This window comes from Homo sapiens, chromosome X, assembly GCF_000001405.40.
Source record: "Homo sapiens chromosome X, GRCh38.p14 Primary Assembly".
Classification (NCBI taxonomy): domain Eukaryota; kingdom Metazoa; phylum Chordata; class Mammalia; order Primates; family Hominidae; genus Homo; species Homo sapiens.
In genome coordinates, this window is record NC_000023.11 from 136,261,961 (window position 1) to 136,550,318 (window position 288,358).

General features: G+C 40.5%; 4 protein-coding genes and 1 pseudogene across 9 annotated transcripts in view, besides 3 other annotated features; 4 read left to right on the top strand and 1 right to left on the bottom strand.

Moving 5' to 3' along the window:
- Positions 1–33,532: 33,532 nt before the first annotated feature.
- Positions 33,533–34,973, bottom strand: STK24P1 (serine/threonine kinase 24 pseudogene 1; annotated as a pseudogene).
- On the top strand, positions 39,003–154,930 carry ADGRG4 (adhesion G protein-coupled receptor G4). 5 transcript variants are annotated; one of them, NM_153834.4, is made up of 26 exons: positions 39,003–39,040; positions 42,173–42,247; positions 42,895–43,063; positions 46,809–46,887; positions 60,818–61,432; positions 82,432–88,473; positions 89,487–89,581; positions 91,377–91,441; positions 94,166–94,205; positions 95,744–95,796; positions 97,332–97,495; positions 99,495–99,627; positions 101,517–101,635; positions 109,368–109,584; positions 110,942–111,104; positions 125,780–125,914; positions 130,272–130,394; positions 131,575–131,620; positions 133,430–133,533; positions 135,921–136,042; positions 137,888–138,156; positions 141,284–141,362; positions 143,732–144,012; positions 150,305–150,406; positions 152,200–152,367; positions 154,494–154,930. In NM_153834.4, exons 4-26 carry the CDS (start codon positions 46,818–46,820, stop codon positions 154,529–154,531), a joined length of 9,243 nt encoding a protein of 3,080 aa, NP_722576.3. In that variant the 5' UTR covers positions 39,003–39,040; positions 42,173–42,247; positions 42,895–43,063; positions 46,809–46,817; the 3' UTR covers positions 154,532–154,930. The 5 variants fall into 5 exon arrangements, with proteins under 5 accessions (NP_722576.3, XP_011529571.1, XP_047297786.1 ...); XM_011531269.3 differs by lacking the exons at positions 39,003–39,040; positions 42,173–42,247; positions 42,895–43,063 and adding an exon at positions 44,057–44,201 and having other exon boundaries at positions 154,494–154,602; XM_047441830.1 differs by lacking the exons at positions 39,003–39,040; positions 42,173–42,247; positions 42,895–43,063; positions 125,780–125,914 and adding an exon at positions 44,057–44,201 and having other exon boundaries at positions 154,494–154,602.
- Positions 90,812–92,011: an enhancer, noted in NCBI's record as "P300/CBP strongly-dependent group 1 enhancer chrX:135434931-135436130 (GRCh37/hg19 assembly coordinates)". NCBI's record gives its function as "activates an origin of replication core promoter dependent on BRD2, BRD4, P300/CBP, MED14 and CDK7 cofactors, with strong dependence on P300/CBP, by STARR-seq in HCT116 cells {active_cell/tissue: HCT116}" and the evidence as "EXISTENCE:reporter gene assay evidence [ECO:0000049][PMID:35650434]".
- Positions 124,493–125,692: an enhancer, noted in NCBI's record as "MED14-independent group 3 enhancer chrX:135468612-135469811 (GRCh37/hg19 assembly coordinates)". NCBI's record gives its function as "activates an origin of replication core promoter dependent on BRD2, BRD4, P300/CBP and CDK7 cofactors, and independent of MED14, by STARR-seq in HCT116 cells {active_cell/tissue: HCT116}" and the evidence as "EXISTENCE:reporter gene assay evidence [ECO:0000049][PMID:35650434]".
- On the top strand, positions 225,987–231,820 carry BRS3 (bombesin receptor subtype 3). Its single transcript, NM_001727.2, has 3 exons — positions 225,987–226,588; positions 228,173–228,524; positions 230,002–231,820. Exons 1-3 carry the CDS (start codon positions 226,155–226,157, stop codon positions 230,413–230,415), a joined length of 1,200 nt encoding a protein of 399 aa, NP_001718.1. The 5' UTR covers positions 225,987–226,154; the 3' UTR covers positions 230,416–231,820.
- Positions 234,973–235,642: a silencer, noted in NCBI's record as "silent region_21027". NCBI's record gives its function as "represses an Ori minimal core promoter by ATAC-STARR-seq in GM12878 lymphoblastoid cells {active_cell/tissue: GM12878}" and the evidence as "EXISTENCE:reporter gene assay evidence [ECO:0000049][PMID:35858748]".
- HTATSF1 (HIV-1 Tat specific factor 1) lies at positions 235,269–250,386 on the top strand. 2 transcript variants are annotated; one of them, NM_001163280.2, is made up of 10 exons: positions 235,269–235,479; positions 235,664–235,910; positions 237,638–237,818; positions 238,198–238,245; positions 238,704–238,858; positions 240,818–240,981; positions 242,404–242,503; positions 247,131–247,220; positions 248,122–248,259; positions 248,848–250,386. In NM_001163280.2, the coding sequence occupies exons 2-10, from the start codon at positions 235,725–235,727 to the stop codon at positions 250,051–250,053; spliced, it is 2,268 nt and encodes a 755-aa protein (NP_001156752.1). In that variant the 5' UTR covers positions 235,269–235,479; positions 235,664–235,724; the 3' UTR covers positions 250,054–250,386. The 2 variants fall into 2 exon arrangements, with proteins under 2 accessions (NP_001156752.1, NP_055315.2); NM_014500.5 differs by lacking the exon at positions 235,269–235,479 and having other exon boundaries at positions 235,632–235,910.
- VGLL1 (vestigial like family member 1) overlaps positions 270,255–288,358 on the top strand; it is a 24,585-nt gene continuing 6,481 nt past the window's right edge. Inside the window, exons 1-3 of the mRNA NM_016267.4 lie at positions 270,255–270,336; positions 274,036–274,274; positions 286,629–287,048. Coding sequence (NP_057351.1) covers positions 274,061–274,274; positions 286,629–287,048 — 634 coding nt within the window. The 5' untranslated portion in view covers positions 270,255–270,336; positions 274,036–274,060. The remainder of the gene's footprint in view (positions 270,337–274,035; positions 274,275–286,628; positions 287,049–288,358) is intronic.

Below are 288,358 nucleotides of genomic sequence, written 5' to 3' on the forward strand. Positions count from 1 at the left end.
CCCTAAATGTCCTCATTTGTGAACAGAGGGCTGGGGATGTTTTACCAGGTGATTTAGAGACTAAAGACAGGAGGCCAAGAAAACAAAGCATTTTGCAACCCAAATGCTGGCAGAGGGATTTGCAGTTAGAAACGAGATCAAGTTTTTTAGGCAAAGAATAATAATTGTGTGTAACTATCCAACAAAGATGCTTGTTTGGGGAGAAATAAATGCAGGACTCATTCATATTTTCGAAGTCTTTTTAAAGACCAGAATGCTGGCGCTTCACAGAATGTCAGTACCCTTTGTGTTCCTGCCCTGCCCCTTCCCCTACCTTCCTCAGCTGTTGTGGGGGAGAAGGCCTGTTTCAGAAGAAGACAAGGTAGGGTCTATTCCCTTGAGGTGCTGATAAAACGTTGTCCAGTTGCAGACACCCCTCCCCCTCCCCCAAGCTTGTCTCCTGATGGAAGAAGCCAGAAGGCAGGAACAAATATAGTCTCAACAGACTGCAGCTACTACAGTGCTTGAACTCTCCCCTCATTTCTTACAAGTGGAAACAGCCTTACTGGAAGAGTGATCTTGCAAGAAGAGAAAACATCTATCAAGAGTAAGGCAGGCCGGGCGCGGTGGCTGATGCCAGTAATCCCAGCACTTTGGGAGGTCGAGGCAGGCAGATTGCTTGAGGCTAGGAGTTTGAGACCAGCCTGGCCAACATGGTGAGACACCGTCTCTACTAAAAATACAAAAATTAGCCAAGAGTGGTGGCGCATGCCTGTAATCCCAGTAACTCAGGATGCTGAGGCAGGAGAGTCACTTGAACCTGGGAGGCTGAGGTTGCAGTGAGCCGAGACGGTGCCCCTGCACTCCAGCCTGGGTGACAGAGCGAGACCGTGTCTCAAAAACAAACAAACAAACAAACAAAAAAAACAACAAAGAGTAAGGCAAAAACTGAAGCAGCATCTCATGAGAATCTAAGCCGGAAGACCATAGTCATGGCAGTTTATGGCAAAGAGGGAGGCATGTGGACCTTGAAGAGCATCAGGTTCAGGAGGGGTTAACCCCAATCACGTGGCTTAACACACTCCTCCTTCCCCCGCTTCAGGACAGCTTGTGGTTGGGGGAAATAGTGCCTCCTAGATGACAAAGTTATTTGAATGCTAGTTGAAAACAATGCTGGTTCGAGCCAGAATTTCCACATTTTTCACTTAAACTGTCTGTGCATAATTTCCAATTCTTTCTGGGTATGTTATTCCACCCCCACCTCCATCTCTGCCAATTCTCTGGGTATGGTAGAAAGGAAGCACTTTTATTCCAGTCACCAAAGTTTATGAAAATATGAATGACATTAATAGAATATTTTGAATCGTGTATTGCTTTAAGATAGGAAAGTCAGTTATCTTTTTCTCTGGTGGCCTTTTTGCACCATACTTTCCTTCCTTCCCTCCCTTCCTTCTTTCCTTCCTTCCTTCCTTCCTTCCTTCCTTCCTTCCTTCCTTTCTTTCTTTCTTTTTGAGACGGAGTTTCACTTTTGTCTCCCAGGCTGGAGTGCAATGGCCCGATCTCAGCTCACTGCAACCTCCACCTCCTGGGTTCAAGTGATTCTCGTGCCTCAGCCTCCTGAGTAGCTGGGATTACAGGCACCTGCCACCATGCCTGGCTAATTTTTTGTATTTTTTGTAGAGACGGGATTTCACCATGTTGGTCAGGCTGGTCTGGAACTCCTGATCTCAGGTGATTCACCCACCTCAGCCTGCCAAAGTACTGGGATTACAGGCGTGAGCCACTGCGCCGGGCCTTGCACCATACTTTTCAAAACATGTTAATGGACACTCACTTCATGGTAGGCATTTTAAACTGTGATTCTCAGGAACACCAGAGACATAAAAACTAAAATTATGACACATTTGATAGTTCAAAGACACTCAGATTTAATATTTAATTAGCTTCCTCCTCATTTTATGAAGGAAGCGATTTAGAAAGTGACTTGTCCAAAGTCACACTTCTTGTAAATGGCAGAGCCACTCATTTTATTTTATTTTATTTTATTTTATGTATTTATTTTGTTGAGACGGAGTGTCGCTCTGTCGCCCAGGCTGGAATGCAGTGGTGAGATTTCGGCTCATTGAAACCTCTGCGTCCTGGATTCAAGTGATTCTCCTGCCTCAGGCTCCTGAGTAGCTGGGATTACAGGCGCCCGCCACCACGCCCAACTAACTTTTTGTATTTTTAGTAGAGGTGGTGTTTCGCCATGTTGGCCAGACTGGTCTCGAACTCCTGATGTCAAGCGATCCACCCACCTCGGCCTCCCAAAGTGCTGGGATTACAGGCATGAGCTACCATGCCCGGCCAGAGAGCCACCCATTTTAAAGTCCCATTTTTCACAATGCAAATGATAATCCCAGCAGGGTGTTTTTTTTTTTTTTTTTTTTTAAGATGACATCTCCCTTTGTCGCCCTGGCTGGAGTGCAGTAGGAATGTACAGGTGCACACCACCATGCCAGGCTAAATTTTGTATTTTTAGTAGGTACAGGGTTTCGCCATATTGGCCAGGCTGGTCTCGAACTCCAGATATCAAGTGATCCGCCTGCCTTGGCCTCTCAAAGTGCTGGGATTATAGGTGTGAGACACTGCAGTCATCCCCAGCAGCTTTTTTGTGTGTATAGAAATGAACAAAATGGTGGCCGGGCACAGTGGGTCACGTCTGTAATCCCAGCACTTTGGGAGGTCGAAGTGGGTGGATAACCAGAGCTCAGGAGTTCGAGACCAGACTGGGCAACATGGTGAAATCCAATCTCTACAAAAAAAAAATACAAAAATTAGCCAGATGCTGTGGCACATGCCTGGTAGTCCCAGATACTCAAAAGCTGAGGCAGGAGAATCACTTGAGCCTGGGAGGTGGAGGTTGCAGTGAGCCGAGATCGTGCCACTGAACTCCAGCCTGGGTGACAGGGCAAGAACTTGTATCAAAAAAAAAAAAAAAAAAGAACAAAATGATTAGTTGCTATGAGAATTAAATGAGATAATATTTATAAAGTGGCATGCACAGTAGCTCGTTCCCTACACTACACACGTTTTCTTTCCTTTACACACATATATATTTTTGAGACAGAGTCTCGTTCTTGTCTCCCAGGCTGGAGTGTAGTGGCGTGATCTCATCTCACTGCAAGCTCTGTCTCCTGGGTTCAAGTGACTCTCCTGCCTCAGCCTCCCGAGTAGCTGGGATTACAGGCATCTGCCACCACGCCCGGCTAATTTTTGTATTTTTAGTAGAGACGAGGTTTCACCATGTTGGCTAGGCTGGTCTGGAACTCCTGACCTCAGGTGATCTGCTGGCCTCGGCATCCCAAAGTGCTGGGATTACAGGCGTGAGCCACCACGCCCGGCCTCTTTCCTTTATATTAATGTCTACATATCAGGTTTACATAGTTATAATGTTTATGTCCATACCATGTTGTGATCTGCCTTTTTCACTTAACTTACCACATACTTACCACTTTAATGCCTAAATAGCATTCCATCTGGTCGATAGACTACATTTTTAAGACATTCTACCATTATTGAACATTTGGATTGTTTTCAGTTTTTCACCATTATAAACAGCTGGGCTTGGAATGATCTTACACAGTTTTTCACCTTCTATCCCCTTGTTCCTTTGGGGATTGTTTCTTCGGAATGTGGTCTCAGCAATGGGGGCAGAGGTATAAAGAGCTTTCAAACCAAATTGCTCTCCAGAGAAATACCACCAGTTCAGTGTGTCTGCATGTCATCAGTGATGGGGAGACAATATTATTTTTTATTTTTAAAAGACGGGGTCTCACTCTGTTGCCCAGGCTGGAGGTGCAGTGGCACAATCATAGCTCACTGCAGCCTTGAACTCTTGGCCTCAAGTGATTCTCCTGATTCAGCTCCCTAAAGCTCTGGGATTACAGGCCTGAGCCACTGCACCCCATCGAGTCTATACTATTGGGAAAAAAACGTGGTTTAACTCTTCTCTCCAGGCATAGAAAAGCAACTTGAGAATTCTTGGCTGAAACTTCCTTCCCCACCCCTACTTACCCCACCCTGTCTTCTGCACTGTTAGTGCTTTCCTGGCCTTTTCTTTCTGTCTTTTTTTTTTTTTTTGCAAAGTCTTGCTCTGTTGCCCAGGCTGAAGTGCCTTGGTAGGATCTCAGGTCACTGCAGCCTCTGCCTCCTGGGTTCAACAGAGAGGATCATGCCTCAGCCTCCCAGGTAGCTGGGATGACAGGCACACACCACCACACCTGGCTAATTTTTGTATTTTTAGTAGACATGGGGTTTCACCATGTTGGCCAGGCTGGTCTTGAACTCCTGACCTCAGATGATCCACCCGTCTCGGCCTCCCAACGTGCTAGGATTACAGGCATGAGTCACCGTGCCTGGCCTTCCTGGCCTTTTTCTAACTTACTCTTTCTGTGCAGAATCTTGGAGCAGAAATGGCCATGCTGATACACAACAGGACAAACAGTTTCTGCATATCAATACTAGGCAAAATCTCACAAAACCCACACACAGAAGTGGGAACATGAAAAGTCCTTCGCCAAATCAAACATTGGAGATACACAAATTCATGGACAAAAAGGTGATTTTGGTATCAAAGATTAGCTAATAAGAAAAGACTGTCTTTTTTTTTTTTTTTTTTTAGCGAGAAAAGTCTGACTCTGGATCTGTGAATCCATATCCTTGAATTTGAACATTTAGCCCACTGGATTTGGGGTGCCTGTCCTGACTTCTGTTACAAATAGTCAATGATTTAATTATAATAAGTAATTAAAAAAATATCAAGACCCTTTGCCTCCATTCACTATCTTATTTAATCCTCAGAACAACCCCTGGAGCGAACTCTATTAGCCCCTTTTTGCAGAGGAGGAAACTGAGGCTTAGAAAGACCATTTAACTTGCTTGGAGTCACACAGCTGGGAAGTACCAGAGCTATGATATGAACTCAAGTCTGTCTGATTTGAAGGCCTTTGTACTTGATCTTGTTCTGCCTCTCATATTCTTCTCATTTATGAGATGGTGACTTACAACCTGCCACACTAACTCCAGTGTTGTTTTAAGGATCAAATGAGATTAAAAATACTCCCAAAGTGCCTTGTAAAAAATGAACAAAACATTACACAAATAACATATGCACTTTGTAACTGAAAGGCATTGAGATCACTTGGATTTAATTTAGCTACAGTGATTCTGTAGGACTCTACCAGCCACAAAACCGGCTCAGCCCTAGGCTTTCTGGAGATACTCAGTAGCTTTGGTCCTAAGAATAATTTCTGATGGCTGGGCATGGTGGCTCACACCTGTAATCCCAGCACTTTGGGAGGCCGAGGTGGGCAGATTACTTGAGGTCAGGAGTTCGAGAACAGCCTGTCCAATGTGGCGAAACCCCATCTCTACTAAAAATACAAAAATTAGCATGCCCTGGTGGTGCGCACCTGTAGTCTCAGCTACTTGGGAGGCTGAGGCAGGAGAATTACTTCAACCCGGGAGGTGGAGTTTGCAGTAAGCCGAGATGGCGCCACTGTTTTCTAGCCTGGGTGCCAGAGTGAGACTCTGTCTCAAAAAAAAAAAAAAAAAATTTCTGAGAATGGATCCTGATTATGATTACACTGCGATATTTGCAAATGCAATGCTTACCTGTATGAGACTCACTTGTATTGATGTTTCTGTTCATGATGGTTTTGTGCATATTTTAAGGGAGCCAGAGTACCAGGTGTGGTACTCAGAGACTGTCCTAGAATACTCAGAGAATAATCAGGGAAAGCCAACTATTCTACCTCAGGTCTTTGTTATAGGTGGGTTATTGAGGCAATGTGATAGCAACTGATGGAGGCACTTTCTCTCCCACTTCCTCTGCTAAGAGAGAAACCTGGAGTTAGACACATTGCATTCAGAGACTGTTAACATTGAAAGAGGCCTTGGACATCCTTTCATTGGACATCAGTCCCCCTTTCTCATTTCTTATTTTTGGAATATAGCTTAAATGTGTTTGTTAAAAATGCATGCACTGTCCTGTATGTGGAAAAAAGAAGGCAAATTATGTGCGGAGTGTTGTATGAGACTCTCTCAAAGAAAGCTGTGGTCCAAAATGCCATCAGGCATCCCAGTGTATGCTGCCCATTCCTGTGGGTGACACACCTGCCTGAGTATGACGTGCCTCCCTGCCCCTTGCAGGCATAGTTTCATTTAATTCTGATAGAATCCTATGAGGTAGCTACTATCATTATCCCCATACTACAGACAAAGAACTCGAGGCCTAGAGAGGTTAACGAATCTGCCCCAGGGTCCATAGTTACTCCATGAAACTATTGGGTATATTCACCTCCCAAAAGAAAAAAATGGGCAAGAGGTTGGGGTTGAGAGTTGAGACAGACTTCTAGTTCTCACTCTGCCACTAACTACCTGTATGACTTTGGGCAAGTCTTTCCAGCTCTATTTCATCATCCATTCATCAGTTACTGTGCTGGTTGTTTCCTGGCTTTACATTCAATTCCTTTTTCTGAAATCCTTACAGTTATTTGTGATTACTTGTAACTGGAGTTAAACTTTAGTTGTCCAGAAAAATAAAAATAGAAATGCAAAGTATCAAGGTGCTCCCAAATCAAACATACAGATGGCAGAGATCATCACAGAAATGACAATAAGGACCCTTTTTCCTGTTTGGCAAAGCTGAGTGTTGCTGCCACCTAGCGAGTAAAAGGAAGATGGCTATCATGCAAGGTCAGGCCCTTCTGTGGAGGCCCAGGGAAAAAGACCAGAAATCATCCAGTTTACCAAATATTAATAACTTATGAGATTTCACTAATATGTTAAAATTGCAGCATTTGCTTCAGTATATGCAAGCCAATATCTCTTCCGTTGAGAAAAATGGGATCAGGAGAAGAGCTACTCTGGGCAGTGTTAAGTAGGAGTTATTAAAGAGGAGGTCTTTAAGTAGGAGGTCTTTAAGTGTTAAGTAGGAAGTCTTTGGTTTCCTCCAAACATCTGCTTACACTGTGTCCTTTCCTACTGATCCTCTCCCTCTCCCAGCTGGAATCCTAGAACCCTAAGTCTGAGCAGGAAGGAACCATCATCAGAGAATTTCTAAGGCAGCCCGGGTCATAGCACAGAAGAAAACGGATTTGACCAAGGTCACAAAGGTAGTTAACATAGGCAAGACTGACAGAAGACTAGTCTCAGAACTCTGAAACCTGGTCTGATCAAATCCACCCAAAATGGATGAGATTAGATATTTGCAAAATCACCTTCAGTCTGGAGCAATATTAGGAGATACCATCAATGATATGAACATATATAAGGAAGCCAAGTCGTTCTGGTAGGGAGAAATGGGTGGTCTGGCTGGAAATCTGGAGAAACTGAAGCTGTTGGGAGCTTCAGGCACTAGAAGATGCTCTCTACTGGGATGAGGGAAGAAATCTCTCATCAGGACTCAGAGAGGTCAGGCTGAGTATAAAGGCCCCCCAGTCAACAGATCTCAATCTTCATCAGATACATTCCCACCCATCAGGGAGTGCCCAGGGCTCCCAGTGCACCAGATCTAATCTTACGGTTTCCTCTGCTATTAGGAAAGAATATCAGAAGTGAGATGAGAAGCAAAGCTTATTGCAGGATAACTTGAATCTGCTAGAATGTATTTTTAAAAATCAAAATATTTTATTATTATTATTAATCATTTGCAGCAAACTCACAGCTCCTAGTTTGGATGGCCCCCATTCTTGCAATGATTCCTTTTTTTTTTTTTCGAGACAGATTCTGGTTTTGTCGCCCAGGCTTGAGTGCAGTGGCACAATTATGGCTCACTGCAACCTCCTCTGCCTCCCGGGTTCAAGTGAGAGGCTCATGCCTCAGCCTCCCAAGTAGCTGGGATTACAGGCGCATGACACCATACCCAGCTAATTTTTTAAAATATTTCTAGTAGAGATGGGTTTTCACCATGTTGGCCAGGCTGGTTGGTCTCAAACTCCTGGCCTCAAGTGATCTGCCTGCCTTGGCCTCCCAAAGTGCTGGGATTACAGGCTTGAGCCACTGTGCCCAGCCTGGAATAGCTCTTTGCACTGTCAACAACCTAAGTAATAACAATAATGATGATAATAATAGCTGATATCACCAAGGGCATTCATTGTGTTAGGGACTTTCCAGTCGTTATCTCATATATCTGACAATAGCCCAATGAAGTCATAATTATTATGACCCCTATTTTATAGCTGAGTAAGTTGAGGCTCAGAAAGCAGTTTGCCCAAGGTCACATAGCTCTCCCTGACCATCTCAGCTCTTAATCACTGCCCTATACTCACTGAAGGCTTGGCTTCTGAGATGCACTAATACCAGGAGGCAGGAGGTGAGTGTATCCTCTAACTAGTGGACATGTATATTTTTAACTCTAGGAAGAGATTCCCTCCTTGCCATCCCTAGACTTTGTTGTAAATTAACACATAGGCATTCCAGGATTACAGCCTCTCCTCAGGAAACTGATGGATCACTTGGTAGGCTAGTTGCCTGTAAGGGGAGAGATTACCTCTGGAAAACATTTTCCCTAATGTACAGAAAATTGTTTTCTGGGTGGGGATAGAGCGGGAGACAAACTGTAGGAGGATAGGTGACTAATTAAGGGGAAGAATTTTTGATTATCTGTTGTTTCAGATTATCAGAGTAATCGCTTCTGTCTATTAACATGGATAATTAAGAATTGACTGTGTAGTTAAGTAATTCAAACCTTCCTCTCTCACACACAAAATTCTCTTCAGTAATAAACAAGCATGCACAGAATTATTCACTGAAATAAATGGACTTCCTTCTTGTGTTTGTCAAATACAATCCCCTCTTCCTCTCACTGAATTACCAATTTAGATGAAGAGGTTCCTTAAACAAGAATCTATGTATGTATGTATGTATGTATGTATCTATTCATCTATCATCTGTTCTATATCTATGTAATATGAACCGAATATGCACTACAATGATTTTACTCTTGCTCTCACCTCCCCCCCCCCCTTTATTTTTGAGACAGTCTCGCTCTATTGCCCAGACTGGAGTGCAGTGGCACCATCTCGGCTCACTGCAAACGCCACCTCCTGGGTTCAAGCAATTCTCCTGCCTCAGCCTCCCAAGTAGCTGGGGTTACAGGCATGCACCACCACACCCGGCTATTTTTTTTTTTTTTTGTATTTTTAGTAGAGATGGGGTTTCACCATGCTGGCCAGGCTGGTCTCGAACTCTTGGCGTCAAGTAATCCACCCACCGTGGCCTCCCAAATCGCTGGGATTACAAGCATGAGCCACCATGCCTAGACCTCTCACGACCCTCTTTTGACATTTTTTTGGTTCCTTAGGCAAATAATATATACTAAATCAAGTATAATATTTTATGTTGTTACTCTATGGTTTTTCTTAAGGCAGAGAATAATTAACAGGACAGTTAGAAAATGTGAACAGGAAATAGTTGAATACAAGCTGAGAATGTTGCTAAAAAAGAGGAAGTGAGTTGGAAACTAAAGGAAGCTTTGTGTTTGGAGGGTCATCAAAGGAGAAAAGGGTTCTTTTAAAAAAAAAATAGAGGACTCACCTCATGCCTAGACTCCATGTACTAAGTCTGGAGTACAAGCAGAATTTTCAGCTGTTTCCGGAAACAAGCCTGAGGGGCACATAGACCACAAGTTCCCCTCCAGGGGTTGAGAGAATGTCTTACTTAACATGAAATTCTCCCATGTTTTCTAGCCTAGTGCTTGGCATGTTTTAGGTACCCAGTAAATATTTGGTAAGTCAAAATGAACTTTGTAATTGAGTTCCAGGCTTTGAGAATCAAGTTGGTGATTAAAAATCAAAACAAAACAAAACAACAGCAAAATAAATGAGAAATGATGGAGACTTCATTTTAGAGTGTGAAGGGAAGATTGCAAGGATAGTAAATGTTCTCATCTCATTTTATATGAATCATAACTGTAATAATGCAGGACATGTGGGCAGGTTTTCAGCGACTTGCTACAGCTCCCCTACAATCTAGCTATCTGCCTTTACTGTACAATTCACTCAAAAACAATTATTTAATTTAAAAAACTGCCTCTGATCATGCATGTGTGTGTGCATGCGTGTGTGTGTGCATGCATGTGTGTGTGTATGTTTGTATATGTAATTCAAAGAAGCTAGTACTAAAAAGAATTTTTAGAATTAGAGCAATTAAAAAAACCATTTATTTGTTTATTTATTTTGAGACAGAGTGTCACTCTGTTGCCCAGGCTGGGGTGCAATGGTGCAATAATAGCTCACTGCAGCCTCAAACTCCTGGGCACAAGTGATCCTCCCGCCTCAGCCTCTAGAGTAGCTGGAACTACAAGTGCGTGCCACCACACCTAGGTAGTCTTTAAAGTTTTTTTGCAGAGACAGGGTCTCTCTATGTTGTCCAGGCTTGTCTCAAACTCCTGGCCTCAAACAATCCTCCTGTCTCAGCCTCCTGAGTAGCTGGGATTATAGGCATGAGCCACTACACTCAGCTAGAATTAGGACAATTATTCCCACCAGAAGTCTGTGGTCACTACACAGTGTGCTGCGTGAGAAGTTTCAGGAGATCTACTCTTCTCTCTAGCTCCCCCATGCCTTTCTTCCCAAACAAGCAACTGCAACTTAAAATCCTTGTCTCTAGATGGCCCCTGTTGAAATTATGCATTTGGGAAGCAGTGGGTAGAAACCACCCAAAATCTTGGAAGGGAGCATTTATTATGTGCCAAGCATAGTGCTGGCAAATAAGCACATGAAAAGATGCTCAACATCATTAGTCATTCAGGAAATGCAAATTAAAGCCACAGTGAGATACCACTGCATACCTATTAGGATGGCTACAACTAAAACAAAGACAAAACTGTTCATATGAAACGCTGGCAAATTTGCAGGGTATTTGGACCTCTCATATATTTCTGATGAGAAGTCTTCAAGGAAAGCAGGATGAAAATGTGTAATAATTTGGTCTCTTGTCTAGAATGGAGCTTTTATCATCAAGGGCTAAAAAAAAAAAAAAAATGTGATATGCTGGGCGCAGTGGCTCACATCTGTAATCCCAGCACTTTGGAAGACTGAGGTGGGTGGATCACTTGAGGTCAGGAGTTCGAGACCAGCCTGGCCAACATGGCGAAACCCTGTCTCTACTATAAATACAAAAATTAGCCAGGTCTGGAAACGGGTGCCTGTAAACCCGCTACTCAGGAGGCTGAGGCACGAGAATCTCCAAGTGAGAATCGCTTGAACCTTGGAGGTGGAGGTTGCAGTGAGCTGAAATTCCGCCACTGCACTCCAGCCTGGGCAACAGAGTGAGACTTCATCTCAAAGAAAAAAAAGTGTTATAGAAGCAGGTCCTGACAGGGCCAGTAGCTAAAAACAGTAGTGGCCACGTGTTGTGTGGTGACTAAGTCATTCCAGAGTAAAATAAAGAACCCTGGAGAAAGGCAAGTTCATGATCTCAGCCTGAAGCCTGGTCTAAAGAGAGAAGTTTATTTGATATTATTTATATTAAAATTAGATACTTCTGGGAACAATTTCTACTGGTAAGAGAATATCCATTTTCTCCAATTTGAAGAAATTAATGACTACTTTAGATCCCTCCTAGTAGAGAGGAATTGGTAGAATAAGAGGGAGAGAGAGGGAGAGAGAGAGAGAGAGAGAGAGAAAGAGAGAGAGAGAGAGGGAGAAAGAGAGAGAGACTGTGTGTGTGTGTGTGTGTGTGAGAGAGAGAGAGAGAGAGAGAGAGAGAGGGAGAGAGAAAGAGAGAGAGAGAGGGACACCTTGGTGGCCATTTAGTGTAACTCATTTCCTTTTGCAGGTGAACCTAGTGAGGGCAGAGGAAAGGAAAGTCTTGCCTGAGGTTACACAGTGTGGAGTCAAGACCAACACCCTGGCCTTCTGGTGCCCAGATTAATTCAGTGACTATATCATGCTGCTTTTTAGCTAATAATTTTATGTACAAATTTTCTGTGCTCCAAATTAGTCACAACCATCTGAGTTTCCCAGGATTGGTGACTCCTGGAGAATATCTCCTGATAAGGGGATACATATGGTCATAAGATTTACTGTACCTTTCATAATCAATACTGATTACTCCCCCTCATTAATGACTTCTGCTTTCAGCAAGAGTAGGGCACCTCCCCAGTTCTGTCAGTTCCCTGACAACTATAAATGACAATCAAGGTACTCTCTTATCTCCACCTGACTTGCATCACTCTCCAGCCTTGGGAGCTCTGGGCAGCTTACTACACAGATGTTGCTATGGTTGTGTTTGCCTGACTACCTGCCAATTTGGTTAATATAGGCAAATAAACCTACGCTCTCTGCCTTTTGCTCTGAGAGGGATTTGTCTGGAGTTAATTGAAATCAAGAGCATTGAATAGTCTGAATAAACATATATTGTATACAAGGGGCAATTAAATCAACCTGAAAAGTAATCTAAAGTGATGGTTAATATATATTAATATAAGCAAGAGTCTGTGGTGTTATCACATGTCTGAAGTGCTCATTGGAAGGCCATTTTTTGGACTCTAAAATGACCCATGTTTGTAAAATCAATGGGATTGCCATCTGGTTGATTTCATTCCGGTTAGTTTGGCCAAATACCATTAACCAGAAAACAATCCATCTGACTGGGGTCATTTCTAATTGCTCTGACAGAATTGATTCATTGAGGACTTTTTCAGCCATAGAAATAGAGTTGTTTTTGTATGGTTTTGGTATTTAGGAATTTGGAAGACTTTTTCCTCTATAAAGGGTTCAAAATTTCAATTTTCTAAAAAAAAGAAAAAAGAAAAAAACCCACAAATCTGCCTAAAGGCAGAAGGTTTATAATATAATATGTCACATATTACTTGTATAATGAAACCACTAGACACTTTGAAAATTATCTTCTCCTTCTCAAGTCCTGCATCATCTTGGGGGTGACTTTGATATCTACATCCCTTTCCACCTAGAACATCCTGTGACTCCCAGCACTTACAGGGGCCTATTCAAATGAGGGACCCTGAAATCTACCTGAAATGGAGCAGGTGCTCTTTTTTTTGGCCTAGCACAGTACCTGATGGGACGCATTGCTGGGGTGAATGAAACAGTTAAAGAGAGTAAAAAAGTCCTACCCTTCCCAAATTTTCTATAGGCACAGTGCCAACTTCTAAATAATCAATGTGAACATAAGTGTCTGAGCATGCTTATGTGACTGGAAGAATGGGAAATGAAGCAAACAGCATGCTTAGACTGGCTGAGACTGTGAAGTCCAGGGTATTAGAATGAGTGTTTAAGGCTAGCCACACTTTCGTGGCTACCATGACCCCTCTGAACCTTGCAGAGGGTGGGCAGGAGGCTGCACATAACTGCAAATAGAAGAGAAAAGGAGGAGGGAATCAGAAAATAGTCAGTAAATAGCATTAGAATGAACTAGAAACAATTGTAATAACTGCCACTCACTAAGTTTCAGCCCATGTGCTCAGTACTTTCCCATATGTTATCTGATTTCCTCCCCGTAATATGTCTGTGAGAGAGACGTTGTCTCCATTTTATGCTGTGGAAACCAGGGCTCAAGTTGGTACAGAACTTGACAATATTCCCACAGTAGTACAAGGCACTCAAACCCTGCTTTCTCTGTGTTCAGAGTGATAACTCCCTTTTAACCACTACACTATTAGCTGGAAGAAGAGTCTAGAAACATACACAGCCACCTGTGAGGGATCAGGGCCAAAGTAGCTTCCAGGATGCACTTTGGTCTGTTCCTAGGGAACTGGAGAGAAGATTTGTTTACCTATTGGGCAGGAGACCTGTGGGAGCAGGATTAGCTTGGGCTATGACTAGGGCTAGACACACAGGGTGGGACCAGGCCAATAATGAACACAAACAGCTAGCACCGAGGAGAGCTCCAGGCTTGCTTCTCCTCAATGGGGCAAAGCTGAACTTTGCAAAGCTGCTGGCTTTCTCATCTGCCGAAGGAGCCTCCCCAAGTCAAGTAGTCTATTCCGCAGCGTGGCTGGGTGTTATGTGCTGCTGCTCCTGCTAGAACCTCAGAAGTGTGAGCAGTGCGTCAAGATGAGGGACCAGGCTTCTAAGCTATAGCCCAGCTAAGCCCCCCAGTGCCAATCCCGCCCTCAATTCTTGAGCAGTGGAAACAGCAGTGGCAGTTATGAAAACAAGCAGCCTTTCTTGCTCATCTTGACATTGAGTTACAGAGCACATCATTATTTTAGACAGAATCAGTTAACATCTGTCTTTCCTGGCCCTTATTTAACCTGTTCTAGTTATGAAGCCTCTCCATGTTTCCCCCTCTGTAACTACTGTAAACGATGCAAAAGAGGAATGAGAGATAGAGACAGAGAGAAAGAGGGAAGGAGAATTAATTTACCACTGGGTAAAATGAAAATGTACTGAAGTGTAATGGAATTTCATTAACTTCGGAAACGATGATGAATGCTGTCCAAATAATTCTTACTAATGCATAATTCACAGCTGAAAATAGAGCCAAATTCTCCTAAAAAGCACATCCATTTATGCCCCAAATTAATTTGGTATGTTATTCAGGATGGTTGACAGGATAAAAGATCTACTATGAAATGTAATCATCTATTAAGATAGGGAATCTATGAGTCTTTCTGGTTTAGTAGATGATGGTAGCTGATAACAAGTGGCATCTTGAGAGGCAGACACCCACAGTCCTCATCCTCATAATTTGAATCTCCCCAAAGACATCATTTCAGACATAACCACAGAGAAGTTTGGATGATCTTTGAGATCTCCATAGCAACCATGGCCCAATTCATATATATATCCCAAAAGCAAATTAAAATCAGTTTCAAAAGATTCAACTGGGGTCAGGAAAAGGCCCATACTTTTGCTGACTGACAATATCATTATTAATTAATTGATCAATATTATATATGTATGTAGTATATAAATAATATAGACCAGATATTATATACATTTACATATAATCAGATTGAGAGATTTTAAAATATCTTTCCCACTTTGTGTAAAATAGTCTATCCTATTCCACAAACTCTCAGTGACATTCATCACTTAATGTCTCAAGACTATGAGCTTTTAAATAATCTCTTCATAAAAACCCATATATGCTTTTTGTATACTCTGGAGAGTGGTAATGGGAGAGAGACCTTTTTACCTTTAGATCTGACACAGACCCCACCTGTGGTTGGCAGAGAGAGAAGACTACTATTAAGTAGGAGGCTAGCCATTGGCCCAGCTTCCACCAATGAGAATCTGTAGATTGAGAGGTCAGTCAACACCATACAAGCACCATGGCTCTTCCCACCCATGGGCCCATTCAGCCATTAGAGAGGACTTTGGTCAGACATGTGAATAGTGTAGTCAGGGGTGACTTCTGCAACCCACTGAACTCCTTCCCTAGGGCAGGATGCATTGGGTTAAAGTGGAAGTGGTATGAGGAAGCACAGATGTTCCAGGGTGACCCTTATTGCTTCTAATGCCCTTAATCTATGACATGAGGTACTTTGATGAAATTCGAGCATGCTGGCTGCTGACATAGAGGCTCTGATTAAGTAGGAGGGCAGCCATTAACCAGGTTTCACCAGTGGGAAACTTTAGTAGCGAGGACATCAATGCCTTGCAATGGAGGCATCATGGCTCCTTCCTCCCAAAGGTTCCTTTAGCCACTCAGAGAGCACTTTCTGCAGACATGTGAATAGTAATGTTAGGAATTAGTTCTGCAACCCTCTGATCTCCTTCCCCTGGGTAGAGGGCAGGGTATGGATGTGGAGGTGTCATGTGGGGAGCTTTACTTTCTAGGAACAACCCTGTTCCTCTTAATGGCTCTACTGTAATGATTTGGGGTCCTGGGGTGTGAACAAGTACACAGATTGCTGACACAGAATCTGTGATTAAGTAGGAGGGCTGCCATTGGTCATCTTCTACCAATAGGAAACCTTAGAGGAGCCATCTATGCCTCACAATAGAGGCATAGATGGCTCCTCCCTCTCATGAATCCCTTCAACTGATTAGAGAGAATCTTGCACTGAAATGTGAATAGTAATATATAGGTAATGTATTAATAATAGTATTGGTAATAGAAGTGATGGCCTCGGCAACCCTCTAAAGTCCTTCCCTTAGGGAGGGTACTATGTGTGGAAGTGCCGATATAATAGGGGGAGCACTAACTTCTGGGCTACCCCTGATACTTTTGAAAGGTCCAACCGTATGATTTGGGGTTCTAGGAGTCAAACGCATTGGCTAGTCATACAGTGGCTTTGATTAAATAGGAGTGCAGCCACTGGACAGCTTCCATTAATGGGCAACCTTAGTAGAGAGGACGTCAGGACCTCATGATGGAGGCATCGTGGCTCCTTCCTCCGAAGGGGCCCTTCAACTACTCAGAGAACAGGTTCTGCAGATGTGTAAATAGTAATGTCAGGGATGAGTTTTGCAACCCCCTGACCTCCTTCCCCTAGGAAGCGTGCAGTGTATGGATGTGGAGAAGTCATGGGAGGGAGAGAACACTAATTTCTAGGGCCACCCATGTTTCTTTTAATGGTTCAACCCTTTATTTCGGAATCTGAGGTGTTAAGCACCTTGTGCTGTTACAGAGGATGTCATTAAGAAGGACGGCAGCCATTGGCCCACCTTCCACCAATGGGAAGCTTTAGCTAGAGAGGATATTATGGCTCACAATGGAGACATTATGGTTTTTCCCTCCCTTGGGTCCCCTCAGCCTCTGAGAGAAACTTGTGCTGAAATGTCCTTAGGAGAAGAACTTGAGAGGGCTCTAGAAGTCATCACTTCTATTACTAGTAGTATTACTAATACATTATTATTTACATTTCAGCAGAAGTTTCTCTCAGAGGCTGAGGGGACCCAAGGAAGGGAGGAGCCATTATGTCTCTATTGTGAGGTGTAATGTCCCCTCTAGCTAAAGCTTCCCATTGGTGGAAGGTGGGCCAATGGCTGCCCTCCTTCTTAATGACATCCTCTGTACCAGTAGCCAGAGTGCTTCTTTAACACCCCAGAACCCCAAATCATAGTGTCAGGTCATTAAAAACAATAGGGTTGGCCCTATAAAGTAGTGCTCCCCCCATGACACCTCTACATTCATACACTGCACTCTACCCAGGAGGAGGAGATCAGAGGGTTGCAGAACTCATCCTTGGCATTATTACTAGAATATCTGCACAAGGTGATCTCTGAGTGGCTGAAGGGAGCCTGGAGGGAGGAACCATGATGTCTCCATTATGAGGTATTGATGTCCTCTCTACTAAGATTTCCCATTGGTGAAAGCTGGCCAATTGTTGCTTTCCTACTTTACCAAGGCCACCGTATGAGCAGACAATGTGCATGACTTCTTCCTCCCAGAACTCCAAATCATAGGGTTGGACCATTCAAGGGTGTGGGGTGGCCCCAGAAAGTAGTACTCTCCATATGATATCTGCATGGCAAAACACTGCAAAGTCCTTCCTAGGGGAAGGACTTGAGAGTGTTGCAGAGTTTATCATTTCTATTACTAACACTATCACTACTACAGCACCAATATATTACTATTTAAATATCATCACAAAGTACTTTTTGAGTGGCTGAAGACACCCTTGGGAGGGAGGAGCCATGATGCCTCTATTGTGACGCATTGATGATCTCTCTACTAAGGATTCCCATTGGTGGGAGCTGGCCAATGGCAGCCCTCCTACTTAATCACAGCTTCTGTGTCAGCGGCCAATGTGCTTGTGTTACCACCCTAGGACCCCAAATCAGGATAGAGCCATTAAGAGGAATAGAGGTGACCCTAGAATGCAATCCTTTCACTATGACACCTCCACATTCATACCCTGCACTCTAACCTAGGGGAAGGAGATTAGAGGGTTGCAGAACTCATTCCTAACATGACAATTCACACATCTGCACAAGGTGCTCTCTGAGTAGCTAGAGGCACTCTTAGGAGGGAAGAACTATGCTGCCTCCATTGTGAGGCATTGGTATCTTCTCTACTAAGGTTTCCCCATTAGTGAGAGCTGTCCAGTGTCTGCACTTCCACTTAACCAAGGCATCTGTGTCAGCAGCCAGTGTGCTCAATTCCCACCCCAGAACCCCAAGTCTCAGGGTCAGGTCGCTAAAAAGTATTGAGATGGCCTTAAAATATGGTGCTCCCCATATAATATCTTAATAAAGGGGACATCAATGCCTCACAATGGAGGCATTGTGGCTCCTCCCTCTGGTGGGTCCCCTTAGCCTTTCATTGATAATATTGTGCTGAAATGTGAATAGTATTGTGTTAGTAATAGAAGTGATCACTTTTGCAACTCTCTCAAGTACTTTTCTCAGGTGGGTGCAGTGGGTGGAGGTGCAGATGTCATATAAGGCCACTCCTCTACCTTTACTGGTCTTGCCCTATGACCTAGAGTTCTGTGGTGAAAATCAAGCACATTGGCTAGTCAGAAAAAAAACCTTGGTTAAGCAGGAGGATGGCTATTGGCCAGCTTCCACTAATGGGAAACCTCAGTAAAGAGGACATCAATGCCTCACAGTGGGGGCATCATGGCTCACAGACGATCCCTTCAGTCACACAGAGAGCACATTGTGCAGACAAGTAATTAGTAATGTCAGGGATGACTTCTGAAACCCTCTGATGTCCTTTTCCTGGGTACAATGCTGTGTGTATAGGTCAAGGTGTCACGGAGAGAGAATTACTTTTAGGGCTATCTCGTTAAAAAATAAAATAAAAAAAGACTTGACCCTATCGTATGAGGTGCTGGGTGATAAGCCAGCACATTGACTGCTGTTACAGAGGATGTCATTAAGAAGGAAGTCAGCCATTGGGCCACCTTCCACCAATGAGAAACCTTAATTAGATGCCCCACAGTGGAGGCACCATGTCTTCTCCCTCCTATAGGTCCCTTCAGCCAGTTAGAGAGCTGAAATGTGAATAGCAATGTAGTAGTAATATAAGTAATGACTTCTTCAACCATCTCAGGACCTTCCTGCAGGGCATGGTGCAGTGTGTGGAGACAGAGATGTCATTGGGGGAGTAATAGCTTCTAGGGCCACATGGGTCTCTTCAGCCAGTTAGAGAGAATCTTGTGATAACATGTGAGTAGTAATGTCAGGAAATGTGTGCCTCTCTCTGAACAGCTTCCTTTAGGGCAGAAGTACCCCTACAGAAGGCTGTTTTCACCATGAGTTCACTAAAGTCTCTCTTGATCCCATTTTCTCTCTCTCATTCCCAACTGTCCCAACCTAGTCTTGTGGTGTCACAGACTCCTCACATCACATTAACCTGGTAACTTTTGTTAAACACTCATCCTTGCCCCTCTTCCCAGACCTAGACATTCATGAGTATTCACCTTGAGACACATCATTTACCCTATTATCCTGCATATTTTTCTAAGGCATATCTCTGATTGAGTTTTCCATTCTTCAGAACTTTTGAGAAGTGCTGAGTGATTGCAAAGGAGCCCAGCCTAGCTCCTTAGCAGGCATTCAGGACCTTGTAAGATTTGTCACTTGTTCCCCTCCAGTCTCATTTACCTACCATGGCTCCTTCCCATCATTTCGGCTCCAGGCACTTTACTCAGGCCTCAGTGGAGGAACTACAGTTCTCCCTCTACCGGAGGTGTTGATTCCTTCATCTCCACCAAGACAAATGCCACTTACCTTTCAAATTTGGGTCCATTATCATTTTTGAAGCCTTTTTTCACCCCCTAGTTTTTTTTTTATTTTCAAAAACAACTTTATTCATGACACATTTTAAAAGAAATTCCCACCCCCTGGAAATGAGCTAAAAAAAATGAACAAAATCCACCTCCCACTTCCCTGTTCCCACTTTCTCCCATTCCCTCCAAATAAAAGTGAAAAAAAGGCAAAGGAACAAAACAACAACAACAACAAACTGAAAAACAAAAACCACACCTAAGCCCACCAAAACAAGCTAGTGCGTTTCCCCAGGGGGAAGGAGAATTTATTTTGGAGCCCCTGGGAGTGGAATGGAGATCTTCTGGCTACAGAAACATGCAAAGAAAGACACTCAAAACAGAAAAAGAAGCCTGGGTGCAGTGGCTCATGCCTGTAATCCCAGCACTTTGGGAGGCCGAGGTAGGCGAATCACCTGAGGTCAGGAGTTCGAGACCAGCCAGACCAACTTGCTGAAACCCCATCTCTACTAAAAAATACCAAAAATTAGATGGGCGTGGTGGCATGCATCTGTAGTCCCAGCTACTCAGGAGGCTGAGGCAGGAGAATCGCTTAAACCCAGGAGGTGGAGGTTGCAGTGAGCCGAGATGGAGCCACCGCACTCCGGCCTTGGTGACAGAGCGAGGCTCCATCTCAAAAAAACAAAACAAAACAGTAAAAGAAACACAAAAGGAAACACAATAGATCACCAGGCAATCTGGAGGGTCAGGGACCTGGAAAAGAGGGATGGGTTGAGTGGTAGACCTGGCCAGACAGGAGCAGGCAGGATCCTGCTAGTTTAAATGATCCCCTAGTTTAAATGATCCCTTTTGCTGCTAATCTGAATTGAGACCCTGAGGCAAAGCTGGATCTTTGTCTTACTGCTGGACTAGGTTACTTGCTTAGTAACTTTATCTTTTGCCTTTTTTCTTTTTTTTTTACTTTATTTAAAATTTGTCTGGATTGGATGAATCCTTGGAAGCCATCTCCAATTCTCGTTGGAGGAAAAACAATCAATAGTAAAGAAATCATCTTTCTTGGAGAGTTCTACCCCTAAGCCCTAGCTTGGTGACTCTACCCTGCTGCTTTTCCTACGTGCCCCATTGACTGCATCTCCCATCACCTTGTTCTCTTCCTGCTGCTTCTTATGGGCCTTGATTGACATGAGATGTAGCTGCTTGCCTGGTCAGTGGGTGGTAATCTTCTGGAATGAGCCTCACTACAAATGTGGGATTCTGATGTTTTCATCAGACTCTTCTTCAGTACCTGAGCTGTCCCAGGGAGTGAGTTTGCATTTATTCCATGGTCCCGTCTTCACTGCAATATTGTGTCCTACTTGACCTACTATGACCTGGTCTGAACTATGACATTAAGTGGAGCACAGCTAGGTTGTATATGAATATATTTCAGTCATTGAATACTTTACAAAGTAGAAGAAGCATGTTCATGTATAAGCACAAAAACTGATACAATAATTGTTCACCACAAAATTTTTCCAGGATTTTAGATTCACAAGCTCACTTACCCTTTTGTTCATAAAAAGTCTGAACAGGCACTAGGGAATACTGCCTCTGTTTCATAGAATCATTAGAGGCCTATTGTTTATTTCGGTCTTTCATTAGGCCCAGTGGCCAACACATATCACTCTTATTTAAGAGGTGTAACAGCAATAGAAAAATGTGTGAAGACTTCAGTTAGTTTAATTTCTGACTAAAGTTGATGTTTCTCCATGCTGTGAAAACTCTTGTATTTTTTTTAAAAACACTCACTACTTTTATTTTTTATTTCTTTTTTAGAGGCAGAGTCTTTCTCTGTCACCCAGGCTGGAGTGCAGTGGTGCATAGCTCACTGCAACCTCAAACTCCTGGGCACAAGCGATCCTCCTGCCTCAGCCTCCAGAGTAGCTAGGACTCTAGGCACATGCCACCATTCATGGCTATTATTTTTAGTTTTATGTAGAGACAGCATCTCACTATATTGCCCAAGCTGGTCTCAAACTCCTGACCTCAAGTGATCCTTCTACCTTGGCCTGTCAAAGCGCTGGGATTACAGGCATGAGCCATTGCACCTAGCCAACACCCACCACTTTTTACCTCCTTACCTAACCTATAAAGCATTGTTGCTTTCTCTTTCACACATCACTGCCCATTGCTGCAACACTATAAACCCAGCCTTTTTTCCTTTACCTGCAAAAGGAAGACCCTTTAATTGCTTACCTCTTAAAAAAAAAAAAAAAAAAAAAAAGGATCCATACATTGCACAGACCTTCTAGAGATTCCCTTGGGTAATGCTGATTTTATTTTGTTTGTTGATTATTCAGACATAAAGAGTAAGACCAAAAATTGTCAAATAGGATATGCTGTCACACTCCTAAATTTACTCTTAAGGTTGGGCGTGGTGGCCCACGCCTGTAATCCCAGGACTTTGGGAGGCTAAGGCGGGTGGATCACTTGAGGTCAGGAGTTCCGGACCAGCCTGGCCAACATGGTGAAACCCTGTCTCTACTAAAAATACAAAAATTAACCGGGCATGCTGGCCCGTGCCTGTAGTTCCAGCTACTTGGGAGCCTGAGGCAGGAGAATTGCTTGAACCTGGGAGGCGGAGGTTGCAGTGAGCTGAGTCACGCCACTGCACTCTAGCCTAAGTGACAGAGTGAGACTCCGTCTCAAAAGAAAAAAAAATTACTCTTAAAAGGAAAACTTCTCACAGAAATTAAATCAGTTTAGATAGTTTAATTGATTACATAGATTTATTAACTGGCAAAAAGTAAAATAATAAATACTTATGCTGATACTAAGTACATGGTTTTAGGTTAGTCTGACTTCAAAATGCCTTGAAACCAAGAGGTTTTCTGACCTTGACAGAAACACCTATAAAAATTGACACATTGAAGAAGTCTTGGATGTTTTCAGATGCTGTTAACTTAATTGCTGTAGTAAAAGTGGGGCATCGTTCAAAGCACAAGGACCCAGAAGCTTGTGATAAAACCTTAGCTGACTACTAAGCTAAATATGCAGTTTTCACCAAGAAAATTAGCCCTGTAATCACTCAGAAAAAAGGCTCTTTAGAATAATTCAATGAGATTGTTGTTAACCGTCAGAGATTGGCCTCTTTTTGAAAACAAAGATTTTGGAAAAAACTTTGAAGACTCATTGTACAAAAATAATATTGAAGACCTTAAGATGGCTAACTGGTAGCACCAAGTCTATTAAAAATGGAATTCATTAGCCCGGCGTGGTGGCACACACCTGTAGTCCCAGCTACTCAGGAGGCTGAGGCAGGAGAATCGCTTGAACCTGGAGGCGGAGGTTGCAGTGACCCGCGATCACCTGGTGACAGAGTGAGACTCCGTCTCAAAAAAAAAAAAAAAATGGAATTCAGCAAAAATTCTTCATGGCATTATCCAGAACAGGAGAGGTAAGTTGATAAGTTGGCCACAATATTAAACTGATATTGGTGGGGTAATTTTAGGGGTATTGTCAAAGGTGTTTCCAAAACATGTCCTACCTGCTAACAACATGGTCCTGCTTAACCTGTAAAGATGGGGCACAGACAGGAACCAAAGCCTTGAGGGCCCTTTGAACACCTCCAGATGGACTTCATACAAATGCCTCCTTGATGGGCTGATACATATGCCCGGTTATTGTTTATTTTCAGAATGGGTTTAAACTTTTTCTGTCAGAGAGCCATGGTCCTATATTTGTTTGCTAGGGGTGCCAGAATCTAGCATCACAAACTGGAGGGTGGGAGGGGGAAGATTTAAAACTACCATCCTTGGCCAGGCGTGGTGGTGGACGCCTGTAATCCCAGCTACTCCCGAGGCTGAGCCAGGAGAATTGCTTGAACTCAGGATGGGAGGTTGCAGTGAGCCAAGATCATGCCACTGCACTCCAGCCTGGGCGACAGAGTGAGACTCTGTCTCAAAAAATAAAATAAAATAAAATAAAATAAAATAAAATAAAATAAAATAAAATAAAACTATCATCCTTTAAGTGGCTCATGTCTGCTTGAGAAGGATGCTCAGAAGTGTCCAAAATGACACAAACACAGATTATTCAAGAGAACTTGTTTAAACAACAGAGATCGATTGCCTCACAGTTCTGGAGCATAGAAGTCTGAAATCAAGGTGTTGGCAGGGTTGGTTCTTTCTGTTCTAGGTCCCTCTACCCTGGGCTTGTAGACGGCTGTCCTCTGCGTTTCTTCATATCAATTTCCCTTTATGTGTGCCTGTCTTTGTGCCCAAATTTCCTCTTTATATAAGAATTAGGGGCCACCCTAATAACCTCATTTTAACTAATTACCTCTACAAAGACCATAACTCCAAATAAGGTCACATTCTCAGGTACTGGAATTAGGCTTCAACATGTAAATTCTGAAAGGATGCAATTCAACCCATAACAGGCCATTGCCATAACAAAAAATGAAATCTTGATCTCATTTTTCCAACTTGGGGAATTCCATCTTCTCTCTTTAGTGACAGGAAACTCAATTTTTACTGGGACTGTGATTAAGGAGCTCTGTAAAGTTCTGTCTTTTACCCAGAGACAGCACTGTTCTTATTGTCTACAGGCCTCATAAAAAGAAGAGAGCTAATGCAATTCTAAAACTAAAACTAAAATTAGCAAAGCTCTCAGAAATCCTACAACTTCCATGGCCTAAAGCAGGGGTGTCCAATCTTTTGGCTTCCCTGGGCCACATTGGAAGAAGAACTCTCTAGGGCCACACATAAAATACACTAACACCAATGATAGCTGATAAGTAAAAAAAAAAATCACAAAAAATCTCATAATATTTTAAGAAAGTTTATGAATTTGTGTTAGACCTCTGTATTAGTCTGTTTTCACGCTGCTGATAAAAACATACCCAAGACTGGGCAATTTGCAAAAGAAAGAGGTTTAATGGACTTACAGTTCCATGTGACTGGGGTGGCCTCACAATCATGGGGAAGGCAAGGAGGAGCAGTCACGTCTTACATGGATGGCAGCAGGCAAAGAGAGAGCATGCGTGCAGGGAAATCACCCTTATAAAACCATCAGATCTCATGAGACTTATTCACTATCATGAGAACAGCATGGGAAAGACCTGCCCCCATGATTCAGTTACTTCCCACTGGGTCCCTCCGACAACACGTGGGAATTCAAGATGAGATCTGGGTGGGGACACAGTCAAACCACATCAGCTGCATTCAAAGCTGTCCTGGGCCACATGTAATCCACAGACCAGAGGCTGGACAAGCTTGGCCTAAAGTATTAGATTAACTTTAATGTCTACAAGATCACCCCTGTCTGGGACACACAAGTTATCTAATGAATTAATAATAGGCCACCCTATGTATTTGGTAATTTCACCCTCAGTCTTAGAGTCTGTTTGATTGTAAGTAGACATGATCAATTAACGTAAGTGACCCATACCATAACTCCAGCTCTGTTACCAAGCCTCTGCATGATCTGCAACCTGGAGGTTTAGTCTTCCGGAGAAGACACTGGAGAAAAACTGCTCTTGAACCTTGAAGGTGAGGACCTTATCAGGTACTATTAACAATTGACACAGCAGTAAAACTCCAAGATGTTGGTGCTTGAATTCATGTTTCCCAGTGAAAAGGATATGCATAGTCTCATCCTGATTACTGGACATCCCTTCCGTCTGGAGACCTTAAACTTTGGATTCTTAGAAATCTTCCAGAAATTGGCTGGGTGTGGCGGCTCACGCTTGGAGGCTGAGGCGGGTAGATGATGAGGTCAGGAGTTCAAGACCAGCCTAACCAAGATGATGAAACCCCATATCTACTAAAAATACAAAAATTAGCTGGGTGTTGTGGCAGGCACCTGTAATCCCAGCTACTCAGGAGGCTGAGGCAGGGAATTGCTTGAACCCGGGAGGCAGAGGTTGCAGTGAGCCTAGATCTCACCACTGCACTCCAGCCTGGGTGACAGAGCAAGACTCCGTCTCAAAAATAAAATAAAATAAAATAAAAATAAAATAAAAATCCTCCAGAAATTGCTGGCTTCAGAGGGTGAATAGCTCCCACCCAATATGACAGAACAAGATTAATTTTATGATTCTTCATCCCCCTTTTCAGTTCCTTTACTCTTCTACTAACTTTGCTTATTATTCTACTTAGATGTCTTCTAGAACAGTAATGCAATGATCCCTTATTCATCCTATTATTATTACTGTTGTTATTATTTTGAGATGGGATCTTGCTGTGTCACCCAGGCTGAAGTGCAGTGGTGCAATCATGGCTCATTGCAACCTCGACTTCCTGGGCTCAAGCAATCCTCCCACCTCAGCCTCCTGAGTAGATGGGACCACAGGTGTGTGCCATCACACCCAGCTAATTTTTAAAAAATTATTTGTAGAAATGGGGTCTCACTTTGTTGCCCAGGCTGCATCCTGTTATTTTTGTCTCCTTATGGTCTCCCACCACTTAATTTTTTCCCATAACCATGGCTCTGAAGTTAACTGATTGCTACCTATGTCACCCCTACTCCTGCCTAACCCTGCTGACAAAAATATAATAGCTCTTCCTTTAAACACTTCAGGAGGTAGATTCCCTTTTATAGGTCTCTTATGGTACTCGTTTCCCTCACAGCATTAATCTCAATCTTTAGTTTTGTAAAAATTGGACCTGACCTCACATCAACAAAATGCTTCTGCTGAAGTCATTATAATCCTATCAGCAAGGTGTAGTCAATCAGGAGTGGACACTAACATTGGGAATATCTGGGTGCAATGATCAGTTTGTTCTCTTCAACCTTCTTTGCAGGAGCTGTTTAATTATACTAAAATTATACTAAAAGGACTTGTCTATCTCAGAAGCTACAAATTGGCTCACTCCTTTTGCAGTAAATGATAGTTATACTCCAAATATAATCTGTGCTCCACTCAGGTCTTACTGCTTATATATCTCCTTACATACCTTTTTAATATAAGAAGACCTTATACTTCCTGCCACACACCACCTTATCCTGTGTTTTTAGGGTAATCGTTAGAGATTTAAAACTACCCTCCTTTCTGTGACTATGTGTCCCAGAGAACACCCAGAAGCCTCCAAACTGAGGCAAACACAGGTTATTCAAGGGAATTTCCAAGTGGGATAATGGATTCCCTCTTTTTTTTTTTTTTTTTTTGAGACTGAGTCTCACTCTATCACCCAGGCTGGAGTGCAGTGGTGTGATCTCAACTCACTGCAACCTCTGCTTCCTCGATTCAAGCAATTCTCCTGCCTCAGCCTCCCGAGTAACTGGGATTACAGGCGTGAGCCACCACACCTGGCTAATTTTTGTATTTTTAGTAGAGACAGGGTTTCACCATGTTGGCCAGGCTGATCTAGACCTCCTGACTTCAGGTGATCCACCTGCCTCGGTCTCCCAAAGGGCTGGAATTACAAGCATGAACCACCGCTCCTAGCCTGGATTCCCTCTTTATGCTTGCACTGGAAACTGCAAATCCCATAGTGGGTGTAATACAACTAGAACAGTGGTCTGAAACTTGTCTCTGACACTAGTAAATGTCATAAATGACACACTCCTGCTCTGAAAGCCCAAGAAACTACTCAGAATTCATTAACTAGAGTTGTCATGGGCAATCACATAGCCCTTAATTTCCTCTTCCAACCAAGAGGGAATTTGTGTTGTAGCAAGTATTACTCGTTTCACCTATGTAAGTACTACAGGGAAAGCAGAACTGTTTGTGAGTATGCTAAAAGAAAAAGCCACCTGGTTGTCTCAGATATACCTGGTTGCATTCTGGGATACATTTTCATTGCCTGGGTTTCATAATCTAGGCCCATAACTTTGAGACTTTGAGACCTTTTACCGACATCTGTTTCTTTTCCCTTTTTTTTTTTTTTTTGACGGACTACCCCTCTGTTGCCCAGACTAGAGTGCAGTGGCGCCATCTTGGCTCACTGCAACCTCCACTTCCCGGGTTCAAGCAATTCTCCTACCTCAGTCTCTCTAATAGCTGGGATTACAGGAGCCTGCCAACACACCTGGCTAGTTTTTTTTTTTTTTTTTTTTTTTTTGTATTTTTAGTGGAGACAGGGTCTTGCCATGTTGGCCAGGCTTGTCTCAAACTCCTGACCTCAAGTGATTGGCCTGCCTCAGCCTCCCAAAGTGCTGGGGTTACAGGTGTGAACCACCACGCCTGGCCATGATATCCATTTCTGATAACTGCTTTTGTTAATTACAATTAAGATTGCTGATGCTATCTTCCCAGAGTCCTTTTATATTGAATTTTTTACCATACAGCCATTTTCATATCAGATGCAGCAAGCTGGAGGGACTAACCTCAGTCCAAGTAGAGACTACATTCTCTAAGCCAGCTCCTGATCCGCAATAGAGAAATCTGGGTATCATGGAGTAACATCCAGCAGCCTCACTTTGTCTGCCTTTGACCAAAAGAAGCAGAAAGAAACAGCCCCTCACATCTGGGAACTAGTGAGATGCTCACAGCTAGGCCTTAGCATTGCTACCAGCTGGCCTGGCACTTACAGCTAGACCAAGTTATTCTCCTATTGGATATTAAGGATCTTACAGAATATCAGTGCCAGATAAGTTGACTCTAAGATCATGATAAAGTAAGACAAAACAAGGCCATTTCATAATTAAGTCTAAGCACAGACAAAAACAAGATCACTGTGCAGCCCACAAAATGCCAAACATCTCCTTCTCCTGGATAAGATGAGTGACTGCTGCTTTCTTTCCAATTACTGCTTCAGTCTTGCTCAGTTTGTCCTCCCTAGAGATAGGATTTTCTGATATACCCAATGATAAACTTGTCCTCACTTTCTGATAGCACTGAATCTACAGCGAACCCTTTCTTCTTCTTCTTCTTTTTTTTTTTTTTTTTTTTTTTTTTTTTTTAGGCAGAATTTCATTCTGTTGCCCAGGCTGGAGTGAAGTGGCATCATCTCGGCTCACCACAACCTCTGCCTCCTGGATTCAAGCGATTCTCCTGCCTCAGCCTCCCGAGTAGCTGGGACTACAGGCACGCACCACCATGCCTGGCTAATTTTTGTATTTTTAGTAGAAACATGGTTTCACCCTGTTGGCCAGGCTTGTCTAGAACTCCTGACCTTGTGATCCGCCGGCTTCGGCCTCCCAAAGTGCTGGAATTACAGGCATGAGCCACTGCACCCAGCCAGAACCCTTGCTTCTTTTTTTTTTTTTTTTTTTTTTTTTTTTGAGACGGAGTCTCGCTCTGTCTCCCAGGCTGGAGTGCAGTGGCGGGATCTCGGCTCACTGCAAGCTCTGCCTCCCGGGTTCACGCCATTCTCCTGCCTCAGCCTCCCAAGTAGCTGGGACTACAGGCGCCCGCCACTACGCCCGGCTAATTTTTTGTATTTTTAGTAGAGACGGGGTTTCACCGTTTTTAGCCGGGATGGTCTCGATCTCCTGACCTCGTGATCCGCCCGCCTCGGCCTCCCAAAGTGCTGGGATTACAGGCGTGAGCCACCGCGCCCGGCCAACCCTTGCTTCTTTAAACCCTCCTGAATCACCCAACCAAAGCCCAAATCCTGTAATATGTCTTTTCTAACTCCCTCTTACTGAGGTGCCCCATGGTGTGTGTTTTGCCCTGTTGCAACAAGTAATAAGCTCAACTTGTTCAGCTACAGGTGTGTTCCTGGTAGTCTTTGGCTGGAAGGCAATGAAACTAGAGAACTCTGATGGGTGCCAAGGGCTGCTAATCAGATTCATCTCCAAGGCACTGAAGGAAATGTTTCGGAAAGCTAGACCTCTTCAAGAGGACTAACTTAAGGCACCTTACAGTTTTCTAGCTGGCTTGAAGGGTGTGACCTACTTGGATGACCTTAGCTCACTGGCAGATAACAAGAGGAAGAAGTCTATTGTTGGGTTTTGATAAGATTTGGAGGGCGCTAAGGGAAGGATAATGTTCTTTTTTGTTTGTTTGTTTTGTTTTGTTGAAATGGAGTCTCGCTCTGTCACCCAGGCTGGAGTGCAGTGGCGTGATCTTGGCTCACTGCAACCTCTGCCTTCTGGGTTAAAGTGATTCTCCTGCCTCAGCCTCCCTAGCAGCTGGGAATACAGGCGCCCGCTACCATGCCCAGCTAATTTTTTTTCTATTTTTCGTAGAGACAGAGTGTTGGCCAGGCTGGTCTCGAACTCCCGACCTCAGGTGATCCGCCTGCCTCAGCCTCCCAAAGTGATGGGATTATAGACGTGAGCCACTGCACCCAGCCAGGGAAGGCGAATGTTCTTATAGAAGTCTCAAAACTCAACTGAGTTATGTCTTCTAGTTAGACAAGCCTGCCTCTGTCTTCCCTCTGTCCCAGGTGCCTTTGAAGTCTGGCCTACCCATATATCCAGGGTTATCTGAGCAGGCCTCTGCCCTCCTGGAAGCCCTGCTACTCCTGTTTTGTGTCAAGGACTCCAGCCCTCCAGCCTTGGGGCTTCACTTGTGTTATGGGGCGAGGCTGTAGTGAATCAGAACTTCCTTTGGCCTCATGCCAACAGAACCAATCATCCTTGATATATCAGGATAAAAAGAACCTTGGAAGGTGATTTTTTCTCTCCTAGTATTCCAGAAAGGAGACTGAAGGAGAGGCAGTATGTTTCCATGATGAAATGTGTGATAACACAATGACCCGAATAATAATTTATGCCTGGGGTGGGATGCAAATGGAGGGAATTGCTCGAGGAAGGCTTTACAAAGGAAAAAGAGTATTGTGTTGTCATGAAGGATGAGATGGTCAAGGGGTTGGGGGGCAGGCAAAAGGAGCAGCATTTGCAAAGAATTACTTGAGCCTGGGAGGCGGAGGTTGCAGTGAGCCGAGATGGTACTACTGCACTCCAGCCTGGGTGACAGAGTGAGACTCAATCTCAAAAAAAAAAAAAAAAAAAAGGAAAGAAAAAGAAAAAGAAGGTGGAGAAGTCCAAAAGGGACCAGATCACAGAAGAGCTTTTCTTGCAATGCCACAGGGTTTTAACTTTATAAGTGGTCTCATCTGTCAAATAATTTTGGCAGAAAAGCCACATGGTCAGATTTGCATTGCAGAGAAAGAAATCTACTCTTTTAACACAGGTACATCTTCCTGCTTTTTCCTTTGTCACCTTAGAGTCAATTTTTAGCATAACAGCCTAAGTGATCTTTTTAAAACATGTCTTATCGTGTTATTTTTTTGCTCAAAACTCTGGCTTTACTCAAATCTTGGTTTCTAGACACGATTTTCTTCTAAAAGGAACCAGAGTCCTTAGATAAATGGTGGATTCTAGGTATGAGGCAAGGAAAAATGCAAGATTCAACATGAAACATCTTGTGCAAGAGTGTAAGAAAGTGCTCAGAAAATCATAGGTATATATATGTCAAAAGGACACAGAAGCCAGTTTGAAAGGGCTCCCATTAAACAAATCTGGAACAAATTCAACATCAACATAATAATAGTAATAGATTGTAACTCACTAATTAAAATAGAAATACATGAGTCCATACTGATATAAATGAATGAATAAATATGAGAGAAGGAAAAACTCTCCCTTTCAGTAGAAAGCTGACTAATACATTTAGAAAAATGGTGGAAGTAGAAAACCACCATTTGACAACCATCAGGTAAAAATTAACAATGAATAGTAAAACAATTGGTTGAAGTTTTTTTGTTTTTTTTTTTTTTTTTTGAGACAGAGCCTCACTGTCACCTAGGCTGAAGTGCAGTGGCACGATCTTGGCTCACTGCAGCCTTGACCTCCTGGGTCAAGCAATCCTCCCACCTCACCTCCCAAGTAGCTGGGCCACAGGCGTGTGCCACCACACTTGGCTAATTTTTTCTAGACATGGGGTTTCATGATGTTGCTTAGGCTGGTTTCAAACTCCCGAGCTCAAGCGATCCACCCATCTTAGCCTCCCAAAGTGCTGGGATTGTAGGTGTGAGCCACTGTGCCCAGCAGGTTGAAGTTTTGAGGAGGAACAGGATATTTACACAGGCTCAAAGCATTTCTCCACAAATCTCTTACACATCACTTATAAATTGCAAATGGGAGAAATGTGGTGGAGAAATGTGGTGAACATTACCTTAACCAAGTAATCAAAGTTAATATCCTCAATGATGGGACAAAGTAACATCGTGCATGTGCTGATGTGATGCACTGAGAATGATGCAACATCACTTCTGTGCTGCCAAAAAAGTATAACCTGAGTGACGAGGAAACCTTAGACAAACTCAAATTGAGGGATATTCTATAAAATAGCCAGCCTGTATGCTTCAAAAATGTCAATGTTATTTAAGTCAAAGAAAGGCTGAGGAACATTTCTAGATTAAAGGAGACTGAAAAACCGTGACAACTAAAAGCAGGATCTACATTAGAACCTGGATCAGAGGGGAACATGCAATGAAGGACATTAGTGAGACAGCTGTCTAAATATGAATGTGGACTGTATATGAAGTAGTAATGCATTAATGTAAATTTCCTTATTTTGATAGTTGTTATGTAAGAAACTACTCTTGTTCTCAGGAAAATGCCTGCTAAAGTATTTGGAATGAAGGGACAGGATATCTCCAATTTACACTCAAATGCTTCAAAAATAAATGTAAGGAGAAATAAGGCAAATGTGGCAAAATGTTAACAATTTGCAGAATCTGGACGAAGGATAAATAAGAGTTCTTTGTACTATTCTTATACCACTTCTGTAAGTTTGACGCTATTTCAAAATAAGTTTTTTAAAACCCTGCAATGGCTCCCTGTTCTCCAGAGTAAAACCAAAGTTCTTAAAACAGCCTGCAAGCCCCTGTGTGATTTGGCTTTTTATCACCTCTCTCACGTCTTCGCTCACCGTTTTCCCCTTAGCTTGCTCTGCTTCTGGCACATTGACCTCAGTACTGCCCTTAGAAAGGCTCCAAGCACCCTGCAGTGCTCAGGTTATATCCTCCTGCCCAGAACGCTCTTTCTTCAAGTATCCCCATGGCTTATTCCCTCATTTCCTTCAGGTCTTTGTTCAAACGTCACTTTTCAGTGAGGACATCACAGATCACCCTATTTAAAATTGCATTCCCGGCTGGACGCAGTGGCTCATGCCTGTAATCCCAGCACCTTGGGAGGATGAGATGGGTGGAACTCCTGAGGTCAGGAGTTCAAGACCAGCAAGGCCAACATGGTGAAACCCCATCTCTATTAAAAATACAAAAATTAGCCAGATGTGGTGGTGCATGCCTGTAGTCCCAGCTACTCGGGAGGCTGAGGCAGGAAAATCACTTGAACTCAGGAGGCAGAGGTTGCAATGAGCTGAGATCATGCTGCTGCACTGCTGCACTCCAGCCTGGGCCACAGACCGAAAATAAAAATAAAATTGCATTCCCCGCCCTCCTTCAAGAAATCTCTATATCCCTTTCCCACTTTGCTTTCCTCTGTGGCTTTTTTTCACCTTCTAATATGTTATATGCTTTATCTTTTTTTTTTGTTTGTTTATTGTCTGTCTACATCCAGTAGAACATAATTTCTAAAAGTTGTTTAGTTAATTAATTTTAATTTTATGAACCAAAACTAAATAGAAACACAAAAACCCCAAAACTGTTAGAGACTTTTCTTTATATATATTTTTTGGCCTGTTGAATATTTACTCCACTGACATTATCTACAGAAGCACTTGGCCAGTTTTTACACAGTGATTCCTTATGCACACTGAAAGGGTCTCCGCAAAAATGACACTATATACAAATCTGTACACCCATCCTCCAGAGCAATTCCCCAGCTCCCAGAGGGAGTTATCAACTTAAAGCAGGATACTTGAGGTTTCATGTCTTTAGTTGCCTTATCATGATCCCAAATATACATTTCAGGGTTTGTTTTAGTTTTTAAAGACACTTTCCTTGAATATGTGCACTATGGTTAAAATTAAAAACAAAAGTAATAAAATAAAATGATCGCTGGAAGGAGCTGACCCTCCCCACCCATCTGGGAGACTTCATCTGGCTGCAGCACAGCGAGGACTGTGTGTGTCCCTGGACAGATGCCCGGCACTGGGGTGGCCCCCGGTGGCGCACCTCTTCAGTGGAGTCAGCGAAGGCTCTTGCTGACTTTTAAAAAGGAGGAAGATGAAGAAGAAAAAAAGGAAAAACAAAACCCCAAATGCCAAAGGAATTTCAGTGGGATGAAGTTTCTCCACCACTTAGAGAATATCTGTGGAGCTGCTGCAGGAGCTGGCCCACTATGGTGTCGGAGATGCGGGGGCACACCTCCTCCACCAGGTAGATGGCCCCTCGAAGCTCTTCAGTGGACCCCAAGTTCCCTCCGCACGCCTGGCTCTTCAACTCTGCAAGCAGAGGAGAAATAATTGTAGATAAACACTGAGAGAAAGGCCTCTTTGGGATGTCTTTCATCTTATTTGTCTACATCCGATGGCTGAAGAGCTCCATTCTCAAGATTCTTGGGATCTTTTTCTTGGATTGTGAAGATCCAGTCCCCAGAATCGCTGCCCCACTGAGTCTTGGCCATCTGTTTCCGAGTTGGAATCCTCGGAGCTCGAGTCTTCTTGGCTCTGCTTTGCCCTCCATCTCTTATACCTGTCGATGAGCTCGGTCAAGTAGGAAGTTTTCTTTGTATCGCGTAGTATAAACTTGTGCTTCAATAACTCCTTAGCAGTGGGTCTAAAGCTCAGCTCTTTATTCAAACAGGCCTCCACAAACTCCTTGAGGGGTTTACTGTAGTTTTCTTCCAACGTTGGTGGGTTGTTCTTTGGAATAAGGAATAAAACTTTCATGGGATGCAGCTTGGAATAAGGTGGTTCTCCTTTTGCAAGTTAAATAGTTGTTATGCCCAGGGACCAGATGTCTGCCTTTGAGTCATAGGCCGACTGTTTGATGACCTCGGGTGCTATCCAGAACGGGGTGCCCACAAAAGTGTTCCTTTTGGTCTGGGTGTCTGCCAGTTGGCCAGCCATGCCAAAGTCCACCAGCTTCACCTCGCAGTGCTCAGACAGCAGGACGTTGGCCGCTTTAACACCTCTATGGATTTTCTTCTCCGAATGGAGGTAATCAAGTCCTTTCAGTATTTCTCTTAATATAGTAATGATCTGGGTTTCATCTAACGGGCCAGGTTCTAACAGATCTAGTGTGGAGCCTCCATCAGGATATTCCATTATTATCCATACTTTTGTATCCTTCATACATCCTTCATGTATCCATAATATTTGGTTACGTATGGACTGTCACACTGACTCAACACTGTGATTTCTTGTTGAATGTCCTCTATCTCATCTTCAGCTTCTTCCAGATCAATGATTTTTATGGCAACCACTTTCTGAGTCCAACTGTCAATGCCTTAGAACACCTCGCCAAAGGAGCCCTTCCCAATGTTCTCTAGTTTTGTAAAAAGACTTTCTGGCTCTCTGCTTGGCTGTTATTGGTGTATAAGAATGCTTATGATTTTTGCACATTGATTTTGTATCCTGAGACTTTGCTGAAGTTGCTTATCAGCTTAAGGAGATTTTGGGCTGAGATGATGGGGTTTTCTAGATATACAATCATGTCCTCTGCAAACAGGGACAATTTGACTTCCTCTTTTCCTAATTGAATACCCTTTATTTCTTTCTCCTGCCTGATTGCCCTGGCCAGAACTTCCAACACTATGTTGAATAGGAGTGGTGAGAGAGGGCATCCCTGTCTTGTGCCAGTTTTCAAAGGGAATGCTTCCAGTTTTTGCCCATTCAGTATGATATTGGCTGTGGGTTTGTCATAAATAGCTCTTATTATTTTGAGATACGTCCCATCAATACCTAATTTATTGAGAGTTTTTAGCATGAAGGGGTGTTGAATTTTGTCGAAGGCCTTTTCTGCATCTATTGAGATAATCATGTGGTTTTTGTCGTTGGTTCTATTTATATGCTGGATTACATTTATTGATTTGCATATGTTGAACCAGCCTTGCATCCCAGGGATGAAGCCCACTTGATCATGGTGGATAAGCTTTTTGATGTGCTGCTGGATTCTGTTTGCTAGTATTTTATTGAGGATTTTTGCATCGATGTTCATCAGGGATATTGGTCTAAAATTCTCTTTTTTTTGTTGTGTCTCTGCCAGGCTTTGGTATCAGGATGATGCTGGCCTCATAAAATGAGTTAGGGAGGATTCCCTCTTTTTATGTTGATTGGAATAGTTTCAGAAGGAATGGTACCAGCTCCTCCTTGTACCTCTGGTAGAATGCGGCTGTGAATCTGTATGGTCCTGGACTTTTTTTGGTTGGTAAGCTATTAATTATTGCCTCAATTTCAGAGCCTGTTATTGGTCTATTCAGAGATTCAACTTCTTCCTGGTTTAGTCTTGGGAGAGTGTATGTGTCGAGGAATTTATCCGTTTCTTCCAATCATGAGTGAACTCCCACTCACAATTGCTTCAAAGAGAATAGAATACCTAGGAATCCAACTTACAAGGAATGTGAAGGACCTCTTCAAGGAGAACTACAAACCACTGCTCAATGAAATAAAAGAGGATACAAACAAATGGAAGAACATTCCATGCTCATAGGTAGGAAGAATCAATATCGTGAAAATGGCCATACTCCCCAAGGTAATTTACAGATTCAATGTCATCCTCATCAAGCTACCAGTAACTTTCTTCACAGAATTGGAAAAAACTACTTTAAAGTTCATACGGAACCAAAAAAGAGCCCACATTGCCAAGTCAATCCTAAGCCAAAAGATCAAAGCTGGAGGCATCATGCTACCTGACTTAAAACTATACTACAAGGATACAGTAACCAAAACAGCATGGTACTGGTACCAAAACAGAGATATACACCAATGGAACAGAACAGGGCCCTCAGAGATAATGCCACATATCTACAACTATCTGATCTTTGACAAACCTAACAAAAACAAGAAATGGGGAAAGGATTCCCTATTTAATAAATGGTGCTGGGAAAACTGGCTAGCCATATGGAGAAAGCTGAAATGGGATCCCTTCCTTACACCTTATACAAAAATCAATTCAAGATGGATTAAAGACTTAAATGTTAGACCTAAAACCATAAAAACCCTAGAAGAAAACCTAGGCAATACCATTCAGGACATAGGCATGGGTAAGGACTTCATGTCTAAAACACCAAAAGCAGTGGCAACAAAAGCCAAAATTGACAAATGGGATCTAATTAAACTAAGGGGTTCTGCACAGCAAAAGAAACTACCATCAGAGTGCACAGGCAACTTACAGAATGAGAGAAAATTTTTGCAATCTACTCATCTGACAAAAGGGCTAATATCCAGAATCTACAATAAACTCCAACAAATTTACAAGAAAAAAACAACCTCTTGCCAACAAGTGGGCAAAGGATATAAACAGACACTTCTCAAAAGAAGACATTTATGCAGCCAAAAGACACATGAAAAAATGCTCATCATCACTGGCCATCAGAGAAATGCAAATCAAAACCACAATGAGATACCATCTCACACCAGTTAGAATGGCGATCATTAAAAAGTCAGGAAACAACAGGTGCTGGAGAGGATGTGGAGAAATAGGAACACTTTTACACTGTTGGTGGGACTGTAAACTAGTTCAACCATTGTGGAAGTCAGTGTGGCAATTCCTCAAGGATCTAGAATTAGAAATACCATTTGACCCAGCCATCCCATTTCTTGGTATATACCCAAAGGATTATAAATCATGCTGCTATAAAGACACATGCACACATATGTTTATTGCAGCATTATTCACAATAGCAAAGACTTGGAACCAACCCAAATGTCCATCAATGATAGACTGGATTAAGAAACTGTGGCACATATACACCATGGAATACTATGCAGCCATAAAAAATGATGAGTTCATGTCCTTTGTAGGGACATGGATGAAGCTGGAAACCATCATTCTCAGCAAACTGTCGCAAGGACAAAAAACCAAACACCGCATGTTCTCACTCACAGGTGGGAATTGAACAATGAGAACACATGGACACAGGAAGGGGAACATCACACACCGGGTCCTGTTGTGGGGTGGGGGGAGTGTGGAGGGATAGCATTAGGAGATATACCTAATGTTAAATGACGAGTTAATGGGTGCAGCACACCAACATGGCACGTGTATATATATGTAACAAACCTGCACGTTGTGCACATGTACCCTAAAACTTAAAGTATAATAATAAAAAACAAAAAAGAAAAAACACCACAAAGCAGAATTCATAATATAACTATGGTTATATATATATATTTTAGGGCTCTTCCTTGAAATAATTAAGAAAGTATTGATACAATCTTTTGAAGAGAGTTTTAAATTTCATTTATTGGATATATCTTCCTCTAGGTAATAATAAAAATACATGAAAGAAAAATTCATGTATTTTGGTCACTACTGCAAGAATTAAAGAAAGAGGAAAGAAACATGAAAGGTGGCTTGCCAGTTAAGACAGGTTTATTTTAAAGAAAACAAACCCGAGAGGAGCCTTTTGGCTGAGTTAGGTTAGAGGCACACTTTTTTACAGACTAAGAGTTTTTAAGGATTCAGGGTGGGAGAGTTTATTAGAGGCTTGGACTGCTTCTGTGTTTCTTTGTTGTGTTTATTTGGGAGGGATAGTTGTGTGTTTGTTCCCATACATATTTTTTTGCAGCTGCAAGCATACACCCCAAGTCTGCTTTTAGCTTCCCTATCTTAGTGCACCTGAAGGGAGAGGGAAAAAACAAAAAAAACAAAAAAAACCTTTCTGGATCTGCCTTTAGGTTCTGCATGCCAGGCAGGCCCGACTGCACAGGGAGTGAGCCGTGGCGCTCAGGACGTCCACTTCCTGGGACAGGACGGCCGGGTCACGGATCCGCGGGAGCCGGGAGGCCCGCGGGCCGCGCACAGCCCTCGGGCGGCCGGGCAGGCCAGAGCCCGAGGCCACTCCGGGCTCAGCGTCGAGCGGCTGGTCGGGTCTCCATGCATCACGCCGGGGAGGGGCTGCGGCGGGCGCCGGGCCTCCAGCGAACTGCCGCCACCGCTGCCCTGCCACTGCTGCTGGGCTGGAGCTGCTATGCCTGGCCCCGCCTAGAGCCTTTTCTTTTCTTTCTTTTTTTTTTATTATTATACTTTAAGTTCTACGGTACATGTGCACAACGTGCAGGTTTGTTACATATGTATACATGTGCCATGTTGGTGTGCTGCACCCATTACCTCGTTATTTACATTAGGTATATCTCCTAATGCTATCCCTCCACACTCCCCCCACCCCACAACAGACCCCGGTGTGTGATGTTCCCCTTCCTGTGTCCAAGCGTTCTCCTTGTTCAATTCCCACCTATGAGTGAGAACATGTGGTGTTTGGTTTTATGTCCCTGCGATAGTTTGCTGAGAGTGATGGTTTCCAGCTTCATCCATGTCCCTACAAAGGACATGAACTCATCATTTTTTACGGCTGCATAGTATTCCATGGTGTATATGTGCCACAGTTTCTTAATCCAGTCTATCACTGATGGACATTTGGGTTGGTTCCAAGTCTTTGCTATTGTGAATAATGCTGCAATAAACATATGTGTGCATGTGTCTTTATAGCAGCATGATTTATAATCCTTTGGGTATATACCCAGTAATGGGGTGGCTGGGTCAAATGGTATTTCTAGTTCTAGATCCTTGAGGAATTGCCACACTGTCTTCCACAATGGTTTAACCAGTTTACAGTCCCACCAACAGTGTAAAAGTGTTCCTATTTCTCCACATCCTCTCCAGCACCTGTTGTTTCCTGACTTTTTAATGATCGCCATTCTAACTGGTGTGAGATGGTATCTCATTGTGGTTTTGATTTGCATTTCTCTGATGGCCAGTGATGATGAACATTTTTTCATGTGTCTTTTGGCTGCATAAATGTCTTCTTTTGAGAAGTGTCTGTTCATGTCCTTCACCCACTTTTTGATGGGGTTGTTTGTTTTTTTCTTGCAAATTTGTTGGAGTTCTTTGTAGATTCTGGATATTAGCCCTTTGTCAGATGGGTAGATTGTAAAAATTTTCTCTCATTCTGTAAGTTGCCTGTTTACTCTGATGGTAGTTTCTTTTGCTGTGCAGAAGCCCTTTAATTTAATTAGATCCCATTTGTCAATTTTGGCTTTTGTTGCCATTGCTGTTTTAGACATGAAGTCCTTACCCATGCCTATGTCCTGAATGGTATTGCCTAGGTTTTCTTCTAGGGTTTTTATGGTTTTAGGTCTAACATTTAAGTCTTTAATCCATCTTGAATTGATTTTTGTATAAGGTGTAAGGAAGGGATCCCGTTTCAGCTTTCTCCATATGGCTAGCCAGTTTTCCCAGCACCGTTTATTAAATAGGGAATCCTTTCCCCATTGCTTGTTTTTCTCAGGTTTGTCAAAGATCAGATAGTTGCAGATATGTGGCATTATTTCTGAGGGCCCTGTTCTGTTCCATTGGTGTATATCTCTGTTTTGGTACCAGCACCATGCTGTTTTAGTTACTGTATCCTTGTAGTATAGTTTGAAGTCAGGTAGCATGATGCCTCCAGCTTTGTTCTTTTGGCTTAGGATTGACTTGGCAATGTGGGCTCTTTTTTGGTTCCATGTGAACTTTAAAGTAGTTTTTTTCCAATTCTGTGAAGAAAGTCATTGGTGGCTTTATGTGGATGGCATTAAATCTATAAATTACCTTGGGCAGTATGGCCATTTTCACAATATTGATTCTTCCTACCCATGAGCATGGAATGTTCTTCCATTTGTTTGTGTCCTCTTTTATTTCACTGAGCAATGGTTTGTGGTTCTCCTTGAAGAGGTCCTTCACATTCCTTGTAAGTTGTATTCCTAGGTATTTTATTCTCTGTGAAGTGATTGTGAATGGGAGTTCACTCATAATTTGGCCTGAAGTCTCCTTAAGCTGATAAGCAACTTCAGCAAAGTCTCAGGATACAAAATCAATGTGCAAAAATCACAAGCATTCTTATACACCAATAACAGACAAACAGAGAGCCAAATCATAAGTGAACGCCTAGAGCCTTTTCTACCTCCCCCAGCTGCAACATTAAATGCAGAATCTTTGCTTACTGGGCTCATATCTATTAATGTGACCTGTTCCAACTTTAAAACAGAAACTTTTTGAGGGGAGATAGAGTTATCTGTTTTGTTTGCTGCTGAATCCTTAGCATCTCAGGGTGTTGCCTGTACACGGTGGGCACTCAAATGATTGCGGACTATATGAATACTGTTATGCTTGAAAAATAAGTTGCAGAAGAACAGGTAATAATAGCTAATACTTAATAAAGCATTTATTACGTACCAGGTAGTGTTTTAAGTGCTTTACATGTATTATCTCATTGATTTTATACAAATAATAGAGGTGGATACCATCATCACCATTAACTCATGATCATCATCATCATCATTTCCATGTTGCAGATGAGGAAGCTGAGGCAGTGAGACATTAGGAAAACCATGTAGTATGGCTTCAGAGTCTGTTTTATTAGCTACTATGGTGTACTGTCTCTCTTGTGGTATGGCCCCTTTTATAGTATGTTTAAAAGCATGAGCCTGGTGCAGTGGCTCACAGCTGTTATTCTGGCACTTTGGGAGGCCAAGGTGAGACGGTTGCTTGAGGCCAGGAATCTGAAACCATATGGGCAATATAGCAAGATTCTATCTCTACAAAAAATACAAAAATTAGCAAGGTGTGGTGGTGGATGCCTGTGGTCCCAGCTACTCTGGAGGCTGAGGTGGGAGGATTGCTTGAGGCAGGAATTTGAGACCATATGGGCAATATAGCAAGATGCTATCTCTACAAAAACTACAAAAATTAGCCAGGCGTGGTGGTGGATGCCTGTGGTCACAGCTACTCTGGAGGCTGAGGTGGGAGGATTGCTTGAGCCTGGGAGGTGGAGGCTGCAGTGAACCTTGATTGCGCCAATGTATTCCAGAATGGGCAACAGCCAGACTCTGTCTCAAAGGAAAGACAGACAGACAGACAGACAGACAGAAAGAAAGAAAGGAGGGAGGGAGGCAAATTTATGTGATGTTTAAAAACATGTAGTATCATTATGCAAAATAATACTACACACTGTTAAGAAATGCCCACATATGTAGTGAAAGTATAAAGGAATGCATGGGAATGACAATGAGCAGGCAATCATTGGTAGTTGGGTGGTAGTTTTTAAGTTGGCAATCAAATGTAAGTAAAATTGTCCTTCAAAATCTCTTAAGGAGTTGTCAGCATAGATGATTTTTTCCTCCAGCATTGGACCCTTTTGCTGTTTCTATGGTTGAGCCCCAAATTCAATAGCTGGCTTGCTATTCCCCACCAATTGGCCTGGTGGGATGCTCACACCAGGAAAGGGAGAGGGAATGAAGATGGCTTGGACCTTCAACAGATTAAGGGTCTTTTCTAGTGTTAGAAACAGGGACAGAGTTGCAACAAGTCAATCAGCTCAGCCCTCTCTGTGGGAGGACAAGTAAATCAGCAGAGCCATATGGCTATCTAGGCCTTTGAGTTTCCAGGCATGGATGGCTCATAACATCCCGTGATAGCCTTTTCTGGTGCTTATCAATTCCTATTGTCAATAATGACTTATTTATATCTATCTCACATCTCAGACTGCAATTTCAGCCAATTTCCTACTTCTCTGTAGATATGGAGAGCAGATGGTCAACATTCTCCTCATAACCTTCCAGGGAATGGAAGATACCCGTTGAAGCCCTCCCAGGTGACAATTGTTTTCCTGACAAAAGAGTTCCAATTTCTTTTTTTGGTACAAATTTAATTTTCTAGTCAATTATTTCATTTGTGCTATGTTGGATTTTTAACAAAACATAGTGTTTTTCTTTGAAAAAAAAGAACACATGCAAATGATTACAATTCTTACCGTACAAAAGCATGTTCAGTGAAAACTGAGGTTTCCTCCCACCCAAAACCCCTCAGTTTCCATCTCTAGAAGCAACTATTCTTACCAGGGTCCTTTTCCAGAGATATTTGATGACATATCTAAGTATATATAAATAATTCTCCTCTAAATTCTTTTCTTCATTTCAGCAAACATTAATTAAGCACCTACTATGTGTCAGGCACTGTGCTAACTCCTGGGGCAGGGCACAGAAAGAACAGGATGTGTTTCCCTGTCCTCAGGAAGCTTACACTCTAGTAGGGGAGAAAGGCATAGTTTATGAAGTATTGATTGAGCGCCCTCTATGTGCCAGGCAGCATGCGAACCACTGGAGAACATAGAGTTCCTGCCCTACCAGAGCTTAGTGTTGTGAGGGAGACAGACCAATGAGCAGGCATGGTGTGAAATATAAACACATGCCAGGGAAGTGTCAATATGTTTCTTGGTAATGGCTCCACATCTTCTTGTAGGCTGTGTGACCCCACGTTGGGGACAGGTCACAAAACCTAAGCCTTGTGCCTACTGGAAAGAAGAAGCAGTGGAGTCCTTGACAGAAGCAGTGGTGCTGGAACCTGGTGCTAGGCGCTGGGCCAAGCACTTTACATACTGTGTGTTATGTAATCTTCACAGCAATATGAGGTGAGTTCCATGGTCAGCATTTTACAAATGAGGACACTGGGGGCTCCAGAGAAGTTAGGGAACTAGCCACAAGTCACACAGGTGGGACTCAAACTCAAGCCTGTCTTTCCACAAAGCCTAGGTTCTTATTCACTACTCTGATAACAGTTTGTGGGTTTTGGGGTGAATCATGGATTATTCCAATACACCTCCTCCTTCTCCATTCCCCTGTGAAGAATCCTGGCCTTAAGCTGGGTCGACTCAGCCTCCTATTAGACTGAATTTTCTGTTGAAGATATGAGATGAAGAGGAAAATGCACTGGTTTGGTAGTCAGGACACCTTGGTTCTAGCTCCTGCTTTACCTTTCACAAGCTCTATGACTTTGGATGAGTCATTCTACCCTTGGGACCCCAGGGGCCTCACCTGTAAAGTTCAGAGGCTGACAGGGATCATCTCTGAATCCTCCACGGGATTTTGGTGGTATTTCTGTCACCCCTAAGGGGCTGTAATGACACCTTCTGGGACAAAAACAACATCCCCTTCTTGAGACGAACATAAAGCCAGTTCAATAAATCTATTTACTTTCAAGGCGACTTGAAGAATAAATGTCCAGTGAGGGTAAATAGCTGGCTTCACCTTACAGATGGAGTAAGATGTGAATATGTTCATGCCTCTTTGGCCTTTGCTTTCTGCTCATAGTTCTGAACACTACACCTCCTCCTCCCCACTTTCTTAGTAAAGTGAAATGAGCCTTAGTCAAGTAAACAAGTACCCTTTTAATATATCCAATTTAATTAAAGCAATAATCAACTAGGAACTGAAAATAATCCTTAGTGAAAACTGGGAAAGAGCCCTCAAATTAATGGGTTATTGCAGGGTTGTAATAATCTGAGAACTTTGCCCATGCTGATTTTATGCTCAGGAGAGCAGCCCCATGACGTGCTACAAGCCGCAAAAAGAGGATCTACCCGGATCAATAAGCCCCATAAAGCTAAGAGCAGAGAGGCTGGTTTGATGCAGAAAAGAAGGTGACTGAGGCATGGACAGCAGAAAATGAGTCTCCTGTTTAGTACTTCTTTCATTTCACATCAAACATAGGAATTTAGAGACAAGATCTGGTCATTTGAGGGTGGGAAGTTAAAAGAGTCCAGTTCTCAGGTAAGTGTTTCTCTTCCTCCCTTCCTCCTTCCCTCCCTCTTTCCTTTCCTTCCTTCTTTCCCTCTTTCCCCCTCTCTCCTTCTTTCCCTTAAATTTTTCTGAACCACAAAATTAAGAAATACGCATCATGAAATAACCAAATTGCTTGAAATTGTGTGAGGTATAAAATTCAAGTCTTTAATCCTCACCCTTTCTTTCTCTTTTCCTCTTTCTTTACTTTTCCTCCTTCCTTCCTTTTATGTTTTTTCAAAATTATGAAAGTAATGTATGCTCATTGTAAAAGCAAACAGTACAGAATCACAGGAAGTATAAAGGAAACATTTAATTCCCATTTTTCCTTCCTATCTCTTTCCTCCCCTTCCTATCTTCCTTACCTTCCTCTCTCTCTCCCTTTCTTCCTTTCTCCTTTCCTTTGATTTTTAAAAGTATGTAACTAATTTATAATCTTTGTAAAATAACCAGACAGTACAGAACAGTATGGAAAATTCCTCATGCCCCATCCCCTTTCCTCAACCCACCTTTTCATGCCTTATATATAGACTTACCTTATTCCTTTTTTTTTTTTTTTTTGGAGACAGAATCTCGCTCTGTCGCCCTGGCTGGAGTGCAGTGGCATGAACACAGCTTACTGCATTGTCTGTCTCCCAGATTCAAGTGATTCTCATACCTCAGCCTCTCAAGTAGCTAGAATTATAGGCATGCGCCACCATGCCCGGCTAATTTTGTATTTTTAGTAGAGACAGGGTTTCACCATGTTGCCTAGGCTGGTTTCGAGCTCCTGGCCTCAAGTGACCCAGCTGCCTCAGCCTCTGAAAGTGCTGTGATTACAGGCATGAGCCACCATGCCCAGCCTTTATTCCTTTTAATGGTTGCATAGTATTCTGTTGTGTAAATGTCCCATGATTTATTTATTGGGCACCAGGTAAGTTTCTGAAACATACCTTGAAGTTGTTATAAAAGTTTAGGGGAAATGGAAGAAAAATATAAATTGGATTACTTGCTGCTGAAAATCCCATTTTATAGATAGCAATCATATCCATTTCTATAGCACTTTATGCTTTGAAAATTGCCTTCGAAATATCATCTCATTTGATCCTCTTCAAGAGCAGCTCTGAGAAATATGCAGATTATTATCTCCATTTTTACAGATAAGGAAACTGAGTCCCAGGGAAATTAAGGAACAAAAATATGTATGGCCTCACAGCCAGTTACTGATTCTCAGCCTAGTCCTCTTATAGCACTATAAATTTAAGCTGCATTTCATTTTGCAAGTCATGAAAGATTTAGACACCCCCTTACTTCTAAGCTCATAGTTTAGAAAATCCATCCAACTCATACAAATTCCCTTATTATTCTAATGAGAATGGTGGTAGAATCCTTGGTAAATATGAAGAGCCTGATTAATGGCTGGCATTCATAGCAAGCTCAAGATTCATTTGACTTCCTAATTGGCTTCTGTTACATTAAATGTAAAGTGGGTCTATTCATTCCAAATCCCACTTGGAGGTAGAAAGAAATACAATACGTTGCATTATCCTATAGAAAAAGAAATGTTTAAATCAGTAGTAAATCATTCAGAAGTATATTTCATTTAAAATCAGAAATGCCCATCAGCACCCTACTGCCAATTTTCTGTAACATGTTTCAGTAGGATTTGCAGTTTTAACACCATTTTGTTTGGAGAAAAGAGGGTTTTAAGTGCATTTTCCACATAAGACACTATAGTTACAATTAATTAAGGAGAGAAGCTGGGTGAACATAATGAAATGGTGATTAGATTTCTCTAAACAGATCTGTTTTAAAAATACAAATGATTTGATGAGTTACTTTTGTCAACAAGGTCTTCTTGCATAACATTCCTTCAAGAAATTTAGGATCATTATAACTACAAGTAGTTGAATTGAAGTTTGTGCATTAGGGTTGAATATATCACATTTTGGTTTTTTGTTTGTTTGTTTTTGAGACAGAGTTTTCACTTGTTGCCCAGGTTGGAGCGCAGTGGCGCAATCTCGGCTCACTGCAACCTCCGCCTCCCAGGTCCAAGGAATTCTCCTGCCTCAGCCTCCCAAGTAGCTGGGATTACAGGTGCCCGCCAGCATGCCCAGATAATTTTTTTTTTGGTATTTTTAGTAGAGATGGGGTTTCACCATGTTGGCCAGGCTGGTTGCAAACTCCTGACTTCAGGTGATCCACCCGCTTCGGCCTCCCAAAGTGCTGGGATTACAGGCATGAGCTACAGCTCCTGGCCTCACATTTTGTAATTATGCATTTAATGTCTGTCCTCCCCACAGGGCTAACTGTCCTATGATGGCAGAGATGTGTGTCTTGTCTTCTCAGCACTGTATTCCCAGGGAGCAACACAGTGTCCAGCACATAGAAGGGATTCAATAAAATTTATTGAGCTAGTATATAGATAAATCCATCAGTGAGGTTTCAGCCAGGCTGGGTATCTCTGGTAAATGCCTATCATGTGGTTGGCTGACATGACTTTAAGCAATAGGAAAAAACCCTTAGGTGGTATGCAAAGGAGAAGTGTGGTCACATACGCTTAGAAATTGTATTTTCTGAATATCTGAGCTGGGCATATTTTTGACTTTTTAAACACAGACTTAGACAATGAAAGAACACATCATATATCAGAAGCTTTATGGATTGATTCTCATGTCGAGTTTTATCTTTCTCTCAGGTAAGAAAATGTATTCTTATTATCTCTTTCAATGTCTCATGTATAGTAGGTTATAGAAATAAACCATTTGAAAAATACTACCAATGGAGATTTGCTGGGCTGCCTCTTAATGGTCACCTTTTGGTCAATATGGCTACAGAAGAAGCTGAAGCATCAGTAAGTGAATTAATTCATTCATCATTCTGTACTACTGATAGAGAGCTGGCCTCAAGAAGGCAGTAGCTTGGACTACTACCTTTGACATTTCTTAAAGCAACTCTGAAATGCCATTTGGCGGCTAATGCACACCTAACAGAAGATTTGGGTTTTCTTTTGGACTGTTTCCTCTCCTCCGTAATGCTTTATTTAAAGCTGTCTGAAGCATTGTGATATCATCTTTCTGTCTCCATTATATGTATATGGCAAGAATCATAGAATACAGATGGGGAAACTGAGGCATGCAAACAGCTGGTAACAGATTCATAAAGCAATGGGCATATATTCTGGAAGCACCCAGACCTTCCCTAGACTCTATGACAGGAATGAAAATAATTTGTCTCTATTTTACAGTAGATAATTAAGACAATTCACTGAAGTAGCTGGTAATTTGGAGACTTCAGGAGAAGGTCTTGGTAAACTGCAATCTTGTCCACATTAAGTAAATTCAGTTTGTAGCATTGCTTATTTAGCACATAAGTACTTAGCTAAAAGGTCATAAATGCCAGTGAGTGACAACGCCTGATGAAATTGACCTGTGTTTAATTTGAACGGTCCTCAAGCGTAAGAGCTAATCTGCAAAAATACCAAATCATCATTGCCATCAAGAGCAAACACTGGCTTCTTGCTGCATGCAGAGCCTGATAGGAAACCATGTTTCTTATAATAGAGATTGAAATGGGGCCTACGGGGTACAGTGGCAACTTTGTCACCTGGCCTGGCCTACCTGCTAAAAAGTTGATTTATTTTTCCTCTACCTGTTTCCTCAAGGGCAAGAAACTGTATTTTCCCAATTTCTTTATCCAAAGCATCCAACACAGGCCTTGACACACAGTTTAGGCACTTGGTTCATATGTGCTGATTTAATGAATTCATGCAATTTGAAATGATGAAAATTTTCAACATCTGTATGGTGGTGGGGTATATGACACAAACTCCATTGGTTTTTGTGAAGGGCTACAGGGCATGGTATAGAGCAATCTAGAATAGTGGAATATGGGAATCTAGTGTAGTCATGGAATAAAAAGTGAAGAGTGTGTGGTACTGAAAAGTTTGCATGGGTTTGCGAGGAATGTCACCACTCAGTGAAAATTATTATTATTGTTATTATTATTATTATTTTGAGACAGAGTCTCACTCTGTTGCCCAGGCTGGAGTGCAGTGACGCAATCTTGGCTCACTGCAACTTCTGCCTCCCAGATTCAAGCAATTCTCCTGCCTCAGCCTCCTGAGTAGCTGGGATTACAGGCGTCTGCCACCATGCCCGGCTAATTTTTATAATGGTCAGTGAAAATTATGATAGATGTGCAGGTCCTCAACCTGCAGAGGTCAATTTAAAGCAGTCACAAGGTTTTCCAGACTGTTTAAGTCTCAAATTCATGAGTCAAACAAGTTTTTTTTGTAGGTTATCAAACATTGAATTATAATTGTTCTTTGATTGCCGAGAAATTCATTACTTTTTTCTTGGAAAAAAAAGACCCTGTCCTTGGAAACAACGGCATAACTCAGGTTCAGTTCCCTTCAGGCTCCAGATGAGTCACCAGCCTCCCAACTGTGAGGGTCATTATTGGGGAGAGATTAAGGCCAGATTAAGTGGAGGGTGACTCAGAGATGCTCTAACTGGGAGGAGCCAGAGTGTGGAGCAAAACTGTCTCCATAGAAGAATATCAAGGGTTGAGAAGGAGAAGCCAAATCTGTATTAAAGTCTATGGGGTGAGAGCAGAGCCAGAAAGAAGAGATGAAGACTGAGGTCAAGAGCTGAATAGTTGCAGAATGGAGCAGGAGGTAAAAAATAAGGCATAAATGAGAGAAGAGGGCCTAGGACTTAGGCTGTATGTGGGACTCGGTTTCCTAGTTCTCTGTCTTAGTCTGCTCAGGATGCCATAACAAAATACTATAGATTGGATGATTTAAACCATGGGCATTTATTTCTCATGTTTCTGGAGGCTGAGGGTTCAAGATCAAGGTGCCAGATGATTCAATTCTTGGTGAGGGCCCTCTTCCTGGCTTGTAGACAGCTGCCTTCTCTCTGTGTCCTCGCAAGGCTGAGAGAGAGCAAGAGAGCTCTGCTTTCTTCCTCTTCTATAAGGGCACTAATCCCACCATAGGGGCTCCACCTTCATGCCCTCATGTAAACCTAATTACTTTCCAAAGGCCACACCTTCAAATACCAACACATTAGAGGTTGGGGCTTCAGCATAGGATTTTAGGGGAGGGGGAAACAAACATTCAGTCCATAACATGATTTTCCTCTTAATGGTGCTGGCTATTGGCTGTGTAATGGATATGGGTAGGTTTGGGTTGAAGACATAGGGCTATAGTAGTTGTCCTAAGGTCTTGCTCATACCATGTACACACACACACACACACACACACACACACACACACGCTCACACCCCAAGTGGAGTAGGACAGGCTTTGCTGGCTGAAAGAGTGTAACGTGTTCTGGAGCATTCTTGAGGCAGGAGGCTGGGGTTTTGTGACATTCTTGAGGTGGGAGGCTGGGTTTTTGAGGCACCTAGCCTCTACAGTCAGTAACTTTTGCTCCTGTATTGGATAGGCAATTAGTCAATCTGGGCCGGAATCAACTTTCCTGAGAAGTTGTCACATATGCAGAGACGACCTGACTAGGAATTGTTTTGACACAGGAAAGCCCCAGAGCCATGTCAGAAAATCAGTCCTTAGGCTGTAGAGACAAACTAGGCCAGGGCAGTCAGGACACAGTAGGAGTGTAGAGGTAAAGAAATTCTTCTTCTGAAAGGTGTTTGTGTAGCCAGGGTTCAGGAAAAGCCCTATCTTTTCTTTTTTTAAAAAATTTTATTTTTTAAATTGTAAATAGACACAGGATCTCGCTGTGTTGCCCGGACTGGTCTTGAACTCCTGAGCTCAAGTGGTCCTCCCACCTCAGCCTCCCAAAGTGCTGGGATTACAGGCATGTCCCACCCTGCCTGGTCTATCTTTTCTTGAGAAACTAATTCCACGAGAAAAGAGAAGTGGAGGATAAACTTTGAGCAGAAACTAAATTTCTGTATGAATTCAAGAGTTGAGCTGTCCAATATGGTAATTACTTGCAACATGTGGCTAGGTTTTAATTAATTAAAATTAAGTTAAAAATTCAGTTCTTAGTAATACAAGCCAGGTTTTAAGTGCTTAATAGCTACAGGTGGCTGGTTGCTACCATATTAGGCATTGCAGATACAGAACATTTCCATATCACAGAAGGTTTTATTAGACAGCACTGTTCTAGAAGGTTGTAGAGACTGGCATTTGAGAAAAGATATTTGTTTTAAACAGCTTTATTGGGCTGGGTGTGGTGGCTCATGCCTGTAATCCCAGCACTTTGGGAAGCCAAGGCAGGTGGATCACTTGAGCTCAGGAGTTTGAGACAGCCTTGGCAATATGGCAAAACCCCGTCTCTACTAAAAATACAAAAATGAGCTGGGCATGGTGGTATGCACCTGTAATTCCAGCTACTCGGGAGACTGAGGCACAAGAATAGCTTGAACCCAGGAAGTGGAGGTTGCAGTGAGTTAAGATCGCGTCATTGCATTCCAGCCTGGGCAACCGGAGTGAAACCCTGTCCCTAAAATAAAATAAAATAAAATAAAATAAACAGCTTTACTGAAATATAATTTACATACCATACAGTTCACCCATTTAAAGTATACAATTCAATGGTTTTCAGTATATTTAGAGTGGTGGAACCATCACTACTATCTAATTCCAGAGCATTTTTATAACCCCCAAAAGAAATACCATACTCTCCGTTCCTCCCCCAGCACTCCAGGCCTTGACAATCAGTAATCTGTTTTCTGCCTCTATGAATTTGCCTATTCTGGACGTTTCAGGTAAATGGAATCATACGATATGCAGCCTTTTGTGACTGGCTTCTTCCACTTTACACAATGTTTTCAAGGTTCATCCATGTGTAGCATGCATCAGCAGTTCATTTATTTTTATTGCTGAACAATATTCAATGGTATGGATATACCTCATATTTTTTTCCATTCACCAGTTGATGGACATTTAAATTGTTTCTACATTTTGACTATTATGAATAATGCTGTATGAACATTTGTGTACAAGTTTTGTGTGGGCATATGCTTTCATTTCTTTTGTGAATATACCTAGGAGTGCAATGGCAGAGTCAAATGTAACTTCATGATTAACATTTTGAGGAGCACGCAGACCATTTTCCAAAGAAGCTGCATCATTTTACATCCCCACTAGCAGTGTATGAAGGTTCTGATTTCTCCACATCCTCACCAACACTTGTTATTGTCTATCTTTTTGATCATAGCCATCCTATTGGAAATGAAGTGATACTCCACTGTGGTTTTGATGTGCATTTCCCTATGACTATTAAGCATTTTTTCATGTGTAAAAACAGACATTTTGTCTAACAATACTCAAAGCCTTTCACCTGGGAAATTGTGCATTCTAGACTCTGAAGCATAAGTTCTTTCTTTTTAATTTTTTCAGATACATATTTCCTTGAGTTGGCACAGGCATAGCACATTTGTCTAGCATAGGACAGATGAAAAACGCTCATATGATAGCCTGTTTGAGCTTGAGCATGTCACTTAGGAGGGTGACTGACCACCATATTCTGTCTCAGGCTAGTAAGTTGTACAAATTTCCTTCAACAGTAAAAATATTGACAGGGAATTGCATAGGCTGAAAAGTAGGTCTGAAACAGTTTTCCCCATGTTGTTCACCGCCCGGAGGTGGATGGGCTTCTAGGATCCTTGGCCTGGATTTTTGTTACCTAGGTGCTTTTGAGTTGGTCTATCAAGGTAGGGCTTATGGGAGCTGTTAGCATCACAACATAGAGATCTTAGTAGAGGGCCCTGTATTTCCACTGCCAGGTAATGATCAGTAGTCTTTCCTCTTCTGGAAATGGCTTCTCTGCACACACCATTATGCAAACTTAGGGGCTATCTTTCATTCTTCCCTTTCTCTCACTCTCCACATCTAATCCATTGAGTCTTGTTCATGCCACCACAAAAATACATCCTAAATCTGACCGTTTTCTTTTCTTTTCTTCTCTCTCTCTCTTTTTAAACCATTTTAACTGCTTCCGCCATGGGCTGAGCCACCATCATTTTCTCTTGGCTGACTTCAGTAGCCTCCTAATGTTCTCCCTGCTTTCACTCTTGCTCTGCTACAGTCTATTCTCCACACAGCAGCCAGAGTGATCCTTTAATATATCAAGTCAGATCATACCACTCTTTTACTCAAAACTTGCCAATAAGTTCCTATCAAAATTAGAATATAATTCAAACTCTTTAATGAGACCTAAAAAGCACTACATGATCTGATCTCCCACTGCCTCTTGGGCTTCACTTACTACCATGCATCCTCTTTCTCCCTCTGCTCCAGACACACTGGCTTCCTAGTATTCCGTAAACACACCAAGCACAGTCCCACCAAAAGGCCTTTGCACGTACTGTTACCCATGTCTGGGTCACTCTTATTCCACATCTTTGTACCCTGGCTCTTTTTTCATCCCTTGGGACTAAGCTAAAAATGACTCTTTCTCAGAGAGGCCTTTCTTAACTATCCTACATAATGTAGACATTTCCTTTCCCCTCATCTCTGCTTTTCCCATTACCTAACTCATCAACCTGTCAATTTCTTTCAGAGTACTGTATGTAATTTGTGTTTTTTCCTTTACTTGTTTATTGACTGCATCTGTCCCTGGAATGTAAGCTGATGAGCTCAGGGACCTTGTGTGTTATGTCTCCTCTATTACTGCACTCTAACACTGACACATAGTCAATGCTCAGTGACCATCACTGTTGAGTAAATAATTTTTTTTCAGGGAGCTTCTGGCTTTATGAGTAAGGACATCTATTTTTTTGGGTGAGACATGGGCCTTGAATCCAAGATTTGAAGGAAAAATCACATGACCTATGTGAGGATAATTCCTCTGTCTCCTATGCCAAGAACTCTTGGCAGGCCACAAATGGAGTCAGCAGCCTAGGTACTAGAGGAAGGGATGTGTTGGACAACTCTGTGGCTGGTGATTGGTGACAGAAATGAGGATCAGGGTTGGACGCTTCTATATCTGGTAGGCCTGGTTTATCTAAGGATTAGCCTGGTTACAAGACCAGTGGAAAGTGTGGGCAGTGGGTGGCAGATAGTGACTCTGATTCTCTGTGGTTGTGCACACTATGGCCATGGTGATGTGGGTAATGGAGCTCCCCAGTATCAGGTACCTATTGATTATATCTACTCAGACAGTCATGGGGCTGCTAGACCAGGGCCTGGTCTACAAAGTTTTTCAGTGCTCCAGAACGTTGAATTCCAAGGATTTGTGATTCTAAGAGCCAGAAGACTCCCTCCTCAAGTGAGTATCTGCTCACCTGCCCTTTTATGAGTGGGTAGTGACACTTCCAAGATAAGGCAGACATGGAGTAGCCTTGGTAGAACGCTCACTCTCAGAGTGGCCAGATTCTTCAAAGTATAAACACAACTGATGCCTCTGGTGGGCCCTTTTCCTCAAATCTGCTCTGCAGCCTCACCTTGCTCTCATAGGTATTACCAGGTGATTAGCTGGGTTCTGAGCCCTACACAGTGTTGAGTCAAGTTGTGTCTTCCCAGCATTCATATGTTGAAGTCCTAACCCTCAGTACCTCAGAATATGATCTTCTTTGGAAATAGAGTCATTGAAAATATAATTAGTTAAGATAAAGTCATACTGCAGTAGGGTGGGCCCCTAATCCAATATTATTGGTATCTTTATAAGAAGAAAAAGTGTGGACACACACATGCACACAGGGAGATCACCATCTAAAGATGAAGGCAGATATCGGGGTCATGTGCTTATAGGCCAAATAACACCAAATATTGCCAGAAAACCACCAGAAACTAGGAAAGAGGCATAGAACAGATTCTCTCTCACAGCTCTCAAAAGGAACCAACCCTGCTGACACCTTGACCTTGGACTTCTAGCCTCCAAAACTGTGAGATGATACATTTCTGTTGTTTAAACAACCCAGTATGTGGTATGTTGTTATGGCAGCCCTGGCAAACTAATGACACAGACACTGATGCTCTGGCAGGCTCACTGGGTTAGAATTAAAAAGAGGAAAGCAGGTTACCTCATGGAGAAGAGACAGTGACCAGATCATGCCCAGAGTACCTGACCATGGAAGAACCTCATTTGTCCTTTGCCCTGAACGTAGTGCAGGACAGTGGACCTGGAACCACAGTCCCCCAAACTTTGAAACACTTGAACATTTTAAGGAGAAACTTTGCCTTCTAAGAAAGGGTAGAAAAACCTGTATAGGATATGTCTGATGTTACTTAATGCTGTCATAAGCAGAAAACAAAGGGATTTTGCTGAAAAAAAAAAACAAACCATTCAGATTGTCTATCTCTTAGAGTTTTAAACCATTTACTCTCTGACTTTTTATTTTATTTGTTTATCTATTTTTGAGACAGAGTTTTGCTCTTGTCGCCCAGGCTGGAGTACAGTGGCGTGATCTTGGCTCACTGCAACCACTGCCTCCCGGGTTCAAGTGATTCTCCTGCCTCAGCCTCCCGAGTAGCTGGGATTAAAGGCATCTGCCACCACGCCTGGCTAATTTTTTTATTTTTAGTAGAGATGGGGTTTCGCCATGTTGGCCAGGCTGGTCTCAAACTCCTGACCTCAGGTGATCCGCCCGTCTCAGCCTCCCAAAGTGCTGGGATTACAGGCATGAGCTGCCACACCTGGCCTTACTCACTGACTTTTAAAATAAATGTATTTATTACTTTTGGGGTCTGACAGGGACAGAGAATTCTCCCTTGATCTTTTGCTAAAAGTTCCCTAAAACAGAAGGCAGAGCACGAGTTCAGTATACAGTCCAGAACTTCTCATTCTATGCCAGATGCTTCATTCCTGATACCTTTGCACAAGGGACAGCACTCCATCTGCCCACCCATTAGCCTCCAACTCAGTGCCCTAATACAGGATACAACTATTTATTCAGTAAACAGCTACAAAGGACCTACTCTGTGTCCATGAACTTGGACTTCCCCATCTCAAACTGTACATGAAAATTAACTTGAAATGGATGAAAGACTTAAATGTAAGAACTAAAACTGTAACATTCTTAGAGGAAAGCATAAGGGAGAATCTTCACGACCTTTGGTTTGGCAATGGATTCTTAGAAATGACACCAAAAGCGGCCGGGCGTGGTGTCTCACACCTGTAATCCCAGCACTTTGGGAGGCCGAGGCGGGTGGATCATGAGGTCAGGAGATCGAGACCATCCTGGCTAACATGGTGAAACCCCGTCTCTACTAAAAATACAAAAAGTTATCTGGGCATGGTGGTACATGCCTGTATTCCCAGCTACTCGGGAGGCTGAGGCAGGAGAATTGCTTGAACCCAGGAAGCGGAGGTTGCAGTGAGCCAAGATTGCACCGCTGCACTCCAGCCTGGGTGACAGAGCAAGACTCCATCTCAAAAAAAAAAAAAAAAAAAAGAAAGAAAGAAATGAAATGAAATGACACCAAAAGCATGAGCAATAAAAGAAAAGAAAAATTCGATACATTGAATTTCATTAAAATTAAAAACTTTTACACATCAAAAGACACTATCAAGAAAGTGAAAAGACAATACAGAATTGGAGAAAATATTTGCAGGTCATCTATCTGATAAGGTTCTGGTATCCAGAATTAAAAATGGGCAAAAGACTTGAATATGTATTTCTCCAAAGAGTCTATGCAAATGGCAACAAACATATTTAAAAAAATGCTCAATGTCATCAGCCATTAGGGAAATACAAATCGAAACCACAATGAGATACCACTCCATAACCTCTAGGATGACAATAATAATAGTAAATGGAAAACAACAAGTGTTGGCTAAGATGTGGAGAAATTGGAGCCCTCATACATTGCTGGTAGGAATATAAAATTGTACAGCTGCTGTGAAAAACAGTTTGGCTGTTACTCAATAAGTGAAACATAGAGTTACTATATGGCCTAGCAATTCTACTCTTACGTTTATACCCCAAATAAATAAAAACATGTGTTCAAACAAAACAAATGACATGCATGTTCATAGCAGCACTATTCATAATAGCCAAAAGAGAGAAACAATCCAAATGTCTATTAACGTGAATCAATAAACAGAATGTGATACATCCATATAATGAATCTTATTAAGCCATGGAAAAGGATGAAGTACTGACACATGGTACAACATGGATGAACATTATGCTAAATGAAAGAAGCCGACAAGAAAGGACACATATTGTCTAACTCCCTTTATATAAAATGTCCAGAACAGGCAAATCCAGAGACAAAAAGCAGATTAGTAGTTGCCAGGGGCTGGAGGGGAGGGGCAAACTGAGAGTGAGTGCTTAATGGGTACAGGGTTTCCTTTTTGGATGATGAAAATGTTCTGGAATTAGATAATGGCGATAGTTGCACAACATTATGAATATGCTAAATACCACTGAATAGTAGACTTTAAAATGGTTTAAATGGTAAATTTTATGTTATATGAAATTTCCCAGTACAAATAAAATGGTGCTTGGCACTCCTAGGGTAGTAACAGCCATTTAAGTGAGATTTATGATGAGTTTTTCCTAACACGGAAAACACTTATGCTATGAGTGAGAAAAGCAGGGGACCCAATTTTCCTTACAATATGATCTCAGCCTCACAAAAACAAGCAAAGCCTGTGCACAGAAAAAAACTGAGGAAATATACCAAAATGTTAATGGTGATTATCTCTGAGTGGTGGGACTCTCTGGCTGGCTTTGTTTTCATCTTTTTACTTGCTAATACTTTTCAGTTTTTCTTTAAGAAAACATGTACAGTATCACTTTTATAATGGAAAAAACACCTTAAAAACAGTAAGGAAGACAATAAATGTCATTTAAAATAAAAGGAAACAGTGGATAGAGGCGAAGAGACACAGAGGAGCCAAATCAAGAGAGAACACGCTTCAGGGGAGCAATCATGCAATTTGGACTTGAAAATTGCCAGGGAACAGATGGCAGCATCTAAGCAGACATCTGCAATGGATAGCGAAATCATATGCAAAGACACAAGTGGCCTTTGAAGCAGGCCCTTGAGAGGCGCGGCAGAGAACGCTACTTGCCTGGCCAAACATAAGGGCAAAGCCCCTCTCCACCTTGTCACAGTCTGGCCTCCTCAGAGCCCTGCTGGAGGCCCAGAGGCTGCGGTGGGGCTCAGCTCAGTTGGGCTTCCATGTGTGAGGGTGCAAAAGAGGCTGTGGAGGAAGGAAGAGGCTTCTGATAGTGACCCTGGCAAACATGGCAGCTGACATTTACATGGGGTTGCACAGTTTATAAACATTCTCACACACATAACCTAAATGTTAGTTATGATTGCATCATCTTTTATCATGGCCCTATGAGGTAGGCAGTTATTATTTCCATCTTACTGTGGAAGAACGAGGCATGGAGAAGTGATATGAGCTATTTATTTAACTTTTATATAGTGTTCTCTATGTGCCAGACACTGTGCTGAGAGCTTTCACAGGCATCTGTTGCCTATGTTCACACAGCTAGTAAGAGACAGAACTGGGACTCAAATTTGGCTTTTTAGACTTCACTATACCACATTTCTGCTTATGTCTAAGCAGAATTTACCTATATCTTCAGAATCTTAAGTAAGGCCACAGTGATTCTATCTATCTATCTATCTATCTATCTATCTATCTATCTATCTATCTATCTATCATCTATCTATTATCTATTATTTATCTGTCTACCTATCCATTCATCCATACATCTCTCCATCCATTCATCTATCTATCCATCCACCCATCCATCTTTATTTTTCTGATTATAGGTGTAATACATGATTGTTTAAAACATGCAAATATGCTGAAATAAGTAACATAGGAAGTAAAACATTTCCCTAATCTCACACCTAAAGATAATCATTCTTAACTGTTTAATATGTGCTCTTCCACACTTTTTTCTGTGGGCATACTACCTGCATATTTTTCTTTTAGTTTTTAATAGGATAATACTGCACCTGCACTTAATATAACTCCTATTTCACACAATAGTAAGCCTTGAAAAACTCTCCATGACTATAGAGGCCTATCTTGTTTGTTTCCCTATTCCATTGTATAGAGGTAGCAATTTTCCTAAATAGTCACTTATTGATAGACATACAGGTTCGTCAATTGTTCTTGATTATAAACAATGTGGCAATAAATATCATTGTACTCTCATCTTTGTCTATCTGTATATTTGTCTAAAATGAATTGATAGAAATGAAATTGCTGGGTCAAAGGATACACACAATTATATACAATTAAGATTGCCATAGATAATGGCAAATTGCCCTTCAGAAAAATAATACTTAATTGGCACTCCCACTAGCAGCGTGTAAGAGTGACTCATTTCCCCACAGGCTTGCCAAAGCTGGATATTCTGTCTTCTAAAATTCTATCAACCAAGTAGGCAAAAATGGTGTCTCCTTATTGTTTTAATTTGTGCTTAGAAATAGTAAGGTGGCATCTTTCTATAGTATTGGCCTTTATATTTCTGCTTTTGTAAATTGCTTTTTCCCATCTTTTGGCAACTGGTTTTAAATTAGTATACTGCAGGCTGGGCATGATGTCTCACACTTGTAATCCCAGCACTTTGGGAGACTGAGGTGGGAGGATTGCTTGAGCCTAGGAGTCTGAGACCAGACCAGCCTAGGCAACATAGTGAGATATCATCTCTAAAAAGAATTAAAAAATTTGCCAGGCATGGTGGCATGCGCCTGTGGTTCCAGCTAATTGGAAGGCTGAGGTGGGAGGATTGCTTGAGCCCGGGAGGTCAAGGCTGCAGTGAACCATGTTCATGCCACTGCACTCCAACCTGGGCAAGAGAGTGAGACCCCCCCTCTTAAAACAAAAAATCAAAAACTAAATTAGTATACTGCAGAGAGGAGAGGCCCTTGTAGACCATATGAGATTATGATACATTCTCTTTTAAGGTGCAACTAGGCCCTGGAGATTTATGCTCACCGTAAAACCAGTTCTTAAATGTATCTGACATCATTTCAGAGGGCTGAACAGAAAGGCAGTTAACCAACAATAATTGAGACTTGGGTTTCATATCACTTATTGTCTTGTGGGATTAACTCTTGATTTATTAGCCACACAAAAGATGATAAAGTAATATAATCACAGAAGCCAGGGACAGAAGTAAGCATTTTCTCATTCATCAATGGATAGTTCAGAAATAACTCCCCGGCAGGTGGATAGTATGAGTTCCTGCACATGGGAGTGTGTGATGCAGGTGGAATGTATATGAGTGTGTGTGGGGGGCAGGCATATACATGTTATTGTTTGCTTTTGGAAAATGTCCACTAGAGGAATGGAGGGAGAGAATACTATATGGTCAGAGAATATCTGGAAGCTTTCATTTGGCGGCATCTCCCAGAAGCAGGGAAGTATTTACTTCCTGCTAGCCTCTGTAGTGTTCTGTTATGGCTGTCACTGTTTTAGAGTGGTGGTCCCAACGTTACAACTGTAATTCAGGGAGTGGTTACAGTTCCAATTCTGCCACAGAGCTCTTTATCTTCTGGCTTAGGCTGTACTGGCACTGGAATTAGGTTGATAATTAGGTAATCCTCAGATATTTACCTAGTAGACTGGGGGTGTAAGATTTGTAGTGGTGATAGTATCATCACTCATCTGCAGCTTCTTGTGAAACAAAGGGCATATCCAATGTAAAGTTTCAAAGATACTGCCGAACTACTTACCAAAAGACCGCACCCAATGGACATGTCCTTCAGCAATGTTTAACAAGGTTTTGCATACATCATCTCACTTAATCTTCAAATAATCTTGTAAAGTCATCAGGGAGAGGCTATTATCTGGCATAGACTATAATGTGAATGGTGGCCCTTAAAGTTGAACGGGCATACAATGCTGTGGCCCCAAATCTCCATTTTACTGAAGCAAACATTGAGGTATCAGGAGGGTAAGTTACTTGCTCAAAGTTCCACAGCTGATGAGTGTCAGGGCATGGATTTCAACCCAGGCTGTCTGACTCCAGAGCCAATGGTAACTGGGGTCTATGGCCATCTTGAAACCACTGCAGTGCCCTTGGTGAGGAGACAGAAGGAGGCCATCAGGATGCACCCAGGGCAGTGCCATGTCTTCCATTCCTGAGTACAAACAAGTCCCAGAGTTTCAGTATCGCCCAGCTGGTCATTCTTCAGGCCTCTGTCAGTGCCTTTCAGTGAGAAGCAGTCCCCAGAGACAGAATAAATCAGATCATTTGGCTCAGGAAAAGGCATTGGAGAAACAAATTGCTGTTGCACCATGAATGTAATAAGGCAGTTAGGTGGGCGGAAATAGTTCTCTTTTGATTATATGAGTGAGGATTATGTGTAGCAAATTTGAATTCCAAGCTGCCTTTTCCTTGGCCTCTTCCCTACCCTTTCACTAGCCATACACTTCTAACTGCCTCTCCAAGCTGTCCAGCTGGTATGTGCTCTGGGAACACTAATCTAACTTTTCATATTAGTCCAGGCAAAATATAATTAGGAAGAAACTCTTCTGCCAAAACAAAAATCACATGCTAATGTCAAATAGAGATGATTTTTTACATCTACTATTTTTGTTTATTTGCACCAGTATTGACTCATAATTATATTGTATAACCCAGATTTGACTGTATTGCCAAATACAATAAAACAATTTTTAACAGAAATTTCATTTGTTTTCTCTTTCCCCTCCCCCAAATTTGGACAGATACACTTTCACTAAAAGGAAAAAAGCTGGATTTTTTTGGAAGAGGTGACACATATGTAAGCCTGATAGATACCATTCCTGAACTCAGCCGATTCACAGCATGCATTGATCTGGTATTCATGGATGACAACTCAAGGTATTGGATGGCCTTCTCTTATATTACTAATAACGCCCTCCTGGGCAGAGAAGACATAGACCTTGGACTTGCAGGAGACCATCAGCAGCTAATACTATACAGATTGGGAAAGACCTTTTCTATCCGTCACCACCTGGCTTCATTTCAATGGCATACAATATGCTTGATATGGGATGGTGTGAAGGGCAAATTAGAACTCTTCCTGAATAAAGAAAGGATACTGGAAGTAACGGATCAACCACACAACCTGACACCTCATGGGACTCTGTTCCTAGGGCACTTTCTCAAGAATGAGAGCAGCGAGGTTAAAAGCATGATGCGTAGCTTTCCTGGCAGCTTGTACTACTTTCAACTCTGGGACCACATCCTGGAAAACGAAGAGTTTATGAAGTGTTTAGATGGAAATATAGTTAGTTGGGAAGAAGACGTCTGGCTTGTCAACAAGATCATCCCAACTGTTGACAGGACACTGCGCTGCTGTGAGTAACTTAACAACTTTTTTCCTTAGCAAGGGTAGTGTTGACACAGTACTTCTCTGCTAGCAGTGGCCCCAGGTTGCTAGTTTTGTCATCACTTTTTAATGAGGAGCACATACTGTTTTCTTTTATCTTTATTTTGATATGATTTCAAACTTATAGAAAGATTGGAAGAATAGGATAGAAGAACACACACACACACACACACACACACACACACACACACCACTTATTTGTTTCTAAGTCATTTGAGAGTAAGTTGCAGGCATAATTCTTTGCTACCCCTAAATATCTCAGTGTGTATTTCCTAAGAATGAGGAATTCTCTTAACCAGGCTATAATGATCAAAATCAGAAAAGTTGATGTTGATACAATACTAACATCTAATTCACATTTCACATTCATATTTAGCCAATTATCCTAGTAATTTCCCTTATAACTATTTTTTGCTTGGCCCAGGATCCAACTCAGGATCACACATTACATTTAGTTGTCATGTCTCTTTAGACTAATTTGGAATAGATTCTCAGCCTTTCTTTGTCTTTCATGACCTAGACATTTTTAGCATACAGTCCAGTTACTTTGTCTCTCAATTTATGTTTGTCTAATATTTCCTCATAATTAGATTCAGGCTATGAATTTTTGGTAAGAATACCACAGAAATGATGTTATATTCTTCTCAGTTCATCACATCAGTAGACACACGGTGACAATTTGTCTCATTATTCATAATAACTTTGATCACTTGATTTTGGTGATGTCTGTCAGATTTCTCCACCATAAAGTTATTATTTTTTCCTTTGTAATTGTTGAGTAATTTCTGGGGAGATATTTGGAGGTTATGTAACTATCCCCTTCTTACCATACTTTCACCCAATAGGTTTTACATCTATTCATGATTCTTGCCTGATTCACTAATCACTATGATGTTTGCAAAATAATGATGTTTAAAATTCCATTTTTTTACATTTATTAGTTGGCATTCTATTGTAAGAAAGAGCTTTTTCTTCTTCCATATTTATGTGTTTATTTATTTAAGACACAGGGTCTCACTCTAGCCAAGGCTAGAGTGAAGTGGCATGATCATAGCTCACTGTAACCTCTAACTTCTGGGTGGGCTCAAGTGGTTTTCCTGCCTCATCCTCCCAAAGTGCTGGGATAACAGGTGTAAGCCACCACACCCAACCTTATTTATGTGTTTATTTATTTGAACATGAACTCATGGATTCTCATTTTATTCAATGGGTTACAATCTGCTACTATCATTTATTTTGATGTTCAAATTGGCCCAGGGTTGGTCAGTGAGAGTTTTTCAATCTGGCTCTTGTGTCCTTTTGACAAGTTCCCCATCATTCTTTGAGCATTTTCTTACTCTCTGGCACAACAAGATGTTCCAGGCTCTTCTTGTACGTTTTCTGCTCAGCCCAAGGAGCAGTCATTTTACTAAGGCGTCCCTCTTCCTTTTAGTGGGGAATGATATTTATAAACCAATTCATTTTTTCTTCTGAGAGCAATTATGATATGGGAGAACTCTTTGGAATGGAGTTCTTGTAAGGAACCTGGCTTCTTGGAATTACACCTGTATTTGTCTCCTCTCGAGTTTGGGGAAGGAAAGATGAGATTGCTTTTCTCTGCATAATCCCACTCTGCTCTCAAATCCAGTCCTCTCCACTATCAGCAGCAGCAGTCTTTAGCACAGGTAGTCAGTGATAATAGCATCAAGACAAGATTTTTTTGCATTTCCCAAAACTTTCACTTATTCTTGAAGGAGTATTATTGACTGTTGTTATGGGTTTTTTCCTTCCAGGAGGAAGCTGTTAGGAAAGGAATAGGGGCTAGATCCATGCCTAAAAGGGCTCTCTCAGACTAAGGGGATATGTTTTCACCAACAGTCTGGATGCTGTTTGAGTTAACTGCAGAGGAACATTCCAGGGGATTTCTGTTTCTTTGAGATTAGACCAATGCAAAGGAGCAGGAAAGCTATTCCTTTGTGCTACCACCCAAAGATATTTGTTTTTTCTCTTTTCTGGGGCCTTAAAAACAAAAGAGAATATTCCTAGCTGGCTCTGATTACAAAACTGAGCTACAGACTAGTAGGTTAAGCCTGAACAGCTCACCCAAAGCAGTTTAAAGTAACTTTATCTTTGATCTAAGGAACCGGAAGTATGGCCTTATATCCATGTGCTCAGCAGTGGTGTTTTAAAACCACATCTGGCCAGCGAATGGCCATGAGTTTTCCTACCACTTTGTGGGTAGATAGCTAAATCTAACTGCTGTGTTAAAGTACTAGACAACCCTGTTTTATTTTGCTCTTTTGTACACTTTTTTTTTTTTTTTTTGAGATGGAGTCTCGCTGCGACACCCAGGCTGGAGTGCCATGGTGCCATCTCATCTCACTGCAACTTCTGCTTCCCGGGTTCAAGCGATTCTCCTACCTCAGCCTCCCGAGTAGCTGGGACTACAGGCACATGCCACCATGTCTGGCTAATTTTTGTATTTTTAGTAGAGACAGGGTTTCACCATATTGGCCAGGCTGGTCTCGAACTCCTGACCTCAAGTGGTCTGCCTGCCTCGCCCTCCCAGAGTGTTGGGATTACAGGCGTGAGCCAATGCACCCGGCCTCTTTCATACACTTTTTAATGGACGACCATCCTCTGGGTCTGACTGAATCATGGTGGGCATAATGCACAATCTAACGTAACAAACAAGGAAATTATCACCTCAAACAAACAAAAAAAGGTAGTAAATGTTCTCTCTACTATTCAGATCTCTTCAAGTGTTCTTTCCAAACCTTGGACCAAGAGTTCCTAATCTAGGGGCCAGAATGGCCTTGAAGGAGTTGACAAAGCCCCCGAAATCACAACACCCTAAAAATACAGGGCAGATTTTTTTTCAGAGGGTGCAGTCTATAGTTTCCATCACATGCTAACATATTATGGTAATTGGTGCCTTTTACTAAGTTCTTACCGTGTGCCAGGCATTTTATACAAAAGGAAATAGGGGCTCAGAGAGGTTGAGTAAATTGCCTAATGTCACCAATCAAATAAGTAGTGTAGCTGGGGTTTGAACAGATTGGTCTGGTTGCAAAACACATGTTCTTTTCACCTCCCACCGTACAGGACTATCTCAAGTGAGTCTGTGGCCCCCAAAATGTTATGCTATGTTACTATGTCTTAGAAGCTTCCTTTGGAGGTAATGGCTGGTTTGATAATTCACCTGGGGAAATTAGGCTACTAGCTGTAGTCATTGCCTGCCTCACCACTGAAGGATCTGTAAAATACCATAGAATTTCACCTATTTCGATTTTGGCTGTATGGTATCTGGGACAAAGGGGGCAATATATGAATAAATATGAGTGATTACAACATGTCTAGCTTCAGCTTTTGCCTAATAAATTGATATTTATGGTCCATAGAAGGATTATGACCTTTAAAAAATAAATTTTAATGAGTACATTGCTAGGTTACAAATCTCAATAAATCTATTTACACATAAATTATATATATATTTATATATTCATGAGAACAAGGCTTTTGGGGAACACTGCCTGAAAAACATGAACCCTACCTGGGTTTAATAAACAAGTATTCACTATAGTTGGAAATGTCTTGGAATATTAAACAACATGGTGACAAATAATAACAGTGAAATTTCTAGTCATTAGAAATTTAGTTTTCAAGTAGTTTTAAGCATCTTCTACTTATTTTTAAAAATTACAAATGTAATACATGTGTTTGTGAATAAAATATATTTAAACAATACAAAATCATATGAAATATCAAGTAAAACCTACCCTTCACTATCCTCTTCACAGAGGTGTCTGTTAAAAAATTTTTTCCATGGGTTTGTAATAAGTGTGTGCATGTATGTGCATGAGTGTGTACAGTTTTTAAAAAGGGATGGCACTGGGAGATATACCTAGTGTTAGATGACGGGTTGATGGGTGTAGCACACCAACATGGCCCATGTATGCATGTGTAACAGACCTGCAAGTTGTGCACATGTACCCTGGAACTTAAAGTATAATAAAATAACATAAAATAAAATAAAATAAAAAGGACAGAGTGGGAAATAAAATAATAATAATAATAATAATAATAATATATACATACATGTGGTTCTGCAACTTGATTTATTTTAACTTAATACTATCATGGACAGACACATAGGTATATTTAGATCTGTTTTTAGGGCTACATATATTCCATGCAACATAATTTACATGTAACATAATTTATTTAACTAGCCCATCATTGATGGCCATTTAAGTTGCTTTCAATTTTTTGCAATTACAAATAATGCTACAGTAAATTTCCTCATACATATATCTTGGTACGTTTAGGTTTTCAATTTTGTAAGACACGTTCCTAAGGGTAGAATTTCTCAGTAAAAGCCTATAAGCTGTTACAATTTAAATAGATTTATCATTTTTACTAGTTATTTTATTAATGTAACTATTCATTGAAAATTAATTGACCTCTAAAAGTAAAATTACTAGATATATATGGTAAAAGATTTAAAAATACATAAAAGTATAAATCTAAAGTCTCCTTTCACTTCAATCTTTTACTCTATGTGTCTATCCCCAAAAGCAATGATTGTTAATAATTTCTTATATATCCTTGCGGAAAAAATGTAAAACTTGAATTTACATGTAAATATATTTTTTTTCTTTTTCACAGTTGGGTTCATCATTATATGCATCCTTTTCTGCATCTTTTAAAAATTTAATAATATTTTTGGAGGCATTTTCATATCAGAAAATATAGAGCTATCTGATTCTTTTGGGGGGAGGCTGCTGAATAGTATGAAAGAAAAAGGGTATGGTATAATTTATTCAACAAGCTCTGTTTGAAGGACTTTGAAGTTGTTTCTAGTTTCTAGCTATGACAAAAGTCTACAGGGCTTTTAAAAGTAATGGGTGGTGACAGAAATATCTTGAAGCAACCGTAAAGAAATTATCACAAGCTAAAGTTCCTCTCAAGATATGGCCAGCATAATTTCCTAATCTCAACTCAGACACATGATCAAACAAAGGAATTTTTTTTGACCTGTGAATGTATGAAGAAAAAGAGTCTTCCAAAGACATGCAGATTAAATTCCTTTTAGATCTGCATTTAAGAAATCCTTTCTATTGAAAAGAATGAAATAACCTGAACTGAGTTCATCATGGGAAATCTACACTGTATCAAAGCATAGCATCCCTATATCTGCGGGGTCATTGATTTGCTGAGGTTCGTTAATTGGTCTAATGCTCCAGCTTCTTTGAATTAGTTTATGAATTGACTATTCTTAAAATATGCAGAGATGGATTATATGGTCTATGTCCTTTATAAAGGCCTTTGTTTGGCTCACTATTAATTCCTCTATCCAATTATCAGCTCTGATAGGAAAAGTTCCATGGTGATGGGCTCTACTAGCTAAAAGACAATTTGGTCTTGCCCTCATACATCAATTCTCTGTGCTACCCTCCTTCCTCATCACGAAAAGTAAGCATGAGCTGTTTGTAGTTCACTCAAAGCCTTCTTATTTGTATTCTCCTTCACAGGATGACATTCTCCTATAGACTCAGAGATAGAAGCTCTAGCCTGTCTGTCTATTGCAGCATTCGTTTTTCATGCTTTTGCCTGGAAACTGAATGCAGACACCACTTTGAAAAAAAAAAGTTTCCTTTTCACCTTAAAGATACTCATTTCATATTTTTCTACCCCACAGGCAGATCTGTCTGTGGCAGTTTCTGGTCACCATTATCTCTCACAAATCTAATCAACATGCTGAATTATATTTATAGAGGTCCTGACTGAAAGAAAAACCAGATGTGACATGTGGGCTAGAACGACACATAGATTTAATATGAGGTGATATACCCAAATCACAACCAGAATTTGGTACCTTAGAAAATGTTCTACTTAACATTCTGTTGGCAGGTACATCTGCAACAAAATGCCTCATAAATATTCAGCTACTCTATACCTCTGTTCTCCAGCTCCCAATGATTACAATAATACAATTTTGTGTAGAGTGAAAGAGCAAATGGCAATTAAGCCCACAGACCCCTGTGAATTAGTATGGATTATCTCCACTTTAAAATACAGAGACAGCAAGGCTTATGCAAATTATTTGTGCAAGTGATCACTTGTTCACAAACAGGAACAAAGTGAATATGGCAAATCATGTTTGTGAGCCCTCCAAGGATGGAGGCCTGACCTCATGGCTTCTGTCCAATGTGAATAGATGGATATTCAGTCATTGCTCAAGCACAGTACTGGCTTTTGCATTTGATTTTTTTTTTTTTTTTGAGATAAGGTCTCACTCTGTCGCCCAGGATGTAGTGCAGTGGTGCAATCAGAGCTCCTCACTGCAGCCTTGACCTCCTGGGCTCAAACCATCCCCCTGCTTCAGCCACCCCACCCCGAGTAGCTAGGACTACAGATGTGTACCACCACACCTGGCTAATTTTAATTTATTTTTTATTATTTTATTTTATTTTATTTTTTGGTAGAGACGGGGTCTTGCTATGTTGCCTAGGCTGGTCATTTACTTTTTATTAACTGAATTTTTTATTGAGAGATAATTGTAGATTCACATGCAGTTGGAAATTCTTGTACACTTTGTCTAGTTTCCTCTAATGGTGACATTTTGCAAAGCTATAGTATAACAAACAGAACATTGACATTGATACAACCCACCAATCTTACTCAGGTTTCTCTAGTTTTTATTATATTCATTTATGTCTGTGTATTAAGTTCTATACAATTTTATCACCTGGGCAAACTTGTGTATCTACCAGCATACTGATGCTGAACAGTTCTAATACTAGTAGGATCCCTCATGTTGACCTTTTATAACCACACCAACTTCCTTCCCACCCTTTCCCCCTACGCTGCTTCATACCTAACCCCTGACAACACTAATCTGTTCCCCATTTCTAAAATTGTGTCATTTCAACAATATTATATAAATGGAATCACACATTATGTAAACTTTTAGGATTACCTTTTTTTTTTTTTTAACTCAGCATAATTCTCTGAAGAGCCATCCGGGTTGTTGAGTGTCTCAATAGTTTACTCATTTCCATTGCTGAGTAGTATTCCATGGTATGGATATGTTACAGTTTATTCAATTATTCACCTGTTGAAAGACATTTGGGCTGATTTCAATTTTTTGCTGTTATAAAAAAAATCCCTGCTATGGACATCTGTGTACAGGTTTTTTTTGTGAACATAAGTTTTTATTTCTCTGGGAAAAATGCCTTGGCTTGGCTGTATGGAAGTTGCATGTTTAGTTTTTTTCTTAATTTAAAAAATAATTAAATTTCTGTGGGTACATATTAGGTGTACATATTTGTGTAGTATATGAGATGTTTTGATACAGGCATGGAATGTGAAATAATCATATCATGGTACCCATCCCCTCAAGTATTTATCCTTTGTGTTATAAACAATCCAATTATACTCATTTAGTTATTTTTAAATGAACAATTAAGTTATTATTGAGTATAGTCACCCTGCTGTGCAATCTAATAGTAGGTCTTAATAGTAGGTCTTATTCTTTCTAACTTTTTTTTGTTCACATTAATCCCCTCCTTCCCCTCCCCCAAGTCCCCCTCTACCCTTCCCAGCCTCTGGTAACCATCCTTCTACTCTTTATATCCATGAGTTCAATTGTTTTGATTTTTGTAGCCCACAAACAAATGAGAACATGCGATGTTTGTTTTTCTGTGCTTAGCTTATTTCACTTAACATAATGACTCCCCGTTCCATCCATGTTGTTGCAAATGACTGGATCTCATTTTTTTGTGGCTGAATAGTACTCCGTTGTGTATATGTACCACATATTCTTTATCTGTTCATCTGTTGATGGACACTTAGGTTGCTTCCAAATCTTAGCTATTGTGAACAGTGCTGCAATAAATATGTGAGTGCAGATATCTCTTTGAAATACTTATTCCCTCTCTTTTGGGTATACACCCAGCAATGGGATTGCTGGATCATATGGTAGCTCTATTTTTAGTTTTTTAGGAACCTCCAAACTGTTTGCACATTTAGCTTTATAAGAAACTGTCAGACTGTTTACAAACTGTCAGACTGTTTTACAAAACTGTTTTTCAGTTTTACAAAGTAGCTCTATCACTTTATATTCCACCAGCAATGTATAAGGGATCTAGTTTCTCAGCATCTTTGCCAGCATTTGGTGTTGCCACTATTTTTCATTGTAGTCATTCTTGTAAATTTGTAGTGATATTTTATTGTGCTTTCAATTTGCATTACCCTGATGCTTCATGATGTTGAACATCTTTTCCTGTGCTTATGTGCCGTCTTCCTGTGTTCATCAGTGAAATGTCTGTTCATGTGTTTTGCCCTTTTTTAAAAACTGGGTTGTTTGTTCATTTTATTGTTGAGTTTTGAAAGTAAAAAAATATATTCTAATTTTTTTTTTTTTTTTGAGGCGGAGTCCGGCTCTGTCACCCAGGCTGGAATGCAGTGGTGCGATCTCGGCTCACTGCAAGCTCCGCCTCCCGGGGTCACACCATTCTCCTGCCTCAGCCTCCCAAGTAGCTGGGACTACAGGCGCCCACCAACACGCCCGACTAATTTTTTGTATTTTTTTTTAATTTTTATTTTTTTTATTATACTTTAAGTTTTAGGGTACATGTGCACATTGTGCAGGTTAGTTACATATGTATACATGTGCCATGCTGATGCGCTGCACACACTAACTCGTCATCTAGCATTAGGTATATCTCCCGATGCTATCCCTCCCCCCTCCCACCACCCCACAACAGTCCCCAGAGTGTGATATTCCCCTTCCTGTGTCCATGTGATCTCATTGTTCAGTTCCCACCTATGAGTGAGAACATGCGGTGTTTGGTTTTTTGTTCTTGCGATAGTTTACTGAGAATGATGATTTCCAATTTCATCCATGTCCCTACAAAGGACATGAACTCATCATTTTTTATGGCTGCATAGTATTCCATGGTGTATATGTGCCACATTTTCTTAATCCAGTCTATCGTTGTTGGACATTTGGGTTGGTTCCAAGTCTTTGCTATTGTGAATAATGCCGCAATAAACATACGTGTGCATGTGTCTTTATAGCAGCATGATTTATAGTCCTTTGGGTATATACCCAGTAATGGGATGGCTGGGTCAAATGGTATTTCCAGTTCTAGATCCCTGAGGAGTCGCCACACTGACTTCCACAATGGTTGCACTAGTTTACAGTCCCACCAACAGTGTAAAAGTGTTCCTATTTGTCCACATCCTCTCCAGCACCTGTTGTTTCCTGACTTTTTAATGATTGCCATTCTAACTGGTGTGAGATGGTATCTCATTGTGGTTTTGATTTGCATTTCTCTGATGGCCAGTGATGATGAGCATTTTTTCATGTGTTTTTTGGCTGCATAAATGTCTTCTTTTGAGAAGTGTCTGTTCATGTCCTTCACCCACTTTTTGATGGGGTTGTTTGTTTTTTTCTTGTAAATTTGTTTGAGTTCATTGTAGATTCTGGATATTAGCCCTTTTCAGATGAGTAGGTTGCAAAAATTTTCTCCCATTTTGTAGGTTGCCTGTTCACTCTGATGGTAGTTTCTTTTGCTGTGCGGAAGCTCTTTAGTTTAATTAGATCCCATTTGTCAATTTTGTCTTTTGTTGCCATTGCTTTTGGTGTTTTAGACCTGAGAAAAACAAGCAATGGGGAAAGGATTCCCTATTTAATAAATGGTGCTGGGAAAACTGGCTAGCCATATGTAGAAAGCTGAAACTGGATCCCTTCCTTACACCTTATACAAAAATCAATTCAAGATGGATTAAAGACTTAAACGTTAGACCTAAAACCATAAAAATCCTAGAAGAAAACCTAGGCATTACCATTCAGGACATAGGCATGGGCAAGGACTTCATGTATTTTTTTTTAGTAGAGACGGGGTTTCACCGTGTTAGCCAGTATGGTCTCGATTTCCTGACCTTGTGATCCACCCACCTCGGCCTCACAAAGTGCTGGGATTACAGGCATGAGCCACCGCACCCAGCCCTAATATATTCTAATTTTTTGTTGGGTATATCTTTTGCAAATATTTCCTTCTAGTCTGTAGATTTTTTAAAATTCTTTTTGTATTTATTTGTTTATTTATTTATTTATTTATTTGAGACTGAGTCTTGCTCTGTTGCCCAGGCTGGAGTGCACTGGCACGATCTCAGCTCACTGCAACTTCCACCTCCTGGATTCAAGTGATTCATGTGCCTCAGCCTCCTGAGTAGCTGGGACTACAGGCACATGCCACCATGCCTGGCTAATTTTTGTATTTTTAGTAGAGATGAGGTCTCACCATGCTGGCCAGGCTGGTCTCGAACTCTTGACCTCAAATTCTCCACCTGCCTTGGCCTACCAAAGTGCTAGGATTACAGCATGAGCCACCACACTTGGCCTAAAAATTCTTTTTATATGGGCTTTCACAGAACAAAAGCTTTTAATTTTGTTAAAGTCTAGTTTATTATTTAATTTTTTTAATGAGTCATGCTTTCGATGTTCAAGTTTAAGAACTCTTTGCTTAGCCCTAGATCCCAAAGATTTTCTCCTATATTTTTTCTAAATATTCCATAGCTTTGTACTTTACATTTAAGTCTGTGGTCCATTTTGAGTCAATTTTTGCATAAGATGTGTGAGGTGTAGGTTGAGGTTCTCTCTCTTTCTTTCTTTCTTTCTTTCTTTCTTTCTTTCTTTCTTTCTTTCTTTCTTTCTTTCTTTCTTTTTCTTTTTCTTTCTTTTTTTTGGTCTATTGATGTCCAGTTGCTTCAGTATTAATTGTTGAAAAGGTTATACTTGCTTTATTGAGTTGATTTTGTACCTTTGTCAAAAATCAGTTGAGCAAATTTTTATGTGTCTATTTCTGAATTTTCCATCTTTTCCAATCATCTATGTATCTATCCCTCTGCCAATACCACACTATTTTGATTGCTGTAACTTTACATAAAGCCTTAATATTGGGTAGAGAGATTCCTCTAACCTTATTCTTCTTTTCAAAAATTGGTTCAGTTATTCTAGGACTTGTGCATTTCCATAAAAATTTTAGACTATGCTTGTCTGTTTGCATATAACCTTGATGGAATATTGATAGGAATTGGATTATATCTGTATATCAATTTGAAGAGAGCTGACGTCTTTACTATGTTGAATCTTCCAATCCGTGAACACAGTGTGCTTCTCCATTTTTTAAGGTTTTCTTTGATTTGTTTCATTAGCATTTTGTGATACACATGCTTTGTTAAGTGTATACCTAAGTATTTCATTTTCATTGGAGCAATTGTAAATAGCATTGTGCTTTTGATTTCAGTTTCTGCGTGTTCATTTTTAGGACATAGAAATGTGATTGCTTTTTGTGTGTTGATTTTGTATTCTGAACTCATTTATAAGTTCTGGTAGATTTTTTTCTTGAAGATTCCTTGAGGTTTTCTATCTGGACTACTGCATAATCTGCAATGCCTTAAAAAATTTTTTTTTGCCTTTTTGGGGTGCCTCTAACTTCCAGTACCACGTTGAATCATACTGGTGAGAGTGGACATCCTTGCCTTGTTCCTGATCTTAGCTGGAAAACATTCAATCTTTCACCATTACAGTTGATGTTAGCTGTAGGTTTCTTGATGATGCCACTTACCATGTTGCTAAAAATCCCCTCTATTCTTAACTTGCCCAGAGATTGTATCGTGAAGGGATATGAATTTTTGTCAAATGCCTTTTTTGGATCAGTTGATATAATTTTTCTTCTTTATCTTGTTGATATTGTGGGTTATACTGATAGATTTTCAAAGGTTTAGCCAGCTTTGCATATTTGGAATAGATCCCACTTGGTCATGGTATATAATTATTTTTATATATTGTTTCATTTAGTTTGCTCATATATTGTTGAGGATTTTTGTATTTAATTTCAGGAGAGATATTGGTCTGTAATTTCTTTCTTTTTTTTTTTTTACTGTCTCTGATTTCAGTATCAGGATGACACTGGCCTTATAAAATGTGTAGGAAAGTGTTCCTCTTTTCTGGAAGAGATTCTATAAAATTGGTGTTAATTCTTCCTTGGCAGCAAACTCCAGTGAAATCATGTGGGCCTGGAGATTATTTTGTGAAGGCTTTTAAATTAGTAGTTCAATTTCTTTAATAGCTATAGGGCTATTCAGATTGTCTATTTCCTCTTGATGGAGCTTTGGTAAATTATGGGTTTTGAGGAGTTGTCTATTTCTTCTAACTTGTTGAATTTGTGAACATAAAGTTATTCATAATATTCTCTTATTGTCTTTTTAATTGCTGCAGAATAAGTAGTGATATTCTCTGTTTCATTTATGATATTGATGACTGACTTGTGCTTTTCTCTTTTTACTTTTATCAGTCTTGCTATAGGTTTATCAATTTTATTGACTTAAAAAATCATATTTGCTCCATTGATTTTTCTCTATTGTCTTCTTATTTTTAATTTCATTGAGTTCTTTTATGATCTTGCTTATTTTTTTATTCTGCCTGCTTTGGATTTATCTTGGGGTTTTTTTTAGGCTCTTGAGGTGGGAGCTGAGATTATTGTTTTGAGATATTTCCTCTTTTTAAATGTATGCATTTAGTGCTATAATCTTTCTTCTCAGCACTGTTTTAGTTGTATCTCCCAAATTTTTAAAATTAAATTTAATTTGATTAAAATAGTTTTATTTAATTCAATGTTTTAAATTTTTTTTGTTAAAATGTCTTCTTTGATTCATGGGTTATGCGGAAGTGTGTTGTTTAGAACTTTTCTATGGTCTTTCTGTAATTGATTTCTAGTTTGATTTCATAATAATCAGAGAAAACCATCTTATAAATTCAGTTCCTTTAAATGAGGTTTGTTTTATGGCCCAGTGTATGGTCTATGTTGGTGAATATTCCATGGGTGCTTCAAAAATATATATATTCTGCTATTGTTGAGTGGAGTGCTCTATATCAACTAAAGTCTGTTGATTGTGTTGTTCAGAACTTCTATATACCTGCTGATTTTCTGTTTAGTAGCTTTATCACTTGTTGAGACAGGGGTGTTAAAATTCCCAACTATAATTATGGATTTACTATTTTTCCTTTCAGCTCCATCAGTTTTGCTTCATGTATTTTGAGGCTCTGTTGTTTGATATGTATGCATTTAGGATCACCATGTCTTCCTGGTGAAGCAATGCATTTATTATTATGTAGTGTCCTTTCTTGAGTCCAGTAATTTTCCTTGCTCTGTACTCTAGTGAATATTATTATAGCCATTTTTACTTTCCTTAAACTTACTGCTTGCATGGTATAATTTTTCCATTCTTCTACTTTCAACCTACCTATATGATGATATTCAAAGTACATTCTTTTGTGAACAGCAACATATGGGTTACTTGAGCGTACTTTAATATTCCATCTTGATTTATTTATGGGGTTTTGAGTTTCTCTTTGCATGGTTTTCCTAGTGGTTGGACTTGGTATTACAATATGAAAATGTGACTACTGTTGTCAGCATTTTATCAGTTTGAGTGAGGTATGGAAACCTCACTTCCATTTTGGTCCTTTGACTTTCCTCACCTTTTAGATTTTTTTTGAAGGGATCTTGTTCTGTCATCCAGACTGCAGAGCAGTGGAGTGCAGTGGTATGATCATAGCTCACAGCAACCTCAAACTCCTGGGCTCAAGTAATCCTCCTGTCTCGGTTTCCCAAGTAGCTGGGACTATAGGTGTGCACCACCACGCCCAGTTATTTTTAAAAAAATTTTTTGATAGAGATAGGGTCTCACTTTGCTGCCCAGGCTGGTCTTGAACTCCTGGCTTCAAGCAATCTTCCTGCTTTGACCTCCCAAATTTCTAGGATTACAGACATGAGCTGCCATATCCAGCCACTTTTAAATTTTGTTGTTTTAAATATCAGATGATGTTGCAATTTTTGTCTCAATCATCAAATATGATTTATAAAGCTCATGAGGAAAAGGATCATCTATTTTATGTACCCATATTTTTGTTCTTTCCTTTGCTCGTTTTTTCTTTCTCATTCTCCAAGATTCTTTAAAAAAATTATTTCTGTTTGAAGTAATTCCTTTAGCTAATCTTTTAAAGATAGGTCTGCCAGTGACAAGGTATCTTAATTTTCCTTCATCAGAGAATGTTTTCATTTCCATTTTATTCCTGTAAGATAGCTTTGCTGGATATAGAATTCATGGTTAACAATTCTTTTCTGTCAGCTTTTGAAAAATATTATGACAGCTTCTTCTGGCCTCCTTAGTTCTGGATGAGAAATCTGTCATTTAAGTTGTTGCTCTTCTATAAGCAATGTTTGTTTCTTTCTGTCTACTTTCAAAATTTTTTGTCTTTTAGTTTTCAAAAGTTCAATTATGATGTGCCTTGCCACAGATTTCTTTGGCTTTTATCCTTCCTGGAATTTGTTTAGCTTTTTGAATCTCTAGGTTTGTGTCTTTTGTCAAATTTGGGAAGCTTTTAGCCTTTATTTATTTATTTTTTAATATACATTCAGCCCCACTGTCTTTCTCCTCTCTTTTAAGGCTATGGTAATATGAATGTTGGATATTTTGTTATTGTCCCACAGGTCCTAGTGGCTGTCTTCATTTTTCTTTTCAATGCATTTTCTCTATTGTTTAGATTGGGTGAATTCTATTATTTTATCATTATGTTTACCTGTTCTATCTTCTGTCATCTCTACTCTACTATTAAGTCCATCCAGCTCGTCTTAAAAATTTGGTTTTGTATTCTTTCATTCTATAATTTCCACTTGGTTCCTTTTTTTTTTTTTCAATACAGAGTCTCGTTCTGTCGCCCAGGCTGGAGTACAGTGGCGCGATCTTGGCTCACAGCAACCTCCGTCTCCCGGGTTCAAGGGATTCTCATACCTCAGCCTCCTGAGTATCTGGCACTCAACACCATGTCTGGCTAATTTTTGTATTTTTAGTAGAAACGGGGTTTCATCATGTTGGCCAGGCTGGTCTCAAACTCCTGGATTCAGATGATCCGTCTTCCTTTCCTCCCAAAGTGCTGGGATTACAGGCATGAGCCACCAAGCCTGGCCCCATTTTTTTTCCAAATAATTTCAAAAATTTTAAGTTCAGGATTTGCAGATTTGTTACCTAGGTAAATGTGTGCCATGGTGGTTTGCTGCACCTATGAACCCATCACCTTGATTCTTTCTTAACAATGTTTATTTCTTTTCTGAGATTCTATTTTTTGCATTTCAAGATAATTTGTAATTGCTTGCAGGATTATTTATATGATGATTGCTTTAATATCATTGTCAGATAATTCCAGTGTCTAATTCATCTCAGTTTTAGCATCAGTTGATTATCTTTTCTTACTCAAGTTGTGATTTTGTTGCTTCTAAATATGACAGGTAATTTAAAAAATTGTATCCTGGACATTTTGTCAATTAGGAGATTCTGGGTCTTTTTTAAATCTTTTATTTTAGCAGTCAGTCATTCTGTTTAGGCTTAGCACACAGGTCTTGGTCCATTTTTGTGGGCTGTGCTTCCAAATACAACTTAATTTTTATAGTCTTTGTGATGTTATTTCATCTTGCTTGGTTTATCTGGTACCCCTGAGGCTTCCACCTGTCTCTGCTGGTGCTTCTTGGGTGGGGAGCAGAAGGCATCTCCTTAGGCCAGGCCTCCAGCTGTCTCTCAGAGGGGGATGGATGTGGGGGCATCACCCTACCAATGCCTCTTGACTTCCGCTAGTCTCTGGACAGGAAAGGAAAATCTTGGGCTAGTTTTCGTAGACTTGGCCACCTGCTGCTGGAGAGTCCCTTTTTCTTGTTTCCCCTGCCTACCTTGGTGTCTCTGGGTGAGGGAAGAGAATCTCAGTACTGCAGGGACAAAAAGACTTCCTGGATCAGGCCACTTGCTATTACTGGCTCCCTTTTTCCTCTTATGCCTGCCTGCCTTGGTTTTTCTGAATGGGCGAGGAAAACCTTGGGTTGGCAAAAACAATAGTCTTCCCAGACTGGGTTATGTTCAACCAGTGTTTTTTGGTGGAGAGGGGAGATTCAGGCCTGTTAGGGAAGGAGAGTGCTTCTCTTGGTTGCTTATTGTTAGCAAGGTGCCCAGTCAGTCCCCCTTGCTGGAGTATCCAACTTGCCTGAAGTTGTCAGAGGGACTCCCATTTGATCCAGAAGGGGAATGAGCCTACTTGGACTGACTTCTGTTTCTAGGTTGGGGATTAGGAAGCATAGGGCCTGGGCCGCATTTTTATGCTGGGTTTGGTGAGGGGGAGAAGATAACTGCCACTATGTTGTTCCTTTACTCTTGGGGTCCCAAACCAGTTTGTTTTATTCTTAGCACCTTTCATAGTTCTCCTTTGGTTGTCTCTTACACCATTTCCAGGATTTATAGTTGTACCTTTTGGGGAGGAGCAGGGAAAAGTGGCTCTATGCCATCTTGTTCAGTTGAGAAGTCTGCATTTGCTTTTAACATCAGTTCTTGGGCAGTAAAAGCTCTTGAGTGTGTATGCGTAGACAGATAGGGTGCAACAAAATGACAGAGATAATATCACTGGCATTGTAACTACCTTACTCACTTACAACATTTTCTTTTCTGAGAAGGACAGGCATTAAATTCAATGGAGATAAGTGTGCCATTTAGGATAAAAAAAATCCCTACCACATATAGGGAAAAGAGAAAGATTGATGAAGCAGAAGTAAAGTGAACCTCACTCATTAGAAATGATAGGTGCACAGAAAGTCTGAATTACTGAATTTAAGAAAAACAAAAGTATGTACAGATTAAGACAATAAGGTCACCAATAAACAAATTAAGTTATAAAAGAAATTTATATTCAGTATCAGCCTACATTATACAAAATGATCTTGAATGTTCAAGATCATTTTCAATGCCAACCCATTGCAATTAATTTCTAGACTTAAGGTTTATAGGAATCTTTAATTCCAATGGATCCTGATTCTAAAAAGCTACTGATTGTTTGATTGAATTGTCTTTATCTAGGATATGAATGATTATTCAAGGCATATATCATATCAGGGAATGTCCATAATTTGGGATCCCCACTGAGTTTTGATTCCTGGGCCAGCAAAGTCGCCTTGATGTTTTAGTTTAGCATTGCAATGCTGTCCTCTAAAGTTTGTTTCACTGTTTTGGATGATTGCTGTTTCTTGCAGTGTTCAGCACTTGCAGAACTTGGCATTTAGTATCTAACTTTGTTTCTCCTTGGTACCTTCAGAAAGAGTCTCTTTCTTTCTTTGTTTCTCCTCAGATTGGGGTGTTTCCATATAAATTGAGGGCATACATTTATGAGGAATTTGAGGGCATACATTATGAGAAATTGAGGCATTTCTACATACTGTCTAATTTCTTCTCTAAATCTTTCATCTGTGGAAATCTCATTTCAACACTGCACTTCTCTGGGCCTCATCTGTAAATGAAAGGATTGAATATAATCTCCAAGTCCTGGCTCTAAAATTCTGGGATTTTAATGAATGAAGACTTTAGTCTTTATTAATACAGACTTTAGAGGAAAAATTTGATACAGCAGTCCCTCTGGAAGAAACCTTGCATCTGAAAGATTTAATGGAAGGTTTGCTGAAATATACAAACCCAGGCTTTAGGTTAAAACGGAGCAATGTAACATGCATTATTTCTCGAGATCTCTGGTACTTAAAATGCCACCTGCTTGGCAATTTAGCTCAACTCATTTGTTTTTATCTTTCTAAATCTTATATTCCTTCTTGAGATGCTTACTGGAAGTGTTAATAACAATTGCTACATCTATGGCTCAGCCCTCTCTGATAAAAATACCATGTCTAACTCCCATTCCCCGTCTTCTAAAAGAGTTTTCCACTACTTATGGATTACTCCAATAGTGCTCTTTGAATGCTGCATCAAAGAAGATAACTTAGACTTTTATGGTATTTAGTGTTTTATTGTTTTCCTAAAAAGTGAATGCAGTTCAATCATTAATCTTTTGTAAAGGAGAGGGAATTGTGAACTCTTCTCTCAACAATTAGTGCATTCATAGAGTGATTTCAGGCTCTAGGATGCCACACTCCTCAAATGTGCTAGAAGTGACACTTTCACGGAGGTTTGCTAAGCCAGTTGGCTGGTGTAAACCCACCTACAAAATTGGAAATGAAGATCCTGACAATTCTCCTTTCACGTGGAGTTATGGACAAATTTGAAAGCATAAAGCTTAAAATACTCACTTGGCTGCTGAAATATACCAGTTTCTTGATAAGGCCTAACATAATGTGCATCTGTGGTAATTGGAAAAATGTCATAAAATTAAGTGAAAAAGTACTTTTTATATAGCTTTGTCTTTTCCCCTTAAAAATGTGTGTACTTTTATCAACTCATCTATACAGTCAATTGGAAGATTGTCATTCATTCTACTTGCTAATGACCACAAAATCCTGAAGAACATCCTACACACACCTCAAAATTTCTGGATATGCAAATTATAAGTAATTTTAATGCTCAAGACAGTGAAACAAATCAGTAGATTGTCTACTACCACAATTATTCCTACATCATAGGTAATATGCTTCTCAGATGGATAAATTCAAAATACTAATTTCCCTAAGGTAAATATGGATGTTTGGGTGATTTCAATTGGAGAAAGATCATGACTCAGTCTTGAATTTTACTATGTACCATTTTCACTTGGATATTCACTATCATCCTAAATTCCACTTATCCACGTCTGAACTGGGTGTTTTTCTTCTGAGTGAGGCTGCCTTCCCAATTTTTCTGTTTTTATGAATATTATCACTATTCTCCGAGTTGCCCAGAAGCAAACTTTGAGTTCTCTGAGATTTCTGTCTTCTTTATCTCTTAAATCTCTTTGTTATCATACACTGTCAATTCTTACTTTCCAGTAGATATAGGGATAGGAATCTTCACACTGCTCTCACATCATTCCAAGCCTTATTCAGTTATTCTATTAGCTTACAAATAGATACTAAACATCTACCATGTGCCAGGCACTGGGATAGACACTAAAGATACAATGGTGGGCAACAAAAGATGAGGACTCTGTCCATGTGGTCTAGCGAGGAAGACAGACATTAAAAATCACATGCAAACAAAGGTAAATCTCCAATTATGACGCATTAAATGAAGAAGAGGTATGAGGCGTCATAAGAGTCTAAAATAGATTGGTGTGAGCTAGTCATGGAAGTCAGGGAAGGTAGGTTTCCCTGAAGAGGTGATGCATGAGCTGAGAACTGAAGAATTGGCAGAAGTTAATCAGATGAGGAAGGATGGGAAGTACATTCTAAGTAGAGGTTACAGCAAATGCAATGGTCTTGTAGTGGGAAAGAGCATGCCAAGTATTAGAGAACTAAAAAGAGGAAGACTAAAAAAAAACAGAGGGGACTTAGCACAAATTGAGACTGAAGAGCTAGAGAGGGACCAAATCATGCATAGCTTTATATGCTTTATTAAGAAAAAATTTTCTTTTTATCCTATGAGCAATAGAAAGCAACTAAAGAGAGCTCAGTGTGTGTGTGTGTGTGTGTGTGTGTGTGTGTGTGTGTGTGTGAGAGAGAGAGAGGAAGGGGATCAGATTGGCACTTAAAAAGATCATTTTGGTTGTATTATGGAACAGATTAGAGGGGGTCCAAGAGTAGTGGCAGACTAGTTCAGTTGGGAGGCTACTGCAGTAGTCCAAGTGAAAGATGATGGTGACTGGTTAGGGTGGTAAGTGATGGAGATAGAGATAAACTGGGGTGAGCCAAGAGATATTTAGGAGCTACGATCAATAGGACAAGATTATGGATTGGCTATGGCAGGTGAGAGAGAGAATGAAGGAGACAGAGGGAGAGACAGAGAGTTGGAGCTTGCATAATTTAATGTATGATAGTGTAGGGCCAGTCACTAAAGGAATACCAGAAGAGGACCCAGTTTGGAGAGAAGCTAATGAGTTCAAGTTGGAGAATGTTGAGCTTGAGGTGTTAATGAGATATCCAAGAAACGATATCAAGTAAACAATTGGTTATATAAATGTGGAGCTCAAAATAGAGCAAAATAGAGATCTGGTCAAGAGATATAACTTTGAGATTTGTCTGGGTATAGGTGTAAATTGAAATCCTAGGTGTAGAGAAACTATACAGCCAAATGTGAAGAGGTCCTGGGACAAAGCGTTGGTCAGGTAAAATAGGATGAGTCTAAAAATGAGTGGACAGAGAAGTAGGAGAAAACGCAGGAGTGTGATGTGTAATGGAAAGCAATGAAAAGAGTATTTTAAACTCATTACTTCTACTAAATAAATGTTAATTTGGGAGTTCCAGATTAAAACATTTTCAATCTGGTGTTTAAATGACTGATAGAAGTTTGACCAAGTGAAAGCCAACTGTTTTTTGAGCACTTACTCTGTATAAGAAGCTATGCTAAGTGTTTTATGCACATTAACTCAATCTCATAACGATTTTATAGGATAGGTGTTATTATAATCCTCATATTATAGAGGAGGAAACTGAAGCACGGAGAGGTTAAGCAACTAGTCCAAGGTTATGTAATGGGTGTGAAAGTGATGGAGCCAGCATTTAAAACTAATCCATTTGAATCTAAGGTTGATTTTTTCTTTTTGGAATATTTTAAACTACACAATTCAATTTCTTTAATAGATATAGGACTATTCAAGTTATCTGTTTCTTCTTAACTGAGTTCTTATAGCTGTATTTTTCAAGGAATTGGATCCTTTCCCAAAGCTAATCTTCTTAATCAATGCACTACTGTGGCATGCATCCCTCTTTCAGGAATGTTTATATATTTTATGAAGATACTACGAAATGGATATCTTCCTACCAGTTACTTAACCAGAGTGTTATGAGTACCATATAGAGGTCTTAGAGAGTAGAAAATTATCTTAAGGAAAATCAAGTGATCAAGTGATTTGATTATATCTATGATACTTTCTTACAAAATGAAAAGAAATTATAGAGCTCTTTCTAGTTGTCTCTAATTTCCAAAGCTGAATCCAAAATAACACATTCTTTCTGATTTTTTTAGTTGTTCCTGAAAATATGACAATTCAAGAAAAAAGTACAACTGTTTCACAACAGATAGATATGACCACTCCATCCCAAATTACTGGAGTAAAACCACAAAATACTGCACATTCCTCTACACTATTGTCTCAAAGCATACCTATATTTGCAACTGATTACACAACCATATCATATTCCAATACAACATCTCCACCTCTGGAAACAATGACTGCACAAAAAATCTTAAAGACACTGGTAGATGAGACAGCTACATTTGCAGTGGATGTTTTATCAACTTCATCAGCCATCTCTCTGCCTACCCAGAGTATATCCATAGACAATACTACCAATTCCATGAAAAAAACGAAATCTCCATCTTCAGAAAGCACAAAGACAACAAAAATGGTTGAAGCCATGGCTACTGAAATCTTTCAACCACCTACACCTTCTAATTTCCTATCCACATCCAGATTTACCAAGAATTCAGTTGTATCTACAACTTCAGCAATTAAATCTCAGTCGGCTGTTACGAAGACAACATCTTTATTTTCAACTATTGAGTCAACATCTATGTCTACAACACCTTGTCTCAAACAAAAATCCACAAATACTGGGGCACTCCCTATCTCCACAGCTGGCCAGGAGTTCATTGAATCTACAGCTGCCGGAACTGTACCTTGGTTTACAGTGGAAAAGACTTCACCTGCATCTACTCATGTTGGGACTGCATCATCATTCCCACCTGAGCCTGTGCTCATCTCCACAGCTGCTCCAGTAGATTCTGTATTTCCTAGAAACCAGACAGCATTTCCATTGGCAACAACTGATATGAAAATAGCATTTACAGTCCATTCATTGACTCTCCCAACTAGGCTTATTGAGACCACACCTGCCCCAAGGACAGCTGAAACAGAATTGACATCTACAAATTTTCAGGATGTCTCTTTACCCAGAGTGGAAGATGCCATGTCTACTTCCATGTCGAAAGAGACCTCCTCTAAGACCTTTTCTTTCTTAACATCCTTTTCATTTACTGGGACTGAGAGTGTACAGACAGTTATTGATGCTGAAGCTACACGTACAGCCTTAACTCCTGAAATCACACTTGCATCTACAGTGGCTGAAACTATGCTTTCCTCCACAATCACAGGACGAGTTTACACCCAGAATACACCTACAGCTGATGGACACTTGCTTACTTTGATGTCCACTAGATCAGCTTCCACATCCAAGGCACCTGAGTCAGGTCCCACATCCACAACTGATGAAGCTGCCCATCTGTTCTCCAGCAATGAGACCATTTGGACTTCTAGGCCAGACCAGGCCCTGCTGGCATCTATGAACACAACCACCATACTCACATTTGTGCCTAATGAAAATTTTACATCAGCATTTCATGAGAATACTACTTATACAGAATATTTATCCGCAACTACCAATATCACCCCACTGAAAGCATCTCCAGAGGGCAAAGGTACCACTGCCAATGATGCTACTACAGCCAGATATACAACAGCTGTATCCAAATTGACATCACCATGGTTTGCTAATTTCTCCATAGTTTCTGGAACCACATCCATAACCAATATGCCTGAATTTAAACTTACCACTTTACTACTAAAAACAATACCTATGTCTACAAAACCTGCAAATGAACTTCCTTTGACACCAAGGGAGACTGTTGTTCCATCAGTAGATATAATATCTACTCTTGCTTGCATTCAACCAAATTTTTCTACTGAGGAAAGTGCTTCTGAGACCACACAAACAGAAATAAATGGTGCAATTGTATTTGGAGGTACAACGACCCCTGTACCAAAGTCAGCAACAACACAAAGATTAAATGCCACTGTGACAAGAAAAGAAGCAACTTCCCATTATCTTATGAGAAAATCAACTATAGCAGCAGTGGCTGAGGTTTCTCCATTTTCAACAATGCTGGAAGTGACAGACGAATCAGCACAAAGGGTGACAGCTTCTGTCACTGTTTCCTCTTTTCCTGATATAGAAAAGCTAAGTACCCCATTGGATAATAAAACTGCAACAACTGAGGTGAGAGAAAGTTGGCTTTTGACAAAATTGGTGAAAACCACACCTAGGAGTTCATACAATGAAATGACAGAAATGTTTAATTTTAACCACACCTATGTAGCACATTGGACTTCAGAGACATCTGAGGGAATTTCAGCTGGATCTCCCACTTCTGGGAGCACACATATATTCGGTGAACCCCTGGGTGCTTCTACCACAAGGATATCAGAAACCAGTTTCTCCACTACCCCTACAGACAGGACAGCTACGTCCTTGTCTGATGGTATCTTACCTCCACAGCCTACAGCTGCTCATTCCTCAGCAACCCCTGTGCCTGTTACTCATATGTTCTCATTGCCAGTTAATGGCAGTTCTGTGGTGGCTGAGGAGACTGAGGTTACCATGTCTGAGCCTTCTACACTGGCCAGGGCTTTTTCTACATCTGTGCTCTCAGATGTCTCAAATCTATCCTCAACTACAATGACCACAGCATTGGTACCACCTTTGGATCAGACTGCTTCCACAACCATTGTTATTGTGCCTACCCATGGAGACTTGATTCGTACCACTTCAGAGGCCACGGTAATCTCTGTCAGGAAGACATCCATGGCAGTTCCTTCTCTGACAGAAACACCATTTCATTCACTGAGACTCTCCACTCCTGTGACAGCTAAGGCTGAGACCACCCTTTTCTCTACCTCAGTTGATACAGTAACCCCATCTACACACACTCTTGTCTGCTCAAAACCTCCCCCTGACAACATTCCTCCTGCGTCCTCCACTCATGTGATCTCAACTACGTCTACACCAGAAGCAACTCAACCAATATCTCAAGTAGAGGAGACTTCTACCTATGCTCTCAGCTTCCCATATACTTTCAGTGGTGGTGGAGTTGTTGCCAGCTTGGCTACTGGCACCACAGAGACCTCTGTTGTTGATGAGACCACACCCTCACACATCTCTGCCAATAAGTTGACTACTTCAGTAAACAGTCACATTTCTTCATCTGCCACATATCGTGTACACACACCAGTGTCCATCCAGTTGGTGACTAGCACCTCTGTCTTATCTTCCGACAAAGACCAGATGACCATATCCCTGGGAAAAACCCCTAGAACTATGGAGGTGACAGAAATGTCCCCATCAAAGAATTCTTTTATTTCATACTCCCGGGGTACTCCATCTTTGGAAATGACAGATACAGGATTTCCTGAGACCACAAAAATTTCCAGTCACCAAACACATTCGCCTTCAGAGATTCCACTTGGGACTCCCTCTGATGGAAATTTGGCTTCATCTCCCACTTCTGGAAGCACACAGATTACACCAACCTTGACCTCAAGTAACACAGTAGGTGTTCACATTCCAGAAATGTCTACCAGTCTTGGGAAAACAGCTCTCCCCTCACAAGCTCTGACAATCACCACTTTTTTGTGTCCTGAAAAGGAAAGCACGAGTGCCCTTCCAGCATATACTCCCAGGACTGTGGAAATGATAGTAAACTCCACCTATGTGACTCACTCTGTCTCATATGGCCAGGATACTTCATTTGTAGATACCACAACTTCCAGCTCAACAAGGATATCAAATCCTATGGACATCAATACAACTTTTTCACACTTGCATTCACTTAGGACACAACCTGAGGTGACTTCAGTTGCCTCTTTCATTTCTGAAAGCACACAGACTTTCCCTGAGTCCTTGTCTCTTTCCACAGCTGGACTATATAATGACGGTTTTACAGTTCTCTCCGACAGGATCACTACAGCCTTTTCTGTTCCAAATGTACCTACAATGCTTCCTAGAGAATCCTCTATGGCAACGTCCACTCCTATTTACCAGATGTCCTCATTGCCAGTTAATGTAACTGCCTTCACCTCCAAAAAAGTTTCTGACACTCCCCCAATAGTGATAACTAAATCTTCTAAAACAATGCATCCAGGTTGTTTGAAAAGTCCCTGTACAGCCACTTCTGGGCCTATGTCTGAGATGTCCTCAATACCAGTTAATAACTCTGCTTTCACACCTGCAACAGTCTCTTCTGACACTTCCACAAGAGTTGGGTTATTCTCTACTTTATTGTCTTCAGTTACCCCCAGGACTACTATGACCATGCAAACATCTACATTGGATGTCACACCTGTGATATATGCTGGGGCTACTTCAAAAAACAAAATGGTTTCCTCTGCTTTCACTACAGAAATGATAGAGGCACCTTCCAGGATCACACCTACGACCTTTCTCTCTCCAACAGAGCCAACTTTGCCCTTTGTAAAAACCGTTCCCACCACCATTATGGCTGGGATAGTGACTCCATTTGTAGGCACCACTGCCTTCTCTCCACTCAGTTCTAAGAGCACTGGAGCTATTTCCTCCATTCCAAAGACCACATTTTCACCATTTCTATCAGCAACTCAACAGTCATCACAAGCAGATGAGGCTACAACTTTGGGCATATTATCTGGGATTACTAACAGGTCCCTATCTACTGTGAACAGTGGTACAGGGGTAGCTCTCACAGATACTTATTCCAGAATCACTGTTCCTGAAAATATGCTTTCACCTACTCATGCAGATAGTCTCCATACTTCCTTCAATATTCAGGTTTCCCCATCTCTGACTAGCTTTAAGAGTGCTTCTGGACCCACAAAAAATGTTAAAACAACCACCAATTGCTTTTCTTCTAATACTAGAAAGATGACTTCCTTGTTAGAAAAGACTTCCTTAACAAACTATGCCACATCTTTGAATACCCCTGTTTCATACCCTCCATGGACCCCATCCAGTGCAACTCTACCCTCTTTGACATCATTTGTTTATTCACCTCATAGTACTGAAGCTGAGATCTCTACTCCAAAGACCTCTCCTCCTCCCACATCCCAAATGGTTGAATTTCCAGTTCTGGGAACAAGAATGACATCTAGTAATACCCAACCTCTGCTTATGACTTCCTGGAACATACCCACAGCTGAAGGTTCTCAGTTTCCAATTTCCACCACTATTAATGTACCTACATCCAATGAGATGGAAACAGAGACTCTACACCTTGTTCCTGGGCCTTTGTCAACATTCACAGCCTCTCAGACTGGTCTAGTATCTAAAGATGTCATGGCAATGTCATCAATTCCTATGTCAGGAATTCTTCCTAACCATGGGCTTTCTGAGAACCCTTCATTATCAACATCTTTAAGAGCTATCACTTCCACATTGGCTGACGTTAAGCACACATTTGAGAAAATGACCACATCTGTAACTCCTGGGACCACACTCCCATCAATTCTTTCTGGTGCCACTTCAGGATCTGTAATTTCAAAGTCACCCATTCTGACATGGCTCTTATCTAGTCTCCCTTCTGGCTCCCCTCCGGCAACTGTATCTAATGCCCCTCATGTTATGACTTCCTCTACAGTAGAGGTGTCAAAATCAACATTTCTGACATCTGACATGATATCAGCGCACCCATTCACTAACTTGACAACACTACCCTCTGCTACTATGAGCACCATACTCACCCGAACCATTCCTACACCTACACTGGGTGGTATCACTACTGGCTTCCCAACTTCTCTCCCTATGTCTATAAATGTCACAGATGACATTGTGTACATTTCCACACACCCTGAGGCATCCTCCAGAACCACAATAACTGCCAACCCCAGGACTGTGTCTCATCCTTCATCCTTCAGCAGAAAGACTATGTCACCTTCTACAACTGACCACACTCTATCTGTTGGTGCCATGCCTCTGCCTAGCTCTACAATAACATCTTCATGGAACAGAATTCCAACTGCATCATCACCCTCTACTTTAATTATTCCTAAGCCCACACTGGACTCCCTTCTAAATATAATGACTACTACATCCACTGTTCCTGGAGCCTCATTTCCACTCATATCCACTGGGGTGACATATCCTTTTACAGCAACTGTGTCTTCACCAATATCGTCCTTTTTTGAAACAACTTGGCTGGACTCCACACCTTCCTTTCTATCTACGGAAGCATCGACTTCGCCTACTGCCACCAAGTCCACAGGTACTGCTCCATAATGCATGTGGTGTAGCCCCAACAGAATTCATGCACTATGGGTCATGTGTTCTCCAAAGTGGCCCGTTCTTGGAAGGCAGAAAAGAATGAAGAAGGGTGCAGGTGTTTCTTGTCTCCTTCAGACAGTGGGTACAGTGAGTACCTTGTCCAAATACAAAATTCTCTAGCCATCTTTCTTGTCTTTGCCTTATTGAAATATAATGTAAATGTATGTTTTCACTCAGCATGACAATTTCTAAGCCTACTTTCCACCTGTTTTGTTCTTGACTGTCTGACTCTGATTCTGCCAATGTGCACATGGACTAGGAACCTCATCCCTTCCCAGTAAGAGAATCATACGGCCTTAGGTCTGAGCATGCTGACCACACACCAGAAAACACCAGAAAAAAACACCAGAATATATCTTATCTTGCCTTTTGGATTCCTTTTATGCAGGTCTCAGCCTTCTCCAATCCCTACCTGCAGCTGACTAGGAGTGCTTGTCCAAGGCCAGGGAATATTTGGCTTCCATATTGTTCAAATTTGGAATATTCCTGCAACTTTTAACATTCTACAATAGAAATTTGATAGGATACACAAGAGCAAAAGGGAAAAAAGGAGAGAAAAACCCAAAGCAGAAAACAAGGCACAGGAAGAAAAAAACAGTTACTTTCTCAGAGAAAATGATCTTCTGAGATAATGTTCAGTTTGGCCATTGAGTGGACTGAAAGTCTGTTGGCCAATGAGAGTGGAGAATTGGTGGGATTTGTGGAGTGTCTGTCAACTAGAAATCAAGGAAGTGCCCAAATAAAGCAAAACTGGGATGGTAACGTCCTGTTCTGCTTTTTGATATGGAGCCGAAAGTGTTGGTTCTTGACCTTGGAGTTAAATTAAGCTAAGTTTAGGCATGAGACGTTATTATTTGGTTTACTTTAAAACAGAGAACACTTTTCACCAAATTTACAGAAGTCAAATTTCTTGAACTAAATGAATAAAATTAACCTCCTTATTTTTAATTACAGTTTCCTTCTACAATGTTGAAATGAGCTTCTCTGTCTTTGTTGAAGAGCCAAGGATCCCTATTACCAGTGTTATAAATGAATTTACGGAAAATTCGGTAAAATAATCTTTTGCATATTTATGGCATATATAAATATATGTGAATATATACATTTATATATATGACAGAATATATTAAAACTAGGCTTTACTTTTTTCTACCAATAATAAATTTCACAGCTAAGTAGTTTTTTTTTTTTTGCTGCAAATCTGTCTACTCTGTAAGCAACATCATGAGAATGTATGCAATCTCTCTTTCATAGTGCCAATGTTGAAAGCTTTTATGGAACGTTATTATTTTCATTTGTTGAGATCTGTACATTTCCCTTTAGAGACACAAATTCTGAGTCTTTGCCAAATTTTCCTATTTGGGAAAAGTGGGAGAGCAGTGATAACAAAATGTATACTTAAATACAATGGTATTTAAGTATTATTGTTTTCTGCATTTTATTTCTTTTTCCAACACAATGAATGTTTTACTTATCCTTAATTTTTTCTTGATATGACTAATACATACTCTCTGTAACAAAATCAGACATTGACATCAAAAACCCAGAAAGTAAATGTCCTCTCTCTAATACTGCTCTGTGCATTAACTCCTCTTAATAGTTTAAGGTACATTCTTTTAGATATTTTTTCTGTGCATATTATAACATTGATGCATGTGTGTTCTTTTACAAAATAATTGTAGTTGTACTAGTTATGCTATTTTTCAACTTGCTCCCCCTCCTCTGCACTTAACCATGTATCTTTGCACATATTCATGCTGGTAAATATAAATCATACACTTTAACAGATGCATAGGGTTTCACTACATGGTTGTAGTATAGTTTTTTTTTTAAATCCTTTGGTGGACATTTAAGTTGTTTCTATCTTCTTCTCTATTTAGAAACAATGCTGGGCTGGGCACTGTGGCTCATGCCTGTAATCCTAGCACTTTGAGAGGTTGAGGCAAAAGGATTGCGTGAGCCAAGGAGTTTGAGACTAGCCTGGGCAACATGGCGAGATCTTGTTTTCTTTAAAAAAAAAAAAAGTTTAAGAAAGAAACAATGCTGAAAACAATTCCCTAGAAGTAAATTTTAAGGCACTTAAGTATTTTTATAGGATAAATTCCTAGAATTGGAATCAGTAGATGAAAAGATGTGAACCTTTCACATTTAAATAGCTGTCACTAAATGGCCTCCCAGATAGGTGACACCAACTTGCACCATCTCCCAACAGCAAATAATCATATCTGTTTCCCTTCTTTCCCTGTCAGCACTTATTTTCAAGTGTCTATGGCTTGGTTATAAATCCTTGAAAATGGGTGGGTGTATTAGTCTACTCAGGCTACCATAACAAAATGCCACAGACTGGATGGCTTAAACAACAGATGTTTATTTTCTCACAGTTCTGGAATCTGGAAGTCTAAGATTAAAGTGCTGGCAGAGTTGGTTTCTGGTGAGGCCTCTCTCCTTGGTTTGCAGATGGCCATCTTCTTAACTGTGTCCTCACATGGACTTTCCTCTGTGCATACGCATCCCTGGTCTCTCTTTTTCTTCTTATAAGGACACTGGTCCTGTTGGAGTAGGGCTCCACTTTTATGATCTTATTTAACCTTACATCCCCAAAGGCCTTATCTCTGAATATAACCACATTCGGGGTTAGGGCTTCAACATTTGAGTTTTGGAAAGACACAATTCAGCCCATAATAGCAGGTAAAACGTAAATGGAAAAACTTAATGGAGCAGATGGAAATGTTGAGCCAGCTGAAATAATGAGTGCAGCTTAATGATCACACCATCCCAAGTGATTTTGCTGAGTTAAACTAGAGGAGCAGAATACTAAAACTGATTTTTTTTTGTCTTGTACAGTTGAATTCTATATTTCAGAACAGTGAATTTTCTCTTGCTACTCTGGAAACCCAAATTAAAAGCAGGTATGTGAATGACATTTACTGTGGGTCAAAGGGCAATTTGAGGGCATTTTGGGTCTGTTCCTATCTGGAGGGGATGTCCTATGTTTATGTCTGAGATTTAGGGCTGCCACATTTTTAGTTGCATCTTCCTTCCTGAGTAGGTTCTTTTTGGCATGAGGAAAAAAATTGTATTACTATTGTAGGGCACAAAGCCAATGGGAGAACAAAACAAAAGAAAATCAATAGGGGAAGTCATGCAGTTAGACTGAGTTACCTCTAATGCCCTTTTCATCTCTAAGTTTCTATGAATCTGTGATTTATACAAAAATCATGCTTTGAAGTGCTATGTATGGACAATGCACGAGGATTTATAAGGCCTTTTATTTTGGAATGATTCACTTTCAGAAAAGAGAAATTCCAAAGTGAACTTGAAATGTCTAAAGCAAGAATGTTGACTAATCCAAGATTTGCTTGGGGCACAAATTTCGAAAGGTGATTGCAGTGAAATGGGCAGGCACTGAGTAGTATCATGGAAACTATGGCAAAGGCAATTGCTCACCTGAGAAGTATTTCCTGTATTCTTTCGCTGCACATATACTAGTCCTCTGTAAAGGGACACCCCGCAGAAGCTCTTTGAAAAATAGGCATGGCTCTGTTAAGCCATGGCAAACTGATTTTTAAAACATAAAATGCTACTGCCTGTCTTCTGTACACTGGGACTTTGGTTTCTCTTACATATCCAAGTATTAATTATTAATCAAGTATTAATTCATATACATATTAATAGGTTCAAGAAAATTCATATAAATGAATGGAGGTAAATGTACGGTAGGTTATTGTCTTAGTCAGTTTTGAGTTACTATAACAAAAATGCTATAGACTAGGTGGCTTAAGCCACAGAAATTTATTGCTCACAGTTCCGGAGGCTGGGAAGTCCAAGATCAAGGTGTTGGCAGGTTCAGTGTCTGGTGATGGCCCTCTTCTTGCTGTGCCCTCAAGTGGCAGAAAGCAGAGAGACAGAAAGCTCTCCTGTCTCTTCTTATAAGGGTACTGTTTCAAAAAAATTCAAACTGTTTTTTTTCCTCTGTTGTCATACCAACACAACAATCAATATAGAAGACTTCTACGACCAAACGTGTGGGGATTTTCCCCCAACACACCAAGCAGCTGACACCAGCTGGTTGTTCTCTACTTCAATTCTATTCTGGTGTTATCCTCTCAAAAATAGCTTCAGATCTCACAGGTCCCCAAGACTGCCCCTCACCCCAGACACTAGTCAAAAGTCCAGGCCTCCAGAACTTCTGACTAACTGACTTCAACTTGGGGTTCCCGTGACCCACTCTTTGAGCTTGATTAATTTGCTAGAGCAGCTCAAAGAACTCAGGTAAATACTTATGTGCATTGGTTTATTATAAAGGATACTGCAGAAGATACGAATGAAGAGATGTGTAAGGCGAGGTAAGGGACAAGGGGAATGGAGCTTCTATGATCTCCCTGGGTGCACCACCCTCCAGGAACCTCCATGTATTCAGCTCTTGGGAAGCTCTCCAAACCCAGTCTTCTTGGGATTTTATGGAAACATCATTATGTCAGCATTCCTTTCCCAAGTCTCATATGAGGCAAGACTCTTTCTGGAGAGGGTCTTAAGACTCACAATCAGAAAGGTGAAGAAAGATTAGAGTTCCGCCTTGGGGCAGGTGAAAGGAGGGTGGGAGAAGATCAGAGAGATTCTGTTTGCTGAAGCCAGCTTCTGAGGCCTAGCACACCTAACATTATAACAAAAGACTGTAACAAGGGCTATGGGAGTTATGAGCCAAGAACTGTGGATGAAAACATATGTGTACACACACACACACACACACACACACACACAGAGACACATATAACACATCAGGCACCGATTCCATTCATGAGAGTTCCACCTTCATGATCTAATTACCCCTCAAAGGCCCCGCCTCCTAATATAATCACACTGGGGATTGGACTTCAACGTTGAATTTTGGGAGGACACAAACATTCACAACATTTAACTCACTAAACCAAAACTAGAGATGTCTGGGGGTATAAAACATTCTTTTTAAAAACTGTGTCTATTATTTTTCCTTATTACAAAAGTAATATGTGACCACTGTAAAATCTTAGAGCTTTACAGAAATATATATATATATAACATGGACGGTAAAAATCTCTGAATACTTGCCTTCCCCCACCCCTTCAAGAACTCCTGTTAACAGCTTATTTTATTGATTTTTCTAGATTTGTTTTCACACATTTACTAAGAGAATAAGATTCTCCTCTACATACTGTTTGACAACTTTCTTTTCATGCTTTGTAATACATCATGTATGCCTTTTCAGGCCAATACATGCAGATATAGCTCATTTGTTTTAATAATTGTACAGGATTCTTTTATATGATATGCCATGATGTTTTCCTCCAATTATCTAGTGATGGACACTTGAGTAATTTCCACTTGTATGTCTATTTTTATGCACTTTTGCTGGTACCATTATGGAATAGATTCCAGGATGCAAGGTTAATAAATCAAAGGCTTGCCACCATTTTGGTATGCATATAATAAGCAAGCCCATTGGAAGCATTCCTCTGGAGCCCTAGCATTATTTGAATTCCAGGCTGGGAGAAGTCTACTGTTCTGCCTCAGAGTTGCCTTTCTCCTGATCTCATGCCCTGTATACTTGGTACTATATTTCATTTTCCTATAATTTTGTAATGCTTTTGATACAGGGACATTTCAGAGGAAGAGATGGTCATGGATCGAGCTATTGTAAGTAATTTTTCAAAATGAATCTACTTGTGACCTATCCTATGCCTGATTAGATGTAAGTCAATAGCTCTTCCACCCAAGTATATATTATCAGGCGAGGCTTTGTTGTGGCAATTGGGGGTCAAATTACATTACTTCCTTTGGGATTGGTACAAAAAGCCATCAAGAAAACCATCCCCTGCTTTTTTGAACTATCCATGTGGCAGCTTTTTGAGGCACATTTTCTGGTCTACAGGGATTGTAAATGGTAAGTGAATTTCTTCGTTATAGATGTCTTGCAAAAAAAACCTAGCTCTTCCAAGAGTGACACAATTGTTTGCAAGACTGGCATTCACACAATAAATCCACCCTCTATTTGTCCAGATTTGAAGCCAGAGTGTGATAAAACTATCTCCCATCATCCTTGCCCCAATTCTCAGTTCTTGTTCCATTGCCTCAAAGCTTTACAATAGCACACTCTAAAATGAGTAGCAAGCACACAGCTTTCCAGGTATTTAAGTGTGAGGTAAGTATTTGATGATACAGAATACAATCAAGCCCACAGTACAGGGGCCAGAAGCAGTGACTCACACCTGTAATCCCAGAGATTTGGGAGGCTGAGGTGGGAGGATTGCTTGAGGCCAGGAGTTCAAGACCAGTCTGAGCAACATGGGGAGACCCCATCTCTACAAAAAATAATTTAAAAATATTAGCCAGGCACGGTGGTGCATTCCTGTAGTCCCAGCTACTGAGGAGGCTGAGGCGGGGGGATCACATGAGCCCAGATTTCAAGGCTGCACTACACTATGATTGCACCACTGCACTCCAGCCTAGGTGATAGAGCAAGGCTCTGTCTCAAAAAACAAACAAACAAAAACCTATAGTGCATAGTGCATTCCAAATTATCCACTATCATTAAAAATATTTTCTGTAAATAGCTGAGTCAGAAATTTTGATATATACACATTATAGCATGATATAACTAAAATTCCTTTCAGTAACAGGTGTAAAATCCTTTTGGTGATAATATGGTCAAGCTGCCTGGGTTGGAACCCCTGCTTTTCCACTTCCTGACTATGAGACCTTGGGCAACTTAATTAACTTCTCTGTGCTGGAGTTTCCTCATCTGTAAGATGAGGACTGTTGGAAGGATAAAATGAGATCATCTATGTTAAGTGTTTAACACTGGGCTTAGAACATAGTAAATGTTTGATAGTGTTTACAATTGTCAATTGCATGTTAATATCTAGATCCAGAAGGCTTAGATTCTGCTCCTAGTTCTGTGTCTTGTCAACTGTGTGATACTGGGCAGACCATTTAACTTCTCTGTGACTCAGATTCCTCATGTAACAAAGAGGGCGACAATCCCTGTATTGCCCACCCTACAGGGTTGGTGTGAGGAGTAAATGCATTGATGTTTTTGAGGGTAGTTTGCAGACGGCAATGAGTTACATAAATGTGAAGCATAATTATATAATTGTTGTTAACAATAAGCCCTGTACTCAGTTATGACATTTGTTTAAAGATTTCAGTGACTATGTACTTTTCTTTTGCATTAGTTGGAACAGAGAGAAGGACAAGAAATGGCTACAATTTCCTATGTACCATACAGGTAGGAAGTAGGAACTGAGTTTATTAATAGCTGGCACATTTAGTTCTGATTTTCCTTCCATTTAATTCTGCATGTGCGGCCAGTTGGCCAGAGTTGTCAGAAGAAGATCAAAGTACCCAGTGATTATTTCACATATGCTGTAATTAGGTCCTTGCCTTCATGAAATATGTTGTTTCGGTTGGTCATGGCACAGGCTAGCGGCCAGCCTGCTGCCTCTTTGCAGTGAAGAGAAAAAGGGGTGGTCATAATCTGGGACGGGGGAGTGAAGTGTTTGTTTTGGTCAAAAAGGTCCACGAAACACTTGGCAGGGAAATTGGAAACAACAACAACATGGAAAGTAGCTTCGGTTCTGTTCAGACTCGTGGTCCAGCTCCTCCTGGAATGCTGGCTATTGTTGATCTGTTCGACGCACATCAGGAAGAACATATAGTCAAAAAAGGCCCATGAAGAGGTCTTTGAAATGGAGTAGAGGGTCTGTCGCAAGCAGGAGGAGAGGTTTAAAATGAAGACTCCTCTTCGGACTGGAAAGATGAAAGCTGAGAAGAGCTAGGCTCCAAAGGAAGGAGACAGGATGAGCAGGGACTTCACCAAATATAGATCAAGGGAGGGGCAGATATCACTTAGATTAGACATGGAGATAAGTTTTGAGCAAGTACAGGTATGTCTAACTTGCAACAACTGGCAGGAAACTTAGCAAATATCTTCTTCAAAAAGCCGTGTCTACAAATGGAAATGGAAAAAAGATATAGGTAAGTTTTTGTATCTGAAATGTGCTTCCTAATGGAATATTAGAGGAATTCAGAATATTTGAGGATCTTGCTGTAGAGGATAGAGGATGAAGTCAAGGACAGCTCTATCCTTTCATCAGTGATCTTTTAGTGGACATAAATACTGAGTGAGTTTTTGTGACCATGGGAAACATTATTTCCCTGAGGCTGAGTTCCATCATCTGTGTTATGGGAATAATAATAGCATTACCTCATACGGTCGTTGTGAGAATAAAGTGAATCAGAACATGTGGAGGAAGGGTTTCACAAATGTTAGCTACTATCATTATCATTATCATCATTATTACTTATTATAGAAATGAGCCTTCTTCAGAACACTTCTTTATAGACTAACTGAGCATCATATGCCTATTTGCCTGATTTCAGTAATGATGGGTAAATTGGAGACCAGAAGAATAAAAGGTTCTCTCTGAAATAATAAATCCTGAAAACTCCATCTTCTCTATTAATTATTACAAACTCTTAGAGAAATCTCAAGGCTAGCAATTTCAACACAATGCATACGTTACTGACCATTCTTTTGAAAATAGGTTTTGCATTGTCTGTTTTGGATAAGAGAAAATTTATCAGAACATTTCAGTATGCTGTCTTCCATCACTTCTTAAGATTGGCTGCTTAATAGCTGTAAAATGTTTGACATTTATGAACTACCAATTAAATCAGCTGTACAGAATTTCTGCATTGCAGGCCAAGTTGCACTCCCTTGACATAACTGCAACAATCTTTCTTTTTTATTCTGCTTTGTAGTTGTGTTTGTCAGGTCATCATAAAAGCCAGCTCTTCCTTAGCATCCTCTGAATTGATGAGAAAAATCAAAAGTAAAATACATGGCAACTTCACACATGGAAACTTCACACAAGATCAATTGACGTTATTAGTAAACTGTGAACACGTTGCAGTGAAAAAACTAGGTAATTTTTTTGGGGGGTGGATATTGCAGTATGAACTTACTTCCTTTATTATAAAACTCATAATGCATACTTGGTTAAGGATTCTGAGTTCAGAAAGGAGAGAAGTCATCTTTCTGTTTTTTTTTTCATATTCTTGGTACCCACTTGATCTGATGACCTTTCTACCTTTAAGAACTTATGGAAGAACAGAATGCTGGAGGAGTTACCAGAGACTGCTGGTCAGCTCTGGATATTAGCAATGGCCAATCCGTCAATGGAATGGGAGGATTTTCTCTCTTGCATAAATACACAGAGACCTGAAGAGCTTCCTCATTAACACACAATAAATGCCTAATAGATACTTGCTAATTTATTGATTGATTCAGCCATCTTATTCATCTTGGCAAGTGATCAGGGAACTGTCCCAGATTTCTCTCATGGGGGCATTCTCTGATTAGCAAAGCTTTACTGGTAAAAGTGCAAGGCTACCAGGCCACTCCACCTCCTTCCCAGTGCAGCTTTGTTCCTTTTCCCCAATAGACTGCTGTAGAAATCATTGAGCTCACACAGCTCTAATGCCAGATAACACACACAGGCATTAGAACGCACAATCCTTGGCAACAGACTAATTAAGTATAAGAGGGCAGCCTGTGACGGTGCAGGGGTGTGAGTGAAATGGGGGGCAGAAACGTGTTGAAGCCACAGGTAGAGCCCAACATGTAAATGACACTAATGAATGTGTCCTAAGAATGAGAGGAAGGCACCTTTCACCCTCACTCAGAATGGAGACTGGGATAGCTGAGCAAAGCTGGCTGGGCCACTTCTCACAGCATTCTCTCAACACCTGAGGGAAATATTTCCAGAATCAGGGTCATGAAACCCAGTAAGTGCTCAGAAAAAAATGGGAACTTATCATATAGACTTAGCCCATGTCACATCTCCCTTCGTGTGACAGCAAAACCTTGCCTTAACAGCCCTATGTGGAAGTTTGCCCTGTCCCTCAGCAACATCAAAAACAGAGCCCTAGACTGTGTGCAGTGGCTTACACCTATAATCCCAGAACTTTGGGAGGGTGAGGCAGGAGGATCACTTAAGGTCAAGAGTTTGAGACCAGCCTGGGCAACAAAGCAAGACGCTGTCTCTACAAAAAATAAAAAATTAGCTGGACATGGTGATGCATGCCTGTAGTGCCAGCTTTTCAAGAGGCTGAGGCAGGGGGATCACTTGAGGCCAGGAGGTTGAGGCTGCAGTGAGCCATGATCACACCATTGCGCTCCAGACTGGGTGACAGAGTAAGACCTCATATAACAAACAAACAAACAAAACAGAGCTCCCCTGTCTATACTGATCATGTCAGATACACTGAATTTACTAAAATGAAATCCATCCCAGAGTCCATTAAGAAGGGGGCCATTCCAGAGAGAGAAGTTCGTCTATAGTCTCCTGTCTTTGGATATAAAACTGCTAACAGTGGGTATCTCAGAAGCTGGGCAATTGGTAGGTGGGAACTTTTGACTTTTGACTCTACACTCCACCACGTGGCTTGAAATTTTTCAATTCTTATGTATTGTTTTAAAAACAAGACAGAACAATGTCAGGTGAGGTGGCTAATGCTTATAGTCCCAGATCTTTGGGTGGCTGAGGTGGGAGGATTGCTTGAGGCCAGGAGTTTGAGACCAGCCTCTATAACATAGCAAGACGCTGTCTGTACAAAATTTTAGAAAAACCTATCTCATCAATTCGTTGTTTTAATGAAAAGGACTAAATATGTGGTTATACTGGGTGGTTTATTATTTAAAAAAAAAACACTCCATATAATGATATTTTCAATAAGGCCTGGTCCAAATGGCTAGGTAGAAAAAGTTTTCTTTTTTATTTGCTGATCTTTACGTGCAGCATAATAATGACGTTCATAATAATATATAATATTATATTATTATATAGTAATAATAATAATGGATGTTTGTAATACTTTTAAGTGCCTCTTGTCCTTTAAAATGTGCATACATTTTCTCTGTAGAGCCTGGAAATTGCAAAGCTGATGAAACAGCCTCTAAATACAAAGGGACCTATAAGTGGCTATTAACCAACCCTACGGAGACAGCCCAAACCAGATGCATAAAAAATGAGGATGGAAATGCCACAAGATTCTGGTATGTACAGGCCAAGTTCTAATTGCTGATTCAGATATACAAAGATCTACCTAATTGGGGACATGTTTCTATGTCATTTGTCTGAGCATGCTCCCTTCCTCCACCTCTAGTGCCAGTCTTTCTTTCTATTACCTTTCGTACCTGTTTAAACATACATGCAACATAACAAGAAAAATTTTCAAGGAGACAAAAGATAAAAGTTACCCATCATCCCAGAAGAAAATTCAAGAAGACAAAAGAGAAAAAAGTCACCCATAACCCCACTGCCTGAACACAGCTGTTTTTAGGTTGGCATATATTTTTTTCATGTAACCTTTCTCTGTATGCCTTTAAGTTTTATGTAGCAGTAATCACTATTCTTGTATCAATAATGTAATTTACCATTTCATTCAATGGTTTATCAAACATTTTCCATGTTTTACATTTATTATCTTAATGTTCATTTCAAAATAACGACCTTGGAAACCATCTAGTTGATGGGCTATAGTAATTTACTAAATCACTTTTCTATTGTTGACTTTATCATTTTCCTTTTTAAAATAATCAGCCCTCTTTTCTCACTCTCTGCTGTTCATGGTTTATGCCATTAACTTAAGTGGGCAAAACCAGAGGGGCAGCAGGTTTTGACAGAGGCTTAAAAGCACTCTTTTAGAAAGCAACATTAGGGGCTTTCCTTTTCCTCCCTGTGTCTAATCAGTTGGCAAGTCCTGCAGCTTTGATGGTCATAGTCAGAGCCCACATCTAGCCTTTCCTTTCCAACCCCACTGCCACTACCCTGGTGCAAGCCCTTATTGCCCACTATTAGAGCGGTCTCCTTGCCATCTAACTTAACAGTATCCCTTACCCGCCTCCGCCAACTATATTCTACACTGCTGCCAGCATGATTTTCCTGAAGTATGGCTGCTATCATGCCACTGTCGTGCTCCAGCTCCACATTGCCTCAAGAATTAAGTCCAAACCCCTAAATATAGTCCAGACCGTAGGCTTCCTCTCCTGCTGTCTCACTCAGCATTCTCCCTCCCTTTATCATACGCTCCAGTCAAAATGACCATTTGCTGTTCTGGGCTCAATGGACGCTTCCTGGTGTCTCTTTCTCTGCCTGTGCTGTTTGCTCTTCTTGGGGTTGGGGGAAGAGATTTTTCTCTACCTCTGTCCTTTCAGCACACAGCTCAGCTCAAATGCTGAAAGTAACGTCTCTTTCCTTGGTAGTTTGATAGATTCAGTTTTGTTTATACAGCTTTTCATCTTATATTTGCCCTAAGTTTCGAGTAGTTACACTTAGAATTTTAAACCCCCTAATTACAAGTTCCTTGAGGGAGGGATGAAGCCCCACCCTGTTTGTGTGTGCTACCTATTACCATTCCTAGAATGGAGTGGGTGCTCAATAAATGTGTTAGCTGACTTGAAATGAACTGGCTTGAATTGGGTGAGGCACAGGGGAGGGTGGATGATGAGGGCCGATGGGCCATCGAGGGTTCTATATTAATTGTCTTAAGTTAATATGCTGAGATAGAGACCACATTCGAACAGGAATTTCCCCTTAAAAGAGGAGTAAGAAGGGACAGTGAGAGGAAAGAGTCATGTCTAGAGGACCAGAATCTCTGTCTTGATGCTTGGTCAGTAGGACATTGCCATGCCCCATTCCCAGCTCCCTTACCTGTTTATCCACTCCCCTTCCCCCTTCCCACATGTTGACCCTAGATTCACTTGCTCCCTAAGAGCAAAATTTCTTCATTTCACAAAGAAGTACTGGGCTCCCACCTTTGCTTTCTATGCCAGGAGGCTTGGGGCAGGCGAGGAGAAGGCATGCTAAGGCTATATCCACCATTTGCTTTAAGACTATCTTTGCCTCATCCTCTGATGAGAAAGCTCTTTCCTCTCTTTTTCAGTTCAATCAGCATCAACACGGGCAAATCTCAGTGGGAAAAGCCAAAGTTTAAACAATGCAAATTGCTTCAAGAACTTCCTGACAAGATTGTGGATCTTGCTAATATTACCATAAGTGATGGTAAGATTGTTTTGTACATATAAGACAAATTATGGAACTTCAATTACTTTGCCTACTTGACCCCAAACCAGAGAGAGTATAGGCAAACCCCACTTAGGAAAATCTACCTTACGACAATCCAATTTCAGAACAAAGGTAATTAATGTTGGTGGAGGTGGTGGTGGGACATGAGATGTTAGGACTATCAGTGTTTCAGTGATTTTTGTTTGTTTTTGCTACATATATATATTTGAGATGGAGTTTCGCTCTTGTTGCCCAGGCTGGAGTGCAACGGCGCAATCTTGGCTCACTGCAACCTCTGCCTCCTAGGTTCAAGCAATTCTCCTGCCTCAGCCTCCCGAGTAGCTGGGATTACAGGCGCCCACCACCATGCCCGGATGATTTTTTCTACTTTTAGCAGAGGCGGGGTTTCACCATGTTGGCCAGGCTGGTCTCAAACTCCTAACCTCAAGTGATCCACCTGCCTCAGCCTCCCAAAGTACTGGGATTACAGGTGTGAGCCACCGCGCCTGGCCTTATTTTACTTTTTCGGCTAATTATTGTTTTTATTTTTTTTTAATTTTTAAAAAGTTTTAATAGGTAATACTTCACTGACTTCAATACTCAAAAAACAAAAAGAGTATGTGTAAAACATCTCCCTCCCACTGCTGACCTCAGCCATTCAGTTACTATCCACAGAGATATTTTATGGATCCATAATGAAATGTGTATACATATTTGTGTATGTGTATATTGTATACACACATATACTTGCCCTCACTTTTTGTACACAAAGTGGAGCATACTATACACACTATTCTTTACGTTGCTTTTTTCTCTTAACAATATATTGCAGAGATTATTATATCAGCCTATAAAGAATTTTCTCTTTCTTTTTTCCCCTTCTGCATTGTATTATATATACCACAATAAATGTGCCACAATTTATTTAACCTGTTTCTTATGGATGAGTATTTAGGTTGTCAGTAACATTTTTCTTTGAAAACAAGACTGTACAACTATTTTTGTGTTTTTTTCATTGTAGGGAAAATACTATAACATATTTTTAAAAATACTCACATGTTTGATAGTGTATAAGATGTTTTAGAGTTGGTATTGTCTAAGCAGCTGATATAGAAGGTTGCATTTCTTTCAAAAATACATTTGTAGACCACATTAGCTTTTATTTTTGTTTGTGACACTGTTAGCATAATTCATATTATTAGGCAAAAGAGATTCAAAATAAAGAGTATCTCTTTTAAAAAACCACTGCTTCGATGAATATTACATATATGTCAGAATTTTGAGAAAGTAGGGGTATACCTAAAGCATAAATCCTTGAATGTAGAATTTCTGGGTCAATCATACTTTTGATGGTGTCAAAATGCTCTCTGTAATAGTTACAGCAATTTAGATTCCCACTTGCAAATTATGAAAAGCACCTTTTTCGCAACTCCTTCATCAACACAGCATGTTTGTTATCAGACTTCTGGATCTTTTTGCGATGTGATAAGCAGAAATTGATATCTCAATGTAGTTTACAAACTTTTTAATGGAGATATTTACATATCATAAAATTCGCTCATTTAATGTGTACAATTTAGTGGGTTTTTAAAAGCATATTCACTAGATTGTGCAACCATCATCACTAATTCCAGAATATTTCATCACCCCAAAAAGAAACCCTGTACCCATTAGCAGTCTCTCCATTCCTCCCCCACCCCAGCTCCTGGCAACCACTAATCTACTTTTTTGTCTCTATGAATTTTGCCAATTTGGGGCATTTCATGTTTCTGAGGTTCATCCAATGTTGTAGCATGTATCATTGCTTCATTCCTTTTTATGGATGCATTATATTCCATTATATAGATATACCACATTTTGCTTATTAATTCATCATTTGACAGATATTTCTTTTCCATCTTTTGGTTATTATTAAAAATCTAGCTGTGCACATTTATGTACAGATTTTATGTAGACATATGTTTTCAATTTTCTCGGGTATACACTGAAGAGTAGAATTGCTAGGTCATATAGTAACCCTATGATTAGCTTTTTGAGGAACTTCAAAACTGTTTTCCACAGCAGTTGTGCCATTCTACATCCCTGCCAACTCTGTATGAAGGTTCCAATTTCTTCACATCCTTGTAAACACTTATTACTATTGTCTGTCTTTTAGATTATGGCTGGTAGTAATGCCCCCCAACACACCTTTATTCCTAATTTTAGTAATTTGTGTCTTCACTTTTTTTTATCTTTGTCAGTCTAGCCAAAAGTTTTTAAATTTTGTTAATGTTTATAGACTTTATTTTTTAGAGCAGTTTTAGATTCACAGCAAAATTGAGTGGAAAGTACAGAGCTTCAGCATGTGCCCTCCCCCAACCACCTGCAGACTTCCCCACCATCAACATCCCCCACCAGAGTGGTATGTTTGTTACAATTGAATGTACACTGACACATCGTTATCACCAATAGTTCATAGTTTTACATTAGCGTTCACTCTTGCTATTGTACATTCTGTGGGTTTGGACAAATGTATAATGACACGAATCCGCCATTACAGTATCATATGGGATATTTTCACTGCTCTAAAAGTCCTCTATGCTCCACTTATTCATCCCTCCTTCCTCTCAACCCCTGGCAATCACTGATCTTTTTACTATCTCTGTGTTTTTGCTCTTTCCAGAAGGCCATATAGTTGGAATCTTACAATATGCAGCCTTCTCAGATTGTCTTCTTTCACTTAGTTATGTGCATTTAAATTTCTTCCATGTGTCTTTTCATGGCTTGGCAGCTCATTTCTTTTTGGCACTGGATAATATTCCATTGTCTGGATGTACCACAGTTTATTTATTCATTCACCTACTGAAGGACATCTTGGTTGCTTCCAAGCTCTAACTACGAATACAGCTACTATAAACATCTGTGTGCAGGTTTTTGTATAGATGTTAAGTGTTCAACTCATTTGGGTAAAGAACAAAAGGTGTGGTTGTTGGATTGTGTGATAAGAGTATGTTTAGTTTTGTAAGAAGCTGACAAATTGCCTTCCAAAGTGGCTGTACCATTTTGCATTCCTATCAGCAATGAGAGTTCCTGTTGTTTCACATTCTTTCCAGCATTTAGTGTTGTCAGTGTTTTAGATTTTGGCTATTCTAATAGGTGTGTAGTGGTATCTCATTGTTGTTTTAATTTGCAATTCCTTAATGACATATGATGATGAATAGCTTTTCATATGCATATTTTCCATATTTATGTCTCCTTTGGTGAGGTGTATTCTATAGGCTGAATGTTTGTGTGCCCCAAAAATTCATACGTTGAAATTCTAAGCCCAGTGTGATGGTATTTGGAGATGAGGCCTTTGGGAGGGGATTAGGTCATGAGGGTGGAACCTTCATGAATGAGATTAGCACCCTTATAAAAGAGGCCTCAGAGAGCTTCTTTGCCCCTTTCACCATGTGAGGTTATAGTGAAAAAATGGCGGTCTATGAGCCAGGAAATGAGTTCTCACCAGACATTGAATCTGTTCTTCATAGACAACTTGCCAGACATGGTTCTACTGCATAAAATGGGTCCCTCCCATAGTGAAATGTCAGAAATTGAGGCACAGGCATTCCAGTGCCTCGCAGAAGGGCCAGGGAATTGGCCTTGAAGCAGTGAACTTCTCAGACCTGTTTTCCTTGCAGATGATGCAAGTTTGAGATCCTTGCTGAGGACTATCTAGAAGAATTAGGAAAGCAAGCACAGTTCTGATTATTTCTAGATCAGAAACCAAGAGTGAGGGCAATAGGAAATGTTACAGCTTGAAGTGAGTGGGCGGAAAGTTAGAGGGTTTGTGTTTCACACTGACCTCCGTCCTTCTGAGTGACACATTTTCTTTAGACATGCTAATAGAATTTTCTCTTGTGCAAGAAAAAGTTAATAAACAGTCATAACAACAACAAAAACACTGCACTGGGTTGGGATTTTTAGAAAATTGACTGAGAAGTCATTTTATATATATAAAAAATCTACCGCGGAGTAAAGGAACAGTTGGATGATGATTGTAATGTATATAACTGAAAAGTAAACTATCAAGTTTATTATCTTTGGAAGAATCCTTCTATTCTACTTGTAAATTAGGGGCTTAATGAACAATGAATACAATATAAAGGAAAGAAAAATGTATTCACGTTGAAACAATTTATTTTCTTTTGCTTTCAATCTTGCTGACAAGCATTAGATATCTTGGTTGAAGAAAAACTCTTCTGCTCTCTCACTTAAATGCTCCTTTTTCTTAACTCTTTAATATCACAGAGTTAGAAAAGGTACTTTTATTTCAAAGTTCTTTGGGTTCTCTTCTGTGCTCAATGTTTGTTACCTCCATGATATTAAAGATGCATCAGGCTCTAGTGAAGTTGACTAGAACTTTTCAGAAAACTTTTTCCTGTCTGTATCCATTCCACCATCAGGGCAGGATAGTGAGTGCTTAAGAGAAAACAGTGGTATTCCCAGGAGGTCAGGTAGAAAGACTGCAAAGCACAGCTGTTCCAACCCCCAACACGGTGGAGAAAACGGCCAAAGTCACAGATGCTGTAAAAAGTGATACTGAAGAGCTCAAGCTTTGGAATTAGCACTGGGTTAGAATATTTCAATGTTTTAACTTCTTACTCTATATAAAGGAGATAATGTGAGTACTTTTATGACTAATACAAAGGTTATTGTGATGAATAGATGAGAAAATGCACATATAATGCCTTGCTGTTGTATCTACCTCCAAAATGCCCACCGACTCATTCCCTCTTTGTCAATTGGGAATTGAATCAGGGCTGGCTTGTGACTGCTTAGCCCAGTAGAATTAGGGAGAAGCGGCTTTGCCAATGATGGGACTAATTTTTAAGAGGACTGGAAGTTTCTGCATCCTTTCTCTTGGTACACTCTCATTTGAGATGCTTCCTCAGAGCCAGACACCATGCTGTAAGAAGCCCAAACAGTGGTGTGCTGAAAAATATTTAAAAACCAGCTCTACCCAAAGAAGGTGCTGATTTGTAGCTTTTGCCAGTTTTCATGATATAATACCCTCTCCTCCATGGCTGAATACAAATTACAATGTAACGTATAGTGACTGAACTATAAACTTGGTAAAAGATGCATGCACAGATATATTAGATATGTAAATAATCACAAAAGCACAGATTAGTAAAATGTAGCAAAATAATTAGAAAGTGAAGAGGTTTCAGTATCATTTTAAAATATAATTTATGCAATTGTAAGTTTATATAATTTAATTTTTAATAATGGCCGTGTTTAACAACTCGTTCACAGAATTCCTGAAAATTTAACAATTGGTTCTCACCAGCTGGTAAAAGTTGGCTCCAGCACATCACAAGCCAGACCCAGCACACTACTGAGCCCACACCACTGGGGGAGTCCATGTGTAGGGAGTACAGCCAACAGCTTCAACTGACCAGTCAGCATCAATTGCCTGCCATGTGAGTGAGCCCTCTTGGACATCCAGCCCAGATTAGCCTTCTGATGTATTCAGCCTCAGCTGCTATCTGACTTGAAGTGTATGAGACAATCCAAGTGAGAACACTCAACTGAGCCTAGTTAACACACAGAACCATGAAGGATAATAATACATTGTTGCTTTAAGCCAGTAAGTTTTAGGGTGATTTGTTATGCAGCAATAGATAACCTGGAACACTGGCTCATAGAAATTGCTCAGTAAATAGCAGATATTATTATTTTGAATGTTGCAATTACTGGCAGATTAACTGTAACAGTATTTCAAGGAATGAGGATCAATTTATTCTGCAACAAATAAAGGAGAAGTCCCTTTATTACTTTTGCTTGAGGACCAGGAATTTTTACACGATGAGTGTAATTTAGCTTGAATTTTCCTTAAAAACTATACAACTCCAGAGAAAAAGTCTATAATTACTTTCCACAATATAGTCTCCCATTGGCCTGCTGTTTACTTTCATTCTGCCACAGCAGGGACTACGTGAAAGTGAAATTGCACCACTGAAGCCCAAAGAATCATGACTAGGCAGCTCTTGTTATTCCATTTTAAACAAAGTCTGAGCGATTTAATAAGAGCAGTAGAAAGGTCCGTGAATGAGCTCACTATCTTTTTCTATCCTGCCTAGTCTTAATATTTTCTCAGCTTCTTTTAGTTACCAGAAGATAGATGTTAACTGGGACAAAATGTTAATCGAGAAACAACTACAACCTTGTTTAATCTCCTGTCCTCCTCCCATCTCCTCAGGGAGAACTCTGTCTTTGCTAGTTCAGTTCCTATGTGAGCCATTGTTGGACAAATTGGGGTAATGGTTGGGGAGGAATTGAGAGGATCTCAGTTATGGTTGCTTAATTTACATTGATGAGAACAGAAAGTTGTTTGCAGGAAAAAAAAAGAGAATAAAGAAAGAAAACAAAGAGGAAAAGGAGAAAGCAAAAAGTAGCCTGTGTAGGCTTTTGAAGGTGTTAAGTTGTGGGGAGCTTGGGGTAGGAGAAAGATTTGAGGAGATGCTGATAACTAGGGAGGTCATTGAAAGAGAGGTAGTAAGAGAAATACAGACAGAGAGAGAGGGGATGAATTTTATGCTGAATTATTTTGTTTTCTGAAACAGAGTTGACTATTTGTAGTATAACCTGGGTTAAGTGTGTTATGAGTGTTAGCTCTCTCTGGAATTTTTCTTAACAAATGGTATTTTTTATTATTTTCCTTTATATTTTGGTTATTGGACTTGAATGTGAGTGCTTTAAGCTAGCAAGACACCACAAGAAAGCTCAGCTTTATATGTGTTATATTCAACTAAAATAGAATTTGTGCTGTATTCGTTTAACAAAGCTCTTCACTTTAAAAGTGAGTCATGATTCAAACAAAACAACTATTTAGAAGAAGCATTTATGAGATAAGAACTTTTGGGCACTGACAGGATATTTGATGATTTTGAATATTATTGCTAATTTTTAAATTTAATTTGTTATTGTGGTCGTGACATGTAAAAATCATTTATTTTAGAGATACATACTAAAGTATTTATGGATAAAATGATATCATATTCAGGACTCACTTTGAAATAATATGGGGTTGGGGAAAAGGTGAGTGGAAGTGTAGAGAAAATGCGATTATCCATTCATTGACACTTGTTGAAGTTGGGTTATTCATGAGGAACATGGAGATTCATTATACAATTCTTTCTACTTTTGTGTATGCTTGCAAATTTCCATAATAAAAAGTGAAGAAAAAAGTGGGCGAGTTAATATCCATTGTTCTTACTCTCTGGAAAATCTAAATTAACTGCTTTTTATTATGACGTAGTCCATATTTGCTTTTTTTTTCCTGTGGTTTGATGGTTCTTGACAGGAAAATGTAACCATCACCCTTAATTATGAAAACATAGACTGAGTGTTTGCTGATATTTGAGTATAAGGTGGGATCTACTTAACACAATCCAATACTCAAAAGTCTCAATTTAATTAGAATCAAATTTCAAGATAATTCTTCAGGGACAAAACGATTTCCCTGGTGCATTTGAAAAAGGATTTAATGAATGAAAACTTTTTATGAATAAAAACTTGACTTATGTTCTACTTTCTGGGACTACACCTATTGTAGAAACAAAGGGCCAATATTTTCCTTCTGTAAACACATTACCTTGGTAGGTGTTCTCATCTCACCCTCTTTACTCTTTAAAGGGAAAGAAGCACACCAGAATGGCAGAAGACTAAGTCATGCAGCTTTTATGTCTCAACTTTCTTTCCCCAGAGAATGCTGAGGATGTTGCAGAGCATATTTTAAATTTGATAAATGAATCCCCAGCCCTGGGTAAAGAAGAGACAAAGATTATTGTTTCTAAAATATCAGATATTTCACAATGTGATGAGATAAGTATGAACCTAACTCATGTTATGTTACAAATAATCAACGTTGTTTTGGAAAAGCAAAACAATTCCGCCTCTGATCTGCATGAAATAAGCAATGAGTAAGTACTAATACTTTGGTGAAAGACATTATTTTTAAAAAATTTAAAATGCAGACGGCCCTCTGTATCTGTGCATTCTGCATTTGTCAATTCAAACAACCATAGATTGAAAATATCCTTAAAAAAATCTTGCGTCGATACTGAACAAGTACAGAATTTTTTCTCATTATTCCTAAACAATACAGCATAACAAGGATTTACATAGCATTTACATTGTATTAGGCATTATAAGTAATCTAGAGATGATTTAAAATATACATTGATGTTCATAGGCTATACAAAAATACGACCCTATTTTATATCAGGAACTTGAGCATCCGTGGATTTTTGTATTCATGGGAGTCCTGGAACAAGATCCCTCAAGGATACGAACGGACGACTGTATATATTATCAATTTCTTGGCATATAGACATCATAAATTTTAAAAGTCAGGTAGTTACACATTGAAAGCTCAGTTAGTACAATGCAATGGGGTCACTTTACTAGAATGTTCATTGTGAAAGGATGTATTCAAATTCGAATTGAATCTTAGTGATAGCAAGCTTTCAAGTACACAGTTACCCCAAACCAAACCCCCAGTCTATTCCCCCAACTTTTGTGTTCCCTCAGTGTTCTTAATGTCTATAAAATGTATCCAACCAGTGCTAAAGTGGAAAACTCGAGAACAGTACTAGTTAACTCCTTCTAACTCACAGCCAATTAATAACTAACTCTTGTATGCGGCACTGTACATCCATTTTTAAAATCCCTTAAATATTTTGGTGGAATTCTTTTACTTCTCTCCATCTCCACCACTACCATCCTATTCCTAGCCCCATTTCTCTCACCAGACTGTCTACAATAACCTCCTAAATGGTCTCTCTGCCTCCGTTCTTGACCCTCTATGGGTCATCTTCTACATAGCACCCGGAGTAATCTTTTAATGTATATATCAGGTCATGTCCTTACTTTGCTTTTAAAACCACTCAGTGGCTTTCCATTACACGTAGAATAAAATCCAAATGTCTTATAAAGTCCTACGAGGCCCTGCAGGGTCTGGCTTACATGTAACAATTTCATTAATTTTCACGACAATCTTTAGAGATGAGTGTAATATTACTTTTGACTTTCAGGTGAGGAAACTGAAGCTAAGTGAGATTACTTTATTTGCCCACACAGTTAGAAATTAGAGAAGCTAAGATTTAGGTGTCAACTTGTCTGATTCCAAAGCCAGTGCTCTTATTTAATAATTCCTAAATGATATAAAGATAGTGATTAAAACTCAAAGAAAAGTCTTGCAATAAGGAAATCTTGCAAGGAGGATGGGTTTTACTTTTAAAAGGTAGGATGCTCTTCTCCATCTGTGGTTTCTTGCAGAATTCTGAGGATAATTGAGCGTACTGGTCACAAGATGGAGTTTTCTGGGCAGATAGCAAATCTGACGGTGGCCGGGCTGGCTTTGGCTGTGCTGCGGGGGGACCACACGTTTGATGGCATGGCTTTCAGCATTCACTCCTATGAAGAAGGCACAGACCCTGAGGTGAGTGCAGCTCAGGGAACTGAGAGCCAATCAGCCAAGCACTGTTTCAGGTCTTCATTCATTTACTCCTTGGGAGAGAGAGGGCACTCCGTTATGGTTTTAAGGGGACCTTATGGAAATACAGACATCCCAGGGAAGATTCGTATATAATCTTTAGTAGGCTAACGTCTTGGTTGGAATGGTGTCTGGGAATTGTGCAATGATACCACCTTTGGCCCTGTGACCCCAAATTATCTCAAATGTCAGTTTATTATTGGCCACCATTTAAGGAACACATTATATGTTGGACATTGTGCTACTGCCTCCTTTGTACAGATAAGGAAACAGAGAAGTAATTTGCCCAAGAACACATAGCCTAATGACTAAGCCAGGATTGAAACCTATGTCTGTCTGGCTTTAAAGCCTGGGCCCTTTCCACCATATCATACCACCTTAGCCTTTGGCATGTTATAGGCTGCCAACCCTACTCAAAACAATTTCAGAGGTTAGATTTTTTTTACAATTAAAAAGTAATAAAATGTACATATAAGAAAATGCACAAATCCTAAGTATACACCCTCTGAATTTTGACAAATGCATACATCTATGTAATCCAAACCCCTATTAAGATATAGAATGTTGGCCAGGTGCAGTGCCACACCTGTAATCCCAGCACTTTGGGAGGTCAAGGTGGGAGGATCACTTGAACTCAGGAGTTTGAGACCAGCCTGGGCAATATAGTGAAACCCCATCTCCACAAAAAAATTAAAAAATTAGCCAGGCATGGTAGTGTGTGCCTGTGGTCCAGCTACATGAGAGGCTTAGGCGGGAGGATTGCTTGAGACCAGAAGATCAAGGATGCAGTGAGCCCTGACTGCACCACTGCATTCCAGCCTAGGCAACAGAGCAAGATTCTGTATTTTTAAAAAGATATAGAATATTACTATCACCTCTGAAAGCCCCCTTGTGCCCTTTCCAAGTGAAGCTCTGAAACTACTACCTGCAGTGGCAATCACTGTTCTTATATTTTTCTGCGATAGTTTTTCCTGTTCTACAACATTATATAAATGAAATCTTATAATATGTACTGTTTTATATAAGGCTTCTTTCATGTAGCATAATTTTTTTTTTTAGTCATCCTTTTGTTTCAGTAGTTTGTTCCTCCTTTTTATTGCTGAATAATATTCCAACGACTGGGTACACAACAGATTCCTTGTCTGTTCTCCTCTTGATGGACATTTGGATTGTTTCCAGTTTGGCTATTATGAATAATCCTGCTATGAACCTTTGTGTATAAGTCTTTATGTGATCATATTATTTCTATGTCTTGGATAAATACCTAGGAATGGAATTGCTGGCTCATAGGTACATGTTTATTATTTATTTATTTATTATTTATTTTTTGAGATGGAGTCTCACTCTGCTGCCCAGGCTGGAGTGCAGTGGCACTATATCTCCCCACCGCAACCTCTGCCTCCCAGATTCAAGCGATTCTCCTGCCTCAGCCTCCCATATAGCTGGGATTACAGCCACTCACCACCATATCCAGCTAATTTTTGTATTTTTAGTAGAGACGGGGTTTAGCCATGTTGGCCAGGCCGGTCTCAAACTCTTGGCCTCAAGTTATCCACCCACCTCGGCCTTCCAAAATGCTGGGATTACAGGTGTGAGCTACCTCACCCGGCCTGTAGGTATATGTTTAAATGTATTAGAAACTGTCATAGTGTTTTCTAGAGTGGTAAATGATGTGGAGTAATTTTTCATGTTCATATTTGTTATTTGTATGTCTTTGGTGAAATATCTGTTAAAATCTTTTGCCCATTTTTAAATGGGGTAGTTTTCTTTCTTTATTGCAATAGTTTTTGGGATACATGTGGTTTGGGGTTACATGGATAATTTGTTTAGTAGTGATTTCTGAGATTTTAGTGTACTCGTCACCTGAGCAGTATACACTCTGTCCCCAATATGTAGTCTTTTATCCTTCACCCCCCCCACCACTCTTTCCCTTGAGTCCCCAAAGTCCATTACATCATTCTTATGCCTTTGTGTCCCCATAGTCTAGCTCCTACTTATAAGTGAGAATATATGATATTTGGTTTTCCATTCCTGAGTTACTTCACTTAGAATAACAGCCTCTAGTTCCATCCAAGTTACTGCAAAAGACATGATTTCATTCCTTTTTATGGCTGAGTAGTATTCCATGGTGTATATATACCACATTTTCTTTATCTACTTGTTTGGTTGATGGACACTTAGGTTGGTTCCATATCTTTGCAACTGTGAATTGTGCTGCTTTAAACATGTGTGTGCATGTGCCTTTTTCATATAATGACTTCTTTTCCTTTGAATAGATACCCAGTAGTGGGATTGCTAGATGGAATGGTAGTTCTCAGTTTAGTTCTTTAAGGGATCTCCATACTGTTTTCCACAGTGGTTGTATTAATTTACATTCCCACCAGCTGTATAAAAGTGTTTCCTTTTCACCACATCCATGCCAACATCTATTGTTTTTTGACTTTTTAATTATGGCCATTCTTGCAGGAGTAAGGTGGTATCTCATGGTGGTTTTAATTTGCATTTCCCTGATGGTTAGTGATATTGAGCATTTTTTCATATGTTTGTTGGGTGTTTGTATATCTTCTTTTGAGAATTGTCTACGCATGTCCTTTGCCCACTTTTTGATAGGATCCTTTGATTTTTTCTTGCTGATTTGTTTGAATTCCTTGTAGATTCTGGATGCTAGTCCTTTGTTGGATGCATAGTTTGCAAATGTTTTCTCCCACTCTTTGGATTGCCTGTTGACTCTGCTGATTATTTCTTTTGTTGTGCAGAAGCTTTTTAGTTTAATTTGATCCCATTTATTTGTTTCTGTTTGTGCATTTGCTTTTGGGGTCTTAGTCATGAATTCTTTGCCTAGGCCAATGTTCAGAAGAGTTTTTTCCAATGTTATCTTCTAGAATTTTTATGGTTTCAGGTCTTATATCTAAGACTCTTACATTTAAGACTTTGATCCATCTTGCGTTAATTTTTGTATAATGCGAGGGATGGGGATCCAGTTTCATTTTTCTCCGTGTGGCTTACCAATTATCCCAGCACCATTTGTGGAACAGGGTGTCCCTTCTCCACTTTATGTTTTCACTTGCTTTGTCAAAGATAGTTGGCTGTAAGTATTTGGCTTTATTTCTGGGTTTTCTATTCTGTTCTATTGGTCTACATACCTATTTTTATACCAATACCATGCTGTTTTGGTAACTATAGCCTTGCAGTATAATTTGAAGTTGGGTAATATGATGCCTCCAGATTTGTTCTTTTTGCTTTGAATTGCTTTGGCTATGTGGACTTTTTTGATTCCATATGAATTTTAGAATTTTTTTCTAGTTCTGTAAGAATGATGATATTTTGGTGGGAATTGCATTATCTATAGATTGCTTTTGGCAGTATGGCCATTTTCACAGTATTGATTCTTTCCATCATGAGCAAGGGATGTGTTTCCATTTGTTTGTGTCATCTATGATTTCTTTCAACAGTGTTTCGTAGTTTTCCTTGTAGAGATCTTTCACCTCCTTGATTAAGTATATTCCTGGGTATTGTATTGTATTGTATTGTATTGTATTGTATTGTATTGTATTGTATTGTATTGTATTGTATTGTATTGTATTTTGCAGCTGTTGTAAAAAGATTGAGTTTTTTATTTGATTCACAGCTTGGTCGCTGTTGGTGTATAGCAGTGCTGCTGATTTGTGTACATTGATTTTGTAACCTGAGACTTTACTGAATTCGTTTATCAGATGTAGGAGCTTTTTGAATGAGTCGTTATGGTTTTCTAGGTATACGTTCACATCATTGGTGAACAGCAACAGCTTGACTTCCTGTTTCCAATTTGGATGCCCTTTATTTCTTACTCATGTCTGATTGCTATGACTAGGACTTCCAGTACTATGTTGAACAGAAATGGTAAAAGTGGGCATCCCTTTTATTATTGAGTTGTAAGTGTTCTTTACACATTCTGGATACAAACAATTTATCAGATGTATGTTTTGAAAATGTTTTCCGTATGACTTGCCTATCTATTTTCTCAATAATGTCTTTCAATGAGCAGTTTTTCACTTTCTTGTTTTCTTTCCTTTTTTTTTTTTTTTTTTTTTTTTGTTGTTGTTGTTGTTGTTTGAGAGTGGGTCTCGCTCTTTCACCCAGACTGAAATGCTGTGGCTTGAACACAGATCACTGCAGCCTTGACCTCCTGGGCTCAAGCAATCCTCCTGCCTCAACCTCACATGTAGCTGTGGCCACAGGCACGCACCACCATGCCTGACTGATTTTTTAATTTTTTGTAGAGATGGGGCTCTCACTTTGTTGCCCAGACTGATCTCGAACTCCTGGGCTCAGGCAATCCTCCCACCTTGGCCTACCAAAGTGCTGGGATTACAGGCGTGTGCCATTGTGCTCACCAAAAGTTTTAAATTTTCGTGAAGTCTAATTTATAGTTCTGTTTTCTTTTATGAATAACCATATATGACTTGTCTATGATACCTTTGTCTATCAGGAAGCCATGAAGACATTCTCTTATGCTTTTCTTTAAAAGCTTTATGATTTTAGCTTTTATGTTTAGAACTCAATTAATTGATTTATGTATTGCATGAGGTAGGAGTTGAGGATCATTTTGTTTTACGTGGATATCCAGTATTTCCAGCATCATTTGTTGAAAAGACTTTTCCTTCCCCATTGGCTTGCTTTGGTACCTTTGACAAAAAGTCAAATTTTGTATAAATGTAAGGCTATTTCTGGACTTTCCTATACTGTTTTTTTTTTTTTTTAAACTCGTATGTTATTACCAGGTCGTCTTGGTTCCTGAAGTGTTGAAGTCAGGTAATATGAATACTTCAACATTGTTGCTTTTCAAGATTGCTTTGGTTATTCTAAGCCTTTTGCATGTCCATATAAATTTTCAAATCTGCTGATCAATTTGTATAAAAAACTTGCTGAGATTACGATTTGGATTGAGTTGAAGTTATTGGTCAATTTTGGGAGAATTTATTTCTTAGTAATATTGAGTCTTCTAATCTAGGAACATTTATTTAGTTCTATTTACATTTCTCTGAGCAATGTTTTGTAGTTTAGGTGGGGAGATATTGCATGTCTTTTGATAAATTTATTCCTAAGTATTTTGATTTTTGATACTGTTGAAAATGGAATAGTTTTAAAACTAGATATTCCAATTATTTGCTGCTAGTATATGAAATGCAATTGATTATATATGAAATATTATTTATATTATATGCTATATATATACACATTTTGTTTCTTATGCACTTGCTAAATTCACTTATTGCTTCTAGTAATTGTTTTAGAGATTCCTTAGAACTTTCCATGTAAGCCAACATCATGTGACAATAGAGAGTTTTATGTATTCTTTACTGATCTTTATTCCTTTTATTTCTTTTTGGGGGCCTATTCTGATGTTTAATACTTCCAATAAAATGTTGAATAGAAGTGGTTGAAGTGGGCATCCTTGTCTTATTTTTAATATTAGGAGAAAAGTATTCACTGTTTTTCCATTACTGTGATGTTACCCATTTTTGTTTTGTTTTTTTAAAAGATGTTCTTTATTTGATTGAGGTAGTTACCTTCTATTCTTGGTTTCCTGAAAAGATTTATCACAAATTGTTGTTGAATTTTGTCAAAACCTTTTTCTGTATCTCTCGAAGTAATCTTTTGGCTTTCCTCTTTATCCTCTTAATATGGTAAATTATATTGATTTTAAAATATTAAGCCAATCTTGAATTCCTAGAAAAAACCCTACTGGTCATCATGCATCATCATGTTTATGTATTGCTATTTTCTAAGTGCTTATGTTTTGTGAAGTATTTTTGCCCTTACATTCATGAAGAGTATTGGTCTGAAATTTTCTTTTTTTTGTGATTTCTTTGTCAGGCTTTAGAAAGATTTTGGCAACATTCTAAAAGTGAGTTGGGAAACGGTCCCTCTTCTACTTTCAGAAAGAGTTTGTGTAACATTGCTGTCATTTCATTAAATGCTTGATAGGGTTCACTAGGAAACCCTCTGGGTCTGAAATTTCTTTGTGGGAAGTTTTTTGATATCAAACTAGATTTATTTAGTGGATAGAGAGCCATTCAGATTTTCTGATTCATCTTGTGTCAGTTTTTGGATAGTTGTATTTTTCTAAGAGTTTATTTCATCTAACTTGTCAAGCTTATTGGCAATAATTTATAATATTTTCCTATTTTTTTAACATCTGTAGGATTTATAGCAGGAGTCAGCAAAGTTTCTGTAAAGGGCAGATAATAAATATTTTAGGCTTTGCAACCCACAGGTGGTCTCTGTCTGCTGAATGTTCTTATATGTTTGTTTTTGTTCTGCTCTCCGTTCCTCTTGCCCCCTGCCCTCTCCTCCCCTTCTTTCTCTTCTCTCTTCTCCTTCCCTCCTTTCTCCTGTCTTCTCCTTCCCTCTCTTCTCCTCTCCTCTCCCTCCCTCTCTTCTCCTCTCCTTTCCAGCCCTCTCTATTCTTCTCCTCTTCTTCCCTTGCTGTCCTCTGTTTTCCTTTCCTCTCTTATTCTCTCCTCTCCCTCTGCTTCTTTCTTTGTGCAACCGTTTAAAAATGAAATGTATGTTGTGCAACTCTCACCACCATATGTCTGCAGAACGTTGTTCATCTTCCCAAAGCTACTGGGGAGGTCAGCCTCCTCAGTAGCTGACCCGTTGAATAACAAGTCCCCATTCGTCCCTTTCCTAGCCCTTGACAACCACAATTCTTCCGATCCCTGTGATTTTGACTACTCTAGGTACCTCATGTAAATGGAATAATACCATATTTGTCCTTTGTGACTGGCTTTTTTCACTTTGCAAAATGTCTTCAGGGTTCATCTATGTTGTAGCATGTTAGAATTTGCTAATTTTTTAGGGCTGAATAATGTTCCATTGTATGTATTTACCACACTTTGTTCATCCATTCATACAGGGGTTCTTTTTGAAGTGATGGAAATGTTCTAAAATTGATTGTAGTGATAGTTGCACAACTCTGAATGTGGTGAAAGCTAATGAACTGTATACTTTAAATGGGTGAAGTATATGGTATGTGAGTAAAGTCTCAATAAAGCTGTTACCAAAAAAAAAAAAAAAAGCCACGAAACCTAAAAGTGACATGTAAAATCTATTCTTAGCTCAGGGCAACATAAAAACAAGCCTTAGGAAGGATTTGGCTTGCTGATTCATTTGTCAACCTCTGATTTATAGTAATAAATCCTCTTTCATTTCTGATATTGGTAATTTCTTTTTTTGCTCCTTTATTTTTGATAGTATAGGGATTTTTCCATTTTGTTGATCCTTTTAAACAACCTTTGGCCTTGTTAATTTTCCCTATTACTTGTTTTCTACTTTTTGATATCTGATTTTATGTTTATTACTTCCTTTCTTGTACTTATTTTGGTTTTAGTTTTATCTTCTTTACATAGCTGCTGCTGCTGCTGCTGCCTCCTCCTCCTCCTCTTCTTCTTCTTCTTCTTCTTCCTCTTCTTCTTCCTCCTCCTCCTCCTCCTCCTCCTCCTCTTCTTCTTCTTCTTCTTCTTCTTCTTCTTCTTCTTCTTCTTCTTCCTCCTCCTCCTCCTCCTCTTCCTCCTCCTCCTCCTCCTTCTTCTTCTCCTTCTCCTTCTTCTTCTTTTTCTTCTTCTTTTAAGATGAGGTCTCTCTGTCACCCAGGCTGGAGTGCAGTGGTGTGACCGTAGCTCACAGCAGCTTCGAACTCCTGGACTCAAGCAATCCTCCCACCTCAGCCTCCCCAGTAGCTGGGACTACAGGCACGTACCACCACACCTGGCTAATTTTTAGATTTTTTATTTTTGTAAAGACAGGGTCTTTCTTTGTTGCCCACAGTGGTCTCGAACTCCTAGCTTCAAGCAATCCTCCTGCCTCAGCCTCCCAAAGTGCTGGGGTTACAGGTGTAAGCTACTACCCCTGGCCTGTCTAGCTTCTTAATGTGGATCTATATATCATTCATTTTAGACCTTTCTTCTTTTCTAACATAATCCTAAAAAGCTGTAAATATCTTTCTAAGCACTGCTTTAGCTGTAGTCCACAAATTTTTATATGTTGTATTTTATTATGTCAGTTCAAAATATTTTATATTTTTTTTAGTCCGTGAATTATTTAGGAGTGTATTGTTTAAATTACAAGTATTTGGGGGCTATCTAAGATATCGTATTATTATTTTTTCAGACAGGGTCTCACTCTGTCACCTAGGCTGAAGTGCAGTGGCACAATCACGACTCACTGTAGCCTCAGCCTCCTGGGCTCAGATGATCCTCCCACCTCAGCCTCCCGAGTAGCTGGGACCACAGGTGCATGTCACCACACCTCGCTACTTTTTAAAACATTGTTTGTAAAGATGAGATCTCTCCATGCTGCCCAGGCTGGTCTCAAACTCAGCCTCTCAAAGTGTTGGGATTGCAGGCATGAGCCACCCCACCAAGCCTGAGATATCTTATTGTTATTGATTTCTTGTTTATTTCATTTTGGTCACAGAATATACTTAGTATAATTTCAATCCATTTACATTTGTTGAAATTTATTGTATTAGTCAGAGTTCTCTAGAGGGACAGAACTAGTAGGATATATATGTATGTATATATATATGTATATAAATACACACACACACACATATATATGAGAGTTTATTAAGTATTAACTTACATGATCACAAGGTCCCACAATAGGCTGTCTGCAAGCTTGAGGAGCAAGGAGAGCCAGTCCGAGTCTCAAAATTGAAGAATTTGGAGTCTGATGTTCTAAGGCAGGAAGCATCTAGCACAGGAGAAAGATGCAGGCTGGGAGGCTAAGCCAGTCTCTCCTTTTCATGTTTTTCTGCCTGCTTTATATTTGCTGGAAGCTGATTAGATAGATGGTGTCCATTCCAATTAAGGGTGGGTCTGCCTTTCCCAGCCCACTGACTCAAATGTTAATCTCCTTTGGCAACACCCCCACAGACACACCCAGGATCAATACTCTGTATTCTTCAATCCAATCAAGTTGACACTCAGTATTAACCATCACAAGTCCATCCCTTTTCAAGTTGAACCCATACACATTTCCTGAGATCATACATAATCTTCAAATAAAGACAACAATAAGGTCATAATTATGCCTAACATAATACAACTATCCTTTGTACAACTGGAAATGCACAAATCCCCAACACAAATACTATTACATAAAATTAACAATACTTAAATGCTGATATGAAGTCAGTAAATCCTATGTCACACGATAAAAGAAAAAAAAATAAAATGAAGATTTTTCTTAGTACAAGTGTATACATGCACAAACATGTTTTTAACAAAAGAAGGAGGAAATATTCATGACAATTACAGTCTCCGTTTTTGTAGCTGGTCATGTGGTCGTAGCTGGTATTGATGACTACATTCTTCTGCTACCCATTCTCTATTCCCTTTGCCTTCAGCAAGCACCTCTGCAGGTCGTGGTTTTTTTCCTGGTGGAGTGACCCAAGCCTTCATTTTTGAAGGGTCTGGGCCATTTGTAGTCCTGCCTGGATTGGGCTGTTGTAGTTTCCCATTGACCTTAATCACAGGGCATGGTAATTCTAAGAGATGCCCTAGTGGATCTCCTGTATTCCATGCATACCTTACCTCCGTTGTAGAGTAGTAGACTGATTTCATCTTGATAGTCCGGATCAATCACCCCAGCCAACACTGTAACTCCCTTCTTAGCCTATTGACTTAAAGGTAGGAGGAACCCAAAGTGTCCAGGTGGCAATCTTAACTTCCAGTTTAAGGAGATCGATGTTGTGTCTCTTGGTGGCAGCGTTCCTCCCTCTGGAACTAAGACCTCTAGGCCAGCAGAATGTAATGTCGTGGGAACAGGAAGCAAAAGTTTTGCTAGTGGATCATTAGGGGTGATGGTGAGTGGTGCCACTTCCACTTCCAACTCTTGATTCCTGGAACTGTGAATCCTGGCTATGGGAAAAAAAGTACCATATATTGGACGCTGATTTAGAGCACTTATTTTATATCCCAATGTGTGATTTATTTTGGTGAATGTTTCACATGGACTTCAAAAAAAATGTGCATTCTACAGTTGTTGGATATAAATAGCAATTAGGTCAAGGTGCCAGCAGTGTTGTTCCAATCATCTTTGTTCTATCCTAGTTGTTCTCTAATTGAGAAGGGTGTTAAAATCTCTAACTTTGTGCAACTGTCTATTTCTCCATTTAGTCCTTTCAAATTTTGCTTTGTTTATTTTGGGGCTCTTTTATTAAGCACATATACATTTGTGTTGGTTTGTCTTTCTAATACTAATCCTACCCCTAAACATATTTATCATTATTAAATACCCCTCTTTATCTCTGTCTTGAAGTTATTTTATCTGGTTTGAATATAAAAAACCAAGTCATCCAAGCCTTCTTATGGTTACTCTAAAAGGTATGTATGTATATTTTATATTCATTTGCTTCCTAGCTGTCTTTATATTTAAAGTGTACCTCTTGTAGATAGCATATAGTTTGTGTTTTATTTTTTACCCATCCTGATAATATCTGACTTTTAATTGGAGCGTGTAGTTTTTTTAACATTTAATGTAATTATTTATGTGGTTGGATTTGAGCTACCATTTTATTTTAATTTCTGTCTATCCCTCTGGCTTTTGTTCCTCTGTTCCTTCTTTCCTGTTGTCTCTTGCTTTATTTTAATATTTATTATAGTTGCTTTTTAATTGTTTACTGACTCTTTAATTATATATATTTGCCTTTCTTTCTTTCTTTCTTTCTTTCTTTCTTTCTTTCTTTCTTTCTTTCTTTCTTTCTTTCTTCTTTCTTCCTTTCCTTTCCTTTCCTTTCCTTTCTTTTTGGAGTCTCCCTCTGTCACCGAGGTTGGAGTGCAGTGGCACAATCTGGGCTCAGTGCAACCTCTGCCTCTCGGGTTCAAGCGATTCTCGTGCCTCAGCCTCCAGAGTAGTGGGGACTAAAGGCATGTGCCACCACGCATGGGCTGTTGTTTTTTTATTTATTTATTTTTTTATTTTTAGTAGAGACAGGGTTTCACCATGTTGGTCAGGCTGGTTTCAAACTCCTGACCTGAAGTGATCCACCAGCCTTGACCTCCCAAAGTGCTGGGATTACAGGTGTGAGCCACCATGCCTGGCCTGCATTGTTTTCTTAATGGTTGCTCTAGAGATTATAATATACACTTGTATATTTTTTTACAGTCTACTTAGAGTTAATATTGTACTGCTTCATGTAAAATGTAGAAACTTTAAACCAGACGTGTCAATTTATACCCCCTGTTTTTTATGCTATAATTGTCACACACATATTTTACACAAGAAGATTATAAACTTCACAAGACAATGTTATAGTCATTACTTTAAAAAGTCCTATGTTACTTAAAAAATTGAGAGAAAAAATGGTTTTTTACATTTACCTAGATATGTATTATTTTTGGTGCTCTTCACTCCTTCCTGAAGGTCAGAGTTCTATTTGGTATCACTTCCCTTCAGCTTAAAAAAATTCACTTAGGATTTATTGTAGTGCAGGTCTGATAATGATAAATTTTCTGAGTTTTTAATTTATCTGAAAATGTCTTTATTTTATCTTTATGCTTGAAGGATATTTTTGTTTGTAATAGGATTCAGGATTGGCAAGTCCTTCCCCCAGCCCCCAGCATTTTAAAGATGTCATTTCACTCTCTTCTGGCCTTTATGTTTTCTGAAGAGAAATCAGTAATCATTTGAGTTCTTGTTTCTCTGTATATAATGTGTAATTTTTCTCTGGCTTTTTAAAATATTTTCTTTGATATTCTGCAGTTTGACTATTATATGCCTGGGCATTTTTTTTTTCTTTGTACTTATCCTGCTAAGGGTTTGCTGAGCTTCTTGAATATGTAAATTTATACCTTTTACTGAATTTGGGGAAATTTTCACTGTTATTCCTTCAAATACTGTTTCCTCACCATTTTCTCTTTCCTCTCCTTTTGAGACTCCAATTACTTGTATGTAAGATCTTTTGATACTCCCCCACATATCCCTGAGACTGTTCATGTTTTTAATCATTTCACTATCTATTCTTCCAAAAGGATCATTTATATTGATCTACCTTTAAATTTGCAGACATCTGTTGTTTTCATGTTACTATTGGACCCATCCTGTGCAATTTTTTAAATTGTACAGTTTTTAGAATTCATGCTAAATGAATAGATTTTAGCTACTCTTGCCACAAAAACAACAAAAAAAGAGGTAACTATGTGAGACCATGGATATGTTAATTTGCTTCACTATAGTAACCTTTTTACTCTCTATATGTATCCCGTAATATTATGTTATATACCTTAAATACACACAATAAAATTTACTTTTTAAAAATTCCAATTATACTCAAAGTTTAGAATTTCTGTTTTGTTTGTTTCTGTTTCTTTTTAACCATTATTTCCTCTCTCCATTAATTGCAAACATATTATCTTTTAAATACCTCAGCATAGTTATACTAGCTGCTTTAAAATCCTTGTCTGCTAATTCTAATATCTGGAAAATCTCAAGGTTTAACTCCATTGATTATCTTTTAAAAATGGGTCACATTTTTTCTTCACGTATTGAGTAATTTTGGACTATGTCCTGGGTTTTATAAATGTTATATATATGAACACTCTAGATTCTACTCTATTCTTTTGTAGATTATAGATTTTTGTCATAACAGGCAATTAACTTGGTTGGACTATACTGTAGACACCAACTCTTGATTGGCAGTTCAAATCTCAGTTAATTCCTTTATTCTTAGTGGAAGTATGTCCTGTACATATGTGGTCCAGAGGTCAGGCATATATTTGGGCAGAATTTATACTCAGAATTTTGGATCCCGCTTTCCATTCCAGATGTCCACCACAACCCCCATCACCTCCCAGTGGCTATGGTTGCCCTGGCTTTTGTTTCTGGTTCTTCATTCCACAAAGACTGCAATTAAAAAAAAAATCAAAGTTTTAGATGTCCTTCACAGCATTAGTTTCAGCCTGCCATCAGGCTACAAGATGTAAAAACGGGTACCCCACCTTGTGATGTTACCTTTTTCCAAGTGTTTACTCTTCTCCAGAAACTGTCTGCTTTTGGTAATTTTCCAGTGCCTTCAAGTCGTTGTTACTTTGTATTGTTGTTATATGCAGGAGAGTTGAGTTTATTAGGAGCTACTTAGCCATATTGAAACAGATGTTGAATTCCCAGTGTATTTTGTTTACAATGGGGTTTTCTATCATGAATCTTGGTGGAGAGACAAACCAAACAACACCAGTTGTATTCTTGGTGCCAAACTGCTTACATATTGAAGCTAAATCATGACCTCTCCATGGTACTTGATTGCCCTAGCAGAGTTCATTTCTGCTTAGCAAAGAGCCATATGGGTTTTGAGACTACAAGTCATTTTTAGAAATATTATTCACTTTTAACCCCCACTATACACCCAGCTAGATAATAGCAACTTGAGAGGCAGCATAGATAATTTTAAAAAGTGGGCCAAAATTGCATATATCTTTGTTCACCCACATCCCAGTTGTGTGATCCTAAGCAATTCACTTAATCTTTCTACGCCATTTCCTGTTGCCATAATACAACGTACCTCTCAGAGTTGATAGAGAGATTAAATGGGAGAATGCAGGTAAGTGTGTCCACATATTCTGTTTTGTATGGGAGAATCCAGATTTATGGCTGTGGACTTAGTGTAATTATTAACAAAGCCCTTTTGACTCTCAAAAATGTTCCAGTACTTGTCAAATACTATTACCAATCAACTCAGCAAATACTTCTGATAGTGGATGTCTTGTTCCATTTTGTGCTGCTATAACAGAATACCACAGAATGGATAATTTCTGATGAACAGAAATTTATTGGTTCACAGTTCTGGTGGCTGGGAAGTTGAAGATCAAGGGGCCGCCTGCGGTGAGAGCCTTCTTGCTGTGTCATCCAATGGCAGATGTGCAAAGAGAGGGAGAGAGAGAACAAAAGATTGAACTCACAGCCTCAAGCCCTTTTATAATTGGCATTAATCCATTCAACAGGGTGGAGCCTTCATGACCTAAACATATCCCATTGTGCCCCAGCCCCCATTATTATCACATTGGGGATTAAGTTTCTAGTACATGCTTTTTGGGGGACATATTCAAACCATAGCTGTGAGCATGCAGCAGAATTGCTAAGCGCTAATGCCTCACTTCCCTGCTTCACTTTTTAACCAAAACATTGCTCCATAAACTATGAGGAAAGTGCCTAATATCATTGTATTGTGTTTTTTATTGTTACTTTGTTTTTTCCTTTTAACATATGGAGGAAGGTAGCCTGAGTTCCAAGACTGGTCTTTATTTCTGATAATCAGGGCAAATGACCTAATTTGTCATTTCCCTCTCATCTCTATTATTACCCAGGTGAAAGGAGATCAAAGGGAGAGAACCTCAGGAATAGGCTTAGAAAGGAAAAGATGATGTGTGTTTGTGTCTATGTCTGTGTGTACCAGGATCATGTCTTGGCCTGTGACTGTGTGTGTGTGTGTGTGAAAAGTGTATCATCGCTTATGGAGCTAGTTCCCACCTTTCAGTCCTTTGGGTGATATTCTGAGGCTGAGCTGGGGTGGGAGGTGGGCAGGACTTCACTATGATGAATGAAGACTCCAATTTTCATTTTTTGGCTTTTCTTGGCAGATTTTCCTAGGCAATGTCCCTGTGGGAGGGATTTTGGCTTCCATATATTTGCCTAAATCACTGACGGAGAGAATTCCTCTTAGCAACTTACAAACGATCTTGTTTAATTTCTTTGGCCAAACTTCACTCTTTAAGGTAAATTCTTGCCTGTGGTAACTGTGATGAACTGGCATATGGTGACTCATTGTAATTATGAACTCTTGCTATTTTCATGATGTTCTGCTTATTTTAGAATATGCTGATTGATTCCACAAGTCTTCCAACACAACCCCTGCCCCTTAACATGAATCAACGTCTACTTTAATGATGTTCTACAGTTTTTAGTTTTCACAATATCTCAGCTTTGGAAGGAAACTTAAGGATTATCTGGTGGCTAAACAGAGGCCTCAAGATGTTTCAAAGCCAAAAAAGAACAGCGAGTTCTCCTGATGAAATGATGTTTCGGCTTATCAGTGCTTTCCTCCCAAATCTCCCCTGGCTCCTCAAAGCCAACATGTCCACTATTCTTGGCCAATTCCTTTGAAGTTGGGTGGTATCCAGAAGGACATTTGCCTGCAGGCATTTGTTGCTACTTCCCACAGCCCCCACAGAACTTTCTCTGAAGGCTGCAGTCCTCACCCACTAGAAAACAGAGGCAGCATGATGTGATGCTGAAGAGTGTGGACTCAGGGGCAGGCTGGTTGAATTAAAAGCTGGCAATGCCATATTCTGCCTGTGTGTCCTCAAGCAAGTTACTCAACCTTCATGTGCCTTAATTTCCTTCTCTGTAGTATAGGGTAATAAGAATTCCTTATAGAGCTATTGAAGGATTAAAGGAATTGGTGTATTTAAAGTGCTTACAATACCGCTTGGCACATAAGTACCATGTTAAGTGTTTGCTCTACTATTATTAGTATCCTGTCTTAGGTCTCTGCCTAACAAAAGCCTCATTCGTTTAGACCACTCTGTCTCATCTAGCTATTGGGAAGACAGTAATCAGAGTTTGCATGAATTTGAAGATAATGAACACTATTAATTGTTAATATTTACATTTATTATTTCATCTACTTCTCATGAGAAGCTGATACTCAAAAAGGTTAAGTAATTTTTCCCAAGGCCACATACCTAAAAAGTGGCATAGCTAGGAATCAAACCCAGGCTATCTGACTTCAAAGTTCATGTATTTAAAGTCAATACAATAATTTTCCCAGATGTGTTTGTATTTCTAAAGAGGTTATCCAAAGTAATGAATTTCTAATGGTCAAATATCCACATTTCTTTTGTGGGAGGTTGCACTGGGCCAGCTCAAAATATAGCACATACCCATACCACACGCCACCTCAAATATACCATGTCACCTCCAGCTATGTCTGTAAGACTTTCTGTTCCCCTGGAGTTCTCTAGCCACTCCTTTCTCTCTCTAAATTCTATGTGTTCCTGTGGGCTTAGCTCAAATCCCACCCAGGGTGGCTGCCTGGAGTAAGTGAGTCTCTGCTCTCCTTCCTGCCTCCTGGGCAAAATATTTAGTGGGCAAAACATTTTAATAAAAATTAAAAATATGCTCCACAACACTTTGACCCTTTTGGTAGGCTTACAATTTCTCTTTGTCACTTGAGATGCCATTATTTTGGTCTTAATTTCTCTCCTTTCTTCAGAGGGCTGTGCTTGTCTCGTAGAATAAGAGATAAACTTGTTTTGCATAGATTTCACACTTAATAAGTCATTTTTATTCACTAACACTTTCTACTGGAAGAGATTAAAGATCTTTGCCAAAATTAAACTGCAAACATCATAGTACCAGATGAAGAAGGATTAGAACTAGCCTGCTTCAAATTCAGAGTTGAAAGGGCCCTCCTAACTCATATCATCCCATCTATTCATTTTACCATTGGTAAAAGTAAAATGGATATTGAGGACCTCGAGTCTCAGAGAGGGGAAGGAATCTGCTGAAGGTGTCACAATTTATTCATTCATTCACTCAATCATTTATTCATTCAGCAAATATTTATTTAATTCCTACTGTGTGTCTTGTACGGTGCTGAATGCTGAGGATGCAATGCTGAGCAAGATACATAGTGCCTGCTCTCATGGAACTTCCAGTCTGCTGGAGGGGAAAACAGACCTAAATGTTCTAACATTAAAGGGGTGACCCTAGGCTGGGATCTGTGCCACTGGTTATTGGGGAAAGAGTACTTACAAAAATGCTGCTCTTTAATTCTATTTTTCTTGAATCCCCGAGTATCACAGCCTTGCTTTCGCACTACTTTCTCTAATATTTTTTGATCAAAATCTTAAGTCATTATGACACATAACCTTAGAAATTTGTTTGTTTGTTTGTTTGTGTCTTTTAAAGACAGGATCTCGCTCTGCCACCCAGGCTGGAGTGTAGTGGTGCAATCACAGCTCACTGCAACCTCTAACTCCTGGGTTCAAGAGATCCTCCTGGCTCAGCCTCCCAAGTAGCTGGGAATATAGGTGCTCACCACTGTGCCTGGTTAATTTTCATATTTTTTTGTAGAGATGGGGTCTCACTTTGTTGCCCAAGCTGGTCTCAAACTCCTGGTCTCAAGCCATCCTCCTGTCTCTGCCTCCCAAAGCGTTAGGTTTACAGGCATGAGCCACCGTGCCTGGTCCATAGAAATTGTTGATAAGGCACCACTCTTGGATAATATGTGTCTCCTCCTCCACACCTCCTCTAGCTGTGATTCTCAGGGAGAGGGACAGGCACTAGGCGGTTACAATATGGCACAGGGGCTCTGGGTGCATAGAAGAGGGAATCTACCACTCATCTGGAAGATCAGGAAAGTGCAGTGAGAGAAAGGTCTCAGCGGAGCCCTGAAGTTGAGTAGGAGCTCAAAGATGAAATAGGGCAAAGAGAAGGAGAGAAGAGAGTTTCAGAGAGAGGGAATAGCTTGTCTAAAAGTTCAGAGGTGTAACAGATAAAACTTGAGCCTACAGTGCAAAGGGTGGAAGGATGAGGAAGTTTCTATTCCTTTCCTGGCATGGCTACCGTTTTGTAGTAAGGGAAATGAAACCAGAGAAAAGGCTAATTAAGTTTTGGATCATAGTGTGTGTCTCCTCCTTTGGCCTTTTCACTACAGAAAACTGCGTCACTTAGACTAAGTTGGGAGGATCATTAAATAACATCTAGTCTGCCATCTTTCCTAGTGTCACCAATAGACCAGGAAGGGGTAATAGGGCTTAGGAGGAACAAGAGAGCTAGGGTTAGCCCTTAGCCTTTTGAGTGTCAGCAGGGCCCTTCCCATTATATCTTGCTGTTGGCCATCTCTAAATCAGGTTGCCCCAGGCTGGTTTTGAATGAACAGAACAGGTCAGAAACAGGAAGTAAGTAGAGTCCTAGTGGAGCCCCAGGCTGAATTTGCAACTACCCAGGCTGCAGGGCTCAGGTGTGTAGGGTAGGTAGTAGGGACTGCACACTGTTTCTTCAGAAATATGAAGCCTTGGCATCTTCTAAAAGTGGCCCAGCAGGATCTCCAAGGAATGTCATCTGCGTTCACGTCCTCTAGGCTTTTGTGGGGAAGTCCTCAGAGATTTTTCTTCCTCTCCCTCTTGTCTGGTATCACCAGCCCTACCTGTGGCCTCTTCACATGTGCCTGTGCCCCAGAACAGGCAGCATCTCAGCTGACTTGCATCCTGGAGCCTTGGCCTGGGGTACTTTGGCACTGTTAGTTAGCAAGCCCCACTTCTCAAGAGATACATTCTAGTTTGTTGCCTTTAAACCAACATTTATTAAGCATTCCTGCCCTGTCACCCACTAGCTGAGTGATCTTTATCCATTTAGGCACTGAGCCACTCAAGCCTCAGTTTATCTGAAAAATGCTTATATGGCTTCAATGAGGACTGCAAATGGCATGTGCATGAAAAGCACATAATAAGTGGCTCACTGTGGGCACAAGACACCTGCTGTGTCCTAGGATATGTGAGGAACACCAGGCTATACAATGCCTGGGCTCTGGCCTCAGAGCTCACAGTCCCCTAAGAAGGCGATGACTGTCCTCTGAAATTTGTTTCAAACTGGGTGTTGATCAACCTGCTTCCATCTCTGTCAGAATAGAACAAGAAGTGGTTTATAACTTACAAATGATAGATTTAGGTTTCTTATAGAGGAGCTCCCTAAAAGTAAGCAAGGATGGTTGAGAGTTAGAACTGGGATAAGTTGTGAAATGTCAAGGTCCAGAAAGTTACCAAAATAGAGAATAGTTTCATTTTGTTGCTAGTGCAGTACTGAGTAGCAGGTGCAAAACAAATGCGTGCTAAATACACATTTGGTTGGATGGATGGATGGATTAATGAATTGTTCTAGCTTGGTATAATGGAGACCTTATGTGAAGACAGGAGATGAGCTGAATAACCTTTGACCTTAGCTTGCAATTTTATTTTCCACATTTCTGTACCTAACATTGTGTGTAGCACTTCAAAATTCCAGATTGATTATTAATATGTAAGTAATTAGAAATTTAGGTCCTGAACTCCTCTTTTGTTTCATCTGCAGACCAAAAATGTCACTAAAGCATTAACCACCTATGTTGTGAGTGCCAGCATTTCAGATGATATGTTCATTCAAAACTTAGCTGACCCAGTGGTTATCACTCTGCAGCATATTGGAGGAAACCAGGTAATATATCTATTTTCAGCTCAGAATCAAATGGCCTCAGGAACTCTTCACGACTTTTCTGTTAAAAGTAATTTGTTAATTAACAGATGTGATTCTAACACTTAATGAGGAATGTCCTATTCCAGGTAGCAAATGTGTGTTATAATTGGAACCTTCCAGAAATAATGCCTTATCCTAAAGTGATAGGGAATGATGGGCATTCTAGCACTGTGACAGATTGGTGGGGCAGTGACTGGATCTTTTGGATGTCCCATCACACTAAATGACATGTGATTCCATTTATTTTTGAGCGAGACAAGCAACTTCACTCAAAATAATTGAATATTTGTATTACTTGAATTTCCAGAAATAACATTAAAACGTGTATGAATTATCACCAAAGAACTAAAAGCATAGTCATATGGCATAACATAAGCTATATATTACTAAATAATCAACTTTAGCCTAAGTACAAGTATGAATGACTATTCCATTATTTGACGTTAGTGTATGGCCAGTGTGACGTCTCAATAGATTTCTCAGTTCCCAGTCTAAAAGACCATATAGTTCAGCATACTTTTCACTGGTCTTGATTCTAGAAGGGAAGAAGAGAAGGAAGAGAGGGAGAGGAAATTTAAAGAAACAAATACCAAATGAAACGTGTTAGATAGGTAAGATCTCTCAATTTGGTCTGGGCTACAGCACTTCAATTATCCCCGGTAACTAATTGCTCCTTGCCTGCAGTTTCCTGGAGACTACAGGAGCTGGTGAAGTCTTAGGAATGTTCTGTAGGCCTAATGATGGGGCAGATCAAATTTCTGTCCATAAGGCTTGATCTCAGCGGTGAGCCCCGAATTCCAAAGCTCCAGAAGGAACACATCAGCCCTGCATTGACTATCCATAGCCTTGTACCAGAAGGGCATGGCAATTTTTAATACTACCAAATATTTTAAAGGACATATCAGATCACCAGCCGGTGACATGCTGTTTTCTCACTTGTAAATCCAGAGTTAGATGGTGGAGTTAGTCTAAAAGCCAATTCACAAATGGCCCAAATGTGTATGTGTATGTGTGTGTGCATGTCAGTGTGTGCATGTTTACCATGGGAAAAAATATTGGGAAGAAAACACTTATGTGTATATGTTACTATATGGTAAATATCACAAGGCAAGATGTTTACCTCTGATTTCTTTTTTTCCAGAATTATGGTCAAGTTCACTGTGCCTTTTGGGATTTTGAGAATAATAGTAAGTATTTTTGTTAGCAACTTTGACTTTGCCCCAGACCATTTTCCCACTTGGCAGTTAAATGGGAGGGGGTTGTGCTGAAACTACTGTCTTATCAGACCCTACAGAGCATTCTGAATGACCAAGATACAGGATATGATTTTTATATCAAATTAGGGCATGGGAATTAAGACAACTTTCCTTTTTGATAGGTAAGATCTCTCAATTGGTGCTGGGGCTACAGTGCTCCAATCATGCCCAATAACTAATTGCTCCTTACCTGCAGTTTCCTGAAGATTATAGGAGCTTATTACAAGTATCTTAGGCCCCAAAAATAATTATTTGGAAAATCAGAAAAATTACACAACTCGAGGGTAAGCAAAGTTGGAAGAAAGAAATTTGGAAGGCCCAGCGCAGAGTAGCCTTGAACTGTTTGAAGAAAGTTGAGGAAGGAATACCTGGTTCTTTATCTGTGCTCTCCCACAGGGTTTTGCAAGATCTATGATCTCCTTCCCTTTTTTTTTCCTCACCTCTTTTAGACTGACTGTGTGACCTTGGGTAGACAATTTACCCCCTCTGAGCCCCAGTCTTTTTATCTTTTCATTGAGGAGATGAAACTTCTTGGTTGGTCTCTAAGGACCCTACTTGCTTGAATAAGCATGAGTCTTTGGAGACAGACAGTAGAAGACTGGGAATGGTCATTGCTGACTGGGTTGCTCTTAGCATTGCCATCTTCACTGGAAATATCCAGGGTTATCACCAAATCTCAGAGAATTTCCACACAGAATAAATTTCCCTAAGAACGCCAGGAGTGGCTAAGTGAGGAGTCCTTCTGCCTGTGGAAACTCTGCCTGGAACCTTTCCCTTTTTCACTATCCTTGGAATTCTGGGACAAAATGGAAATTCTCTTCCCATTCGGCTCCCTAGAGTATAAGAATACTACTTCTTTCTGACAAACAAAAATAACACTGCCCTTTCCTGATCCCCTCCAAGTCTCTCAGGATAAAACTCTATAAAGCGATGAGCTTTGTCCCCTACAACCTCAATATGTTGATCTCTATGTTCATTAACGCAAATTGCTGGGGTACTCCCAGGTCACCCTTTGCCCCTGCACCTCTGCCCCGTGGATCTAGAACCTCTGGAATCTATGGCATTATCCCAGATGGACAAATGTTGACCAAACTTAGCTGCCTGCCCGGGGATAACCCCTTTGGTCTAGTGCCACTTGGGAAGTTCTAGTCTCAAATCTGATCTAGTACCTGAGATCTACAGGTTGTGGAGGTATGAGTGTTAGTTCTAAACCTGAGTGTGCTCAGAAGAAACTAGCCAGATGTCTAGTAGAGCAGAGGCTCTAATTGGCCCTGCAGAGCTCCAGACCATGATCTGACTTTGATTGAAAGCACTTGAGACCCTTTGAATTGCGGGTTCAGCTGGGTGTTCAGATGTCTATTCCAGTCCCTCTGAGTAAGCTCAAGTACCAGCTTATATTCCATACGTCCATGTCCTTAAAAATATTCTAGATCTGCTTGCTTCCTATTTATTGGCTACTTAAAAAAAAGTTCATGGTTAGAGTCTGTCCTAATTTGTAGAGGTATGGTACAAGAACAGGAAAAGGGAGAGCCGAAGAAGTTGTGCCATTTACGAAGTCCCCAAAAAGTCAATTTAGTCTGTTAGACTTAATTTAATTTCAGTGTTCAATTATACCCCTAATCTTGCTATCTCAGCAAATAATATTAATTATAACACACGTTTGGATAGTGAATATAATGAAAAGTTAAACATTTCTGAGAAAAACAAAATTGCTTTGAAATTTCCTTCTGTCTCCTACAGATGGGCTGGGTGGATGGAATTCGTCAGGCTGTAAAGTAAAGGAAACAAATGTAAATTACACAATCTGTCAGTGTGACCACCTCACCCATTTTGGAGTCTTAATGGTGAGTTGTCTCTTAGTCACTCCTCGATGGAAGTTTGACAATTTTTATTAGACCAGTAATATATGTGTGAACTGTTATTAAAAAATGGTATGCATTTGGAAAAAAATCCCCCTTCCAATTTGTTCATCCAAAGTAGATCAGATTGAGACAAATATTTATTTATTTATTCTCCTTATAAAATTAATGCTTGCTTCTCAAATTTCAAACAGTACAGAAAAGGTCCCTTTAACCTCCCTCCCAAGTGATCACCACCTTTAACAGGCTAACATGTATATTCATTTAGGTTCTTTTCCTGTGTATATAGGAATGTACATTTTTGTTTTATAAACATGGTATCAAATTATTCATACTGTTTTTACCGATTGCTTTTCTCATTTAACAATATATATTGCACAACTTTCAGGCAAATGTGTATGTATCTATTATACTTCAATTTTTAAAATACCTTTATAGTATACCATTGCTTGGGTTTAACACAATAAATTTAACTAATCCCTGACTAGTGGACATTATAGCTGTTGCTGTTTTTCTCATTATAAATATTGCTGTAATACACATTCTTACTCATGTATCTTCAAACATTGGTGTAAGTATTTTTGCAGGATAAGTTGACAGAAGTAGAATTGCTGGATTAAAGGGTCTGGTCATTAAAATATTTAAATTTAAGAAGGATCATAAGTATTTGCTGAGTTTTTCTTCCAAATGACTCTCAAATGTATTCCTTTTTCTCTACCCGCATCAGAATACTTTCCTGGATTTCTTAGGTAACTTTATTACATACTGTTATCTGAATGTGTCATATGTTACTTATTCCTACAAAGAATGGTTAGCTTTTTGAGGGCTGTGGGTCTGTTTTATATTTATTTATTTTACATATATATATATATATATATGTATGTATATATATATATTTTTTTTTTGAGATGGAGTCTTGCTCTGTCACCCAGGCTGGAGTGCAGTGGTTCTATCTTGGCTCACTGCAAGCTCCGCCTCCCTGGCAGAGGTGGGAAGAATCACCTGAGTCCAGGGAGGTTGAGGCTGCAGTAGGCCGTGGTCAGGCCACTGCACTCCAGCCTGGGCAAAAGAGTGAGAACCTGTCCCAAAAAAAAAAAAAAAAAGAGAGAGAGAGAGAGAGACCAGGGTTCTTGTTCCAGCTCTGTCTGTAACTAACTATGTGATCTTGGTAAGGTTGTTTCCCTCTTTTGGATCTTAGATTTTCTTCTGAAATGTGAATGACTGGAATACACCAGGGTTTCTCAATCTTGGCACTATAGATATTCTGGCCAAATAGTTCTGTCTTTTTTTTTTTTTTTCTTAACGGAGTCTTGCTCTGTCACCAGGCTGGAGTGCAGTGGTGCAATCTCGGGTCACTGCAACTTCTACCTCCTGGTTTCAAGTGATACTCCTGCCTCAGCCTCCCCAGTAGCTGGGATTACAGGTGCCCACCACCACACCCAGCTAACTTTTGTATTTTTTAAGTAGGGACGGGGTTTCACCATTTTGGCCAGGATGGTCTCAATCTCCTGACCTCGTGATCTGTCCACCTCAGCCTCCCAAGGTGCTGAGATTACAGGCATGAGCCACCCCGCCCGGCCCCAAATAATTCTTTGTCGTGGGGGATTGTTCTGTGCATTGTGAGAAGTTTAGCAGCATCCTTGGTCTTTCCCCACTAGATGCCAGTAGCACTCTCCCCAGTTGTGACAACCAAAAATGTCTCCAGATACTGCCAAATGTCCCTGGGAGAGGGGTAACATCACTCCTGGTTGAGAACTACCAAAGTAAACACTGCTTCTTAACCTTTGATGAGTCATGAATCTCTAATCATCTGATGAAAGCTATGGACTTTGTTCTTAGACCAGTGCACACATATATTCAAATAATTTTACATGTCATTTCAGATCTTTAATAGTAATTAATAAATCACTGAACTTTGTGATCTCTAAGGTCCATTTTGTTTGTTAATTTTGTGAAGGCTATTTAAGGACTAAGGAAAAGGACTTTTTTTTTTTTTTTTTTTTTTTTGCTGTTCTGTGTAGTGTTTTGAGATGCTCAGTTCAGATAATTATTCACTTTGCATCCCAAATTCACATCTCTCAGCTTGGTTATATTTTAAATGTAGAACATGTTAATGATGATGAAGCCAAGGACCAAATGTTCTTCCAATGCTATTGATGGCTCCCCATGCCCTGTACACAGTCAGTTGGACTAGGCATACTCAGCAAACAATATTTGGTCTTACCATACATCCATTCACATAATCTGGTTTTAGAAGAGCTATGGCAGAAATGTTATACATCCTGGGAACTTCCTGTTAGTGAACACTGGAAGCATTTTGCCATAAACTTGCTCTGGTGTATGTGTAAAACACAACACATTGTGTTCCTTAGGATTTATCCAGGTCTACAGTGGATTCAGTGAATGAACAGATATTAGCGCTTATAACATACACCGGATGTGGAATCTCCTCCATTTTTCTGGGAGTTGCAGTGGTGACATACATAGCTTTTCAGTAAGTTGATACAGCCTTGCTCTGAGCACATTTAATTTGGTTTGATGGATGCTATTACCATTGTAACTTTGTTAATTTCATGAACACATCACAATAGGAAGAAGTCAGATCCATTAGCTTATGAAGTGGACAGGTTAAAAACAAAACATCAAGGCTTCTCTAAAAATATTTTAATTGGATTTTTGTAAAACAAGGGAGTTGGGATAGGAAAAGATTTCTCTATAGGATATAAGAGCACCAACCCTAAAAGAAAATTTGATAAAGTGGACTTTATTAAGAACTTCTTTAATCAAAAGACACAATTCAGATAGTGAAAGGCAAACCTTACATAGAGAGAAGATATTCACAATGCATATATCAGATAAAAGACTTGTATGCAGAATGTATAAATAACTCCACAAATCAAAAAGCAAAAGACAATAAAGTTTATAAATGGACAAAAGACTTGAACAGGCACCTCACAAAAGAGAATATCCATGCCTAAGCCTAACCCTTACCAAATGGCCAATAAGCATATGACAAAGTTCTTTACATCATTACTCATCAGAGAAATCCTAATTACAACCACAGTTATGTACTTCTCTGCACCCACCAGAATGGCTAAAATTAAAAATAATGACAATAGCAAGTGTCAACAAGCATGTGGAACAACTGGAACTCATACATTTGCTAGTGGGAATGTAAAATGGTTCAGACACTTTGGAAAATTATTCGGCAATACCTGTTAAATATAAATATACATCTCGCTGTTGGCCCAGGAATTTCACTCTTAGATATATACTCAAGACAAATGAGCACATATGTCCACTGAAAGATATGTACAATAATATTTATAGCAGCTTCAGTCACAGTAGCTTCAAATTAGAAACAACCCCAATTTACATTAACAGTTGATTAGATGAATAAATTGTGATATATTTGTAAAATGGAATGCTACACAGCAGTAAAAAATGAATTACTTCTATGCAATGCAACATAATATTTAAATCTCATAGACATAGAATTGAGCAAAGGAAGCCAGAAAAATAAGACAACGTACTGTGTGGTTCCATTTACAAAAAGTTCCAAACACAGGTGAAATCTATGGGGATAGAAGTGAGAGTATTGGTTACCTCTGGTGGGTGATATTGAATGGGAGAAGCATGAAGGAGCCTTCTGGGATGTTGAAACTATTCTACCTCTTGATCTGTGTCGAAGTTCCACAGGTATATACATATGTAAAGATCCATCAAGTTATATTGTTAACACTTGTGCACTTTAATATTTATCTCAGAAAAAAATTCACACAAAATGAAAACAGCAAAATTTAAATCAATAAATATTTAATAACAGCGTAAAATAATCAAAGGGGGTAATACTTTTTTTATTTTGAAAAATACTGGGTGAGTTTCTGCAAAGTAAAGTTGCAATCACTTAATAAAACTTAAGACCATATTTCCATGAGGCCATATATCGGGATCTTTAGAACTATCCAAGTAGCTCTACTTGGAATGGTTTCCACAGTCATCCTGCTATTTGGTAATATGTAGCTCCAGCCTGCTGAAGCAGTGGTGATAGACTCATAGTACCCAGGAAACTCCTTCCTTCTTTCTAAAAGATAAAAAGAAAAATAATAGCCTCTCTCAACTGCGTAGTTGAGAGAGACTATTATTATTTCTGTTAGTTAAGGTCACTATATTTATTATGCTTCGACTTTACCTGGAAAGAGAATGAGGGACTTCAAAGTATAAGCAAAGATGAGTAATTCTTTTATTCTTTCACTTATTATGTAGATAAGATGTGGCGATGTTTAATTAAAAAAAAAAAAACAGACTTTACCTAACAACATTGTACTTTCTCTTTTAGCAAACTTCGAAAAGATTATCCTGCCAAAATTCTGATCAACCTGTGCACAGCACTACTGATGCTAAACCTGGTATTTTTGATCAATTCTTGGTTGTCATCATTTCAGAAAGTGGGAGTTTGTATCACAGCTGCAGTGGCACTTCATTACTTCCTGCTTGTTTCTTTTACTTGGATGGGCCTGGAGGCAGTCCACATGTATTTGGCTCTAGTCAAAGTCTTCAACATATACATTCCAAATTATATCCTTAAATTTTGTCTAGTTGGTTGGGGTAAGTATATCTGCCATTGTTTTTGATATTTATGTCTTAAGTCTGTCTTTCTAATTCTAGCTCTGTTAGATTCTGTTAATATCATAGGTAAAAAATTAAGGATCGCCTTGCTGGTGTTTGGGCATGCATCTTTTTTTTCTGCCTGTATTGCTCTATAAATTCAATTTTTAACCTTTATGGTGAGGAGCTGGTGCACAAATATTTATTGAGCACTTATTGTGTATTGTGCTAAGTGCTGGCTCTATAGTAGTGAACAGATTTTATCCCTTCCTTTACAGAAGTTACAGTCACAACAAATACTGATAAAACAGCTAACACTTAGGTAGCACTTACATGTGCCAGATGCTATTCTAAGTGCTTTATATATGCATTTAATCCTCATAATATCTCCACGGGATAGATTCCATCATTATTCCCATTTAATAGATGAGGAGACTGAGGCACACAGAAAGATGAGGTAATTTGCCAAAACTCACACAGCTAGTAGGCAAGAGAGCTGGGATTTGAGCCAGGAAGTTTGTCTCCATAGTTTGGACTTCTAACCTCTATGGTCTTGCCATATTGTTTAAAGAACAGGAAAAGACTTGAAATGGGTGAAAGAGTGCTGGGTCAGCCAGAACCTGATTCTCATCACACCTCATGACTGTGATGATCACTGCTGGCCTTGGAAGAAGCCAGGAATGGTTCTCAGCATAGATCTTTCTGAATACAAATGTCATTTCATTGGCTTGCTTTCCTGTATTTCTAACTGACATGGTCAGCTCGGCTCCTTTCCTCTCTCTCCCTTGTGTATTCAAGGCAGATTTTGGGTTCAGAAAATGTGTTAGATGTGTAGGAGATGTATATTAAGTAGCATACCTTGGGTACATAGGAACACAGATTTTATCTTCCACTGCCTTTGTGAAGACAATACTCTCCTGATTAGCTACTCATCCCTTTAATGAGTTCATTAACATAGTACATGCTTTCACTGGATACACAGTCAGTGCTATTATCTATGTTAATATGGGGAGCAGAGACAGGCAAATACTGAACAGATCATAATCTAAAAGCTTGTTTTAGTACACTTCGGAATCCATCGGAAGCACAGAGACAAAAGCAGTCGATACACTCCCCTTAGTGCCTTGTGTCCCTCATCTTGATTCAATCAGAGGATTGAAAAATGTGGAAGAGGCTTCATGAATAATCCAAAAAGCAGATAACCCACACATGGCCAATTGTGAAAGGGCTGTAAATATCACTTCATCCTGGCTTTCCTTCTCCCTCATCATCACTCATTCCCAGCTTCTTTTTTAAACCCTTCCTCCAGGACTCACTTCTTATCTCTTTGATCTTCTAATTTCATACACATTTCTTGGGTTACAAGGAGAGGCAGGAAAGGCTAAAGCTTGGTACTTGGAAGCAGGAAAACTTTAGTTACACACAGAAGCTGAGAAGTCTGACTGGCTCAATCAGTAAAGAAAGATACAATAAGCCACTCTTATGTTCAGTTTATTACTTACATAAACTGTGAAAGGAAGAGTACCTAAAAGTGCCATCTTTCACATTCTTGTCCCCCACACTAAAAAGAACGACCCCAAAACAAAGGGAATGGATGACCGCCACGTGAGTTGTAGGATTCCCAGTGGCTGAGGAGCTAGTTTTGAATGGAAGTGATACTGTTTCCTATTCTGCAGCCCTATTCTAAGGGGGCAGGGTACAAAGGCCCACACCTCTGCAGAACCCTGGGAGATGATGAGAAGCTGTCTCCTGACAGCCTCCTGGAGGAGATAGGGAGGTGAGTAGGAGATGGCCCCGGAGCACCTCCTCACAGGCCTCCCACCTTCTCAAATTTGTGGAGGCCTGCACACCGCCCAAATTCAGATAAGCCTTTACCTGTGTGGTCTATGTGGATACATGCACGGTCACCAGGGAGCCACAGCTGAGCTGTCCCACTACAGGGAGTTTTGGAGCATTTCAATATTAGACAAAAGCAATCAACTGTAAGGAAAATAGGTATTAATATCTGTTTATGTTTGATGCTCTGCCTTATGAATGCCAAAGCAACCTGTTGGAAAGGTTTATTACTTTTAATGACAAAAACCACAATTACTTTTGCACCAACTTAATGAACCCCTGTCCAAGACAGTAGATTTGTTTATATTTTTAAAATAACAACAGAAGGGATCTTTTTTTTTTATTTTCAATATGTAAACACAGCTTGAAGACTGCCGCACAACTTCCATCCTAAATATGAGGCCTTCCCCTGTCTCTCCCTTCCAGCCTTCTATTTTAAAAAACATCTGCAGCATTCTAGGTGCTGTGCTTGGGGTGGGCTATACAGATTTGAAGTGACCATCCTGTTTATCACAGAATGGGACAGTGGAGGATTTTTCAAGATACTTGGCATTCTGGGCTTTGGAACAGCTTTGGAAAGCATTTAACAAAACCCCTAAAATGTATGTAGGTGCATGCGCTTAGTCTAGGAGAAATACAATTGAGAGATAAAGAAATCATTTTTTTTTTTGCAAATGTACAAGAAATTGGATTTTTAAACCCTGTGTCTACACTCTCCTCACGTTTGACCATTTTGACTGAACTGATTGCTTTATTATAGTCTGACTGAATTGAGTGGTTGTTAACCGGTCGATCTAGTCAAAATGTCAAACTAGTAACGAGTGTGGAAACAGTTTCCCTGTCAAAAAAGCACTGAAGGCTGCAGCTGATTGCCTGTGCCCTTCTCCTAAGGTGACCTAGACAAAAAGCTATTGGGAACAAAGGGGCGATGTGAAAGGGAGTAAAAATTAGGGGCTCATGATCTAAGAAGAAATGCTTGATGCGAACTTGCATTCCACTCAACTAGATACTTCTTTTGCCAAGTTGATTTTCTGGCACTTGAGCTATTTTTAATAACTAGTGGGCGTTGTATTGGAGCCATTGGCATGCTGTCTAGTTTAGCAGATTGGAGAACTCCTTGAAATGCTTAACTTGGAAGAATTCACAAACATTTTGCAAACAATAGTATTTTGATGCCCGCACATCTGTGGCTTATTTAAACAGTGTCTTAATGTATCATCACCCACAGTCATTGATTAGGTTGCCTCCCTGCTACCTGATGAAATGCCTTTGACTTGCTTTCCCACTGCAGGAATCCCGGCTATCATGGTGGCAATCACAGTCAGTGTGAAAAAAGATCTGTATGGAACTCTGAGCCCAACAACTCCGTTGTAAGTACCAGCATCTCTGTTTCTCTGGTGGTGGGGCTCTGGCCCAGCAGGGTATAGTAAAATGTTCTTGGCCTGGGATTGGTCTTGACCCTTGGCTTCAGGAAGAAATCAACCTAAGTCCTTTTGCCCTAAACATAGGCCACATTTATGTGATGGTTAGTTGCCCGGGTCCTCTATGACCTTGGGCAAGTTACCTTACCTTTCAGTTCAATTTCCTCTTCTGGAAAATGGGGATAATAATGTTTTCTCTTAATGTCCTGTGCAAATTAAAATGATATGATGTATGAAATGTGCTCAGCATATTGCCTGTTCTATGCTGTGTAACTGGCAGGTATTATGATTACAAAGCTCACACATCAGGTCATTGCAAAGAGTTAGTGGCCCCTACAAGGAAATTCTGAGATGATTTGGAAAACATTTTTTACCTTTCAACAACAAAGGTCTTCCCTGAAGAACGCTGAACAGCTTTCCTTTGTAAACGGCCTCGGCTTTATTGTCCTCTTGTTTCTTTTCATTTTTTTCCTTTTCTCCCATTTGATGTATAAGTTCATCTCTTTAGTTCTCTCAACCACAATCACGCGAGAGTAGCAATTCACTTCACCCCACCTCTCCAGAACCTTCTTTTACAGGCATGTAGATAGTTGCCCTGTGGTCCTTTAGGCTGCACAATCTCATTTTACACTTCTGATTGTTCCATTCTTTTTATCATTGCCTCTCAAGTTCTCTTCCACTATAGATTTCCTCTCCCACTGGACTGGAATTAAATGTAGAAGGTCCTGCTCTAAGACTCCCCCATCTTTCATACTGAGATGACAGTTTCCATGGGGTCAAAATTATTTTGCCCTTTGCAGCAGATGCTTTCTAATTAAAATTCCTTGTTATGTTTTCTTTCTCTTCCATTTTCTCTTCCCTTCCTTCTCATCTCCCCCTCCATCCTCCCCCTTTGCCCGTTTTGTGACTTAAAAAGTCCCCAGTGTCTACCTAATGGTGACCCTTCTTGAACCATCAAAAGCAAGAGCAAAAGCAAAATCAGAACAAAATCAACTCCACTTTTTCCCAAAAGAGATTTTTCAGATGTGACTTGGTTAGTAAGAGGCCGACTGCTCTAATAGTTTTTTTTCAAATTATATTTTGAAGAAGTAATTCATGCACATGGAACAAAATCCAAACGTACAACAGGGTAGAGGATGAAAAGTAAGCCCCGCTTCCAACCCCTAGCTACCCAGTTTCCCTCCTGAGGTAACTCTTATTACCAATTTATTACCAACGATCAAATTTGTATGGATATTCTCTTGCACACTTTGTTACCCAAGTGGTAGATATACACCATTTAGCACCTTGGTCTTTCCACTTAACAATATATCTTGGAGGTGATTCTCTACCCAAACATATAACACTATCTCATTTTAACAGTTTTCTGTGGCGTCTTTTAAGGATGCTGATGACATTCAGGGAACTCTAGGTGTCAGAATCTATTAGGAAAATTAAATGTTTTTTTAACATGTTTGCAACACACACACACACAAACTCACACATATGTGTAAGTATCCACGCCAACATAAACGACATGACCAAAAGAGATTTTCCTGGTTTTAGAAAAGAGAGCTCAGCTAAGTTGACACACAGTTAAATTAGTCAAGCTTCTCTGTGTTCAAAAATCAGGGAAAATGCCTCCAGTAATTGCAAATGTTATTAAATGGACTATCTGTTCATATGAATCACTGCATATTTTTTCTTTAATAAAAACCGTAGAGTTGTTAATCAATCCAGTAACCAGTGTTGCCTTTGTCATCCAAATACATCATATTTTAAAGCAGTACACCTAGAGTTCTCTTTTTGTAGCATTTTCATTAACTTTCATAATTTCACCATTGTTTGATGTAGCTTTCAGAAAATCCATTCATTGCTCACATCCTTTCACTGTGATATTTATCATGTAAAGTAGAATTAATCCTGCAAATAAGAGCTTAGGTGTAAGGTGGTGGCGGGGGGGCAGGGCGTGCGGGGGCGGTGTGGGGAGCACGGCGACAGAGAGCCACTTTGGGGGAAAATGTATCATTCGTTTTTCTGCTGTTAACGAAGAGAACCATTTCCTAGGGAATTGGACTGACAGGTTTCTGCATATGTAGGGCAGAAACATCCTCTAGGATTTCTGACTTAGTGTTGGAAAGAACCCTGAACTGGGGCTCAGGAGATTGAGGTTTTTGTCCCAGCTCTGCCTCCAGTTGGTATGAGTGAACTCTGTCCAGTTCATTTCTCTAGGGCAGATGCCCTTAGGGTGAAATAAAATTGACTAGATGATCTTCAGTCTCTGAGAAATAGGACTTTATGTTTCCCTATCTCATGATAGTCTTCTTTGTTTCTTACAGTTGTTGGATTAAAGATGATTCTATCTTTTACATCTCAGTGGTGGCTTATTTTTGCCTCATATTTCTCATGAATCTCTCCATGTTCTGCACTGTTCTTGTTCAACTGAATTCTGTGAAATCCCAAATCCAGAAGACTCGGCGGAAGATGATCCTGCATGACCTCAAAGGCACAATGAGCCTGACATTCTTACTTGGCCTCACCTGGGGGTTTGCATTTTTTGCTTGGGGACCCATGAGGAACTTTTTCTTGTATTTGTTTGCCATTTTTAACACTTTGCAAGGTAACTGGTGCTTTTTTGCCTTTTCTGTGGCCAGCTACACATGCAGCAAAGCTTTTGTTGCTTTGGAAAATAATCACCTGTTGGAAACATTAACTAGATGTTAGTCTTCATTAAATGCACCCACAGCCCACTCTCTCTTGCTCAGTGGTATAGGGAGAAGCCCAGATAGGTAACCCAACTTTAGGTAATTGGAAATGTCTATATCAAACACTGATTGGCAATACTTCTTATAGTGTTCATTGTATCAACACATTGTGCTAGAAAATGTACAGATTCACACTCACGTTGACTTTTTGAGGTACACAATCCAGCTAAACATAGCAATTAACTGGAAAGCAAAAACATTAAAGTTTTGACCCCATAGGCTCTATCTGCATCTGATATCCTAATATTTTGGGAAAGAGCCAGGCTAGACTATCATAGAATCATACAGGAATGAAGGTTAAAATCAAAGGGCTGTGGGAAAGGCCAAGGTTGTAGCCTTGAGTTTGCTGTAAAACAACCTTTAAAAAGTTACAATAATTGGTTGAATTAGATGATCCTAAGCTAAAGGCCCTAGAGCTCTTTTAATTATTTTCCTTTATTCCGATGAAATGAACAAATAATCAATGAAGTGATGAAATGGTAGACAAAAGATGGCATGAGAAGTAAAAGCTAGGGGCCGGGTGTGATGGCTCGTGCCTGGAATCCCAGCACTTTTGGAGGCCGAGGCAGGCAGATCACTTGAGGTCAGGAGTTTGAAACCAGCCTGGCCAACATGGTGAAACCCCGTCTCTACTAAAAAATATAAAAATTATCTGGGCATGGTGGTGTGTGCCTGTAGTCCCAGCTACTTGGGAGGCTGAGGCAGGAGAATTGCTCAAACTCTGGGAGGCAGAGGTTGCAGTGAGCTATGATCGTGCCACTGCACTCCAGCCTGGGCAACAAAGAGAGACTCTGTCAAAAAAAAAAAAAAAAGCTAGAGTCTGGTTCATATAGCTCTGAATAATTGCTGACGTTCATCTTAACTTGATTTTGCCTATTAAAAATATTGGGGGGAAGAGGCATGCAAAATGATTTTGTGTGAGTCTCTAATTCTACCCCATACTTTTATCCTCAAGTGTCGTCCAGTCCATTTGGGCTACTGGGACAGGCTGAGAGTCAAGTTGGCATTTCATTGAGTTAGAGTCTCCCTTCGTGCTCTCCACTATTTTTTTTTCATTCAATAAACCCTTATTTTCCATACTGAAGCCCACTGATGGTACCATGGGATGCTCCCACAAGGAAAAAGTTCTATGGTCAAATAACTTTGGGAAATGTGGCAAATTACATTCCCCCTTTCTTGGAATAGCACTGTATACATTAGCATGGTAAAAGCTCTATTATGAAAAAAAAAAAACCTTTAAAAAGTTGTTTTAATGTAGTGTCTTAAAAACCTCTGAACCTTTTATTGTGGTCATTGTTAATCCTTGAGGAACCTTGAGAAAAATAAATTGACATGCAGTTATTATATGACAGGCACTTGCAAAGTGCTGCGGAGTTGAGGGGGTGGGAAGCAATGTAGCAGAAGGCATGGTTTTTGCATTTATGTTTTAGGACTCAAGAAACTATCTTATTTTAGAGCAATGAGGTGGATCAACGGAAACTTTTTGTCCCACCAGATCCTGCCAACCATATACATCCATGTTCTAATTGGAATGTAAGAAGTCACAAAATATGTTGTTCTTCCTTCACATGCCATTTTTATTGCCTCTGGTAGTAGGAATGGAATTTTTAGAAACTCTCAATACCATCCTCGCTTGGTTCCCTTTGAGGCTACTGGCACTTGGTTGAATTCTAGTGTAGAACTGAAGGTTGTATTCTAGTGTAGGACTGAGGCCCTGGTGATGGTTCTACACTTTTTCTCTGGATAGAACTGTCTGGCCCACACTACAGTATTCTAACCCGATGCTCTAACCTCAAGAACTAACCAGTCATGGTATAGAATGTCCACGGAAACGGTTTAGAACCCAGGTGCCTGTGAAGACTTCATCCACAGTGGTAACTCCAGGCTTCTCTTTGGCTCAGTGATTCTGAGGAGAAATGTACTCACTCTGTGGAAAGAGGGGTTAAAGGAAAGCTGGCAAAAGATCAAGAAAGCTAGGCAATTTCGAGCTTATAAAGGAGGGGCAGGGGTGTTTTCAAAACCACTCTTATGGTGGAAAGTAGCATCTAAGGAAGGAGCCTGCATGGATAGAAGCAGAATTTAATAGGATATTTCTTTTCTTTTCAACATTTATTTCAGATTCAGGGGGTAGATGTGCAGGTTTGTTAGCTGGGTATATCATGTCATGTTGAGGCTTGGGGTATGAATGATCCCATCATCTAGGTAGTAAGCATAGTACCCAATAGTTAGCTTTTTAACCCTTACTTTTTCCCTCTTCTCCCCCTAATAGTCCCCAGTTGTCTACTGTTGCCATCTTTATGTCCATGTGTACCCCATGTTTAGCTTTCACTTTTAAGTGAGAACATGCAGTACTTGGTTTTCTGTTCCTTCATTAATTCACTTAGCGTAATAGCTCCTAGCTGCATCCATGCTGCTGCAAATGACATGATCTCATTCTTTTTTTATAGCTGTGTAGTATTCCATGGTGGCTATGTAGACAGTTTCTTTATCCAATCCACCTTTAATGGGCACCTAGTTTGATTCCATGTCTTTGCTATTGTGAATATTGTTGCAATGAACATAAGGGTACATGTGTCTTTTTGGCAGAGTGATCTGTTTTCTTCTGGATATATACCCAATAATGAGATTGCTGAGTCAAATAGTAGCTCTGTTTTAATTTCTTTGAGAAATCTTCAAACTGCTTTCCACAGTGGCAGAACTAATTTACATTCCCACCAACAGTATATAAGTGTTCTAATTGGGTATTTCTTGAAAACTAAAATCAAAGTCCCATAGATCCAGCACCAAAAGAGCCAAGCTGTCTCTGTCTGTCAGATATGCCTTATGCCCATCAAGCACAAAGTCTTGCCAGTCCTGCCTAAAATGACTGCAAGATAGCATGTGCCATCTTGTAGCAAGGGAGTTTTCAGAGCTCAGAGTTTCAAATTCAAGACACACACACACACACACACACACACACACACACACACACAACCCGAATAACCTCCAAAACAAACAGTGGAACAAGTGAACAAAGTAGTCGTTTAAAAGACAAATGACAAGCTTGCAATGCTGGCTGAAGGGGATGGGGGCGACCTGTGGTCAAGTGGGAAAAAATTATGCTCATGATGAGCTATTTGTGAAGGAGGAATGCACAAATAAAAATGCAGGTGACAAAAACCTGACATCTTCCCTCATGCCTGTGTTTTCCTAGTGAGTAAGCAGATCAATCTGTTATGGGAAAGGAAAAGGAAAGCTGTCAGGCAGAGGGGGAGAGTTGGCAGGCAGTTCATTGGAATTCACAGAATAACCTTTTAAGTCGGAAAACTAAACTCCATGCAAGAAATCAGAGTAGTAATAGGTGCTTGATGTCACTGTCACCCCTTGTACATGCTGAAGTTGGAGGAGTTTTGCCTGCTCTGAGACTGTGGTTTGCTCTCCTCGGGGTGCTGCACCGCCTTCCAGGTGGCTGCTGCTCAGAAAAACAGTGAACACTGCTGAATTCATCCCCGCAGTTGTTTGGTTACACATGGAGATAAAACCCTTGGGAGAGTTAGCGAGACATGCCATTCCGTTTAGCCTCCAGATTGCTGCCTCCCACCTGGAATCCGAGTCTCAGGGCTGGGGCTAGGGAGCCAAGATCTTCCCAATCAAACTTCCCATTGAGTGACAGGAAGTCACTTGCCTCTGCCTGAAACTTTCCAGGGACTAAGAGCTCACCATTCTGTAAAGCAAAGCATTTAACTTCTTATCAGCTCTGATGTGGTACCAGTTTTCCTTACCTGAGGCTAGTATAGTACAGTAGTTAAGCCCTTGTGTTCTATAGTCAGACTGCCTGCATTCAGAACTGGTGCTGCTAGCTCCATGTTAGCCCTGTGACCTGGGTCAAGTTTACTAGACTTCTTGGACTCCAAGTTCCCTCAACTATAAAAATGAGACTAATAGTACAATGCCTGCCATATACTAATTGCTAAATAAACACTAGCTGTGATTTGTTAGTACATGGTTGCTCTGAAACTTTCTTCCATTGCTCCTGGTTCTAACCGGGCAACTGTACAGATACAAGCCTAGTTTGTCCTTTTCATGACAGCCCTTTCAGATCTGTGGCTAAGTAAGCATCTCTTCTCACCCTATGTTTTCCACTCCAAGTTTTTTTTTAATCTAGATACAATATCCCAACTCTTTCAGCTTTTTTTCACTATCCTTCTTCACCGTATTCTTGAATACTTCTGTTTGTCATCTTCCTCTCCTCCCAAACTGAACATGGTGCTGGTGGGAGGTATGGTCAAACAAGGACAGAATATGGCAGGAGACTGTCACTCGCCTCAGTCAAGATTCTTTACTTCCAGTAGTGCTGTAGCTGAAATTTGCTTTGGGACATTTACAATAGACTGGTGCTCAGTTTACAATGGGTTAAGACCTCTTTGATACTAATCATTTACCTTCAGGACAACCAGCCAATTTAGAGGCAAGCTGAACCTGTATAGAGAATAAAGGTTTCCAAACTGCACTTGGATCAAAATAAATATTTTGAGGCTCAAGCAGTTATCACTATGTTGTAGATGGATGTGCGAGTTTGTGTATCAAGTGTCTTGGAGTTCAAATCAACATACATTTATTGAGCGGCCGCACTTAGTGTATCAAAGACAAAGGGCAAAATGACATAAATATGAAAAGGAAACATATCTCGGCCCTCAAAGACTCAACAGCTAGGTGGAGAAATGGGAAATAGACGAATAATTGTATGGCTACATATAGCAAATAATACAAGAAACAAAATGTTATGAGAGTTCAGAAGTGGGAAAAATGAGTTTCAGTTTGAGGCATCTGGAAAGATTTTGTGGATAAAGACTTTTTGTAATGGAACATAAATATAAGTCAGGCTATTGACAGGAGTTATTTCTGCCAATCCTACCCCCAACTGCAGGAAATCTAATTGGTCCTCCAGGGAATTTGCAATCAAGATAATTTTTTTTTTAAGACAGAGTCTTGCTCTATCACCCAGGCTGGAGTGTAGTGGCTTGATTCTGACTCACTGCAACCTCCGCCTCCTGGGTTCAAGTGATTCTCAGCCTCCCAAGTAGACGGGATTACAGACATGTGCCACCACACCCAGCTAATTTTTGTATTTTTAATAGAGATGGGGTTTCTCTGTGTTGACCAAGTTGGTCTTGAACTACTGACTTCAAGTGATCCACCTGCCTCTGCCTCCCAAAATGCTGGGATTACAGGCGTGAGACATCACGCCTGGCCAAGATAATCTTAAGTCATATTTTTATCTTCCAAGGACATATTTTAGAGGGTGGGAATGAGAAATGGCCAGCACTGCTGGCAAAGACTTTCAGCCCTTCCCTCCCCCTTGCAGGACAAAATCAGGGCTGGCATTAGAAGTTGAGGGTCAAATCCATGGTTTCCACATGGTGTCATTATGCCAAAAAGCATGTGTAATAGTTATTTATTGCTATATAACACATTAACAATTTTTACCAGCCTAAAACAACAAAAATTTATTATTTCACACAGTGTCTGAGGATCAGGAATTCAGGGGCAGCTTAGCTGGGTGTTTCTGACTCAGGGACTGTCGTGAAGTTGTAGTCAAGCTGTCATCTGGGCCTGCAGTGATCTGAAAACTTGACTGGGGCTGGGGAATGTGCTTCCAGGAAGGCTCATCCACATGGTTGTGGACTGGAAGCCTCAGTTCCTCACCATGTGGGCCTCTCCACAGGGATGCCAGGATGTCCTCAGGACAAAATACTTGGCTTCCTTCAGAGTGATGAGAGAGGGCTCGCTCTTTTATAACCTAACCTTGGAAGTGACATGCCATCCCTTCTGCTATATTCTATTGGTACAATGTGGAAGTAAACTACACAAGGATGTCAATGCCAGGATGTGGGGATCATTGAGAGCAATCTCAGAGAGGGGCTACCTTACCTCTCACACTCTAGGATGAACAGCAGTCCAGGGGCAAAACAGTGGTTGACATGAAGTCTTGATATAGACATTTTTGCCTTTGGGAGGGAGTCTACAAAGACAAGATCAGAAAGCCAGTAATGGCCCTGGGGTTCCTTGAAAGTAGTATCTCTCATGACAGAAGCAGGCCTGAGTCAGGGCATTGGTGACAGCTGGTGAAAGAAACCAAAAAAGACTGACCTTCTTCTTCTGGCTTAGGATTCTTCATTTTTGTGTTTCACTGTGTGATGAAGGAGAGTGTGCGGGAGCAGTGGCAGATACACCTCTGCTGTGGGTGGTTGCGATTGGATAACTCTTCTGGTAAGATGTCAGTTTGGATGAAGTTTTGAATATTACATGTTTTACAAAACTGATCAGATTAATTTGTCTCCTAACTTGAGTACTTACAGCATATCAGCATCAAAACACAGGCTGTTTCCATGTCATAAAAATGATTTGTGCTTTTGAGCTGAGATGAGTGAAGTCAAGTGAAGAATGTGACTTGGGCCATATTTTAAACTAGGGATGCTTTTGTTTTGGCCCAGATTCCCTGGATTGCTTACCTTCACTGTCACATCAGTCTCAATTCAATTAAAAGAACACTGAATGCGTGCCTACTGTGTTCCAGGCACTGGGTCTCAGGGGCTTCTGGCTGGTAGCCAACAGTGGGTTGAGTGGATGTAGGAAGCAAGGAGTGGTGGTGGAGATGGAGAGAACTTATAAACATTCCTAAGATGCCTGGCCAGTGGGCTGTACAGGTGTACTGATGGCCCACGAACTGGGGGATGTAGTGAACTCAGATGTTGCCTCTTAGCACTGGTGCTTCCCTTGAGAATGTTTCCACTGCAGGCAAACTGCTGTTCTATGTATCAAAAGGATCTTCCATTCAATTCAGGCAGCTTCTCTCAGTCTCAATACAAAGCCTAATCCATTTTCTTTAGTGAAGGCAGCACTTGAACTCTAAGATTCTACAAGTAGCACTGAGATTCCCCCCATTCCCCACTTTATTTTATTTTTTTTCTTCCAGTATTTTATTTTATTTATTTATTTTTTTTATTATACTTTAAGTTTTAGGGTACATGTGCACATTGTGCAGGTTAGTTACATATGTATACATGTGCCATGCTGGTGTGCTGCACCCACTAACTCGTCATCTAGCATTAGGTATATCTCCCGATGCTATCCCTCCCCCCTCCCCGCACCCCACAACAGTCCCCAGAGTGTGATATTCCCCTTCCTGTGTCCACGTGATCTCATTGTTCAATTCCCACCTATGAGTGAGAATATGAGGTGTTTGGTTTTTTGTTCTTGCGATAGTTTACTGAGAATGATGATTTCCAATTTCATCCATGTCCCTACAAAGGACATGAACTCATCATTTTTTATGGCTGCATAGTATTCCATGGTGTATATGTGCCACATTTTCTTAATCCAGCCAGAATCTACAATGAACTCAAACAAATTTACGAGAAAAAAACAAACAACCCCATTCCCCACTTTATGCTGGCCATATCAGCAACCTGCTGGTCCTTGTGCTCTGGGAAAAGCAGGCATCCTTGGTATGTGAATTGTCTCTTCCTATACCACACATTACAGTACAAACCTACTTCTTACAACTTCATAGAAAAGCTGACTCCTTCAGGTACCCGGAATGAACACTGTGCATCAAGCTTTGTTTTTTTGTTTTTGTTTTTGTTTTTGTTTTTTTTTTTGAGACAGAGTCTCGCTCTTGTTGCCCAGGCTGGAGTGCAATGGTGCCATCTCGGCTCACCGCAACTTCCGCCTCCCGGGTTCAAGTGATTCTCCTGCCTCAGCCTCCAGAGTAGCTGGGATTACAGGCATGCGCCACCCCGCCCGGCTAATTTTGTATTTTTTAGTAGAGACCGGGTTTCTCCATGTTGGTCAGGCTGGTCTTGAACTCCCGACCTCAGGTGATCCGCCCGCCTCGGCCTCCCAAAGTGCTGGAATTACAGGCGTGAGCCACTGCGCCTGGCCTAAACTTTGTATTTTTAAACCAGGTTATTGAAGTGTAATTTATATACCATACAATTCACTACTTTAAGTATAGAATTTCATGAGTTTTATATTTTTAACTTTTCTTGGTATCATTTCAGATGGGAGCAGCCGGTGTCAGATAAAGGTTGGATATAAACAGGAGGGACTAAAGAAAATCTTTGAGCACAAACTGTTGACGCCATCTCTCAAGTCAACTGCAACTAGCTCCACTTTCAAATCTTTAGGCTCTGCACAAGGCACACCTTCAGAAATAAGCTTTCCAAATGGTAAGAAAAAAAGGCTGTGTTGTCTACATTTATATTCCAGAGATATTGAATTAATGTGAGACCACATACTGGGTCTTGGATGATACTTCCTCTTCAAAACTAAATGCACATGTGCATGTGTATACCTCGACTCATTCTTGGCTGAGAAAGTGTGTATAGAAGCATAGAAATGTGTACAGAAGTGTGTATAGGTGTTTCTGTGCCTAGTAAATTTAGTAAGTATGAATGTGTTATTAGACTAATAGAGGAAAGAAGAGATGAGAGGTTAGAAAATTCATGAGTAATTAAAAACAATTGTCACAGACCATTAAAACCAGAAGGAACCTTAGACATTGTCTAGTCCAATCCGTTCATTTTACAGTTGAGGAACCTCAATCAGAGAAAAGGAAAATGCCTTATTGACAGTCACTGAGCCCATCTTTACCATCCAGTAGAACTGGGGCCAGTCACTCAGCCCTCAGCCATCCAGCAGAACTGGGGCCAGAATTCAGGTCTTCTGGCTCTCAGGGCTAGTCCTATCAAGAAAACAGAGATACACATCACTCTTAGATGCTGAGCTTCTTCCATAGGAAGCCATATTTCTAAGCTGAGACAGATGTTCAGTTGGGAATGGGGTGTTGTACCTAATTATGTAAAAAGAGAAAGTGTAGGAAAAGGATTGGCCTACAGGCTTAAAGTAAAGAGAAAGGCAAAGTGAGCAAGAACTTAAGAACTTCAGGATGATACTGTGATGAGTCTGCATTGTGTGCTTCTAGTTAGATGATAGTGCAGTGGTCTTTGGTTGCCTTTCTTTAAGACCAAAGTATACTCCAGTTCACACACACTTTGGTGGCCTGGCTGTAGTCATTCTCCTGCCTTCTCAGTGCTGGAGGTAGGACTGCCTCATTCGCTAGTATTTTTCTTTATGTTGGCTCCAAAAACCAGTTCTATGTCCAAGGGCTGAAGGCAATCTGGAAGCAGCATGGTGGGTTAAAAAAGCATCAAACTTGGAGTTGGAAGGCTTTGGTTCAGGTTCCAGCTCTGTCAGTCACTCTGTGACCTTGAGCACATCACTTCTCTGCTTGGAGCTACATTCTTTCTACCTTTCATATGAGGGGACTAGAATGGATAATCTCTTAAGTGCCTGCCAGTTTCAGGACCGTGTATGGGGCAACGCTATTTTCCAGTTTGGGCTGGTTGACTAGTGTATAGCATCTCAGTCTCCCATCTTTGTGTGGGAAAGTTAGTGATGCACATGAGAAAAACCTTTCCCTGGCCACAAGCATTTATCAAACTCTGGCCAAGTAACCTGTGGATATGTCTTGGTGCTCATATAAAGTCACTGGGGTGCCATGACATAGACAAGGCATGGGTTGTGGGAGCTCCTTAGTAGATAATAGTTGGGGCTGGTTGGAAAATAACATTTTTCAAGAGGGTTATTTAGCATTGGATTTCTTGATGTCCCTGGGGACTATTTAATTAGCAAATATACAGCCCAATGTGTACATATTTTGCTTCAGAGGATCAGTAGCAAATACCATATCCAGGATATTGATGTTGTCTTACCAAGCAATCGACCTGGAAAACCAACATTAAAGTGCTCATCAGTTGAGAGGAACTGAGCCAGTGGGGCAGGTAGACCTGCCACAGGTTCTAAAACTGAAATCTGGGTCCTTCCATTGTACTAGTGACAGCCAGAAGCTTGATTCTATTAGCAGAGAGTGAAAAATCATGCCCTCTGTACCACCAGGCATTCTCAAGCTTGAGAAATAGCCAAACTTTCAGTGCAAGAATATCAAATATGTAAGGGGTATAAATGTGTATGTTCACATTTTATGTCATCTTCTCTTGAAGGCCTCCGAGTTTGTACATAAATATCCTCTCCTAGGTTAAGGTTAAGGTCAATAATGCTGCCTCTTATTCACAATGTAGGAAGAACATATGCACTGGTTGTCCAAACAGTGCTGTCAGGATGAATTAATTCACCCCGGATTTTATATAAAACAGTCCAAAGAAAGCACCATATCCTTCCCTTCTCTTCTAATTGCTTTATTTTTTCCTTCATTTGATAAAATTTTCTTATGCTTCTACTATGTGCAAAGTCCCTGATGCCGCAGCTGAAAATTTTCTTTTTTTCTTTACTGCAGATGACTTTGACAAAGATCCTTACTGTTCCTCTCCTTGATTTGTGAAGTTGTGCCTAATTATGTAAAAAGAATATAATACCTGTGGAAATAAAAATGAATTCCAAGTGTATACTTGCTCGGGTGATGGGTGCACCAAAATCTCACAAATCACCACTAAATAATGTACTCATGTAACCAAATGCTACCTGTTCCACCAAAACCTATGGAAATTTAAAAAAAACAAAAATAAAAAGCAAAACAAAAATCCCAAAATGAATTCCATTCACAAACAGAATTTTTCAATAAATCCCAGTAGAGATACTTGCCTCCTCCCAACCCCTGATTGGGGAAAAGGTTGAATTTGTGAAACAATCTGCTCCAACCTTCTATTTTAATTATTATTTTGTAAGGGGAAGAATAACATTTGATAAATATTAAAGTCAGAATAATTCTCCTATTTGTCGTTATACTTATTTCTTTTTTGGATAAGATTTCAGGTTATTGTTATGATATATTAGAGGAGAAATTTCTACAGCATTGGAAATTTTGTTTTAAAAGCTTTAAGTATACACATCCTTAAAAAAATAAAAATCAAGACCAGGATCCTTACTTCCCTGCCATGGGAGCCAAACAATTTCAGGTGGTCAAAGTTTCAGGATGCCCAGTTGGCCTGAAACCCACAGAGGAAGTAGATAGGAAGAGCCACAAGGTCATACATTTTGGAAAAATACTCTGCCCTGTTGGCCTGTCATGACAAAGCACCTGAGATCCCCATTATTCAACTCACACTTTTGATTGAAGCTCTTATTAAAATGTAAACATGTTTTGTGGAAAGGGTGGGTCATCAATCCACAGACACCCATAAATTCCTTAGTAAGGATGAATTTTTCAGCCAATACAGCCCTTCAAGGAATAGCAAGCAGGGTCCTGAGGAATAAAACAGAACAGAAACTGTTCAAAGCTGGTGGTTCTCTCTAGGAAGGAAAGGCCAGGTTGGGGTGAGCAGAACAGTAGAGGGATGGAGTGCAAAAAGGGCCACCCAAAGGCAACAGAGTGATCAATGAAGACGAATTTTGCCAGCTTTGCCTTCTGTGGCTTCCCAGTCAGGTGTGCTGCTCACATTTGTCCTTGGATAGAAATAAGTAAAGGAGGAACATTCTGGAAGGATACACAAGCAACTGGTATCAGTGGTTGCCTTCAGGAAGGGTAACAGGGTGTCTGGGGGCAGAGGAGGAAGAGACATTTACTTTTCACCCTATACCTCTTTGTATCTTTTGAATCTTGTATTGAGAGAATATATTACTGCTTGGAGCAATAAATAAATGAATACATAAATAAATAAGGATAACCAGACCCTTCCAGTGAGAAAGATAAACACCTACATTTCAATACCAAAAATCAAGTTCCCCAGGACCCTTGTGAATATATATGATGCAGTGGGCTGTGGAGACAGCAGAATTGGGTTCAAATCCCAGCTCTGTCACTTTCTAGATGTGCGACCTCGTGATGTAATAATGATCATGCATGCATCCTAAAATTGAAGTGAAACTGAAATAAGATGAGGTCTGAAAATGTTCTAGCACAGTGTAACACAGTATATCTTCACTCCTTTCTCTTTCAAACCCCAATCAGCTTACCACTCATCCCCTCATGGCCCCAACCTACCATGTCTACCCCATTAAAGGTATCACATTGATCTTCTAAGCAAAATTTAATGCTGACTACCAAACAGACTACAGCACTGGTGCCAGTCACTGGTATAAAACTCCTAGGTCTCCATTGTTCCCCCTAACACCTCACATAATATAAAAATTAGGTTGGCCCTTAGGCCCCCGAATATCTGCCATCAGAGTCAAATCCATTGTTCCCCATGTGGCTCCATGTGTACTTTTTTGGTAGGGAAAGGTGAGTGAGTGTGTGTGTGTGTGTGTGTGTGTGTCCGTGTGTGTGAAGGGACTAACATGAATAATGATCAAAGTGTCTTGAATGTTACATGTCTTTGAACCGAAATATTAAGTCACTTTCACTCAAAAATAGATTTAAGGACAAGACTTGGTTGCAATTAGCACTTTTACAAATAAATGCATTTTGCAAGTGATTTGATTTGGGGGATCATTTTGGCTGTTAAAATGCCCATGATTGTATTTATTTTCAACAAGTAATAAAACCTTGATTGTTCTGCTGCTGCTGGAGTGATAAATGTACAGCCTATCTCTAATGACCTGACAGACTGTCGAGAACAGAAACGTTATTTGATAGAAAAGTTCATGATTCCTATCATGACACCCCTTGCTAATTAGGAAAACACAGGCTTTCTGCAATTTCAAAGGCAGTTTGAAATTGCAGGGAAAACACTGATTAAATATCTTACTGGCATCCTTTGGCTTGCTTTTCCTGGGCGCACAAAATGACTGATACTTGTGTGAAGGTGGACCCAAGTAATTATGGAAAAAAGACCCTAGAAACTTTGGACTGCTTTCAATCAACAATCAACTCCCAAGTATTCACAGAGTCCTGACATGGAGGGAAAGATATAGACACATCATACTTAGGCCACTACCTCCAGCAGTTTACTGTATACTTGGGGAGACCAGATGCATACACTGGAATAGTGAATGATTAGAGCAAGGATATGATAGAAGAAAGTGCTTTACAGGTAGGAAGTCACAGAGGATTTAGTCAGGCTGAGAGTAGGGTATTCCAGGTGGGGCCAATGGTGGCGGGGGTGGACATTTGAATAAGACAGGACTCTATTTCTCAATACCACAGGCAAATTGTCTTTATTAAGCATTGATCAGCAAATTTACAAAGCCCCCTGGAACCTCAGGGCATGGACTTTTCATTCTCTGCTGCACCCTGGGTACCCTGTGGGCAAGTGGCAAACACTGAATGGTACTAAACTCTCTCTGAGGCATGTCTGAGGAAGCTCCTGCGCAGAATCCTAATCCTTATCATTTTGTCCAAAGTCCCAAAGATGACAGTGACCATCTGTGATGGCCCACTTCCCCTGTACCCAGGAATATGGGAAGGTTGGGGAGGGGGCAGAAAGCTAAGAGGAGGTAAGGCTTGTATCTCTAATAGCTCAAGCCTATGATGTGTTTCTGGTCCTGACCTTCAAGCATTTAGGGTACACAAGGAGCTTGGAGCAACGAAGGAAGGACCTAATTATACCTGTCTTGATTAGGCAAAACCAGTGGAATGGATTAAATTTATACTTATAATGTCTGGTAACTCATAGACACTCCATAAATATTTGTCACATGCCTGAGTGCATAAATGGTCTAAAATACATGAGCATAGGAAAGCAATGGCTGACTTTTCCTAATCTAGGGTTTGTTATCTTAGTGCTGAGTAGACCTACGCTTTCCATTATTATATAAACTCCATTAGGGCAAGAACCTTGTTTGTATTTTTTACCATTGTACTCTCAGTACCTAGCACAATGTTTTACTCTAGGTTCTTTGGTTGCCAGCCACATAAACCAAATGTCTTTGAGCTGACATTATTGTCAGTTCTGACTAACCAAGGGGACTTGTTGAAAGTGTTTTGGGAATTCAAAACATTTATGGGAAAGTTAAAGAAGAGGTCTAGACATTGTGGAAGACAGTGTGAAGATTCCTCAAAGACCTAAAGACAGAGCTACCATTTGACCCAGCAAGCCAAATGGTATATACCCAAAGAAATATAAATCATTCTATTATAAAGACCCATGCATGCATATGTTCATTGCAGCACTCTTCACAAAGAGAGGAATCAACCCAAATGCCCATCAGTGATAGACTGGATAAAGAAAATGTGGTACATAGACACCGTGGAATACTACGCAGCCACAAAAAAGAAGGAGATCATGTCCTCTGCAGGGACATGGGTGAAGCTGGAGGACATTATCCTTAGCAAACTAATGCAGGAACAGAAAACCAAATACTGCATGTTCTCACTTATAAGTGAGAGCTAAATGATGAGAACACATGGACACATAGAGAAGAACAATACACACCGGGGCCTTGCAGAGGGTGGAGGGTGGGGGGAGGGAGAGGATCAGGAAAAACAATTAATGGGTACTAGGCTTAATACCTAGGTGATGAAATAATCTGTACAACAAACCCCCATGACACAAGGTTACCTGTGTAACAAGTCTGCACTTGTACCACTGAACTTAAACGTTTTAAAAAAAGAAAGAAGAAAAAAGAACAGGGCTTGAAAAAGGACAGGAGTCTACAAAGCAGGAACCATAGTGATTGTCTCCTAACAGGGAAGTAGACTCATGCGGGCGCCATTACTGGGAAGAATAAACAGTAATTTCTATGCTCATACTACTAGCTTAAGACTCAAAATCCTGTGAGCCTGTATCTAATCAGCTGAGCTTAAATTTTGTGCTATACTGAGCAGTGAGAGGAAGGATGTGGCAGAAAAAATCTTCAGGAGCACTTTGGTTTTGATAGTGGTAGAAGTATGAATTTACCATCCCACCAAGAATATCCACAATGGGGAAGAAGTCATTCTACAAAAAGAAAGTAGGGTGTTAGGAATGAATGAGTAGGTAGGAAAAAACCCCACATGTTCACCTCACACAATATAGAAGTGGATATACTTTGGTTGAATGATAACTAATTCAGTAGCATCCTTCTTCAGTGAGGGTGGGATAGTGCTAAGAAGAATAGATCTCTCCCCTACCCTGAGGCCTCATTCAGGTGAGAGGTGAAGCCAGCTGGACTTCCTGGGTCGAGTGAGGACTTGGAGAACTTTTCTGTCTAGTTAAAGGTTTGTAAACACACCAATCAGCACTCTGTAAAAACGCACCAATCAGTGCTCTGTGTCTAGCTAAAGGTTTGTAAACACACCAATCAGTACTCTGTAAAAACACACCAATCAGCGCTCTGTGTCTAGCTAAAGGTTTGTAAATGCACCAATCAGCACTCTGTAAAAACGGACCAATCAGTACTCTGTAAAATGGACCAATCAGCACTCTGTAAAATAGACCAATCAGTAGGATGTGGGCGGGGCCAAATAAGGGAATAAAAGCTGTCCACCCGAGCCGGCAGTGGCAATCCACTCGGGTTCCCTTCCACGCTGTGGGAGTTTTGTTCTTTGCTCTTAGCAATGAATCTTACTGCTGCTCAGTTTTTGGGTCCGCACTACCTTTAAGAGCTGTAACACTCACTGCGAACGTCTGCAGCTTCCCTCCTGAAGCCAGTGAGACCACGAAGCCCCCGGGAGGAACAAACAACTCCTGAAGCGCCATCTTTAAGAGCTGTAACACTCAGGGGGAAGGTCTGCGGCTCCACTCTTGAAGTCAGCGAGACCACGAACCCACCAGAAGGATGAAACTCCAGACACAGCTGAACATCTGAATGAACAAACTCCGGACACACCATCTTTAAGAACTGTAACACTCACTGGGAGGGTCGCCGGCTTCATTCTGGAAGTCAGTGAGACCAAGAACGCAGCAGAAGGAACCAATTCCAGACACATAGGTATTCACTAGTTACGTTTTAAGACTAAAGTGAATCAGGATGTGCTGAGAGAGCTGAAGTGTTAAAGATAAGCGTCCCAGAATGATAGATAAGAGTGCTGTTAGAAAAGGTGATCTTTAGAGATACTGGGTACAGAAGTTGGCCTCACTCTAAGGAAAGCCAATGTATTAAAATGAGCTTTATTGTTTGTCTACGTTGTCACCTTGCCATGTCTCTCCAGACAAGCACCTCTTCAGCCCCAATACTAGGAAATATTCCCCAAACCTCCATTCTGCACCCTAATTACTTAAGCCCAATAAAGACCCGGATCATGCAGGCTGGGAAAGTGTGATTCATTATAAAGTATACCTTTATGTCTTTGCACTTGAAAGGGCATTTTTTTAATTACACTTTTTGAAGGTGCTTCACCATAAAGCTTTTTATGAGTTCCCTTAAATATTTGAAAATATATTTTGATCCCAACTTCCAGGACCTTTCAGCTCTGATTAAGGAGTGCTCTGTTGTCTGAGAAGGAAAGCTAGGAGGAGTGTTACTTCCATTCTCCACCTCACCAGGCTAATGGCATTATGTTCACAAAGTGAGATTCCTAAAAAGGGAGAGGCAGAAGAAATCAATATTAAGTAGTAACTTCAAATACTGAAAAAATTTCATCTCATCTAAATGCGTAAGAAAAGTACAGATGTTTCCTTAATATATGCAGTCCTATGCAAATGATTATGTAAATTAAACAAAAAGTTGGGACTGGCAGATTCCCAAGTTTGCTAAGACTTACTTATGTTAACCTAGAATTCATCATAGAAACAAGGGTAAGGATTGTTGTTTACATCTCCTTCACTTAGATGTGAGGGGAGGCAAGATTGAAGGATATGCTACCTTAATAAAGTGAAGACACTCAAATCCGGGGACATGCTAGATAGATGGTTAGATGAGTAGATAGACAGTTTTCACCTTCAAAATGTTAGCCAACTCATTCATCATGCTCAGTTGGTTGTGGGCAGCAATGGGACTAGAAATGGAAATGAATCTGAGTTGGAGTGAATTTTGATGAAGGCCTAGTTCATGCAAGAAAGATTTTTTTCTTTTTTACATCCTCAGCTCACAAATTCCAAGAGGAATGGAGAATTTTAGAGACAGTTACAGGGGAAGAATAAAGACCTAGTGTAACGGGCTATATCAAATCTTCATGCACTGGCCCTTTCAGAAGGAGAGACATAAAGATATACTTTATCATGGATCGCTCTTTCCTACCCTGCATGATCTGGGTCTTTAGTGGACCTGAGAAATCAGGTTTCTTAGGTTTCTAACTATAGATAGATAGTAACTAACTATAGATAGACAGTTAGGTTTCTAATTACAGATAGATAGATGAATGAGCTGGCTAACATTTTTAAGTTGAAAACTATCTATCTATAGTTAAAAACCTAAGAAACTGGGGCTGGTGACAGTGCAGATAGTGAGGGATAGAAGAGAATTTTTCTCTTCTCTCTGCCTCCTTTAGACCTGAGTCTAGAAATATGAGCAGGTAAAGGTTTCAGAGAGGCTTGGCAGTCTTTGAATCTGGTAGCTCTCTAAGTCCAGCATGCTAGTCATTATGGGCACTTCCTCTGTGCCCATTTCTATGCTAAGCTCCGTAGAGGATACAATGAAGTAAAGGCCACAGTCCTACACACATAAAAATGGGCTGTCCTTCGTGTAATAAAACATCCATACCTACAACAGTTTGTCCACAGTAACATATGTTAATTCTTAAAATTGTGTGGTAGAGACCTTGAAGCATAACAAATAGTAACTACTTAATTACTAGTCCAATTCCACAAATATTTATTGAGAATCCACTATACTTGATGTACTGAACAAGACAGTTCCTAAACTTGTCTGGGGAGACAAGTGTGCAGTAACAATACACTATTTGATACTTTCATATGCTAGGAAGTTTCAATTTATACAACTGGCAGAAGGGCAAACAGGTATAGCCTGTTTGGAAAACTGTTCTGTAGTTTCTAAGAAAGTTAAACACACCCTATGACCCAGCAATTCTCCTGGGCATATACACCCTAGAGAAATGCAAACGTGTCAACCAAATATTTGCACACAAATGTTCATAGCCACATTATTCATAACAGCCAACATGGTGGAAACAACCAAAACGTCCATCAGCAGGTGAATGGATAAACAAATTGTGGGACATTCATCCAATGGAATACTATATAACAGTAAAAAATGAACTATGCACACACACGACAACATGGATAAATATAAAACATGTTGAGTCAAAGAAACCAGACACAAATGAGTCTGGCTTCTTTGACGGTACAATTTCATTTATATGAGCAGACAAAAACAATCGATGATTATAGAAATTGGAATAGTGGTGATCTCTCAGGGAGAAGTCTGTACTGGGAAGGTTTAAAGATAGCCTTCTGGCCAGGCGTGGTGGCTCACGCCTGTAATCCCAGCACTCTGGGAGGCTGAGGTGGGCAGATCACGAGGTCAGGGGTTTGAGACCAGCCTGGCCAACGTAGTGAAGCTCCATCTCCACTAAAAATACAAAAAATTAGCCGGCCATGGTGGTGGGTGCCTGTAATCCCTGCTACTCAGGAGGCTGAGGCAGGAGAATCGCTTGAACCCAGGAGGCGGAGGTTGCAATGAGCCGAGATCACGCCATTGCACACCAGCCCAGGCAACAGTGCGAGACTCCATCTCAAAAAAAAAAAAAAAAACAAAAAAAAACAAAAACAAAACACAAAAAAAGCCGGGGGGAGCCTTCTGGGAGGCCGGAAATGGTGCTTTCATAGCTAAGTACACATATAAAAGTTCATTCAGTTGCACACTTAAAATAATGTACTTTATGCATCTTATTGTAGTATGCTGTCTCTCAGTTGAAAAGTAGAGGGAAAACCCCATTCAAGCTATTGAGCACACTTTAGCAATGTCTATCCAAACTTCAGTGTATATAAACTTAGCTCAGAAATTCCACTTATAGCATTCTATCCTAGCTCAACAATTCAAAAATTTATGGGCAAGGTTATTCAGTGCAACCCTGAAATAGTGAAAACTGGAAATAAGCTAAAGCTTTTCAATATCAGAAGGGTTAAATAAATGTGGGCTATATATAGTATGGAATAATATGCAGCTAAGAAGAAGCTATACCAATTTGATTAATAATACAAATATATCCACAATATATTTTTCTGCCATAAAGAAATTTGCATGACAGTACATGTAGCATGATAAAGTATGTGTAAAAACAAAACTTTGTGTGTGCATGCATGTCCATAGTTATACAGAAAAAAGTAAGGACACACTCCTCATTGTTGATAGTGGTTTACCTCTGGGGAGAAGTATTGATGAGGCTTTCACTTTGTATTTTACATACTTCTGTATATGTTGAATTTTTATAGAGTATCTATAACTTTTGTAGTTTAAAAGTTTAGTAATAATAGGAATATATGCAGTGTGATGAATTTCCCTGAGATGTAACAGTGAAAATGATCAAAGGGTTTTTGTTGACAAAGATGATAAATTCAGTCTTGGACATCTGGTTTTGAGATGCCTGTGGGACATTCAGGTGGAGATGTCTAGAAGGGAGTTGGATATGTAAGTCTGGAGGAGAGAAGAGTGGTTAGGGATGGAAATGGAGATTTTGGCAATATCAATGGTAATTGAAGCCACCTTAGGAGTGAATGCGATTCCCAAGGGGGAGTACACGGAGGAAGAATGGAAGCAAGTAGGCCCAGAAATGAGGAGCACTGAGGGCCAGGCATAGGCGGATCATCCTGCAAGGGACATCCTGAAGGAATGGTTGGAGAGGTAGGAAGGAAACCAGAAATATGAGGTCCCATGTAAGCCAAGGAAACTTTAGTGAGATCCAAGAGGTTGAGCAGTGAGGAAGGAGAAGAGGGCAATGTAGCTCTTTGAATAAACGTAGCCACTAAGTTGCAAAAGTTGGTGGAGGGGTGGAGGTCACTGGAGGAGACTGAGGTTGAGAAAGTTTTTTAAAATGTAGTATTAAGATAAGAGAGAGATGAACACATTTACATGGTTAAGGGAAGTACCTAGCAGAAATATAGAGGTTGAAATATTGAGGGGGGACATAATTTAGCCAGTAGAACAAGGAAGGAAGGGATGGGATCCATGGCACAGATGGAAGGATTCCTCTTAGAAGGTGAGGCACTCCACTGTAACAGGAAGGAAGGTGGCAAGGGTGGGTGTGGACGCAGGCAAATATATAGATTTGGTAATCGGAATTTAAGGGAGCTCTCATCTGATAGCTTCTATTTTCTCTGTGAAGTAGGAGGTGAGGCAACCTGCTGAGAGTGAGAAGAGACTGATAAGATGGAGAAGGTTTAAAATAGCTGCTATAGAGAACAGGAGGAAGAGCTAAGTAGCAAAACAGAAAAATTTGTAGGTCTCCTTAAAGATCCACTTGAGGTGAGAGACTATAGTCTGCATAATTTGGGGGGATTGTGTGGGATCATCCCCTGGGAGAGAGGGCAGAGGTGGAGCATTTACACAGTGTCAAAATCCCTCATCAAATGGGTTAACTGATTCAAATAACTAGTCAATTCAGTGAAGAAAACATAGTGGCACAATTACTTGACACAAGAGCCCAACTTCTGATTACTGCCCCAGCTGAAGCATTTGGATTTAATTCCATTACCCAAGGTTCTGCAGCATGCTGGAGAAAAGGAAACCCTAACAGTAGCATTTCATCATTCTAGTCACAGCTCAGAGGCAGCTCCCTATTCGCACCCTCACCTACAATTCTTTTTAAAATGGAATGCTTCTCATTGCAGCAATATTTATGGTGACAGAGAGTTGAAGGCAATCCGGCATCCATCACCAAGAGAGTGGAGAGGCAAATGTGGTGGATACACGTTCTCAAGTAGTTTGCAGCAATTGGAAATAAGAGATTAGTTGTACATAGAGAAACATGTATAGATTTTTAAAACACAGTGCTGGGTAAAAAAAAAAAAAAAGAATAGCAAGAAGCAGAATAATATATATATAACACAATACCACAATACACAGTTTACAGAAATTTCAAAAGACATTCTTTCAAACTGATAATACACATTTTGTAACAACACATGCAAACAAAAATATCTTAAGCAGAAGACAATAGTTGCTAATGAGGGAGGAAGGAGAATTTGAGTGAAGTGTGGGGATGACAGGGAGTAAATAAATCAAGCAAGTTACCAATGATGATAAATGTGCCATGAGCTGAGTTTGATTAACTCAACCCTCTGCACCTAAGGCACTAACTAAATACAGAAATAAATGAGTTGAAATGCTTTTCTAACCTCTTGTACATTTTGTTTCAAGCAACATCTTTATCTTCAACCCATAACAATTGGCCCACATAGGATCAGTGTTGGAGGACAGTGTGCAGGTTATCTAGGGCTGCCCCTCACCTCATCATTTGTGGGTTTTCTTTGCAGCTTTATTGAGGGATAATTGATAAATCAAAATTGTATATATTCAAGGTATGCAATGTGATGTTTCAATATATGTATACATTGTAAAATGATCTCCACAATCAAGCTAATTAACATACCCATCATCTTACACAGTTAACTTTTTTGTGTGGCAAGATAGTTAAGATCTACTCTTAAAGTCTACTCTTTTATCAAATTTCAAGTATACAATATGGTATTCTTACCTATAGTCACCATGCTGTACAACAGATCCCCAGAACTTATTTATCTTATAACTGAAAATGTGTATCCTTTAACCAACATCTCCCCATTTCTCCAACCCAGTCTATCCCTAGATTACCCCCAGGTAGCAAACCCTTTTACTCGTTAGATCCTACATATAAGTGATATCATGCAATATTTGTCTTTCTGTGTCTGGCTTATTTCACTTACCATAATGTCTCCAGGTTCGTCCATGCTGTCACAAATGGCAGAGTTTTTTCTTTTTAAGGCCTAATAATATCCCCCTGTGTATATACACTACGTTTTCTTTATCCATTTATCTGTTGATGAATGCTTAGGTTGATCCCACATCTTAGCTATTGTAAATAATGCTGCAATGAACATGGGAATGCAGGTATCTCTTCAACATACTGATTTCATTTCTAGTGGATATATACCAAGCAGTGGTATTGCTGGATCACATGCCAGTTCTATTTTTTGTTTTTACCCCACCACTTATTTTATGAATGAGGAAACTGAGGCCCTGAGAAGGAAAATGACCTGGCTAAAGTCACACATTTAGTTGCAAAACCTGGATGTCTCCTGGCGTCTACTACTCTTTCCCCTGTGTACCATGCATACTCATTCAGGGAGATTCTCACTGGCTTTGTGGTTGTGTTGTTGTTGTTGTTTGCTTCTTAAATGAATTAAACTCCATTCTGTGGTTTCTGCTTCATTCATAATTTTTTAAATTTAGAAATAAAAGCAGGAAAAAGGTGTGTCGTCCTGCCTGGCCTACATGGCGGAAGGGTGGTTAAAGTCAGTAAAGCTTACCTGATGCCAAGGGTGCTCAACAATTTTTTAAACCTATTACATTGGCCAGGCCTGGTGGCTCATGCCTGTAATCCCAGCATTTTGGGAGGCTGAGGTGGGTTGATCACTTGAGGTCGGGAGTTCGAGACCAGCCTGGCCAACATGGTGAAACCCCGTCTCTACTAAAAATACAGAAAAAAATTTAGCCGGACATGGTGGCACATGCCTGTAACCCCAGCTACTCGGGAGGCCAAGGCAGGAGAATTACTTGAACCCTGGTGGCGGAGGTTGTGGTGAGCTGAGATGGCACCACTGCATTCCAGCCTGGGTGGCAGAGTGAGACTCCATCTCAAAACAAAACAAAAAACAAACAAAAATAAACCTATGACACAATGTTGAGTACTAGACTTTTTGTTAGTACACTTCAACAGATTTTAAAAATCTAATAAACAAGTCAGTCATAATAATAATAATAATGTTATCTCTATTGTACTCTAACAATGCCTCACAGGACCTGGCAAAAAATTGCTGTTTATCAATATGCCTCAGCCTTGTGTCATACTTCAAATAGAACAGTTGCCTGCCCTAACCATGCTCACTTATACGCCCAGGAGGCAAGAGAACAGGCAGTCTTTCTGCATACCTGTGTGATAGTGTTCTGTGACATTTGATTTTTTAAGATTAAAAAACCCACCAATTTAACAGCTTTATTGAGGTATAATTGATACACAAATAACTGCACATATTTAAGGTGTATAATGTGATGAATTGGAACATATGCACACACCTATTTGACCATCACCACAGTCAAGGTAATAGACATATCCAATACCTCCCAAGCTTTTTGTGTTCTTTCTTTTTGTGGTAAGAACACATATCGTAAGATCTACCCACTTAAGATGTTTTGAAGTGCACAATACCGTATTGGTAACTATAGGCACTATGTCATACAGCAGATCTCTAGAACATATTCATCTAGCATAACTGACACGTTATACCCATTGAACAACAAATCCCCAGTCCACCTCCCTGCTCCTGCCCCTGGACACTTCTTTGATGTTGCTGCACACCTCTTCCCCCTTACATCGAGTTGAACTTCACTGTATATTGTATTGAGTGACATGTTCAACTCAATATTGTCTCTGAGAGTCATCATAATACTTTGTATGCTTGGCTGTAGCAAGAATATATTGCTTCCTTGGCTTCCAAGAAGGGATCAGAGCACCCCTGCTGAGAACCACTGCTCCATGATGCCATAGGATGAAGTTGTCAAGGGTATTGGCGTTGGTATCAGAGAGGCTGGAGTTTGAACACCAGACCTGTCACTGTGTAAGCAGTCTTTGGTAAGATACTTAAGTCTTCTAATTCAATCCCACAAACACGTATTGGATGTACTCTATGCTAAGTACTGTTCCAGGAGCTTAGGCAGTATAGTAGTGGACGAATAGATAGAAATCCCTGCCTTTATGATGCTTATGTTCTAAGAGGGGGAGATAAATGACAAACAATTAAATAAGTATACTATGATGTGCTAGGAGGTGGTAAGTGTCACGGATTAAAGAAAAGGTCAAGCAGGGTCTTCAGACATGGGAATGCTGGGGAGAGGGTACAGGCTGCAGTATCAAACAGGGAGGTCAGGCTATGCCTTGCTGAGAAGGTGACATCTGAGCACAGAATAAAAGGGAACTAGCCACATGACTATCTGTGATAGGTCGAAGCAGTACTGATGAGATCAAGCAATGGGGAGGTAGCAGAGGATGTGGTGAAGAATGGTTGACTTGTCAATTTTTGAAGGTGGATCCATCCTAATTTCATGATAGATTGGGTATGGTGAATGAAAAAGAAAGATATCAAGAATATCTACAAGGATTAAGATACTACCTACATCCGAGAAAGGGTATAATTTGGAGCAGGCTTTCCTTTGTTCTTACCCTTTTAAAAAAATTGTAAATTGGCAAATTATACTTGTTACATTTATGGGGCACAAAGTGATATTATGATATATGCATAAAATACTTTCTTACATTTTCATTGTGGGGAAAGATCAGGAGCAGTGTTTTGGACATATCAAGATGCCGATTTGAAATCCTTGTGGAGGCCAAATGTGGTGGCTCACACCTGTAACCCCAGCACTTTGGGAGGCCAAGGGAGGCAGATCACTTGAGGTCAGGAGTTCGAGACCAGCATGGCCAACATGGCAAAATCCCGTCTCTACTAAAAATACAAAAAATAACCAGGCATGGTGGCACACACCTGTAATCTCAGCTAGTCTGGAGGCTGAGACATGAGAATCTCTAGGACCCAGGAGGTGGAGGTTGCAGTGAGCTGAGATTATGCCACTGCACTCCAGCCTATGTGACAGAGTAAAGACTCTGTCTCAAAAAATAAAATAAAATAAAGAAATTAAAGTGGAGATGATATTGAGTAGGAAGTTGGATACAGAAGTCTGAAGTTCAAGGGAAAAGTCCAAGCTGGAGATATAAATTTGGGAGTCATAGGTATAGAGATGGCCTACAAAGTCATGAGCTCAGATGAGACCACCTGGGAAGTAATAGAGATAGAGAAGAAATCCAATGACTGAGTCCCAAGGCCCCACAATATTAAGAGGTCAGAGAAGAGGCACAACTGGCAAAGGAGACTAAGGAGTGTTTGGTGAAGTTAGAGGAAAATCAAGAGATTATGATGTCCTGGAAACTAAGTGAAGAAAGCGTATTAAGGAGGAGGGAGTAATCCACTGTCTTAAATGCTGCTTCTGGGTCAAGGAAGATTATTATCCCCAAGCACTTAGAACAACACCTGGCATATAGCAGCCCTCATAAATGTTTGTTGGATTGAATTAAAATATTTAAGTATCTTGCCAAAAGTTAGGTACATAGTGACAGGTCTGGCATTCAAACTCCAGTCTCTCTCATACCAAAGCCCATGCCCTTGATGACTCCATCATCTGGCAGCATGGAGCAGTGGTTCTCAGCAGGGGTTCCCTGAGCCCTTCTTGGAAGCCAACTTACAGATTGAGAAGGAGGAGGTTATTGGTGACTTAACCGGAGCAGTTTTTGTGGACTAGTACAGGAAAGAGCCTAACTAGAGTGGGTCTAAGGAAGAATTGGAGACAGAGTAGAGACAATGCTTTAGCGATGTTTGCTGTGAATAATAACAAAGAAATGGGGTAATAACTGGTGGATGAAGCCTCAGTTGTGCTCATCTCTTAGGATTACTGAAAGAATTAAGAAGAGAGTCAATAAAAAGTTTTTGAATACTGTGCTAATACATGTATCATATCTATCACATAGTAGGCACTCAATATATGGTAGCCATTATTTTAATAATGTTTATGCTAGAATTAAAAGCATATTCTGATACCATTTAAAACCATATAGATTTTCATGTCTCAGACAAAGAGATGAGTCATTGTGTGGGGGAGCAAAACAAATCACAAAATGAGTTTTGCTGTAGTGCACATCAAACCACTTCTCACACGATGACCTCCAAAGAACACATCTGCTGAGCTTTCTTCACATTTGTGTTCCCTAGGATGCAGTAATTACATGTAACTACCAGAGGCCTAGGAAAAAAACTTCTTTCAAAAACACAATCTTCTCTCAAAATGAGAGAAGCATCTCCATGAACAAGCATATCTCTTGAATGTGACAGGGCCATAAAGTTTCCTTTTCTGTTTCTTGTAAACACATTATTCTTTTCTCTCTCATTCCCCTAATTGCCAAGTTAAATGTCATAGAAGTAAACTGACATGCGAGAATTTTCTCCTGCCCAAACCAATGCTCCTTAAATCTTTTATAGATGGTGAACAAACAATATTACATAAACTACAAGTTATGAAAACTGAGCAAACTTAAGGAGAGTTTAGTTGTGAAACAAAGCAAAACTTAAAATGAAGTTATTCTGACAAGTATATATTGATATGCATAATTGTTAGGGTGCCATATGTTAATTAGGCGTAAGTGGTAAGAGGCTGGCATGAGAGATTGGAATTATTCTTTTACACAACTGAGCCTGATTGTGTCCCTCCTCTTTGTTAATTATTCAAGTGCTAATATTTCTATTGACAAAGATGTTTTCCAAACAACACATTCTTTAAAAATTTTTTTTTATTTCAATAGCTTTTGGGGTACAAATGGTTTTGGTTACATGGATAAATTGTACAGTGGTGAAGTCTGAGATTTTAGTGCATCTCTCACCCGAGTAGTGTACATTGTACCCAATATATAGTTTTTTATCCCTCATCCTCCTCTCACCCTTCCCCCTTCTGAGTCTCCAGAGTCCATTATACCATTCTGTATGCCTTTGGGTACCCATAGCTTAGCTCCCACTTGCAAGTGAGAACATACAGTATTTGGTTTTCCATTCCTGTGTTACTTCACTTAGAATAATGGCCTCCAGCTCCATCTAAGTTGCTGCAAAAGACATTATTTCATTCTTTTTATGGCTGAGTAGTATTCTATGGTGTGTGTGTGTGTGTGTGTGTGTGTGTGTGTATACATATATATATATATCACATTTTCTTTATCTAGTCGTCAGTCAAGAGCACTTGTGTTGGTTCCATATCTTTGCATCGTGAATTGTGCTGCTATAAACATACATGTGCATGTGTCTTTTTCATGTAATGGCCTATTTTCCTTTGGGTAGATACCCAGTAGTGGGGTTTGCTGGGTCAAATACTAGATCTACTTTTAGATCTTCAAGAAATCCCCATACTGTTTTCCATAGAGGTTGTACTAATTTACATTCCTACCAGCAGTGTATAAGCATTCCCTTTTCCCCAAATCCACACTAACATCTTTGGGTTTTGACTTTTTAGTAATGGCCGTTCTTGTGGGAGTAAGGTGGTATCTCACGAGTGTGGTTGTAATTTGCATTTCCCTGATGATTAGTGATGTTGAGCATTTTTCATATGTTTGTCGGCCATTTGTATATCCACTTTTGAGAAATGTCTATTCGTATCATTTGTTAACTTTTTCATGAGATATTTTTCTTGCTGATTTGTTTGAGAAAAACAACACCTTCTATTCTGTTTGTTTCTTTGCTTATTTGTTAATTCCTTCCTGTTTCAAAGGAAAAGGTGTCCTTCCTTTCTAAGACACATCCTTACCTCACCTCCCCAGGGACCTACCTCCATTAATGTCATTTTTTTCTCCCATCACCCAAATCTGTCCTGCTCTGGTCAGCATGCCCAAGCTTCTGGCATACTAAAAGTCCTTCCTGAGAATCTGTCTCCTCCTCAAGACATCAACTCATTTTTGTTTCTTCCATCACCAAACCCCTCGTAGTCTTCAGTGTTTCATTTTGCAGCCATTCTTTATTCTCCTAAAACCAGATCTTTCCTCCCCTGTGCCACTGAAACTGCTCTGGTGAAGATAACCAAGGACCTAGTAACTGACTAATCTGCTGATTTCCTTTCAGCCCTTATCCTCTGCAACCTCTTGTAGCATCCCAAACTCTTGGCAACCCACTCCATCCTGAACTCTGTCCTTTCTCAGCTTCCTTGATACCACTCTATCCTGGCTCTTGTTGGCCTTTCCCAGGGTCCTCTCCTCAGTCTTCTCCTCTCCTTTCTCTATGTTCTCCCTGAGAGATGTAATTCACTTCTGTGGCTTTCATTATAATAAGCTGATAATTTCTACATCTATATCTCCAGCCCAAACCCCTCCACTAAACTCCAGCCCTATATTTCCAACTCCTGTTGAACATCAGCACCTACATTATTCATAAGCACCTCCAACTCAACATGTTCATATTCAAACTAATGATCTTCATCTCCTCAGTCCCAGCCAGTGCCCAAACTAGAGATCTGGGAATCATTCTCAATTCTCCCCAGTCTCTGGCCACCCATGTTTAATTTGTTCCTCAATTCTGAAATACCTCTGAAATCCTTCCTTTCCTCTTCTCCACATTCCATAGGCTTGGTTCAGGACCTCTGCATCTTTTACATGAAATCTCCCCTCCCCTTCTCGGCCCCTACCACCTGTACTGACTTTAACCACACTGAGCTCCTTAGTCTTCTCTGAATGCCCAATAACTTTTTTACACTAAAGAACAGAGTCTAACCTACTTTTCTGAAATGTATTTCTTATATTGCAGAAAATGTCATCTGCATTCAACTTACAGTATATGCAGACTCCAAGCCAGTTATGTGCTATAACTGAATATTCAGTGCATGGAGGCTCTGGGGCAGATGGGTTACAATGTACTTTGTTGCACTAACAGGGCCCAGATGAGTCCCTTCAGGTCTCTGGCTCACCTGCTTGTGACCCCCTCCCTCTGCCCCTCTCTGGAAGTATTATGCAGATTATATAAGAGGGAGACTAATGACTGGATTTCATTCGGGGAACTCTTGTCTTGTTCTGTGCAATGGAAATTTGTAAAAAGAAAATGTCCATTCTCTTGCCCAAAGCAAAATGGAACCCCACGGTGAGCTGGAGAAAGCAGGCTTAATTCCCTGGCAGCAGCCTTTCCCGGTGCCCTCCACTCACCCTATTTGGAGAGAATAGATCTGATTGCAGGCTCTCTCAGCTCATTGTTAAGAATTATTTAGATTTAACAAAAGTGTATTTTTTAAAGTCTCTGTCTCATTGTTACATTTTTCTTTCAGAAAAGAAACCCTAGCACAGTACACTATTTCTTACCTCTTTCTCTCATTTCTCCAGCCAGAGCACAACTGTAGATCTTAACCACATAATTCCTGGGAGATTATAAGGTCTTTTCACCTCCCATGGTAGTCTGTGGGACTCCTCTTTCCAAACCCATTCATTCACTTTTTTTTTTTCCATTCAGTCTGTCAGTTCATCAGTGAGTTAGCAAGCATTAACAGCTGTGCATTGGCCACTGTGGTAGTCCCTGAGACAGGCGAAGGGGAGGGAGATATAAATGAAACTAGACCCCCTTTAAAAGGTCCACAATTCACTGAGGGAGATAGGCACCTCTGCCTGGAGAGACACTCTTGTCCTCTGTGTGGGCAATTCCTTATCTTTCGACACTTAACTCAAATATCACAGGCAGAGTTGTTTGCTGCTACTCTGTGCTCCCCCAGGTGTTTTGTGTACATCTTCATTGGGGTGCTTGCTGCATTGGATTGAATGTTCTCTGTTATCTCTAGACAGTGACTTCCTTGAGAACAGGGACTGTGACATACTGAACTTTAGATGTGTAGGGTTTAGTACATCAGAGACGGCTCAAACCATCTCTGTTGAATCAAGTAATGTAAGAACAGTAAAAGGTAGCCGAGCTCAGTGGCTCACGTCTGTAATCTCAGCACTTTGGGAGGCCGATGTGGGGGGATATTGCTTGAGGTCAGGAGTTCAAGACCAGCCTGGCCAACATGGTGAAACTCTGTCTCTACCAAAAAATACAAAAATTAGCCGGGCATGGTGGCACGCACCTGTAGTCCCAGCTACTCGGGAGGCTGAGGCAGGAGAATCGCTTGAACCTGGGAGGCAGAGGTAGTGAGCCCAGATTCCACCACTGCACTCCAGCCTGGGCGACAGAGCGAGACCTTGTCTCAAAAAAAAAAAAAAAAAAGAAGAAAGAAAGAAAAAAGAAAACAGAAAAGCAAAAGGTAATGTTAGACTGTAGACTGAGTTCCAATCATATTGCCGTTGGAGGGCAGGGGCTCACCTGTGCTCTAAGTGCCCTCTTCTCCAGCCAGGCAAACCTGCTTGCCATTCCACAGCTAATCAGGGATTCACATTGCTCCAACTCCCAGAGATCCTGCTCTTAGCTTATCTCTCCGTTGGAGCCCAGGGCTTCTCAAATCACGTGGGGGATCTTATTATAACACAGATTCTGAGTCAGTAGGTTTGGAAGTGGGGCCTGGGATTCTGTGTATCTAACGTGCTCCTGGGTAAAAGCCGATGCTACTAGTCCAAGAACCACACTTCGGGTAGCAAAGACTCCAGCTAGCTTTTCCTAGTCTTGGGTCTTCTAGTCACCTAAGTCAGGACCACCATGTATGGTTATGTAGAAATGCTTTGTGCCAAAGCACCCAGCCAAGGAGATCAGTGCTGGTTGAAATCTAAACCATGCTCACCCCAGCCCTGCACTCTGGTACTGGCCACATCCAAAGGGTGGAAGGGGCACACTTCCCCATTTTTTTCCAGTTCCCACAAGGGTTCTATAAGCTACTTCCACCCTCAGGACTATATCCATTAGAAGTAAGCACCTTTTCTAATTGATACAAAGGTGCCATATGGTCCAGCAGCCTTGGCCATGGGTGACACCCCAACCCACCTCACCATTTATCCTTTGCTCCTTTCTGACTGATCCCTCAGGAGGATGGTTTTATATGTGATTTGACTCAGCTCCGTCTCTTTTATGTGCACGCCTGCATTTGCTGATATGTGAAAAGTAACAGGATGTAAAAGAGCACTGTACTCTTCATCAAAAGCCTTCCTTTTTTTAACTAACTTCATGACTACAGGCAAAGTACATAAACCCTCTGAGCCTTGCTTTCCTCATTTATCAAATGAGTACTGGTAAGATCTACTTTACTGGCTTCTCTAGGTTATTGTAAGGATCAAAATCAGCAACCTAAGGGAAAGCCCTTTGTAAATTGTAAGGTTCTGTATGAAGTTAAGGATTATTACAAAGGGACTAGATGGTATATCTTTAAATCCCTTTGCAATTCTCCCCAGCTCCAGAGCTCAGTGCCCTGCATGTGGTGGCTTCAGAGCCCACTACTGGTTGACTAACCCAGGCATGAGCACTCTCTGAATTCTTTCTAACAAAGCCCAGCTTACCTTGGTGAATAGTGCTGTGTGCTAACTTCTGTAGAAACTGTGACCCAACTCCATCAGCCTGCATATTCAGCAAGAAGATAACATCTACAATGTGATCACACAACAGTTTAATGGGAATTAGGCAGTATAGAAACACCAAAGTAAAGACACCAAATTCCAAATAGATGGTTTCAAGAGTAATCTCTCACTGCTATTTTTTTTCGGATTTGTAGGGTTGACTCACCTGTTTATATGCTAAAAAGAACCCCCTTATTTTGATTTCTGAATACTTTTTCTCCTAGTAGTCAAACTTATTATGGAATAAAACATTTTGATAATTGCTTTTTAATATGATGAGAGGTTGGAACCCTTCCCAATGACAAGGAAATGAGGGAATATAATGGAATGATGTCTTGTAATTTTTATAACTTCCAAATAGCAAATGAGAGAGTTGTTCATTTATTCACTGAAGTTTCCTTCCAGAATCACAGAATTACTCCTACACAGCAATTAGAAGAGGAAGATGAATGTTTAAGCGTTAGCTGTAGCTTGTCTTTCTGGGGAGGAGGGGACTAGGGTTTAAGTTATTGGCAATGGGAAAAGTTAATTAACGAATAGAAAATTTTAGATATTACTTATCTATATTCTGAAAAGGTTTTCTAAATTGAGAAATTGAATAAACCTTGACTGTAATTCTCAAAGAGTTTCTTTTAAAAATGAAGCCAAGGTAAATAATCTAGATGTTTGTATTTTAAGTGTTAATATTAGCTTTAAAAATATGGTTCTTTCGGAATTGGGAGCTTTCCTACTTATCACTTTTCAGAGTCCACAGCTAGGCAGCTCAGTAGGTAGGAGCCACATGTTCAGTCCCCTGTAGGCCTCTCAGCTGCTGTCCATTCTAACGTCACAGCCAACCTTGCCAGTGTGTGTCATGGCTCACAAAGGTACTGGCCAAGAGAGTGGGGAAGGCTTCAAACAGAAACCATTCTCACTTCTGAAGAAACAGCTCAGAGTTGATGACTTACTCCCAGTGCCACATTTTCTTTTACACAAGGAGAGATTTGTAACCCATCATGAATTATTTTCTTAATTGCGAGAAAGGCCAGAACGAATTTCAGCATTCAGTTGCAGTAACTTCTTTATCTTTAGTTCCTAGTCCATTCATGTTTCTCCTTTTCTGATGGAGTTATGGAGTTGCAGATATTTTTCTTATCTTTACTTTAACCCACCTGGCTATATTCCTGTATTCATTCTCGCGCTCTCTCTGTCTCTCTCCCTCACTGTAAGCTGCTTCAATTCCTCTTTAGAAGTTGGTAGCTGTTAGATTTAGGGACAGATGACTCACTTGGTAGTGTATCTCAGTGGGCAAAGGTTACTTCATCTTTTACTTTGAAATTTTATTTCTTTTTGACACTTCTCTTCATCTCTACTTGATATTTTTTTCTCACCTGTGTCCTTTATCAGTTAGCTCTGAGAAAGGAATAACAAAAAATTAATGAAAAAGGACAACACGTCTGTCAATATCCTGTGTTTTTTTAGCTCCTCTGAGAGCATTGCTGTTTTGCTGAAGGTTGTGTATTTCTGCTTAGAGTGAAAAAGCAAAAAAAAAAAAAAAAAAAAAAAAAAAAAAAAAAAAAAGCTTTTGAAGATGTATTTTATTTCTTCTTGCTGTAAACCAAGAGATTAGTTATTACAACAAAGTCACTCATTTGCTATTTTCTTCAAACCCCTCCCTAATCCAAATATACATGATTTTCAAGCCACACAATTATTTTTTTCTGGTGTCTAAATAAAAGAGATTTTCCCCCCGTCTGCTGTCTTAGTGTTTTACATGCTATGGTTTGTCTCCATCATTTATTCATAAACTCATCCTTCAATAATCATTCATTCATTCAAAAACATTTATCAAGAGCCTCACTTTGTGCTAGGTCCTTTGCCAGGCCCTGAGGACACAAAGATAAATAGGACAGAGATTAAAAATCCCTATCCTCAAGGAACTGGGTATAAGGAAGAAACAAAACTGTCCTCAAAGAGTTTACACATCAGTCAGAGATACAGACACAGACACAAATAACTACAATGCAACATATAATTTATGTGCTATGAAGGATATAAGTAAAGTTTATGACAACACAGAGATGCAGTGACTAATGCTAAGTTGGGGAGGATGAGGAAGGCTTCACAGAGGAAGCAGTTTTTAAGTTGATTCTTGAAAAGTGAGTTCATCGTCAAAGTCCGAAGGTATGGGAGAAAGGCATTCCAGGCCGAAGGGGCAGCATAAGGAAAACCTTAGAGGTATGGAAGTGCTTGCTGTGTTCGTGTTGTTAGATGAGGGGAGGATGGTGAGAGAGGAGGCTGGGAAAGAAATTGAAGCATTCAGAAGGCCAGGCTAAGGTTTCTAAGGATCAGCCAGCACTCAGAGACCTTCTCAATTGGCTTTCAAACTTCTTTCCATCTTATTCCAGTTGTTGTCTCCCATTTTCCATGCCATTGTTGTTGGTGGGTATAGTGAATGAACTGGATTCCATGGTTTGATTTTCAGTACTCATTAAGGACTTGTACCTTGGCTTCTTTTTGCTTCTCGCTGCCTTGGGTCATAACTCACTTTCGCCTCCAGCCCTCGGGATCCAAAGCCAACCACCTTTGGCCTGTATCCTGGTTAAGTCTCTGCTCCTATCCCCAATTTTCCTGTATTCCTAAGAAAGGGCATGGAGCAATGTGTTCAGACAGAGTCTGTGCTAGTAGCATGGTGCTATGGAATGCTGACTAGTACAGTCTAACTTGCTGTTGCTAGAGGCTGGGTGTGTTCTTGCACCAAAGATCACCCCAAAAAGGAGAATAAAAGTGAAATGAACTTCATATTTTAGAAAATTGGGTTTTGAAACCTCAAGATTCTGTTCATAAGGACAAATATCACAATATCATGGCACCAGTTGCTTCTTGGAAAATAAAATAGGAAAATGTGAATGATTGAGCTGCAGTAAAGATGGGCTGATTTTCATCTGAAATATATTTCTTTTATCTGCATTTTTTCGTTATATAGGTTGCATGGAAAAGTTTAAAAGTATGTATCTGTTCAGTACCATAAAGATATATATCAATTCAGCACTAAATAAAGGTATACGTCATTGATATCTTTAGGCATTCTAGTGTAGTAGTTCATATTTTGTCTGTTTTTTTTTTGTCTTTTTTTCTTTCTACTTTAAGTTTTAGGGTACATGTGCACATTGTGCAGGTTAGTTACATATGTATACATGTGCCATGCTGGTGAGCTGCACCCACTAACTCGTCATCTAGCATTAGGTATATCTCCCGATGCTATCCCTCCCCCCTCCCCCCACCCCACAACAGTCCCCAGAGTGTGATATTCCCCTTCCTGTGTCCATGTGATCTCATTGTTCAATTCCCACCTATGAGTGAGAATATGTGGTGTTTGGTTTTTTGTTCTTGCGATAGTTTACTGAGAATGATGATTTCCAATTTCATCCATGTCCCTACAAAGGACATGAACTCATCATTTTTTATGGCTGCATAGTATTCCATGGTGTATATGTGCCACATTTTCTTAATCCAGTCTATCATTGTTGGACATTTGGGTTGGTTCCAAGTCTTTGCTATTGTGAATAATGCCGCAATAAACATACATGTGCATGTGTCTTTATAGCAGCATGATTTATAGTCCTTTGGGTATATACCCAGTAATGGGATGGCTGGGTCAAATGGTATTTCCAGTTCTAGATCCCTGAGGAATCGCCACACTGACTTCCACAATGGTTGAACTAGTTGACAGTCCCACCAACAGTGTAAAAGTGTTCCTATTTCTCCACATCCTCTCCAACACCTGTTGTTTCCTGACTTTTTAATGATTGCCATTCTAACTGGTGTCAGATGGTATCTCATTGTGGTTTTGATTTGCATTTCTCTGATGGCCAGTGATGATGAGCATTTTTTCATGTGTCTTTTGGCTGCATAAATGTCTTCTTTTGAGAAGTGTCTGTTCATGTCCTTCGCCCACTTTTTGATGGGGTTGTTTGTTTTTTTCTTGTAAATTTGTTTGAGTTCATTGTAGATTCTGGATATTAGCCCTTTGTCAGATGAGTAGGTTGCAAAAATTTTCTCCCATTTTGTAGGTTGCCTGTTCACTCTGATGGTAGTTTCTTTTGCTGTGCAGAAGCTCTTTAGTTTAATTAGATCCCATTTGTCAATTTTGTCTTTTGTTGCCATTGCTTTTGGTGTTGTAGACATGAAGTCCTTGCCCATGCCTATGTCCTGAATGGTAATGCCTAGGTTTTCTTCTAGGGTTTTTATGGTTTTAGGTCTAACGTTTAAGTCTTTAATCCATCTTGAATTGATTTTTGTGTAAGGTGTAAGGAAGGGATCCAGTTTCAGCTTTTTACATATGGCTAGCCAGTTTTCCCAGCACCATTTATTAAATAGGGAATCCTTTCCCCATTGCTTGTTTTTCTCAGGTTTGTCAAAGATCAGATAGTTGTAGATATGTGGCGTTATTTCTGAGGGCTCTGTTGTGTTCCATTGATCTATATCTCTGTTTTGGTACCAGTACCATGCTGTTTTGGTTACTGTAGCCTTGTAGTATAGTTTGAAGTCAGGTAGTGTGATGCCTCCAGCTTTGTTCTTTTGGCTTAGGATTGACTTGGTGATGCGGGCTCTTTTTTGGTTCCATATGAACTTTAAAGTAGTTTTTTCCAATTCTCTGAAGAAAGTCATTGGTAGCTTGATGGGGATGGCATTGAATCTATAAATTACCTTGGGAAGTATGGCCATTTTCACGATGTTGATTCTTCCTACCCATGAGCATGGAATGTTCTTCCATTTGTTTGTATCCTCTTTTATTTCCTTGAGCAGTGGTTTGCAGTTCTCCTTGAAGAGGTCCTTCAGATCCCTTGTAAGTTGGATTCCTAGGTATTTTATTCTCTTTGAAGCAATTGTGAATGGGAGTTCACTCATGATTTGGCTCTCTGTTTGTCTGTTGTTGGTGTATAAGAATGCTTGTGATTTTTGTACATTGATTTTGTATCCTGAGACTTTGCTGAAGTTGCTTATCAGCGTAAGGAGATTTTGGGCTGAGACAATGGGGTTTTCTAGATATACAATCATGTCGTCTGCAAACAGGGACAATTTGACTTCCTCTTTTCCTAATTGAATACCCTTTATTTCCTTCTCTCACCTAATTGTCCTGGCCAGAACTTCCAACACTATGTTGAATAGGAGTGGTGAGAGAGGGCATCCCTGTCTTGTGCCAGTTTTCAAAGGGAATGCTTCCAGTTTTTGCCCATTCAGTATGATATTGGCTGTGGGTTTGTCATAGATAGCTCTTATTATTTTGAAATATGACCCATCAATACCTAATTTATTGAGAGTTTTTAGCATGAAGGGTTGTTGAATTTTGTCAAAGGCTTTTTCTGCATCTATTGAGATAATCATGTGGTTTTTGTCTTTGGCTCTGTTTATATGCTGGATTACATTTATTGATTTGCGTATATTGAACCAGCCTTGCATCCCAGGGATGAAGCCCACTTGATCATTGTGGATAAGCTTTTTGATGTGCTGCTGGATTCGTTTTGCCAGTATTTTATTGAGGATTTTTGCATCAATGTTCATCAAGGATATTGGTCTAAAATTCTCTTTTTTTGGTGTGTCTCTGCCTGGCTTTGGTATCAGAATGATGCTGGCCTCATAAAATGAGTTAGGGAGGATTCCCTCTTTTTCTATTGATTGGAATAGTTTCAGAAAGAATGGTACCAGTTCCTCCTTGTACCTCTGGTAGAATTCGGCTGTGAATCCATCTGGTCCTGGACTCTTTTTGGTTGCTAAGCTATTGATTATTGCCACAATTTCAGCTCCTGTTATTGGTCTATTCAGAGATTCAACTTCTTCCTGGTTTAGTCTTGGGAGAGTGTATGTGTCCAGGAATTTATCCATTTCTTCTAGATTTTCTAGTTTATTTGCGTAGAGGTGTTTGTAGTATTCTCTGATGGTAGTTTGTATTTCTGTGGGATTGGTGGTGACATCCCCTTTATCATTTTTTATTGCGTCTATTTGATTCTTCTCTCTTTTTTTCTTTATTAGTCTTACTAGCGGTCTATCAATTTTGTTGATCCTTTCAAAAAACCAGCTCCTGGATTCATTAATTTTTTGAAGGGTTTTTTGTGTCTCTATTTCCTTCAGTTCTGCTCTGATTTTAGTTATGTCTTGCCTTCTGCTAGCTTTTGAATGTGTTTGCTCTTGCTTTTCTAGTTCTTTTAATTGTGATGTTAGGGTGTCAATTTTGGATCTTTCCTGCTTTCTCTTGTGGGCATTTAGTGCTATAAATTTCCCTCTACACACTGCTTTGAATGCGTCCCAGAGATTCTGGTATGTTGTGTCTTTGTTCTCGTTGGTTTCAAAGAACATCTTTATTTCTGCCTTCATTTCGTTATGTACCCAGTAGTCATTCAGGAGCAGGTTGTTCAGTTTCCATGTAGTTGAGCGGTTTTGAGTGAGATTCTTAATCCTGAGTTCTAGTTTGATTGCACTGTGGTCTGAGAGATAGTTTGTTATAATTTCTGTTCTTTTACATTTGCTGAGGAGAGCTTTACTTCCCAGTATGTGGTCAATTTTGGAATAGGTGTGGTGTGGTGCTGAAAAAAATGTATATTCTGTTGATTTGGGGTGGAGAGTTCTGTAGATGTCTATTAGGTCCGCTTGGTGCAGAGCTGAGTTCAATTCCTGGGTATCCTTGTTGACTTTCTGTCTCGTTGATCTGTCTAACGTTGACAGTGGGGTGTTAAAGTCTCCCATTATTAATGTGTGGGAGTCTAAGTCTCTTTGTAGGTCACTCAGGACTTGCTTTATGAATCTTGGTGCTCCTGTATTGGGTGCATATATATTTAGGATAGTTAGCTCTTCTTGTTGAATTGATCCCTTTACCATTATGTAATGGCCTTCTTTGTCTCTTTTGATCTTTGTTGGTTTAAAGTCTGTTTTATCAGAGACTAGGATTGCAACCCCTGCCTTCTTTTGTTTTCCACTGGCTTGGTAGATCTTCCTCCATCCTTTTATTTTGAGCGTATGTGTGTCTCTGCACGTGAGATGGGTTTCCTGAATACAGCACACTGATGGGTCTTGACTCTTTATCCAATTTGCCAGTCTGTGTCTTTTAATTGGAGCATTTAGTCCATTTACATTTAAAGTTAATATTGTTATGTGTGAATTTGATCCTGTCATTATGATGTTAGCTGGTGATTTTGCTCGTTAGTTGATGCAGTTTCTTCCTAGTCTCGATGGTCTTTACATTTTGGCATGATTTTGCAGCGGCTGGTACTGGTTGTTCCTTTCCATGTTTAGTGCTTCCTTCAGGAGCTCTTGTAAGGCAGGCCTGGTGGTGACAAAATCTCTCAGCATTTGCTTGTCTGTAAAGTATTTTATTTCTCCTTCACTTATGAAGCTTAGTTTGGCTGGATATGAAATTCTGGGTTGAAAATTCTTTTCTTTAAGAATGTTGAATATTGGCCCCCACTCTCTTCTGGCTTGTAGGGTTTCTGCCGAGAGATCCGCTGTTAGTCTGATGGGCTTCCCTTTGAGGGTAACCCGACCTTTCTCTCTGGCTGCCCTTAACATTTTTTCCTTCATTTCAACTTTGGTGAATCTGACAATTATGTGTCTTGGAGTTGCTCTTCTCGAGGAGTATCTTTGTGGTGTTCTCTGTATTTCCTGAATCTGAACGTTGGCCTGCCTTGCTAGATTGGGGAAGTTCTCCTGGATAATATCCTGCAGAGTGTTTTCCAACTTGGTTCCATTCTCCCCATCACTTTCAGGTACACCAATCAGACGTAGATTTGGTCTTTTCACATAGTCCCATATTTCTTGGAGGCTTTGCTCATTTCTTTTTATTCTTTTTTCTCTAAACTTCCCTTCTCACTTCATTTCATTCATTTCATCTTCCATCGCTGATACCCTTTCTTCCAGTTGATCGCATCGGCTCCTGAGGCTTCTGCATTCTTCACGTAGTTCTCAAGCCTTGGTTTTCAGCTCCATCAGCTCCTTTAAGCACTTCTCTGTATTGGTTATTCTAGTTATACATTCTTCTAAATTTTTTTCAAAGTTTTCAACTTCTTTGCCTTTGGTTTGAATGTCCTCCCGTAGCTCAGAGTAATTTGATCGTCTGAAGCCTTCTTCTCTCAGCTCGTCAAAGTCATTCTCCATCCAGCTTTGTTCCGTTGCTGGTGAGGAACTGCGTTCCTTTGGAGGAGGAGAGGCGCTCTGCTTTTTAGAGTTTCCAGTTTTTCTGTTCTGTTTTTTCCCCATCTTTGTGGTTTTATCTACTTTTGGTCTTTGATGATGGTGATGTACAGATGGGTTTTTGGTGTGGATGTCCTTTCTGTTTGTTAGTTTTCCTTCTAACAGAGAGGACCCTCAGCTGCAGGTCTGTTGGAGTACCCTGCCGTGTGAGGTGTCAGTGTGCCCCTGCTGGGGGGTGCCTCCCAGTTAGGCTGCTCTGGGGTCAGGGGTCAGGGACCCACTTGAGGAGGCAGTCTGCCCGTTCTCAGACCTCCAGCTGCGTGCTGGGAGAACCACTGCTCTCTTCAAAGCTGTCAGACAGGGACGTTTAAGTCTGCAGCGGTTACTGCTGTCTTGTTGTTTGTCTGTGCCCTGCCCCCAGAGGTGGAGCCTACAGAGGCAGGCAGGCCTCCTTGAGCTGTGGTGGGCTCCACCCAGTTCGAGCTTCCCGGCTGCTTTGTTTACCTAAGCAAGCCTGGGCAATGGCGGGCGCCCCTCCCCCAGCCTCGTTACCACCTTGCAGTTTGATCTCAGACTGCTGTGCTAGGAATCAGCGAGACTCCGTGGGCGTAGGACCCTCCGAGCCAGGTGCGGGATATAATCTCATGGTGCGCCGTTTTTTAAGCCTGTCGGAAAAGCACAGTATTCGGGTGGGAGTGACCCGATTTTCCAGGTGCTGTCCGTCACCCCTTTCTTTGACTCAGAAAGGGAACTCCCTGACCCCTTACACTTCCCAAGTGAGGCAATGCCTCGCCCTGCTTCGGCTCGCGCATGGTGCGCGCACCCACTGACCTGCGCCCACTGTCTGGCACTCCCTAGTGAGATGAACGCGGTACCTCAGATGGAAATGCAGAAATCACCCGTCTTCTGCGTCGCTCACGCTGGGAGCTGTAGACCGGAGCTGTTCCTATTCGGCCATCTTGGCTTCTCCTCCCTGTTGTTGTTTTTTTTTTTTTTTTAACTTTCTTTTCCTTGGTGTAGGTTTGAGTGAGTAAGACAGATCTGGATTTGAATTCAGGTTTTGCCACATACTAGTCATGTGACCTAAAGCAAATCAGTTAATTTTTTGAAGTCTTAATTTCTTCTGTAATATGGAGATAATAAGCAGTACTTCATTATAGGGATATTGTGAAGATTATAAAAGATAATGCATATAAGACATTCAGCACAGTGCCTGATACATAGTAAGTATTCAGTAAGTTTTTATTATTGCTGTTGTTATCATTATCATTGTCATTTTATTATGTTTCATCTGATACCTTCATTCCCAATTCTGTTCTTAAAATGTTGTCTCTTCAGTATCCCCAATGTGACCAATATTAGGAAGTAAGTATAAGGGTCATCAGTCATCTCTACTTAGAAGTTCAATACTATAACTGATATCAGTGAGAGAACAACCATGGATCGTCAAGTTCACATTAATTTCTCTGATGTTACCCCAAAGAGATAATCAAGAAGTACTGGATACACAAAGACATCAAATAATATGTCCTCAAACTTTTCCTCACCCCCTGTATACCTAAGAAGCTCAGGAAAAATATATTCCAGACTTAAACCAGAAACACTTGTTTCATTGGCCAGAATTACTTAAAAAACCTTGCCAGGCCTCATAGTTTCAAGGAAGCTGTTACTACACCCTGGGATTCCTGCCCCAAAGGTACCCTGACTATTGAGCTCTTACCTAAGAGCACTGGAACTAACTTGTGTCAGACAGAATTGCTGTTTTGTCCAGGAAAGAATATTTGTATGGCCCAGGTAACTGGTCTTTGATAAAAGTATAGAACTCTCCCATACTCAAAAACATCCCATCCATTTTTAAAATCCCAACCCACTGTTAATGGAGCAAATAAAGGGTCACACATATTTAGTGTGCTTATTTAGTTATCTGTGGGTTATTTGAAAGCCTTGTAAACTAATGGAGCACATATACCGACTCACAATCATTTTTTACCAATTGACTTTCCCTCTTTATATTTCCTCAAGTAAACAATTATTGTAAAGCAATTATTCTCTTCTTATTAGTAGTAGTGTTGGGCAAGTAGTGAGAGGTGCTTTTGCAAAATAGACAGGTTTTCTCTCCACCACTTATGTCAACATCGTAAAAAGCATCAGATATAAAATATGATGACTAGAATCATATCCTGTGTTTCTCCAGCCTTACCAGTATGAATGGACTCACATTGTCAGTAATAAACTGCAGTTATTCCTTGGGACCTTGGGACTCCTTAGGAGATGCCTCACATGTACTCACAAGTAATTCTATTGCCTTCTTGGCATCTTCTGGGTATCTATCTCCATATCTGCTGAGCGCCCAATAGTCATGGCTATCTCCTGTTGCATCTGGCTTATGGAAGCTACACAGTACTCTGTTTTTCAGTAGGAAACGAAGTCTTGCTCAGAGAGGAACTTAAGCAGAGATGGTGGATCCCAGTGCCTCCCACTGGGCTCTTACTGCCATATAGATGGTCCTTAAAGCCATGGGACCAGGTAATATCACCTAGTAAGAGAGTGTAGATAGAGAGTGGGGGCCTAGGTCCAAACCATAAGGAATTGCAGCATTAAGGAGTCTAGTAGAATGAGAGGAGCCTACAAAGAACACTGGAAAGGAAAGGCCAGTGAGGTAGAAGGAAAATCAGAAAGATACAGACACCAAGAGTAGAAAGAGTTTCAAGAGGCAAGTAGTCAATGGTCTTTAATGCTGCTGATAGATCAAGTAATTTGAGGGCCCTAAACTGCCCACTGGATTTGTCAAAATGAAGATTGCTGGTGAGATTATTCATAACTGCCTCAGTGGAGTGATGAGTAAAGAAGCCAGATGTAAGACAGCCAAAGAATGAATAGCAGGTAAGGAAGTGGAGATGGCACAATATTTGAAGGCATCTATGAAGGAGTTTTACTGTGAAGGGGAGCAGGGAAATCTTGGAGGGGATATGAGGTTACAGGATTTTTTTTCAAGATGGGAGATAGTAGAGTAAGTTCAAATGCTGATGGGAATGTTCTAGTAGGGATGGAGTAATTGAACATGTAAAAGAGGATAAGCAAAGGAATAAATGCCTTGAGTGGGTCAGAAGTTTTGGGATACAGGTCACAAGTGGTGAAGTTGGTCTTCAAGAGGGAAGAGTGGTGTATTAGTCTGTTCTCATGCTACTAATAAAGACATACCTGAGACTGGGTAATTTATAAAGGAAAGAATTTTAATTGACTCACAGTTCCACATGGCTGGGGAGGCCTCACAGTCATGGTGGAAGATGAATGAGGAGCAAAGTCACGTCTTACATGGAAGCAGGCAAGACAGCATGTGCAGGGGAACTCCCCTTTATAAAACCATCAGATCTTGTGAGACTTACTCACTATCACGAGAATACCATGGGAAAGACCCACCCCCATGATTCAGTTACCTCCCACCAGTTTCCTCCCATGACACATGTGGGAATTATAGAAGCTACAACCCAAGATGAGATTTGGGTAAGGACACAACCAAACCCTATCAAGAGGGCTTGTGCAGATAAAGATAGAATCATGGGTTTGGTAATGAAAATATTCATTCATTCAATGAACACATACGAGGCACTATTTTAGGCTATGTCTGAGGATTCTATGAAATAGACCAGTCCTTATTCTCATGTCATGGAGTTTTCAGTCTAAGGGAGAATACATATGAAAACTTTAAAACATGTAGTATATCGTAGAATTTCAGAGAGAGAGAGAGAGAGAAGTGTTATGAAGAAGCATAAAACAGGCTAAGGGGTTAGTGGGAAATTGAGTGTATGGGGAGTTGAAGTGGTTATTTTTAAAAGGGTAGCCAGAGAAGGAGACTCTGAGGAGTAGAGACCTAAAAGAATGTGAGGAAAGAATGTTTCAGGGAGAGGGAACAGTGAGCAAAAAACTTCCAGGAAAGGAACACATTAGAAGAACTTGTGGAAGAAGCCAAGTGTGACTGGAAACTAGTGAAGAAGAGTTGGAGTCAGGGTTGGAGAAGTGGGTGTGGGAAATTTATGAACATCCTGGCAAGCCATGGCAAAGACTTTAGATTATATTCACAGGCAGTGAGAAGCACTGGAGGATATTAAGTAGAGGAGTGACATGATCTGAATTACTCTTTAAAATGATCAGTCTGGCTACTCTATAGGGAATGAATTGTAGAAGAGCAAGAGAAAAAGCAGGGAAACACTAGAACCCTTGGGGAAAATGTTAAGTGAGACCAGTCAGCATGGCTATGTGCTTTCCTCCAGAGAGGTTTATATGCTCAGGAGCTGGCACAGAGTAGATGAAAAGTTGGGCTTAACCACCATTGAGGTTTTGCAAGACAAGTCGATGGAGGGAGACAGGGATAAGTCATTTGAAAATATATGCAAGAGGGTGATCATAATATTGGATCGTGGAGTCTAAGTTGGGTAAGGAAGGAAGCAAAGACATGAGTGTTTCAATTGGTCCTTGAAAAAGGGATAAGTTTAATGGACTGGAGGCCTAAGTAAGAGTCAAAGAATAGTTGGGGTGGGAGAACTATAGGAAATGAGCTGGAATGGTTGGAGGTGGTAGTGTGCGGCATGCTTGAAGTTAAAATTTTGCAGGTGGTGCATTACATTTTTTCAATAACATAAAGGTCTAAGGTATGACTGGGAGTAAATGGCTGCCGTGGGATGAGGGGGAAAAGAGATGAAGAAAAAAGGAGAAAATTATGGATCTAAGTGGCCAGAGTGTTAGATGAGTTCTATACTTTGAAGTGACCAGAAATACCAGTAGTTTTGGCTGAGAAGACACGAAGGCAGGTATTGAAATCTTCAGTGAATAACTAGGAATGACTGGTGGAGGTGGACGGTGATGATAGATAACTGCAGTAAGGAGAGGATTCTTCTGTTATCTCAAGGAAATATAAAATGAGGTCATCAGCTGAGAATGAGGGGTGTATGAGGCTTAAGGAGACAGAGGATAAGGTATGAAATAAATGTTATGGATAATGAGAAAATGAACTTACCAGGGAAATGTACCAGGATTGACTTGTGGTATTAAGTGTCATTCGATATCTGTGATCATGAATTTAAAGTGAAGGCAGGTATTCCAGTTCTGTGACTGTCTCTAGAAACATGTTGGCTCAGGGGCTGGGTTCAATCAGAGTTGAGCTTTTGCCAGGTGAATACTATGGGGGAGGGGAGAGAGAGAGAGAGCCACAGACTAGGGTCGGGGGAGAAGAGCACAGATCAGGGAGTTGCAATGAAGTGCTTATAATAATGGCTCATGGAACCTAAGCTGGACAAGGAAGAGAGGACAGGAGGAAGCTGAAATTTGAGAAAAAGTGATGAGTCACTGGATTGGAGGTCACGATGCAGTCAAAATATTTACGTGTTTCTGAATCCTAGCTTAGATTAAAACCTGAATGACTCTCCCTCCGCATACCCCATTGACAGAGCCAAATCCTAGCATCTACCCGGCTAACTGGATCCATTGTGCAGCAGTTGATTGTTAAAACATTTGTAGAATGGTTGATACAACGGAATATATGTATATACATATATATACACATATATACGCCTATATATAGGTATACATACATATACATATATGTATACATACATACATATATGCACCTATATACATGTATACATATATGCACATACATACATATATGCATATATACACATATACACATATGCATGTATACACATATATGCATATATACATATATACATATATGCACATATATACATGCATATATATGCACATATACATACATATACATACATATATGCATATATACACATATACATATATGCATATATATACATATACATACATATATACATATATACATATATGCACATATATACATATACGAGTATACATGTGTTAACATATATACATATACACATATATGTGTATATATATACACACACACACACACACACACACACATATTTTGGAGGGGGGGACAGAGTCTCGCTCTGTCACCCAGGCTGGAGTGCAGTGGTGCAATCTTGCCTCACTGCAACTTCCGCCTTCCGGGTTCAAGTGATTCTCCTGCCTCAGCCTCCCTAGTAGCTGGGACTACAGACGCCTGCCACTACGCCCAGATAATTTTTGTATTTTTGTAGAGACAGAGTTTCACCATGCTGGTCAGGCTGGTCTTGAACTCCTGACCTCAGATGATCCTCCGCCTCAGCCTCCCAAAGTGCTGGGATTACAGGTGTGAGCCACTGCACCCGGCCCAGTGGAATATTTTAAATTACTGCATAGTTACATATAGCCTTTGGCTTTACTTTAGCTATATAAACACAAGTCCTAATGAGCTCCTAAAGTCTATGGAGAGTCCCCTTTGGGATGGTCAAGCCCATTCAGGTTTTGCAAACACCCTTTCCTGAGGTCCATCAAACTTTAGGAAATTCACAAATTTTGGTGATAGTCATAAAGAAATTTGACTCTGAATCCTTGCATAATTTTGCTACTGAAACTGCAAAATCTCAATTCTCTGTTTTACAGTACACTCTGTGGAAGAACATGTTCTTCCAGGATCTGGGTTAGAGAGCATTTGGTTGAGATCACTTGGGTAACAAATGCATTCATTGATGACTTTGAAGACAAGACCCAAGACCCAAGGTTTTGTTGTTGTTGTTTGTTTGTTTGTTTGTTTTTGCTCTTTTCTTATTTAGGGTGAGTCCTCTCTCATCCTAGGGGATGACCCCACTTTCCTAGACAGAGGTTAGGCCAGTCTTTGGGATTTTTTTTTTTTAATCCCAGAATTTTAACCCTACTATCCTAGAAGACTATCCGTCTGTTTGTGATTCCTCTCAAAAGGGGCCCAGGGGCCATCGTATAGATGATCTTGTGCTCTGGTCTGTCAGTTCAGAGATTCTGATGTTCTGGAAGTTTCTGGACTTCTTATGTTCTGGCCTGTCAGCTCAGAGTTTCTGATGTTCTGGAAGTTTCTGGACTTCTTGTTTCTGGCCTGTCAGCTCAGAGTTTCTGATGTCACTTTGCAGATCAGGTTCCTACCATACCCTTGCTTCTCTTAAAAAGAAACTATTGGCCAGGCACGATGGCTCACGCCTGTAATCGCAGCACTTTGGGAGGCCGAGGCGGGCAGATCACGAGGTCAGGAGATCAAGACCATCCTGGCTAACACGATGAAACCCCGTCTGTACTAAAAATACAAAAAATTAGCCAGGCGTGGTGGTGGGTGCCTGTAGTCCCAGCTACTTGGGAGGCTGAGGCCGGAGAATGGCGTGAATCCAGAAGGCGGGGCTTGCAGTGAGCCGAGATCCGGCTACTGCACTCCAGCCTCGGCGACAGAGCAAGACTCCATCTCAAAAAAAAAAAAAAAAAAAAGAAAAGAAACTATCAAAATACTGTGAGTTTTTTTTTTAAGCCATTTCACTCTAACTGTATGCTAGCCAATCAGTTAGAAAGTCCTTATAAGGGAAGTAGTATAACATGAGTTAGCACAGGAACTCTACAAGTAAACTGATTCAGTCCCCACCAATTACTAACTGTGACCTTTGTACCTAACTGGTAAGTCTCAGTTTTTTTATCTGTATAATACGGTTAATAATAGCTGGGAAGATTAAAAGAGATAAATCCTGTAAATTACATAGTGCAACCTATGGCTCATTGTAAGTGTTCTAGAAATGTCTGTCATTATTATTATTGCATTACGCTAGAATGCAAGCACTACAAGAGCAAGAATTTTCGTCTGTTTTGCCCATTGCTGTATCCTCAGTGCCTGGAACACAGCTTGGCATACTATAGGCACTCAGTGATTATTTGTTGAATAAATTAATAACATGTGTCTTGTTTCTTGTAATTCCCACAGTTTGGCATATCTAAATAATTATTGAAACCCTGAATCCTAAAATATTATGGTTGGAAAAACCTGAAAAATCAAAGCCAAACTACATAGATTCAAATTTCGAATCTCCCACTTACTAGCTGTGTGACATGGGCAAAGTTACTTGACTACTCTGTGCCTCAGTTTCCTCATGTGTAAAATGGAGATGATAATAACAGCCTCTAACTCACTGGGTTTTTATGAGCATTTTACAAGTTAATATATGTGCCTGGCATTTAATCAATGCTGTATGTATTAGCTAGTAGTAGTAGCAGTAGTTACTGAGTTAGGGATCTTCTTACTTTCAGCCCAACATTTATCAGTTGATTGAGTTAGGTACTTCTCAGCTGGAATGAATGACACTTTTCCAGGTTTCTGGAACTATGTAATTGCTTCTGTGAAAGACAGCGGATTTCTGTGCCTCACATCTCTGTGCTATATCTGGTAGCTTTTCGCTGTAACATTTAGATTTCAAATTCAGCATTGTTTACTTTGTCATCAAAATGAGAATATGTACTTTTCTTGGTGCTGGAAGTATGTTCTGTACCAACATTATTCAGAGTCTTCATCATCTTTTAATTTCCAGTGCCTGGCACATATTAAAGTTCAGTTAAATACTAGTTATTTGTTGAGAGAATGTACCTTTCTATCTTTGCCATATAATTTTACAGAGATAGCAGGAGTCAGCAAACATTTCCTGTAAAGTGTCAGAAAGTAAACATTTTAGGCCTAGGGGCCAGACAGTCTCTGCCACAGCTATTCAACCTGTGCTGTGAAAGCAGCCACAGACAATGTATAAACAAATGGCTGTGGCTGTGTTCCCATTAAAACTTTATTTACAAAAACAGGTGGCCAGCTCATGGGCCATCGTTTGCCAACTCCTGGTTTATAGGGTGGCAAGAAGCTTAGAGGCAAAAATAAATAAGAGTGGTAAATCTAGTTAAAAACATATACTCAAATGGGTTGTAAGCATTGAATTTCCACTTAAACTGTTGAGTGGAGGTTTAAGTCACAGACAATTTCACCTGAATTCTAAGTTTTTCTATTGGATGTTGTCTGGATCTGTTTTACCTATATGGGTAAATGAATCAAACAGCAAAGACCAAAACAAAATTAACTATCCATAAATGAGTTTGAAGGCCAAGAGTACAGTAGTTCACACTTAATGCTTATTTATTCTCTTGGCTTGTTATACATACTTGATTCTTTTTGTGTACCAATAGTTGTACATCATATGACTTAGGGTGTGGCTGGTTAGTGGTTCACAGGTACAGTAAAGGACTCCTGGGGAATCTTACTTTTTTTTTTAACCTATTTCTTCTACCCTCAAACCTACACTATAAAGTCTCTACATACTCTTCCTTTTTAAAATGTGGCAGAAAACAACAGGGAAAAATATTTATTTATTCATTCATTCAATAACCGACTAAGCACCTAGTCTATGCCAATGTTTATAGAAATTAGAGGAGGAAGATAAAAGGTTGAAAAAAATGCACCACCTATTCCTGCTATTATAGAGCTCACAAGCTAGTAGGGAAGACAGACTGGAAAACAGGCAGTAACACTTACAATTCAGGGTGGTATTGTTAATGTCATTGGAAAGCACTGGCTAGTCCCAGAATTTTAAAATCATACCATATATTATTTGGATGCTAGAGACTTATGTTGGAACTCCAGGAAGTTTAGAGCTGGTAGCTGGTGTAAGTAAAATTAATCACTGTTATAGCAGTTAATTTTATATGCATATGGATGTGCTTTAAACTAAATCTTATCCCTAGAAAGAATCCACTCAGAATAAAGAATTTTTCTAATTTGGTTAGCTTATGAAGTAGCCATTAATGATCCGAATTTGTTTGACATTTGTGGGGAAAGTTTGTCTGAAGAAGATGACAAACCCAAAGGGACCTGGAGTCAGCGGCCTTCGTTCTCTCATGATCAATACCAGACTGCACAGAACAGAGTGCAGAAAATCAGGGGGAAATGTCACTTGTTATAAATATGTACCATGACTAACTGATGTATTTGGCATAGGAGAATAATTGGAAATTCTATTTATGGTCCTATTTACACTTCTATTGTCAAAATTAATGATTCACTATGAGTGAGAATTTTTGCCTATATTCATTACCAACATTGCCTGTGACTAAATTAAAATGTGTTTGTATTTCCACAAATCTTGATTTTCATGGCAAAGCTCCAGACCCAGTCAATTTTTATGTGCTAAGATTTCTGCCCAGTAGCCTACAGTCTTCCTTAAATTAAGAAATCCTTACCCTTCAAAAGAGACATTTATTTTTAATAAGTTTTATTAACTACTGAATAGACACAAAAGAAATATATACCATAGGTATAGAGAATGACAATAGCACAAACTCTGAAGTAGCCACCATTAAGAAACAAGAAGTAAGCTCATATTTTGAAAATTAAAATGAGTTTTGTAAGGGTAATGTATCACATGGTACAAATTCAAAATGTACAAAAATGTACAAAATGTACAAAAAAACTGCCATTTTTCCTGTGTCCAGTATGTAAAGCATTTCCTCATTCTTTTTGTTAATAGCTGCATAGTGTTGTATACTTAGCATCGCTTATTTAATCAGTCACCTACTGATTTATATTTAGGCTTTTTCTAATATTTTCCTGTTACCAAAAAATGCTGCAATGACTAACTTTGTATGTAAATCACACATATATGAGTACATCTGTAGAACAAATTTCTAGAAGTTGATCTGTTAGGACAAAAGGCATGTGAATTTTCATAGAAAGACAATTTATACTTTTACTACCAATATACGAGGCATGCTTGGTTTCCCATATTTTCGTCCACAAAATGTGTCATTAAACTTTGTCAATGTTGTAGGTAAAAATGGTATTGTGGCGGAGTTTAAATTTGCATTTCTTATTATTACTGAAGCTGAGCCCCTTTTTATATGTCAACAGCCATTTGTATTTGCTCTTCCACGAGCTGCTTGTTCATCTTCACTTTTTTTTCTATAAGGCTTATTGGTCTTTTACTGATTTGTAAACACAATTTATTTAGGGAAATTTGCTCCTTGATAATAATCCTCTTTCCTCTCCGTTTACTTGTATTTTCATTTTGTTTAGGTGGTTTTTGCCATGCAGAAATTCTTTTTTTTTTTTTGGGCTGGGGGGGAAGATAACATCCTGCTCTGTCACCCAGGCTGGAGTGCAGTGGTGTCATATTTTACTGCAGTCTCAAATTCCGGGGCTCGAGCAATCCTCCCACCTCAGCCTCTAGAGTAGCTGTGACTACAGGTGCATGCCACCATGCCCGGCAAATTTTTGTTGTTGTTGTTACGATGAGGTCTTACTGTATTGCTCAGACTGGTCTCAAACTCTGGCCTCAAGTGATCCTCCTGCCTTGGCCTCCTAAAGTGCTGGGATTGCAGGTGTGAGCCACTGCACCCAGCCAGAAATTCTTTATTATTATGTAATCAAGTGTATCAATCTTTATAAAAAAAGTTTTCTGGATTTAGTGATGTATCTAGAAAGGTCTTTTTTACTCTGAGGGTAAAAACAACAGACATTTAAACAGAGTCGTGATTCATGAGTTTTCCTGCTGCAGAGTTAAAATACTATTTTACAAGTAGTATCTTTATATCTGACCTCCAGCACTGAATGGAATGAACTGGGTAGAAAGGATTTTGCACAGTGAACCTTCACTCATGGAACCCAGTTGCTATGGAAATTTGATCCAGCTCTGTTGCTTAAAAAACGCTTATTATTTGTCTATTACAAGTAAAATACTGTGATAGGCACCTTGTGGGATACCCATATGAAACAGAAAAAAATAGACCTTGTCCTCCAAAGAACTTGTACTGTAGTGTGGGAGATAGGTATATTTATAAAACGAGGAGGGAGTGAAGAGGGCAGTGTTGTGAGTGGTATATAGGGGTGAGTGGTTGGGCTCAATATAGGTTGAGTATAGACCTAGTTATTACTGATGAGTGATGTTCTTATGTAGAGAAGGGGTTAACAAGCTTTATCTGTACAGAGCCAGATAAATATTTTTGGCTTTACAACTGCTTAATCTGCATGAGCAATGAAAGTGGCTGTATCCCCATGAAACTTGGTTTATGAACTGAAATATGAATTTCATGTAATTTTCACGTGTCATAAAATATTATTTTTTACATGTTTTCAAGCATTAAAAATGTGAAAAACACTCTTAGTCATTGGCCATACAAAAACAGATGGCAGGCCAGATTTGGTCCACAGGTCATAGTTTGCCAACCCCTGATGTAGAGGAATAATTGTGAAATCTTATCCCCGGGGGGAAATGATTTCAGAGCGACCTATCAATTACTGAAAGCCTCAAAACTGACTTGAAATTCATCCCTTTATTTAACTTGTGCAACAAGAATCTGGAAGCAATGAATGGGGAAGCCATGAGTATGTGACCTACTGCTGCTTAGCTAAACACTGCCTTGAGGTGGAGAGGATGGAGTTCTTTGAGTCAAATTCACCGATTCCTTCTGTTAAACTGCCTTTCACCTAATATTTCTGTCAGAGGATCTAGAAACTATGGTGATTGATGCCATAGAAACACACAGCGAGAGAGCAGGGTGATGAGTTTGTGGATTGTGGCATGGCTGAGAGGCAAAAAGCTTTTTAGCTGCCAATCTTGAGGTAAAATAATGGAACAAAATGCAATGCAGCTAGCATGCAGGGAGCTTTTCTGTTTACAGAGCACTTTTACATATATTATCACCTTTAATTTTACTCAAAACTCGTGATAACTCTGTGGGGTAGATATTTTTATGATTTAATAGATAAGGATCTGAGCCTTTTCTTATGGTACTATTCACATTGCCTTAAGTATAAGGACCAGATGTCCCTCAATGCTAAGGCTAAAACCACAATTAATAAATGATAGTGAGAAACATGATGATAATAAAACATGCTATTCATTGGATGTTGGCTGTATTTCAAACACTGAGCTAGGCAATTGACATGTGATGCCTCATTTTGGCCTCACAGCTGCTCGATTATGGAATCATTTCGCCATTGTGCTTAGGATCACAAGCTTTGGAGTCAGAAAGACCTAGGTTCAAGCCTTGGTTCTGCCACTTAGAGCTTTGTGACCTGGGAAAATTTAGTGAACGTCTTGGAATTTCAGTTTTAGGATCTGTAAAAGATGGGTGACATAATATTACCTACTTCTAACTATAGTGGGAGATAATGAATGTAAAATGCTTAGCATGGTGTCTCACACCTTCTTAGTGCTCAGTAAATCTTCATTACTACTACACAGAGCTTAAAATAAGTGAGTGATTAAAATAATTTAATAGAATCCACACACTTGGCATTCAGACCTTTTTAATGTAGTCAAGTGTATCGACTAAGTTTGCAACTTCCTGGAAGTTGCAAAATAGTAGAAAGAGTCCTGTGTCCCAGTTTTCCCCAATGGTGACATCTTATATAGTTGTAGTACAATATCAAAACCAGAAATTTGACATTGGTATAATACTGTTAGGTAAACTAAAGATCTTATTCGGTTGTCCACTTTTTAACCTGCACGCACGTGTGTGTGTGTGTATAGTTCTGTACAATTTTACCTCAAGTATAGATTCATGCAGCTACCACCACAATCAAGATACATAACTGTTTCCATTACCACAAAATAACTCCCCTTTGCTAACTCTTTGGATTTGCATGTAACTCCCCACAATCCTTGTTCCATGGAAACCACTAATCTGTTGTTTTTGTCATTTCAAGAATATTAAATAAATGGAATCATACAGTATATCAACTTTTGATATTGATTTTTTTCACTAAGCATAATGCCATTGAGGTCTATCCAAGTCATTGCATGTTATCAGTTGTTCATTCCTTTTTATTGCTGAGTAGCTAGAGTTTCTACAACGGTCACCCATTGAATGAAATTTGGTCTGTGTCTAGTAATTTGCTATTACAAATAAAGATGCTATGAATAATAGTGTTCAATTTTTTGTGTGGACATACGTTTCCATGTCTTTATGCTCTGGAGAGTGATTGCAGAGTCATATGGTAAATGTATGTCTAAATTTATGAGAAACTGTGAAACTGTTTTTCAGAGAATTTGCAACCATTTTATATTCCCAACAGCAATGTTTCAGTGATCCAGTTTCTCCACATCTTTACCAACATTTAGCATTATCGTATGTTCTATTTTAGCTGTTCTAATAGGTATGTTATAATATCCCTTTGTAGTTTTAATTTGCATTTTCCTAAAGGCTAGTGATGTTGAATATTTATTCTTGTGCTTATGTGATATCCATGTCTCCTCTATGGTAAAATATATTTTGATGTCTTTTGCCCATTTTACAACTGGATTAATTGTTCTTTTTACTGTTGAGTTTTGAGAGTTTTTTATATTATAGATATAAGGACTTTGTTGAATATATGGTTTATGTTGTGGGCTTGTGTACCCCAAAAAGATATACGTAGGTCAAAACCCTCAGTACTTGTGAATGTGACCTTATTTGGAAATAAGTTCTTTGCAGATATAATCAAATTAAAATGAGGTCCTATTGGATTAGGGTGAGCCCTAATCCAATGATTGGTGCCCTTATAAGAAGAGAGAAATTTAGGCATAGGCACACAGGGAGAAGACCACGTGACAAAAGAGGCAGAGTGATGCATCTACAGCCAAGGAATGCCAAATATTGCCACCAGCGACCAAAGGTTAGAAAGAGGCAAGGAAGAATCCTTCTCCAGCCATCAGATAGAGCACAGCCCTGCTGACACCTTCATATTGCACTTACAGTTCCCAGTACTGTGAGAGAATACTTTTCTGTTCTTTTAAGCCACCAAGTTTGTGGCAATTTGTTATGGCAGCCCTGGGAAACTAAAATTTCCCATTTGTAAATATTTTCTCCCAGTCTCTAGTGGGTCTTTTCATTCTCTTAACAGGACTTTTCCAGAGAAACATTTTAATTTTAATGAAGTCCAATTTATTCATTTATTTCTTACATGAATTATGCTTCTAGGGTCATGTCTAAGAACTCCTTTCTTAGCTCTGGATCACAAAAATTTTCTTCTATGTTTTCTTCTAAATTTTAAAAATAATTTTATGTTTTCATTTAAACCTATTATCCATTTTGAATTAAGTTTTAAATATGGTGTGAGGTTGTTCTAACACCATTTGTTGAAAGCATTATCCTTCCTCCATTGAATTGCTTTTGTACCTTTGTCAAAAATGAAGTGAGGCTGGGCGCAGTGGCTCATGCCTGTAATCCCAGCATTTTGGGAGGCCAAGGCAGGTGGATCACTTGAGGTCAGGAGTTCGAGACCAGCCTGGTCAACATGGTGAAGCTCTGTCTCTACCAAAAATACAAAAATTAGCTGGGCATGGTGGCAGGCGCCTGTAATCCCAGCTACTCAGGAGGCTGAGGCAGGAGAATCGCTTGAACCCAGGAGGCAGAGGTTGCAGTGAGATCATGCCACTGCACTCCATCTTGGGCGACAGATCACGATTCCGTCAAAAAAAAAAAAAAAAAGCCCAGCACCGTGGGAGGCCTAGGTGCTTGGATCACCTGAGGTCAGGAGTTCAAGACCAGCCTGGCCAACATGGTGAAACCCTGTCTCTATTAAAAATACAAAAAAATTTGCTGGGCATAGTATTGTGCACCTGTAATCCTAGCTACTCGGGAGGCTGATGCAGGAGAATCGCTTGAACCCGGGAGGCAGAGGTTGCAGTGAGCCAAAATCGCATCATTGCACTCCAGCCTGAGCAACAAGAGGAGACTCTGTCTCAAAAAAAAATAATAATAATAATTGAACACATGTCTGTTCATCTATACTAGGATTCTCATTCTGTTACCTTGATTTACATATCTATTTCTTTGCCAATACCACATTGTCTTGGTTCCTATAGCTATATAGTAAGTCTTAACATTAGGTAGAGTGATTCCTTGTAATTTATTCTTTTTAGCAACTGATTTAACTATTCTAGTTCTTTTGCCTTTCCGTATATATTTTGAAATAATCTTGTCTATATCTACAAAACATCTTTCTGAGATTTTGATAGAGAATGCATTAAACCTGTAGATCAACTTGGGGAGAATTGACATCTTTACTATATTGATTCTCCCAATCCATGAACAAGGCATATCTCCCTATTTATTTACAGCTTTGATTTTTTACACCAGCATTTTATAATTTCCAGCATAGAGATCCTATCACATTTTGTTTTATTTGTATCTAAGTAATATATTTTCTTTAGAGTGATTGAAAATAGTATTGTTTTAAATTTTCATTTCTATATGTTTGTTTCTAGTACAGTAGTCCCCCAATCTATCAACCACAGTCTGAACAGTATTTTGGGAGACAATCTCTTACTGTGCCTAATTTATAAATTAGAATTTTATCATATGTATATATGTATGTATGTATAGGAAAAAACATAGTATATATAGGGCTCAGTGCTGTCTGAGGTTTTAGGTGTCCACTGGGGGGTCTTGGAATGTATTTCCTATGGACAAGGAGGTGCTACATAAGAATGTGAGGTAATTTTGCATGTTGATCTTGTATTCCAACACCTTGCTAACTCACCAATTTTATAAGCTTTTTAAAGATTTCTTGATATTTTCTATATAGACATTCATGTCATCTCCAATAGAGACATTTTTCATTCTTTCTTTCTTTCCAATCTTGATGCTTTTATTTCTATTCTTGATTTATTGCAGTGGCTAGAACTTCTAGGACTATACTGAATAAGAATGATAAGATTGAACTTTTTTTAAACTTGTATTTTGATTTTATTTTTGTTTTTGTTTTGCGGGGGGGGACGGAGTTTCACTCTTGTTGCCCAGGCTGGCATGCAATGGTGCGATCTCGGCTCACTGCAAACTCTGCCTCCTGGGTTCAAGCAATTCTTCTGCCTCAGCCTCCCAAGTAGCTGGGATTACAGGTGCCCACGACCATGCCCGGCTAATTTTTTGTATCTTTAGTCTTGAACTCCCCTTGTCTCAGCCTCCCAAAGTGCTGGGATTACAGGTGTGAGCCACCACTCCCGGCCTTAACTTTTATTTTAAGTTCAGGAGTACATGCGCAGGTTTGTTATATAGGTAAAACTGTGTCATGGGGGTTTATTGTACAAATTATTTAGTCACCAGGTATTAAGCCTTGTACCCATTAGTTGTTTTTCCTGGATACTCTCCCTCCTCCCAACCTCTACCCTTCAGTAGGCCCCAATGTGCATTGTTCCTTTCTATGCATCCATGTGTTCTCATCATTTAGCTCCCACTTATAAGTGAGAACATGCAGTATTTGGTTCTCTGTTCCTGCATTAGTTTGCTTAGGATAATGGCCTCCAGCTACATTCATGTTCCTGCAAAGGACATGATCTCATTCTTTTTTATGGTTGCATAGTATTGCATAGTGTATATATACCACATTTTCTTTATTTGGTCTACCATTGATGAGCATTTAGGTTGATTCCATGTCTCTGCTATTGTGAATGGTGAACTTTCTTGCCTTGCTGCTGATCTTTGAGGTAAAGCATTCAGTCTATCACCATTATATATGATGTTAGCTGTGAGGTTTTTGTAAATGTTCTTTACTAAGTTGAAGAACTTCCTATTTCCAATTTGCTTTTTTTTTCTTTTTTACCATGAATGCATGTTGTATTTTATCAAATATTTTTGTGCATCGATTAGTTCGATCATGTGATTTTTCTTTTTTAGCATGTTGATATGGTGGATTACACTGAGTGATTTTCAAATATCAAATTTATCTTGGATCCCTGGAATAATACATGCTTGATCATGATGTGTATGATTTGTTTTATATGTTGCTGGGTTCTATTTGTTAATATTTTGTTGAAGATTTTTGCACCAAGATTCATAAGAGAAATTGGTCTCAAGTTTTCTCTCTCTCTCTCTTTTTTTTTTTGGTACTGTCTCTGTTTTTCATATTAGAGCATCATAAAATGAGTTGGGAAGTGTTTCCTCTTCTTTTATTTTCTGTAAGAGATTGGGTAGTGGCAGGGTGCAGTGGCTTATGCCTGTAATTCCAGCCTTTGGGAGGCCGAAGTGGGTGGATCTCTTGAGGTCAGGAGATTGAGACCAGCCTGGCCAACATGACGAAACCCCGTCTCTACTAAAAATTCAAAAATAGCCAGGTGTGGTGGCACATGCCTGTAGTCCCAGCTACTCGGTAGGCTGGGGTATGAGAATTGCTTGAACTCGGGAGGTGGATGTTGCAGTGAGCCAAAATCGCACCACTGCATTCTAGCCTGGGCGACAGAGACTCTATTTAAAAAAAAAAAAAAGAGAGAGAGAGAGAGATTGGGTAGACAGAACTGGTGTTAATTCTTCTTTAGATATTTAATAGACTTTACCAGTAAAATTATCTAGGCATGAAGATTTCTTTTCCAGAAGGTTTTAAATTATGGATTTGATTTTGTTAATAGTTATTGAAAGATTCAGATTATCTTTATTATATTGGGTAAGTTTTAGTATTTTGTGCCTTTTCAGGAATTGAACTATTTCTTCTAAATTCTCAGATTTATATGTGTATATTGTCTGCAGTAGCCCCTTATTATTTTCCTTATGGCTGCAGGATCTGTAGTATATCTTGTTCCATTCCTGATATTGGTGTTTTGTCATCTCTTTCTCTTTGTCAGTCTTCCTAGAGGTTTACCAGTCTCGAAGAACCAGCTTCCCCAGAACTACTTCCTTCTGACTTTCATGCTTCCAGGTGACAAATACACTGTCATTTGAATTGTTGTTCCTCTGTAAGTAATGTCTCATTTCTCTCTGTCTGCTTTCAAGATTTTGTTCCTTGCCTTTAGTTTTCAGGGGTTTCATTATGATGTGTCTTTTCACATATTTCTGTAGGTCTATTCTATTAGGATTTGCTTAGCTCCTTGAATCTGTAAGACTATGTCTTTCTATAAATTTGGGAATTTTTCAGACATTATTTCTTCAAATATGTTTTCAGTCCCATACTGTTTCTTCTCTCCTTCTGGAATTCCAATGATACAAGTGTTAGATCTTTTGTTATTATCCCACAGGTCCCTGATTCACTTTTCCTCCAGTTTTCTCTCTGTTGTTTGGATTGGGTAATTTCTATTGATTTATCTTTGATTTCACTGAATCTTTCCTCTATTATCTCCAATCTGTTGTCGAGTTTGTCCAGTGAGTTATTTATTTTTTCATTAATTTATTTCAGTTCTATAATTTCCATTTGGCTCTTCTCAGAATGGCTTCTATTTCCTTATTGAATTTTTTCCTCTTTTTTATTTGTTTCAAGAGAATTCATAATTGCTTGTTCATGCATTTTTATGATTTGTGTTTTAAAAAGATTGTCAGATAACTCCAACATCTGGGTCATCTCAGTGTCAGCATTTGTTGATTGTTCTCATTCAAGTGTGATTGTCTTGACTTTTGGTGTAATGAGTGATTTTCTATTGTATCCTGGACATTTGGGGTATTGTGTCAGGAGAATCTGGTTCCTATTTAATCCTCCTTATTAGCAGGCAGCCATCCTATTTAGGTGTAGTGCTAGTGCATCGGTCCCTGGGAAGGTGGATATTCGGCTCCCCATTGGGCCCTGCTGACATCACCCCAGCGAAAGTGATTGATAACTCACACTTCCTCATTGCAGATGGGTGGGGTGGAAGTCCAGCTCCTTCCCCACCTTGATTCTGTGGCAAAAGCAGATCACTGTCTCATTCTGCCTTATTCTACTTGTTGACACTGGGTGAAGGTGGAGACTAATTTCCTCACTGGGTCCCACTGACCCAAGGTTGGGCAGCAAATCAGAATGCAGACCAGACCCACTACACCCCTACCTTGTTTCGTCTCATTGATGCCTAGTTGCAGGTGGAGGCTCACCTGTCTGCTGGGCTCTGCTGGCCTGACCCTGGCAGAGAGATCAGAACACTGCCTGCTTCCTCTGGGTCTGGGGTGGAAGATGAATTCTTTACTCAGCCTTGCTAAAACCATAGGGGCTGGTGCAATTTTTCAACTGGTGTTTGGCTGGACTAAGGCAAGTATTTTCAGCTTCTTTTCTATTCTGTCAGGCCACCCTTTTCCCAGTCTTTTGGATAGGGGGAGCAGGCTTCTCTTGGAGCCCTTTTTTCTCTGTCTGTTGGCAGTGCTGGGTTACAGCACCCTTCTCCAGCACCCTGTCCAGGATACATGGGAGGCAATGGGGAAATCCAGGGGACTCACCACCATGAAAGCCTCAAGTCCCGAGGTCTTAAGATAGTCTACCTTCTTTCCATCTTTCAGAATCTTCCTACGCTTGTTTGTTGTGTTAATTTCAGTGTGTGTTGTGTGTGTGTGTGTGTGTGTGTGTGTGTGTGTGTGTGTGTTTTAGAGACGGAGTGTCTCTCTGTCACCCAGATTGGAGTTCAGTGGCATGCTTATGGCTCACTGCAACCTCGAACTCCTGGGCTCCAGTGATCCCCCTGCCTTAGCCTTCTGAGTAGCCGGGATGACAGGCACATGTCACTATGCCCAACTAATTTTAAATGTTTTTTGTAGAGATGGGGTCTTGTTATGTTGCCAGGGCTGGTCTTGAACTCTTGGCCTGAAGTGATCCTCCTGCCTCTGCATCCCAAAGTGTTGGGATTGCAGGCTGTTCAGTAATTTTTAATTGTGAAAGGGAGGACCTGGGAGGAATGGGCTACTCCATTTTCAATCAGAAGTCAGCTCATGCCTGTAATCCCAGCATTTTGGGAGGCTGAGGCAGGTGGATCAATTGAGCCCAGGAGTTTGAGACCAGCCTGGGTGACACAGTGAGACCCTTGCCTCTCCACAAAAGGAAAAAAAGAGTTTGAGCTCCCCTCATCACTCCCCACTCTTAAAAAAATAAATCAGATTTTTTAAAGATTATTTTCGTATGCTCCTAAATTTGAAAGTGTATTCTGTAAGTGGGTGGATAAAATAATGTCTTTGCCCCTAGCTCTGTTGTCCTTCTTTTAAGTATGTCAGTGTGGATACATTGGTGTGGGTAATGATGACAATAACAAAACTAACAGTTACTGAATTCGTACTAAGTGCCAGGCACCGTTGCAAGCACTTTCCATTAAGAAATGCCTGTCATAGGTCCATAAGCTTATATCTACGATTCCAAAATCCAAAAGGCTCTGAAAATTGTAAGTTTTAAAAATGGATTTGACGGCAAATCTGTCTTGAAATGGCATTAGGCTATTTATGGTCTTTATTTATTCTATTTAATGTGAAGATACACACATTTCACTGCAGAAATATTAATGTGTTTTCTAATGGGATATTACCTCAGACCCCATTAGGGATGTTAACAAATACAGAGCATATATACCATGTTATCTTTCTAAAAGCTAAAAATTTCTGAATTCTGAAATGTAGCTGGCCCCCAACGGTTTTGGATAAGGGATTGTGGACTGATTCTAGCTTATGGGCCTCCCTCAAAGATTCCATTAAGGGAACATTTTCACTAATGCTTTCAAAGCTCTTTTCAAATTATAACTATGGTAATAAAAGTGAACACAAAAGTAAGAAAGAGGTAAACTCAAGCAAATAGGCTAAGCAAATGTCTATTCTATCAACAACCCAATCTCCCTCTCAGGTCATAGGGTAAATGTCTGATCACAGTCTGGTGATACTAAACACTATGACCCAATTCTTTTAATAATCAAAATGCAAGCTTGCACAGGTCTAGTGGCACATACTCCAGGAGGAAGTATTAAAACTATTGATGGAGGAACCCAGGGTCATAAGTCTACCTTGTCTTCACTTATTTTAGTCTTCTGAGGTGGCAGCACACATGAGAATTCTTAGTTACAATAAGTTATTTAACAATTAACGTTAACCCACTGATATAAAGACAAGAGACCAGGCTTACATGCACAGGTCCCTAAACTAGAATATGTCCTGGCAGCTAAGCTCAGTTCCATTGATCTGTGTGGAGAGCTATATTCATTTCATTTATTCATTCATTCAACAAGTAATTACTGAGAACCCACTCTATATGAGCCACTGGAATAGACACTGTGGACCCAGAAATAAACAAGATAGACATATTCTCAGATGTATTTGTCAAGCAACATCTTGAGCTCAAAGTAGAAATTAAATAAAGGATGTTTGTGCTGCTTCTAATTTCCTGAAGATTGAATTATTCATTCTATTAGCCAGTGAGTTTCCAAAGTGTCTTATGATGTGGCATATCCACTGGGAAAAGCATGAAAAAGAACACTGATTACAGTTCTACTGACATAGTGCTGTATCTTCACAAGATAAGAGAAAAGGGGAAAGGGAATAGCTACCCTCCCAGTGGTTAGATCAATATGGTCATTTATTTTCCTCTCAACCCTACTTTGAAAGCCCTGACTCATTCCTAGAGTGTACAGGCCTCCCTTCTTAACAGGCAATGTTAATTTGACGCCCAAGAGAGGCTTAGATACATTTCTAGGCCCTAATATTCGTTCTCAACTCTTGCTGCACATTAGAAATCACCTTGAGAGACTTTTTAAAGCGTGGATGCTAGGAACCCACACCAGACTAATTGATTCAGAGCCTCTGGGGCTAGGCCTAGGCATAGGTGTCTCTTAAAAGAGCCTCAGATGATTCTGAGGCATCATGAGGACTAACAACCACTGTAAATCTATGCAATCAGTGGGTGCATCTGTTGTTTATGCACCCACTGATCATGGTTGCATAAAACCAGTCTTGTGAACCGCATTGTATAACCAGATTTTGTTAAGGTTTTTCCTACTACGTGCCAGGCGCTGTGCTTTACACACATTGTTTTGTTTTATCCTCACAAAGTGTTAAGTCAAGGGGCGACTCGAGAGATGGGGGCTTTATCTGCCCTCCCCTACCTATCTCCATCAGATGCCTTAAAACAACATATATATATACATTCCACTACTCACCTCCCCATATATATATATGGGGAATATACATATATATGGGGAATATATATATATGGGGAATATATATATATATGGGGAATATATATATATATATATATATGGGGAGGTGAGTAATGGAAAAAAAAAACACTGAAAAACACTGTACTTGCTAGGATATTCAAGATAAGCTCCCATTGGCTGTCCCCTCTAACTAAGTCACTCCTATATGGAAATCCAAGAGCTGCCACCGCCTTAAAACAATTCTGTGAGATGGGCATTACCATCCCCATTTTACAGGTGAGAAATAGTTGAGTCACTGGATGGTTAAGTGATTTGTCCAAGGCCACGTAGCTAGTAGTAGAGCTGGAGCCATTTCTATTCACCAACTTTTCAATCCAGTGCAACAGACTGGATAGTGTCCCACCGAAATTCATATGTTGATGCAGTAACCCCTAATGTGACTATATTTGGAGATAGGACCTATAAGGAAGTAATTAAGGTTAAAGGTTCAATGAGTCATAAGGGTGGGGAACTCACCTGATAGGATTAGTGTCCTTATAAGAAGAGACATCAGAAAGCTCATTCTCTCTCTCTCTCTCATAAGCCAGGAGGAGAGTCCTCACCAGGAACTGTCCCTGCTGGGCCTTGATCTGGGACTTCCAGCCTCTAGAACTGTGAGAAAATAAACATCTGTTGTTTAAGCCCCCAATCTATGGTGTTTTGTTATGGCAGCCCAAGCAGACTAATACAGCTAAGACAGATATCATTCAGTCTTAGTTGTTACTTTGTTCTTGGCACCTAGCCCAGTACCTGCACTTGGCACATGCTAGCTGCTCTGAATGAATAGGAAGGTAGCAAAGCTGTGCTCTTTACCACTCTGCACATGCCTTGTCCCAAGGTCCAAGCCCAGGCCTTCCATGTACCCCTGTTCTAGGTTTACACCTCTTCCCTGAACCTGGCATTCTACTCAGGACTCTGGTTGTTATAGTCTGACTCAGCCCATTGCTGGGTCAGCTATTCGCTCCTGCTTAAAGCTACTGGATGTCAAAACACACTACACAAGAGCCAGTGATCACAAGTAACTCAAAGATTCATTACTATATGTTTGTCCCCAGAACCAGGCATGTGCTCATACTTTCCTTCCTTCCTTTCTTTCAGACGGAGTTTCGCTCTTGTTGCCCAGGCTGGAGTGCAATGGTGCGATCTCGACTCACTGCAACCTCCACCTCCCGGGTTCAAGCAATTCTCCTGCCTCAGCCTCCTGAGTAGCTGGGATTACAGGCATGCACCACCACGCCCGGCTAATTTTGTATTTTTAGTAGAGACGGGATTTCTCCATGTTGGTCAGGCTGGTCTCAAAGTTCTGACCTCAGGTGATCCACCCAACTCGTCCTCCCAAAGTGCTGGGATTACAGGCATGAGCCACCAGGCCGGCCCATTCTCTCTCTTTCTTCCTGTGCCTAAACATCAGAGAGCCCTCTTGCCCGAGGGCCCTTTCCCCCAGGGATTTTCCTTTTTCCTCGCTTTGTCTATCTTCCAGGGTGGGGAGGGGGTTGTGGGAAAAGAAAGAAAGACAGAACCAGTTCCTGAGGATATGTATAAAGAACAGGAGCCTGCCTGCAGGATTTTCAAATAATGTCAGAGGCTAATTTCAGGCTATTATCGTGCTGTGGATAATTAGAGATCAAAAGAAGCAGGGCAGGTTGCCTCATAAGGGAATTAATGGGCATAGTGAGTACAGCTGGTGCTTCTGATGGTTTTTTTTGACCTGGCAGATGTAAATAGTTTTGTCAAATGTCATTTTGCTAAGAGTGACTTGGCTCATTTTGCTAAGAGGTGCTAAGAGTTTGGCTCCATTTTTCCACAATTCACTCCCTGACATTTGGTTCATTGTGCCAGGACTCTTTTAAATATACTTACATGCAGGTGGTGCTGGTTGTCCAGACCCAGCTCAGTATGAAACATCCACCTGCTAGCAAGAGGGACCCTGGAACAAGGTGTACGGCCAATCATCCAAGGCTGCAGGGGATACCCAGGAGAAAAGGTCCCTGGGAGTTCAGGGAATTTTCTCGTGTAAAATTTGAGTTATATTGTTAACTGTTTTAATTGGTGGTGCTGGGCTATTTGTATGGCCAGTTCTAAGGTGTCCTATAGTTCCAAGACACTTTTCCCTTAGATTTAGTGGTTGAGGATACCTAAAATCTTGAAGTTTCTGGTACCAGTGATGAGTCTGGGGAGGTGGAGTTGTCTTGTCTGGGGAGGTGGGGCTGTCTTGTCTGGGGAGGTGGGGCTGTCTTGTCTGGGGAGGTGGGGTTGAATTTGGCCCCGGGGCCCTTATCAGCACTCTTTTGTTTAAAGGGCTTATTTCGTGTTAGGATGTGGTAGATTGTGGTATTGAGACTGGCCTGATGGTTGGCCAGTAATCCCTTCAGGGCCTCTTTTACAGGGCCTGCTTGTCCAGTTAGGGGTAGCGGGGATGCCCTGAAATTTGGAGTCCTTCTCCTGATAAATAGCTGTCAGGCATGTGCATCTAGGGAGGTCTTTACAGGGCTGGTAAGGGCATTTCTGCCTTCTAGGCGTTCACCAAAGTGGTGGACCTACTGGACCATACCAGTTCCCTTGAGCAGTTGTCTGCCTTCTCCTAACGAGGTCTAGTTAGTAAGGGCCCTGACACTGAGTACTACTGTGCTGGGGTGGGCTCTTAGTTGGGCCACAAAACTCCAAAGTAGGAGAGAGGGTGTCTCTTCAGGGAATATTGTATTTTGGACAGGCCCCTTTTAAGAGGTCAGTAGGAGCCTGCAATATGTTGCTAACTAACAGGTCACGTGAGATACTTATCACTTGGTGGATCTCAGAAGGGGACAAGTTTAGCTCACAGCCATTGTTGAAGAGGTATAATAGCCAATCAGTCCCTTTTTCATTGTTCATTTGCATGTAACCTTTAATTAGATTTTGAATTTCCAATAGGGTCAGATGTTAGGTTTTACTTTGCATTCCTGTTTCTTACCCTCTAGTTGCTATCTTGTGGCTGATTACGAGGTAAGCTGCTGGAACTTTTACTTCTTGTTGTTCATGGTGGTGGGCTTCCTCCTCTGAGGAGTCCCAGTTTATATCCTCTGAAGCAGCGTTGCCTTCCTCGGCTTTCAGTTTTGCCATGGCAGCCAGGGTGTGTGATTTCATGTTAGATAGAGCCAGCACCTTAGCATGCTGGAATTCTGGAGCACAGCACTAATACCCAGGCTCCTTGGCAGCCAGTTGTGCATTGCAAATAGGATGCAGTGGTGACCTGAGGCCTCTTTGGCAGTGAAGGATTTGGGCATTCAGGGCTGGATTGCATCAAAGATTTTGTCACAGGGCACCAACGATGGGTCTCTATACCTGGGCGAATTTGGGTCTTTGTGACAGAGGCAGAGGCAGCCATAATAGCAAAAGCCGTTAGGGCTTTGCAGGGTTCTCTGTAGCCACCCCCCTTAAGTGGATATGGACCTCAGCATACTGCAGTCACAACAGCCAAGGGGAGCCCCACCAGCAACAATTGACGGGGAGCCAAGGCTTAGGTGAGACAATGCTACTTCACCCGGTCAGAGTAGACTGGCTCCTTCTGCAATCCGGACTAGGTAGGACCCTACCAATTAGCAGAGTGCACTGCAACTAAGGGTGAGTGTTCGCTAGCAGTCAAGAAAGCTGTTCCAAACCTTTGGGGTCTTTGTGCTTACCCAGAGATATGGTTTGGATATTTGTCCCTGCCCAAATCTCAGGTTGAAATGTAATCCCCAGTGTTGGAGGTGGGGCCTGGTGGGAGGCATTTGGATTATGGGAGTGGATCCCTCATGAATGGCTTGGGCCATCCCCTAGGTGATAAGCGAGCTCTCCCTCTGAGTTCACACTAGATCTGGTCGTTTAAAAGTGTATGACACCTCCTCTCCCTCCCCACTCTCTCTGTTGCTCCTCCTTTTGCTATGTGATGTCTCTGTTCCTCCTTCATTTATCACCATGATTGTAGCTTCCTGAGGCCTCCCCAGAAGCTAAGCAAATGTTGGCACCATGCTTCCTGTACAGCCTGTAGAACTGTGAGCCAATTAAACCTCTTCTCTTTGTAACAGTCTCAGGTATTTCTTTACAGCAATGCAAGTACAGCCTAACACACCCAGCTAGTAAGCCAAGAGCAAGAAATGAATTGCAAACAGCCTGACCTCCATGTCTTTCTGTCATGATCCCACCACATCATCCTTGCTCTTGCTGGCTCCTCTTACTAGTCTCTGATACCTGTTAACAGTTTCCTGTCAGCCCGTCTGAATTTCTCTTGTATCTCACCAGATTCTTCATTGCCCCACTACTAGCCCCCACAGCCGTCCCTTCACCCTTACTCCTCACCCCCCATCAGAGGGCACTTCTTTTGGCACAGATATTGATTCCACCACCCACTCACCAATTGCCTGTTGTGGTCACACTTTGCCTGCTGGGCTGGCCTTTGCTCCAGGTCTGAAGTAGAGAAAAGCAGAGGTCTTTACATCCAGTGCTTCCAAGTATCACCAGCTTGTGCTTGTCTCCGGCTCTACCTGGTCCCACTGTTTCCCTTGTGATGCCCCTCAACCACCACAGCCCAGGGCAGCTCAAGCACACCCAAGAAGTCAGTCCACCAAGACTATCCACCCCTTCTTTGGCACCAAAACTGGGAATGGAGAACTTTCTGGAAGAAGCCATACAGAGAAGGCCCCCTTTAAAGCACAGAGGCCCCACTCACCTTCAGGATGTCTGGCTCTGGGATGATGTGACCAGACCACTGGCCATAGCTAAAAGGAGCTAAGGCAGATTGCACATGCCATCACTGCCAGGCAAAGTGAGCCACTTTCCTGGAGGCGTTCCACTGGTCCCCTGGCAAAGTGCCAGGGTACCCAATACTGAGAGCTACTACCTGGTGATCTAAGAGCCGAGACAGCTTCACAGACATAAAAATAAGGGAAGGAAGGCAGAGAAGGAAGGAGAGTGGCAAGAAGGGAGGGAGAGAGGAAGAAGGGGAGGAATGAAGGGAGGAAGGGAGGGAGGAATGAAGGGAAGAAGGGGAGGAATGAAGGGAGGAAGGGAGGGAGGAATGAAGGGAAGAAGGGGAGAAATGAAGGGAGGAAGGGAGGGAGGAAAAAAGGAAGGGAGGGAGGAAAAGAGGAAGGAAGGAAGGAAGGGAGGGAGAGAGAGAGGCAGGAAGGAAGGAAGGAAGGAAGGGTAGGTGGGAAGGAGGGTGGGAGGGAGAGAGGGACTGGACTCACACCACGACTTCCACTCTCCTGTCCCAAGCAGACACAGAGGGCTGCAGCCACCTTAACCTTAGTCTCTTCTAAGCAGTTTAGGGCTGGGCCACGTCCTGCTCACCAGGCTTCCCCTGAGTGCCGGGAGGATCCCAGGGAAGGGTCAGTTTAGGTCATCCTTGCTTTGCTGCACAAAGACATGGTTGGGAACACACTACAAAGCAGGCCCTACAAAATTCAAGAAATCTGAGCCAAGCACCCCTGTTCATCACAAATTATCACATGTGTATTTCTGCCCTGATACCTGCTGGCCCTTGAGAGGGGCAGTCTTTCAATGGAGACCCCATGGTTAGAGATAATACACATCCACCCTATCCAGCAGGGAAAAGTCACCCTTGACCTAAGGCATCCACTGAAGTCTGCTAAGAGGTAAGGTCACGGTCTACACTAAAAAAGCCCCAGGACATAAAGCCTGTGAGGAGAGAACAAGGGGCACTGGAGAAGGGGTCATGGCTGATCAGCCAGCGGTTGGGCAAGGCTGGTGGAGCTGTTCAACCAAGGTTCTGAAGAACAAGATCTGGCACCCCACATGGGGCCTGGTTTGGCAGGGAGGAAGTACACTGTGTGCAATTTCCTTCCTGATCTCAGGCTATGGCAGCCACACAGGACCAGCTACATAATTTGCAGGGCCCAGGAAAAATTAAAACGTGGGACCCCTTGTTCAAAAATTATTAAGATTTTCAAGATAATGACAGCATAAAACGTGGGACCCCTTGTTCAAAAATTATTGAGATTTTCAAGATAATGACAGCAGAACATGAAACCAAACATAGGGCCCTTCTATGCAGTGGGCCCTGTGTAACTACCCAGGTCATGTGCCTGTAAAGCTGGCCCTACAGCTGGAAAAGCCTAGAAATGTTCAGAAAGAGCTGCCAGAGGGAGAGAAGGGTGAAGCCCTTATTAGCAGAAAGTAGGAGAGGCCCACCTGTGGGGTGTCAGGTACCAACTCTTCTATCGGGTATAGCCAATAGAGGTAAGGGACTGTCTCCTTGGAAAAAGAGGGTGAACTCTAGTCCTCAAGAGCTATCCTCTCACAGAAAATGGGACCATGAAGCAAACTTGGGGTGGGAGGGCCCTAAAGGCCAGTCCCCAGGCCTGCCCCTGTGGTATCCTGCTTCCCAATGCCTTAGCATGGAGGAAGGGGGCATGCAGGGTGAAGTGAGGGAAGGGGGATTTTGACCTTGGCATCCAGGCCAATGAGTAGGAGTAGCGAATAGTGGAAACTATTAAGAAGAAAGAGGCAAGGAGGAAGATAGGCCAAAGGCTGACCCCAGCAACCAGAGGAAATATTCCTTTTAAGCATGGGCTCATTCATTTTACTGGTTTTGGTTTTAGAGACATCCTTATAAAATGGGACAGGGGTGAGAGTGAAGGGAAGTAAGATGGATGAGAGGTGGCACAGGTACCCTTAAACATGGCTAGCATTAGAATGAGTTGTAGTCTATGCATAATTTGCAGGGCCCATTATAAATCAGCCAAACTCTTTCTCTCTGTCCCTACTTCAATTCCATCATTGCCAATTCAGTCCTAAGGTAAATAATACTCAATTATCCCAGGGGTGCTTACTTCTTTGGACCCTTTTGAAAGCCCTAAAATAAGTCATCATTAACTAATCAATTTCCCTTATGAAGCAACACATGCTTTTCCCAGGGACAAAGATAAAGCAGAAAAATGAAGAAGAAGAAAAAAAAAAACAAAACCTTAGGTACACCCAGCCTCTGATTCTGCGTAAAAGACACAGAAATAGCAGTAAAGGGAGAAAGGAAGGTAGGTATAGAGTGAGTGAGTCTATTGGCACAATAGAAAAGGGCTGGAAAAGACATGCTAGAAGGGACAGGGCAACAGCTCCCCCATTATTATTTCTACCACAGAATGCTTTCAGAGGTCCCTAAACAGGGGCAGCCTTTTTGGCAAACCAGCCTCTGAGCTGCCTACCAGCCCATCACACAAAGCATGGATCACTATTGATGCACAATTTTCTACCACAAATCACCACCCACACTTATGCTTCCACATAGTTAAAGCTTGAGGATGATAGAAAAGCTGTGAGTAATTCCAGGCGGCTGTCTCTGTAAAAGAAAGAACACAGCTGCTGTATCCCAGAAAAGGGATCTCCTACACCCTGTGTTCGGGGCTGACACGTGTTCTCCAATGTTTCTATAATACTGTGGAGGACTAATGTCAGAGCTCCCTATCTGGTCTTCACATTAAGCCTCCTCCTACATGGACAACCCCTATGAAGGGGCAGCTTGTGTGGACAGGACAGTGACTCTGTCTCTGTTGTTCCCACTGTTCTCTTGACTAATACCGAATCTCTCCATCTGGGTCATCCAACTCATTCTCCCTCTGGGCTTCTTCCAAGCTACCTAGCAAGGGAACGATGTCTCTTGATCCATCTCCCTTATAATCAGTGCACAATTGCTCCTACTGGAAAGAAATCAGGCTCTGGAAAAATGGAAAAGCTGATGGTACTTTCAGTTCCCAGCATCATAGGAAACCCTAAGACAGCTATTCAATTTCTGTCTCTCAGAGAGGAGAGATCTTCAGAGGCCACAGGTGCAAAGAAGCAGAGGCCCATGAACTAGGTTCTAGACCTCACGAGGCAGCAACATTTCCTCCACCTCTTCCTGCTTTCTGTGATTCTCCTTTTGCAATGCCTTTCTGCGCATCAAGTAATGGGAGGATGACTCTTGTTCTGCCCCCCTAATAATCAGTGCACATCTGCTTCTGTTGGAAATAGATCAGGCTCTAAATGGAGCTGCCCTATCTCAGTCTACCCAAGAGAGAGGTGAGGTGTGGAGAACCCACAGTCTAGATTACAAAACAGAGGGAAGAAAATAGAATAAAGGAGAGAGTGTAAGTATTGATCCTTATGTGCAGAGAATGAATCCATTTAGGAAGAGTTTGAATCCTTATTTTCTGGCTTCTGTTTTTATGCTTCTCAAAGTCATGATCACATATCCTTCTCAAGTCACCCTCATTGTAGGCCATTGAGTCACTGCCAAAGACTCAAGGATTAGTCCTGGCTTATTTGTTTTAGAAACCAAAAGAGATAGTGTTCCTTCATCCATAGTAAATGCAGCAGAAAGAGTAAAACGTTACCTTAAATCCAATACCCTTGCCCTGTAAAAGTCCTAACTACAGATGCTTTCAAGAAAATGTGAGCTAAAAAAATGGAGTGAGGCAGACAGCTCCAAGTGCTGAGGACTGTAAGAAGTGCAATCTAGACTCTAGAGGACTCTAGAGTGGCTACATTGGCAAATTGTTGTTTCAGCTTCACTAACATATCCCTCTTTGGTACTCATGGTTGTTGCAATCATATAACCTTTTCAAGATCTGCCAAGAGATCATCTTTGAGATTATGTAACTTTGCATAACTTGATGTGCAGTCAAGCATGTGGGGCGTGTGAGATAAATCTCTAAAACAGTACATTTCATTGCGCTTGTAGGAAAACTTGTTTCCCTACTCTAAAAGACAAGGAAAATTGGAAAGGGGTGATGATAGAGAGGTTTTAGTTTGGAAGCCTTTTTCTCATCCCACCTCTGTTCACCAACCTCAGGTTAATCGGGGGAAGCTTGTCCCCCAATCTCAGGTCTGCGCTGGGCCCCTAGTTAGCTAAGATGAGACTCAGACTGGCATCTAAGTCCATGTAGCAAGCCCAGTAAATAGCCTGGAACACAGAACTGCCTCCCTAGCCTCACGCCACTTCAAGGAGCAGGCCTGGCCAACTGCTCCGAGGATGTGTCAGACATACTTGAATGTAAACAGGAAGGAAGATTGAAAACTTTTTGCATTTTGCTGCAGTAGGTAGCTATCTCTTAGGTGAGGTTGGCTTTGGAGTGATAAAGGCCTGTTGTGCAAGGAACTCCCAGCTTAGTCCTACCTCTTCCTAAACTCCCCCTGCTGCTGCCAAGGCAAGGTGCTCTCTACTGGGGAAGGAAAAGGGCTGGCCCCTTGGCTTTTTACACATGCTAGGGGATGCAGGGGAGCTCATCACCTCCTCACTCTGCTAGAAGGAAAGTGGAGACTGTGGGAAAACAGGCATCTTAGAAGCAATAAAAGAAAGAAAGAAAATGTGAATTGAAGCACAATAACATATTCACCATGCCACAGCACTTTGTTTTGCTTGTCAGCAGTCTATAGTCCACTTCTTATTATTACAGAATTTGTGTGCATCTCCTGAGCTTCAAACTATTTTTGTTATTCACATCTATTAACTCAGCTCATCTATGTGTTTATGTTCCTAGAACTGATATTTAGTTTGTCTCATGGTGTGCGGTGTTTTATTATTCAGATCCTCTGTACTTCTACTAGAAATGTGTTTTAGACACCCAAATAACACTCAGTAATAAAGACACCATAGACATGGTCCCTAGAGACTGGGAGTCTGTCTTCCAAAAGAGGGCTGTTTGGGGGATAAACACTGCTCAGGAAAGTCACTTGTCTCTTGTACCAGACCATAAGGGGTTTACATGGCCTGGGAGAGGGATAGTGCAGATCCTGTTGTATCTTGGACTATGACATCCTCCTGTCCTCACTCCTGGGAATATATGTCTCCCATCTATGCATTCAGTCCCACCCCTCAGTCCACATGATCAGCCTTGGCTTTGAGGCAGAGGGGTATTTAAGGAGCTTTAGGCGAGCATTCTGACCTCAGCTTCAAGCTACCTTTCTTACTTCGGTGGCTCTGCTCTGCTTAATTTAGATGACTTCAGCCCTACCTTTTGTCTACCTTTCCTAAACTTGAGCCCATGTCCCTCTTTGATAATTTACAAGATACACTTCATCTCCCTCCTTAGATGAGGAGTTCTGTTGTTTCTTGGTGGGGTTGGAGGTGTGTGAATCGTAAGTCTGAGTATTGCTGTGAGAATCTGGAAGAATCCCCTGAAACAGCAAGGAATAACTGATCCTCATCCTCCCATTCCATATATCCCATCTTCTCTGATTTATGTACTTCCATGTCTTCCTAGAGCCAGGTAAGAAGCTCTAGCTTCTTAGCTTTATTGTCTACTACTCCCTTCATCACCACCCGCCCCCCACACAAATATGAGACCAACTCATAGAAACCAGGCCAGATCCAGCTATTCAAAACTGATCATCAAGGCCTTGGAGGTCCCAAGTTAGTGTCATAGGAATCTCAGTTGAAGATCATCCAGGTTGCTAATCAGAAAAATAGAGGGAAGGGAGGATGAATAGAGGTTGATACATCTGTATAAATATACAGTTAGAGAGAAGAAATAAGATCTAGTCTAGGGTGACTATAGTTAAGAATAATCTAGTGTACGTTTGAAAAAAGCTAAAAGAGAATAATTCAAATGTTCTTAGCATAAAGAAAAGACAAATAGAGGCCAGGTGTGTTGGCTCACGCCTGTAATTCCACAACTTTGGGAGGCTGAGGTGGGCGGATCACTTGAGGTCAGGAGCTCGAGACCAGCCTGGCCAACATGGTAAAACCTCATCGCTACTAAAAAAAAGTACAAAAATTAGCTGGGCATGGTGGCGGGCGCCTGTAGTCCCAGCTACTCAGGAGGCTGAGGCAGGAGAATCGCTTGAGCCCGGGAGGCAGAGGCTGCAGTGAGCCAAGATTGTGCCACTGTACTGCAGGCTATGTGACAGAGCAAGACTCCGTTTCCAAAAAAAAAAAAAGACAAATATTTAAGGTGATAGATATTCCAATGACACCAATGTGATCCTTACACATTATATGAATGCATCAAATTTTCACATGTACCCTCAAAATATATACATCTCTTATGTATAAATTAAAAATAAGTTTAAAAAGAAAGGCCAGGGTTCTAGAAAGTAGATCTTTTAAATAGCCACACCTGCCTGTGCACCAGATACCTTCACAAACAAAAGGTGCTCCAGCACTGACTCAACTATAAACAGCCTTCATTCCTTGTATCTGATTTTGCCCTGCTTCCAACTCATCGTTGTGGTTCTTCCTTTTTTGTCTGCCCTTGTAGATGAATAAAAAGAAAATGCAACTTGGTACTAGAAAGCTCTGGATTTGAACTCTGGCTCTTCCACTTACAGATGTGTGTGACCTGTCATGCCAAACCCCTGTCAGCTCCAGTGGGGATGGCACCAGGCTCCAGAGGCTGAAGAAGAGACCCAGAGCTAGTGAACAAGACATAGGGTTTTACTGGGGCTTACGTATGGGGAGATAGTCCAGTGGTGGTGGGCTAGGCAGGAGAACTGCAACCACTTGCAAAAAGCATGCAGTTTATATAGCATTTTCACTTAGCATCCTTTCCCTAACAACCTCCATTTGGCAACCTTTACGCAACCCAAAACTTGGGCCCCCAAGCCCCTGTATGGTCCGTGTTCCACGGGACAGGCAGGGGGCTCAGATGTTCCTCATAGACAAGGAAGGACTCCCCAGGCTGGCCACTCTCTAGCTGGGAACACACACTCAGGTGCATGTGCTATACAGAGTGGTTCTCTGGGAATGCTTGTTATTGCTTAGGTGCATTTACCATACATGACCTTAAGCAAATTTCTTTACCTTCTAAGGCTTGCTTTCTTCACCTCTAAAATGCAAAAGAATATCATCTACCTCTCAGAGCTGTCTCAGGATTAAATGAGATAACATACATAAAGAATACCTATAGCACCCAGCCTACAGTAGATGCTCAGTACATGGTGTCTGTCATTCCATCTTGGATCAAGCCATTGAGGTGGCACCTCTTCCACCTATATGCAAGGCTAGTGTAGTCTAATGAGATGACAAAGGAAAATGTGTGTTTTGCTCTTCATATTTGAACCTAGCTATGATTTTTATTTGAGCTAGAACACTTTCCTCCACAACCATGTGGCTTATCTCTCCCAGAGACAGCTCCAGCAAACAGATTTTTTTGTTGACTTGGCCCAATAACCACCTTTTGAAGCCCCTCATTGCCAGTCCCTCACTATGCTCCAATAAGCACTGCTTGTACTGGGTGGACCCAGAAGATGGGAACTGGAAAAGCAAAACAAGGTCAGGCCTTAAAACTAAGTAAGACTTAGAGGCAGTGTGGTCAAAGATGGGATGAAGGACGAGCAGGTCAAAATAATGTTCAGACGTGATTCCAGGGGCACAGCCACTCTGCCATGGTACACCCCTTAGGTATGGTTCAGTGCATTTCTTGAGGGACAAGGTGTGCCTCGTATGTTTTTAAAGGAGCCAAGCGAATCCAGACACCCACTTTAGTTCACTGAAGTGCACAGCCCAACCACAAGTGTAGTGTGGCTGCTACATTCCCAAATTGTCAACCAAAATATATGAGAATGCCCCTGGGACCTCTTCCGAGATTGTGGAGAGGGGTGGGTCCAAACCAATCCCTCTTCTGCTCAAAAAATTAGAAATAACTTCTTATTGACTGCTGAATGAACTGCAGACTCAGCTCACAGCATTCAAGTGTTTTTCACAAGTTAATGTCAACCTGCCTGGCCAGGCTTACTTCACCTTGCTTTCCTATCCACACCCACCCTTCAGCCACACAGCACTGTTCATTCCCTGAACATGCCCCCACACACTCCCACCTCTGTGTCTTTGATAATTATTTGTGACTTCTTCCCTGTCCTTCATCTCTACCTACTTCAATCCTTCACAGTTCCTCTGAAAAAATGGACTGTCCCATGAGTCCTTTCCTGATCCCCCAAGTCTCCTCCAACTGGCCTATTTTCTCTGAACTATGATAGAATTTACTTCTATCTCACTTGTGACATGGATTCTAGTTTGTGCCTAGGTTGTGGCCCTTGCTAGGGTTCCAACATCGCAGGCAAGTCTGGTAATTTGGAGGAACAGTGGTAGGGAAGAGGGCCTCCGAAGAGATAAAGTCTCCTGACGGAAGGCAACAGCCAAGTGCAACAGAGCTGACTCAGGCACGAATCTGCCTCCAGCCCAGAATCCTCGAATGCAGGCCGGTGTCCTATCCAGGGACTTATTTGCATCCATGAAGGAGTCTAATGACAGTGAAGGGAATGAAATCCCTAACCCGGCCCACTGAGGTCAAAGGTATAAGTGATGTCTGTCTAGTGGCCTCTCTAATGGTCCCAATGAGGCCAAACTGCAGAGAATGAGCAATTGTTGTGCCCTGAGAGGACACTTTCCATGGAGGGAGAATTGGAGTCCAGATCACTGGAGAGGGTTCTGGTTCAGGACACTCGGTGGATGCTCCTCAAAGGCAAGAGCTGCATCTAAGCCATGAGAGAGTCAAAATCCTCAGGAACCCAGGCAGGTTTTCTTTAGGACATCTAAGCCTGACAGAGTACAGATGGCACCTTCAGAAACCATCTTGATGAGGATGGATCAAGTCAGCATTCTATGCTGGAACCAGTTGAAACTGGTGGCTGGATTGAGGCCACCTCCGTCTGATGGGGTAGTGGTTATGAGCACAAACTATAGAGCCAGCTCCCTGGGTTCAGCTTGAGAACTTGATTTGCCCTGTGCTTCAGCTTCCTCATAGATAAACGGGAATAACAGAATCAGTCAACTGAGAGCAGCAAGTGAGACCTCCTTGATGTCAGTAGTTGTGAAGTCCATTTTAAGAGGCCCAGCAGACTGTATCAAATAAAGTAGAGGACTGATTTGTGGCTATGTGGATATGCAAAAGCAACCTACAGATTCTTGGCTCTGTTTAAAGGGCGAAACAACAGTTCTAGAAATTTTTCTAGAAAAAATGGGGGAGGGTCTTGATGCCATTATAATTTGGCTATTAAAGGATGAGACCTTACTATTTTTTTCTTTTTTCTTTTCCTTTTTTTGGTTTTTGTTGATTGTTTGTTTGTTTTGAGATAGAGTCTCACTCTGTCACCCAGGCTGGAGTGCAATGGCTCGATCTCAGCTCACTGCAACCTCTGCCTCCCGGGTTCAAGTGATTCTTGTACCTCAGCCTCCTGAGTAGCTGGGACTACAGGCACCCACCACCATGCCTGGCTAATTTTTTGTAATTTTATTAGAGGTGGGGTTTTGTCACGTTGGCCAGGCTGGTCTCAAACTCCTGGCCTCAAGTGGTCTGCCTGCCTCGGCTTCCCAAAGTGCTGGGATTACAGGTGTGAGCCACTGCACCTGGCCTTCTCTTTTCTTTTTTTAAATTATTTTTAGACACAGGGTCTTGCTGTTGTTACCCAGGCTGGAGTGCAGTGGTGTGATCATCATTCACTACAGCCTTGAACTCCTGGGCTCAGGCAAGCCTCCTACCTCAGCCTCCAAAGTAGCTGGGACTATAGGCACGTGCCACTATGGCAGATTAATAAGAACTTCTTTTTTATTTGCAGGCTTATCATACCTTGTCATACTGGCAATGCTCAGTAAACTAGTCGTGATCACTGAAGAGGGACTGCTGTGCTTGGTGGAACAATGCAAAAGACTATAAGTCTTGGCAGAGTAACATAGAGACTGCAGGGCAGAGCATGGGGCACCCAGTGGAACAGCAACAGTGCCAGTGAGAACATACTGGCAGGACTCTCATTGTTAGGGGCTCCTAGAAGTGCTTGAGGTGAGGGCGTTGCAGGAAGCTAAACATTATGTGTGAGCAAGTATGTGTTGGAGCCACAGAAATTCAGATTTTCTGGCTATTTGTGTCCTTTATCTCTTTCATTAACCTCTTTGAGGACAGGTGCTAAGTCTTACTCATCTCAGTATCTCCCAAGAGCAAGAGCCCTAGTCCTGACAGAGGCTGTGGAGACTGCAGGGTGGCCTGATGCCCACTGGATCAGCGGCAGCATTAGGCAGAGCTGGCTCCATCCTGTGCACAGGTGAGACTTGCTAGAAAATGTCCCACTCATCCCTATCCCTCAATGGCATCTGGCCCTGGGCTTACTTTTATTCTCCCCATTTTTCAGCTTCATTGAGGCATAACTTATATACCATAAATGCACCTATTCTAAGTGTAAAGGTTGAGTTTTAATAAATGTATACAATCATGCATCCATCATCATCACACCACATAGTTTTGGAATACTTCCATCTTTCCTAAATATTCCCTGTACTGCTTAGCAGTCATCCCTGCCCCAACCTTCAGACCCAGGCAACTATTTGTGAGTTGTCTATAATTTATGGTTTTGTCTTTTCTAGCAATTTCATATTAAGGAATCATATAGTATATCTGGTGTCTTTCATTGCATACGTTTAAGATTCGTCCATGTTGTAATAAGTATCAATTGTCCTTTTTTATTGCTGTGTAGTATTCCATTGCCTGGGTAAGCCACATTTTGTTAACCCACTTGCTAACATAACAGACAGACATTTGGGTTATTTCTCATTTGATTTTACAAAAAATGCTTCAATGTTCATTTTTCTTACTAGTCTTTGTGTAGATGTATGTTTTCATTTATTTTGGGTAGAAGCCTAGAAGTGAAATTGTGGAGCTATATGGTAAATGTACAATTTTCATTGATTTGAGGCACCTGAACAGGATTAAGAAGTAGGAAGCTGAAAGTAAGCCATATGGGAATGGTACACATGGTTGAGGATATAGCAGAGAATTCCAGGAAAAGGAAGATTACTGAGAAGAAAGATAGAAATGCATTAAGAGAAAAATTCATCTACTTAATAGTTTGTACTTCAATATATGCAGGAAGCCTAAACATTTTATGTAATCACAAAATTGTCTCAATCTATTATAATAGTAGAATTTCACCTGGATCATAGCATACACCATTAGGCATGTGTGGATGGACAAGTACAGTGATAAGGGCATCTATAAAGGTACCTAAGTCTGCCAACAGCCTACATGGTTGTCCACTTTTACAGAGCCATTAAGTTTAATCATGACAAGAATTTGCCTTTAACAAAAAATTCCATTTCAAAGATTCAATTGGAATTTCTACTCTTTGCTTCTACCTCTTGGCTTTCTACTCTACCATGTAGAGTAGAATAGTACAACTGTTCCATGGCACAGTTGTATTTATTTTACCTGGTCTCTGCAGAGGCCATTCTGAACAGTAAGCTCCCCTTGGAATATGAAACTGTACCAATCAGGTTTTAGGACCAGAAGTAATGAAAGAGAACTTTGTGACAACAGAAATAATTATTACATAGCTCCAAACACACCCACATGTCGAATTATATTATCCTATAATTGATCTAACCCAATTAATCTATAACAAAGAAATCCATCCAACTTCCTAGTGCAAAAGTATAAAAGAAGAAAGCTTGATCATTAGAGACTTAAAGATTGAGAGTTCTAGTCATTCAATTTTCAGTTCTTAAATATACAAACAGATTTTGAAATTGAGTAAGAGGCAAAAAGTTTATGCACTTCATCTTTCTCCCATTGGAGAGATCACCCCAAGCACCCTGGATGATTTGGGCATAGATGCCCAAGAGTTCAGTGAATCTGGCTTACCAGGGATTAAGATATATAGGGAGGACAGCCAGCTCCAGGAAGGTTTTTGACATATCTATCACAGCAGAGAGTACCTTTTTCATTAATGAAGACCCACAGAAATATCTGTTGCACCTCAGTATCAGGAAAAAAAAAACCCATGATCCTCTTGGAAGAACTGAATTATTTTTATCCTAAGTGGTTCTCGAGTGTGGTCCCAACCAGCAGCATCCTCATCACCTGGGACCTTGTTCAAAATGCACATACTCAGGTCCCACGCCAGACCTACCAAATCAGAAGCTCTGGAGGTGGGACCCAGCAATCTGTGTTTTGATAAGCCTTCCTGATGATTCTGGGGCAAGCCAAAATTTGAGAACCACTGTCCTGTTTACTGATGGCCGAGAATCTTAGAACCAAATTGGCAGCTTCTCTCTGGCAGCTGTTTTCTAACCCCTCTCCCCACCACCTGAGAGGTAGAGAAGGCTTCTTCAGCACCCTTAGATGCCCAGCTCCTTAGAGACTTAAAAAAACATTTTTACAACACCAACTAAATTGGGCTGTGAACCAGAAAACACAACTTCAGAAAATTGGTAACTTATTCATTCAACTTCTAATACTTTTCTGAGTCAAAAAGCTGCATTAGGATTGTATTACAATTCCTTATCTAAAACCAAGTAGTTGTTTTGAAAATCTTGGATGATAATATTGACCACTTATGTACTAAAAACAAAAAAGGATTTCATCATTTTGTATAGGCCAAGTGCCTAGCTAAAAATGATTAACAAGACATGGTTATCTTTTGCTAGTGAATTATAAGGTTGTAAAAGAGATACAAAAGCAAATGCATTTAAATTATCTATCATGAATCACTGGTTAGCCTGGAAATCTCTTGTTCTTTGGTTAATAGAACACGCAGAAAACCTAAGCCTACAATGCCAAATGAGCAAATATGGCTCATTGTCAGGAACTGAGTGTTTTTCAGCTCTTGTCACTGATTTTTAACCTTTCAGAAGCCAAAGAGAATCTGTGTTTCATCTTAGTTCTGTTGAGAACTTGTGAGACCTTGGGTGAGATACTTTCCCTACTCTGGACCTCATTTCTGCCTCTGCAAAATGAGAGCATTTGATTTGATCATGTCTAGGGTCACTTCCATCTCTGATATTCTGGGATTCTGGAATTCTAGAGATCTAAGACCCCCACTGCTCCAGTACTACTCCAATACAACTACTCTCTCTTGACCGCTCTTGATCAGAAGGAAGAGGGAGAAGAAAAAGTATTCCAGTGGCTGCAGCCTGCTGAAAGCATGAGTGAGATCTGGGAATTCAGATAATCTCAGAAATCACATGCAAGCATTACAGAACTTACAAAACAGTGCCATGTGGAGATCGGCTGTGGTGTGAATTGGAAGACATGGTTTGCTCCTTGGTAAATGATACACAGGAGTCCCAGGGAGATTTTATCATTAGTTTGCTGAGAACAAGATGTGAACCCTTTAAGGAGCCCTTTTCTGTAGAGACAATCTTAAAGAACCAGCCCAGTGTATGAAATTACTAGAGTGTATATATCTGAAAGCTTAGGAACTTGGGTTTATGCAAACACTCCCCCGCACCCCCATTCCCATCAAAGGCAGTTATTTAGCTGAGTGATTCAAGCTGTGGCAATAACTTATAAAGGGTGGGGGATAGGTGTGGTTTGGGGGACTTAAACCACATCTGTCTTCCACCCTTCATGAAATTAAGGAGGTAATTGATTCAATTCATCCACTTCACTTTCTCTGAAGAACTGATTGCCCCTACTAAGTATAAAGAACAACCTTTGTTGTTCCCCCTGTTCATTAGCTAGCCAAATACTTTGCTCTTTTTCACTTCGCTCCCCAGACTACTTTCTAATATGGTTATATTTATGAACACCTCACTACATGGTTTCTAGCTGAGAGATTATGCATTGCATTTGATAATTTCAGAGAATATTTCTTAGCAGCTTCAATTAGTAACTACACTCCAACTGCTAGCTTCCTGCTCCCAAACAGTGCCCCCACCACAAACACATACATATAAAGCACATGGTTATGTTTTCTGTAAAAAGTAGCTTCTCTGGCTGGTACTGAGGTGGTTGCCTTAAATGTGTACTTCTTTCAGTTGATGTAAACATCATCTACATGCCCATCATCCCTGGAGTCACCTATTTCATTTCTTCATCTGCAAATGATGATTTTCATTCTTAAAAGTTCTTTTGTGTCAGGAGCTTGAGCAGTGATGTTCTGTATTGTTTTGTTTTGGAATAAGGCAGGTTAGGTTCCCTTTAACCATTTCTAGAGAGAAAAATCCTAAACAGCCCCTTAAAAGAAAACATGGCATTAAAACAGACAGTCAAACAGTAAAAAGTGGTTTTATTAGGACATTTAGAGACAAAGCAACTGGTGCTGTGCCTGGATTTTTCATCTCTTAAAAGGTTGTTTTGGCTGGGTGTGGTGGCTCATGCCTGTAATCCCAGCACTTTGGGAGGCTGAGGCAGGCGGATTGCCTGAGGTCAGGAGTTCAAGACCAGCCTGGCCAACATGGTGAAACCCTGTCTCTACTAAAAATACAAAAATTAGCCAGGCATGGTGGCGGGCGCCTGTAATCCCAGCTACTCGGGAGACTGAGGCAGGAGAATTGCTTGAACCCAGGAGGTGGAGGTTGCAGTGAGCCAAGATCGAGCCACTGCACTCCAGCCTGGGTGACAGAGTGAGACTCCATCTCAAAAAAAAAAAAAAAATTAAAAAGGTTGTTTTGATAGTGTACAGCACAGCCTGGATAACTGCAAAGTTGGGGTTTACCACGTGACAGAGCTAGGTATTAAGCCCAAGTGACCTGAATGATCACTCCTTGGAGGTGACATAAACCCTGTCGAAGTGTAAATGATCTGTTGCTTCACCATCTCTCTGATATTAAATTTTGAGGAGTGGGTTCAAGGTTGTGCTTCAGGGGACACCTACACTTATTTATCATGTAAAACAAAATGCACTAGACTACCATGTGATTGCAGGGGGATAAATGGTTTTTTTCTTAAAAAAAATTGACAAAACCTATATAGACCATCCTGGGTAGATATGAAAACAGGGTGATTCTAATAATAAATAAGACGATTTAATAGGGTCTAGTTGGTCCCAAGATTCCCCAACAGGGAAGAATAAGCAACTGCAGAGCATTTCCCCAGCCCCCTCCCTCTCCTTATGACAGGACACGCCAATAAAACTCCACCTCCTACTCTTCAGTGCCAGATGGGTAAGCATTTAGCCAAGCATGCTGGGAGACACACAGAACTGAAGCAAAGGAGTATCTGGATGTCTTGGATTTTCTTCCCATTCTGTTCTGTTCTGTTCTCCTAATACCATCTCGTTACTAGACGTAGGCATTGGACGTGACAATCAACTGCATTTGAACTGAGAAGAAGAAATATTAAAGACACAGTCTTCAGAAGAAATGGCTCAAAGGCAGCCTCACTCACCTAATCAGACTTTAATTTCAATCACAAATGACACAGAATCATCAAGCTCTGTGGTTTCTAACGATAACACAAATAAAGGATGGAGCGGGGACAACTCTCCAGGAATAGAAGCATTGTGTGCCATCTATATTACTTATGCTGTGATCATTTCAGTGGGCATCCTTGGAAATGCTATTCTCATCAAAGTCTTTTTCAAGACCAAATCCATGCAAACAGTTCCAAATATTTTCATCACCAGCCTGGCTTTTGGAGATCTTTTACTTCTGCTAACTTGTGTGCCAGTGGATGCAACTCACTACCTTGCAGAAGGATGGCTGTTCGGAAGAATTGGTTGTAAGGTGCTCTCTTTCATCCGGCTCACTTCTGTTGGTGTGTCAGTGTTCACATTAACAATTCTCAGCGCTGACAGGTGAGTTTCTTTTCTCCATTATATTTGCCAGGATGTGAAATTGGGCAAAAAGAAAGGAAAGCTTGTACTTAGCATTTACTGGCTACTATTCTGCTTTTCTCACACTCTGTAACGTGGATGTGAGATTGGAAAATCTGGTGGCATTTAAAATAAAAGTTAGTGTAAGAATGTTAAAATTTCTGTGTTAGCACGGAGGAGAAGTTGAAATTGCATGCTTTATGGATAATTTATTCTTATTGTTTGCTCGGAAGTATACTGAACGGGGTTTTTATTTTTCTCCAGTTTATTAAGTAAAGCAAATTGTTCCAGGTGTAAAGGAAAAAAATTCATGCTTTATACATTAGTGCAGCCTAGTGGTGCAATATAGTCAACATGAAAACCAGGATAGGTGTGAAATTGACCACATATGTATAACTGTATATTGGAAGAGTGGTAAAAAGACACAGGCATCTAATTTATTTGAAATTCATCAAATTAGCTAATGGCAGAAAAACGGTGAGGTTTTCAACTCCCTGGTAACTTAGTGTAATGTCATCACGTAATTCTACTTGTTTTCTCTGTAGGCATTCAGTGACATTATCATTTCCAGAGAAATAAATTAATCTTGGTTGACTTTTAGAGCTCTGTGGAGAGAGCGTGTGAGATCCTCTTGCAGTCAGGGTGTTCAGATTCTGTGTTAGGATATTTTCAGTCCAAGTACTCTGTTTTTCTGTGTTCCTATTGTAGAATAACTGTAAAAACATGAAAAAATTTGAGGCTCCAAATGTTAAAAATGATGCTTTACAAAGCCTGCAAGATTCCTGTAAGTAATCGATGTTTGGCAGTACCAGAAGGAATAACTTCTTCAGATTCTAGAATCTGAGAGGAGGAAAACCTTTCCCTGTGTCTTTTGATGATTTTTGCTTTGACTGGTCTTATATTCTATTTGAGGGCAGACTGGCTTAATGACTGTAGATTTTAAGGTGGATTTGTTTGAATGAGGAGGTATCTCTGTACCGGCACAGGACTTCTGATTGCAACTTTGCCTCGCCCTAAATCTGTCCACTGATCAGGTTGGGCAACGAATTAACACTTACAAACGGGGAAGAAATTAATCCTCTCCTCTTTACCACATAAACCCTTGGAATTCTCTTCTAGGAAGGTTGATAACTGTTCACTCATGAAGAAAGGAAAATTAATTCAGTTTAACATCAGTCACTTATACAAAAGAAGTCTTTTAGGTACCTTAAGTGTATTACACTTAAGGTAATACACAGGTGGTGAATTACTCTCAGTCACACATAAAGTCATGCTGATAAATGTTTATTTGTCCTAAATAGAGAGTCTATACATAAAATTATAAAATTGCAAATCTGGAATATCTCATAGGAGTGAATAATGGAAAAGGAGATTAGCATAAATAAAAATATTGGGATGTATTATGTGCATTTAAAACCATAGCCAATTCTAGTTGGTTAATGTTGACTTGGTTATACACATATGCACGGAGGGTAGAACTGGATGACCACTAAGGTCACTTCTCACCCTAAAATTTGGTAACTTTGACATTTATTTGGACCTTTGCCTCTGATTATGTGTTTCTAGATACAAGGCAGTTGTGAAGCCACTTGAGCGACAGCCCTCCAATGCCATCCTGAAGACTTGTGTAAAAGCTGGCTGCGTCTGGATCGTGTCTATGATATTTGCTCTACCTGAGGCTATATTTTCAAATGTATACACTTTTCGAGATCCCAATAAAAATATGACATTTGAATCATGTACCTCTTATCCTGTCTCTAAGAAGCTCTTGCAAGAAATACATTCTCTGCTGTGCTTCTTAGTGTTCTACATTATTCCACTCTCTATTATCTCTGTCTACTATTCCTTGATTGCTAGGACCCTTTACAAAAGCACCCTGAACATACCTACTGAGGAACAAAGCCATGCCCGTAAGCAGGTATGTATTAATCAGTACTCATGCAAATCTAGTTTGAATTTAGAAGTGAAGTTCCTACTTTTGCACAGTGAGTAACTGTGTATCTTCCTGTTTATAAATGCAATAGCAGTGTAGTATTTTTGTTATGAGCATAGGCTCCGGTTTGAATCCCAGTTCTATCACGTACTAGCTGAGTAATCTTGAGCAAGTTACCTAACCTTTCTGAGCCTCGGTTTCCTCATCTGTAAAATGAAGATGATTACTAGATGATATAGATGAAATGCTTAGGTGCAGAGTAAGTATTTCAATAAATGGTAAGACTACTACTATTAGAGAGGGGACAATTGAAGTTTGAGAGTAGTCAAAATTTTTTACCCCATGGAATAGTGGGGAACACTGCATAAGATGATACTATGAAGAAAAGCATCTTTTGTTTTAGAAAGTGTAACAGAATAAAAATACATAGCATATAGAACTGGCAAGAATCCGTAACACTATTCAATGCAAACCACTTACACACAGATGAGCAAACTGAGGTGGGGAGGAGTGAGGGGAAAGAGTGGAATGCAAGTAGCACGAGAACACAGTGACTCACAGAAGCTTGATTAAGACCACTGCAAGAGCCACGTGTACCCTCCCTCTCATAAATATGGACAGAATAAAAGGAATGTTGCCAAAACATAGTTCCATTTGATTAAAAATATTTTTCTAACCTCTGGGAAAGGGGGAGAGAGGATTCCATTTACCCCTTGATCGGTACGCAGAGAACTGTGCCTTTTTTAGAGCTAGTCCATTCAGTTAGTTTAACAATGGTGCTCATGAGACTGAAGTTGCATATTTAATACCCATGTGAACCAGTTACCTTTGCTCTATTTGTGACCACAGGCTATATATTCACCTAACTTGGCTCATTTCTCTTATTAATAGATGTAGGTAGGATTATCTTCACATAAAAAGGACAGCACATTTTGGATTTACTTCTTTGACTATATGGTTAGAATTCCTATAGAGTAAAAACAATTTTAGTTACCAGCTTGGCAACTTTCATAGACCTCAAAACAATATTCTGACCTAGTCAGCTTCTGCTGATGCAGTGAAAGCAATTTTGTATAGCGTCTCTTTGTTTTTAATTACAGTAAATTTTGGAGAATTCCACGGCATTCTTCGAGTTAACTGCAGACATCCTAGAGTATCTCGAAATTAGGGGGAAAGGTATCTCTGAATTAGAGTTAATGAGCCCAAGATCAGAGGTTACCATGCCAATTGACTTGCTGTGTTATATAGTCACAGGCTGACTTCCTGCACATCCCAGCCAGTTAGCATACAAATGCATGTTCAAAGGGAAATCAGCTGTAATTAACTGTAAATTTCTATGTAAATTTATAGGATAACTTTTTAAAATCTCTCACAGCTAAATGTTTTGTTTTTTTTGTTGTTGTTGTTTTTTGTGTTTTTTTTTTTTTTTTTTTTTTTTTTGCTATGTTTCTTCCCCCTATAGATTGAATCCCGAAAGAGAATTGCCAGAACGGTATTGGTGTTGGTGGCTCTGTTTGCCCTCTGCTGGTTGCCAAATCACCTCCTGTACCTCTACCATTCATTCACTTCTCAAACCTATGTAGACCCCTCTGCCATGCATTTCATTTTCACCATTTTCTCTCGGGTTTTGGCTTTCAGCAATTCTTGCGTAAACCCCTTTGCTCTCTACTGGCTGAGCAAAAGCTTCCAGAAGCATTTTAAAGCTCAGTTGTTCTGTTGCAAGGCGGAGCGGCCTGAGCCTCCTGTTGCTGACACCTCTCTTACCACCCTGGCTGTGATGGGAACGGTCCCGGGCACTGGGAGCATACAGATGTCTGAAATTAGTGTGACCTCGTTCACTGGGTGTAGTGTGAAGCAGGCAGAGGACAGATTCTAGCTTTTCAAGGAAAAATGCTGCTTCTCCTCCCAGCGTGTGTATCCGACTCTAAGCTGTGTGCAGGTGTATGGTGTCCAGATTTTTGTTGTTTGAAAAGTGTGTTGAAATCTTAGGAGTGAAGGATCCCTATAAGTAAGTAAAATACAAACCATTACTTTCTTCAAAGTACAAATAGTAATGTCATCGGGCTTTCTAAATAAAATGAAGCCCCACTAAGTGCAGAAAGACAAGTTTATATATGCCAGTGAATCGTAAGGGAAGTCAAATGGGAAGGAAGGTGTAATAAACAAGATGAAACTTAAAAATCTCATTTGTTGTTTAATCACATCTGTGATGCTTCTAACTCCTCATATACTGTGATTTGCATAAAATTGTGTTTGTGTTTACTGTGTGGTGTAAATCTAGAGATACTTTGTATGTGAAAAGGGGATCACAAAAGAGAGAAAGCATCTCTTAGGCTATTTTCTTAAAAATAAACCTTCACAGAATGGCTGTCCTTTTCCATTAATCTGTATTCCATTGTAGCTGAATCTGTGCAGTTGAAATGAAAATGTTTTGGAGTCAGCGAATATAAAGCACTGAGTAAGGATCTGGGGCACAGTGCTTGCCTTACTGGGTCAACACTTACAACTGCCATGGATTAATAACTGGGCTAAGTTATCATTCACAAATATTGTTAGGAACTTGCCTTATTCATAGGCAGAATAAGTGGTCATGTTTATGGTGTCATTTGAGGACCTCTGTTGAAAAATCTGCAAACCTGCCACAGTGTCTGAAATTCTTCCTTTACAGAAATTCGTTTCTTTCTGGTAAGCAGTGCCCTCTTTCTAAAAACATGCAGAAGTACCATATGAAATCCCTAACCCCTGGGTGTGCAATTGTGATCAGATCATCTTCCTGCTTGACTTTATTAAACCCAATGGGTGCCTAAGTCCTGTAAGTGTATGGCCTAATTAATCTCTGCCCATGGAAATCAGATGGAAAGTTCTGATTTTCTATCCTGTGCTCCTACCTGCTAACATCATTCACTTGTTAATAATTATTGTTTTAAAAAAAAAAACTCTTGTCAATAGACGTGTCAGATTTAGACCTGTGGTTTCAGAAAAATTTTTGGAGCAAATTTAAACATGTTTGGCACTATAGGTAAATTTGTATTTAAAAAAAAAAACAATGTTTGAGTGTGCTTTTGGTAATGCTGAGCTTTCTTTAAATGGCTTGTGGAGTCGTGAACTTTTGCTAATGATGTGGCTCCAAAAGGTAATACATATTAACATTAGACTTTAACTTTCTGTAAAATTGGTTTACTTAAAGTTGGGCGGGGGGTGTGATACTGTATTAGTATTGTTTTAAAGTGGACACTGTAACACGTGTGGAAAAACAAATAAATATGAAATAAAGTTTTAAATGACTCTGTGTAACTTTATATTCTAAAAACAGTATTTCTGACAGAATATAACGGAACCCATTTTAATTCCAAAATGTTACTTTCAAGTCACAGAGCCCTAAAACAATCTTACTATTTTCCTCACTCTGAGTAAAAATTACATCTTTACTCTCCTAAACTCTAATAACTTTTCAGATATAACTTGATAAAAGTACCAGAATACTAAAGTGAAGACAGCTTTTTGGAAGTTCATAAAACTAGAACTCAAAGAACTTTTTTTTTTTCCATTCTCAGCAATCCTTAGGTGAGTTAGGGATATAAAATAATTCCCTAAATGGCTGTGTAGGGCATCAGCCTCCTTCCATCCGTAGTTGTAGTTGGCTTAAAATTCACAGCTTTGCTTTGATTTTTGAGAGGGTGGTCTCTTTTTCAACAGATTATCCTTGTCATGGCTAACCTTACAAGTAGGCCCTAATAGCCACAATTTTTTTCACACTGACTTTTGTGGTTCCAGAAATGTTTCTATGGAAAATTTCATTTCTTTGGAGAGAATTCTAAATGGCGTGGATAGCTGGGATATATACAAAATAAATTCTGTATACATCTCAGTGTTGCTCGGGGTCTTCCCTGACCCAAGACTTAAAACATGGAACATAATACAGTAATACTCCACAAAGCATGAAAACACAGTCACGAAGTTAGGCATTACCAAAACGTCCAGCAGGTAAGTCTTCATCATTGAAGGTGAAAGCACTACAAAACACTTAACGACTCGCTTTTCTGCTGAAAATAGCAAATTTGGGTTTGCAGAATTTCTGCAGTTTGAGTCATCTTAGGTCAGGAATTCATCGATCTTTTTGTCAGAAAGGAGTCTTTTTAGTTCCACTAAGCCTTGAGATTATAGGATGTGGGGATAGGAAAATTCCTGGACAGAGTGGGCTTGAAGGGACCATTTTTTAAAAATCTGATTTGGTATAGTTCAGTAATTTTTCAGAAAGAGTTCTTAGGCCAGATAGGTGAGTCCTATCTGGAGTGCAGTCTCTGCTTTTGTAGGTTAATGTATATTTATCCACCAAGAAGGCTGTGGCCTATTAGGGCAGAAGTACAACACAGATCACCCCATATAAAGGTCAGAGGGAAGAATGAAGCACATATTCAGAGAGAAGCCAGCTATGTAGATTCTTCCTAGGTCCAGCATCCCTTTATGTGGCCCATCTACACTGCAGTCCTGGAGTTTCAGTAGCCGCCCCTATCTTTATAACCCACCCCCCTTTTTTTTTGTTACCTCGAGTGTTTCTATAACTTGCAAGAAAAAAAACTTGTAAAAGACAGGTTACAAAGACAGAGATGCTTTCAGATTACCTCAGTCATTAGGGAGTTATTCTATGAATATGCAGGGAAATGAGAAAAAATAGGAACCAGGCCTCACAGAGACCACAGCATTGTGCAATTATAAACTGCCAGTTCTCACGACCAAACAGAATGCCATTACAGGTACAATGTGTGTACCTCTCAACTCCACTGCCTCACTAGTATAGTGACTCAGTGACCCTTCTTCGCTGCTTCAGCTGCTCCTCTCACCCGTGGGGAACTTCTCCACAGCAGGCCTCTGTTCTGCCTTTTACCTTCCCTGGGAGTATCTCCTTGCTTCTTTGCTACTCTGACCACATCCCTGTATGTTCCATACTCAAACTTTCTGGGAGAGGTTCTTACTGGCTCAGTCAAATCCAGTCTAGAATGCAGAGCTATCTGCCAGGTCACCACACAGACCCTGGGCAGCCTTTGGGCCAGGATGGCTGGGTGACATGGGACATAAGCATAAGGAACCCTTTAAGTCACCTGCTCAAAAGACGGTTGTGGTAGAGCCGGCACTCAATGATATGTGCAGTAGGGTGGTGTCGCATATTATCACCTATGCTGTGAACTCGGGAATGAAATGGGAGCCCAATAACACATTGCTGAAAACAGCTGTATGCTATTTTTGGATCCAGGAAAAAATATTTAGCAAAGTTTAAGCCTAATAAAACTCACATTACCTATATCATAAAAGTGCACACAAATTCAGTTCTCCAAGAGTTCCTGCCAGAATGAGAACTTCATGAAAAAGAAATGTAATTTAAAAAAAAACTAACCCAAACTATTAAAAACTGTTGTTATCGTTGAAACCATAGATTCACACAACTGGTGTGTGGGGAGCCAGGATTTTCTAGAAGTAGTACTCAACTGCTATGTTTAGAAGTGAAGGTCACTGGAATAGTGAAATAATTTCTTCTGGTAAGGTTTTCCCGGACCTCAAGCCCGGGTTATGATATTTATGTTTACACTAATGGGTTCCTTATTATTTTAATGAATTAGTATTTTTTAACAGCCGCTTTCATTTTTGTGCAGAAATATTGGTAAGTATAAACCACAAACAAACGTTTTTTGGGGTTTTCAATGTTTTAGTGTAAAGAGGACCTGGAACCAAAAAGTTTGAGAACTGCTGTCCTCCAGCATCTCATATCTGTCAGGTGCCAACCATCTTAATTCTGTCTCCCCTGAGCTGTGCCTGTCTTGTCAACTCCTGGGTCGCCAGAGCCTCACGCAGTGCCCTGCACTTAGTAGGGGCTCAATAAATACCTGCCCAACTTAAAAATATGGACCTTTTCCTTTTCAGCAATGAGTGTAATTCCTGAAAACAAAGTTCTGTTTAGAACAAAAAGTATGCTGTGTCTTTCTAAAAGAATGACAAAGAAGCGGAGTTTCCCGGCCAATAAAGCTGGTGTTTACACTGGGATGTTTACATTTATGCTTAAGTTTCAAGTTCGAAGCTCGAGCGCCACTGAAATCTGCAGTACAAGAGGCAGGCAACTGCTGCCCTTTCCATCCTTCCCACGGAGTCGAACTCCAGCCAGAGGAAGGTATGAGACCGATAAAGGAGAAGGCTGACACCAGAAAAAGAAAGTTGGCCCTTCTACCCCTCATTCGTTCATTCATTCGCTCATTCCGCATTAGACACCAGAGCCGGTGCCAGGAGTTTAGGCTACCAAGATGAACAAGATCCGGTGTCTATCCCCGGGTGTCGTAAAGAAACAAGTAAAAGACGCGGTTCCTGAGCGGGGGAGGGGCCTTTGGGCGAAGGAGGCGCGTCGTTTTCTCGAAGCCAGAGAAATTTGTCCTGTCCGCCCCACCCACTCCCCTAAGATGGCGCCCTCGCGAAACCCGCCCGGCCACCCCCGCGAGGGAATATTCCCACGCCTTCCTTCCGTTTCCCTCCCGGGCCGGCCGATCCGCCGGGGACCCCGCGGAGCTCAAGGCCCTTGAGGCGCCGCGGGATCCCAGTGGCCCTCGCCCCGCCCCAAACCCGACCCCGGTGGGCGTCGACGCGCAGCAGCAGCGGGTCCCCCCAACCCCGGCGCCCCGCCTCCCCGGGCCTCGCGCCGCATGCCGGCGTCGGCGCTTTTTGACGCCATAGTGGGCGTGTCGGCGCGACCCGCGACGTCGCCACGCGCCGACAATGGCGGCTGCGTCGGCCTGAGCAGGGCTTAGTTTAGAAGTAATTTCCTGACGTTGCCGAGGGAGCCGCAGTCGCCTCAGATCCGGTCGGCGGCGGCGGCGGTGGCGGCGGCGGCAGCGCGCCTGCGCGCTCCCGCAGCGCCCTGGACCTAGCGGCGGTGCCGAGGCCCGGCGGAGCAAGCCAGGTGGGCGGCGGCGCGGCCGAGCTCACAGCATCAGCGCGCGCGCGCGGTGGGCGGGCAGAGAGGGGGGCGGTGCAGCCGCCGAGCGGCCGCGATTTCCCGGGGACTGCTGGGGCGCAGCGGGGAGGCGGGCCGGGGGGCGGCGGGGCGCGAGCAGAGCGCGGTTGACCTCCCTTTCTCTGCTCAGCTCCAGCGTCATTTCGGCCTCTTAGTTCTTCTGAACCCTGCTCCTGAGCTAGGTAGGAAACATGAGCGGCACCAACTTGGATGGGAACGATGAGTTTGATGAGCAGTTGCGAATGCAAGAATTGTACGGAGACGGCAAGGATGGTGACACCCAGACCGATGCCGGCGGAGAACCCGATTCTCTCGGGCAGCAGCCGACGGACACTCCCTACGAGTGGGACCTGGACAAAAAGGCTTGGTTCCCCAAGGTAGGAGAGTGCCACGGGCGCCACTGCAGAGCGGGCCGCCTGGCCAGCCTCGCGGGGCACTCCTTTTACGTTTGCTTTGCTGAGATCCTTGGTCCTTGGTCCTAGCCCCCTTGAATAGCGACGCTTCTTTTTGTTGTGTTTGTTGGGGCACCGATGTGTAAAAGAACGTAAATCTTTAGGGTAGTGTCTTAAATGTAATTTTTAAGTCTTTTCTATGCTTTATTAATCTTGTCTGTGAAGGTCACAGTTGATTATTACATGACTGCTTTTTATTGCAAAGAGGAAAAATACCAAGAACAAATTTAGTAGCTGTCCATTTCTGGTAGCCAACCCCACTTGTCCTAGGAACTCAGATGTTTAGCTTATGTACTATGTGCAAAATGCAGTTTCTTGATTTCTTTTTTAAAGTAGCTGTTTATATAGCTTTACTAATTGAACTTTCTTTGCACCTTGCTTTACTTTCCTAGTAAATTTTGTCCCTAGGCATATATGTTTGAACCATATAACCACAGGAATAAGACTGGAGATACACAGAATACAGATGGAAAATCTGTGTATGTTTGTTTGGAATACTTGGAAATTGCTAAGTATTTTTATTTCAGCTTCGAAGTAAAATAACTAATGTTAAACTTGATTCTGTAAACTTTGTGGTAAAAGTGCCCTTTTAATCTGGCTCTCATGAGCAGGAAAGGGCACACTAATAGCACACAAATTGACTTGCAAGTCAATGATACAAAACCTGTCTCCACTGCGCGACTGGACTGCTATTGTAAAAATTCTTTTGCAACTTTTCTTTCCCATTCTGTATTTGTATATATATTCCAATCCCTCCAGATTGTTAAAATTTACGATTTCACTTCTGTGTTGGTAGTGCTAGTTTGAGTGCAGATTTGGTTTCTTCAGCATTCTGAATACTTTTAACAAAGGTGTGATAATGGATTAATGTGTGACTTTATCCTTTTATGTTGTTGAAGCCCATACCTCTTCAAACTTTGGGTTTTACATTTTCCCCATTCCATGCCTGCCTAATATTGATTGGTATGATGATATAACTATATTTCTTTCGTTTTGCAATAACGCTTTTCCCCCAAAGGGGAGGAAGATAGATATGAGTTGGATTTGTCTTTAATTTGTTCTGATACTAAAATATAACGTCATTTAATTTGTGATAAAGTTAAAATGAGCATTTAGTTTTACAATTGTTAACCCCATTCTTTATATACCAAATCAGAGTTCTGTTCTGTGTGCTCTCTGCATACAGATATTTAAGTACTTATTGTACATGTATATTGGTGCATCTGTACAGTAAGAGAAAATTGGATTCTGTGGTTAGATTATTCATTGACTGTTGGTTTTTATTGTTTTATTATCTGGTTCTTCCTTTGTTGTATGTATTTGTAGCCTTAGTCAAGTAGTGTAGAGAGGTAGTAATTAATAAATGAAACAACTAGAAAAGGTGCCAGCATCACTTAAAATGCTTTAAATCGTATCTCAGACTTTTGCATTGATCATCTAAGTACTTGTGTCTTATTTTTTATCACCGTATGCACAATTTTCTATAGAAGGTGACTATTCTTGCATTTATACCTTAATAACTACAACTATTATCCACAGAAACACTTTTGTGTTAAGTTGTATAACTATGCTGTAAAAACACAATTTAAACTTCTTATGAGTGGAAATAATTTTGAATTTCTCTGTCCGGGTCTGTTGAATTGCTTGTGTAGATTACTGAAGATTTCATTGCTACATATCAGGCCAATTATGGCTTCTCTAACGATGGCGCATCTAGTTCTACCGCAAATGTTGAAGATGTCCATGCTAGGACTGCAGAGGAACCTCCACAAGAAAAAGCCCCGGAACCCACTGATGCCAGAAAGAAGGGAGAAAAAAGAAAGGCTGAGTCAGGTAAGTGGTTCTAGCTTACAAATTTTAAGTGTAAAAATTAAAAATATGGGTGTGCATAGGTACAGTTGCTTTTTCGAGAATTATAATAGCTTTGAAGGAATAAGGTGAGTTTTTTCTTTAAGGTAGTGTCAGTTATAAAGAATCAAGATAAACTGGCCATCTTTTTTCCAGATAGGGCTCTAAAACTAATTATTTCTCAAAAGATTTAAATCTTTTGAAAGCTGGGTAGTGATTTGAGTTAGTTTATCTTGGTCTTTTAAGAGTAACAGAAAGGTCGTCCTGGAAGTTTCAAGAAACTGCTGCTTTGTCAAGATTCCATAATATGACTCTTATCTTTTTTTGCAAGTGTTTTATTTATTTAATTAATTTTGATTTCTAGGATGGTTTCATGTTGAAGAAGACAGAAATACAAATGTATACGTGTCTGGTATGTATAACTTTTTAAACAGGTTTAAGGTAGGAAATACTTAATTTTGAGATTTTTCACGAAGTGATTTTTAGCTTTCAGTTTCTCCAGAGTCCATTTTTTATCATTGTGTCATTTTTTGTTCAGCCATTTATATTAGTAAGGAATATGTGTGTTCATTACAGAACCAAGAAATTTAGTGTGTAACTTTGCATACCAACCTTTAGGCCTGGTTAATGTAACTTACAGCAGTGTGTCCCTTCCCATTCAGTGAGGCCCTCAAGAAAGCATAATTTTAATGTATATTTGAACACACAAAAATGTGAAATTTCTTCAGTTCCGTAAATGTAAAACTTTTACATACATTTAGAAAATCAACATTGCATTCACCTAAGTTATAGATTTCTAATTGGTAGAATGCTAAGTAATTCACCTTCATTATCAATTATAAATGTTTTTTAATTTTTCTTAAATGACAGGTTTGCCTCCAGATATTACAGTGGATGAATTTATACAACTTATGTCCAAGTTTGGCATTATTATGAGAGATCCTCAGACAGAAGAATTTAAGGTCAAACTTTACAAAGATAATCAAGGAAATCTTAAAGGAGACGGTCTTTGCTGTTATTTGAAAGTAAGTTGTATGATCAAATAAGTTTCTTGTATCTTCGTTTTTAACTCAGGAACCAGGGCTATAATTTCTATAGATGATAACCAACACCAAGAACTGTTCAAAACAGGATATGAAGAAAACTGAAATTTCAGTTAGTACCTGTGTGTATCACATTGGTAAGATTATTCACTTGTTTTAAGAAAATATGTTATCAGGTAAAAGTATTATATAAGTATGCGACTGGAGTGCTTCTTCTGTCTTGAAAAATTCTCACTAGAAAGATTTTTTTATTGATGTGTACAGTCAATTCAGACTACATTTTAAAAATTCAAGAAGAAAAAAAGCCAGTAACATTTTAGTTGTCCATTGGAATGAATTACACCAGGGTTCAGCAAACTCGGGCTCTGTTTTGGTAAATACAGCTTTATGGAACACAGCCACACTAATTCATTTATGCATTTGTCTATGGTTGCCTTTGTGTTTCACTGATAGGGTTGAGTGGTTGCAGCACAGACCTTGTGGCCTACAAAGCCTAAAATATTTACGAACTGGCCCTTTAACAAAAGGATTTTTCTGACCCTTGAATTAGACCATGAAGGAGACGATAGCTTATTCTTACTGCTTTAAAATATTTTTTTGAATGTGAGAAAAGAGAGAGTGGTATTAAGAGAAATTTGCAGAACTTCATGTAGTCATAGTACCATAAATTACACAAAGAAACCTCAATGCCAGAGGCAGCCATCATTTCTGGAACACCTGCCACCTTAGGAGCATGTGTTATACATTATCACAGGGTACAGAACAAATGATGACATGTACATAAGTCAAACCTGGAAATAATTACAGAGTAAAGTCAAAATGGTAAAGCAAAAGTACAAACACCACAGGTGTGTTGTGAGTATACAGTATTCCAGTGAGATCAGAAGAGAGTAGGATTAAGCTGACAGCTTTTTGGGAAATAGGTTTTTGACCTGAATCTTAAACGTGATGGTTATGGGACATGAGCATGACCATTTTAGGATGGTAGTTTTGTAATGTTCAAATGTAAGGAGATTTGAGGGTTTTATAAGTTCTTTAAGGATTATTAAAAAATCTGCGAACAGATTCTTAGGGAGTTCTGTTAGATTTTTTAAATTTTTAAAGGAAAAAAATTGAGTTTTGAGACCCATAGAAGTACAAGATTGTCAAAACAGTAAATTGAGTTCCAGGAAAATATAGTGAATTATTCCAGGACCCATATATGTGAGCAGCTGAGTTCAGTTATCCATTTTTCTTTTCTACAGGTCCTCTGATCTTTGACTCTGTTTGTATAGGGCTGATAACTGTCCTTTCTCTAAGACCTGGAATCCATACATGTATTTAATATAAAGTACAAGTCATCAGATAATTGTCTTCTACTTCTCAGTGTATTACAGACTCACAATTTAATGGATGAACCAAAAAATTAAAGGCTGTCTATGGTGTTCCCAATTCCTTGAGTCATCTAGTCTTTTAAGTAAGAGTATTATAGAATTTTAAAAGAAATACACCTTAGAAATCATGCAGATTTGCTCCCTTCATTCTGCAAATGAGAAATTGTGGCCTCAAGAGACAAAATTACCCAATAATAATATTTATTGAACACCTACCATATGTTAGTCCTTATCCTTTCCATGCATTATTTCATTTAATTTTGTCAAGAACCTTGTGATGAAGGTATTAACTATTTCCATTCTACATACGACGATATTGGGGCTCAGGAAGCTTGAATAATTTACCCAAGTTCACACAGCCGGTTAGGGACAGCTGTGTCTCAGATGCGGGTTTCCTGGTTCAGATTCTAGAGTTCTTTATCTCAAAGAGAGAACGAGATCTCGTATATTCATAATATATAAATATAAGAATTTAAATTATTTTATGTATAATCATCGTTCATCTAAAAAACTCCTGAAGTTTTATTTCGTTGTATAACTGACTATATTTTGTCTTACATTTATAAAGAGAGAATCTGTGGAACTTGCATTAAAACTTTTGGATGAAGATGAAATTAGAGGCTACAAATTACATGTTGAGGTGGCAAAGTTTCAACTGAAGGGAGAATATGATGCCTCAAAGAAGAAGAAGAAGTGCAAAGACTATAAGAAGAAGCTGTCTATGCAACAAAAGTTTGTAATTTTTTTCCCTTTTGAAAGGTTCCATATATTCTAGAGTATATTTTTGGTAATAGCCATCTAGTTTTATTCTGTCAAGTGTGCCTACACATTATTTTAAAATAATTTCATTAGCTCATCAGGTACCTTTAGCAATCTATACAATAGGTTTAGATTTAGCAGTGGTGGGGATTTTAATTTTCCAGAGTGTCTATTTGTAATATAATAAGGGCTTAAATGAGCTAAGAGAAGCCATCTGTTTGGAAAACGTTGAACATCAAATTAAATAAGATAGTTTAGGCTTATGTACCAGAACCGTTTACTTCTGTGTGGATTGAAATCAGTGGTACCAGGAGCTAAATTTTTCTATACAGGTTTGTTATAGGAATTAGAAATGACAGGATTTTATAATTGTATTTACTGTAGTTGTATGTAGTATATACATAATGTCATCAAGTTTCTATTATTATTCTGTTTGTTTAATATACTTTGAAATATACTAGTTTTAAGAAATTAGTCAAAATGATAAATACTTTTATCAGAGTAAATTCTAATGACACTTCTAACACCATGCTTAAACTAATTAAATATCATAAAAGCATTTAGTTGTGATGTCTCATTGTTTTTACAAGTGTAGGTAAAATTGATAACCACATATTTTTTAAACAATATCAGTAAAATTTATGATTGTAACAGAGTTGAGTAGTTTTATGTATTTGAGTGCAGTTTGTTTTTTATAATGATAAAGTACCTAAAAACCAATACAATTTAAATATATTTTTTAGCCTCAAGGTATATCTTTCTGAACTCATAAATACTAAGAATTAGAGATTTTTCAAGGGTCTCATTGGAATGTTTGTATAATCAGACAACAGTTGCCCTGAAAAACATTTCATCTGGGGATTTCAGATACTGGGATCATTTTGCCTCTGCCTTTTATTTTATTTTATTTTATTTATTTGAGGCAAGAGTCTCACTCTGTCACACAGGCTGGAGTGCAGGGGTGCAATGTTGGCTCACTGCAACCTGTACCTCCGGGGTTCAAGCTATACTCATGCCTCAGCCTCCCCAGTAGCTGGGATTACAGACGTGCACCACCACGCCTGGCTGATTTTTGTATTTTTAGTAGAGATGGGGTTTCACCATGTTGGCCAGGCTGGTCTTGAACTCCTGGCCTCAAGTGATCCGCCCGCCTCGGCCTCCCAAAGTGCTGGGATTATAGGTATGAGCCACCGCACACGGCCCCCTGCCCATTATTTTTATTTCAGAAAGTTTTCTGACTGGAACTATGACTGAAATACAGTTTGTTGTTGTAAAATCCAGTAATTATCTTTATTAAATACTCAGTAAAGTATTGTATGAACAACTCATTCTTTTCTCTCTCCAACAAGTCTGAAGCAAAATTTACAGTTTGTTGTTACTGCTTCATTGCCTCAGGCAGTTGGATTGGAGACCTGAGAGGCGAGCCGGACCATCCCGGATGCGCCATGAGCGAGTTGTCATCATCAAGAATATGTTTCATCCTATGGATTTTGAGGTAGGAAGTGGTGTGCTTACTGATAGAAATGCTGATAGGCTTTTTTTCTCTCAAGGGAGCCTGGAGCTTGCCTCGCCTCATCTTTGTCTTGTCACCTCCTACGTGTTTGTGCAGCGAGTAGTAAAGGAAGATGGAGCCAAGAAGCTACTTAAGTCTTTTGATTTCCCTTCCCTTTGTTTAGCCCAGTATTGTTTTAAAGTGTATCACAGATAAGACTGTTTAATAACCATACTGCGCCCCAAGCAGCAGCTACTTGGTATGGGAAACCATTGAAAAATATCATCATCAAAAGATTTATGGGAACTGCTTGTGGATTTTCAGTGCAAGCCAACAAGTATGGCCTGATTTTGGTGGGGAGTACCAGCTTCACAATTGTAAATGCAAACTTCAGTTTGGTACTAAAAGTTATAATATTTAATGTCCGTGGAAAATTCCAAGAACAGCAAGTAAAAGTGAATAAGTACATCTGTTATGTATCAACTTTTTTAAGTGATTTTAAAAAAAGTTAATGGAACTGTCCTTCCTCCCCTCAAAAAAGTGAATAAAGGAGAAGCAAAGAACAAGGAGTTCTGAGGAATATTGTCATCAAAGTACCTTGTGTTACATTCTGCCTGTATTCTTATCTCTGTCTACTGGTGTAGACTGACTTTATTGTTGTGGAGAAACAACTCTTTATTCTCTCCCTGGTTCTGAAATTAGTGATAGCAAGTTATACAGAAAGCAGGTTATACAGATAGCAAGTTATACAGAGAAAAATGTTCATAACGTAAAATTCCGTTTTTACCAATAATCTAGTTGTAAATTAGTGCCCATTCCTGACCCTTTTGTGCATTTAAACAGTCAAAATGGTAATATAATTGTAGCTCCCTTAGAGAGGGCCCCAAAATGGACAGTTCAGCTCTATCTCAATGAATAGTGTTGTGATAAGGTTTACTGTGTACCTATGGAGTTTGGGCATCTTTTGAGGTCATTGGAAATATACGTCTGGTTTATTTATGAGATTGATTGATATCTCTTCTGACTAGAAATCTGGAAGAATTTTGAAATATAACAGTTTACAGTTTTACAGTTGCAGTGATAATGAAGTATGGTTTATAAACACGTGCACACCAGATGCATTTTGAAATACTGTTTTTGCCAGCAATAACTTTAAAATGAATGCATAGAATTACAAAAATATTAGCTGGGCATGGTGGCGCATACCTGTAATCCCAGCTACTCAGGAGGCTGATTCAGGAGAATCACCTGAACCCGGTAGGCAGAGGTTATGGTAAGATCGCGCCACTGCACTCCAGCCTGGGCAACGGAGCGAGACTCCATCTCAAAACAAAACAAAATAAAACAAAACAAAGAACCAGATCATAGTCATTAAAGCAGCATATAAAATAAATGCACAGATTGATCACAATATTTAGTCTGCTAAATACAACTCCGGGATTTCCTATTATTTATTACATTTTATCCCCCTGCTAAATAAGTGATTTATTAGGTGACATATTTATTTCTGTGACTCGAGGTCTTTGATTCACACATTTCATACTCCTGCCACCCAAGTGTGAATGTAAATGCAAACCTAATTCAAACTATCTGGAACCTCTGCAAGTAGAAGTCTGTTGTGTAATTTTAATCTATTCTTGTTTCTACCTCCTGCCTTGCTCATTGAAATACCTTATTTGAGTCTAAGGATCACCCCAGGCAGACTTAGCTCTTCCCAGCTTAACAAATATTCTTTCCCCAAAACCACATTTATTCTACCTTGACCCCTATACATTCCCTCCAGTGAATATTTTTAAAGATAGAAGTTTCATGCTTGCAAATTCCTGATTTTTTTTTTAATCTTCTTGGTTTAGTATAAACATTACTTTGGAGTTACAGAGCCTTTATACTACCCTATTTTGTTTCCTTCATAGCATTTATTATTATCTGAAGTAATTTTGACTCGTCTACTAGAATGTGAGCTCCATGACACCCAGTATTTTGTCTACCTTGTTTGCTGCTGTATTCTCAGTACATAGAATTTGCCTGGCACACAGTTGGCCCTTAATATTTATGTGATGAAGAATTGAAAGAATTGCTAAATGAAACCCTTGTTATTTACAAGCCAGAGTCTTTTCATTCAGCCAGTGGATAAAACATTTTCTCTTCAGCATCTTTGCAAATGAAAGCAAATTTTCTTCTTAGATGCTTATTCCACAAAGGATGGTGGGACATTGTCTTGGCCGTGGCGGAATTAGTTCACAAAGAAATGCTTGGTGATGCTATCCTTGTTTGCCCACCTTCCTGGCCTCACATGGTCCAACTAGCTTGCTGAGAGCGTGTCAACAAGAAGAGTGACAAATAATCTTGCTTTTGTTCACTGTCTCTGAGCACCTGAACCTCAGTGTAGACCTGTGCTGTCAGATATGGTAGACTGTAGCCATGTGTGGTTAAATGTAAGTTAATTAAAATGAAATAAAATTCAGTTCATCGCTTCTACTAGGCACATGTAGCTAGTAGCTACCATATTGGATAATGCAGATATACAACATTTTCATTATCACAGAACCTTCTATTGGACAACACTGGTATAGACATTATATAACTTTTGATAGAAGTGTCCAACAGGAAAACCTGCTTTTATTGCATGTTTTGGGGGAGTGTTTGATTTGACTCAAGACTCCATATGAACCTAAAGAACACACAGCAGCATTGAGCTTTTTAGTGGAAAACAAAAACTGAATTGTCAGGTTATCCTGAGATATCTGAAAGGAGTCAGATTTTGGGTGGAGGGGTATATTTTGATTCCAAACAGTTAGAAGCAACATACCTAAGAATACTGTCTGATCTGAAGGCTAACATTTTTAATGTAACTTCAGAGGGTCTTCAGTATTTAATTCAAATCCTTACTTTAAAATGCATTGCCTGGCAAATTTGAATACCAGGACATGAAGAGTCAAAACTCAAATGCATTAGCCGGGCATGATAGCACGCACCTGTAATCCCAGCTACTTGGAAGGCTGAGGCACGAGGATCACTTGAATCCGGGAGGCAGAGGCTGCAGTGAGCCAAGATCGCGCCACTGCACTCCAGCCTGGGCAACAGAGTAAGACTCTGTCTTCAAAAAAAAAAAAGAAAGAAAGCAAAGCACTGAGACATTGGTGTAGAAATGGAGGTGATGCCTACCCCCACCATGGAATCACGCTTCAATTTAAAAGTTGTTAAACATGTTGACACAGTTTTTTTTTTGTTTTTGATATAATCCTGATTTTCCTTGGTGAATAAAAGAGAGGTATTAGAAACAGTTTATCAAATTCTTAAAAAGATTTTCTTGAATATTGGCTTTGTACAAAAGTCTGTGCTATTTTCTGTGAGGTATCTGAAACTCAATAAAACAAAGGTCCTGCCTTCTGAAAGCACTCACTCTAATAGGAGCTAACCCCACACACACACACACATGTCAAAAGCCATAACTTTTATTCTCTACTCCTTATTCTTCTCAGGTCTGATCATTTTGTATAAAGCAAATTGGCTGCTTCTCCAAAATTGAGTTTTATAAGTGGGGAAGTCCAGAGTTCTGCCAACTGTAGTTTTAGAAGCCTCAGATTTATGCAAATGAGTATGATTTTATATTTTTTATTTTAAATCAGATTTCAGTAACTCCCTGCCAGCTTATTTTTGCTTTTTGAAGAACCTTATGGGAGGAAAGCCACAATTCTCTATAGTTCCTCTTTAGCTGATGAGAAAAATGAAAGCGTGTAAGAAAGATAGATGCGCTTAAATGTTTCCTAGAAAGTATAAGTCACCTTCAATAGAAATTTGTAGATAGGATATCTTCATTTATATTTGTATATAGTTGAAATTCAAGCTGATAATGTAGCTTTTCCTGAGCCCTTTTTATGCATTGGTACTTGGAGAGAGATTTGTTAATTCCCAGAGGGAATCTTAAATCATTTTGTTGTTATAGGGAGATTTCCACCCGAACTCTAGGCTACTAGAAACAGCAGTACTTGAATGTTCTTAATAGGCTCATAGTTGCAAGAAAGCAACAGCTAAGAATGTATTTTATTGCATGCTTAATAACAGCTCCTTATTTGTATGGTTCTGTTACAATGTGGTAGGAGACAAGACGAACAGTAATCCTTACGATGTTTATTCTGTGAGTTAAAATAGCATCTTGGAAGCACAAAAATCAATCTTAGGACACTTAGTCAATAAAAGGGATATATTGCTCTCTCTCTCTCCATTACAACATTTCTGTAAATAGGAATGTATCCAAAACACAAAGCAAAGGGCTCTTATCAGTGTGATGTTGATGCCCATGCAGAGCATAGGAATTAGCAGTCTGACTGAATATGCGCCACAGGACTTCCACCATCTTCTCCTGCTCTGCCACTGTAGGCCCCTTCTGCTGCCTGCCATACTTGTCCATTTCCTTTGTTTAAAGCAGGGCAAACCTATAGGAGTAGCAGTGTATGTAGTAGTATAATTTTATTTGATTTTGAGTTTTTAAAAAATTGTATAGAATGAAAAACACAACCTTAAGCAAAACCTTTTTCTGTTTGTTGATTTATCAGAACAAGAAATTGGATTCTCAGGATTTATAGTTAAAGAAGGGAGCAAACCCATTTTAATCATGCATATTTTTCAGGATGATCCGTTGGTGCTGAATGAGATCAGAGAAGACCTTCGAGTAGAGTGTTCGAAGTTTGGACAAATTAGGAAACTCCTTCTCTTTGATGTAAGTTCATGGCTTGGACATATGGATCCTAAAGCAATAATTCCTCCACCTTATAAGTTCTTCTCAGATGTTAGTATACCCCTGAATTTTAGATTAATGTTTTTATATAGTAGTCCACTATCTTGTGATAATCATCTATTAGCAATAATGAGATGAACGTGGATTACAAGCCAAGGATTTGATAGATTTGGTATGCCTTGCTTATTTTCCGTCTTCATTACCCTAGAGTACATGATCAGGTGAAAGAAGGTACAGGAAAAATGTATGAGATCTCTGGTTCCCTATTAGTCACATTTTCCCCTCTTTGTGAATTATTCTCATCCTCCATATTTGGAACAATCAGGGACAATATTCTCCTGTATATTTCCTCTTCTCATCCTCTTTTTACTTCCAGAATTGACACCCAATAATTAAGAGTCACCATTTATTGCTTGTGTATTACAAGCTACTTTACATGTTATCTCACTTCTCAAAACCCTTTGAGGCAGGTTAGCACTATTACACCCATTTTACAGATGAGGAAGCTAACACTTTAGAAATTGAACACCTGGCTCAAGGTTGTTCATTTGGTAACTGACAGAGCCAGGATTTAATCCCAGGGCAATATGACTTCAGAGTTTACACTCTTAACAATTATACTGTCCTGCTTCTCATTAGACAGGGATGTCAGCAGAAACATTTCCAAGGACATTGTGCTTGGTTCTTGCTAGGTAAGATTGAGGTAAAGAAGCAGCTGACTGCACGTGACTGGCTGGGATAAAATGGAAGAAAGACTTCATACATAAAGTCTTTTACTTCAGAGTATCAGAGAGAACACTACTACTTACCTACTTTGTGAAATGTATGTGTTTTATTTTTAATCTTATCATTCATTCCTTTTTTTTCTTTCTTATCTTTCTAGAGGCACCCAGATGGTGTGGCCTCTGTGTCCTTTCGGGATCCAGAGGAAGCTGATTATTGTATTCAGACTCTCGATGGAAGATGGTTTGGTGGCCGTCAAATCACTGCCCAGGCATGGGATGGGACTACAGATTATCAGGTAAATTTTGCTGCTTGTCAAGGGCACACACATTGTTTCATTACCAACAAATACTGATCCTTCAGATCTAAATTTTGGGTTTGGTTTAACCTATTTAATGTAACAATGCTTCTTTTATTTTTATTTACTTATATATTTTAATTTTTTACTCTTCCTCTTAATTATTTACAGTGCTGCTTTTAAATAATATTTTGCATTCAGAAGATAGAGAAATGTTTGAGTCTTTCAGTTTCTAAGTCTGAAAGTTTGAGGCTTGTTCAGAATAGTGATAAGAAAAGAACACATTCAACCAAATGTTACTCTTCCTTTGTATGCTGTAAAGTATAGACAGAGCTCAAATATTAACTTTTTAAGAGATGAGACATTTCTGCAGTACTGTGATATTTGGCCTTTATTTAAGTGGTCTTATTTAAGGTCAACTCTAGTAAATCAAGATGTAAAGTTTTGAAAACTGAAGATGGAATTGCTTTCATTTCCTAATAAGAGATGCTTTATAAAATTAAGGTTGTTTCATCAATATTAGATATGTTCAGAGAAGTAACCTTTTGCCTGAAACTTATTTTAATGGCAGTCTCCATTTATCCACAGGTGGAGGAAACCTCAAGAGAAAGGGAGGAAAGGCTGAGAGGATGGGAGGCTTTCCTCAATGCTCCTGAGGCCAACAGAGGCCTTAGGCGTTCAGATTCTGTCTCTGCTTCCGAAAGGGCAGGGCCTTCTAGAGCAAGGCATTTTTCAGAGCACCCCAGCACATCTAAAATGAATGCTCAAGAAACTGCAACTGGAATGGCGTTTGAAGAACCTATAGATGAGAAGAAGTTTGAAAAGACAGAAGATGGGGGAGAATTTGAAGAAGGTGCTTCTGAAAACAATGCTAAGGAAAGTAGCCCCGAAAAAGAGGCTGAAGAAGGCTGCCCTGAAAAAGAATCTGAAGAGGGCTGCCCCAAAAGAGGGTTTGAAGGCAGCTGCTCCCAAAAAGAGTCTGAAGAAGGCAATCCCGTAAGAGGATCTGAAGAGGATAGTCCTAAAAAAGAGTCTAAAAAGAAGACACTCAAAAATGATTGTGAAGAGAATGGCCTTGCAAAGGAATCTGAAGATGACCTCAACAAGGAGTCTGAAGAGGAGGTTGGCCCCACAAAAGAGTCCGAAGAAGATGACTCAGAGAAAGAGTCTGATGAAGACTGCTCTGAAAAACAGTCTGAAGATGGCTCCGAAAGAGAATTTGAAGAAAATGGTCTCGAGAAAGATTTGGACGAGGAAGGTTCTGAAAAGGAGCTTCATGAAAATGTTCTTGACAAAGAGTTAGAAGAAAATGACTCTGAAAACTCCGAATTTGAAGATGACGGCTCTGAAAAAGTGTTAGATGAGGAAGGCTCTGAGAGAGAGTTTGACGAAGATTCAGATGAAAAGGAAGAAGAGGAGGATACATATGAAAAAGTATTTGATGATGAGTCTGATGAGAAAGAGGATGAAGAATATGCAGATGAAAAGGGGCTTGAAGCTGCTGATAAAAAGGCGGAAGAAGGTGATGCAGATGAAAAGCTGTTTGAAGAGTCAGATGACAAGGAAGATGAAGATGCAGATGGAAAGGAAGTTGAAGATGCTGACGAAAAGTTGTTCGAAGATGATGATTCCAATGAGAAGTTGTTTGATGAGGAGGAAGATTCCAGTGAGAAGTTGTTTGACGATTCTGATGAGAGGGGGACTTTGGGTGGTTTTGGGAGTGTTGAAGAAGGGCCCCTATCCACTGGCAGCAGCTTTATTCTCAGTAGCGATGATGATGACGATGATATTTAATCCCTTAAACTTGCTTTTTAGGGAGAGTCCTCCATCTACATTTGCCTGTGCTTCAGGGTAATTACTAGTAGTGTTACATGAACATGTGCATAGTGGTAGGATGCCATCAGATTAAAGCATTGAAGTGTTTCATTGTTACCTGTACCTAATGGTTTTAAATATATGTTAATTGATTGTTTAGTTAAAATGTCATAGTTACAATGCAAGTAAACTGGATACTTGTTCTTTTGTCAGATTTGTTAAATGCATGCAGAATAATATTTTTAAGAGTATTGATTGAAGTTTGTGATATTCATCAATAAAAATGAGTTGATAATATGCAGAAACTGAAAATTGGACTTGAGTTAAATTGCATTTTAAATTCTTGATATTGCTTTATTTATACTGAAGGTTGGCTTTTCTGAGGACTTGAAGAATCTCTTTGGAGTCTCCTTGCTTCCCGCTGGTATTAGCACGTATGTCTCCATTTCCTCTCTATAAACCAGAACATGTTCCTAAACTCAGAAAACAACCCTCTGGATTTTTTTTTTCTGCCCAGTCCTTGCAAATTAACTCTTGTTTGTTTTCTACCCTCTTTCCATTAAAATTGACTCTCAGATGTGCAAAAGTGAACTTCCTGCAGTCTACAGCTCCCATTATTATTAAAAATCTAAAGAAACAGATTAGAATTCTACCTTGTACTGTTAGCGTCTCTGGGCCCCTTTAGAAGTTAATTCAAATTAGAGGACCTCTTCCCAGAAAAAAATGTACACACTACACTACACAACTTGTGTACTGTTTGGGGAGGTTCATGGATTCCCTGAAGTTGAAGAACTTCATGCATGCTTCAGTTGTTCGTTTTTTTAGAATCATAGTGCCTAGCACTGTGCAAAGTTGTGTAGTCCCAATAAAGTTATGGGTCTTTCTTGATTATGCTTTCCAAATTCAGTAGTGATGAATTTACTTCTGATGTAGCATTAAGAAGCTATTCTTAGAAATTAGGAGCATTAAAATAAACTGCATTGATGCTCTTTCATTACAGTATATGTAAGTGTAAACCTCTAGATAGAGAAGAGTTCCTATACTTCAAGTCTGTTTTTATTTTGAGAATTTTTTACTTGATGTCTGGGATTTCATAAAATCTTCAGGATTTTCACCAGGAATAAGTCAGTAAACGAGGTGAAGAAAAGTTAAGTATAGAAAAATTGCAAACCAAAATAGTGTTTCCTTTACAGATAAGCCAGAAGCATTTAAACTTGAATTTATTGGAAAATTAGTTTTCTAAATGAAAGGAAAAGAATGCTTTACCTTCCATACACAGTGGTTAGGATGCATAACTCTACAACGTAAATTAGCTCTGAGACCATTAGGAGAATTCGTTTCATTCTTTACATTAAAATTTATAATTTTGGAAATCCAGAATCTCTCAAAAGAATATACTATCCATCTAGTCTGTTGTTTTAGATACTAACTGTTGCTTAGTAAAGACTCCCTGCCACAATTTTGGGCTGGGAAATACATTAAAAATAGAGTAAACTTTCACTATTTGGTGGGTTTTGTCTAAAGTCATTGCCACCCCTGGCAGGTTAACCATCTTCTGTGTGAACTCAAGTGTGTGTGTTTGTGTGTGTGCACAAGTGTGTGTGAGTGGATTTCAGTTATGCGATACTGTCCCGAATATTTTGACTTCAATTTGGTTGATATCACATACTCAGGTTCTTTTCATATAAACAACACTGGAAGTGAAAATCACAAACAGCTGTAAAATGGTAAATAATTTATGAGGTGATATAAACAACAGAAATTAGAGTCATAAAGCACACATAGCTACCTGTTTACTGAGTAATCAGATTTTATTAGTCCTGAAAACTGAATTTAATGTGAGGCAAGAATACATCCTATCATCAAAAGAAAATGGGGGCAGGATGGATTTTAAGCCCAGCAATGCTCCACTATCACCTGACGACTACTAAGTTTAATGCTCCTTATAGCTATAATTTACACAAAATATTAGTGCATTCAGTCCTAAATGTATAAACCAGAAGTGGCTTCAGGCATAACTTGAATGGCTTGAATGCCCTGCTGTCTGAGTCCACAAGTACCTTGTACAAGAACAAACATGAAACTTCATGTTAGAAAAAACTATTTCTGGTCTTTGCAATATTAATGAAATACTGAAATTATTACTGCTTTCTACAAAAGAAATAAGGGCAAAATTGGAGTAACTCAAGTATCTGTTTCCCTTCCTTCTCAAGTAGTAATAGCTCTGGGCTCTTTGTGAAGCCCTGAGGAGCCAAGTCCAGTTCATTTGGAAGCCACTACCTCTTCCTTTTCAGAGTATAATCTATTTTCCTGACGTAAATTATTTGGTCATTTCTGAGGCTTGGCAGGAAGGTAGGGATTAGCTAATATTCTGATTATGCCTTTCTCAATCATGTGAGTGATTTTTTGAAAAGTAAACCAAATATTTCTACGTAATGCAGAGAAGTGCTCTTAATTAGTTTGAACAAAGCCATGGCCTGGAGGACAGTAGAAGGCTTACAAATTTGCGCTTTGTGAATATTTGTCAGTTTTCTTATAGATTTTTCCTTATTGAGTCTCTTTCAGATACAAGCTGTATGCCCTTTCTTTGGATGGTAACTTCATTTAAAATGAGTTTGCTCAAACGGTTTTTGCCTCTTATCACACCTCGTTTACATGATGGGCTTTGTGTATATCTTCCTAGTACTTCCCTGATGGAAGAAAAAAATGTTAAAATTATTCCCTTCTAAAATCACAAATTGATACTGCAGATAGCCTAAATTCTTGGATGCCAGTTATTACAGGGGACGATTGCTTGAGAAAAAGACTTCATAGTATAAAGTTGACTTTTAGCTATTCAGAGCCCCACAGGTCTGTTTTACTTTCCATTCAAAACCAAGAAGATACTGCTCTTATGGTATGCCAGATGTGTTACACTCAAATATCACAAACAGATTGGCTTATAAACATATTTGAGTTATCTGTGAAACTTCAAGGCTGTGCTATTAAGATGCGCCGGTCGTCCCAGGCTAAAGAAAGCTAGGCCAGCAGTGGAGCACAAAGGTGGCTTTTTTGCTTCCAGTGTTCTACTTTTTGCACCACTTCTTAATGTTAAATAGCAGTGAGAATTAGAAGAGTCAAGCTCTAAGAATAAAAGACCTTTTGATTTGCCTTCTTCCAGGTTTATAATAGAAATTAGGCTTAAATAATGATAAACCTGCAACATATTCATGTAAACATTTCTAGACTCATCTATGTGTCTGACTTTAAAGTTTGAAAATGTGATTATCTTGACCCCTTCTTTCTTTTTTCTTATTTTTATAATACCTTTTAAATAAACAGCATACACTTTGCTTTTTTAGGTGATTCTTAAGAAATTAGAGAATAGGTTAATAAAAATGTATACAGCACTTGGATGCTTTTAATGTCACGTTTCACTGGGAATATATTGATTATCATATTGAAATACTAGTAGTGTTAGGCTATTGATTTATCATATTTACACTTACTATAGCATCTATTTAATGTGGTTCAATTAGCAAGTTATGTATTTGGCTAGTATGTACCCAATAATATGCTAGATGAAATGGGGCAGTGAAGAAAACGTGGGCCCTCCTCAAATGGCAGTTGTAATGTCTAGATTGAGACAGCCCCCCCCAAAAAAAAAAAACCAAAACAAAAGCCATCAATCCAGCAATAGTGCTTCTATAGCCTAGAACAGTGCCTGGCACATAGTGGGGGCTCAATAAATATTTGTTAAATGAATTAATTTATCCCATGGATAGACTTACACACTCATTCATTTGCTGAGGTTCATTTATGTCACTACCACCTTGTCATTATTCTTGTTGATTTCAATATCAAGGTAATTGATTCTATTCTTCCACTAGTCTTTCTACCTCAGCAGCCCAACTCTTCAAACCAGAAATCTAGGAATCATCTTAGATTTTTTTCTCTCTCTTTCACCTCCCCCACCCCACATTCATTTCCTTTTGGCTCAAACTCCAAATATATCCCACATCTGAATATTTCCCATGTCTACTCCCACCACATTAGTATGAACCACCATCATCTCTCACCTGCTTGCCTAAAAAAGCCTCCAAGATGGACTCCCCATTTGTTCTCTTGTCCTCTTCCAAATAATTTATACAACAGCCAGGGAGATTTAAAAAAATCACTGCCCCAAATGCCCTGATGTTTTTCTATTACAATGCTTTAATAGTACTTGAAATCCAAACTCCCTCCTATGGCCGGGCAACAAGGCCTTGAATGGTTTTGGCCTTGCCTGCCTCTCCAGACTCATCTCAAAACTTTGCCTAGTCCACCACTCTTCAATCATACAGGCATTATTTCAGTCTCTCATGCCTACCTCAGGACCTTTGCACATACCTCCACCTGGGATGCTCTTTTCCCAGCCAAGCTGGGCCTTTCTCATCTTTCAGACTGCTGAATTATTACTTACTTAGAAATCCTCACTATGGTAACCCATCACTCCTCCCCACCCAAATCTCCCTTGATGCTATTACTGATGAACCTTCTCAGAGTAATTATTACACTCTCAGATTATCTTGTTTGTTTACTTGTCTTCCTCTTGCTCCTCCTTCCACCACCCTAGCAGCATGCCAGTTCAAACAGCAGGGCTTTGTCCCAGTCTCTGCTGTAACTCCAGTGCCTGGAATAGTGACTGACACATAATCGACAACCATTTTTTTAAAAAGGTTGAGAATAATCATCATGAATGTGTTGTATTCTTTTAGGAGCTCCACTTTCTTAGAAGAATGTGAAGAACTTTGAGTAGGTCAAGGAAAAGGGAACAGTAACAGTTATTTCTAACATAAAACCAATGAGATAAGATTTTGAAAACACAAGGCTCACAAGTAGAGTTAGTCACTGAGGACAAAAAATTATATTATTACAGTTTTATTCTTCCTAGGGAACTGGATTTCAATAATAGCAAAATGTCTTGGCAAGATGTATTAAGCTTTTGAATAGCTAATCACTAGGGCTTCTCAGTGGGGAGCTTATGGAATTCCTCATTTCTCTTACTAGATGTAAAAATGTCTTTCTTAAATGAACTATGTGAAATTTCTTTTGGAAAACCCCTTGGTTTGATTTCTAAAATGATTTGATTCTCTGATTTCCCCACACTCTTCTTCCCTGCCATTTTATTCTCTCTATCTGCTCTGTAGACGACAAGAAATTTTACCAAAATCATGTTATTTACAAATTTGTTTAGATCCCTTTCAGCCTGACAACATTTATTATCTCTAATCATTAGAAAAGTATCTACATGTTTGATTAAAATGAAGAAATAGGAGCTCAATTCAAATGCAAATGTTTTATTACTGCAGGAGAGTAGGGAGTTGGGCCAATTGGCAATAAGACTATATTTCACTTATTTATTTACCAATATTTCTGTTACAAACTTGGTGTTCTCAGTACCAAGGTACTGAGCTTCATTCTCCATTCCACTTGATATTGAAATCACCAAGAATGATGACAAGAACAATGGTGAAGTCAACAAGCCACTTCCAATGAATGACTAGGAGTGCACATGAATATCCGTGGAGTACAAGAACAGACCTGCGAATCTTAGAACTGTAGCCTGTTTATATCTGAGTTTTTGGGAGTTTGCTTATGAAACTTTCAGAAGTGCTAGTTAGACTGTTCATTGATACAATGAATACAGGCTGTGAGCCAGGCATTGTTCTAGGTCTGGGCATACAAGAATCAATAAGGGGGAATTGAGAAAAGATAGACAATATGCATATATTTTTAAAAAGATAAATTCAGATGGTAAATGCTGGGAACAAATTCAATCAATCAGAATGATGCACTAGAGACAACTTGTGGGGAGAAAATTCTTAAGCTGGGGAGATAGAGTGAAGGTTGCTGAGGAGGTGATATTTAAGCCAATACCCAAATGATGAGAAAGAACTTGCCTGGTGAAGAGCTGGGAGAAAATGATTCTAGGCAGAGAAAGCAAATGAAAAGACACTGAGGCAGGAAGAAGCTTGGTGTGTCCAAGATCCAAAACAGGCCAGTGTGGCTGGAGCAGAGTGAGTGATGGATAGAGCGGTGGAAGATGATGTTTAAGAGGTAATGCAGGCCAGACTGGGAAGAAGAGGGACTTGAAAGTCATAGAAAGAGGATGGTTTTTATTCGGAGTGTAATGGAAAGCCAACAGAGGGTCTATTTTTAAACAAAGCAGTGATGCAATCTGATTTATGTTTTAAAGGGATCTTTTTAACTGCTGTGTGGAGAATGAACTGGAAGAAGGAGATTAGAAAGGAGGCTATTTCAGAAGTCCAGGCAAGCAAAGATGGTGGTTTCAATGAAGGTGGTAGCTATGGAAGTAGAGAGAAGGGATTGGATTCAGGACATATTTTGGAAGTAGATATAACATGAGGGGATGAGGATGTTAAGAAGTTTGGATTTTACAATAAGTACAGACGTTTCTATTATAATGATAACTCTGAAAAACTTTATAGTATGCAAAAGTGTGTGCTAAAAATAATAGGGCTTATAGGAAATGTACGGTTAGGGCAAACCCTCAAAACCCATGGAAATTTGTAATAGAGCATTAAGAAGAACAATAGCAATTGCAATACTGTAAAAATGAAGTTTTCTCTCTGATGACGTTTGCACCCCACATCCCAGCCAGTTAATGCATCATAGACTTAAACTCTGGGTCAGCTTCCTCCTCCAAGATGTGAGTCCTAGAGGACATTCACTTCTAATAGAGACCATTTTCATCAAAGTTAAGAAAGTGATCTAGGACATCGCCTTTTTCATTTTTCATGGTTTAACAAGGGGTTTTAAATGTTAACATCATTTAACATTTATGGCTTTGCGGCATCTTCATCTGTACTCGCAGCCTTGTCAGATAGCTTAACATAGAAAAAACTATAGCCAATATTTAAACCATGTAATTACCCACACTAGTACTAAAGAAAGGTCTCTTTGTAAATTTCCTGCTTTTTGCTCAAGGTCTCCATATATTACTAAGACCTTCTTTTTAATGGTGTGAAAGTTTGCCACAGATCATCTCAAAATGTTAACGTGCTAGAAAAATGATGTGTAAACCAACGCTTTCTATGTTATACCAATATTATTTCCCTAATGCTTATTAAGTAAAAAGAAAGCCTTTGGACCTGTTAAGCAGAGGAGTGATGTGATCTGATTCGTGCTTCAGAAAGATCATTCTGACCGCTGAGAGGAGGACAAACAGTGAAGGGCTGGTGGGAAAAGGTGGCCGCAAGGGGTTGCTGCAGTAGTCCAGTTGAGAGGTGATGGTTAATAGATGGTTAGGCAAGGCTAATAGTGGAGATGGTGAGAAATGTCTGTATTCATTCTAGATATATTTTGGAGGTAGCAGTAATAGTATGTGCTAATGGAGTTAAAGTAGAAATTAAGGGAGACAGATTAAGGGAAAGGATTAAGGGTAAGAGATCAAGAATGACTTTCTAGGATTTTGTCCCGGGCAACTGAGTGACTGACGGGTGGTTTTAGTAACTGTGGTAGGGAAGACTGGGGAAGGAATAGGTTTGAGGAGTGGAGCAGCTGAAGGCTTCTGTCTTGGCTATGTGAAGTTTGGGATGTCTGTATGACATCTAAGGGAGATGCCAAATAGGCAATCAGACTTAGACTTGTAAGTCTAAAGCTCAAGGATGAAGTCAGAGCTGGAGATATAAACTTGGTGACATTAGCATGTTGCTCATATTTAAAGCAAGGGACTGAGGAGCTGTCCTCAGGAGAGAATATAGAGAGAGAAGAGGAGAGGACCAGACCACCCCTCCCACACTTGAGCATTTGGAGGTGAGACACAGGAGAAGGGGCCAGAAAAAGAGATCGAGAAGGAGTGCTCAGTGATGCAGGAGAAAAACATGAGAAGGTGAGTTTCTGGAAGGCTAGAAAAGAAAATATTTCAAGAAGGAATGGTCAAAAAAAAAAAAAAGAAAAAAAAGGAAGGGTCAGCTGTGCCAAATGCTGCTAGAAGGTGAGACTGAGGACAGAAAGCCGGCCATTGCCTTTGTCAAGTGGGAGGTTGTTGGTGATCTTTATTAAAAGTCATTTCAGATCAAGTGTGGTGGCTCATGCTTGTAATCCCAGCACTTTGGGAGGGCAAGGCGAGCGGATCACTTGAGGTCAGGAGTTCAAGACCAGCCTGGCCAACATGATGAAACCCAGTCTCTACTAAAAATACAAAAAACTAGCCAAGTATGGTGGCGTGTGCCTGTAATCCCAGCTACTCGGGAGGCTGAGGCAGGAGAATCACTTGAACCTGGGAGGCAAAGGTTGCAGTGAGCCAAGATTGCACCACTGCAGTCCATCCTAGGTGTCAGAGTGATTCCGTCTCAAAAAAATAAAAAAGAAAAAAAAGTCATTTCAGCAGAGTGCTGTGGATTCAACCCAAATGGAGGGAGTGGAGAAGAGAATGGGAGGAAAGGATGTAGAGGCAGCAACCATGGGCACCTATTTTGAGGAGTTTTGTTGTGAAAGAGAATAGAGAATAGGGCAGATTCTGGAAGAGAATGTAAGGTTATGGGAAGGGTTTTTTTAAATGGGTATTTATTATTGAATCTGGTTGCATAATCATGGGATACTGCAGAATAGAGAAAGGGCTGTGCAAGAGAAGAGAGGACGATTACAGGGTTGGAGCCCTGGAGTAGACTGTTTCCATTGGAGAGATGCAACCAAATTGCTTTTGGTTGGGCAATTCAATTGATCAACGCAATTAGGGAGGCTAACATCATGTTTAGCCTTGCATTGTGTGCAGCAGTTTCTGCATCTCACTCCATCAAGCCATCACACATTTTGTACTTCTGTTCAGTTGCAGAACTGGACTAAGTTTTAAGGGGATTCGTGCAGAACTATCTGCTTAAGTCACCTGTTGAACAGCAGTGGAGACTAGGCACGGCAGAGGTGAGCAGCAACCCTCATCAATTCAGGAGCATATGTGAACACACCCTAGGGACTTCTAAAAATACTTTTCAGGAAGAAAATAGACCTTGAAAGGATTTGGAAGTCTTACAAATGTAGGTGATTAAGGGATCTAGTGGAATTTGAACACTGATATAGAGGTGACCTCACTTGTACCCAGAGATTCAGAGGCTCTGGTAAAGTGAAGTACCCTTAGGTCGGTGCTTCCTAAACTTTAGCATGCAAAATCCAAGGGGCTGTTAAAACACTGGGCTCAACCCCAGAAGTTTCGACTTAGTAGGTTTGAGGTGGGGCCTGAGAATCTGTATTTCTCAAAAGCTCCCAGGTGGTGCTGCTGCTGCAGCGCCAGAGACCACACTTTAAGAGCCACTGGCACAAAGAAGGGACTGATCCCTTCTTGATGGGGGAAGTGAGGAAAAGCTTCATAAGAAAGGCAAATGAGCTGCAAAGATGCACATATGTTGGACAAGCCAAGAACAGGAGGAGAGGAGGCTCTTATTTGTTCACTTTGGTGGCAGCTTAAGCTAAATTGATCATGTGGCGATCAACGTTGATTGTTAGCAAAACTAATGAACACATCTGCTGTGCTACCAACCATCACCTCCCGAAATTTCCTCTTGTCCCTTTTATTATTATTATTTGTTGTAGGAACACTTAACATCTACTCTCTTAGTGGATAGAGCATGAGCTAAATTTTCTCAGCACACACTCACAGGTAACTTTGTAGATGTTAATAGATAATGTTAATTAGTTTGATTGTGGTGATCATGTCTACCTATATCAAAACACCAAGTTGTTGGCCGGGCGCGGTGGCTCACGCCTGTAATCCCAGCACTTTGTGAGGCCGAGGCAGGCGGATCACCTGAGGTCAGGAGTTCGAGACCAGCCTGGCCAACATGGTGAAATCCCGTCTCTACTTAAAATACAAAAAATTAGCTGGGTGTGGTGGTACGCACCTGTAATCCCAGCTACTCGGGAGGCTGAGGCAGGAGAATTGCTTGAACCTGGGAGGCGGAGATTGCAGTGAGCCGAGATCACGCCATTGCACTCCAGACTGGGGGACAAGAGCGAGACTTCATCTCAAAAAAAAGCAAAAAAACAAAACAAAACAAAAAACAACAACAACAAAACACCAAGTTGTACACCTTTTAAAAAAAATCTTATTTTAACAGAGATAGCCTATTACTTTCAACACATCACGAAGAGCCACACCAATCTCTCAATACCAAAAACTAAAGGGAGATGTCCTCCCTAAACAAGGAAATAATAGATTTGATGTTCTAAATTAGAAAATGAAAATGAAACAAAACTTCAGAGGACTCCATCTTCTTCTCCTAGCCATTACCAACTCAGGGTTATAAATATCCTCTTTAAATAAAACTCAAAACTGCAACTTTAAAAAAAGATCTACCCTTTTAGCAGATTTTAAGTATACAATACAGTATCATTAGCTATGGGCACTATGCTGTATAATAGATCTCCAGAACTTATTTATCTTACATAACTGAAATTGTCTACTCTTTAATCATTAATGCTCAGGGGTTCTTAACCAAAGATTTGCCTTAATCTCTCTTGAGTGTGCAGCTTGGTATTTGCCCATTATTATGAGGAGTGAAGATTATGAAATACTGATTTTAAGTAATGCAGTCTTAATGGAGATGTTAGTTTTACCAATTAACTATGACGTAAAAAGATTTGGATGATGCCCGGCTATTTCTGTACTGCAAATTTAGATTCTGTGAATCTCAATTGATTTATAAAGGAGGAAAGAAGGGGGGATAGCCGGGCACGGTGGCTCATGCCTGTAATCCCAGCACTTTGGAAGGCCGAGGCGGGCGGATCACGAGGTCAGGAGATTGAGACCATCCTGGCTAACACAGTGAAACCCCGTCTCTACTAAAAATACAAAAAAATTAGCCGGGCGTGGTGGTGGGCGCCTGTAGTCCCGCGGCTACTCGGGAGGCTGAGGCAGGAGAATGGCGTGAACCCAGGAGGCTGAGCTTGCTAGTGAGCCGAGATCGCGCCACTGCACTCCAGCCTGGGCAACAGGGCGAGACTCCATCTCAAAAAAAAAAAAAAAAAAAGAAAGAAAGAATAAAAGAAAGGGGGACACATGTGTTTTATTTCCTACCATAAAATATAATAGATGATTAATAAACATTTCAGAAAAATAACCACTGTTCCCTTCCTCTTATTCCAGAAAACCTTTGCTTATTTAATAGCTTAAGGGTCTACCCATCCTATGAAGACACAGTTTTACTGTCCCTTGCTATAGACTGATATTCTTTTGTTCGGTTTAGTTAAGTTTAGTTTTTAAATTAAGCAAAGACCAGTAGCATTATTAGTGTCTTTGGAGGTTTGCACAGATGAACACTGTTCATGCTGAAACATCCTAGTTGACTTGCAGTTATCTTATTACAAATTAGAATTTTTTTATTAAATGCAAGTTTCTCTTAAAATATATTTTAATATATTTAAAGAAATGGTATTTCTTTAAATTAGATTTCATAAAGTGGGTTTGCCGCATCATAACTCAAAATTTATGTATTTATGTAAAATTTATGTAAACAAACTTTAAATTATTTTAAATTTTGATAGATTTTGCCAAATTGCCCTCCAGAAATGTTGAATTAATTTACACTCACAAGAGTATGAGAGTGTTCTATTCCCATATTTTTGTTAATACTAGGTATTACTGACCTTCTAAGCTTTTGCCAATCTAATAGTTGAAAATGGTATCTTATTTTAATTTGTTCTTTCCTGATAAGAAAGTTAAGTATTGTTTTAAATGTTTGTTGACTCTGTATTTCTTCCTTTTTGATTTGGTTGTTCATATCTTTTGCTCAGTTTTTTGATTTGGTTGTTCATATCTTTTGCTCAGTTTCCTGTTGGCTTATTTGCCTTTTTTAATGATTCATAGAAGTTTTTTATATTATGGATAGAAACCATATGGTACTGCAAGTAGATTCTCTCAGTCTGCTCTTTGTCTTGTAACTTTATATTGGTTTTAGGTACACAGAAGCTCACCTTGTGTCAACTGGTAAATCTTTCTCTTTATGACTCCTGAGCTTCATGTCAGAGTTGGAAAGGCCTTCCCCACTTCAATATTACATTTATTGTGATATATTTCCCATACATACATTTCTATATATTATTTTAGCAGTTTAATAGTTTAATTTTTTATGTTTACATCTTTAACCTTATAGTATTTCCTTTCATGCGAAGTATGAGAAACAAATTTGGGTGTGGAGAATTAAGAGCTCAGTTTTAGACATATTAAATTTGAGATGCCTGGGCTGGGCGCAGTGGCTCACTCCTGTAATCCCAGCACTTTGGGAAGCCAAGGCGGGCGGATCGCCTGAGGTTGGGAGTTCGAGACCAGCCTGACCAACGTGGAGAAACCCCGTCTCTACTAAAAATACAAAATTAGCTGGGCGTGGTGGCGCATGCCTGTAATCCCAGCTACTCGGGAGGCTGAGGCAGGAGAATCGCTTGAACCCGGGAGGCAGAGGTTGCGGTGAGCCCAGATCGCGCCATTGCACTCCAGCCTGGGCAAAAAGAGCGAAACTCCGTCTCAAAAAAAAAAAAAAAAAAAAAAAAAAAAAAAAACAGTTTGAGATGCCTATTAGAGGAGACGTCTGGGCTGGAGATGTAAATTTGTGAGCCATAGTTACATAGAAGATACTTAAAACTTTGGGCTCGGATTGTCAAAAGAGAGATTACAGAATCAGAGGAGAGATCCCAGAACCAATCAATCCCTGAGGTAATCTGAGATTTAGGGTTTGAACAAAGGAGACTGAGAAGAAAGCTAGTGAGGTCAGAGAAAAACAGTACAAGGTGGTGCCATAAAGTGAATAAGAGAATGTTTGAAGAAGAAAGAAAACTGATCAACTCTGTTGAATGCCTCTAAGAGATTGAGTAGGATAAAGACAAAGAAGTAGGAATGGATTTAGTAACAGTGAGATGATTGGTGACTTTGACAAAAGTAGATACACTGGAAAATGGAAGTTTAATGGAGTGGGTTTAGGAGTGAATGGAAGTGAGAAGTAGAGATAGTGACCAAACATGGACAAGTTCAAGAAGTTTTGCTACAAAGGGGATCATAAAAATGAAAATAGAGATGTGGGAGGGGTGTAAGAAGCGGGAGATACATGGGCATATTTGAATGAAGATGGGAATGATCCAATAGAGATGGAAAAATTGAGGGGGGAGAGAAAGGGGATAATCAAGTTTTAAGATAGGCCTTAAACCTGATGCTTTTCCCCAATGAATAGCCAGTTGTCTCGATATCATCATTTGATTAATCCATCTGTTCCTCGGTAATTTGAAACCTCTAAAAATATGAAATTCCCATATATATTTGTACTCTATATTCTGTTCCACTGATCTTCCATGACTTGGTCTTCCAAACTGCTAAGACAGTTTTCAAGTTATTTCCATTGCTATTTATCTATTTTATTGAGTTATTTTATTTCAGCAATTATGTTTTCAATTTGTAAGAACTCTGTCTTATTCTCTGATTACTTCTTTTTCATAGCTCACCAATTTTACCCTATGAATGCAATATTATCTTTGACATCTCTCAAGATGCTAATTAGGATTTTTCAAACATATTTGCTTCTGTGTTCCACATTCACTTTTCCCTCAGAAGTCCACTGTTTTGCCTTGTCATCTTAGTGTTTCTGTATCATGCTGTCGGTTTTTCTTAAATGTCTGGTGACTGGCCATTGATACAGAGGTCTAGATTGCTATATTTTGGTAACTGGTTTGGGGTCCTCAGCAGTTATGGAGGTTACCATTCACCTGACAGGCCTCCTCTCTGAATGTGACAGAGATGTGCAGGTGAATGGTTGGGGGTGAGCCAACAGGAGGGCTCCTATTTATGAAATGTGGATTGGATAGGCACATTTGTGTTGCAGTTTGGGTAGCTAGTAGCTTAGAGGTTGGGAAAGCCTCTTATTGGGTGTATACTGCTTTAGAGGACTTAACTGCTAGACCTAGATGGCTTTTGTCTCCATATCCTTATGATGGCCTCTAAATTACCTGGGCAGTCCCACTTCACTCTCCAACCACAAAGTCCCTGGTAGGCTCCCTCTCTATGCAAAAGAAGAGCTTTATTTAGAAAGCTATTCTCACTGGCTATAGCCAGGGGTGAATACTACAGCAAGACACTGTGCACAGAGTTGGAACATGGCCCAGAAGCTTTGGCAGACCTTCGACTCACTTCTCTGCTTTCTGCTCCATGACTCACTCTAGCTTCTAGCCTCTGCAAACTCTGAGCTTTTTCTGGTGCTTCATTTGGAAGATACATGATCATTTCTCCAATATGCTTCTCCTATTTCTATGTTAGCAGGGCACGGGTTCCACATTATAATTTTCAGACATTTCCTACTATTTCAGTGAGGTCACATAACATAGCACAGACCCTAGAGGCCAGACTGCCTGGCTTGGACAAGCTATGTAACTTCTCTGTGGCTCTGTTTACTCAATTTTTAAAAATGAGATAATAATAGTACCTGCCTTATAGAACTATTTAAATGCTTTAATACATGTCAATTGCTTAGTGTATTACCTAGCCCACTGTATTTTTCTGGTCTGCTGGTGATACCTTTTCTGGCTTTCCAGCACTGCTCTAGATTATTTTCTTCTTATTTTTATATTTATTTCGGCATTTTAGTGAGAGTTTGGAACGAACATGAGATTAAATACAGTGGCTTCATTTATCTCCTTAAACTGGAAGCAAGCACTTGTATTTGAAAACATAATGGAATGAACATTCTAAGTTAGTTTTCTAACATTTTGGACTTTACCCTCTCTTGATTTACTTAGAGTAGCTGTAAGAAACCTTAGAGATCATCTAACAGAGCACCCTCACTTAAAAAAATGGGCAAAGGAATGAGAAATAACTTCCCCAAGGTTGAAAATCTATTTAGGAAAAGATCTCAGACTAGAGTCAAGATCTCTTGCCTCCTAGTGCAATTTCCCTACCACTAAAAATAAGTAAATAAATAATGGCTAACACATTTGCCAAGATTAGAAACTCCATTATATCTGCGTGCGTCCTATGTCTTTCCTCCTCTTAGAACAGTGCCTCCTTCTATTGAAAGCCAATCCTTCCACCTGAACTTTGATCCCATCCTCTCCACCTGCTTTCTCCAGAATTTTATATTATTAGTAACACTTTATTTCTGTGGTATATTCAACCTCTTGCTCTAACTGGATCCTTTCCATTGGCCTTTAATGATGTCAATACCTATCCCTTTAAGAAAAAGAAACAAAAAACTCATTTAGCCCGCCGAATCCCATCCCCAGATTCTCTTCTGTCTCTCCACTCTTCCACCTCCAAACTCCTACAAAGTACTCTCCATATTGTCAGTACCAGCTCTTCCTCTCCACTTCTCTCATCCCACTTCAATCTGCCTTTGGCTCAACACTCCAGCAAAGACTTCTCACTAAGGTCACTTATGACCTCCATGCTGCTAAATCCAACAGACATTTTTATTAGACTGTTCTACTTCTCAGCAGCATTTGGTACAGGTGATCAGTTCCTCCATCTTCAAATACATTCTTCTTTAGGCTTTAGGATTCTAGCATCCCTCTGGTTTTTTTCCTACCTCCTTGCCCATTCTTTATAAGTAATGTTTGCTGGCTCATCACTTCCATGTGGCCAGTAAATGTTGCAGTTACACAAAGCTTGGTCTTATCCCTGTTTATGTTTCACTGTCTGCTCTCTCTGGGTAAGTTATAGCCCAAGGCTTTAACAGCCATCTGTATACGGCTGGCCCCTAAATGTATATCTCTAACTCAGATCCCTCTCCTGAATAACTGACTTCTGTTATCACTCAAAATCTACATGCTCAAAATGGAAGTCTTTATTCCCTCTCCTAAACATGACACTCTTCCAGTGTTTCATATCTCCGTGAAAGGCAGACTCATCAATCAACTTATGTAACCCCCAAACCTAGGGATTATCCTGATACCCCCCCTTCCTTATGTCAAATTCAGTACCAAATGTGTCCATTTTCTCTTTTCTTTTATTATTTTCTTTTCTTTTTCCTTCCTTCTTTCCTTCCTTCCTTTCTCCTTCCCTCCCTCCCTCTCCCTCCCTCTCTCTCTCTCTCTCTCTCTCTCTCTCTCTTTCTTTCTTCCTTTTTTTGAGATAGGGTATGACTTTGTCACCCAGGCTAGAGTGCAGTGGCGTGATCATGGCTCACTACAGCCTCAAACTCCAGGGCTCAAGCAATCCTCCCACCTCAGTCTCCTGAGTAGCTGGGATTACAGGCATGAGCCACCATACTCAGCTAATTTTTTAATTTTATATTTTGTAGAGATTGAAATCTCACTATGTTGCCCAGGCTGGTCTCAAACTCCTTATCTGAAGCCATTCTCCTGCCTTGGCCTCCCAAAGTGCTGGGATTACAGGTGTGAGCCACTGCATCCAGCTAATTTTATTTTCTAAATGTCTCTTGAATCCATCCACTTCTCTCTACTTCCAACTCCTTTTCCCCAACCTCCAGATGCAGCTACTGTCGTCTCTTCCCTAGACAATGAGAACAGTTCTCTAACTGGCCTACTCACATTCACTGACTCCTTCAATCTTTTCTGCCTACTGCAGCCAGACTGGTGTTTTTCAAAATGCACATCTGATTATTTCATTCCCACTCCCACCGCTTCCCCACACTCCTCAGCACATATATCTTTAAACCCCTTTAAAGGCTTCATATTATTATTAGGAATAAGACAAAACTCTTCAACATGGCCTGCAAAGCCCTGCTTGCTTTGGCTCCTGCCTGCCTTCCCAGCTCTTCTCCCACTGGTTCCCTCTCATTGCCTCCACTCCAATCACATAGCTTCCTCTGCTCCTGTCACTCGGGTTTGCCACGCCCCTCCCATTACACTCTTCCCTCCCTTCTTTGCTTGGCTAACTCCTTGTCTTATCAGATCTGAGCTCAAGCATTACTTCCACAGAGAGGGTACCCTGTCTTCCCTGATGAAGTCAGGGATCCTTATCACAGGCTCTTCTTTTACCAGGCATTGAGTCCTCACCGTTGCAGTTGTACATTTACTTGTGTGAATACTGGGATAATTTTTCTCCCACTGCTACTTCTCATGTGTCCATTCAACAAATATTTACTGAGTCCTCACTACTTACCAGGCATTATTTTGGAAAGGGTGACAAACCGTAAACAAATAAATGTGTAATATGATACCAAGAGGTGAAAAGTGCTATGAAGAAACACGAAGTGGAGCAACAGGCCAGAGACTTTGAAAGGCTGCTACTTTGGATAGGATAGTTAGAGAAGGGGAGCTAAACACTGAGTACACATGGACACAAAGAAGGCGACAACACGCCGGGCATGGTGGCTCACGCCTGTAATCCCAGCACTTTGGGAGGCTGAGGCAGGCCGATCACGAGGTCAGGAGTTCAAGACCAGCCTAGCCAATATGGTGGAATCTTGTCTCTACTAAAAATACAAAAATTAGCTGGGCGTGGTGGCACACACCTGTAGTCCCAGCTACTCAGGAGGCTGAGGCAGAGGAATCGCTTGAACCCAGGAGGCGGAGGTTGCAGTGAGCCGAGATCATGCCACTGCACTCCAGCCTGGGTGACAGAGCAAGACTCTGTCTCAAAAAAAAATAAATAAATAAAAAATAAAAAAAAAGAAGGGGACAACAGACACCGGGACCTACTTGAAGGTGGAAGGAGGGAGAGGATAGAAAAACTACCTATCAGGTACTCTGCTGATTACCTGGGTGGTGAAATAATCTGTACACCAAACCCCCATGACACACAGTTTACCTATATAACAAACCTGCACATGTACCTAAAGTAAAAGTTTTAAAAGAAAGGATAATTAAAGAAGGAAGACATGACTGAGCACAGATTTGAATGGAGTGAGAGAACTCATCACAGGGATGCCTGGGGGGTGGGCATTCTGGGAAGAGCAAATGGTGAGGGTAAAGACTAGAGGGTGTTTAGCCTGTTCAAGGAGGAGCCAGGAAGTCAGCGAAGGGGAGTGGAGTGAAGGGGAGAGTGGTAAAAGATAAGAGCAGAGATGGAGGCAGGGACCGGGTCAGGGAGGGCCTTGTAGGCTATGCTGTGGGAAGAGAAGCAACTAGAAGCTTTTTTAATTGATACATAATATTTGTATGTATTTATGGTGTATATGTGATATTTTGCTACATGTATAGACTGTGTAATGATCAAGTCAGGATATTTGGGATGTCAATCACTTTGAGCATTTTTGTTTGCTTTGTTTTGTTTTGTGTGTGTGTGTGTGTGTGTGTATGTGTGTGTGTGTGTGTGTGTGTGTTTGAGACAGGATCTTGCTCTGTCACCCAGGCTGGAGTGCAGTGGCATGATCTAGGCTCACTGCAGCCTTGATCACCTGAACTCAAGCGATCCTCACCCTCCCCAATAGCTGGGACAACAGGCGTGTGCCACCACACCCAGCTAATTTTTTTTATTATTTGTAGAAACGAGGTTTTGCCATGTTGCCCAGGCTTGTCTCAAACTCCTGGGCTCATGCGATCCTCCCACCTCAGCCTCCCAAAGTGCTGGAATTATAGGCGGGAGCCACTGCACCCAGCCTCCACCTTGAGTATTTAGGTGTTGGGAACATTTCAAGTCTTCTCTTCTAGCTATTTTGAAATACATAATACATTGTTGCTAACTATAGACACTCTATTCTGCTACCAAACAGTAGAAGGTTTGTTTGAATATAGAAGAATACCTTCTATTTAACTGTAGTTTAGAGCCTCTGTTCTTCTTCCTGCTCCCACCCACACACCCTTCCCAGTGTTTGGTATCTATTCTCTACCCCCATGAGACAAACTTTTTTCATTATAATATTTTAAACAAGGAGTGACTGCATTCCATGTTCTAAAATGGTCACTATGGCTGTCTTGGGATGAATGGTTTAGAAAGGGGTAAAGGTGGAGGTCAGGAGTCCAGTTAGGAGGCTGTGGTGGTGGTGGTCCTGGGGAAAAATGATGAGGGCTTGGACTACAGTGAATGTTGGAGAGGTAGTGAGAAAGCACAGATTGGAAAGCATCTGGAAGGCAGAACTTTCAGGATATGTGGATGTGTTCCTCCAACCCCTCTGGTGTGTTTCCTTCTCACTTACAGGAAAAGCCAAAAGCTGTAGCGTGGCCAATGAGGTCCTATGTTACCTGGTCCTCATCTTCTTTTCCCCTCACTCCCTCTCTTCTAACCACACTGGCCTGCCTTTCTGTGAACAGATTAAGCACTATCTCATCTTTTGAATTTGATGTTCCCTCAGGTATCAGGAAAGCAGGTGTCCATGTGGTTTTTCCCCCTCAGGGTTCTGCTGAAGTGTCACCTTATCAGAAAATCCTTTTTTGGCCACCCTCTATAAATTAGCACCTAGCCTACCACTCCCTGTTCTTCTACCCTGCTTAATATCTCTTTATAGTACTTATCACCATCTGGCATTGTAGATATAATGTACATATGTGTATATATACACAAAAACATATAACATTTGTATGTATTTATTCCATGAGGACAGGGATTTGGTATGTTTTGTTCACTATAGAACACAACCTCCAGAACAGTGCCTGGCACACAGTTGGCATTCAATAAATATTTGTTGAATTAATATTGATGAAGTAGACAAAGAGAGGAGCAAACAATGGTTCCAGGATTTGGGGCCTGAATAATGGTGCCACTTACTGAGGTAATATTGAGGGGTTTTTAAAATGAGGATTAGGATCCCCTCCTCCAAACCTCCTGCCCTGAATTGCTTTGCGTATTGCAGATTGAGAGAAGTCCTTTCTCCCTCTTTGGCCAATGGAAGCCTGTGACAAGTCCAGACTCCTAGGGGTCTGAGCTCTCTTTTTCTTCCTATGGAGAGAGAGGGAAAAACTAGAGATAAACCAAACTGACTCTCAGTTCCTGAGACTGATGTGACATCGGCTTGATCTAAACCCCAAAGCTGATGTTTTATTTGTTGTTGACTCTGTGTATGGTTTTGGACAAACAATTGGCCTCCCAGTTTAAGAGACAATCTCACAAAATGCTTTTTTTAAACCAAAAAGAAAGAAATGAAAAAAAAAAAAAAAGAGCTACCATGTTCCTCATTCCTGCAGGTGCCCAACCAGGTTGACTTGTTGGAGTACATTTTCTGCATTCTTAATAGATAGCTAGCAGGAAACGCCTTGTACAGTCCCAGCTAGAGGGGCGGAAAGTAACAAGGAGGTGGGGGTACAAATCCTCAGCTCCTGCTTCCGCAAGCACTAACCTGCTCTGAAGTGAGCCAGGCAGCTCTGGCCATCTTTTCCCAGCCACAGAATCAGGTGATGGTCCAGAATTAAGAGGTAAGAGAATCTGGGGATTTTTTTGGGGGGAGAAGCAAAGAAACTTAACTGGGAAGAAATGGGGGTAGTCATCAAATACTTTGCTCAATGAGATACAATCTGGTCCCCTTGGGGATTTCGTTCCAAGTGATTGGTTTGACAAACTAACCCCTCTGACTTCCCACCCTACCCCAGACTGCTAGGTACCATTTTGGAGAAGTGCGGTAAGTGCGTCCATGCAGGCAGATTGTGGTAGAGTTCTGGCCAAAATGCTGGTTTGGGATTCTGTGCTCAAATATTTCTTTCTTTCTTTCTTTCTTTCTTTCTTTCTTTCTTTCTTTCTTTCTTTCTTTCTTTCTTTCTTTCTTTCTTTCTTTCTTTCTTTCTTTTTCTTTCTTTCTTCTTTCTTTCTTTCATTTTTTGTTCTTTCTTTTTTTTTTTTCAGAAGTGTGGGCAATATTTGAGGGAGCACTTTCTGTCTTTGTATCTTGTGAGATGGGGAAGTTGCAAACTGCCTGTTGTTTAGTAATTATGCCGTTCTGGCGGTACCACTGGTAAAACTTGGCCTTGGGGTTTTGTCTACTACGAGAGGCTTTTGCTATAAGCCAGGCACTGATATGGAAACATCTTCTCTGGGAGACAGCCACCCTTTCTTTAGCCTCACTGACATCCCCTTCTATCCAGCTTTGCAGCATCTCTTTCTCCTAGGCGAGACACACCCCAGCAATTAATTCATGAATGAAGAGACCTCTTATGGAGGGCTCATTTGAGGATGAAGCTCCTCATGTTTCTCCAGAGGTAGAGTGAGATGCAGTTCTTCATAGGACTAAGCCAATGACAGTTCTCAGAATTTTAATATTCCTCAAATACAGTTTCTCTCCACTTTGGTCCAAGTGCAGCCCAGGGAGTTGCTTGTGAGCCGATCCAGAGAAGTGGCCTATGGCTTTCCTTTTGATTGTGTGCGGTGTGGTTGGGGAGGAAAAGAAGGGCATAGGTGGTACTTATTCAGTGAATACTGAATTTATTATTCAGGATGCCCAATTGCCCACGGACTGAGCTCTCCAAGGTGAAGAGGCTGAAACACCACCTCTGACTTTCTCCATCTCTAATATTTCCTGACTGTAGCCAGTTGGCCTGGGGCATCTGTGGATTCTACCCAAGGACACTAGGCACATGCTTCAGGGCCCTAATGTCCTCAGGGTCCTACCAGCTCCTTCCCTTGTGGCTTCAAGGGGAGTTAGCAAAGAGAGATTGCAAGCTGTGTCAAGCCTGAACCTTGAGCAGTGGCCACTGGAAATTCTGAGAATGAGAGGGTGAGTCCTCCAAAGTTGTTCACTGGCCCTTCCAGCAGCAGACAGAGGCTTCAAGGAGAAGCCCTGAGGGAGCAGACAGAGTTGGGAGTTGCTGCCTGCGTTATCTGAAGGAAACCAGATGGCTGGTTTAGGGTTCTGGCTTGAGGCCCCCTAGGGATTAGGAGATAGATGGAGAGACTGAGGCCCATAGAGGAGAAGGGACTATTAGACCCAATGGGTAGTCAATAAGGGATGGTAAAGGTAGGACAGAAGTTAACGCCAGAAAGACCTAGGTTGAAATCCCAGCTCTGCCACTCCCCAGTTGTGTAGCCTAGGCAGTCTATTTCACCTTCTTTAAGACCCAAATTGCTCATCTGTAAAATGGGGATAACAATACCTAATTTGAGGATTATGAAGATTGGAGAAGATAGCTGTGTAGTTTCTGGCACACAGTAGGTGTTCTGTAAACTGCAGCTTTAAAAAAGTACTGCCTCCATGCTTCTCATTGCTTTATAATTCATAACACCTTGGTTTTTATTTCTGTCCCTTCAAGTATCAGAATAGATCATGAGCTTTTTCTCTAAATAAAGGAATAATTTACCTACAGTGAAATGCATAGGTCTTACGTGTAAAATTTGATGAGTTTTAACAAATTTATCCATTCATGTAGTAACCATCTCCCTCATCAAGATGTAGAACCTTTCCAACACCCCTGAGGGCTCCCTCATGCCCTTTCCTAGTCAATCTCTCAATCTCTACCCTACAGGCAACCACAGTTCTGAATTTCATCACCGCAGATTATTTGTGCTTGTTTCATGTATGTGAAATTGTACAATATGTGGCCTTTAGTGTCTGGATTCTTTCACTCAACATGTTTTTGAGATTCATACATGCTGTTGTGTAGATTGGTAGTTTGTTTGTTTGTTCTTTTGCTGAGTAACATTCCATTGTATAAATATGTCACAGCTAATTTATTTATTCTCCTGGTGATAAACATGTGGGTACTTTCCATTTTTGGTTACTATGAAGAAAGCTGCTGTGAACATTCAAGTACATGTCTTTGTGTGGACATAGTTTTTATTTCTCTTGGCTATGTGTACCTAGAAGTGAGATTGCTGGGTCACAAGATAAGAATATGTTTAACTTTATAAGAAATTACCAGTTTTTCAAAGCATTTGTTCACATGTTTTTGGAAAGTAAGGGTGCAATGGATTCGTTTTTGAGCTAGTACCTGGTTACGCTTAGCATGACTGTCAACCAGAGGAAACATTGGTTACTTAACACCTACATTATGCTAGGTGCTAGGAATAAAGAAATGAATATGAAATGCTGTTCTCAAGGATCTCATAAACTAGAGAGAAAGATAGTCTATTAAACTCTAGTCATTTTCATTAAATTGACAAGAATGAATAGGTCAAACCCATCTTTAGCCAGAGCACATGGCAAGTCAGATTCGGTGATCAAAGGTAAAGAAGCATCCTGACAGGCTACTTCCCTAGTAAAGGAAGGCCACAGCATGTCTTGAGGGCCCACGGTGTGCCAGGACCTGGTCTGAATGCAAATAGCCAGCCTCTGCCCACAAGGAACTCTCAAGGTGGGATATGATGATACCAATGATGGAACCCAAGTTTAGGGCAGTTCAATACACAGCTATTGAGCATCTACTCTATTCCAGGCACTGTTCTAGATACAAAAGATGTGCTGGGGAACAGAGCTGACAATCTTACAATCTTTCAGGAGGTTTCCACCAATGGTGACAACATTGGTATAAAAATGTTTTTTTGTACATCTGCATTTTGTTCAGAATATATCTGTTGGAGTCCTTAGAGATGGTGTTGTTTGTAATTGCTAGTTTCTAAGATGGGATGCGGGTAGGTGTAGGACACAGTCTTACATAGATTAAGGCGTCAGGGGAGTAGGAGAATTTGATGTGTTTACTCCTCTGCGTGCGAGTGGTCAAGATGGAAAGCAATGCCTACTATTGAAATTGTCAAGCACCGACTGGATTGCCTGGTCAAGCTCTCCATGGGAGCCCATGGTAGTTCTGGGCCAACCTTGGCTCATTCGTTTAGGAGAAAGGCACTTCCCCAGGAGGCAAGTTACTCTGCTATTTGGCCTCAATGTCCTCCCACCTCCCCATTTCCTGATGCTCTCTCTAGTCAGGTTGCCTGATCATTCTCATTTGTAAGAGAAGGCCCCTTCTCAGCACTTCATGGAGATTTGTCATGTTGTCCCTTGAAGACTGATTAGACAAGGCTTCTCAACAGCATCGTCATTGACCTTTAGGAGCTATGTGGCTCCCTGGGGCCCCAGTGAGCACGTGTACCTGGTGGGAGCAAATTGCTTGCCCCCAAGGACACTGCTCACCCAAACCACAGCCAAGCCACTTGGTAAATAGTGCCAGTGACATTTTGCCTTTGGTCCACAGCTGTCACCTGTGTCATTCACTCACAATGGAAGAAATGAAGAAGACTGCCATCCGGCTGCCCAAAGGCAAACAGAAGCCTATAAAGACGGAATGGAATTCCCGGTGTGTCCTTTTCACCTACTTCCAAGGGGACATCAGCAGCGTAGTGGATGAACACTTCTCCAGAGCTCTGAGCAATATCAAGAGCCCCCAGGAATTGACCCCCTCGAGTCAGAGTGAAGGTGTGATGCTGAAAAACGGTGAGCATGTGGGGAGGGAGGGAGCTGGGATTCCCTATCAAGGCTGCCACGGATACACCAGTTCTTTGATGTACTTGACACACTTGGACACTTATATGTTTGCTAAAGGCAAGTTGCTCTGACTAGTGAGAAGCCACACCCCTTCTTAGAAGTTTAATGTCAAAATGGGGCTGCCATCTACTGCTCCAACCTTACCTCCCCAGCACTGTCCTCCAGAAACTGGCTTCCTTCTGTCCGTCATGTTCGCTTTGATTTCTTCCTGGCCTTTGCACAAACTGTTCCTTGTCTGCAAATCTCTTCCCTCCCTTCTCCTAATTAACCCACATTCATCCCAAGATCACTTCTTTAGGGCAGCTTTCCCTGACCACCCACACCCCCAAGCATTCAAATATCCTATTACAGATTCTCCTACCGTTCTTTAACTCTCCTTCACAGCCCTTGTCACAGTTGCAGTTTTTACACTTGTATAATTATTTGACTATTGCATACTCCTCCATTAAATGAAAGTTCTGTGAGGGCAAGGACCATTGCTGATTTTGCTTAATATTGTATTTCTAGCATCTAGAAACAGTGACTGTGACATAGGGGACAACCAACAAGGATTTGTTGAATGAGTAAATGAACATACAAATATGCAAATTTGTGAGCACTGTATCTAGGTACAAAGAACCTTGAAATTTCCATAAAAGACTAAAACATAAATTAGAATCTTGCTGAATAAGCCATTAGAGCAGAAGTATGTTATGATAGTTTTTAAATGTTGATAATATTTACATTTTATATAATTTATTTCCATAAATGGAAAGTTCCCAGTTGTAGAGAGGTGGTTTTGAAAAGTTTTAAAATCAAAGCTGGCTGGGTGTGATGGTTCACACCTGTAATTCCAGCACTTTGAGAGGCCAAGGCAAGAGGATCACTTGAGGTCAGGAGTTTGAGACCAACCTGGCCAACATAGTGAGACCCTGTGTCTACAAAAAAATTTAAAGAAATTATTCAGGTGTGGTGGCTCATACCTATATCTCTGGCTACTAAGGAGGGTGATGCAGAAGGATCACTTGAGCCTGGGAGGTTGAGGCTGCAGTGGGCCATGATTGCACCACTGTACTCCAGCCTGAGTGGCAAAGCAAGACCCTGTCTCAAAAGAAAAAAAAAAAGTAAAGCTACTGGAAAAAGAAAAAAAGAAGTTTAATGTAAAAATGGGTGCTGTTTAATCAAATCAGTTCACCTATTTTATTATTTCCTCAATCATGTTAAATGCTGGGTTTACTGCTCAGCACACAATGAAACTCCACAACTATTTACTGTAATCATTATCAGTATTTTTCTTCATCTTCTGTTTTTTAGAGACAGGGTCTCACTCTGTTGCTCAGGCTGGAATGTGGTGGCGCGATCATAACTCACTGCAGCCACGAATTCCTGGGCTCATGAAATTTTCCCGCCTTAGCCTCGCAAGTAGCTAGAATTACAGGTATGCGCCACCACACCCAGCTAATTTAATTTTTTTTTTTTTTTGTAGAGACAGGATCTCGCTATGTTGCCCAGGCAGGTCTTAGATTCCTGACCTCGAGCGATCCTCCCACTTCAGCCTTCCAAAGTGCTGGTATTACAGGTGTGAACCACCACACCCAGCTAGTATTATTATCACTATTATTATTACTATAGGCCTGATGGGGCAGGAACACCAAAGCATCTATGAAAAGAAAACGCATGTCCCATGTAGGTGCTCCCAGCCTCTTCTCAACTAATAGTGCATGGTTTGGTGAGCAAGGGTAGGGGCCAGAGGGAAGTAGATGAATAGTCTTGCCACATCCCTTTCCCACCCTTCACAGGGCCAGGTGTGTCTATTTGCTAATTGTTAAGAAATAAACAGTCGTACATCTCAAAACAGTTACTTCAAGATAACTAAGTCAAAATGTGCACATCAAAATATCCAGGTTTGAAGGAAGCCTTAAACATCACACTAGCAGGGGCTGTAGTATGACTTTCACGGACCCTGGACACTTTTGTCTTCATGGACCTCCTTCCTCCACAAAAACATTAAAAGTTACATTTTATGACTGCATTGGTATAAAGATGAATATAATCCAAGCTGAGTTCATGTTTTAAATATATTCAGTATCACTGTCATATTCATTTTTTCTTCTGATTTTAAAACATTTTTGTGGGCCCCTAAAACTATTAATGGGTCCTAGGCACTGTGCCTCCTGTGCCTAATGGAGAAGTCACCCTCGCCAGCTGGATGTCACTCAATATGGCTCCCTTTACCTTTTTGGAAAGTGAGCAAATATATCAGGGTCTGGTGGATTTCAAGAGCTCTTTATTGGTGTTGGTGAGTGCACATGTTGAACGACTTGCTCCCACTGGAAGACGTACGTACCTCCAAGTAGGGGCTTTTGTGTAAAGTGGACAAGTGGGGCCTCTGCCTCCAGGCAAAGAGCTCCCCTGTTTCCAGATGCCATCATTCTGGCTTTGCTTTTTGGGACTGGAGAGGGAGTTGATGTGTATCTGATGTATTCACCTTTGCAGAATTTACTTCTCTCTTAGAATTTACTTTTGCAGTCAATCAATGTGGTTTTCTCAGAGAATCTTGTGGGTTAAATAAATATGTGGAAGGGCATGGGGTAGCAGCAGATACTAAAGGAAATGATGTAGAGCTTGCTGTTAAAATGGGCAGGAGGGGGTGGGTGGGGAGTGGGGAGGTGATGTCTAAGAGTGTGCTGAATAATCACAACAGAAGCAGGAATGACCATGGTCTTGAATCATTTGGGGGATTGACATGTGGTAAGAGCTGAGAAATGTGGTGTGTGGGATTCAGAAGATCTAACTGACTCCTTGGAAGTGTCAAAATCTCGGGCAGTTAATACACAGACAAGTATACTGACTTCGGCTATTTGACTCTGATTTATTTCTGAACACATTGGCTTGGATTCATTATAATCATTCCCTTGTAAGCATCATCAAGCCATGGTCTCACTTTTTCTATTCTACTTGCCTGGTAAAACCCAAGCTGGGATAAAACCAACTCTTGGCCTATTGCCCCATTTCTCTGCTTCATTTTGCAGCAAAACTCAAAATTGGTATTTATGTGTACTCTGTCCTTTCCTCTCATGCTCTCTAAACTCCATTCCACTCATGCTTTCAACCTCATCACTCCTTGAAATCGCTCTTATCAAGGTTACCCAGTGACCTCCACTTTCCAAATCCAATGGTCCCTATCTGTCCTCATCTGATTTGACCTATCATAACATTTGCTGCAGAAGATTGCTCTCTCCTCGTGAAATACCTACTTCGCTTGCAGTCAGCCCATAACATTATGCTTTCTTGGTTTTCCTCCTGCCTCCCTGGTTACTATTTCTTCTCAGTCTCCTTTGCTATATGTCCTTCTCTCTCCAACTTCTAAACATTTCAGGGCCCCAGTACTCAGGTCCCAGACAACTCCTTTCTCTGTCTACACTTACTGTCTTGGTCTTAAATGCCATCTATATGTTGAGCAATTCCAAATGCATATCTGCAAACCAGAATGGATTTCAGACGTGCCTGTCTAACTGCCTACTTGATCTTCACTTAACATGCCTAATAGGAAACTCAAACAAAATAGCTCCCAAACTGAATAAACTCTTAATTTCCCCCTCAACCTGCTCTGCCCACAGTCTTTCCCATCTCAATAAATGGGAGCTGCACCCTTCCAATTCCTTGAAGTCATGCTTAACACCTCTCTGTCTCACACCCCACATCCAATCCTTTTGGAAATTGTGTAGGTTCTATCTTCAAAATATCCAAGATCTGACCGCATCTTCTCACCTCCGTTGTCACCTGGGTCCTAGAAGCTATCATCACCCCCCGCTGAATTGCTGCAGTCACCTCCTAATTGGTCTCATTGCTTCTTCCCTTCCTCTCCTTCAGTCTATTCTTAGGAGGGCAGTCAGAATGGTAGCATTAAAATGAAAGTCACACACTAGCACTCTTTTGTTTGAAACCCTCTGACAGCTTCCCATGTCACTTGGAATCATATCCAAAGTCTATAATGGGGCCCTACCTCATCTGGGCCCCCGTTGTCTTACTGATCTCATATCTTACCACTTTCTGCCTCACCCGCTCCAGTCTAGGCTCCTTGGTATTCATAAACTATGCCAAGGACAATCCTGCCTCAGGCCTGCCCTTTGCACATGGTCTCTCCTATCCCTGGAATGCTCTTTCCCCAGATACCTGCATGGCGTCACCTTTCTCCATTCAAGTCTCCACCTGGATGTCACCACTTCAAACAGTCCTTGTCTGAGCAACCTATTTAAAAAATGAAAGCCCCCACCCTCTCACGTCTGTCTTCTTACCCTGCTTCATTTTTCTTCTTAGCATTTGTCACCACCGGGCACATTATATGTTGTATTTCTTTCTAGACTCCTCTCTCCCCTTACCCTCTGAGCTCCGTGGCAGTAGGGACTCAATCTGTTAACTGCTGCTTTCTAAGTACCTACCACAATGCCTGACACATGGAGGCACTCAATACATACGGCTTGAACGAATGAAATTATGATTTTGATCACAAGGTGTTGACCCTACAGATGGGGGTCACCGTAGAGAGGGAGTACGGTGTGGTGTACAGCTTTAGAACCACTCAGCATGGGGCCAAGCCAGCTCCATCACTTACTAACAGTGTGATCTCCAGACATATCACTTCTCCTCTCTGTGCCTCAGTTTCCTCATCTCTAAAATGGAATAATATTGAATTATAGGACTGTGCTTGTGAGGAGTCAATGAGATAATGCATGTCAAGTGGCACATAGTAAGTGCAATGTAGTCCAAGCTTGAGTTGAGTTTTTGAACAGCTAAGATAGATGTGAGGACCTGTGTTCACAACACCAGGTTCACAGAGCAGCAGGCATCTCCCATAAGCCTCCAGGTTTTCAGGGGGTTCTGTTTCATGGCTGCCATAGAGTTTCCTGTGCCTTCTGATTTCACCTCGACCTTCTGTGAAACCCCTGCCTGCTGAGGGAAGTTGGGCATGGCCCTGTTCCTTGCCCAAGCCAGCCTTCACAGGCCAGATAGAGAGGTGGCTTGGTTCTCCATCTTCCTTCTTGGTTGTTGCATTTTCCCTATAAGAACCCCACAAATCCTTTGACTGTGAAGATGTTGTCTCCCTCACAGAGTGTGGTGCGGGCTAGGCAAATATTTGTCCGCTGATTGAGCAAATGAAGGAAAAACTGCCTCCCTCAAAGCCTCTCTTATCACCACTAGGAGTCAAGTTTCTCATAAGCTCTGCTGCCTCAGGGGAGGGCCCCATGAAAGGCTTCCAGTCCCACAGAGGTTCTCACTGGAGGTGTTATATGACATACATATGGCTTTGAAAATGGTGGGAAATCTTTCAAGTGGCCTTTCATTACTGACTGTTAGTATCCTCTCAAACCCTACAGACCAGCACCAGGCCGTCCAGCCCAGCTAGGCCATTCCAAGGAGAACAGGCTCCCATTCATGGGCTCCCATGGCCGACTCGCCCACATTCTAAGGGCTCTCTGTTGAGCCAAATATGCAAGTCCCAAACACAGAGACCCGTGTGGCTAGGAAATGCCGTCAAATTTCCTGGCTTCTCTTCCCCAATCAGTGTTGTGTTTTTATTTACTTATGTATAATTTATACTGGCTGTACTTCAGAAAAGAAAATACAAGTTGAAGGTATCTTTGAATTATCTCCCTTTTAAAAGGACATTGGGAATTTTAGAATCAGTAACTAGAGAAGCTTCAGTAACTATAGTTTGTAGGGGGCATGGTCCTGGTACGTATGCCACCCTGTGTTCTTCTTGTCCTGTCCCCAGCCCCAGTCCTGAGGCCGGCCTCAGGCCTGGCAACATTGCTCTAGGGCTGCTGAGAGAAGGTGAGAGGGTATATACGTGGGCCTTTAGAGGTCTCAAAGGATCCAGCCTCCTTCTCTCTCCCCTCCCATCTGCCATAATCAGTAAGGGTAGGGAAGAAATGCTGGCTTTTTTTAAAAAAAAAAAGTGTAAATATCTATGTGAGATATAGTCATGCTAGTTGTTTATGGCCCTTGTAAATACTGACAGTTTCCTGTCTTCTTTTCCCGTAAGGAAGAGGAATCTATCTGCACAAACATATATGGAGCTTCCAGCGAATACCAGACACCACACTAAAATTAGTGCATTTTACTTCAGTCCACGAAATCCACTGTGATTTATAAAGTTCAAAGACAGGCAAATCTAACCTATGGTGTCAGAAGACAGGATATGGTTACGTTTTGGGGGTGTTGTGACTGAGAGGGGTACGGTGTGCTTCTGGGGTGGTGATCAGGTTCTGTTACTCGAGCTGGGTGCTCATTACCCAGTTTATGAAAATTCCCCCAGCTGCACACTTCCATTTGTGCGTTTTTCTGCATGTTGGTTGTGCTTCACAAAACTATTTTGCAATGGATATTATTATCCTTATTTTACAGAGCAGGAAACTGCAGCCCAGAGAAGGTAAGTGCCTAGAGATGGGTCACACAGCCAGTGAGTGATAAAGATTGAAACCCAAGTCCATCGATCTCCAGAGCCAGTCTCTTGAATACCCCATTGTCTTGCCTTTGTACACTCTGACAATGCCCCAGCAAGAGGATTTAATACCTATAAGGACTATCGCTAATAATGTGTATAATGGCTAACACTTTTTGAACACTTTCTGTGTGCCAGGCCCTTTGCTAGGGTCTGTCACGTGGATTATCTCACTGAATCTTCACACCAACTCTACTGGTTAACTCTATGTCCATTTTCCTGATGAGGAAACTGAGGCTCAGACAGTCAAGTGACTTGCCCAAGATCTCTCAGCTAATATGGGGAGTCTATAGTATTTGCCGGCAGATGGAATTGATTTCGGATCTTAGCCACTCAGCATTTCGAATACTAGCTCATATTCTGTGTTTGATCTCTGTTTTCAGTTGGGAAAAGGAATCTGGATATTCATCCAAAGACTAGGTACCCCAGGGAGGCAGCTGTGAAAGAGGGGAAGGAACTGAGAGGCCCCCCTGGTGCCCTGGAACAGCACAATCTCCTCTAAGCTCTCCCTCCATCCCCAGTGATATTTTGACCTCAGCTAATGCAAACAATATGCTTTTTGTACTTGGGGGTGAATGGATGAAGTGCAAGTGCCACCAGCAAAGAGGGCAGAGAGGGAAAGTCAACGCGTGCAGATCATGCAGGCCAAGGTTGGACTTTCACAGTGCAAAGTGTGCATGTGTTCAGAGGGTTCTTGATTTCAACTTCATCATAAAATGAGATTTGTAGGCCAGGCATGGTGGCTCATTCCTGTAATCGCAGCACTTTGGGAGGGCCAGGCATTCAAAACCAGACTGGGCAACATAGAGAGACCCTGTCTCTACAAAAATATTTAAAAATTGTCCAGGTGTGGTGGCTCACACCTGTATTTCCAGCTACTCAGGAGGCTGAGGCTGAGGCGGGAGGATTGCTTGAGCCTGGGGAAACTGAGGCTACAGTGAGCTATGATCTTGTCAGTACACTCCAGCCTGGGAGACAGTGAGACCCTGTCAAAAAAAAAAAAATCCCACAGAATTTGCATTAAAAGATGCAGAAAGAGGGAGAAGAGAAGGAAGGAAAGAAGAAAGGATAGATGGAAGGAAATCAGGCAATCATGGATTAGTCGTTCACAGCTGTGACTCGTTTTTTGGGAGCTTCACGTGTCAAGTGGTTTCTTACGTTTTTGCTTAAAACATAATTTTTACTATTTACAAACATAAAATATACTCCTTTTTGGAAATTTAGAAAACACAGATAAGCATTCAGGAAACAAAAACCACATGTACATCCATGGACATGTACTAATTTTTACAACGTGACATCATTTTGCACAGAATGGGTTGTAACCTGCTTTTTTAAAAAATTCATCAATGTCATATCCACTTCTCCATGCCATTAAATGTTCTACTACAACATCATTTTAATGGCTTAAGAGTATCATTTTATAGATGTACCAAATTTATTAAAATTTTTGGATATTTAGGTTGTTGCTAATCTTTCGCTATATTATACAAATCACTTTGAACATCCTTGTGGGTACATTTTTACATGCATCATTGACTATATCCTTAAAATAAATTGCTACAAGTGGAATGCTTGGGTCAAAGAGTACACACAAATTTTAGGGTTTTGATATTTACCGACAAATTTCTTCCTAGAAATGTTATGCCAATCTGCCAGCCCTCCAACCCAAGGAGCATGTAAAAGTGCCCACCTCACTGCATTCTTTGCAATATTGGGGAGGCATAGTTGGTAAGAGCATAAGGTTTGGAATCAGACACCTCTACCACTTGCTAGCCGTGTGTCCTTAGACAAGTCACTTTAACCATTCTGGGTCTCGATTTTCTCATCTGGGTTGCTGTGAGGATCACATGAGATCATGTATGCAGAGTGCTAAGTAAAGTGCCTGGCCCATAGTGAGTACTCAATAAACAAAAACTACTATATATTTACAAATTGTTCCTGCCCACCTCTGATGTGTTATTCCCTGGGAATGGCCACAGACTGAGCAAAGACTTCTGAAATCCCTCTTTTATAACCAGTATCTACTCCAGCCTCCAAACCAGCCCTGAAGTGCTGCTGCTGCCTCTGCTGCTGTTATGGGCCCCTTGGCTCAGTCCTTTCTGCCCCTCCCTTCTCCAGCACTAGGTGACTGTTGGCAGGGAGGGTTCTTAGGCCTCATGCATTAATGACCATCTTGCTTTTTCTCACGTTGATTGTGCTGAGTGTTGCAAACCAGTAAAGAAACCCAGAGTGGCTTTTTAAACTGAAATGATGAATAATAACAACAGCAACAGCTACCACTTATTGAGTGCCAATTGTGTACCAGGCACTGTGCTAAACCTTTTACATGGATGGTCTCATTCAATCTCATAACAGTCTCAGAGGTGGGAGGGGACTTGCTCAGTGTCACATAGCTAGGAAGTGGCAGATCTGGGATTGGATTCCAAGCCTCTCTGACTTCAAAGTCTGTGCTTTTAACCACTTTCATCCTGCTCTCTTCGATTTAGAAAGGTTCAGTGGGGAAGGGTGTGTATGTGTGTGTGTGTGCATGTTTGTGTTAGTGAGTGTGTACATGTTTGCAACGGTGCATATGTATGTGTGTTTGTGTGTAAATAAGTGTGTGCACTCATTAGAATAATACTTTTTCAGGGCCACTATGTGCTAGGCACTGTGCAAGTTCTTGGGGATATAATGGTGAACAAAAGAGAAATGATCTCAGCTCTCGCCAAGCTTACTGAACGATAAAGAAGACCAATAGTGAATGAATGAATGTAAGAATTAAGAAATAAATAAATTACAGTATTACTGCCATGAAGGAAATAAACAGGGTGCAGTCACAGAAAGTAACAGGGTCACAAACTTTAGATTGGAAGTTGAGGGAAGGCCTTTCTGAAAGGGTGACATTTAAGTTTGTATGTTGAAAAACTAATCTGGAATAGGAAGTCAGGGCCTCCATGCAAGGATAAAGTGGAGGGAAGGTACTCTGGAATGGCGGCAAACTCATAAGTGCCTGAAGATGTTTTCTAGAGTGTTCTGGGGCTCCCAAAAGTGTATATGGGTGGAAATGTGTGGCGCCTCTGGGTATGCATGGAAAGCAGGGGGAATGGCCTGCCAGTTTCACCGAAAAAGGGCAGTGCGGGAAATGGAGACCAGCTCTCTCTGGACAGGTTTTGTCTCAGGACCAACAGCATCAGGAATTCTAGAGGGATGAATGGGACTAAGAGGTAGGGTCTAGATGCCCAGGGTTGAAGTTAGTGGAGTGGAAGCCATTTGTACTCCTGCTGAAAGAAAAATCCTAGCCTGCCCCATGTATGCCTGCATCAGGGTGTTTCTTACCTGCTCTCCACTCATTCATGTGGTCAGGGGCTTGAGAAGGCAGCAAATTCTGCCCTGGGGCTCCCTCTCTCACTTCTAGAGGTAACTAATAGGGGGCACTTGGATGAAAAAAATGTCACCAGGATCACTTTTAGTAGCAGCAGCAGCCTTGAGCCAGTGCAGGTTTGTAGTTTAAGAGGTCTTTACCCATCCACAGGGTAGGTGGGAGTGGCTGCTGGAGCAGTTGGCCCAAGAGGCCTGAAAAAGAGAGGCCCACTCAAATCCAGGGTCTCCACTCCATGGGCCACTGACTTCCAAGCCTAATCTGGAATGATGTGTTTCCCCAGGCCACCCAAGGCCCGCTGTTGGATCACTGTGAATTTGGGGTTAGGACACCCTGTGCGTGCCCATAAGCTCCCATCCAAACTGTGCTCTGGGGCACCTGGTGACCATATAGGACTTTGGGCTGTGGCACACCAAACCACTTCCCTTAACATTTCAGAGAATTCTAGAAAGGAAGCAGTTAAGAGAAATATTCAAAACATTCTGGGGCTCTGCTTTCCACATTTCAAGCATTCAGCCCCTAAGTCATATGTATGAGATCTGTAAGGCCTGTTCACATGGAAACTGCCTAGTTGTCAGGGGCTACGCTTTGTTTCTAATTTGTGCTTAGGACATGCAGTACCCTCATTCAATATGAAACACAGACTGTGATTACACCAAATTAGCTTAATCACTCTCTTTGTGCACTGAATTGCTTCTGGCCTGGAGATATCAATTTTCAGAAGTAGCATTCACCCTCACCAAAACAAATCTTAATATATTGTCTTGCCTTTGGTTTCATAAGAAGGGCCAACCATCCCCCATCACTCACTGTGAATGGTGTGAGATGTTGGGGAGAATGTCTTTGCCTTGAGGGCTTGGACTTCTCTTCCTATCCTTTGTGTCACACTGAGTGACGGCACTCCAGTAACACTGGGCAGGCCTTTCAGAATTTTTTATCTTGTACACAATCCAGTCAAACCAAACATTCAAGAGCGCTAGGAGAGGTTTGTATGGGAAAGAGGACCAGTGTCCCAGACATCCTCTCCAGCCGGCTAATCTTCCTTTGTCTCCACACCCACCCTCTCTCCATTATCTTGGATAGATGATAGGCTCCAGGCTTTAAGAACTGTGTGGAAGAACTCTTTCCCTCCTCCCTTCTTGCCTGAGTGGGTGTTGAGAATGGGGAAAACATTCATCCTTGTCCTAAGCTATCCTGGACATTTGAGATCTCAGATTCAGCGGCTATCATAGGCACAATAAGAATAGTGTCTATGGGACCAAAGGACACTCCATCCCTCTTAACCAATCCACATGAACTTCACAAGAAGAAACTAAGTCACCTCTTGACCCTCAGAATTCTGCTTTTGCAAAATGGGGTCCAAGCAACTACTTCCCTCCCCATTACTTATCGTTCCAGCTCACTTCCCTTCTTGGCTAATCTGTTTTTGCTACCTTGGTTCAGTCTCTTAACATCCCTGTGCCTCATATTACTCTGGAAAATGTGGTTTTAGCTCCTAGAGTTGTGTGAGTGACCAGCACAGGTAAGTGTTAAGCCCTTTTTAAAGTTCTGTCGAGTCCCCCTATTTGGTGTATTTAAAACACCAGCTGTAAAATAAAGCTAGATGATAGCAGCAACCAAACACAAATCAAGCACATTTACTTCCAGAAAAGCATCCTTAAGGAGCTGGTTGGATCCGGGAGCAAAGGTATCTATACAGAGATGCTCATTGTAATGCTGTTAGCATAATAGAAAAAAATGGAAATAACCAAGCAGTGCACAAATATGACATTTGTTAATTACTGCCTTACCATGGACTACTTACTGTACAGCACTTTAAAAAGCTGGTGTTTGGCTCTCCCCCTTCCCTTCCTTTCCCTTCCCTTCCTTTCTTTTTCTTTTTTTCTTTCTTACCGAGTCTCACTCTGTTGCCCAGGCTGGAGTGAAGTGGAGCAATCTCGGCCTACTGCAACATCCGCCTCCTGGGCACAAGCAACTCTCCTGCCTTAGCATCCCGAGTAGCTGGGACTACAGGTGTGCACCAACACACCCAGCTAATTTTTGTATTTTTAGTAGAGATGTGGTTTCACAATATTGGCCAGGCTGGTCTCGAACTCCTGGCTTCAAGTGATCTGCCCAACTCGGCCTCCCAAGAAGCTGGGATTACAGGCATGAGCCACTGTGCCTGGCCTATTCATTTCTATAGGAGGCTTTTCATGATATTTTAATGAAGCAAAAATGGCTTGAATAACAATATATGTTGTGAAAACAATGCATACATGAATAGAAACCAATCCTAGAAACAGTACACCTACGGAGGACAATGGCTGTTTCTGGATATTATCATTAGGATGATTTTATTTTAGCTTTTCTGTATTTCCTTCAAGTTAAAAAAAATAGAGTATGTATTAAAAAAAAAACTACATCCATTTTGAAAACAATAAACACCTAACATGTCTTCTAAATCTTTCCTTCTCAGATGATAGCATGTCTCCAAATCAGTGGCGTTACTCGTCTCCATGGACAAAGCCACAACCAGAAGTACCTGTCACAAACCGTGCCGCCAACTGCAACTTGCATGTGCCTGGTCCCATGGCTGTGAATCAGTTCTCACCGTCCCTGGCTAGGAGGGCCTCTGTTCGGCCTGGGGAGCTGTGGCATTTCTCCTCCCTGGCGGGCACCAGCTCCTTAGAGCCTGGCTACTCTCATCCCTTCCCCGCTCGGCACCTGGTTCCAGAGCCCCAGCCTGATGGGAAACGTGAGCCTCTCCTAAGTCTCCTCCAGCAAGACAGATGCCTAGCCCGTCCTCAGGAATCTGCCGCCAGGGAGAATGGCAACCCTGGCCAGATAGCTGGAAGCACAGGGTTGCTCTTCAACCTGCCTCCCGGCTCAGTTCACTGTAAGGAAATGCCTACAGATACTTGGAGGGGTGCCTCTGATTGGTTGTGGTTGAGAGTGAGTTGGCATGAGATGAGGTGCCAAGACTAATTGCTGCCACTCTGGACATAGGGCTGCTGAGGGAAGGGATGTTCTGCTTAAATGTTCCATACATCTTCACTAGGCTTCATTGACATTCACAGTTTAATAGCTAAAGGGTTACATAGATAGCCAGCCAGATGGACTTGGCCCGAAGTACTCACCCTAGCCTGTCAACTTGGCCTTACCTTAGAAAAATGATGGGCTGCTGCGTAATATCGCAGGGTCCTGTGTTTACCTCATTGGGAGCAATTAAATAAGCCATTTGCAGAACAGAGCTCTGTGACGTACCTACAGGCTCAAACTGTAGCCTCTAAACAGGTTGGCAACTTGCAGTGATGTCAGGCTCCAGGCAAACAACAAGGGCAATCTATACCAACCATCTGCTCCACACATTAAAATTCAAAGCGACTGTAGGAGGCAGCCCCATTGCTGCTTGGAGACCTAACAGTGCCTGACTGTCCTTGGCTTGCTCCTGCACTCTGGGATCCTCCTGCTTGGTTTCCCTTGGGTTCCTGCTCCCTGACCACCACCCCTCCCCTGAACTAAAAACACCCTTAAGGCTTACTCACCTCTTCATTCACTCATTCACCCAGCAAATATTTAATTTGCGCCTACCAGATGCAAAATATCCATCAGAAAACAAGGCTCCCTTCTTTGTAAAAGGACGGGGAAGAATTGGCATTAATTATACTTCCACCAAAAAATCAACCTACTCTGTTGCAAGATTTGCCTTTAATATGAAACACTTATAAATATATATTTTATAGTTTCATGGAACCAAGTCTGCATCCTCTGCCATTCTGTACTCTGGACGAATTTTCTTTTGCAGCTTCCTTGTCCATACATAGTGTGGTTCTAGTGTTCCATGCCTGAAAGAAATTACTAGAAGCCATCTTTACACTGAACTAAGCATATAGTAAACAAAAGGCCTGTTCAGCATAGCCTACCTAAGTCAGGCACTGTGTTCTATTCTAATGTGGAAAACAAATTTCCCATTAAAATACCACTCTGTCATTTCCAGAATTTGATTAGGAATGTACTTAAGGAGTAAATCATAGAAGTGTCATGTTTGGGAAACCTGTGAAATTTCCTACCCCTCTACTCTTTTTCAAAAGTCCTTTCCTACTGGATTCACAGGGAAAATTAGGCCAACTGTGCTTGTATATATGCCTGTGCATACACACAGCAAAGCCCTGTTTCGACAGTAGGTTAGAACACAGATGGCTGAAA

Coding starts and splice junctions, on each gene's coding strand:
- ADGRG4 (NM_153834.4), top strand. CDS start 46,818: ATGAAAGAACACATCATATATCAGAAGCTTTATGGATTGATTCTCATG. Junction 88,474..89,486: donor TACTGCCACCAAGTCCACAG/GTACTGCTCCAT, acceptor TTTTAATTACAG/TTTCCTTCTACAATGTTGAA. Junction 125,915..130,271: donor GCCAAACTTCACTCTTTAAG/GTAAATTCTTGC, acceptor TTTCATCTGCAG/ACCAAAAATGTCACTAAAGC.
- BRS3 (NM_001727.2), top strand. CDS start 226,155: ATGGCTCAAAGGCAGCCTCACTCACCTAATCAGACTTTAATTTCAATC. Junction 226,589..228,172: donor ACAATTCTCAGCGCTGACAG/GTGAGTTTCTTT, acceptor ATGTGTTTCTAG/ATACAAGGCAGTTGTGAAGC. Junction 228,525..230,001: donor AAAGCCATGCCCGTAAGCAG/GTATGTATTAAT, acceptor TTCCCCCTATAG/ATTGAATCCCGAAAGAGAAT.
- HTATSF1 (NM_001163280.2), top strand. CDS start 235,725: ATGAGCGGCACCAACTTGGATGGGAACGATGAGTTTGATGAGCAGTTG. Junction 238,859..240,817: donor GTCTTTGCTGTTATTTGAAA/GTAAGTTGTATG, acceptor ACATTTATAAAG/AGAGAATCTGTGGAACTTGC. Junction 248,260..248,847: donor ATGGGACTACAGATTATCAG/GTAAATTTTGCT, acceptor ATTTATCCACAG/GTGGAGGAAACCTCAAGAGA.